This window comes from Phyllobates terribilis, unplaced genomic scaffold (genome assembly GCF_046119375.1).
Source record: "Phyllobates terribilis strain yellow unplaced genomic scaffold, ASM4611937v1 Scaffold_1__5_contigs__length_1240528914, whole genome shotgun sequence".
NCBI lineage: Eukaryota > Metazoa > Chordata > Amphibia > Anura > Dendrobatidae > Phyllobates > Phyllobates terribilis.
This window is the reverse complement of record NW_027362761.1, coordinates 1,226,013,186-1,226,301,543: the sequence shown is the minus strand read 5'-3', so window position 1 is coordinate 1,226,301,543 and position 288,358 is coordinate 1,226,013,186. Positions and strand designations below refer to the sequence as shown.

The window sequence follows — 288,358 nt, the reverse complement described above, 5'->3', positions numbered from 1 at the left end:
AATACTGCCTCCTATGTACAAGAATATAGCTACTATAATACTGCCTCCTATGTACAAGAATATAACTACTATAATACTGCTCCCTATGTACAAGAATATAACTACTATAATACTGCCTCCTATGTACAAGAATATAACTACTATAATACTGCCTCCTATGTACAAGAATATAACTACTATAATACTGCCTCCTATGTACAAGAATATAACTACTATAATACTGCCCCTATGTACAAGAATATAACTACTATAATACTGCCCCTATGTACAGGAATATAACTACTATAATACTGCCCCCTATGTATAATAATATAACTGCTATAATACTGCCCCCTATGTACAAGAATATAACTACTATAATACTGCCCCTATGTACAGGAATATAACTACTATAATACTGCCCCCTATGTATAAGAATATAACTACTATAATACTGCCCCCTATATACAACAATATAACTACTATAATACTGCCCCTATATACAAGAATATAACTACTATAATACTGCCCCCTATGTACAAGAATATAACTACTATAATACTGCCCCCTATGTATAAGAATATAACTACTATAATACTGCCCCCTATGTATAAGAATATAACTACTATAATACTGCCCCTATATACAAGAATATAACTACTATAATACTGCTCCCTATGTATAAGAATATAACTACTATAATACTGCCCCCTATGTACAAGAATATAACTACTATAATACTGCCCCTATGTATAAGAATATAACTACTATAATACTGCCCCCTATGTATAAGAATATAATTACTATAATACTGCCCCTATATACAAGAATATAACTACTATAATACTGCCCCCTATGTATAAGAATATAACTACTATAATACTGCCCCCTATGTATAAGAATATAACTACTATAATACTGCCCCTATATACAAGAATATAACTACTATAATACTGCTCCTATGTACGAGAATATAACTACTATAATACTGCTCCTATGTACGAGAATATAACTACTATAATACTGCTCCTATGTACAAGATTATAACTACTATAATACTGCCCCCTATGTACAAGAATATAACTACTATAATACTGCTCCTATGTACAAGAATATAACTACTATAATACTGCCCCCTATGTACAAGAATATAACTACTATAATACTGCTCTTATGTACAAGAATATAACTACTATAATACTGCCCCCTATATACAAGAATATAACTACTATAATACTGCCCCCTATATACAAGAATATAACTACTATAATACTGCCCCCTATATACAAGAATAGAACTACTATAATACTGCCCCCTATATACAAGAATATAACTACTATAATACTGCTCCTATGTACAAGAATATAACTACTATAATACTGCCCCCTATGTACAAGAATATAACTACTATAATACTGCTCCCTATGTACACGATTATAACTACTATAATACTGCCCCCTATATACAAGAATATAACTACTATAATATTGCCCCCTATATACAAGAATATAACTACTATAATACTGCCCCCTATGTACAAGAATAGAACTACTATAATACTGCCCCCTATATACAAGAATATAACTACTGTAATACTGCTCCCATGTTCAAGAATATAACTACTATAATACTGTCCCTATGTTTAAGAATATAACTACTATAATACTGCCCCCTATGTACAAGAATATAACTACTATAATACTGCTCCTTTGTACAAGAATATAACTACTATAATATTGTCCGTCCCTATGTACAAGAATATAACTACTATAATACTGCCCCCTTTGTACAAGAATATAACTACTATAATACTGCCCCTATGTACAAGAATATAACTACTATAATACTGCCCCCTATGTACAAGAATATAACTACTATAATACTGCTCCTATGCACAAGAATATAACAAGTATAATACTGCTCCCTATGTACAAGAATATAACTACTATAATACTGCCCCCTATGTACAAGAATATAACTACTATAATACTGCCCCCTATGTACAAGAATAGAACTACTATAATACTGCCCCCTATATACAAGAATATAACTACTATAATACTGCCCCCTATATACAAGAATATAACTACTATAATACTGCCCCCTATATACAAGAATATAACTACTATAATACTGCCCCCTATATACAAGAATATAACTACTATAATACTGCCCCCTATGTACAAGAATATAACTACTATAATACTGCTCCTATGTACAAGAATATAACTACTATAATACTGCCCCCTATGTACAAAAATATAACTACTATAATACTGCTCCCTACGTACAAGATTATAACTACTATCATACTGCTCCTATGTACAAGAATATAACTACTATAATACTGCCCCTACTTACAAGAATATAACTACTATAATACTGCTCCCATGTTCAAGAATATAACTACTATAATACTGTCCCTATGTTTAAGAATATAACTACTATAATACTGCCCCTATGTACAAGAATATAACTACTATAATACTGCTCCTATGTACAAGAATATAACTACTATAATACTGCTCCCTATGTACAAGATTATAACTACTATAATACTGCTCCTATGTACAAGAATATAACTACTATAATACTGCCCCTACTTACAAGAATATAACTACTATAATACTGCTCCCATGTTCAAGAATATAACTACTATAATACTGTCCCTATGTTTAAGAATATAACTACTATAATACTGCCCCCTATGTACAAGAATATAACTACTATAATACTGCTCCTATGTACAAGAATATAACTACTATAATATTGTCCGTCCCTATGTACAAGAATATAACTACTATAATACTGCCCCCTTTGTACAAGAATATAACTACTATAATACTGCCCCTATGTACAAGAATATAACTACTATAATACTGCCCCCTATGTACAAGAATATAACTACTATAATACTGCTCCTATGCACAAGAATATAACTACTATAATACTGCCCCTATATACAAGAATATAACTACTATAATACTGCCCCCTATGTACAAGAATATAACTACTATAATACTGCCCCTATATACAAGAATATCACTACTATAATACTGCTCCTATGTACAAGAATATAGCTACTATAATACTGCCCCCTATGTACAAGAATATAACTACTATAATACTGCTCCTATGCACAAGAATATAACTAGTATAATACTGCTCCCTATGTACAAGAATATAACTACTGTAATACTGCTCCTATGTACAAGAATATAACTACTATAATACTGCCCCCTATGTACAAGAATATAACTACTATAATACTGCTCCTATGCACAAGAATATAACTACTATAATACTGCTCCTATGCACAAGAATATAACTACTGTAATACTGCTCCTATGTACAAGAATATAACTACTATAATACTGCCCCCTATGTACAAGAATATAACTACTATAATACTGCTCCTATGCACAAGAATATAACTAGTATAATACTGCTCCCTATGTACAAGAATATAACTACTATAATACTGCCCCCTATGTACAAGAATATAACTACTATAATACTGCTCCTATGCACAAGAATATAACTAGTATAATACTGCTCCCTATGTACAAGAATATAACTACTGTAATACTGCTCCTATGTACAAGAATATAACTACTATAATACTGCCCCCTATGTACAAGAATATAACTACTATAATACTGCTCCTATGCACAAGAATATAACTAGTATAATACTGTCCCTATGTACAAGAATATAACTACTATAATACTGCCCCCTATGTACAAGAATATAACTACTATAATACTGCCTCCTATGTACAAGAATATAACTACTATAATACTGCCTCCTATGTACAAGAATATAACTACTATAATACTGCCCCCTATGTACAAGAATATAACTACTATAATACTGCCCCTATGTACAAGAATATAACTACTATAATACTGCTCCTATGTACAAGAATATAACTACTATAATACTGCTCCCGATGTACAAGAATATAACTACTATAATACTGCTCCTATGTACAAGAATATAACTACTGTAAAACTGCTCCTATGTACAAGAATATAACTACTATAATACTGCTCCTATGTACAAGAATATAGCTACTATAATACTGCTCCTATGTACAAGAATATAACTACTATAATACTGCCCCCTATGTACAAGAATATAACTACTATAATACTGCACCTATGTACAATAATATAACTACTATAATACTGCCCCTATGTACAAGAATATAACTACTATAATACTGCTCCTATGTACAAGAATATAGCTACTATAATACTGCTCCTATGTACAAGAATATAACTACTATAATACTGCTCCTATGTACAAGAATATAACTACTATAATACTGCCCCTATGTACAATAATATAACTACTATAATACTGCCCCTATGTACAAGAATATAACTACTATAATACTGCTCCCTATGTACAAGAATATAACTACTATAATACTGCCTCCTATGTACAAGAATATAGCTACTATAATACTGCCTCCTATGTACAAGAATATAACTACTATAATACTGCTCCCTATGTACAAGAATATAACTACTATAATACTGCCTCCTATGTACAAGAATATAACTACTATAATACTGCCTCCTATGTACAAGAATATAACTACTATAATACTGCCTCCTATGTACAAGAATATAACTACTATAATACTGCCCCTATGTACAAGAATATAACTACTATAATACTGCCCCTATGTACAGGAATATAACTACTATAATACTGCCCCCTATGTATAATAATATAACTACTATAATACTGCCCCCTATGTACAAGAATATAACTACTATAATACTGCCCCTATGTACAGGAATATAACTACTATAATACTGCCCCCTATGTATAAGAATATAACTACTATAATACTGCCCCCTATATACAACAATATAACTACTATAATACTGCCCCCTATATACAAGAATATAACTACTATAATACTGCCCCCTATGTACAAGAATATAACTACTATAATACTGCCCCCTATGTATAAGAATATAACTACTATAATACTGCCCCCTATGTATAAGAATATAACTACTATAATACTGCCCCTATATACAAGAATATAACTACTATAATACTGCTCCCTATGTATAAGAATATAACTACTATAATACTGCCCCCTATGTACAAGAATATAACTACTATAATACTGCCCCTATGTATAAGAATATAACTACTATAATACTGCCCCCTATGTATAAGAATATAATTACTATAATACTGCCCCTATATACAAGAATATAACTACTATAATACTGCCCCCTATGTATAAGAATATAACTACTATAATACTGCCCCCTATGTATAAGAATATAACTACTATAATACTGCCCCTATATACAAGAATATAACTACTATAATACTGCTCCTATGTACGAGAATATAACTACTATAATACTGCTCCTATGTACGAGAATATAACTACTATAATACTGCTCCTATGTACAAGATTATAACTACTATAATACTGCCCCCTATGTACAAGAATATAACTACTATAATACTGCTCCTATGTACAAGAATATAACTACTATAATACTGCCCCCTATGTACAAGAATATAACTACTATAATACTGCTCTTATGTACAAGAATATAACTACTATAATACTGCCCCCTATATACAAGAATATAACTACTATAATACTGCCCCCTATATACAAGAATATAACTACTATAATACTGCCCCCTATATACAAGAATAGAACTACTATAATACTGCCCCCTATATACAAGAATATAACTACTATAATACTGCTCCTATGTACAAGAATATAACTACTATAATACTGCCCCCTATGTACAAGAATATAACTACTATAATACTGCTCCCTATGTACACGATTATAACTACTATAATACTGCCCCCTATATACAAGAATATAACTACTATAATATTGCCCCCTATATACAAGAATATAACTACTATAATACTGCCCCCTATGTACAAGAATAGAACTACTATAATACTGCCGCCTATATACAAGAATATAACTACTATAATACTGCTCCCATGTTCAAGAATATAACTACTATAATACTGTCCCTATGTTTAAGAATATAACTACTATAATACTGCCCCCTATGTACAAGAATATAACTACTATAATACTGCTCCTTTGTACAAGAATATAACTACTATAATATTGTCCGTCCCTATGTACAAGAATATAACTACTATAATACTGCCCCCTTTGTACAAGAATATAACTACTATAATACTGCCCCTATGTACAAGAATATAACTACTATAATACTGCCCCCTATGTACAAGAATATAACTACTATAATACTGCTCCTATGCACAAGAATATAACAAGTATAATACTGCTCCCTATGTACAAGAATATAACTACTATAATACTGCCCCCTATGTACAAGAATATAACTACTATAATACTGCCCCCTATGTACAAGAATAGAACTACTATAATACTGCCCCCTATATACAAGAATATAACTACTATAATACTGCCCCCTATATACAAGAATATAACTACTATAATACTGCCCCCTATATACAAGAATATAACTACTATAATACTGCCCCCTATATACAAGAATATAACTACTATAATACTGCCCCCTATGTACAAGAATATAACTACTATAATACTGCTCCTATGTACAAGAATATAACTACTATAATACTGCCCCCTATGTACAAGAATATAACTACTATAATACTGCTCCCTATGTACAAGATTATAACTACTATAATACTGCTCCTATGTACAAGAATATAACTACTATAATACTGCCCCTACTTACAAGAATATAACTACTATAATACTGCTCCCATGTTCAAGAATATAACTACTATAATACTGTCCCTATGTTTAAGAATATAACTACTATAATACTGCCCCCTATGTACAAGAATATAACTACTATAATACTGCTCCTATGTACAAGAATATAACTACTATAATACTGCTCCCTATGTACAAGATTATAACTACTATAATACTGCTCCTATGTACAAGAATATAACTACTATAATACTGCCCCTACTTACAAGAATATAACTACTATAATACTGCTCCCATGTTCAAGAATATAACTACTATAATACTGTCCCTATGTTTAAGAATATAACTACTATAATACTGCCCCCTATGTACAAGAATATAACTACTATAATACTGCTCCTATGTACAAGAATATAACTACTATAATATTGTCCGTCCCTATGTACAAGAATATAACTACTATAATACTGCCCCCTTTGTACAAGAATATAACTACTATAATACTGCCCCTATGTACAAGAATATAACTACTATAATACTGCCCCCTATGTACAAGAATATAACTACTATAATACTGCTCCTATGCACAAGAATATAACTAGTATAATACTGCTCCCTATGTACAAGAATATAACTACTATAATACTGCCCCCTATGTACAAGAATATAACTACTATAATACTGCTCCTATGCACAAGAATATAACTAGTATAATACTGCTCCCTATGTACAAGAATATAACTACTGTAATACTGCTCCTATGTACAAGAATATAACTACTATAATACTGCCCCCTATGTACAAGAATATAACTACTATAATACTGCTCCTATGCACAAGAATATAACTAGTATAATACTGTCCCTATGTACAAGAATATAACTACTATAATACTGCCCCCTATGTACAAGAATATAACTACTATAATACTGCTCCTATGCACAAGAATATAACTAGTATAATACTGCTCCCTATGTACAAGAATATAACTACTGTAATACTGCTCCTATGTACAAGAATATAACTACTATAATACTGCCCCCTATGTACAAGAATATAACTACTATAATACTGCTCCTATGCACAAGAATATAACTAGTATAATACTGTCCCTATGTACAAGAATATAACTACTATAATGCTGCCCCCTTTGTACAAGAATATAACTACTATAATACTGCCCCTATGTACAAGAAAATAACTACTATAATACTGCCCCTATGTACAAGAATATAACTACTATAATACTGCCCCTATGTACAAGAATATAACTACTATAATACTGCCCCCTATGTACAAGAATATAACTACTATAATACTGCTCCTATGCACAAGAATATAACTAGTATAATACTGCTCCCTATGTACAAGAATATAACTACTATAATACTGCCCCCTATGTACAAGAATATAACTACTATAATACTGCCCCTATGTACAAGAATATAACTACTATAATACTGCTCCCTATGTACAAGAATATAACTACTATAATACTGCCCCCTATGTACAAGAATATAACTACTATAATACTGCCCCTATGTACAAGAATATAACTACTATAATACTGCCCCCTATGTACAAGAATATAACTACTATAATACTGCCCCTATGTACAAGAATATAATTACTATAATACTGCCCCCTATGTACAAGAATATAACTACTATAATACTGCTCCTATGTACAAGGATATAACTACTATAATACTGCTCCTATGTACCAGAATATAACTACTATAGTACTGCTCCTATGTACAAGAATATAACTACTATAATACTGCTCCCTATGTACAAGAATATAACTACTATAATACTGCTCCTATGTACAAGAATATAACTACTATAATACTACCCCTATGTACAAGAATATAACTACTATAATACTGCCCCCTATGTACAAGAATATAACTACTATAATACTGCCCCTATGTACAAGGATATAACTACTATAATACTGCTCCTATGTACAAGAATATAACTACTATAATACTGCTCCCTATTTACAAGAATAAAACTACTATAATACTGCCTCCTATGTACAAGAATATAACTACTATAATACTGCCTCCTATGTACAAGAATATAACTACTATAATACTGCCCCTATGTACAAGAATATAACTACTATAATACTGCCCCTATGTACAGGAATATAACTACTATAATACTGCCCCCTATGTATAAGAATATAACTACTATAATACTGCCCCCTATGTACAAGAATATAACTACTATAAGACTGCCCCTATGTACAGGAATATAACTACTATAATACTGCCCCCTATGTATAAGAATATAACTACTATAATACTGCCCCCTATATACAAGAATATAACTACTATAATACTGCCCCCTACATACAAGAATATAACTACTATAATACTGCCCCCTATGTACAAGAATATAACTACTATAATACTGCCCCCTATATACAAGAATATAACTACTATAATACTGCTCCTATGTACAAGAATATAACTACTATAATACTGCCCCCTATGTACAAGAATATAACTACTATAATACTGTCCCTATGTACAAGAATATAACTACTATAATACTGCCCTCTATGTACAAGAATATAACTACTATAATACTGCTCCTATGTACAAGAATATAACTACTATAATACTGTCCCTATGTACAAGAATATAACTACTATAATACTGCCCCCTTTGTACAAGAATATAACTACTATAATACTGCCCCTATGTACAAGAATATAACTACTATAATACTGCCCCCTATGTACAAGAATATAACTACTATAATACTGCTCCTATCCACAAGAATATAACTACTATAATACTGCTCCCTATGTACAAGAATATAACTACTATAATACTGCTCCTATGTACAAGAATATAACTACTATAATACTGCTCCTATGTACAAGAATATAACTACTATAATACTGCTCCTATGTACAAGAATTTAACTACTATAATACTGTCCCCTATGTACAAGAATATAACTACTATAATACTGCTCCTATGTACAAGAATATAACTACTATAATACTGCTCCTATGTACAAGAATATAACTACTATAATACTGCCCCCTATGTACAAGAATATAACTACTATAATACTGCTCCTATGTACAAGAATATAACTACTATAATACTGTCCCCTATGTACAAGAATATAACTACTATAATACTGCTCCTATGTACAAGAATATAACTACTATAATACTGTCCCCTATGTACAAGAATATAACTACTATAATACTGCTCCCTATGTACAAGAATATAACTACTATAATACTGCTCCTATGTACAAGAATATAACTACTATAATACTGCCCCCTATGTACAAGAATATAACTACTATAATACTGCTCCTATGTACAAGAATATAACTACTATAATACTGCTCCCTATGTACAAGAATATAACTACTATAATACTGCTCCTATGTACAAGAATATAACTACTATTATACTGCCTCCTATGTACAAGAATATAACTACTATAATACTGCCTCCTATGTACAAGAATATAACTACTATAAAACTGCCCCTATGTACAAGAATATAATTACTATAATACTGCTCCTATGTACAAGAATATAACTACTATAATACTGCTCCCTATGTACAAGAATATAACTACTATAATACTGCTCCTATGTACAAGAATATAACTACTATAATACTGCTCTTATGTACAAGAATATAACTACTATAATACTGCCTCCTATGTACAAGAATATAACTACTATAAAACTGCCCCTATGTACAAGAATATAATTACTATAATACTGCTCCTATGTACAAGAATATAACTACTATAATACTGCTCCCTATGTACAAGAATATAACTACTATAATACTGCTCCTATGTACAAGAATATAACTACTGTAATACTGCTCCTATGTACAAGAATATAACTACTATAATACTGCTCTTATGTACAAGAATATAGCTACTATAATACTGCTCCTATGTACAAGAATATAACTACTATAATACTGCCCCCTATGTACAAGAATATAACTACTATAATACTGCCCCTATGTACAAGAATATAACTACTATAATACTGCCCCTATGTACAAGAATATAACTACTATAATACTGCTCCTATGTACAAGAATATAGCTACTATAATACTGCTCCTATGTACAAGAATATAACTACTATAATACTGCTCCTATGTACAAGAATATAGCTACTATAATACTGCACCTATGTACAAGAATATAACTACTATAATACTGCCCCTATGTGCAAGTATATAACTACTATAATACTGCCCCCTATGTACAAGAATATAACTACTATAATACTGCTCCTATGTACAAGAATATAACTACTATAATACTGCTCTTATGTACAAGAATATAACTACTATAATACTGCCTCCTATGTACAAGAATATAACTACTATAAAACTGCCCCTATGTACAAGAATATAATTACTATAATACTGCTCCTATGTACAAGAATATAACTACTATAATACTGCTCCCTATGTACAAGAATATAACTACTATAATACTGCTCCTATGTACAAGAATATAACTACTGTAATACTGCTCCTATGTACAAGAATATAACTACTATAATACTGCTCTTATGTACAAGAATATAGCTACTATAATACTGCTCCTATGTACAAGAATATAACTACTATAATACTGCCCCCTATGTACAAGAATATAACTACTATAATACTGCCCCTATGTACAAGAATATAACTACTATAATACTGCCCCTATGTACAAGAATATAACTACTATAATACTGCTCCTATGTACAAGAATATAGCTACTATAATACTGCTCCTATGTACAAGAATATAACTACTATAATACTGCTCCTATGTACAAGAATATAGCTACTATAATACTGCACCTATGTACAAGAATATAACTACTATAATACTGCCCCTATGTGCAAGTATATAACTACTATAATACTGCCCCCTATGTACAAGAATATAACTACTATAATACTGCCCCCTATGTACAAGAATATAACTACTATAATACTGCCCCATATGTACAAGAATATAACTACTATAATGCTGCCCCCTATGTACAAGAATATAACTACTATAATACTGCCCCCTATGTACAAGAATATAACTACTATAATACTGCCCCCTATGTACAAGAATATAACTACTATAATACTGCCCCCTATGTACACGAATATAACTAATATAATACTGCTCCTATGTACAAGAATATAACTACTATAATACTGCCTCCTATGTACAGGAATATAACTACTATAATACTGCCCCCTATGTACAAGAATATAACTAATATAATACTGCTCCTATGTACAAGAATATAACTACTATAACACTGCCCCCTATGTACAGGAATATAACTACTATAATACTGCCCCCTATGTACAAGAATATAACTACTATAATACTGCTCCTATGTACAAGAATATAACTACTATAACACTGCCCCCTATGTACAGGAATATAACTCCTATAATATTGCTCCTATGTACAATAATATAACTAATATAATACTGCTCGTATGTACAAGAATATAACTACTATAATACTGCTCCTGTGCACAAGAATATAACTGCTATAACACTGCCCCCTATGTACAGGAATATAACTCCTATAATATTGCTCCTATGTACAAGAATATAACTACTATAATACTGCTCCTGTGTACAAGAATATAACTACTATAATACTGCCCCCTATGTACAAGAATATAACTACTATAACACTGCTCCTATATACAAGAATATAACTACTATAATACTGCTCCTATGTACAAGAATATAACTACTATAATACTGCCCCTATGTACAAGAATATAACTACTATAATACTGCTCCTATGTATAAGAATATAACTACTATAATACTGCCCCTATGTACAAGAATATAACTACTATAATACTGCTCCTATGTACAAGAATATAACTACTATAATACTGCTCCTATGTACAAGAATATAACTACTATAATACTGCCCCCTATGTACAAGAATATAACTACTATAATACTGCCCCCTATGTACAAGAATATAACTACTATAATACTTCCCCCTATGTACAAGAATATAACTACTATAATACTGCTCCTATGTACAAGAATATAGCTACTATAATATTGCTCCTATGTACAAGAATATAACTACTATAATACTGCTCCTATGTACAAGAATATAACTACTATAATACTGCCCCTATATACAAGAATACAACTGCTATAATACTGCTCCTATGTACAAGAATATAACTACTATAATACTGCCCCCTATGTACAGGAATATAACTACTATAATACTGCTGCTATGTACAAAAATATAACTACTATAATACTGCCCCCTATGTACAAGAATATAACTACTATAATACTGCTCCTATGTACAAGAATATAACTACTATAATACTGCCCCCTATGTACAAGAATATAACTACTATAATACTGCCCCCTATGTACAAGAATATAACTACTATAATACTGCCCCCTATGTACAAGAATATAACTACTATAATACTGCTCCTATGTACAAGAATATAACTACTATAATACTGTTCCTATGTACAAGAATATAACTACTATAATACTGCTCCTATGTACAAGAATATAACTACTATAATACTGCCCCCTATGTACAAGAATATAACTACTATAATACTGCCCCCTATGTACAAGAATATAACTACTATAATACTGCTCCTATGTACAAGAATATAACTACTATAATACTGCTCCTATGTACAAGAATATAACTACTATAATACTGCCCCCTATGTACAAGAATATAACTACTATAATACTGCCCCCTATGTACAGGAATATAACTACTATAATACTGCCCCCTATGTACAAGAATATAACTACTATAATACTGCCCCCTATGTACAATAATATAACTACTATAATACTGCTCCTATGTACAAGAATATAACTACTATAATACTGCTCCTATGTACAAGAATATAACTACTATAATACTGCCCCCTATGTACAAGAATATAACTACTATAATACTGCCCCCTATGTACAGGAATATAACTACTATAATACTGCTGCTATGTACAAGAATATAACTACTATAATACTGCCCCTATGTACATAATATATACATGTATAATATAATTATATCTGGATACTTCCGGCGTATTACATGCATTTGCTTTTCTATTATTTCTGCCCATATGACAGACATTATTTCGAGATCTATGTGACGTATTTACCCGATGTCCCGGTGATTCTGTCACCAGAGATCCGTCCTCCTGGTAATGAGACGCAGTAAAGTTCAGGGGCAGAAGATTTCTGGAACAAAATAAAGAAGAATATACATTTATAGTTTATGTTGAGAAGATGTAATTCATAGCCTGAGATTATAAGTTTGCAGCCCTGATGAAGGCGGCCAGGACAGGACTGGCCACCAGAGCAGCGGAGGATCTTCCGGCGGGCCCACACTATGGCACAATAATGGGGCTCGCCGACACTGGAGCAATTCCTGAGCCTATGATCTTTCTCTTGTCAACCACTTCAAGATGTTTCATTTTTTGAGACCCGCACCTTCTCTTTATCTTTCCATTAATGGAGGGGTGTGAAGACTTGTTTTTTTGCGCGCTGTTTTTGAAGAAGGAAAAAGGGGGTGATTTCAACTTTTTTTTTAAAACCTTTTTACTCCTCTTTTTTCTTTTTTTTACCTGCGATTGTACAATCGCTCATAAACTGTAATATGACAGTGCAGCTGACAGTGTTCTCCTATGAAGCTCAGCCCGAGGCTGCGTGTCACAGGAGGACTGAGGCAGCCATGGAGGTCTTCAGCAAGTCCCTGGTTGCCTTGGTTGTCTATTGGCTCCCTCCGATCGTATTGTGATTGACTGCGGCATTCAGATGGTTAAACAGCAGCAATCAGAGCTGGCTCATGTCGCTGCTGGTCCAGGCAGATGCCTTCTGTGTCACACAGCTGGTGGCTGTCCGGCTCATACACCCCGATAATGTACATCACATGATAAGTGGGAGTCCTGTTACAGAATGACGTGCGGACCCCGAAGCTTCAGGCTTCTAATCTTTTAGGAGGCAACACAACTTGGCGATTCCTGTGGCCGTCCACCAGTTTCTGACTTCATGTGCAATGTTTTGAATCCATTTCTCTTCTTCAGCCATTTTTTTTGGTGGAGTTGTTGGGATGATGAAGGTTATATTCTCCTTACAAGGTCCACTGTTTGCTGGACTTCTATCTTCTGATATTATGTTATGTGTGCCCCTCTATGTAATGGTCCCCTCCTTCGTGGTTGCCCCAGTTGGTTGAAGGCTTCCTGTATGTCATGTAGTTCTGGATTCTTAGAGACGTCTTCCAGCATCTTGTTGCTGATCTTCATGGACAGTGGTGGTCTTCACCTGGCACCTGTTACGTAGAGGTCATGTGCATATGTCCTCTCTAGTGGTCTCCTTCTGGGTACCCCCATGTAGATGTTAAATGTATGTCCTCTTTAGTGGTGTCCTCCTGCTCGATGGCCTCAGCATTGGTCAGAGCGTCCTGAAGGTCCTCATATTCTGAATCCTTAGAGATATTTTTAATCATTGGGTTTTCTTCGAATGATCTTCCTAGACCAGTGTTTCTCAACTCCAGTCCTCAGGACCCCTTAACAGATGAGGTTTTCAGGATCTCCTTAGTATTGATCAGGTGAGAGAACCTGTGGCATTTTTTGATGTCTTGATAATAATTCCATCACCTGTGCAATACTAAGGAGATCATGAAAACCTGATCTGTTGTGGAGTCCTGAGAACTGGAGTTGAGAAACACTGTCCTAGACGATGGTGGTCTCCTTTTGGCACCTGTTACGTAGATGTCATGTGCATGTACCCTCTAGTGATCGCATCCTGCCTGGTGGCCTCAATAGTTGTGAGACCATCCTGAAGGTCCTAATGTTCTGCATCCTTAGAGATGTTTTCCATCATTGAGTGTTGTCTGGAAGATCTTCCTGGACTGTGGTGGTCCCCTCTTGGGTACCCCAATGTAGATGTCATATGAACATCCTCTCTAGTGCTCGCTTCCTGAACAGTGGCCTCAGTAGTGGTCAGAGTGTCTTGAAGCTCCTGATGTTCTGCATTCTTAAAGATGTTTTCCAACATTGCATCATTGGGTGTTCTCCGGATGATCTTCCTAGACAATGGTGGTCTCCTATTAGGTACCCCCCATGTGGATGTCCTATGTACATCCTCTCTCTAGGGGTGCCTTCTGCATGGTGGCCTCAGTAGTAGACAGAGCATCCTGAAGGTCCTGATATTCTGCATCCTTAGAGATGTTTTCCATCATTGGGTGTTCTCCACATGATCTTCCTCGACAGTGGTGGTCTCCTTTTGGCCCTAAGTACGTAGATGTCATGTGCTATCTACTGGTGGCCTCTTGCATGGTGGCCTCAATAGTGGTGAGACCCCACTGTAGGTCCTGGGATGATGTTCTGACTCACAGACGACAGGTCTACAGAAGTTGTGAGAAGTTATTGTAATCCCGCAGTTTTCCCATGAAAATCGCACGGCCGCTGACGCAGGAGGAAAATGTGGAAATACCCGTATATATCGAGAATTGGTAAAACTATGGAAGCTTTACATGGGGTGCACTTACTTATTCACAAGACTGTTACTGCTTTAAGGAAACAGTACATTTCATAATTATCTCCTGTGTGAATAGTGGAGGCCATCAGAGATCTTCGATGTGTTATGGCCGGCCGACACCCCTGACAATACTTAGAAGGAACCTGCTTAAATAACAATCACTGAGGGCAGGTAAACCCTCGTTCTGCTGGGAGTCTCACAGGTGTACCCCCATTATATTATACACTGCTCAAAAACATAAAGGGACCCCTGAAATCCCCCATCCTAGATCTGAATGAATGAAATCTCCTCATTGAATACTTTGTTCTGTAGAAGCTGAATGTGCTGACAACAAAATCACCCAAAAATCATCAATGGAAATCACATTTATTAACCAATGGAGGCCTGGATGTGGAGTCACCCCCAAAATGACAGTGGAAAAACCCACTACAGGCCGATCCAACTGTGATGTAATGTCCTTAAAACAAGTCACAATGAGGCTGAGTATTGTGTGTGGCCTCCACGTGCCTGTATGACCTCCCTACAATGCCTGGGCATGCTCCTGATGAGGCTGAGTATTGTGTGTGGCCTCCACGTGCCTGTATGACCTCCCTACAACGCCTGGGCATGCTCCTGATGAGGCTGAGTATTGTGTGTGGCCTCCACGTGCCTGTATGACCTCCCTACAACGCCTGGGCATGCTCCTGATGAGGCTGAGTATTGTGTGTGGCCTCCACGTGCCTGTATGACCTCCCTACAACGCCTGGGCATGCTCCTGATGAGGCTGAGTATTGTGTGTGGCCTCCACGTGCCTGTATGACCTCCCTATAACACCTGGGCATGCTCCTGATGAGGTTGCGGATGGTCTCCTGTGGGATCTCCTCCCAGACCTGGACTAAAGCATCCGCCAACTCCTGGACAGTCTGCGGTGCAACGTGACGTTGGTGGATGGAGCGAGACATAATGTCCCAGATGTGCTCAATCGGATTCAGGTCTGGGGAACGGGCGGCCAGTCCATAGCTTCAATGCCTTCATCTTGCAGGAACTGCTGACACACTCCAGCCACATGAGGTCTGGCATTGTCCTGCATTAGGAGGAACCCAGGGCCAACCGCACCAGCATATGGTCTCACAAGGGGTCTGAGGATTTCATCTTGGTACCTAATGGCAGTCAGGCTACCTCTATCGAGCACATGGAGGGCTGCGCGGCCCTCCAAAGAAATGCCTCCCTACACCATTACTGACCCACTGCCAAACCGGTCATGCTGAAGGATGTTGCAGGCAGCAGATCGCTCTCCACGGCGTCTCCAGACTCTGTCACGTCTGTCACATGTGCTCAGTGTGAACCTGCTTTCATCTGTGAAGAGCACAGGGCGCCAGTGGCCACTTTGCCAATCCTGGTGTTCTGTGGCAAATGCCAAGCGTCCTGCACGGTGTTGGGCTGTGAGCACAACCCCCATCTGTGGACGTCGGGCCCTCATACCACCCTCATGGAGTCGGTTTCTAACCGTTTGTGCAGACACATGCACATTTGTGGCCTGCTGGAGGTCATTTTGCAGGGCTCTGGCAGTGCTCCTCCTGTTCCTCCTTGCACAAAGATGGAGGTAGCGGTCCTGCTGCTGGGTTGTTGCCCTCCTACGGCCCCCTCCACGTCTCCTGGTGTACTGGCCTGTCTCCTGGTCGCGCCTCCAGCCTCTGGACACTACGCTGACAGACACAGCAAACCTTCTTGCCACAGCTCGCATTGATGTGCCATCCTGAATGAGCTGCACTACCTGAACAACTTCTGTGGGTTGTAGAGTCCGTCTCATGCTACCACAAGTGTGAAAGCACAAACAACATTCAAAAGTGAACAAAACATCAGCCAGAAAGCATTGGTACTGAGATGTGGTGTGTGGTCCCCACCTGCAGAACCACTCCTTTATTGAGGGTGTCTTGATAATTGCCAATAATTTCCATCTATTGTCTATTCCATTTGCACAACAGCAGGTGACATTGATTGTCAATCAGTGTTGCTTCCTAAGTGGACAGTTTGATTTCACAGAAGTTTGATTTACTTGTAGTTATACTCTGTTGTTTAAGTGTTCCCTTTATTTTTTGAGCAGTGGATATTCAGTTAATGAGCAGAAAACCCCATAAGGAGAAAGAAAGGGATAAATCTTCAAGTCTCTGTCCGGCCATTTCTCTGACTCTGTGAAGACAGCGGAGGACGTTTACTACAAGAAGACAATGTTATAAAGCTTCATGTGGACAGCGACTTCCAGTCCCAGCAAGTATCAGGAGAGCAGAGAGATCAGCTGTCAAAGCTCCGGGGGATCTGCAGCGATAATCCACATCTGCCCCGTACTCTACCTGGAAAACATCAAGCCGAAAACTCGTCTCCGCACCTGCCGGACACATTCCTGGGGAAACACGTACCACACCTCACAATCCACATCCTATAAACTCTGCCCCCTACACACAGATATATATATATAACTAGCTATTGAGCCCGTTCTACGCCCGGGTGGCGAGCATTTTTATTTGTATATGGTCTCCCATGCTGGAATGTGCTGCCCCCATCCTGGTATTTGTGCTGCCCCCTTGCTGGTATTTGTGCTCCCCAATCCTGTTCCCCTATCCTGTTATGTACTGCCCTCACCCTCAATCCTGGTATGCATGGCACCCCTCATCCCCAATCCTGGTATGCATAGCACCCCTCACCCCCAATCCTGTATGCATGGCACCCCTCACCCCCAATCCTGTATGCACGGCACCCCTCACCCCCAATCCTGATATGCATGGCACCCCTCATCCCAATCTTGGCATGCATGGCACCCCTCATCCCTATCCTGGTATGCATGGCGCCCCATCCCTCATCCTTGTAAGCATGGTACCCCTCATCACCAATCCTGATATGCATGGCACCCCTCACCCCCAATCCTGGTATGCATGGTCCCCTCACCCCCCAAGCCTGGTATGCATGGTCCCCTCATCCCCCAATCCTGGTATGCATGGTCCCCTCATCCCCCAATCCTGGTATGTATGGTACCCCCATCCCCCAATCCTGGTATGTATGGTACCCCTCATGCCTATCCTGGTATGTGTCGTCCCCTCATCCCCAATCTTGGTATGCATGGCACCCCTTATCCCCAATCCTAGTATGTATGGTACCCCTCATCCCCCAATCCTGGTATGTATGGTACCCCTCATCCCCCAATCCTGGTATGTGTGGCCTCCTCATCCCTTTCACGCTGTAAATAAACACTTCTCACCTTTCTTCCCTGTGCTCGTGCGCTGCTGTGTCCTGTTCTGCCGGAGGCCGGGGAAGGAGTGTGGCGCCAGAGTACGCGCGTGCCCATACCGCGCTGTCCGGCGCCATTTTGCTGAAGACACACTGCAAATGTGTCTTCAGTAAAATGGCGCCGGATAGCGCTATGCGCATGCGCCGATTCTGATGCCTCACTCCTGCCCCGGTCTCCAGTGAAGAGAAGCGCTGCGGCAACGCTCCTCCCGGTCAGGTAAGTATGTAAGTATGACGCCGGATATCGCGGTATGGGTTCAGTGTCTACACATACCGTGATCTCCGGCGCCATACACTCCTCTTACCTGTAACGGCTCCATGCGTTCTTCTGTCTGGAGCCAGAGTGTGCAGGCGCGTCACGCATGCGCAGTCTATAAAGGCTTCAGACAGAGACGCATCTCCCGTTATATTATAGATGTACTGAGAATACAGGGGGTGTACTCATTTATGCTGAGCCCTGTATGTATATAATGTACTGATAATACAGGGGGTGTACTCATTTATGTTGAGCCCTGTATGTATATAATGTACTGATAATACAGGGGTGTACTCATTTATGCTGAGCACTGTATGTATATATAATGTACTGATAATACAGGGGTGTACTCATTTATGCTGAGCACTGTATATTGGGTAGCACTCACTGGGCCTTGGTTAGATGCAGCACTCGGTGTTCCCCTCTGATCTGTATTCTGTTTTGCAGTTGATCCTCGTACGACGTCTAGGAGAATAAATATAGAAGGAATTCAGTCCTGACGGATCAATGTGAGCAGAATATACAGCTCTGTATTATCAACAACCAGACAGGATCCTGTACCCCGAGTGTCATTACCCTGTACCCCGGGTGTCATTATCCTGTACCCCAAGTATCAGTGTCATTATCCTGTACCCCGAGTGTCATTATCCTGTACCCCGAGTGTCAGTGTCATTATCCTGTACCCCGACTGTCATTATCCTGTACCCTGAGTGTCATTATCCTGTACCCCGAGTGTCAGTGTCATTATCCTGTACCCTGAGTGTCATTATCCTGTACCCCGGGTGTCATTATCCTGTACCCCGAGTGTCAGTGTCATTATCCTGTACCCTGAGTGTCATTATCCTGTACCCTGAGTGTCATTATCCTGTACCCCAAGTATCAGTGTCATTATCCTGTACCCCGAGTGTCATTATCCTGTACCCCGAGTGTCAGTGTCATTATCCTGTACCCCGAGTGTCATTATCCTGTAACCTGAGTGTCATTATCCTGTACCCCAAGTATCAGTGTCATTATCCTGTACCCCGAGTGTCATTATCCTGTACCCCGAGTGTCAGTGTCATTATCCTGTACCCCGAGTGTCATTACCCTGTAACCCGAGTGTCATTATCCTGTACCCCAAGTATCAGTGTCATTATCCTGTACCCCGAGTGTCATTATCCTGTACCCCGAGTGTCAGTGTCATTATCCTGTACCCCGAGTGTCATTATCCTATACGCCGAGTGTCATTATCCTGTACCCCGAGTGTCAGTGTCATTATCCTGTACCCCGAGTGTCATTATCCTATACCCCAAGTGTCAGTGTCATTATCCTGTACCCCGAGTGTCATTATCCTATACCCCGAGTGTCATTATCCTGTACCCCGAGTGTCAGTGTCATTATCCTGTACCCGGAGTGTCAGCGTCATTGTCCCATACCCCGAGTGTTAGCGTCATTATCCCGTACCCCCAGAGTCAGTGTCATTATCCCGTACCCCCAGAGTCAGTGTCATTATCCTGTACTTCGAGTGTCATTATCCTGTACCCCCAGAGTCAGTGTCATTATCCTGTACCCCGAGTGTCAGCATCATTATCCTGTACTTCGAGTGTCATTATCCTGTACCCCGAGTGTCAGTGTCATTATCCTGTACCCCGAGTGTCATTGTCCTGTACCCTGAGTATCAGTGTGTCACTGTTCTGTCCCCCATATTAAGTTACCGTGTGGTATAGTCCGGAGGCTCGGTGGTCTGGCAGATCCATGGCTTTCTGGATTCTTGGACATGGCATGGCTAGAAGACAATGAATACATTGATTGAACCATGTTGATTTCTCAGAACGATCCCTAACAGCAGAACTCAGACTCTACAGGATAATAACCTGTTTGTAACTGTCTCTGAAAGTGAGCTGCAAACATTTAATCTGTTCCTTATCTTCAGCCTCATCATGGAGATGTAACCAGGAGTATTTCTAAACCACCATAGCTAGAGGCCTGAACTACAATCCAGATAACATGATAAAAACGTTATTGATCATGCATGTTAACAATTCTAGTCCTTGTTTAGTCTATTCCCTCCAACATTTTCCTGATGCAGACTGTCACGCAAACCCGCAAACCACTGAGGGTCTCTTTTTTAGTATAAAATGCAGTAATGAAAATGGAAACATTGACTCAGTTTTAATACTTTGATTTCAATATTTTATTTTGGAACGCGTGCTGTCAGACCCCATTGCGGTACCTTAATTCAGAAAATTCTTGCAGTTTTGATCAATACTGTCTGTTCCTGCATGATGTGGATATCAGGCAGGGATTAACCCTTAGAACAGATCATTCCTTTCTCATATACATTTAGAATGTTTGCTTCTTACCATTTGTCTTGGGATGGAGTTGCTGCATAAACATGAAAATCAAAGTCTGCAGAAGACTTTTCATTGTAGCTTTCTTCTGAGAAATAAGAGTTACAACGGGGTGCAGTGTCCAAGAGAGGAGCGTGCAGTGCAAAGGGAATAATATAGCGTGGTGCAGTGTGCAGCAGACGAGGTCACAATGTCAAATGAAGGGCAGAACAGAGTGCAGTGTCTTGGAAATTACAGTGTGGTGTACTGGGAGAGCAAAGTGCAGTGTTCTGGAGATGGGAGAGCAGGATGAAGTGCCCAGACAAGAAAGGGATACCTTGGGGAAAGAGGAGCAAGTTGATTGGTATAGTGTCCAGGAGAAGAGAATACAGTGTAATTCAGTGTAGCGTGCAGCGTCCAGGAGATGGGAAAGCTGGATGCAGTGTCCAGGAGAAGGCAGAGCTGTATATCGTGTCCAGGAGATGGGAGAGCTGGATGGACTGTCCAGGAGAAGGCAGAACTGGATGCAGTGTCCAGGAGATGGGAAAGCTGGATGGACTGTCCAGGAGATGGGAGAGCTGGATGGACTGTCCAGGAGATGGGAGAGCTGGATGGACTGTCCAGAAGATGAGAGAGCTGGATGGACTGTCCAGGAGAAGGCAGAGCTGTATATCGTGTCCAGGAGATGGGAGAGCTGGATGCAGTGTCCAGGAGATGGGAAAGCTGGATGCAGTGTCCAGGATATGGGAGAGCTGGATGGACTGTCCGGAAGATGGGAGAGCTGGATGCAGTGTCCAGGAGATGGGAGAGCTGGATGGACTGTCCAGAAGATGAGAGAGCTGGATGCAGTGTCCAGGAGATGGGAGAGCTGTATATCGTGTCCAGGAGATGGGAGAGCTGGATGGACTGTCCAGGAGAAGGCAGAGCTGTATATCGTGTCCAGGAGATGGGAGAGCTGGATGGACTGTCCAGGAGATGGGAAAGCTGGATGCAGTGTCCAGGAGATGGGAGAGCTGGATGGACTGTCCAGAAGATGAGAGAGCTGGATGGGCTGTCCACAAGATGGGAGAGCTGGATGCAGTGTCCAGGAGATGGGAGAGCTGGATTCAGTGTCCAGGAGATGGGAGAGCTGGATGGACTGTCCAGAAGATGGGAGAGCTGGATGCAGTGTCCAGGAGATGGGAGAGCTGGATGCAGTGTCCAGGAGATGGGAGAGCTGGATGGACTGTCCAGAAGATGAGAGAGCTGGATGCAGTGTCCAGGAGAAGGCAGAGCTGTATATCGTGTCCAGGAGATGGGAGAGCTGGATGGACTGTCCAGGAGAAGGCAGAGCTGTATATCGTGTCCAGGAGATGGGAGAGCTGGATGGACTGTCCAGGAGATGGGAAAGCTAGATGCAGTGTCCAGGAGATGGGAGAGCTGGATGGACTGTCCAGGAGATGGGAAAGCTGGATGCAGTGTCCAGGAGATGGGAGAGCTGGATGCAGTGTCCAGGAGATGGGAGAGCTGGATTCAGTGTCCAGGAGATGGGAGAGCTGGATGGACTGTCCAGGAGATGGGAGAGCTGGATGGACTGTCCAGGAGATGGGAGAGCTGGATGGACTGTCCAGGAGATGGGAGAGCTGGATGCAGTGTCCAGGAGATGGGAGAGCTGGATGCAGTGTCCAGGAGATGGGAAAGCTGGATGGACTGTCCAGAAGATGAGAGAGCTGGATGCAGTGTCCAGGAGAAGGCAGAGCTGTAGATCGTGTCCAGAAGATGAGAGAGCTGGATGCAGTGTCCAGGAGAAGGCAGAGCTGTAGATCGTGTCCAGGAGATGGGAGAGCTGGATGGACTGTCCAGAAGATGGTAGAGCTGGATGCAGTGTCCAGGAGATGGGAGAGCTGGATGGACTGTCCAGAAGATGAGAGAGCTGGATGCAGTGTCCAGTAGATGGGAGAGCTGGATGGACTGTCCAGAAGATGGGAGAGCTGGATGCAGTGTCCAGGATATGGGAGAGCTGGATGCAGTGTCCAGGATATGGGAGAGCTGGATGGACTGTCCAGGAGATGGGAGAGCTGGATGGACTGTCCAGGAGATAGGAGAGCTGAATGGACTGTCCAGAAGATGGGAGAGCTGGATGCAGTGTCCAGGAGATGGGAGAGCTGGATGGACTGTCCAGGAGATGGGAGAGCTGGATGGACTGTCCAGGAGATGGGAGATCTGGATGCAGTGTCCAGGAGATGGGAGAGCTGGATGGACTGTCCAGGAGATGGGAGAGCTGGATGCAGTGTCCAGAATATGGGAGAGCTGGATGCAGTGTCCAGAAGATGGGAGACCTGGATGGACTGTCCAGGAGATGGGCGAGCAGAGAGCAGTTTCCTTGAGATAAAAATGCAGGCTCTTAGTAGAGTGCAGAATATTCAGTTTTAGTGTCTTGAAGAGAAGAGTATGGCGTCTTCTGGGGATGGAAGAGAAGGGTTCAGTATCCTGGAGATGGGACGATGCAGTGCCCTAGAAGTGAGAGAGCAGAGTGCAGTATCCTGGAGATCCTGGGATATGTAGAGCCCTGCAGAGAGGAGGCCAGGGTGCATAGTCCTGGAGATCCTGGGGTATGCAGAGAGGAGGGTAGGGTGCAGAGTCCTGGAGATCCTGGGGTATTCAGAGAGGAGGGTAGCGTGCAGAGTCCTGGAGATCCTGGGGTATGCAGAGAGGTTGACAGGGTGCAGAGTCCTGGAGATCCTGGGGTATGCAGAGAGGAGGGCAGGGTGCAGAGTCCTGGAGATCCTGGGGTATGCAGAGAGGATGGCAGGGTGCAGAGTCCTGGAGATCCTGGGGTATGCAGAGAGGAGGGCAGGGTGCAGAGTCCTGGAGATCCTGGAGTATGCAGAGAGGAGGGCAGGGTGCAGAGTCCTGGAGATCCTGGGGTATGCAGAGAGGAGGGTAGGTTGTAGAGTCCTGGAGATCCTGGGGTATTCAGAGAGGAGGGTAGGGTGCAGAGTCCTGGAGATCCTGGAGTATGCAGAGAGGAGTGCAGGGTGCAGAGTCCGGGAGATCCTGGGGTATGCAGAGAGGATGGCAGGGTGCAGAGTCCTGGAGATCCTGGGGTATGCAGAGAGGAGGGCAGGGTGCAAAGTCCTGGAGATCCTGGGGTATGCAAGGAGGAGGGCAGGGTGCAAAGTCCTGGAGATCCTGGGGCATGCAGAGAGGAGGGCAGGGTGCAGAGTCCTGGAGATCCTGGGGTATGCAGAGAGGAGGGTAGGGTGCAGAGTCCTGGAGATCCTGGGGTATGCAGAGAGGAGGGCAGGGTGCAGAGTCCTGGAGATCCTGGGGTATGCAGAGCCCTGCAGAGAGAAGAGCAGAGTGCAGTGTCCTAGAAAGATTGCAGTGTCCCGGAGATTGGAGAGAGCAGTTTCTTGGAGATGAATGAAGTGTCTTGGATAGGGGCTTCATTAGTGGAGTTTACATCTGGAGAGAGGCAGAGACAGGTCCTGACAAGCCATTACTAAAAATCAGAGTAGTGAGAACTGTGTTCCTGGAGGGCAGTGGGTTGACTGAGCTCCGGCCCGGGGGTATCTGTTGTTTTCTTCATCTGCAGCAGTAAATGAAGCAGAGCATAATGGAGACATCAGGATGCTCCACACTGCCAGCCACATAACGGTCCCGAACACACTGGACACTCCGCGCTGCCAGTACCATAATAGTGCCGCACACACTGGACTCCGCTGCCGGCCCCATAATGGTCCCGCACACACTGGACGCCGCTGCCGGCCCCATAATGGTCCCGCACACACTGGACGCCGCTGCCGGCCACATAATGATCCCGCACACACTGAACGCCGCTGCCAGCCCCATAATGGTACCGCACACTCTGGACGCTCCACACTGCTGGCCCCATAATGGCCCCGCACACTCTGGACGCCGCTGCCAGCCCCATAATGGTCCCGCACACACTGGACGCCGCTGCCAGCCCCATAATGGTCCCGCACACTCTGGACGCTGCTGCCAGCCCCATAATGGTCCCGCACACACTGGACGCCACTGCGGCCCCATAATGGTCCCGCACACACTGGACGCCGCTGCCAGCCCCATAATGGTCCCGCACACACTGGACGCCACTGCGGCCCCATAATGGTCCCGCACACACTGGACGCCGCTGCCGGCCACATAATGATCCCGCACACACTAAACGCCGCTGCCGGTCCCATAATGGTACCGCACACTCTGGACGCTCCGCACTGCTGGCCCCATAATGGCCCCGCACACTCTGGACGCCGCTGCCAGCCCCATAATGGTCCCGCACACACTGGACGCCACTGCGGCCCCATAATGATCCCGCACACACTGGATGCCGCTGCCGGCCACATAATGGCCCCGCACACTCTGGACGCTGCTGCCAGCCCCATAATGGTCCCGCACACACTAGATGCCGCTGCCGGCCCCATAATGGTCCCGCACACACTGGACGCCACTGCGGCCCCATAATGATCCCGCACACACTGGACGCCGCTGCTGGCCCCATAATGGCCCCGCACACTCTGGACGCCGCTGCCAGCCCCATAATGGTCCCGCACACACTGGACGCCGCTGCCAGCCCCATAATGGTCCCACACACACTGGACGCCACTGCGGCCCCATAATGGTCCCGCACACACTGCACGCCACTGCGGCCCCATAATGATCCCGCACACACTGGACGCCACTGCGGCCCCATAATGATCCCGCACACACTGGACGCCACTGCGGCCCCATAATGATCCCGCACACACTGGACGCCGCTGCCAGCCCCATAATGGCCCCGCACACACTGGACGCCGCTGCCAGCCCCATAATGGCCCCGCACACACTGGACGCCGCTGCCGGTCCCTAATGATATGGGCATAATGGTAAAGATGGCGACCACAAGTCACAGGCCTGACATGTACATTCTAGGTTGAATCTGGTACCTTATAATCTAGAAAAGTTTTGGGCATTATCATATATCAGGTGGAATCTCATACAACCGGATGTGAGAACTGAGAAATTTCAAGTTCCATTTTTTTTCTCCCTAAAGGTCCTGAATCAAACTAGAAATGATACGGATTATTCAGTGGCCACCTGGTAATCCGGAATATCCGGCAATCCAACACCTATCAGGTCCCATTGATCACGTACTATAGGACAGCACATGCATCTGTGGCCTGCACAGGGGTGGACGCACGTACAGGCGAATGATGTAGGATCCTCAGAGGTTGTAGAGCGACCGGAGGTCGACCTCCGACCACCTCAAACAGAGGCTGGACAGATATCTGTCTGAGATGATCTAGTGAATCCTGCTTTGAGCCGGGGGTTGGACCAGATGACCCAGGAGGTCCCTTCCAACTCTACCATTCTATGATTCTATGACCTCCTCAATGACTGACCTCATGAAGCCATCACTTTATATGTGTAGACTACCCCTTTAAAGGGATGACTCGGGGTATTCCCTGGTCCTCTTATATGACACCTTCTGCCCCTTTAATGGCCGGCGCTGGCTCAGCCCAGGACAGGTGTGTCACAGTTTATGGCTGAGGGCTCCGTAACTTTACAACTTGACACGTCCTATAAAAATAATTATCGTCCTTCTGCAGAAGCCGCAGATATTAAGTGTTGAAAAGCGATAAATTCCAAGAATGTAGCGGGGAAGATTCTCATCCCGGAGGCGAAGCTTCCAGCTCCGAGGCCCCTGTGTGAGCGCCGTACCTCACCCCTCACCCCTCGTCCCCACATTGACCTGATCTCGGTATGGGGACTTGTACTTACTTTTCTGTTGATCAGTAACTAAAAATCTATGAAAATCTTAAGGTAGAGGGGGCACATACTTTATGGGCAGTGCATAAGGTACTCACTGCTGTGATCACATTAGGGCCTTTTTCCAGAGAACGATAAGTTAGTAAAAAGAGCGTCTCTACCTGATATAAACGACTCGTTAGTGCATTTTTGTTACAGCAGTCGCCTATATCCGTGCCGGTGATCGGTTGTGTCATCTCTTGTCCGACCACCATTCCTGTTTTCATTACAAATGGCTGTCAGATTCCTGACTACATGACGGCACACTGCTGAAAACCAGCATTCTTAGGTCAGCATGAAAGATTCAATCAACCACAAAGAAGTGAATCATCGCTGGATTATGGCACGTTTGCATTGTACAATGCTACTCATGATCCAATGATGTCCTACTCATGATCTAGTGATGCCCTACTCATGATCCAACGATGATGTCCCACTACTAATCCAATGATGTCCTACTCATGATCCAATGATGATGTCCCACACTAATCCAATGATGTCCTACTCATGATCCAATGATGATGTCCCACTACTAATCCAATAATGTCCTACTCATGATCCAGTGATGTCCTACTCATGATCCAATGATGATGTCCCACTACTAATCCAATGATGTCCTACTCATGATCCAATGATGATGTCCCACACTAATCCAATGATGTCCTACTCATGATCCAATGATGATGTCCCACTACTAATCCAATAATGTCCTACTCATGATCCAGTGATGTCCTACTCATGATCCAATGATGATGTCCCACTACTAATCCAATGATGTCCTACTCATGATCCAATGATGATGTCCCACTACTAATCCAATAATGTCCTACTCATGATCTAGTGATGTCCTACTCATGATCCAATGATGATGTCCCACTACTAATCCAATAATGTCCTACTCATGATCCAGTGATGTCCTACTCATGATCCAATGATGATGTCCCACTACTAATCCAATGATGTCCTACTCATGATTCAGTGATGTCCTACTCATGATCCAATGATGATGTCCTACTCATGATCCAATGATGATGTCCCACTACTAATCCAATGATGTCCTACACATGATCCAACGATGATGTCCCACTACTAATCCAATGATGTCCTACTCATGATCCAATACTGATGTCCTACACACGTGGTCAAAATTGTTGGTACCCCTCGTTTAATGAAAGAAAAACCCACAATAGTCACAGAAATAACTTGAATCTGACAAAAGTAATAAATTAAAAATCTATGAAAATGAACAAATAAACGCCAGACATTGCTTTTCAACTCGGTTTCCACAAAATTTTTGAAAACAATTAAACTCATGAAATAGGCCTGAACAGAAATGATGTTACCCCTGAAAATAATGTGACAAAAGGGACATGTTAAATAAAGTTGTGTCCACTAATTAGCATCACAGATGTCTACAATCTTGTAATCAGTCAGTGGCCTGTATATAGGGCTACAGATAGTCACTGTGCTGTTTGGTGACACTCAACATGGACCAGATGAAGCAAAGGAAAGAGTTGTCTCAGGAGATTAGAAAGAAAATTATAGACAAGCATGTTAAAGGTAAAGGTTATATGACCATCTCCAAGCAGCTTGATGTACCTGTGACTACAGTTGCACATATTATTCAGAAATTTAAGATCCATGGGACTGTAGTCAACCTCCCTGGACGTGGTTGCAGGAGGAAAACTGATGACAAATCAAAGAGATGGATAATACAAATGGTAACAAAACAGCCCATGATAACTTCTAAAGAGATTAAAAGTGAACTTCAAGCTCAAGGAACATCAGTGTCAGATCGCACCATCCGTCGTTGTTTGATGATCCAAAGTGGACTTCATCGGGGATGACTAAGGAGAGCACCATTGCTGAAAAAAAATCATAAAAAAGTCAGACTGGAATTTGCCAAACTACATGTTGACAAGCCACAAAGCTTCTAGGAGAATGTCCTATGGACAGATGAGACAAAAATGGAAGGTTTTGGCAAGGCACATCAGCTCTATGTTCACAGACGGAAAAATGAAGCATATCAAGAAAAGAAGTATGTCCCTACTGTGAAACATGGTGGAGGCTGTTATGTTCTGGGGCTGCTTTGCTGCATCTGGCACAGGGTGTCTTGAATCTGTGCAGGGTACAATGAAATATCAAGACTATCAAGTGATTCTAGTGAGAAATGTGCTGCCCAGTGTCAGAAAGCTTGGTCTCAGTCACAGGTCATGGGCCTTGCAACAGGATAATGACCCAAAACACACAGCTAAAAACTCCCAAGAATGGCTAAGAGGAAAACATTGGACTATTCTGAAGTGGCTTCTATGAGCCCTGACCTAAATCCTATTGAGCTTCTTTGGAAAGAGCTGAAACATGGCGTCTGGAGAAGGCAACCTTCAAACACGAGACAACTGGAGCAGTTTGCTCATGAGGAGTCTCCAAAATACCTGTCGAGAGGCTCAGAAGTCTCATTGACAGTTACGGGAATCGTTTGATTGCAATGATCGCCTCAAAAGGTTCAACACAATATTAAGCTAAGAAGTACCATCATTTCTGTCCAGGCCGATTTCATGAGGTTAATTTTTTTTTAAATTCTGTGGAAGCAGAGAAGCAATGTCTGACCTTCATTTGTTCATTTTCATAGACTTTTAATTTATTATTACTTTTGTCAGATTCAAGTTATTTCTGTGACCATTGTGGGTTTTTCCTTCATTAAACGAGGGGGACCAACAATTTTGACCGCGTGTGTACTTATGATCCAATTATGATGTCCTACTCGTGATTCAGCAATGTCCTATACATGATCCGGTGATGTCCTACACACGACCAATGATGATGTCCTACACCTTATCAATGATGATTACCAACTCATGTTCAAGTGATGCTGTCCAGTTCATGGTCCAATATTGATGTCCTGTATATGACTAATGATGATGTCCTACATGACCAATGATGAAAACCAACTCATGACCCAATAATGACGCCTTACTCGTGATTCAGTGATGATGTCCTACATATGACTATACATGCATATACCATGGGATCATGCTCTGATACGTGTATCTTCACAATGATTTCAAACCTTCTATCTGGTTGATTCTGGTAACTTAGTCAATTATTATGAGGCCTTCAGTTGCTAAATTGTGGAAACATTTAGATATTTCCCACCAATGCTGAATGGGTGGTAATGGTGGCAGAGAAATATAATGCCGGTAAACCGTATGCAACAGTGGAGACACATTTTTTTATTTAACAACTAATATTAATTATAAAACACGTATTATATGGTAACAATTTCTTTACAACGTTTGACAGTAAAATAATCAGCAAATCACATAACAGAATAAATTATCAGAATACACTAGAATTCAGGGGCTGGTGGTTTAAAATGATCTACTGGAGGGAAGGAGGACTAGATTGTCATTAACTATAATGAGTGAGGGCCATTTTTTTAAAGTTTTGGCAATACTCTGTTCCTATCACAAGTCGCTGCCCGTTTCCCCCGCAACTCTCTATCCACTTTTGCGATGTCGCTCTGGCGCCTGCTGGTCCCCCTCTGACTACTGTGTTACCCTCTATCCGTGCCTGGGACGATATGTCTCTCTAAGAGGTAACAGCCCGTCTCCCGCATCCTTCCTGGTCGCTGGCCTGACTGTGAATTCTCGATCTGACACCTTCACAATTTCTGCGACGGCATGTCACTGGTGCACACGTCTGAGAATCGTGCCGCCGCAACCTGTTCATGTTCTGTCGACCAACGTCACTCGGGTGGGGAAACTTGACTGACGTCGCTCAGGTCTTTGGAGCTTCACCGTCGACGTCTGGGTTGGGACCTTGACTGACATCGCTTGGGTCTTCAGGGCTTGACCATCAAGGTCTGGGCTGGGAACCTTGACTGGCGTCGCTCCGGTCTTTGGGACTTGACCGTCGACGTCTGGGCTGAGAACATTGACTGGCCTCGCTCGGGTCTTCGGGACTTGACTATCAACGTCTGGGCTGGGAACCTTGATTGGTGTCGCTCTGGTCTTTGGGACTTGACCGTCGACGTCTGGGCTGAGAACATTGACTGGCCTCGCTCCCGTCTTCGGGGCTTGACAGCTGATGTCTGTGCTGGGCGGATACGCGGCACCTTTCTTCCTGACAGGAGCTCTGGACACTGCTGTTGCTCCACCCGTCTCTCTCTTCGGCGTCAGAATCACCTCAGAAGTTATGCACCAAAGCTGTACCCAGAGTCCTGATCAAACTCCTCTCCTCTGCCACCCTTCCTTCCCTCGGCCACGATTCCATGCTGTTCTGGTTCCAAAGTGTCTCGTCCCCTCACTGAAGATCCGTCCATGGTTTCTCTTGATGGTAATACTCTATACTCCTTGGTTTCTACCACTCGGGGTCCAGAGTTTAGGTCGAATCCTCTGATGAGATGAATTGATGGATATTGATCCATCTGCTCATTAATCTTCTACCGCGTCCTGCGAGAAAGAGGTGCTGACAGTGACTTCCTTCGATGGGATCATGGCCAGGATCCTGCTCACACACGATAACAAAAGTATAGATGTAGTTATAAACTTCTGAACTTTCCATATACATGTGCGCTTCTTGCTGAGATCTCCTATTACCTGTTTACGTGGCTTTAAGCATTTCTCTGTTGATGTATCACTGCAGGTCTGATCCCCACCGATCATGGAAATTAATTAACTACAATTTCTGATTTACACAGCCCATTTATGTGCCCATGTATGTGGGCAGCTGAGTTCCGTTCGGCTACTTGTGAACCAGCACTGGGATTTAACTGGGATGGAGGAACCCTGGTTGCCGAAGAGAGGACTGGACAACCATTGGAGTCTCCTCTTACCGGATGGTGGCTCATAAGTGGTCCCCACTTTGGTTTGCCGAGAGAAGACTGGATAACCATTGAAGTCTTCTCTTACCAGAAGGTGGCTCATGAGTGTTCCACACTTTGGTTTGCCAAGAGAGGATTGGACAACCACTGGAGTCTCCTCTTTTCGGATGGTGGCTCATGAGTGGTCCCCACTTTGGTTTGCTGAGAGAAAACTGGACAACCATTCGAGTCTTCTCTTACCAGATAATGGCTCATGGGTGGTCCCCACTTTGTTTGCCTGAGAGAGGGCTGCACAACCACTAGATGGTGGCTCATTAATGGTCCTCCACTTTGGTTCACTATGGCCTCCTTTGCTCATTGTACACCTCCTCTGGGATCACATATGGCCCCATCTGCTCCGTGTTCTCTTACTCTTCTTGTCTTCATGACAGGAGATAATTACCTGCCACCATGTAGATGACTGTGGGGACAAGAATTGACTTGTGTCTGTCAGATGTGACATTCTTGAGGACATGCCAGCCTTTACCTGCTCTGACTGTCATGTGTGAAATGTCTGATCTCTTTCTGATCTTTTCTTTGAACCTTGGAAACATGGATTCAATGTGAGGGGGAAGATGTTAGGGAAAGGCCAAATGATTTATGGTGTAAAATAGCTAAATAAACAGTTAAACCATCCACAATCCCATGGTGAGGAATCACCATGTGGGGATGTGCCCATATTAACACACCCCACTGTACATAGCACCAACGCAAGTCATTGGTAAATGTCTGACCTTGTTCTATGGAGCTTACAATCCAAGCCTGTTTAGCAAAAAGCTGGTGGCATTTCCTACTTAAGGTTGTTGGCATTGATGTGCCCTCTGAGCATGGACCACCAGTTTGGAGGTACACAGGGCATTATCACACTGATAACTGAGTTACTTATGGTCAGTACATATGATTGATCCAGTGGCCCGCTGACCCCGCTCCTCATCCATCATCTACAGGATTGTACGAGTTATGACTCCAACATGTCAGGACAGCAGGACTGTGCAGATTTTATGTTTCCTGCTGAGGGCAGGACCCCAAACTGATGACCCTCCGGCAAGAAGTGGAGCATTTACTGATCCTATCTTTGACCTGAATACCTGGTTTTACACAAATAAGACATAAAATATAAAACCTGAATCACTACCAGGTAAATCATCCCCAAGCAGCAATCATAACCTAGTGATAACGGGAGGAAGCACACCAGACCCCAAGCCCTCACTGTGCAGGGCATCCCATGGAAAAGCTTCATGTACATTCAGAGGCCTTCAGCATACATGAGTGGTGACATCACACACAGTAGGTGAGACGTTATCCTGTAGTGTGACGTCACCATATACGTACAACTTGATTCATCTATGAATGTGACATCATTGTCCTATGTAGGGTGACACTTACATATGCGTGACCTCATCATATGTGTCACGTGTTTGCCGTGACAGAGAGGAGCCAGAAGACCACAGCGTCTGAATTTATGTACTCTTGCATTGAGTAGAAGCATTTCTCCTTCTTATTATATGATGCTAGTTTTTTTTCAGCAGTGCAGGAGTTAATCTGCTCAGCTTTCAGTCTGTGTAGCTTCTTTCTTGGAAGTTCTCGGCTGAGCAGCATCAGACACTACTCTCTGGTATATAGTCTCTACTCTGGCAATCTGCATTGCCAGTGTTAAGTCTTGTTCTGCCTGGTGAAGGAGTGGAGGATTCGGTGTTCGGTAGAGGCGTTTTAGGAGAGTTGTTCTGTGACTGTTGCTTGGAGTTTTGGTTGTGTGCATAGTCACATCCTCTTCTGTTTTTGGTTACCTTCCTCATCCTTTCGTTGTTTCCCTCTGATGTCTGTGAGTGCATGTTTTGTGTGTTTTGTATTTTATTTTATCCCTGTATGTCCTTCCTTGTTTGTCTGGTGGGTGTATTTACATACACTATTCCTCCCCACTCTTCTGGGTGGGGGAGGGGACAGATAAGGGCTGATTCAGGACTACAGCAATGTATGTGGCCCCAGCATCTTCACCATCAGAAGTAACCTGGGGAACAGGGATAGATAGGGCGCCCCTAGTGTTAGGGACAGGATAGGAGCCGCTGGTCCCAGGTTGTCAGACAACAGCATTTTGAGAGTAACACTGGCCTATACTATTTTTTGGTCCATCATGAATCCTATTACTGCTCTGGCTGGGCAACTACAGCAGCTCAGTCTAGAGGTGGCAGATATTCGCTCTGCTGTTTTGCAGTAATTGAACATGACCAGTGTGAAGACTGGGGTCTTCCGTGGGCGTAACACTACTCAGACAACACAGGGTGAGGGTAAAACAGTGAGAACAGAAAGAACAGTCCCAGCAATTACCCAAGATGGTGCAAATTACAGGGTCCTCACCCTTCCCCTGGCCCTCCAAAAATAGATTAGCTGCGATTTCAGGGCTTCCAGGGCCGAATACCCCTACCAGTGACACCCAGCTTTTGGTGGGCCCCCAAAGAGAGAAGGTAATGACAATCTTAGGAAACTAGCCAAGAGCAGTGAAGTTTGGGGCCAGGTGATCTGATTGCCCCAACCTGGATTCTTCAAGATGTCTCTGAGGGTTCCTCAATGGTCAATGGAGCTGATCTGTATTCCTCCAGCTCCGGCCAAAGTCCCCTAAGCTGACATGCTGTAGAATGACACTGAATAGAGGCAGAGACCCCCTTTTTATAGATCACAATTGTCCTTCCAGTCATCATTCACAGGTCAAGGGTCAGGGATGAAGGTGGGAGGAGCTCATGACTCATTGTTTGAGTATTTAATCAACTTGCATTGTTTGTTCTCCATTGCTCGGCAAATCAACAACTCCCTGGGCTGATATAATACACAATCAGCATATTATCAAACAGTATTGCTCCATGCCCCTATATTGCAAGATTTGCAGACAATAAGTTGCACTATATCTTAACTCAAGTGTCAACATTCAGGATTATTCAAATAATAGTCTGTTTTAATCAACCAAAGAAGAACACAGGTTAAGAAAGTCAACATAAAAATAAATGGTATATTGCTCTTGCCCATCAGAAAGTATGTCTGGCATAATTAAGAAGAAAAGCTGTGTCGTCACAACCGGTTTGGGGACCGTTACTCCAAAACAACCCCTAGTGGAGCCCAAGGTCGCTATGCCTGACAGGTTCTCTGGGGGTCGTGATAAGTTTGTTGTCTTCAGAGAAGCATGTAAACTATACTTCAAGTTGCGGCCTCACTCCTCTAATACTTAGGAGCAATGAGTGGGGATCGTAATTTCGCTCCTACTGGCTGACCCCCAAGTCTCCTCCGTACGACTCTCAATTGCTAAGGACGGTTGATTAATTTTTTCAGGCGCTAGGTCACATATACGATGACCCCGGCCATGTCTCCCTGGCCGAGTCAGACATTACGTCCGCTTCGGCAGGGAGACCGGCCAGCAGAGGAGTATTGCTCCAAGTTTCGGAGGTGGACCACAGACACTAAGTGGAATGACTCCACACTCCGTAGCCAGTTCACTCAAGGGTGATCGGTAAGGGTAAAGGATGCTTTTGCCCTGCAGGAGTCCCCGGTCTCCCTGGAGGCGGCCATGTCTCTGGCCTTCAGGGTTGACAGTCATCTTTGTCAAAGACATAAGGAGACACTTGGTGGGGCTCGGAGTCAAGGGAATCTCGGACTGAGTCTACCATGGAACCCATGCAATTGGGTGGTGCTACACGTTCTGTAGGTGAAATGGTAGTTCAGCGTAAAGGGGGAGTATGCTTTTTCCGTGGTGGAAGGGGTAATTTTGCGGGTACGTGTCCTTCCATACGCCCCTGTAAACAGCTGCTGGAAAACTAAGGAGCCCGGGATGCGGGGAGGTTGGCAACCTTATCTCCTCCGTGGGTAGATCTCAATTTTTTCTTCCGGCAGAGATCCATCTCGGCAAAGAGAAGGTGGTCATTTCTGCCTTTCTGCACAGTGGGGAGGGGTTTAATTTGATCAACGCCAGGTTCGTCCAGGCCAAGGGCTTCAAACCACAAGTATTATCTAAACCGATACCCATTATTGCTACTGACTCGGCATTGTTGAGCCAGGGGTATTTTACTCAGGTCATTCGTAAGTTACACCTACAGCTAGGGGCCATACACTCCGAACTTATAGATTGTTATGTACTAGAGGTCCTGCCCTCTCCTGTTGTTCTGGGACTACCTTGGCTTACACTACACAACCCTGTGGTAGACTGTCAGACTCCGGAGGTGGTTAAATGGAGTGAGTATTGTCAAGAACACTGCTTGGGCACCCGGCTAGCCAGGGTAGATACCCAATCTCTGCCTAAATACCTGTCTGACTTTGGGGATGTGTTCTCAGAACAGGGGTGTCAGGAACTTCCTCCACATCGTCCTTATGATTGCACCGTTAACCTTATTCATGGGGCTAAGTTGCCAAAAAGCAGGTTAACTCGTAATATGTCTGGTCTGAAGAGGTAGGTCTTGAAAGTCTGGCAAAGGGTCATATTAGAGTTACTTCATCTCCCGTTGCTGCAGGGTTTTTCTTTGCCAAGAAAAAAATGAGGTGTCATGCCCTTGCTTATACTTTCGCTAACTTAATTGGATCACGGTCCGGGATCAATATCCGCTCCCTCTCCTCCCGGACCTCTTTAATCAGATTGTGGGAGCCAAATGGTCTTCTAAATTAGACTTCTGGGAAGTTTATAATCTCTTTCACACAGTAGTATAGCTATAGGGAGGGCAGAGGGGGCGGTCGCCCTGGGCCCTGTAACATGAAGGGGCCCATCCGCTTCTGTCATGAGGCAGACGGCAGCAGCAGCACTCGGGGAGAGCACAGCACAATGCCGGCTCCCCTATCTGACAGACACTGGCTAGCACAGGACAGAGCCTCGGTCAGTGCAGTGTGCGGGCTCAAGCTGAGAAGTTTCTGAGCCAGCTCGACTGTGAGTGCTGCAGCCAGCTCTGATCCCTGTGCACTCTCCCTGGGTCCTAGTGCCCACCGTACATTCACCTCAGACACTGCCTGGCCCTGGCCTCACCTTATGCTCCTTGCTCACCTGCAGCACTTGGATCACAAGTTGCCAGTGCCATCCATTGACCACCTGTCTGCAAACTTCATCTGAGGGAGCGCTGAATTTATTTGACTATTTAAATTCAGGTATGTAATGGTCACTATGTGGTGAATGTGAGCGGATGGGGGTAGGGTGGGAACTGAAGGGGCGGTGGAGGGAGGACAGGGCTGGTGGCCTTATTATTATACTTATTAGGGTATGTGCACACGATGCAGATTTGAAGCAGAAATTTCCTGAGCATTTCTGCATCTCCTTGGCAGAAAAAATGCATGCTGATTTTACATGCGGATTTTACATGTGTTTTTTCAGAGTTTTTCAAGTGTTTTTACATGCCTTTATGCATGCATTTTTTTCAAGCAATTTTGAGCATCACTTGGAAGAGGGCTTGACAAGTTGGTCACACAATATAAATCCATGTAACTGGCAAGGATTTATATTGTGTGACCAACTTATGAGGAGCTTTCTGCTTCAAATCGTGCATCTAGTTTAAATAAAAAGAATTAAAAAGTAAAAAGAAAAAAAAAAACTTATACTCACCTCTCCGGCGACCCCCGGTCTCCTCCCAGCGGCGATCCTCTCTGTTCGGAGGCCTGCAGTGTACTGGCGGGACTTGCGGTGACGTCATTTAGTCAGCTGATGGTCACGCGACCGATGATGTCAGAGGTCAGCTTATGGTCGCGTGACCATCAGCTGACTAAATGACGTCACCTCAGGTCCTGCCAGTACACCGCGGGCCGCCGAGGAGAGAGGATCGACGCCGGGAGGAGAACGGGGGTCGCCGGAGAGGTGAGTATGAATCATTTTTTACTTTAAAATTCTCTTTTTACTTGCAGGTACGATGGCACCCGGGTCGGATGAGAGTCCGCGCATTGAACCACATAAGTATCTCAGCCAGGGATGTGTGACTCTGTAAAGCTGCGGCGGAGAAACACATCCTTTAATAGCTGCAGGGGACTGAGCTGCACTGTGAACTAGTCCCACAGGCTCGTCCCCGACAGCTTCACCCCACACTGTGAACTAGTCCCACAGGCTCGTTCCCGGCAGCTTCACCCCACACTGTGCACCAGTCCTACAGGCTCGTCCCCGGCAGCTTCTGCCTGCACTGTGCACCAGTCCTACAGGCTCGTCCCCGGCAGCTTCACCCCACACTGTGCACCAGTCCTACAGGCTCGTCCCCGGCAGCTTCACCCCACACTGTGCACCAGTCCTACAGGCTCGTCCCCGGCAGCTTCACCCCACACTGTGCACCAGCCCTACAGGCTCGTCCCCGGCAGCTTCTCCCCGCATTGTGCACCAGTCCTGCAGGCTCGTCCCCGGCAGCTTCTCCCTCCACTATGCACCAGTCCTACAGGCTCGTCCCCGGCAGCTTCACCCCACACTGTGCACCAGTCCTACAGGCTCGTCCCCGGCGGCTTCTCCCCGCACTGTGCACCAGTCCTACAGGCTCGTCCCCGGCAGCTTCTCCCCGCATTGTGCACCAGTCCTACAGGCTCGTCCCCGGCAGCTTCTCCCTGCACTATGCACAAGTCCTACAGGCTCGTCCCCGGCAGCTTCACCCCACACTGTGCACCAGTCCTACAGGCTCGTCCCCGGCGGCTTCACCCCACACTGTGCACCAGTCCTACAGGCTCGTCCGCTGCCGCTTCTCCCCGCACTGTGCACCAGTCCTACAGGATCGTCCCCGGCGGCTTCACCTCACACTGTGCACCAGTCCCATAGGCTCTTCCCTGGCGGCTTCACCCCACACTGTGCACCAGTCCCACAGGCTCGTCCCCGGCGGCTTCACCTCACACTGTGCACCAGTCCCACAGGCTCGTCCCTGGCGGCTTCTCCCTGCTCTGTGCACCAGTCCTACAAGCTCGTCCCCGGCGGCTTCACCCCACACTGTGCACCAGTCCCACAGGCTCATCCCCGGCAGCTTCACCCCACACTGTGCACCAGTCCTACAGGCTCGTCCCCGGCAGCTTCTGCCTGCACTGTGCACCAGTCCTACAGGCTCGTCCCCGGCAGCTTCACCCCACACTGTGCACCAGTCCTACAGGCTCGTCCCCGGCAGCTTCACCCCACACTGTGCACCAGTCCTACAGGCTCGTCCCCGGCAGCTTCACCCCACACTGTGCACCAGCCCTACAGGCTCGTCCCCGGCAGCTTCTCCCCGCATTGTGCACCAGTCCTGCAGGCTCGTCCCCGGCAGCTTCTCCCTCCACTATGCACCAGTCCTACAGGCTCGTCCCCGGCAGCTTCACCCCACACTGTGCACCAGTCCTACAGGCTCGTCCCCGGCGGCTTCTCCCCGCACTGTGCACCAGTCCTACAGGCTCGTCCCCGGCAGCTTCTCCCCGCATTGTGCACCAGTCCTACAGGCTCGTCCCCGGCAGCTTCTCCCTGCACTATGCACCAGTCCTACAGGCTCGTCCCCGGCAGCTTCACCCCACACTGTGCACCAGTCCTACAGGCTCGTCCCCGGCGGCTTCACCCCACACTGTGCACCAGTCCTACAGGCTCGTCCGCTGCCGCTTCTCCCCGCACTGTGCACCAGTCCTACAGGATCGTCCCCGGCGGCTTCACCTCACACTGTGCACCAGTCCCATAGGCTCTTCCCTGGCGGCTTCACCCCACACTGTGCACCAGTCCCACAGGCTCGTCCCCGGCGGCTTCACCTCACACTGTGCACCAGTCCCACAGGCTCGTCCCTGGCGGCTTCTCCCTGCTCTGTGCACCAGTCCTACAAGCTCGTCCCCGGCGGCTTCACCCCACACTGTGCACCAGTCCCACAGGCTCATCCCCGGCAGCTTCACCCCACACTGTGCACCAGTCCCACAGGCTCGTCCCCGGCGGCTTCACCCCACACTGTGCACCAGTCCCACAGGCTCATCCCCGGCAGCTTCACCCCACACAGTGCACCAGTCCCACAGGCTCGTCCCCGGCGGCTTCACCCCACACTGTGCACTAGTCCTACAGGCTCATCCCCGGTGGCTTCTCCCCGCACTGTGCATCAGTCCTACAGGATCGTCCCCGGCAGCTTCTCCCCACACTGTGCACCAGTCCTACAGGATCGTCCCCGGCGGCTTCTCCCCACACTGTGCACCAGTCCTACAGGATCGTCCCCGGCGGCTTCTCCCCGCACTGTGCACCAGTCCTACAGGCTCGTCCCCGGCGGCTTCTCCCCGCACTGTGCACCAGTCCTGCAGGCTCATCCCCGGTGGCTTCTTCCCGCACTGTGCATCAGTCCTACAGGATCGTCCCCGGCGGCTTCTCCCCACACTGTGTACCAGTCCTACAGGATCGTCCCCGGCGGCTTCTCCCCGCACTGTGCACCAGTCCTGCAGGCTCGTCCCCGGCGGCTTCACCCCACACTGTGCACAAGTCCTACAGGCTCGTCCCCGGCAGCTTCACCCCACACTGTGCACCAGTCCCACAGGCTCGTCCCCGGCAGCTTCTCTCCGCACTGTGCACCAGTCCTACAGGATCGTCCCTGGCAGCTTCTCCCCGCACTGTGCACCAGTCCTACAGGACCGTCCCCGGCGGCTTCTCCCCGCACTGTGCACCAGTCCTACAGGATCGTCCCCGGCGGCTTCTCCCCGCACTGTATACCAGTCCTACAGGCTCCTCCCCGATGGCTTCTCCCTGCTCTGTGCACCAGTCCTACAGGCTCCTCCCCGATGGCTTGTCCCCACACTGTACACCAGTCCTACAGGCTCCTCCCCGGAAGCTTCTCCCCACACTGTGCACTAGTCCTACAGGTTCATCCCCGATGGCTTCTCCCCACACTGTGCATCAGTCCTACAGGCTCGTCCCCGGCGGCTGCTCCCCGCACTGTGCATCAGTCCTACAGGCTCGTCCCCGGCGGCTGCTCCCCGCACTGTGCATCAGTCCTACAGGATCGTCCCCGGAAGCTTCTCCCCACACTGTGCACTAGTCCTACAGGTTCATCCCCGGTGGCTTCTCCCCACACTGTGCACCTGTCCTGCAGGCTCCTCCCCGGAAGCTTCTCCCCACACTGTGCACCAGTCCCACAGGCTCATCCCCGGCGGCTGCTCCCCGCACTGTGCACCAGTCCCACAGGCTCATCCCCGGCGGCTGCTCCCCGCACTGTGCACCAGTCCCACAGGCTCATCCCCGGCAGCTTCACCCCACACTGTGCACCAGTCCCACAGGCTCATCCCCGGCGGCTGCTCCCCGCACTGTGCATCAGTCCTACAGGCTCGTCCCCGGCGGCTGCAACCCGCACTGTGCATCAGTCCTACATGCTCGTCCCCGGCGGCTTCTGCCCACAGTGTGCACCAGTCCTACAGGCTCGTCCCCCGAAGCTTCACCCCACACTGTGCACCAGTCCTACAGGCTCCTCCCCGGCGGCTGCTCCCTGCACTGTGCACCAGTCCTGCAGGCTCATCCCCGGTGGCTTCACCCCACACTGTGCACCAGTCCTACAGGATTGTCCCCAGCGGTTTCTCCCCGCACAGTGCACGAGTCCTACAGGATCGTCCCCGGCGGCTTCTCCCCGCACTGTGCACCAGTCCAACAGGCTCCTCCCCGATGGCTTCTCCCTGCTCTGTGCACCAGTCCTGCAGGCTCCTCACCGGTGGCTTCTCCCCGCACTGTGCACTAGTCCTACAGGCTCGTCCCCGGCGGCTTCTCCCTGCACTGTGCACCAGTCCTGCAGGCTCCTCCCCGGCAGCTTCACCCCACACTGTGCACCAGTCCTACAGGCTCGTCCCCGGCGGCTTCTCCGCGCAGTGTGCACCAGTCCTACAGGCAGGTCCCCGACGGCTTCTCCCCGCACTGTGCACCAGTCCTACAGGCTCCTCCCTGGCGGCTTCACCCCACACTGTGCACCAGTCCTACAGGCAGGTCCCCGACAGCTTCATCCTGCACTGTGCACCAGTCCTGCAGTCTCCCCTCCGGCGGCTTCTCCCTGCACTGTGCACCAGTCCTACAGGCTCATCCCCGGCGGCTTCTCCCCGCACTGTGCACCAGTCCAACAGGCTCCTCCCCGGCGGCTGCTCCCTGCACTGTGCACCAGTCCTGCAGGCTCCTCCCCGATTGCTTCTCCCTGCTCTGTGCACCAGTCCTGCAAGCTACTCACCGGTGGCTTCTCCCCGCACTGTGCAGCAGTCCTACAGGCTCGTCCCCGGCGGCTTCCCCCCGCACTGTGCACCAGTCCTACAGGCAGATCCCCGACAGCTTCTCCCTGCACTGTGCACCAGTCCTGCAGGCTCCTCTCCGGCGACTTCTCCCTGCACTGTGCACCAGTCATACAGGCTCGTCCCCGGCGGCTTCTCCCCGCACTGTGCACCAGTCCTGCAGGCTCCTCCCCGGTGGCTTCTCCCTGCAATGTGCACTAGTCCTACAGGCTCGTCCCCGGCGGTTTCTCCCTGCACTGTGCACCAGTCCTGCAGGCTCCTCCCCGGCAGCTTCACCCCACACTGTGCACCAGTCCTACAGGCTGGTCCTCGGCGGCTTCTCCCCGCACTGTGCACCAGTCCTACAGGCAGGTCCCCGACAGCTTCTCCCTGCACTGTGCACCAGTCCTGCAGGCTCCTCTCCGGCGGCTTCTCCCTGCACTGTGCACCAGTCCTGCAGTCTCCTCTCCGGCGGCTTCTTCCCCGCAATGTGCACCAGTCCTGCAGGCCCTCCCCGGTGGCTTCTCCCCGCAGTGTGCACCAGTCCTACAGGCTCGTCACCGGTGGCTTCTCCCTGCACTGTGCATCAGTCCTGCAGGCTCCTCCATGGCGGCTTCTCCCCGCACTGAGCACGAGTCCTACAGGCTCGTCCCCGACAGCTTCACCACACACTGTGCACCAGTCCTACAGGCAGGTCCCCGGCAGCTTCTCCCTGCACTGTGCACCAGTCCTACAGGCTCATCCCCGGTGGCTTCTCCCCGCACTGTGCATCAGTCCTACAGGATCGTCCCCGGCAGCTTCTCCCCACACTGTGCACCAGTCCTACAGGATCGTCCCCGGCGGCTTCTCCCCACACTGTGCACCAGTCCTACAGGATCGTCCCCGGCGGCTTCTCCCCGCACTGTGCACCAGTCCTACAGGCTCGTCCCCGGCGGCTTCTCCCCGCACTGTGCACCAGTCCTGCAGGCTCATCCCCGGTGGCTTCTTCCCGCACTGTGCATCAGTCCTACAGGATCGTCCCCGGCGGCTTCTCCCCACACTGTGTACCAGTCCTACAGGATCGTCCCCGGCGGCTTCTCCCCGCACTGTGCACCAGTCCTGCAGGCTCGTCCCCGGCGGCTTCACCCCACACTGTGCACAAGTCCTACAGGCTCGTCCCCGGCAGCTTCACCCCACACTGTGCACCAGTCCCACAGGCTCGTCCCCGGCAGCTTCTCTCCGCACTGTGCACCAGTCCTACAGGATCGTCCCTGGCAGCTTCTCCCCGCACTGTGCACCAGTCCTACAGGACCGTCCCCGGCGGCTTCTCCCCGCACTGTGCACCAGTCCTACAGGATCGTCCCCGGCGGCTTCTCCCCGCACTGTATACCAGTCCTACAGGCTCCTCCCCGATGGCTTCTCTCTGCTCTGTGCACCAGTCCTACAGGCTCCTCCCCGATGGCTTGTCCCCACACTGTACACCAGTCCTACAGGCTCCTCCCCGGAAGCTTCTCCCCACACTGTGCACTAGTCCTACAGGTTCATCCCCGATGGCTTCTCCCCACACTGTGCATCAGTCCTACAGGCTCGTCCCCGGCGGCTGCTCCCCGCACTGTGCATCAGTCCTACAGGCTCGTCCCCGGCGGCTGCTCCCCGCACTGTGCATCAGTCCTACAGGATCGTCCCCGGAAGCTTCTCCCCACACTGTGCACTAGTCCTACAGGTTCATCCCCGGTGGCTTCTCCCCACACTGTGCACCTGTCCTGCAGGCTCCTCCCCGGAAGCTTCTCCCCACACTGTGCACCAGTCCCACAGGCTCATCCCCGGCGGCTGCTCCCCGCACTGTGCACCAGTCCCACAGGCTCATCCCCGGCGGCTGCTCCCCGCACTGTGCACCAGTCCCACAGGCTCATCCCCGGCAGCTTCACCCCACACTGTGCACCAGTCCCACAGGCTCATCCCCGGCGGCTGCTCCCCGCACTGTGCATCAGTCCTACAGGCTCTTCCCCGGCGGCTGCAACCCGCACTGTGCATCAGTCCTACATGCTCGTCCCCGGCGGCTTCTGCCCACAGTGTGCACCAGTCCTACAGGCTCGTCCCCCGAAGCTTCACCCCACACTGTGCACCAGTCCTACAGGCTCCTCCCCGGCGGCTGCTCCCTGCACTGTGCACCAGTCCTGCAGGCTCATCCCCGGTGGCTTCACCCCACACTGTGCACCAGTCCTACAGGATTGTCCCCAGCGGTTTCTCCCCGCACAGTGCACGAGTCCTACAGGATCGTCCCCGGCGGCTTCTCCCCGCACTGTGCACCAGTCCAACAGGCTCCTCCCCGATGGCTTCTCCCTGCTCTGTGCACCAGTCCTGCAGGCTCCTCACCGGTGGCTTCTCCCCGCACTGTGCACTAGTCCTACAGGCTCGTCCCCGGCGGCTTCTCCCTGCACTGTGCACCAGTCCTGCAGGCTCCTCCCCGGCAGCTTCACCCCACACTGTGCACCAGTCCTACAGGCTCGTCCCCGGCGGCTTCTCCGCGCAGTGTGCACCAGTCCTACAGGCAGGTCCCCGACGGCTTCTCCCCGCACTGTGCACCAGTCCTACAGGCTCCTCCCTGGCGGCTTCACCCCACACTGTGCACCAGTCCTACAGGCAGGTCCCCGACAGCTTCATCCTGCACTGTGCACCAGTCCTGCAGTCTCCCCTCCGGCGGCTTCTCCCTGCACTGTGCACCAGTCCTACAGGCTCATCCCCGGCGGCTTCTCCCCGCACTGTGCACCAGTCCAACAGGCTCCTCCCCGGCGGCTGCTCCCTGCACTGTGCACCAGTCCTGCAGGCTCCTCCGCGATTGCTTCTCCCTGCTCTGTGCACCAGTCCTGCAAGCTACTCACCGGTGGCTTCTCCCCGCACTGTGCAGCAGTCCTACAGGCTCGTCCCCGGCGGCTTCCCCCCGCACTGTGCACCAGTCCTACAGGCAGATCCCCGACAGCTTCTCCCTGCACTGTGCACCAGTCCTGCAGGCTCCTCTCCGGCGACTTCTCCCTGCACTGTGCACCAGTCATACAGGCTCGTCCCCGGCGGCTTCTCCCCGCACTGTGCACCAGTCCTGCAGGCTCCTCCCCGGTGGCTTCTCCCTGCAATGTGCACTAGTCCTACAGGCTCGTCCCCGGCGGTTTCTCCCTGCACTGTGCACCAGTCCTGCAGGCTCCTCCCCGGCAGCTTCACCCCACACTGTGCACCAGTCCTACAGGCTGGTCCTCGGCGGCTTCTCCCCGCACTGTGCACCAGTCCTACAGGCAGGTCCCCGACAGCTTCTCCCTGCACTGTGCACCAGTCCTGCAGGCTCCTCTCCGGCGGCTTCTCCCTGCACTGTGCACCAGTCCTGCAGTCTCCTCTCCGGCGGCTTCTTCCCCGCAATGTGCACCAGTCCTGCAGGCCCTCCCCGGTGGCTTCTCCCCGCAGTGTGCACCAGTCCTACAGGCTCGTCACCGGTGGCTTCTCCCTGCACTGTGCATCAGTCCTGCAGGCTCCTCCATGGCGGCTTCTCCCCGCACTGAGCACGAGTCCTACAGGCTCGTCCCCGACAGCTTCACCACACACTGTGCACCAGTCCTACAGGCAGGTCCCCGGCAGCTTCTCCCTGCACTGTGCACCAGTCCTACAGGCTCGTCCCCGGTGGCTTCTCCCCGCAGTGTGCACCAGTCCTACAGGCTCGTCCCCGGCGGTGGCTCCCTGTCTGTGCACGAGTCCTACAGGCTCGTCCCCGGCGGCTTCTCCCCACACTGTGGACCAGTCCTACAGGCTCGTCCCCCGAAGCTTCACCCCACACTGTGCACCAGTCCCACAGGCTCCTCCCCGGCGGCTGCTCCCCGCACTGTGCATCAGTCCTACAGGCTCCTCCCCGGAAGCTTCTCCCCACACTGTGCACCAGTCCCACAGGTTCCTCCCCGGCGGCTGCTCCCCGCACTGTGCATCAGTCCTACAGGTTCATCCCCGGTGGCTTCTCCCCACACTGTGCACCAGTCCCACAGGCTCATCCCCGGCGGCTGCTCCCCACACTGTGCACCAGTCCTGCAGGCTCCTCCCTGGAAGCTTCTCCCCACACTGTGCATCAGTCCTACAGGCTCCTCCCCGGAAGCTTCTCCCCACACTGTGCACTAGTCCTACAGGTTCATCCCCGGTGGCTTCTCCCCACACTGTGCATCAGTCCTACAGGCTCGTCCCCGGCGGCTGCTCCCCGCACTGTGCATCAGTCCTACAGGCTCGTCCCCGGCGGCTGCTCCCCGCACTGTGCATCAGTCCTACAGGATCGTCCCCGGAAGCTTCTCCCCACACTGTGCACTAGTCCTACAGGTTCATCCCCGGTGGCTTCTCCCCACACTGTGCACCTGTCCTGCAGGCTCCTCCCCGGAAGCTTCTCCCCACACTGTGCACCAGTCCCACAGGCTCATCCCTGGCGGCTGCTCCCCGCACTGTGCACCAGTCCCACAGGCTCATCCCCGGCGGCTGCTCCCCGCACTGTGCACCAGTCCCACAGGCTCATCCCCGGCAGCTTCACCCCACACTGTGCACCAGTCCCACAGGCTCATCCCCGGCGGCTGCTCCCCGCACTGTGCATCAGTCCTACAGGCTCGTCCCCGGCGGCTGCAACCCGCACTGTGCATCAGTCCTACAGGCTCGTCCCCGGCGGCTTCTGCCCACAGTGTGCACCAGTCCTACAGGCTCGTCCCCCGAAGCTTCACCCCACACTGTGCACCAGTCCTACAGACTCCTCCCCGGCGGCTGCTCCCTGCACTGTGCACCAGTCCTGCAGGCTCATCCCCGGTGGCTTCACCCCACACTGTGCACCAGTCCTACAGGATTGTCCCCAGCGGTTTCTCCCCGCACAGTGCACGAGTCCTACAGGATCGTCCCCGGCGGCTTCTCCCCGCACTGTGCACCAGTCCAACAGGCTCCTCCCCGATGGCTTCTCCCTGCTCTGTGCACCAGTCCTGCAGGCTCCTCACCGGTGGCTTCTCCCCGCACTGTGCACTAGTCCTACAGGCTCGTCCCCGGCGGCTTCTCCCTGCACTGTGCACCAGTCCTGCAGGCTCCTCCCCGGCAGCTTCACCCCACACTGTGTACCAGTCCTACAGGCTCGTCCCCGGCGGCTTTTCCGCGCAGTGTGCACCAGTCCTACAGGCAGGTCCCCGACGGCTTCTCCCCGCACTGTGCACCAGTCCTACAGGCTCCTCCCTGGCGGCTTCACCCCACACTGTGCACCAGTCCTACAGGCAGGTCCCCGACAGCTTCATCCTGCACTGTGCACCAGTCCTGCAGTCTCCCCTCCGGCGGCTTCTCCCTGCACTGTGCACCAGTCCTACAGGCTCATCCCCGGCGGCTTCTCCCCGCACTGTGCACCAGTCCAACAGGCTCCTCCCCGGCGGCTGCTCCCTGCACTGTGCACCAGTCCTGCAGGCTCCTCCGCGATTGCTTCTCCCTGCTCTGTGCACCAGTCCTGCAAGCTACTCACCGGTGGCTTCTCCCCGCACTGTGCAGCAGTCCTACAGGCTCGTCCCCGGCGGCTTCCCCCCGCACTGTGCACCAGTCCTACAGGCAGATCCCCGACAGCTTCTCCCTGCACTGTGCACCAGTCCTGCAGGCTCCTCTCCGGCGACTTCTCCCTGCACTGTGCACCAGTCATACAGGCTCGTCCCCGGCGGCTTCTCCCCGCACTGTGCACCAGTCCTGCAGGCTCCTCCCCGGTGGCTTCTCCCTGCAATGTGCACTAGTCCTACAGGCTCGTCCCCGGCGGTTTCTCCCTGCACTGTGCACCAGTCCTGCAGGCTCCTCCCCGGCAGCTTCACCCCACACTGTGCACCAGTCCTACAGGCTGGTCCTCGGCGGCTTCTCCCCGCACTGTGCACCAGTCCTACAGGCAGGTCCCCGACAGCTTCTCCCTGCACTGTGCACCAGTCCTGCAGGCTCCTCTCCGGCGGCTTCTCCCTGCACTGTGCACCAGTCCTGCAGTCTCCTCTCCGGCGGCTTCTTCCCCGCAATGTGCACCAGTCCTGCAGGCCCTCCCCGGTGGCTTCTCCCCGCAGTGTGCACCAGTCCTACAGGCTCGTCACCGGTGGCTTCTCCCTGCACTGTGCATCAGTCCTGCAGGCTCCTCCATGGCGGCTTCTCCCCGCACTGAGCACGAGTCCTACAGGCTCGTCCCCGACAGCTTCACCACACACTGTGCACCAGTCCTACAGGCAGGTCCCCGGCAGCTTCTCCCTGCACTGTGCACCAGTCCTACAGGCTCGTCCCCGGTGGCTTCTCCCCGCAGTGTGCACCAGTCCTACAGGCTCGTCCCCGGCGGTGGCTCCCTGTCTGTGCACGAGTCCTACAGGCTCGTCCCCGGCGGCTTCTCCCCACACTGTGGACCAGTCCTACAGGCTCGTCCCCCGAAGCTTCACCCCACACTGTGCACCAGTCCCACAGGCTCCTCCCCGGCGGCTGCTCCCCGCACTGTGCATCAGTCCTACAGGCTCCTCCCCGGAAGCTTCTCCCCACACTGTGCACCAGTCCCACAGGTTCCTCCCCGGCGGCTGCTCCCCGCACTGTGCATCAGTCCTACAGGTTCATCCCCGGTGGCTTCTCCCCACACTGTGCACCAGTCCCACAGGCTCATCCCCGGCGGCTGCTCCCCACACTGTGCACCAGTCCTGCAGGCTCCTCCCTGGAAGCTTCTCCCCACACTGTGCATCAGTCCTACAGGCTCCTCCCCGGAAGCTTCTCCCCACACTGTGCACTAGTCCTACAGGTTCATCCCCGGTGGCTTCTCCCCACACTGTGCATCAGTCCTACAGGCTCGTCCCCGGCGGCTGCTCCCCGCACTGTGCATCAGTCCTACAGGCTCGTCCCCGGCGGCTGCTCCCCGCACTGTGCATCAGTCCTACAGGATCGTCCCCGGAAGCTTCTCCCCACACTGTGCACTAGTCCTACAGGTTCATCCCCGGTGGCTTCTCCCCACACTGTGCACCTGTCCTGCAGGCTCCTCCCCGGAAGCTTCTCCCCACACTGTGCACCAGTCCCACAGGCTCATCCCCGGCGGCTGCTCCCCGCACTGTGCACCAGTCCCACAGGCTCATCCCCGGCGGCTGCTCCCCGCACTGTGCACCAGTCCCACAGGCTCATCCCCGGCAGCTTCACCCCACACTGTGCACCAGTCCCACAGGCTCATCCCCGGCGGCTGCTCCCCGCACTGTGCATCAGTCCTACAGGCTCGTCCCCGGCGGCTGCAACCCGCACTGTGCATCAGTCCTACAGGCTCGTCCCCGGCGGCTTCTGCCCACAGTGTGCACCAGTCCTACAGGCTCGTCCCCCGAAGCTTCACCCCACACTGTGCACCAGTCCTACAGGCTCCTCCCCGGCGGCTGCTCCCTGCACTGTGCACCAGTCCTGCAGGCTCATCCCCGGTGGCTTCACCCCACACTGTGCACCAGTCCTACAGGATTGTCCCCAGGGGTTTCTCCCCGCACAGTGCACGAGTCCTACAGGATCGTCCCCGGCGGCTTCTCCCCGCACTGTGCACCAGTCCAACAGGCTCCTCCCCGATGGCTTCTCCCTGCTCTGTGCACCAGTCCTGCAGGCTCCTCACCGGTGGCTTCTCCCCGCACTGTGCACTAGTCCTACAGGCTCGTCCCCGGCGGCTTCTCCCTGCACTGTGCACCAGTCCTGCAGGCTCCTCCCCGGCAGCTTCACCCCACACTGTGCACCAGTCCTACAGGCTCGTCCCCGGCGGCTTTTCCGCGCAGTGTGCACCAGTCCTACAGGCAGGTCCCCGACGGCTTCTCCCCGCACTGTGCACCAGTCCTACAGGCTCCTCCCTGGCGGCTTCACCCCACACTGTGCACCAGTCCTACAGGCAGGTCCCCGACAGCTTCATCCTGCACTGTGCACCAGTCCTGCAGTCTCCCCTCCGGCGGCTTCTCCCTGCACTGTGCACCAGTCCTACAGGCTCATCCCCGGCGGCTTCTCCCCGCACTGTGCACCAGTCCAACAGGCTCCTCCCCGGCGGCTGCTCCCTGCACTGTGCACCAGTCCTGCAGGCTCCTCCCCGATTGCTTCTCCCTGCTCTGTGCACCAGTCCTGCAAGCTACTCACCGGTGGCTTCTCCCCGCACTGTGCAGCAGTCCTACAGGCTCGTCCCCGGCGGCTTCCCCCCGCACTGTGCACCAGTCCTACAGGCAGATCCCCGACAGCTTCTCCCTGCACTGTGCACCAGTCCTGCAGGCTCCTCTCCGGCGACTTCTCCCTGCACTGTGCACCAGTCATACAGGCTCGTCCCCGGCGGCTTCTCCCCGCACTGTGCACCAGTCCTGCAGGCTCCTCCCCGGTGGCTTCTCCCTGCAATGTGCACTAGTCCTACAGGCTCGTCCCCGGCGGTTTCTCCCTGCACTGTGCACCAGTCCTGCAGGCTCCTCCCCGGCAGCTTCACCCCACACTGTGCACCAGTCCTACAGGCTGGTCCTCGGCGGCTTCTCCCCGCACTGTGCACCAGTCCTACAGGCAGGTCCCCGACAGCTTCTCCCTGCACTGTGCACCAGTCCTGCAGGCTCCTCTCCGGCGGCTTCTCCCTGCACTGTGCACCAGTCCTGCAGTCTCCTCTCCGGCGGCTTCTTCCCCGCAATGTGCACCAGTCCTGCAGGCCCTCCCCGGTGGCTTCTCCCCGCAGTGTGCACCAGTCCTACAGGCTCGTCCCCGGTGGCTTCTCCCTGCACTGTGCATCAGTCCTGCAGGCTCCTCCATGGCGGCTTCTCCCCGCACTGAGCACGAGTCCTACAGGCTCGTCCCCGACAGCTTCACCACACACTGTGCACCAGTCCTACAGGCAGGTCCCCGGCAGCTTCTCCCTGCACTGTGCACCAGTCCTACAGGCTCGTCCCCGGCGGCTTCTCCGCGCACTGTGCACCAGTCCTGCAGGCTCGTCCCCGGTGGCTTCTCCCCGCAGTGTGCACCAGTCCTACAGGCTCGTCCCCGGCGGTGGCTGCCTGTCTGTGCACGAGTCCTACAGGCTCGTCCCCGGCGGCTTCTCCCCACACTGTGGACCAGTCCTACAGGCTCGTCCCCCGAAGCTTCACCCCACACTGTGCACCAGTCCTACAGGATCGTCCCTAGCGGTTTCTCCCCGCACTGTGCACCCGTCCTACAGGCTCGTCCCTGGCAGCTTCACCCCACACTGTGCACCAGTTCTACAGGATCGTCCCTAGCGGTTTCTCCCCGCAATGTGCACCAGTCCTACAGGCTCGTCCCCGGAGGCTTATCCCCGCATTGTGCACCAGTCCTGCAGGCTCGTCCCCGGCGGCTTCACCCCACACTGTGCACCAGTCCTACAGGCTCGATCCCGGCAGCTTCACCCCACACTGTGCACCAGTCCCACAAGCTCGTCTCCGGCGACTTCTCCCCACACTGTGCACCAGTCCTACAGGATCGTCTCCGGCAGCTTCTCCCCACACTGTGCACCAGTCCTACAGGCTCGTCCCCGGCAGCTTCACCTCACACTGTGCACCAGTCCCACAGGCTCGTCTCCGGCGGCTTCTCCCCACACTGTGCACCAGTCCTACAGGCTCGTCCCCGGCAGCTTCACCTCACACTGTGCACCAGTCCTACAGGATTGTCTCCGGCAGCTTCTCCCCGCACTGTGCACCAGTCCTACAGAATCGTCCCTGGCGGCTTCTCCCCGCACTCTGCACCAGTCCTACAGGCTTGTCCCCGGTGGGTTCTCCCCGCACTGTACACCAGTCCCACAGGTTCGTCCCTGGCAGCTTCACCCCACACTGTGCACCAGTCCCACAGGATCGTCCCCGGAGGCTTCTCCCCGCACTGTGCATAAGTCCTACAGGCTCGTCCCTGGCAGCTTCACCCCACACTGTGCACCAGTCCTACAGGCTTGTCCCCGGCGGCTACTCCCCGCACTGTGCACCAGTCCTACAGGCTAGTCCCCGGCGGCTTCTCCCCGCACTGTGCAAAAGTCCTGCAGGTTCGTCCCCAGCAGCTTCACCCCACACTGTGCATCAGTCCTATAGGATCGGCCCCGGCAGCTTCTCCCCGCACTGTGCACCAGTCCTACAGGATCGTCCCCGGCGGCTTCTCCCCGCACTGTGCACCAGTCCTACAGGCTCCTCCCCAGCAGCTTCACCCCACACTGTGCATCAGTCCTATAGGATCGGCCCCGGCAGCTTCTCCCCGCACTGTGCACCCGTCCTACAGGCTCATCCCCGGCGGTTTCTCCCCGCACTGTGCACCAGTCCTACAGGATCGTCCCCGGCGGCTTCTCCTCGCACTGTGCACCAGTCCCACAGGCTCCTCCCCGGAAGCTTCTCCCCGCACTGTGCACCAGTCCCACAGGCTCGTCCCCGGCAGCTTCTCCCCACACTGTGCACCAGTCCTACAGGCTCATCCCTGGCAGCTTCACCCCACACTGTGCACAAGTCCTACAGGATTGTCCCCGGCGGCTTCTCCCCGCACTGTGCACCTGTCCTACAGGATCGTCCCCGGCGGGTTCTCCCCGCACTGTGCACCAGTCCTACAGGCTCGTCCCCGGCGGCTTCTCCCCGCACTGTATACCAGTCCTACAGGCTCGCCCCGGCGGCTGCTCCCCGCACTGTGCACCAGTCCTACAGGCTCGTCCCCGGTGGCTTCACCCCACACTGTGCACCAGTCCTACAGGATCGTCCCTGGTGGCTTCTCCCCACACTGTGCACCAGTCCTACAGGCTCCTCCCCGGCGGCTGCTCCCTGCATTGTGCACCAGTCCTGCAGGCTCGTCCCCGGTGGCTGCACCCCACACTGTGCACCAGTGCTACAGTATCGTCCCTGGTGGCTTCTCCCCACACTATGCACCAGTCCTACAGGCTCGTCCCCGGTGGCTGCACCCCACACTGTGCACCAGACCTACAGTATCGTCCCTGGTGGCTTCTCCCCGCACTGTGCACCAGTCCTACAGGCTCCTCCCCAACGGCTTCTCCCTGTTCTGTGCACCAGTCCTGCAGGCTAGTCCCCGGCAGCTTCACCCCACACTGTGCACCAGTCCCACAGGCTCCTCTCCGGCGGCTGCTCCCCGCACTGTGCATCAGTCCTACAGGCTCCTCCCCGGTGGCTTCTCCCCACACTGTGCACCTGTCCTGCAGGCTCCTCCCTGGAAGCTTCTCCCCACACTGTGCACCAGTCCCACAGGCTCATCCCCGGCGGCTGCTGCCCGCACTGTGCACCAGTCCCACAGGCTCATCCCCGGCGGCTGCTCCCCGCACTGTGCACCAGTCCCACAGGCTCATCCCCGGCGGCTGCTCCCCGCACTGTGCATCAGTCCTACAGGCTCGTCCCCGGCGGCTGCAACCCGCACTGTGCATCAGTCCTACAGGCTCGTCCCCGGCGGCTTCTGCCCACAGTGTGCACCAGTCCTACAGGCTCGTCCCCCGAAGCTTCACCCCACACTGTGCACCAGTCCTACAGGCTCCTCCCCGGCGGCTGCTCCCTGCACTGTGCACCAGTCCTGCAGGCTCATCCCCGGTGGCTTCACCCCACACTGTGCACCAGTCCTACAGGATTGTCCCCAGCGGTTTCTCCCCGCACAGTGCACGAGTCCTACAGGATCGTCCCCGGCGGCTTCTCCCCGCACTGTGCACCAGTCCAACAGGCTCCTCCCCGATGGCTTCTCCCTGCTCTGTGCACCAGTCCTGCAGGCTCCTCACCGGTGGCTTCTCCCCGCACTGTGCACTAGTCCTACAGGCTCGTCCCCGGCGGCTTCTCCGCGCAGTGTGCACCAGTCCTACAGGCAGGTCCCCGACGGCTTCTCCCCTCACTGTGCACCAGTCCTACAGGCTCCTCCCTGGCGGCTTCACCCCACACTGTGCACCAGTCCTACAGGCAGGTCCCCGACAGCTTCATCCTGCACTGTGCACCAGTCCTGCAGTCTCCCCTCCGGCGGCTTCTCCCTGCACTGTGCACCAGTCCTACAGGCTCATCCCCGGCGGCTTCTCCCCGCACTGTGCACCAGTCCAACAGGCTCCTCCCCGGCGGCTGCTCCCTGCACTGTGCACCAGTCCTGCAGGCTCCTCCCCGATTGCTTCTCCCTGCTCTGTGCACCAGTCCTGCAAGCTCCTCACCGGTGGCTTCTCCCCGCACTGTGCAGCAGTCCTACAGGCTCGTCCCCGGCGGCTTCCCCCCGCACTGTGCACCAGTCCTACAGGCAGATCCCCGACAGCTTCTCCCTGCACTGTGCACCAGTCCTGCAGGCTCCTCTCCGGCGACTTCTCCCTGCACTGTGCACCAGTCATACAGGCTCGTCCCCGGCGGCTTCTCCCCGCACTGTGCACCAGTCCTGCAGGCTCCTCCCCGGTGGCTTCTCCCTGCAATGTGCACTAATCCTACAGGCTCGTCCCCGGCGGTTTCTCCCTGCACTGTGCACCAGTCCTGCAGGCTCCTCCCCGGCAGCTTCACCCCACACTGTGCACCAGTCCTACAGGCTGGTCCTCGGCGGCTTCTCCCCGCACTGTGCACCAGTCCTACAGGCAGGTCCCCGACAGCTTCTCCCTGCACTGTGCACCAGTCCTGCAGGCTCCTCTCCGGCGGCTTCTCCCTGCACTGTGCACCAGTCCTGCAGGCTCCTCTCCGGCGGCTTCTTCCCCGCAATGTGCACCAGTCCTGCAGGCCCTCCCCGGTGGCTTCTCCCCGCAGTGTGCACCAGTCCTACAGGCTCGTCCCCGGTGGCTTCTCCCTGCACTGTGCATCAGTCCTGCAGGCTCCTCCATGGCGGCTTCTCCCCGCACTGAGCACGAGTCCTACAGGCTCGTCCCCGACAGCTTCACCACACACTGTGCACCAGTCCTACAGGCAGGTCCCCGGCAGCTTCTCCCTGCACTGTGCACCAGTCCTACAGGCTCGTCCCCGGTGGCTTCTCCCCGCAGTGTGCACCAGTCCTACAGGCTCGTCCCCGGAGGTGGCTCCCTGTCTGTGCACGAGTCCTACAGGCTCGTCCCCGGCGGCTTCTCCCCACACTGTGGACCAGTCCTACAGGCTCGTCCCCCGAAGCTTCACCCCACACTGTGCACCAGTCCTACAGGATCGTCCCTAGCGGTTTCTCCCCGCACTGTGCACCCGTCCTACAGGCTCGTCCCTGGCAGCTTCACCCCACACTGTGCACCAGTTCTACAGGGTCGTCCCTAGCGGTTTCTCCCCGCACTGTGCACCAGTCCTACAGACTCGTCCCCGGCGGCTTCACCCCACACTGTGCACCAGTTCTACAGGGTCGTCCCTAGCGGTTTCTCCCCGCATTGAGCACCAGTCCTGCAGGCTCGTCCCCGGCGGCTTCACCCCACACTGTGCACCAGTCCTACAGGCTCGATCCCGGCAGCTTCACCCCACACTGTGCACCAGTCCCACAGGCTCGTCTCCGGCGGCTTCTCCCCACACTGTGCACCAGTCCTACAGGCTCGTCCCCGGCAGCTTCACCTCACACTGTGCACCAGTCCTACAGGATCGTCCCCGGCAGCTTCTCCCCGCACTGTGCACCAGTCCTACAGAATCGTCCCTGGCGGCTTCTCCCCGCACTCTGCACCAGTCCTACAGGCTCGTCCCCGGCGGGTTCTCCCTGCACTGTACACCAGTCCCACAGGCTCGTCGCTGGCAGCTTCACCCCACACTGTGCACCAGTCCCACAGGATCGTCCCCGGAGGCTTCTCCCCACACTGTGCATAAGTCCTACAGGCTCGTCCCTGGCAGCTTCACCCCACACTGTGCACCAGTCCTACAGGCTCGTCCCCGGCGGCTACTCCCCGCACTTTGCACCAGTCCTACAGGCTAGTCCCCGGCGGCTTCTCCCCGCACTGTGCACCAGTCCTGCAGGTTCGTCCCCAGCAGCTTCACCCCACACTGTGCATCAGTCCTATAGGATCGGCCCCGGCAGCTTCTCCCCGCACTGTGCACCAGTCCTACAGGATCGTCCCCGGCGGCTTCTCCCCGCACTGTGCACCAGTCCTACAGGCTCCTCCCCAGCAGCTTCACCCCACACTGTGCATCAGTCCTATAGGATCGGCCCCGGTAGCTTCTCCCCGCACTGTGCACCAGTCCTACAGGATCGTCCCCGGCGGCTTCTCCCCGCACTGTGCACCAGTCCTACAGGCTCGTCCCTGGCAGCTTCACCCCACACTGTGCACCCGTCCTACAGGCTCATACCCGGCGGTTTCTCCCCGCACTGTGCACCAGTCCTACAGGCTCGTCCCCGGTGGCTGCTCCCTGCACTGTGCACCAGTCCTGCAGGCTCCTCCCCGATAGCTTCTCCCTGCACTGTGCACCAGTCCTACAGGCTCGTCCCCGGCGGCTTCTCCCCGCACTGTGCACCAGTCCTACAGGCAGGTCCTCGGCAGCTTCACCACACACTGTGCACCAGGCCTACAGGCTCGTCCCCGGCGGCTTCTCCCCGCACTGTGCACTAATCCTGCACGCTCGTCCCCGGCGGCTTCACCCCACACTGTGCACAAGTCCTACAGGCTCGTCCCCGGCGACTTATCCCCACACTGTGCACCAGTCCTACAGGATCGTCCCCGGCAGCTTCTCCCCGCACTGTGCACCAGTCCTACAGGCTCTTCCCAGGCAGCTTCTCCCCGCACTGTGCACCAGTCCTACAGGATCGTCCCTGGCAGCTTCTCCCCGCACTGTGCACCAGTCCTACAGGCTCGTCCCCGGCGGCTTCTCCCCGCACTGTGCCCCAGTCCTACAGGCTCCTCCCCGATGGCTTCTCCCTGCACTGTGCACCAGTCCTACAGGCTCATCCCTGGCAGCTTCTCCCCGCACTGTGCACCATTCCTACAGGCTCGTCCCCGGCGGCTTCTCCCCGCACTGTGCACCAGTCCTACAGGATCGTCCCCGGCAGCTTCTCCCCGCACTGTGCACCAGTCCTACAGGATCGTCCCCGGCGGCTTCTCCTCGCACTGTGCACCAGTCCTACAGGATCGTCCCCGGCGGCTTCTCCTCGCACTGTGCACCAGTCCCACAGGCTCGTTCCTGGCAGCTTCACCGCACACTGTGCACTAGTCCTACAGGCAGGTCCCCGGCAGCTTCACCCCACACTGTGAACCAGTCCTACAGGCTCGTCCCCGACGGCTTCTCCCCGCACTGTGCACCAGTCCTACAGGCTCATCCCTGGCAGCTTCACCCCACACTGTGCACCAGTCCTACAGGATTGTCCCCGGCGGCTTCTCCCCGCACTGTGCACCTGTCCTACAGGATCGTCCCCGGCGGCTTCTCCCCGCACTTTGCACCAGTCCTACAGGCTTGTCCCCGGCGGCTTCTCCCCGCACTGTATACCAGTCCTACAGGCTCGTCCCCGGCGGCTGCTCCCCGCACTGTATACCAGTCCTACAGGCTCGTCCCCGGTGGCTTCACCCCACACTGTGCACCAGTCCTACAGGATCGTCCCTGGTGGCTTCTCCCCACACTGTGCACCAGTCCTACAGGCTCCTCCCCGGCGGCTGCTCCCTGCATTGTGCACCAGTCCTACAGGCTCGTCCCCGGTGGCTGCACCCCACACTGTGCACCAGTCCTACAGTATCGTCCCTGGTGGCTTCTCCCCGCACTGTGCACCAGTCCTACAGGCTCCTCCCCAACGGCTTCTCCCTGTTCTGTGCACCAGTCCTGTAGGCTCGTCCCCGGCAGCTTCACCCCACACTGTGCACCAGTCCCACAGGCTCATCCCCGGCGGCTGCTCCCCGCTCTGTGCATCAGTCCTACAGGCTCATCCCCGGCGGCTGCTCCCCGCACTGTGCACCAGTCCCACAGGCTCATCCCCGGCGGCTGCTCCCCGCACTGTGCACCAGTCCCACAGGCTCATCCCCGGCAGCTTCACCCCACACTGTGCACCAGTCCCACAGGCTCATCCCCGGCGGCTGCTCCCCGCACTGTGCATCAGTCCTACAGGCTCGTCCCCGGCGGCTGCAACCCGCACTGTGCATCAGTCCTACAGGCTCGTCCCCGGCAGCTTCTGAACACAGTGTGGACCAGTCCTACAGGCTCGTCCCCCGAAGCTTCACCCCACACTGTGCACCAGTCCTACAGGCTCCTCCCCGGCGGCTGCTCCCTGCACTGTGCAACAGTCCTGCAGGCTCATCCCCGGAGGCTTCACCCCTCACTGTGCACCAGTCCTACAGGATTGTCCCCAGTGGTTTCTCCACGCACAGTGCACGAGTCCTATAGGATCATCCCCGGCGGCTTCTCCCCGCACTGTGCACCAGTCCAACAGGCTCCTCACCGGTGGCTTCTCCCCGCACTGTGCACTAGTCCTACAGGCTCTTCCCCGGCGGCTTCTCCCTGCACTGTGCACCAGTCCTGCAGGCTCCTCCCCGGCAGCTTCACCCCACACTGTGCACCACTCCTACAGGCAGGTCCCCGACGGCTTCTCCCCGCACTGTGCACCAGTCCTACAGGCTCCTCCCTGGCGGCTTCACCCCACACTGTGCACCAGTCCTACAGGCAGGTCCCCGACAGCTTCTTCCTGCACTGTGCACCAGCCCTGCAGTCTCCCCTCCGGCGGCTTCTCCCTGCACTGTGCACCAGTCCTACAGGCTCATCCCCGGCGGCTTCTCCCCGCACTGTGCACCAGTCCAACAGGCTCCTCCCCGGCGGCTGCTCCCTGCACTGTGCACCAGTCCTGCAGGCTCCTCCCCGATGGCTTCTCCCTGCATCTGTGCACCAGTCCTGCAAGCTCCTCACCGGTGGCTTCTCCCCGCACTGTGCAGCAGTCCTACAGGCTCGTCCCCGGCGGCTTCCCCCCGCACTGTGCACCAGTCCTACAGGCAGATCCCCGACAGCTTCTCCCTGCATGGTGCACCAGTCCTGCAGGCTCCTCTCCGGCGACTTCTCCCTGCACTGTGCACCAGTCATACAGGCTCGTCCCCGGCGGCTTATCCCCGCACTGTGCACCAGTCCTGCAGGCTCCTCCCCGGTGGCTTCTCCCTGCAATGTGCACTAGTCCTACAGGCTCGTCCCCGGCGGTTTCTCCCTGCACTGTGCACCAGTCCTGCAGGCTCCTCCCCGACGGCTTCTCCCTGTTCTGTGCACCAGTCCAGCAGGCTCGTCCCCGGTGGCTTCACCCCACACTGTGCACCAGTCCTACAGGATCGTCCCTGGTGGCTACTCCCCACACTGTGCACCAGTCCTACAGGCTCGTCCCCGGCAGCTTCACCCCACACTGTGCACCAGTCCTACAGGCTCGTCCTCGGCGGCTGCTCCTCGCACTGTGCACCAGTCCTACAGGCTCGTCCCCGGCAGCTTCTCCCCCACTGTGCACCAGTCCTACAGGATGGTCCCCGGCGGCTTCTCCCCGCAATGTGCACCAGTCCTACAGGCTCGTCCCCGGCTTCTTCTCCCCACACTGTGCACCAGTCCTACAGGCTCGTCCCTGGTCGCTTCTCCCCACACTGTGCACCACTCCTACAGGATCGTCCCTGGTGGCTTCACCCCACACTGTGCACCAGTCCTACAGGATCGTCCCTGCTGGCTTCTCCCCACACTGTGCACCAGTCCTACAGGATCGTCCCTGGTGGCTTCTCCCCACACTGTGCACCAGTCCTGCAGGCTCCTCTCCGGCGGCTTCTCCCCACACTGTGCACCAGTCCTGCAGGCTCCTCCCCGGAAGCTTCTCCCCGCACTGTGCACCAGTCCCACAGGCTCGTCCCTGGCAGCTTCACCCCACACTGTGCACCAGTCCTACAGGATTGTCCCCGGCGGCTTCTCCCCGCACTGTGCACCAGTCCTACAGGCTCATCCCCAGTGGCTTCACCCCACACTGTGCACCAGTCCTACAGGATCGTCCCCGGCGGCTTCTCCCCGCACTGTGCACCAGTCCTACAGGCTCGTCCCCGGTGGCTTCTCCCCGCACTGTGCACCAGTCCTACAGGCTCGTCCCCGGTGGCTTCTCCCCGCACTGTGCACCAGTCCTACAGGATCGTCCCCGGTGGCTTCACCCAACACTGTTCACCAGTCCTACAGGCTCGTCCCCGGCGGCTTCTCCCCACACTGTGCACTAGTCCTACAGGATCGTCCCCGACGGCTTCTCCCTGTTCTGTGCACCAGTCCTACAGGCTCCTCCCCGGTGGCTTCACCCCACACTGTGCACCAGTCCTACAGGATCGTCCCTGGTGGCTTCTCCCCACACTGTGCACCAGTCCTACAGGCTCGTCCCCGGTGGCTTCTCCCCACACCGTGCACCAGTCCTACAGGCTCGTCCCCGGCGGCTTCACCCCACACTGTGCACCAGTCCTACAGGATCATCCCCTGTGGCTTCTCCCCACACTGTGCACCAGTCCTACAGGATCGTTCCCGGTGGCTTCTCCCCACACCGTGCACCAGTCCTACAGGCTCGTCCCCGGCGGCTTCACCCCACACTGTGCACCAGTCCTACAGGATCGTCCCCTGTGGCTTCTCCCCACACTGTGCACCAGTCCTACAGGCTCATCCCCAGTGGCTTCACCCCACACTGTGCACCAGTCCTACAGGATCGTCCCCGGCGGCTTCTCCCCGCACTGTGCACCAGTCCTACAGGCTCGTCCCCGGTGGCTTCTCCCCGCACTGTGCACCAGTCCTACAGGCTCGTCCCCGGTGGCTTCTCCCCGCACTGTGCACCAGTCCTACAGGCTCGTCCCCGGTGGCTTCACCCCACACTGTGCACCAGTCCTACAGGATCGTCCCCGGTGGCTTCACCCAACACTGTTCACCAGTCCTACAGGCTCGTCCCCGGCGGCTTCTCCCCACACTGTGCACTAGTCCTACAGGATCGTCCCCGACGGCTTCTCCCTGTTCTGTGCACCAGTCCTACAGGCTCCTCCCCGGTGGCTTCACCCCACACTGTGCACCAGTCCTACAGGATCGTCCCTGGTGGCTTCTCCCCACACTGTGCACCAGTCCTACAGGCTCGTCCCCGGTGGCTTCTCCCCACACCGTGCACCAGTCCTACAGGCTCGTCCCCGGCGGCTTCACCCCACACTGTGCACCAGTCCTACAGGATCATCCCCTGTGGCTTCTCCCCACACTGTGCACCAGTCCTACAGGATCGTTCCCGGTGGCTTCTCCCCACACCGTGCACCAGTCCTACAGGCTCGTCCCCGGCGGCTTCACCCCACACTGTGCACCAGTCCTACAGGATCGTCCCCTGTGGCTTCTCCCCACACTGTGCACCAGTCCTACAGGATCGTTCCCGGTGGCTTCTCCCCACACTGTGCACCAGTCCTAAAGGCTCGTCCCCGGTGGCTTCTCCCCACACCGTGCACCAGTCCTACAGGCTCGTCCCCGGCGGCTTCACCCCACACTGTGCACCAGTCCTACAGGCTCGACCCCGGCGGCTTCACACCACACTGTGCACCAGTCCTACAGGCTCATCCCCGGCGGCTTCTCCCCGCACTGTGCACCAGTCCCACAGGCTCGTCCCTGGCAGCTTCACACCACACTGTGCACCAGTCCTACAGGATCGTCCCCGGCGGCTTCACCCCACACTGTGCACCAGTCCTACAGGATCGTCGCCGGTGGCTTCTCCCCGCACTGTGCACTAGTCCTACAGGCTCATCCCCGGCGGCTTCTCCTCGCACTGTGCACCAGTCCCACAGGCTCGTCCCTGGCAGCTTCACCCCACACTGTGCACCAGTCCTACAGGCTCGTCCCCGGCGGCTGCTCCTCGCACTGTGCACCTGTCCTACAGGCTCCTCCCTGGTGGCTTCTCCCCACACTGTGCACCAGTCCTACAGGCTTGTCCCCCGAAGCTTCACCCCACACTGTGCACCAGTCCTACAGGCTCATCCCCGGAAGCTTCTCCCCGCATTGGGCATAAGTCCTACAGGCTCATCCCCGGCGGCTGATCCCTGCTCTGTTTACAATTCCTACAGGCTCATCCCCCGCAGCTTCTCCCCGCACTGTGCACCAGTCCAACAGGCTCCTCCCTGGTGGCTTCTCCCTGCACTGTGCACCAGTCCTGCAGGCTCCTCCCTGGTGGCTTCTCCCTGCACTGTGCACCAGTCCTGCAGGCTCCTCCCCGATGGCTTCTCCCTGCTCTGTGCACCAGTCCTGCAGGCTCATCCCCGGTGGCTTCTCCCCGCACTGTGCACCAGTCCTGCAGGCTCCTTCCCGGCAGTTTCACCCCACACTGTGCACCAGTCCTACAGGCTCGTCCCCGGCTGCTTCTCCCCACACTGTGCACCAGTCCTACAGGCTCCTACCTGGCGGCTTCACCCTGCACTGTGCACCAGTCCTGCAGACTCCTCTCCGGCGGATTCTCCCCGCACTGTGCACCAGTCCTACAGGCTCGTCCCCGACGGCTTCTCCCCGCACTGTGCATCAGTCCTGCAGGCTCCTCCCCGGTGGCTTCTCCCCGCAGTGTGCACCAGTCCTACAGGCTCGTACCCGGTGGCTTCTCCCTGCACTGTGCATCAGTCGTGCAGGCTCGTCCCCGGCGGCTTCTCCCCGCACTGTGCACCAGTCCTACAGGCTCGTCCCCGGCGACTTCACCCCACACTGTGCACCCGTCCTACACGCTCCTCCCCGGCGGCTTCTCCCCGCACTGTGCACCAGTCCTACACGCTCCTCCCCGGCGGCTTCTCCCCGCACTGTGCACCAGTCCTACAGGCTCGTCCCCGGCAGCTTCACCACACACTGTGCACCAGTCCTACAGGCAGGTCCCCGGCAGCTTCACCACACACTGTGCACCAGTGCTGCAGGCTCCTCCCCGGTGGCTTCTCCTCGCAGTGTGCACCAGTCCTACAGGCTCGTCCCCAGCAGCTTCTCCCCACACTGTGCACCAGTCCTGCACGCTCCTCCCCGGCGGCTTCTCCCCATACTGTGCACCAGTCACAGAGGCTCGTCCCCGGCGGCTTCACCCCACACTGTGCACCAGTCCTACAGGATTGTCCCCGGCAGCTTCACCCCACACTGTGCACCAGTCCTACAGGCTCGTCCCCGGCAGCTTCTCCCCGCACTGTACACCAGTCCTGCAGGCTCCTCCCCGGCGGCTTCTCCCCACACTGTGCACCAGTCCCACAGGCTCCTCCCCGGCAGCTTCACCCCACATTGTGAACCAGTCCTACAGGCTCGTCCCCGGCACCTTCTCCCCACACTGTGCACCAGTCCTACAGGCTCCTCCCCAGCAGCTTCACCACACACTGTGCACCAGTCCTACAGGATCGTCCCCGGCGGCTTCTCCCCGCACTGTGCACCAGTCCTACAGGCTCATCCCCGGCGGCTGCTCCCCGCACTGTATACCAATCCTACAAGCTCGTCCCCAGCAGCTTCTCCCCACACTGTGCACCAGTCCTACAGGATCCTCCCCGACGGCTTCTCCCTGTTCTGTGCACCTGACGCGCCCCCTGGGCCAGTGCTGTTAGGGATACCCGGAGCCGGATCAGATGGGGGTTGTAGTCTCCGAGTGGCTGTGACCCGATCCGTGCCCAGGGTGTCAAACTCAGTGTGTGGCAGTCCTTATGATGTTACTAGATGTTCTTTTGTGTCGACTACGCCACCCGTTGAATTGCGGTCAATACGGCCGCCGCTGCAGCAGGGTCCGCTGAGGCTGGTGATGTATGTGCAGCTCAGGTAGTATAACCCCCAACGGGAGGGGTATAGCCTTAGGGGGTCAGTTGCAGAGGATGGGGGTTGTGGTGGTGCAGCGAGGATGGAAATGAGACTCAGAGTCGGGCTGTGCAGTTCAGGGTTTGTTTACTTACTGCAGTTGTTCTGGTCACTCCGGCCTTAAGTGACCACCCGAGCCGTGCTGCGTCCACCAGGTCCTGGACTCGGCCAACCCCCAGGTGATTCTGGAGCGTGGTCCTGAGCTCCCTTTCTGTCCTGTCCTCTTCTCTGGCCTTCCCCACCAGGGATCCACCTATGTCCGGCTCCCTCGGGCCTCTTGGTGGTAAACCCTTGTCTCTGGGTTCCCTGACCCTATTCCTGGTCTGCCTTCCGGGTGGATTTAGTGGGTGATCGTGGCAGATCGGTCCTGCCCACGACCTCCGGTTCCTGGCTAAGGTGTGCTGTAGCCTCTGCCAGCTTGGGATCCGGTACCCTGTTGCCAACTCTTCACCCTCTGGTCTAATTTGGGCTCTTGGAGTTCCTTCTTTCTCCCCCTCTGGGTCTTTCTTTCTCCTCTCTCTCTCTCTTGGCCTTGGAGCTGCTCTTCTCCTCTGCTCTGCTTCTCTGACTCAACTCTGACAGACTGACCTCACTCTGCAAAAGACCCTGTCCTAAGATGGTGCCCACCTTATATACTCCCTCTATGTGTGAGCTCAGGTGACCAGCACCCAATGAGCTCCTAGCACTACCCAGACTGCTCCCCCTATCTGCCCCTACACTACTGGGATGTTCCACCCCCCTCCCACTCCAGCCAGGAACAGACACTGTCGTACCTGCACATTTCTCTAGTGGGAGTACCGTCGGTCTGTTCCTCGGAAATGGGATGTGTGTAGTGCATGCAGCCTACTAGCTCAGTTCCACACTCCATCCTTACCCGGGAGTGGAATATCACACCTCTGGGTTGAGGTGCAATACCCCTGTAGCAGCCGAATCCTCAGGGTGCTACACACCAGTCCTGCAGGCTCGTCCCCGGTGGCTTCACCCCGCACTGTGCACCAGTCCTACAGGCTCGTCCCCGGCGGCTGCTCCTCGCACTGTGCACCAGTCCTACAGGCTCGTCCCCGGCAGCTTCACCCCACACTGTGCACCAGTCCTACAGGCTTGTCCCCGGCGGCTGCTCCTCGCACTGTGCACCAGTCCTACAGGCTCGTCCGCGGCGGCTGCTCCTCGCACTGTGCACCAGTCCTGCAGGCTCGTCCCCGGTGGCTTCACCCCATACTGTGCACCAGTCCTACAGGATTGTCCCTGGTGGCTTCTCCCCGGACTGTGCACTAGTCCTACAGGATCGTCCCCGGTGGCTTCTCCCCACACTGTGCACCAGTCCTACAGGATTGTCCCTGGTGGCTTCTCCCCACACTGTGCACCAGTCCTACAGGATCGTCCCCGGTGGCTTCTCCCCGCACTGTGCACTAGTCCTACAGGCTCGTCCCTGGCAGCTTCTCCCCACACTGTGCACCAGTCCCACAGGCTCTTCCCTGGCAGCTTCACCCCACACTGTGCACCAGTCCTACAGGCTCGTCCCCGGCGGCTGCTCCTCGCACTGTGCACCAGTCCTACAGGCTCGTCCCCGGCAGCTTCTCCCCACACTGTGCATCAGTCCTACAGGATTGTCCCCGGCAGCTTCTCCCCCCACTGTGCACCAGTCCTACAGGATGGTCCCCGGCGGCTTCTCCCCGCAATGTGCACCAGTCCTACAGGCTCGTCCCCGGCGGCTTCTCCCCACACTGTGCACCAGTCCTACAGGATTGTCCCTGGTGGCTTCTCCCCACACTGTGCACCAGTCCTACAGGATCGTCCCCGGTGGCTTCTCCCCGCACTGTGCACTAGTCCTACAGGCTCGTCCCTGGCAGCTTCTCCCCACACTGTGCACCAGTCCCACAGGCTCTTCCCTGGCAGCTTTACCCCACACTGTGCACCAGTCCTACAGGCTCGTCCCCGGCGGCTGCTCCTCGCACTGTGCACCAGTCCTACAGGCTCGTCCCCGGCAGCTTCTCCCCACACTGTGCATCAGTCCTACATGATTGTCCCCGGCAGCTTCTCCCCCCACTGTGCACCAGTCCTACAGGATGGTCCCCGGCGGCTTCTCCCCGCAATGTGCACCAGTCCTACAGGCTCGTCCCCGGCGGCTTCTCCCCACACTGTGCACCAGTCCTACAGGCTCATCCCTGGTCGCTTCTCCCCACACTGTGCACCAGTCCTACAGGATCGTCCCTGGTGGCTTCACCCCACACTGTGCACCAGTCCCACAGGCTCCTCCCCGGCGGCTGCTCCCTGCACTGTGCACCAGTCCTACAGGCTCGTCCCCGGTGGCTTCACCCCACACTGTGCACCAGTCCTACAGGATCGTCCCTGGTGGCTTCTCCCCACACTGTGCACCAGTCCTACAGGCTCCTCTCCGGCGTCTTCTCCCCACACTGTGCACCAGTCCTGCAGGCTCCTCTCCGGCGTCTTCTCCCCACACTGTGCAGCAGTCCTGCAGGCTTCTCCCCGGAAGCTTCTCCCCGCACTGTGCACCAGTCCCACAGGCTCGTCCCTGGCAGCTTCACCCCACACTGTGCACCAGTCCTGCAGGATCGTCCCCGGCGGCTTCTCCCTGCACTGTGCACCAGTCCTACAGGCTCGTCCCCGGCGGCTTCTCCCCGCACTGTGCACCTCTCCCACAGGCTCGTCCCCGGCAGCTTCACCCCACACTGTGCACCAGTCCTACAGGATTGTCCCCGGCGGCTTCTCGCCGAACTGTGCACCAGTCCTACAGGCTCATCCCCGGCGGCTGCTCTCCGCACTGTATACCAGTCCTACAGGCTCATCCCCAGTGGCTTCACCCCACACTGTGCACCAGTCCTACAGGATTGTCCCCGGCGGCTTCTCCCCGAACTGTGCACCAGTCCTACAGGCTCGTCCCCGGCGGCTTCTCCCCGCACTGTGCACCAGTCCTACAGGCTCGTCCCCGGCGGCTTCTCCCCGCACTGTGCACCAGTCCTACAGGCTCGTCCCCGGTGGCTTCACCCCACACTGTGCACCAGTCCTACAGGATCGTCCCCGGTGGCTTCACCCAACACTGTTCACCAGTCCTACAGGCTCGTCCCCGGCGGCTTCTCCCCACACTGTGCACCAGTCCTACAGGCTCCTCCCCGGTGGCTTCACCCCACACTGTGCACCAGTCCTACAGGATCTTCCCTGGTGGCTTCTCCCCACACTGTGCACCAGTCCTACAGGCTCATCCCCGGTGGCTTCTCCCCACACCGTGCACCAGTCCTACAGGCTCGTTCCCAGCGGCTTCATCCCACACTGTGCATCAGTCCTACAGGATCGTCCCCTGTGGCTTCTCCCCACACTGTGCACCAGTCCTACAGGATCGTTCCCGATGGCTTCTCCCCACACTGTGCACCAGTCCTACAGGCTCGTCCCCGGTGGCTTCTCCCCACACCGTGCACCAGTCCTACAGGCTCGTCCCCGGCGGCTTCACCCCACACTGTGCACCAGTCCTACAGGCTCGTCCCCGGCGGCTTCACTCCACACTGTGCACCAGTCCTACAGGATCGTCCCCGGTGGCTTCTCCCCACACTATGCACTAGTCCTACAGGCTCGTCCCTGGCAGCTTCACCCCAAACTGTGCACCAGTCCTACAGGATCGTCCCCGGCGGCTTCTCCAAGCACTGTGCACCAGTCCTACAGGCTCGTCCCCGGCGACTGCTCCTCGCACTGTGCACCTGTCCTACAGGCTCGTCCCCGGTGGCTTCTCCCCACACTGTGCACCAGTCCTACAGGCTTGTCCCCCGAAGCTTCACCCCACACTGTGCACCAGTCCTACAAGCTTGTCCCCAGCGGTTTTTCCCCGCACTGTGCACGAGTCCTACAGGATCGTCCCCGGCAGCTTCTCCCCGCATTGTGCACAAGTCTTACAGGCTCATCCCCGGCGGCTGATCCCTGCTCTGTTTACAATTCCTACAGGCTCATCCCCCGCAGCTTCTCCCCGCACTGTGCACCAGTCCAACAGGCTCCTCCCTGGTGGCTTCTCCCTGCACTGTGCACCAGTCCTGCAGGTTCCTCCCTGGTGGCTTCTCCCTGCACTGTGCACCAGTCCTGCAGGCTCCTCCCTGGTGGCTTCTCCCTGCACTGTGCACCAGTCCTGCAGGCTCCTCCCCGATGGCTTCTCCCCGCACTGTGCACCAGTCCTGCAGGCTCCTTCCCGGCAGTTTCACCCCACACTGTGCACCAGTCCTACAGTCTCGTCCCCGGCGGCTTCTCCCCGCACTGTGCACCAGGCCTACAGGCAGGTCCCCGAAGGCTTCTCCCCGCACTGTGCACCAGTCCTACAGGCTCCTCCCTGGCGGCTTCACCCTACACTGTGCACCAGTCCTACAGGCTCGTCCCCGACAGCTTCTCCCTGCACTGTGCACCAGTCCTGCAGGCTCCTCTCCGGCGGATTCTTCCCGCACTGTGCACCAGTCCTACAGGCTCGTCCCCGACGGCTTCTCCCCGCACTGTGCACCAGTCCTGCAGGCTCCTCCCCGGTGGCTTCTCCCCGCAGTGTGCACCAGTCCTACAGGCTCGTCCCCGGTGGCTTCTCCCTGCACTGTGCATCAGTCCTGCAGGCTCCTTCCCGGCGGCTTCTCCCCGCACTGTGCACCAGTCCTACAGGCTCGTCCCCGGCAGCTTCACCACACACTGTGCACCAGTCCTACAGGCAGGTCCGCGGCAGCTTCACCACACACTGTGCACCAGTCCTGCAGGCTCCTCCCCGGTGGCTTCTCCTCGCAGTGTGCACCAGTCCTACAGGCTCGTCCCCAGCAGCTTCTCCCCACACTGTGCACCAGTCCTGCACGCTCCTCCCCGGCGGCTTCTCCCCACACTGTGCACCAGTCCCAGAGGCTCGTCCCTGGCAGCTTCACCCCACACTGTGCACCAGTCCTACAGGCTCGTCCCTGGTGTTTTCTCCCCGCACTGTATACCAGTCCTACAGGCTCGTCCCTGGTGTTTTCTCCCCGCACTGTATACCAGTCCTTCTCCCCGCACTGTGCACCAGTCCTACAGGCTCGTCCCTGGTGGTTTCTCCCCGCACTGTATACCAGTCCTACAGGCTCGTCCCCGGCAGCTTCTCCCTGCTCTGTGCACTAGTCCTGCAGGCTCGTCCCCGGCAACTTCACCCCACACTGTGCACCAGTCCTACAGGCTCGTCCCCGGCAGCTTCTCCCCACACTGTGCACCAGTCCTACAGGCTCGTCCCCGGCAGCTTCACCACACACTGTGCACCAGTCCTACAGGCTCGTCCCTGGTGTTTTCTCCCCGCACTGTATACCAGTCCTACAGGCTCGTCCCTGGCAGCTTTACCCCACACTGTGCACCAGTCCTGCAGGCTCCTCCCCGGCGGCTTCTATCCACACTGTGCACCAGTCCTACAGGCTCGTCCCTGGTGTTTTCTCCCCGCACTGTATACCAGTCCTACAGGCTCGTCACCGACGGCTTCTCCCCGCACTGTGCACCAGTCCTGCAGGCTCCTCCCCGGCGGGTTCTCGCACACTGTGCACCAGTCTTACAGGCTCGTCCCCGGCAGCTTCACCCCACACTGTTCACCAGTCCTACATGCTCCTCCCCGGCGGCTTCTCCCCACACTGTGCACCAGTCCTACAGGCTCGTCCCCGGCGGCTTCTCCCCACACTGTGCACAAGTCCTACAGGCTCGTCCCCGGCAGCTTTACCCCACACTGTGCACCAGTCCTGCACGCTCCTCCCCGACGGCTTCTATCCACACTGTGCACCAGTCCTACAGGCTCGTCCTCGGCAGCCTTACCCCACACTGTGCACCAGTCCTGCAGGCTTCTCCCCGGCGGCTTCTCCCCGCACTGTGCACCAGTCCTACAGGCTCCTCCCTGGTCGCTTCTTCCCACACTGTGCACCAGTCCTACAGGCTCCTCCACGGCGGCTTCTCCCCGCACTATGCACCAGTCCTGCAGGCTCCTCCCTGGCCGCTTCTCCCCACACTGTGCACCAGTCCTACAGGATAGTCCCCGGCGGCTTCACCCCACACTGTGCACCAGTCCTACAGGCTCGTCCCTGGCAGCCTTACCCCACACTGTGCACCAGTCCTGCAGGCTCCTCCCCGGCAGATTCTCCCCGCACTGTGCACCAGTCCTACAGGCTCCTCTCCGGCGGCTTCTCCCCACACTGTGCACCAGTCCTACAGGCTCCTCCCCGGCAGCTTCTCCCCGCACTGTGCACCAGTCCTACAGGCTCGTCCCCGGCAGCTTCTCCCCACACTGTGCAACAGTCCTACAGGCTCCTCCCCGGCAGCTCTCCCCACACTGTGCACCAGTCCTGCAGGCTCCTCCCCGGCAGCTCTCCCCACACTGTGCACCAGTCCTACAGGCTCCTCCCCGGCAGCTCTGCCCACACTGTGCACCAGTCCTACAGGCTCCTCCCCGGCAGCTCTCCCCACACTGTGCACCAGTCCTGCAGGCTCCTCCCCGGCAGATTCTCCCCGCACTGTGCACCAGTCCTACAGGCTCCTCTCCGGCGGCTTCTCCCCACACTGTGCACCAGTCCTACAGGCTCGTCCCCGGCGGCTTCTCCCCACACTGTGCACAAGTCCTACAGGCTCGTCCCCGGCAGCTTTACCCCACACTGTGCACCAGTCCTGCACGCTCCTCCCCGACGGCTTCTATCCACACTGTGCACCAGTCCTACAGGCTCGTCCTCGGCAGCCTTACCCCACACTGTGCACCAGTCCTGCAGGCTTCTCCCCGGCGGCTTCTCCCCACACTGTGCACCAGTCCTACAGGCTCCTCCCTGGTCGCTTCTTCCCACACTGTGCACCAGTCCTACAGGCTCCTCCACGGCGGCTTCTCCCCACACTGTGCACCAGTCCTGCAGGCTCCTCCCTGGCCGCTTCTCCCCACACTGTGCACCAGTCCTACAGGATAGTCCCCGGCGGCTTCACCCCACACTGTGCACCAGTCCTACAGGCTCGTCCCTGGCAGCCTTATCCCACACTGTGCACCAGTCCTGCAGGCTCCTCCCCGGCAGATTCTCCCCGCACTGTGCACCAGTCCTACAGGCTCCTCCCCGGCGGCTTCATCCCACACTGTGCACCAGTCCTACAGGCTCCTCCCTGGCAGCTTCACCCCACACTGTGCACCAGTCCTACAGGCTCCTCCCTGGTCGCTTCTCCCCACACTGTGCACCAGTCCTACAGGCTCGTCCCTGGCAGCTTCTCCCCACACTGTGCACCAGTCCTACAGGCTCCTCCCTGGCAGCTTCACCCCACACTGTGCACCAGTCCTACAGGCTCCTCCCTGGTCGCTTCTCCCCACACTGTGCACCAGTCCCACAGGCTCGTCCCCGGCAGATTCTCCCCACACTGTGCACCAGTCCTACAGGCTCCTCCCCGGCAGATTCTCCCCACACTGTGCACCAGTCCTACAGGCTCCTCCCTGGCAGCTTCTCCCCACACTGTGCACCAGTCCTACATGCTCCTCCCCGGCAGATTCTCCCCGCACTGTGCACCAGTCCTACAGGATCGTCCCCGGCGGCTTCACCCCACACTGTGCACCAGTCCTACAGGCTCGTCCCTGGCAGCTTCTCCCCACACTGTGCACCAGTCCTACATGCTCCTCCCCGGCAGATTCTCCCCGCACTGTGCACCAGTCCTGCACGCTCCTCCCCGGCAGATTCTCCCCACACTGTGCACCAGTCCTACGGGCTCGTCCCTGGCAGCTTCTCCCCACACTGTGCACCAGTCCTACATGCTCCTCCCCGGCAGATTCTCCCCGCACTGTGCACCAGTCCTACATGCTCCTCCCCGGCAGCTTCTCCCCACACTGTGCACCAGTCCTACAGGCTCGTCCCCGGCAGCTTTACCCCACACTGTGCACCAGTCCTACAGGCTCGTCCCTGGCAGCTTTACCCCACACTGTGCACCAGTCCTACACGCTCCTCCCCGGCGGCTTCTCCCCGCACTGTGCACCAGTCCTACAGGCTCGTCCCTGGCAGCTTTACCCCACACTGTGCACCAGTCCTACAGGCTCGTCCCTGGCAGCTTTACCCCACACTGTGCACCAGTCCTGCATGTTCCTCTCCGGCGGCTTCTCCCCACACTGTGCACCAGTCCTACAGGCTCCTCCCCGGCAGCTTCTCCCCGCACTGTGCACCAGTCCTACAGGCTCGTCCCCGGCAGCTTCTCCCCACACTGTGCACCAGTCCTACAGGCTCCTCCCCGGCAGCTCTCCCCACACTGTGCACCAGTCCTGCAGGCTCCTCTCCGGCAGATTCTCCCCGCACTGTGCACCAGTCCTACATGCTCCTCCCCGGCAGATTCTCCCCGCACTGTGCACCAGTCCTACAGGCTCCTCTCCGGCGGCTTCTCCCCACACTGTGCACCAGTCCTACAGGCTCGTCCCTGGCAGCCTTACCCCACACTGTGCACCAGTTCTGCAGGCTCCTCCCCGGCAGATTGTCCCCGCACTGTGCACCAGTCCTACAGGCTCCTCCCCGGCGGCTTCACCCCACACTGTGCACCAGTCCTACAGGCTCCTCCCTGGCAGCTTCACCCCACACTGTGCACCAGTCCTACAGGCTCCTCCCCGGCGGCTTCACCCCACACTGTGCACCAGTCCTGCAGGCTCCTCCCTGGTCGCTTCTCCCCACACTGTGCACCAGTCCTACAGGCTCGTCCCTGGCAGCTTTACCCCGCACTGTGCACCAGGCCTACAGGCAGGTCCCCGAAGGCTTCTCCCCGCACTGTGCACCAGTCCTACAGGCTCCTCCCTGGCGGCTTCACCCTACACTGTGCACCAGTCCTACAGGCTCGTCCCCGACAGCTTCTCCCTGCACTGTGCACCAGTCCTGCAGGCTCCTCTCCGGCGGATTCTTCCCGCACTGTGCACCAGTCCTACAGGCTCGTCCCCGACGGCTTCTCCCCGCACTGTGCACCAGTCCTGCAGGCTCCTCCCCGGTGGCTTCTCCCCGCAGTGTGCACCAGTCCTACAGGCTCGTCCCCGGTGGCTTCTCCCTGCACTGTGCATCAGTCCTGCAGGCTCCTTCCCGGCGGCTTCTCCCCGCACTGTGCACCAGTCCTACAGGCTCGTCCCCGGCAGCTTCACCACACACTGTGCACCAGTCCTACAGGCAGGTCCGCGGCAGCTTCACCACACACTGTGCACCAGTCCTGCAGGCTCCTCCCCGGTGGCTTCTCCTCGCAGTGTGCACCAGTCCTACAGGCTCGTCCCCAGCAGCTTCTCCCCACACTGTGCACCAGTCCTGCACGCTCCTCCCCGGCGGCTTCTCCCCACACTGTGCACCAGTCCCAGAGGCTCGTCCCTGGCAGCTTCACCCCACACTGTGCACCAGTCCTACAGGCTCGTCCCTGGTGTTTTCTCCCCGCACTGTATACCAGTCCTACAGGCTCGTCCCTGGTGTTTTCTCCCCGCACTGTATACCAGTCCTTCTCCCCGCACTGTGCACCAGTCCTACAGGCTCGTCCCTGGTGGTTTCTCCCCGCACTGTATACCAGTCCTACAGGCTCGTCCCCGGCAGCTTCTCCCTGCTCTGTGCACCAGTCCTACAGGCTCCTCTCCGGCGGCTTCTCCCCACACTGTGCACCAGTCCTACAGGCTCGTCCCCGGCGGCTTCTCCCCACACTGTGCACAAGTCCTACAGGCTCGTCCCCGGCAGCTTTACCCCACACTGTGCACCAGTCCTGCACGCTCCTCCCCGACGGCTTCTATCCACACTGTGCACCAGTCCTACAGGCTCGTCCTCGGCAGCCTTACCCCACACTGTGCACCAGTCCTGCAGGCTTCTCCCCGGCGGCTTCTCCCCACACTGTGCACCAGTCCTACAGGCTCCTCCCTGGTCGCTTCTTCCCACACTGTGCACCAGTCCTACAGGCTCCTCCACGGCGGCTTCTCCCCGCACTGTGCACCAGTCCTGCAGGCTCCTCCCTGGCCGCTTCTCCCCACACTGTGCACCAGTCCTGCAGGCTCGTCCCTGGCAGCCTTACCCCACACTGTGCACCAGTCCTGCAGGCTCCTCCCCGGCAGATTCTCCCCGCACTGTGCACCAGTCCTACAGGCTCCTCCCCGGCGGCTTCATCCCACACTGTGCACCAGTCCTACAGGCTCCTCCCTGGCAGCTTCACCCCACACTATGCACCAGTCCTACAGGCTCCTCCCTGGTCGCTTCTCCCCACACTGTGCACCAGTGCTACAGGCTCGTCCCTGGCAGCTTCTCCCCACACTGTGCACCAGTCCTACAGGCTCCTCCCTGGCAGCTTCACCCCACACTGTGCACCAGTCCTACAGGCTCCTCCCTGGTCGCTTCTCCCCACACTGTGCACCAGTCCCACAGGCTCGTCCCCGGCAGATTCTCCCCACACTGTGCACCAGTCCTACAGGCTCCTCCCCGGCAGATTCTCCCCACACTGTGCACCAGTCCTACAGGCTCCTCCCTGGCAGCTTCTCCCCACACTGTGCACCAGTCCTACATGCTCCTCCCCGGCAGATTCTCCCCGCACTGTGCACCAGTCCTACAGGATCGTCCCTGGCGGCTTCACCCCACACTGTGCACCAGTCCTACAGGCTCGTCCCTGGCAGCTTCTCCCCACACTGTGCACCAGTCCTACATGCTCCTCCCCGGCAGATTCTCCCCGCACTGTGCACCAGTCCTGCACGCTCCTCCCCGGCAGATTCTCCCCACACTGTGCACCAGTCCTACGGGCTCGTCCCTGGCAGCTTCTCCCCACACTGTGCACCAGTCCTACATGCTCCTCCCCGGCAGATTCTCCCCGCACTGTGCACCAGTCCTACATGCTCCTCCCCGGCAGCTTCTCCCCACACTGTGCACCAGTCCTACAGGCTCGTCCCCGGCAGCTTTACCCCACACTGTGCACCAGTCCTACAGGCTCGTCCCTGGCAGCTTTACCCCACACTGTGCACCAGTCCTACACGCTCCTCCCCGGCGGCTTCTCCCCGCACTGTGCACCAGTCCTACAGGCTCGTCCCTGGCAGCTTTACCCCACACTGTGCACCAGTCCTACAGGCTCGTCCCTGGCAGCTTTACCCCACACTGTGCACCAGTCCTGCATGTTCCTCTCCGGCGGCTTCTCCCCACACTGTGCACCAGTCCTACAGGCTCCTCCCCGGCAGCTTCTCCCCGCACTGTGCACCAGTCCTACAGGCTCGTCCCCGGCAGCTTCTCCCCACACTGTGCACCAGTCCTACAGGCTCCTCCCCGGCAGCTCTCCCCACACTGTGCACCAGTCCTGCAGGCTCCTCTCCGGCAGATTCTCCCCGCACTGTGCACCAGTCCTACATGCTCCTCCCCGGCAGATTCTCCCCGCACTGTGCACCAGTCCTACAGGCTCCTCTCCGGCGGCTTCTCCCCACACTGTGCACCAGTCCTACAGGCTCGTCCCTGGCAGCCTTACCCCACACTGTGCACCAGTTCTGCAGGCTCCTCCCCGGCAGATTGTCCCCGCACTGTGCACCAGTCCTACAGGCTCCTCCCCGGCGGCTTCACCCCACACTGTGCACCAGTCCTACAGGCTCCTCCCTGGCAGCTTCACCCCACACTGTGCACCAGTCCTACAGGCTCCTCCCCGGCGGCTTCACCCCACACTGTGCACCAGTCCTGCAGGCTCCTCCCTGGTCGCTTCTCCCCACACTGTGCACCAGTCCTGCAGGCTCCTCCCTGGTCGCTTCTCCCCACACTGTGCACCAGTCCTACATGCTCCTCCCCGGCAGATTCTCCCCGCACTGTGCACCAGTCCTACAGGCTCCTCTCCGGCGGCTTCTCCCCACACTGTGCACCAGTCCTACAGGCTCGTCCCTGGCAGCTTCTCCCCACACTGTGCACCAGTCCTACAGGCTCCTCCCCGGCAGATTCTCCCCGCACTGTGCACCAGTCCTACAGGCTCGTCCCTGGCAGCTTCTCCCCGCACTGTGCACCAGTCCTACAGGCTCGTCCCTGGCAGCTTCTCCCCGCACTGTGCACCAGTCCTACAGGCTCGTCCCTGGTCGCTTCTCCCCACACTGTGCACCAGTCCTACAGGCTCCTCCCCGGCAGCTTTACCCCACACTGTGCACCAGTCCTACAGGCTCCTCCCCGGCAGCTTTACCCCACACTGTGCACCAGTCCTACAGGCTCGTCCCCGGCAGCTTTACCCCACATTGTGCACCAGTCCTACAGGCTCGTCCCCGGCAGCTTTACCCCACATTGTGCATCAGTCCTACAGGCTCCTCCCTGGCGGCTTCTCCCCGCACTGTGCACCAGTCCTACAGGCTCGTCCCTGGCAGCTTCTCCCCACACTGTTCACCAGTCCTACATGCTCCTCCCCGGCAGATTCTCCCCGCACTGTGCACCAGTCCTACAGGCTCCTCCCCGGCAGCTTCACCCGCCTGCTGACAGTGACTGACAGGTCTCTGTCTATACGCACACGTAGGAAGTCGCTTTTCAGTCACTGTCAGCGTGATGGGTGTACCCTCCGGGGACGAGCCTGTAGGACTGGTACACAGTGCGGCTCAGTCCCAAGCAGCTATTAAAGGATGTGTTTCTCTGAAATGCCGCAGCTTTACAGAGTCACACATCCCTGGCTGACATACCACAGCCGGTGTCTGATACAGGCTGTGCGTAGCTTGGGCTATGTGTATCAGCTGTCAGGCTCTCTGGGATTGTCTAGGCTTGGAATAAAAGTCTGCAGTCAGTATATGTGACCGCAGAATGGCAAATCATGACCGGGTGCAGAGCGCCTGCTGTCACCAGTCCGGTCAGGTGCGATCAGGCGGTCATGTGACCACACGTTTGCTATTTGTACACGCCGACTAGAGAAGTTTGGCGTCTTTCAATAGAAGAGAATTGAGAGAAGCCGTAAGAGTGTAGTGGTGACATGACCGCCTGCTCACATCAGCGATACTGGGGACATCATTACTGTACATGGGGGGAGGACTCGGGGGACATCATTACTGTACATGGGGAGGACTCGGGGGACATCATTACTGTACGTGGGGGGAGGACTCGGGGGACATCATTACTGTACATGGGGAGGACTCGGGGGACATCATTACTGTACATGGGGGGAGGACTCGGGGGACATCATTACTGTACATGGGGAGGACTCGGGGGACATTATTACTGTACATGGGGGGAGGACTCGGGGGATACTAGTACTGTACATGGGGCGAGGACTCCGGGGACATTAGTACTGTACATGGGGAGGACTCGGGGGACATTATTACTGTACATGGGGGGAGGACTCGGGGGACATTAGTACTGTACATGGGGAGGACTCGGGGGACATTATTACTGTACATGGGGGAGGACTCGGGGGACATTAGTACTGTACATGGGGAGGACTCGGGGGACATTATTACTGTACATGGGGGAGGACTCGGGGGACATTAGTACTGTACATGGGGAGGACTCGGGGGACATTATTACTGTACATGGGGGGAGGATTCGGGGGATACTAGTACTGTACATGGGGGGAGGACTCCGGGGACATTAGTACTGTACATGGGGAGGACTCGGGGGACATTATTACTGTACAAGGGGGAACTCGGGGGACATTAGTACTGTACAAGGGGGGGAGGGATCTGGGGACATTAGTACTGGACATGGGGGGACTCGGGGGACATTAGTACTGTACATGGGGGCGGATCGGGGGACATTATTACGGTACATGGGGGGGATCAGGGGGGACATTATTACTGTACATGGAGGGGAGGACTCAGGGGACATTATTACTGGACATGGGGGGACTCGGGAGACATTAGTACTGTACATGGGGGGATCGGGGGACATTATTACTGTGCATGGGGGTGATCGGGGGACATCATTACTGTACATGGGGGGAGGACTCGGGGGATACTAGTACTGTACATGGGGGGAGGACTCAGGGGACATTAGTACTGTACATGGGGAGGACTCGGGGGACATTATTACTGTACAAGGGGGAACTCGGGGGACATTAGTACTGTACATGGGGGGGAGGGATCTGGGGACATTAGTACTGGACATGGGGGGACTCGTGGGACATTAGTACTGTACATGAGGGCAGATCGGGGGACATTATTACGGTACATGGGGGGATCAGGGGGGACATTATTACTGTACATGGAGGGGAGGACTCGGGGGACATTATTACTGGACATGGGGGGACTCGGGAGACATTAGTACTGTACATGGGGGGATCGGGGGACATTATTACTGTACATGGGGGGAAGACTCAGGGGACATTATTACTGTGCATGGGGGTGATCGGGGGACATTATTACTGGACATGGGGGGGACTCGGGGGACATTAGAACTGTACATGGGGAGGACTCGGGGGACATTAGTACTGTACATGGGGAGGACTCGGGGGACATTAGTACTGTACATGGGAGGACTCTTGGGACATTAGTACTGCACATGGGGGGGATCGGGGGACATTAGTACTTTACATGGGGGGAGGACCCAGGGTACATTAGTACTGCACATGGTGGGAGGACTCGGGGGACATTATTACTGGACATGGGGGGGACTCGGGGGGCATTAGTACTGTACATGGGGGCTGATCGGGGGACATTATTACGGTACGTGGGGGGATCAGGGGGGACATTAGTACTGTACATGGGGGCTGATCGGGGGACATTATTACGGTACGTGGGGGGATCAGGGGGGACATTATTACTGTACATGGGGGGGAGGACTCGGGGAATATTATTACTGTACATGGGGGGACTCGGGGGACATTAGTACTGTACATGGGGTGGATCGGGGGACATTATTACTGTACATGGGGGGAGGACTCGGGGCACTTTATTACTGGACATGGGGGGACTCAGGGGACATTAGTACTGTACATGGGGAGGACTCGGGGACATTAGTACTGTACATGGGGAGGACTCGGGGGACATTAGTTCTGTACATGGGGAGGACTCGGGGACATTATTACTGGACATGGGGGGACTCAGGGGACATTATTACTGGACATGGGGGGACTCAGGGGACATTAGTACTGGACATGGGGGCACTCGGAGGACATTATTACTGGACATGGGGGGACTCAGGGGACATTAGTACTGTACATGGGGGGGCTCGGAGGACATTAGTACTGTACATGGGGGGGCTCGGAGGACATTATTACTGGACATGGGGGGGACTCAGGGGACATTAGTACTGTACATGGGGGGGCTCAGAGGACATTAGTACTGTACATGGGGGGGAGGACTCGGGGGGACATTATTAAATGTTAATATAAGTAGAACTCGGCATTCGAGAGGTATGCTACAAACATTACACTTCATTCATAATCCAATTAGTCCAATATGAATAAAGTGTGGTTCTTGTTGCACACCTCTTTGGTGCCGGGTTTTACTTATATTTTCATGGCTTGGATCCCAGCTCTGGAGCGCCGTATACTAATTATTAAATGGTAAGCAAACACTTTAGAAGCATTATTGTTTACAGGAGCACCAGTAGAGTAGCTACCAGGTGGCAATGGGTACGGTCACCTGGGGCCCCTCGCTCGGAGGCGGCCACCCAGAGCTACCGCCACTGCTAACTGTATCGCCATACGCAGCACACCGATATAGTTAAGCTCTGCGGTAATGCAGGACGACATGATCTTCCTGCACTACTGCTCTCCGTTTTGTAGATTGCATGTCACTTTAAGCCTGCAGTTTACAGAACACACCTCATAGTGTGTATAGGGAGCTGTGGGTGCAATATACTGTGTATAGGGGAGCTGTGGGTGCAAGTATTGGGGTATCAGCAGGATGAGGAGTTTGTGCAGGTTGGGAATAAATGAGGACGAGGCTGGAGATGTGAGAAGTCAGATGTGTCTGTGCTGTAATCTCTGCAGACGAGTCCTGGCTGGAGAAGTCGTCATGTCGGTCTGGGCCAGATGGAAAAGAGGGGAAAAGTCAACGATTTCATCAGAAAGAACATCAGCTGTAATCTTTTATATTCTGCAGCAATGGTATCTCCCACTATATGGGCACCATATGTCGGTCATATCAGTGTTGTTTTTAGATTTATTTTCAGTAATACCACGGTCATCTCCTGAGGTTCCCCTATGTCCACAATTAGGCTGCAGCAATATAGTTGTAATCAGGGTTACCTTGTCTGGGGCCCACTCAGATGTTTTGCCCCCCACCGAGCTAAACACCTAGTTACACCTCTGCTTTCACATCAAGGAGGGGGATGAGTGGAAGACCGCCTTCAATACCCCTGAGGGACATTATGAAAAACCTCGTATTGCCATTTGGATTGACAAATGCTCTCGCCGTCTTTCAACACTTTGTTATTGACATCTTTAGTCACCTGGCAGACAGGTTTGTTGTGATCTACCTGGATGACATTAATTTATTCACCTGACCTCGAATTACATAAGTCTCATGTCAGGCAGGTCCTTCAGATGCTCAAGGACAATAAATTATTTGTCAAACTGGAGAAATGCATGTTCTCGGTTCAGGAGATCCCTTTTCTATCATCCACCAGCTTTCACATTGATTCGGCAAAAGTCCGGGCGGTACTGGATTCGGATCATCCTGAGGACCTAAAAGCCTTACAAAGGTTCTTGGGTTTCGCCAACTGCTACCAAAAGTTCATCAAAGGTTTTTCAGTGGTGGCCAAACCTTTGACGGATATGACCAAAAAAGGGACGGACTTTTCCAACTGGTCCAGTCCATCCCAGGAGGCTTTTGATACCTTGAAAAAATGTTTTGCGCCTGCGGCGATCCTTTGACAGCCTGATGGCACTCAGCCATTTATTTATTGAAATTGATGCGTCTGAAGTGGAGGTGGGGGCTATGTTGTCGCAGGGTGCATCTCCTAGTAAATGGCGTCCGTGTGCATCGGCTGAGAAAAATTATGACAATGGTAACAGGGAACTCTTCTTTTGAAGAGTGGCGTCATTTTCTGGAAGGAACAGTACATCCAGTCATGGTAATCACGGATCATAAGAATCTATTGCATTTAGAATCTGGTAAGCGTCTGACATCTGGGCAGGCAAGGTGGTCTCTATTCTTCACCAGATTCAACTTTTTCATGACGTATAGGCCAGGGGATAAGAACATTAAGGCGGATGCCTTATCCTGTTGTTTTCCTGGTGGGGAGGAGATAATTGGGAACCGGTTCCTATACTACAGAAAGGGGTAATTCTTGCTTCTGTAAGTTCTGACCTTTAGAAAGAGGTTGTAGAGGCTCAGGGGGGACGCCTCGTCTGCCTGTCCATTAGGTAAACTGTTTGTACCTGTGAATCTCCATCTTAAGATTATAAGTGAACATCATGATTCGGTCTCAGCCAGACACCCTGGAAGTAAAGCCACCACAGATCTCCTTACCCAGCGTTTTTGGTGGTCTGGGGTGGATCAGGAGTTTCGGGAGTATGTAGCTGCCTGCAGTGTCTGTGCGTGTTCTAAGACCCCTCATAATCGTCCGTCTGGGTCTCTCCAACCATTGGCGATTCCCAGTAGACTCATTTCATTACTGATTTACCTGTATTTGCAGGTAATATAGTTATTTTGGTAGTGGTGGACAGGTTCAGCAAGATGTCTCATTTTATTGAGTCATACGCCTTACCCAACGCCAAGACATTGGCACAAATTTTCATCAAGGAAATTGTAGGAATCATAGAATCATAGAATGGTAGAGTTGGAGGTGACCTCCTGGGTCATCTGGTCCAACCCCCGGCTCAAAGCAGGATTCACTAAATCATCTCAGATGGATATCTGTCCAGATTAGATGGGATTCCTACTGATATTGTTTCTGACCGGGGGGGGCAAGTGTTATGAAGTTTTGGAAAGCGTTTTGCGCTTAGTTGGGGATCCACCTGTCGTTTTCCTCAGCCTTTCATCCACCGTCTAATGGGCAAACTAAACACGTTAACCAGAGTCTTGAGTATTATCTTAGGTGTTTTGTGTGTGAGAATCAGGCGGATGGCGTAACTTATTTACCTCAAGCATAATTTGCGGTAGACAACCATTGTCATGAGTCTACTGGTAAGTCCCCGTTCTTTGGAGCATACGGGTTTCATCCTCAGTTCAGCTCATTCAACAGGAATCGTTCTTCAGGAATACCTGAAGAGGACCGATTTTCATCATCTATTACGTCTGTCTGGCAAGGGGTTCTAATAATTTGAAGAAGACGGGGTCCAAATATAAGTGTGTGGCTGATTGGAGACGTGTGGTCGGTCCAGGCCTGTGTGTTGGTGATTTGGTGTGGTTGTCCTCAAGGAGTATTAAGTTGAAGGTTCCCTCTTGGAAACTGGGTCCCAGGTTCATCGGTCCTTATAAGATTGGGGCCGTAATTAATCCTGTAGCATTCAGCCTTGCTTTGCCACCCACTTTTAGGATTCGTAATGTTGTGACATGCAGAAGTAGTGCTGTTGCTTTAAAAGCATTCAGCAACTATTAGAAGCGACACAAGCACAGGAGACAGGAAGTGTTGTGCTCCAGAAGCATCCAGCAACTAGAGGGGTTAACACAGTCACAGGAGACAGGGAGTGTTTTAGCAGAGCCCCAGAGGGATTGTGGAGAAGTTGTTTACTGTCTGGCCAGAGCCGAAGAGAAAGGTGGTGTATGATCTGCATGTCACAGAAGGCAACTGAACAGGATTCAGGTCAGGAGGGAAGCTAAACACAGGTCAGATAGACTCCCTGAGCTAACAGTGTGGAGTATTATTGGGCAGAAAGATAAGGACTGGAAAGAATCATGTCATAGGGATCTTCTCCCTCATCAAACCCTCCCCCCCTCCATCTCAATGCAGGATAAAGAATGTTGTGTACTATTGAGTGTACTATTGAGTCCTTGTGAAGGAAAAGCCTGTGGTTGTGTATGCATTAAAACTGTGCTGTACTGTGCTACTGGATAGACTGTGTACTGCTGTGCTGCGAAGGAGATTGTACTGTTATTACTGGAGCCTGTTGCTCAAAGAGACATTTACATTGCACTGGCCGTGCCTCATTAAATGTTACTGTTCTACCGTTTCTGAGGACTCTTGTCAAATGTGTCAGCAATTGAATCTGTCCTGTGCCTGAGAGAAGCTGCAGCCTATGGTCGCCCCGAGTAATGGTTCCCCCAGGATTCCAACGAATTCATGTTACCAGTCTCACCCCATCTGAACTTAGGTGGCGTACGTGTAACAATGTGTTTCACCATTCGTTGCTCAAAAAGTACGTTGCATCCTCCGTACCATCACTGCTGCCTCCATCTCCAGTCATGGTTGATGGGAATTTGGAGTTTCAGATTGCTAAGATCGTTGATTCTTGCTTGGTTCGTTGGTCTTATCAGTATCTGGTACACTGGAAGGGTTACGGTCCTGAGGAGAGGATGTGGGTACCATCATCTGATGTCCATACGGCCAGGTTGGTAGGGTCCTTTCATATGGCACATCCTGATAAACCCGGTCCTGAGGTTCCGGAGGTCCCTCTTAAAAGGAAGGGTACTGTCATGGGTTTACCGCAACATAGTGGAGCCAGGAGACTGCAGCGTCTGAGTTCACGTACTCCTGCATTGAGTAGAAGCACTTCTCCCTCTTATTAAATGGTGCTAGTTTCTTTCAGCAGTGCAGGAGTTAATCTGTTCAGCTTTGAGTCTCTGTAGCTTCCTTCTTGGAAGTTCTCAGCTGATCAGCATCAGCCACTCCCCTCTCCTATATAGTCTCTGCTCTGGCTATCTGGATTGCCAGTGTTAAGTCTTGTACAGCCTGGTGAGGAGGTGGAGGTGGAGGTGGAGGTGGAGGTGGAGGTGGAGGTGGAGGTGGAGGTGGAGGTGGAGGTGGAGGTGTTTAAGGAGAGTTGTCCTGTGACTGTCACATAGACTTACAGCTCCATGTGGCCTACAGGATGGGGAGTGATGGCCGTGAGATGACGGCTCTACCGGAGGGCTGATATATGTTATCGGGTTCGCCGGAGATTCAGGGCGTTGGGCAGGACGTGTGGGGTACGTGCATTGCCCCAAACCTCCACCCTAGCGTGGATTTCTTAGAAATCCCCCCCAAAAAAGTGAAATTTTGTGCCTCAAAGAATTTTGTGCCCATAGCAACCGCTGCTGCGCCCCCTGTTGTGGGTCGGGGGTCTGATAGTAATACATGCCTGCCTGGGACACGCAGACCGCCGCCTGCCTTTATACGTAGCTACGCCCCGCACCCGGTCTAACACTTTTGGGGTCCGGGAGCCGGCCTGTCTTCTGAGTGTAATGACCCCGCCTGTAATAATCCTTATTGTACACGACTGGGAAAACCTGAAATTCTCCTTTCAGTAAAGAAACTCCGTCCCCAGAGTGTAACTGTGCAGGGACAATAAAGCTTAATGAATGGCGATGAACGCCTGCTGATCGCTGTGGCAGCCGTCGCCGTGGCTACGTGTAAACAATGTGCGGCTGGCAGGTGGAGGGCGGCAGGCGGACGATGGCGGCAGCCGGGGAGTTTGATGAGCAGAGTCTGCAGGATCTGTACTGCTGGGTGGACAAGATCCCGCTGTCCAGACCCAAGAGGAACATGTGCCGGGACTTCAGCGATGGAGGTGGGCGCTGTTATTATGGGAGCACTGTGGATATCACTGTTATTATGGGGGCACTGTGGATATCACTGTTATTATGGGAGCACTGTGGATGTCACTGTTATTATGGGGGCACTGTGGATGTCACTGTTATTATGGGGGCACTGTGGATGTCACTGTTATTATGGGAGCACTGTGGATGTCACTGTTATTATGGGGGCACTGTGGATGTCACTGTTATTATGGGAGCACTGTGGATATCACTGTTATTATGGGAGCACTGTGGATGTCACTGTTATTATGGGAGCACTGTGGATGTCACTGTTATTATGGGGGCACTGTGGATATCACTGTTATTATGGGAGCACTGTGGATATCGCTGTTATTATGGGAGCACTGTGGATATCACTGTTATTATGGGGGCACTGTGGATGTCACTGTTATTATGGGGGCACTGTGGATGTCACTGTTATTATGGGGGCACTGTGGATGTCACTGTTATTATGGGAGCACTGTGGATATCACTGTTATTATGGGAGCACTGTGGATGTCACTGTTATTATGGGAGCACTGTGGATGTCACTGTTATTATGGGGGCACTGTGGATGTCACTGTTATTATGGGGGCACTGTGGATGTCACTGTTATTATGGGAGCACTGTGGATATCACTGTTATTATGGGGGCACTGTGGATATCACTGTTATTATGGGAGCACTGTGGATATCACTGTTATTATGGGAGCACTGTGGATATCACTGTTATTATGGGAGCACTGTGGATATCACTGTTATTATGGGGGCGCTGTGGATGTCACTGTTATTATGGGAGCGCTGTGGATGTCACTGTTATTATGGGAGCACTGTGGATGTCACTGTTATTATGGGGGCACTGTGGATGTCACTGTTATTATGGGAGCACTGTGGATATCACTGTTATTATGGGAGCACTGTGGATATCACTGTTATTATGGGGGCGCTGTGGATGTCACTGTTATTATGGGAGCACTGTGGATGTCACTGTTATTATGGGGGCACTGTGGATGTCACTGTTATTATGGGGGCACTGTGGATGTCACTGTTATTATGGAGCACTGTGGATATCACTGTTATTATGGGAGCACTGTGGATATCACTGTTATTATGGGAGCACTGTGGATGTCACTGTTATTATGGGGGCACTGTGGATGTCACTGTTATTATGGGAGCACTGTGGATGTCACTGTTATTATGGGAGCACTGTGGATGTCACTGTTATTATGGGAGCACTGTGGATATCACTGTTATTATGGGGGCACTGTGGATGTCACTGTTATTATGGAGCACTGTGGATGTCACTGTTATTATGGGGCACTGTGGATGTCACTGTTATTATGGGAGCACTGTGGATGTCGCTGTTATTATGGGAGCACTGTGGATGTCACTGTTATTATGGGGGCACTGTGGATATCACTGTTATTATGGGAGCACTGTGGATGTCACTGTTATTATGGGAGCACTGTGGATGTCACTGTTATTATGGGAGCACTGTGGATGTCACTGTTATTATGGAGCACTGTGGATATCACTGTTATTATGGGAGCACTGTGGATATCACTGTTATTATGGGAGCACTGTGGATATCACTGTTATTATGGAGCACTGTGGATGTCACTGTTATTATGGGAGCACTGTGGATATCACTGTTATTATGGGAGCACTGTGGATATCACTGTTATTATGGAGCACTGTGGATATCGCTGTTATTATGGGAGCACTGTGGATATCGCTGTTATTATGGGGGCACTGTGGATATCACTGTTATTATGGGAGCACTGTGGATGTCACTGTTATTATGGGAGCACTGTGGATGTCACTGTTATTATGGGGGCACTGTGGATGTCACTGTTATTATGGGAGCACTGTGGATGTCACTGTTATTATGGAGCACTGTGGATATCACTGTTATTATGGGAGCACTGTGGATATCACTGTTATTATGGAGCACTGTGGATATCGCTGTTATTATGGGAGCACTGTGGATATCGCTGTTATTATGGGAGCACTGTGGATGTCACTGTTATTATGGGGGCACTGTGGATGTCACTGTTATTATGGGAGCACTGTGGATATCACTGTTATTATGGGAGCACTGTGGATATCACTGTTATTATGGGAGCACTGTGGATGTCACTGTTATTATGGGAGCACTGTGGATGTCACTGTTATTATGGGGGCACTGTGGATGTCACTGTTATTATGGGAGCACTGTGGATATCACTGTTATTATGGGAGCACTGTGGATATCACTGTTATTATGGGAGCACTGTGGATATCACTGTTATTATGGGAGCACTGTGGATGTCACTGTTATTATGGGGGCACTGTGGATATCACTGTTATTATGGGAGCACTGTGGATGTCACTGTTATTATGGGAGCACTGTGGATATCACTGTTATTATGGGAGCACTGTGGATATCACTGTTATTATGGGGGCACTGTGGATATCACTGTTATTATGGGAGCACTGTGGATATCACTGTTATTATGGGGGCACTGTGGATGTCGCTGTTATTATGGGAGCACTGTGGATATCGCTGTTATTATGGGAGCACTGTGGATGTCACTGTTATTATGGGAGCACTGTGGATATCACTGTTATTATGGGGGCACTGTGGATATCACTGTTATTATGGGAGCACTGTGGATGTCACTGTTATTATGGGAGCACTGTGGATGTCACTGTTATTATGGGAGCACTGTGGATGTCACTGTTATTATGGGAGCACTGTGGATATCACTGTTATTATGGGAGCACTGTGGATATCACTGTTATTATGGGAGCACTGTGGATGTCGCTGTTATTATGGGAGCACTGTGGATATCACTGTTATTATGGGGGCACTGTGGATATCACTGTTATTATGGGAGCACTGTGGATGTCGCTGTTATTATGGGAGCACTGTGGATATCACTGTTATTATGGGAGCACTGTGGATATCACTGTTATTATGGGAGCACTGTGGATATCACTGTTATTATGGGGGCACTGTGGATATCGCTGTTATTAGGGGGGCACTGTGGATGTTGCTGTTATTAGGGGGGCACTGTGGATGTCGCTGTTATTAGGGGAGCACTGTGGATGTCACTGTTATTATGGAGCACTGTGGAGATCACTGTTATTATGGGGGCACTGTGGATATCGCTGTTATTAGGGGGGCACTGTGGATATCGCTGTTATTAGGGGGGCACTGTGGATGTCGCTGTTATTAGGGGGGCACTGTGGATGTCACTGTTATTAGGGGGGCACTGTGGATGTCACTGTTATTAGGGGGGCACTGTGGATGTCGCTGTTATTAGGGGGGCACTGTGGATGTCGCTGTTATTAGGGGGGCACTGTGGATGTCGCTGTTATTAGGGGGGCACTGTGGATGTCGCTGTTATTAGGGGGGCACTGTGGACGCCCCCAATCCCTGTTCTCCAGGTTATATCAGTACAGTGATGTGTAATAACACTATAATGTCTCCGTCCTCACAGTATTAACTGCAGAAGTTGTCAAACATTATTTCCCCAAACTGGTGGAGATGCACAACTACGTCCCGGCCAACTCCTCCCAGCAGAAGCTCAGCAACTGGAGCACCCTGAACCGGTGAGACCCCTCCAGGTCAATGTTCCCAGCACCTCTACCCCCCCTGCTCTCTGTACCCCCTGCTGTCTACATGACCCCTGCTCTCTTTACCCCCTGCGCTCCAATCCTATCTTTTCTGTAGTGGGCGGGGTCTTCCCTGAGTGCTCTGAGCCAATCGTCTGCCTGCTCTGCGGCCCCTCTTCTCGCCCTGCCTGAGTCTCGCCCTGCCTGAGTCTCGCCCTGCCTGAGTCTCGCCCTGCCTGAGTCTCGCCCTGCCTGAGTCTCGCCCTGCCTGAGTCTCGCCCAGCCTGAGTCTCGCCCTGCCTGAGTCTCGCCCAGCCCCTGCAGCTCCATCCCCCTCTTCTTGCTCTTCTCCTCAGTCAGTAGTTTTAGCCCCCAGTGCAGATGATGTCCCCTTCGCTGACCGCAGGGAATATTCCTCCTTGCTCCTTAGGAAGGTTCTGAGTAAGATGAGCTTCTCGGTGCCGGAGGAGGTGGTGCGGCGGGTGGTGCAGTGCTCCCCGGGGGTGGTGGAGCTCGTCCTCTGCACCCTGAGACAGAAGATCGAGGAGAGGCAGCGACAGGTGCAGAGCGAGCAGGTGAGCGGGCAGAGATGATGGGAGTGATGACAGTAGATTGTGAGCTCCTGGGGTCAGGGATGATGGGAGTGATGACAGTAGATTGTGAGCTCCTGGGGTCAGGGATGATGGGAGTGATGACAGTAGATTGTGAGCTCCTGGGGTCAGGGATGGTGGGAGTGATGACAGTAGACTGTGAGCTCCTGGGGCAGGGATGATGGGAGTGATGACAGTAGATTGTGAGCTCCTGGGGCAGGGATGATGGGAGTGATGACAGTAGATTGTGAGCTCCTGGGGTCAGGGATGATGGGAGTGATGACAGTAGACTGTGAGCTCCTGGGGCAGGGATGATGGGAGTGATGACAGTAGATTGTGAGCTCCTGGGGCAGGGATGATGGGAGTGATGACAGTAGATTGTGAGCTCCTGGGGTCAGGGATGATGGGAGTGATGACAGTAGATTGTGAGCTCCTGGGGTCAGGGATGATGGGAGTGATGACAGTAGATTGTGAGCTCCTGGGGTCAGGGATGGTGGGAGTGATGACAGTAGATTGTGAGCTCCTGGGGTCAGGGATGGTGGGAGTGATGACAGTAGATTGTGAGCTCCTGGGGTCAGGGATGGTGGGAGTGATGACAGTAGATTGTGAGCTCCTGGGGTCAGGGATGATGGGAGTGATGACAGTAGATTGTGAGCTCCTGGGGTCAGGGATGATGGGAGTGATGACAGTAGATTGTGAGCTCCTGGGGTCAGGGATGGTGGGAGTGATGACAGTAGATTGTGAGCTCCTGGGGTCAGGGATGGTGGGAGTGATGACAGTAGATTGTGAGCTCCTGGGGCAGAGATGATGGGAGTGATGACAGTAGATTGTGAGCTCCTGGGGTCAGGGATGATGGGAGTGATGACAGTAGATTGTGAGCTCCTGGGGTCAGGGATGGTGGGAGTGATGACAGTAGATTGTGAGCTCCTGGGGTCAGGGATGATGGGAGTGACGACAGTAGATTGTGAGCTCCTGGGGCAGAGATGATGGGAGTGATGACAGTAGATTGTGAGCTCCTGGGGTCAGGGATGATGGGAGTGATGACAGTAGACTGTGAGCTCCTGGGGCAGGGATGATGGGAGTGATGACAGTAGACTGTAAGCTCCTGGGGTCAGGGATGATGGGAGTGATGACAGTAGATTGTGAGCTCCTGGAGCAGGGATGATGGGAGTGATGACAGTAGATTGTGAGCTCCTGGGGTCAGGGATGATGGGAGTGACGACAGTAGATTGTGAGCTCCTGGGGCAGAGATGATGGGAGTGATGACAGTAGATTGTGAGCTCCTGGGGTCAGGGATGATGGGAGTGATGACAGTAGATTGTGAGCTCCTGGGGTCAGGGATGATGGGAGTGATGACAGTAGACTGTAAGCTCCTGGGGTCAGGGATGATGGGAGTGATGACAGTAGACTGTAAGCTCCTGGGGTCAGGGATGATGGGAGTGATGACAGTAGATTGTGAGCTCCTGCGGTCAGGGATGATGGGAGTGATAACAGTAGACTGTGAGCTCCTGGGGTCAGGGATGATGAGAGTGATGACAGTAGATTGTGAGCTCCTGGGGCAGAGATGATGGGAGTGATGACAGTAAACTGTAAGCTCCTGGGGTCAGGGATGATGGGAGTGATGACAGTAGATTGTGAGCTCCTGGGGCAGGGATGATGAGAGTGATGACAGTAGATTGTGAGCTCCTGGGGCAGAGATGATGGGAGTGATGACAGTAAACTGTAAGCTCCTGGGGTCAGGGATGATGGGAGTGATGACAGTAGATTGTGAGCTCCTGGGGTCAGGGATGATGGGAGTGATGACAGTAGATTGTGAGCTCCTGGGGTCAGGGATGATGGGAGTAATAACAGTAGATTGTGAGCTCCTGGGGTCAGGGATGATGGGAGTGATGACCGTAGACTGTAAGCTCCTGGGGTCAGGGATGATGGGAGTGATGACAGACTGTAAGCTCCTGGGGTCAGGTATGATGGGAGTGATGACAGTAGATTGTGAGCTCCTGGGGTCAGGGATGATGGGAGTGATGACAGCAGATTGTGAGCTCCTGGGGCAGGGATGATGGGAGTGATGACAGTAGATTGTGAGCTCCTGGGGTCAGGGATGATGGGAGTGACGACAGTAGATTGTGAGCTCCTGGGGTAGAGATGATGGGAGTGATGACAGTAGACTGTAAGCTCCTGGGGTCAGGGATGATGGGAGTGATGACAGTAGACTGTAAGCTCCTGGGGTCAGGGATGATGGGAGTGATGACAGTAGATTATGAGCTCCTGCGGTCAGGGATGATGGGAGTGATGACAGTAGATTGTGAGCTCCTGCGGTCAGGGATGATGGGAGTGATGACAGTAGATTGTGAGCTCCTAGGGCAGAGATGATGGGAGTGATAACAGTAGACTGTGAGCTCCTGGGGTCAGGGATGATGGGAGTGATGACCGTAGATTGTGAGCTCCTGGGGCAGGGATGATGGGAGTGATGACAGTAGATTATGAGCTCCTGCGGTCAGGGATGATGGGAGTGATGACAGTAGATTGTGAGCTCCTGCGGTCAGGGATGATGGGAGTGTTAACAGTAGACTGTGAGCTCCTGGGGTCAGGGATGATGAGAGTGATGACAGTAGATTGTGAGCTCCTGGGGTCAGGGATGATGGGAGTGATAACAGCAGATTGTGAGCTCCTGGGGTCAGGGATGATGGGAGTGACGACAGTAGATTGTGAGCTCCTGGGGTCAGGGATGATGGGAGTGATAACAGTAGATTGTGAGCTCCTGGGGTCAGGGATGATGGGAGTGATGACAGTAGATTGTGAGCTCCTGGGGTCAGGGATGATGGGAGTGACGACAGTAGATTGTGAGCTCCTGGGGTCAGGGATGATGGGAGTGATAACAGTAGATTGTGAGCTCCTGGGGCAGGGATGATGGGAGTAATGACAGTAGATTGTAAGCTCCTGGGGCAGGGATGATGGGAGTGATGACAGTAGATTGTGAGCTCCTGGGGCAGGGATGATGGGAGTGATGACAGTAGATTGTGAGCTCCTGGGGCAGGGATGATGGGAGTAATGACAGTAGATTGTGAGCTCCTGGGGTCAGGGATGATGGGAGTGATAACAGCAGATTGTGAGCTCCTGGGGTCAGGGATGATGGGAGTGATGACAGTAGATTGTGAGCTCCTGGGGTCAGGGATGATGGGAGTGATGACAGTAGATTGTGAGCTCCTGGGGTCAGGGATGATGGGAGTGATAACAGCAGATTGTGAGCTCCTGGGGTCAGGGATGATGGGAGTGATGACAGTAGATTGTGAGCTCCTGGGGCAGGGATAATGGGAGTGATGACAGTAGACTGTAAGCTCCTGGGGTCAGGGATGATGGGAGTAATGACAGTAGATTGTGAGTTCCTGGGGTCAGGGATGATGGGAGTGATGACAGTAGATTGTGAGCTCCTGGGGTCAGGGATGATGGGAGTGATGACAGTAGATTGTGAGCTCCTGGGGTCAGGGATGATGGGAGTGATAACAGCAGATTGTGAGCTCCTGGGGTCAGGGATGATGGGAGTGATGACAGTAGATTGTGAGCTCCTGGGGCAGGGATAATGGGAGTGATGACAGTAGACTGTAAGCTCCTGGGGTCAGGGATGATGGGAGTAATGACAGTAGATTGTGAGCTCCTGGGGTCAGGGATGATGGGAGTGATGACAGTAGACTGTAAGCTCCTGGGGTCAGGGATGATGGGAGTAATGACAGTAGATTGTGAGTTCCTGGGGCAGGGATGATGGGAGTAATGACAGTAGATTGTGAGCTCCTGGGGTCAGGGATGATGGGAGTGATGACAGTAGATTGTGAGCTCCTGGGGTCAGGGATGATGGGAGTGATGACAGTAGACTGTAAGCTCCTGGGGTCAGGGATGATGGGAGTGATGACAGTAGATTGTGAGCTCCTGGGGTCAGGGATGATGGGAGTGATTGTAGTCTGTGTGGAGTACACAATGTGACCAATCATCTGACCTTTATTTCCTCGCAGGAGTCGAGTCCGTCCTCAGAGCCGAATAACCTCCAAGACTCAGGTAATGGCGGCCGCTGCGGCGATCAGTAATGTCACCAACGATCATAATCATCGATCACTTCGGTGACAGCGGAGTCATGTGACCGCGTATAAACAGTGACACTGTGTCTCTACACACAGCTGGAGCTGTGACACTTCATTCACATCTACAGCAGCATGCATAGTTCTGCAATTATATTATGTCTTATACTCTAATCACAACCAGAGCAGAATTCATAGTTCTGCCATTATATCACATGTTATACTGTAATCACATCCAGAGCAGAATTCATAGTTCTGCCATTATATTATATTTTATAATCTAATCACATTAGAGCAGCATTCATAGTTCTGCCATTGTATCACATGTTATTCTTTAATCACATCCAGAGCAGCATTCAAAGTTCTGCATAGTAGGTTACATGATCAGACTTATGGGGAAGATAAGCGAGGATACACATCTAAATTATTATTATTATCATTATTTATTATTAAATCCGTCCAATCACACGTCTCCTAATCTTCCTTATATCCCAGGTTATGCGACAAAGCAGAATAGCAACGGCGGAGACAAGGCGGACACTGGAAGGTGGGTGACAACAGCGAGACAATGGAGAGGAGGCGTCTGTATGATTACATTATACTATGATAGGGATGGCGAGGATTATTATCATCACGATTATAACGTTCTGTTACTATGGTGATGAGCATTGTTATCAACATTATTATATTAATGTTCTGTTTCTATGGAGGTAAGGATTGATGTCATCACTATTCTATTATAACGTTCTGTTACTATGGTGATTACTATCATCACTATTATATGTGAGAAGGCCACTGGTAAAATACTGGAGGGGGGATATGTGTCACTCAGGATTTTAGACTCGGTGATATTAACCTGGAAAAATACTGCAAACCAGCACACTGTGTGCTGAGAGGGGTTAATTGGCCATTTTAATGGCTTGGTTTTAGTGAACAGCTGTAGAGTGAGTGGGAGGCTGTTCACCATATCTCCACCCCAGGGTGAGATCCAGAAGGTAAATGTGGAGCTTTTCGGCTCATTCAGTATTCGGTGTCTGGAGATGAGATCTCCAGAGCTGTGCTCATGTTACAGAGAGCTGAACTTTTTTTTTACTTCCTGAGGGGGAGGATCCCGCAGCCGCACAGACTGTACAGTATGCTATTTTGTTTTTCTCGTTATGCCAGAATGGCCATTTTGGTTTTCCTAATTTTGCACTGGTTTATGCAGCTTGCTTTCAATAAACCAGTTGAAAACCTAAATTGCGAGTGTTCCTGTGACTGCCAATGTGAGCAGCGGAGTGAACCGATCCACCACAGTTAGTGCTACAAGTGCCGGCAACATCCCCAGGAAACAAGTGTGACGGCTGTGGACAGACTGCATGTCCTGGGTGAAGGCGGCTGCAGGATTAAAAGCAGACAACATGGAGGAGATGTTAAAGCAGCTACTGCAGGCTTACCTCCAGCAGCGGCAACAGCAGCAGCGGCAACAGGAACAGCAGCAGCGGCAACAGGAACAATTCCAGGAGCAGCAGTTGGCGCTGCCGATCGAGGAGATCCATAGCAAGGCGAGCGCCCCTCTCTGAAGTCCAGGTGATGAATCGGTAAGACGAGCCATGAAAAGATGACCCCGGGTGATGATGTTGGGGCATTTTTAACCATATATGAAATGGTTGCAGAGCGGGAGAAGTTGCCACTGGAGAAGTGGGAGGAAGTGCTGGCCTTCTATCTAACTGGCAACCCCCAAAAAGCTTATTATGACTTGGCTTACTGGATGCACCAGGTTTCCATACTTTCTGTAAATGAGGATTTGCTGTACCGGGTTACTAAACTGAGGGGGAAGGTAATAGAGCAACTGTTAGTACCGGGACCGTATAGGCTTGGATGTTAGACCTGGCCCATTCTCATGTCTTGGGTGGGCATCTGGGCATAGACAAAACCCAAGAGCGGGTCCTTCAAAGGTTCTACTGTCCTGGATGTCACCGAGAGATTGTTAACTATTGCCAGTCCTATTCCACCTGTCAGCTAACTGCTCCTGTCTCCCACTTCCGCAGTCCCCTTGTGCCGTTGCCCATTATAGAGGTCCCATTTGACTAAATTGCCATGAATCTTGTCAGACCCCTTGTTCAGTCCACCAGAGGGCACCAAAATATCCTGATGGACATGGACTACGCAACACAGTACCGGGAGGCAGTACCACTGAGAAACTCCTCCGCCAGGAGTATAGCCCAAGAGCTAGTCCATTTTTCCCAGGCGGGCTTGCCAAAGGAGATCTTGATGGACCAAGGAACTCCTTTCATGTCCAGAATGATGAGGGAGTTGTGTAAGGCTCTCCAGATTACACAACTCAAGACGTCCGTGTACCATCCGCAGATGGACGGCCTGGTGGAGAGGTTCACCAAAACTCTGAAGTCCATGCTCAAGAAGGTCATGGAGAAGAATGGCCAAGACTGGGATTGCCTACTTCCGTATCTGCTGTTTTCTATTAGGGAGGTTTCACAGGCCTCTACAGAGTTTTCACTGTTCGAGCTGGTGTACGGCTGGCACCCTCGGGGACTTCTGGATACTGCAAAGGAAAGTATTGCAGAGGCGATGCCTATTATGAGAGAAAGCCTCCTTCAGGCACAAGAGGCTTAAGCAAGAGTCTACAATCGGTCGGCAAAGCTTAGGCAGTTTAGCACTGGAGATCTGGTTTTAGTGCTGATTCCCACTGTCAAATGTAAATTTCTAGCTAAGTGGCAGGGGCCATACGAAATGGTCTAAAAGCTGGCCGACGTCAACTACAAGGTCCACCAGCCAGAGACAACCCTACCAGGTGCACCACGTCAACATGCTTAAGCCGTCGTGAGTCAGGGAACCTGAGAAAGCTATGTGCTTGGAGGCCAATCCCGAAGCCAAGGTCGAGGCTGTCACGCTGGCAGAGACACTATCACCGGCTCAGAAACAACAGTGCCGAGAACTGCTTCAGCAGAACCGAGACCTGTTTTCAGATATGCCTTGATGTATGCAGGTCATCAAGCACGAAATCCTGACGCAACCGCATGTACAGATAAACCTAAAGCCCTATCGGATTCCCGAAGCTTTCCACAAGGTGATTTCGAAAGAGGTGAAGAGAATGTTGAGCCTGGGTGTCATTGAGGAGTCAAAGAGAAACTGGGTCAGTCCCATTGTCCTTGTGCCGAACCCCGAAGGAGAATGACGCTTTTGTAATGATTATAGAAAGCTGAATGAGGTGTCTAATTTTGATGCGTATTCGATGCCCTGGGTTGATGAACTCATTGAGAGGCTAGGGTCAGCCTGATACAACACCACTCTCGACTTAACGAAAGGGTACTGGCAAATTCCAATGTCCGAATGTGCCAAGGAAAAGACAGCCTTCTCTACACCTGACGGTTGCTTCCAATACACCAAAATGCCTTTCGGGCTGCAAGGAGCCGCAGCCGATTTCCAGGGGACCATGGCCCGGTCCCTAGCCCTTCACAAAAAGTATGCCGCAGCTTACCTGGACAATATTGTGATCTTCAGTTCGGCTTTGGTAAGTCATCTTCAGAAGGTTCAGGCAGTACTGGATCCGCTGAGGTAGGCAGGGTTTACTATAAACCCAAAGAAGTGCACCAAGGGGAAGGAGGAGGCAAAATACTTTGGCTATATCGTTGAAAGGGGCGAAATAAAGCCCCAAGTGAACAAAGTAGAGGCTATCCAAAATTTCCCATAACCGATCTCCAAGAAACAGGTTAGGGCGTTTCTGGGAATTGTACGATAATATTGGCGATTTATCCCGAATTTCACAATGATAGCCGCTTCGCAGACCACCTCCTTAGGGCCCAAAGACATTGTTGGCCAAGTGGACTTCCGAAGCGGAGATGGCGTTCCAAGAGTTGAAGCTCGCCCTGTGTAAACAGCCAGTCTTGGTCGCACCTGACTTCAGTAAGGCGTTCGTTATCCGGACACATGCCTCACAGGTCAGGTTGGGAGCTGTGTTGTCCCAGGAAATAAATGGTGAAGAACATCCAATCCTTTACCTAAGTAGAAAACTCTCCTCCTGTGAAAAGAAATTATGCTATCGTAGAAAAAGAATGATTGGCCATCAAATGGGCAATTGACACCCTGAGGTACTACCTGCTAGGCCGAAAGTTCAGACTAGTGTCAGACTATGGGCCCCTGAGATGGATGAGGGAAAGGAAGGGGAAGAATGCCTGGGTGACTAGGTGGTTTCTAGCTCTACAGGACTTAAGCTTCCATGTGGAGCCCAGGCCCGGGAAACTGCACAGTGTGTGGTTTCTACTCACTTGGGTGCGTCGGGAGGCAAACAGGAAGCGTTTTCATTTAAATGTCCATGTCGGTTTCTTACTTTATAAATCCGGCAAAAGCAAAAGGAAAACAAACAGCCTTTTGTGCAGGCAAAAACAAAGTAAACAGTCCTTTAAGCAATGTCTTTGGTTAGCCAGTCCTGTGGGCATACAGGCTGGATAGAGTCCAGAACCCTGGCTCGGCCTGGAGACTACAATATACAGGAGGCCTTCTCCCTTCAAACACAGACCATGTGTCAAACAACGGCTGCCATTTTATACCTTAACCTCACCCAGAGGTGAGGTATGTGGGTAGCAAGACCCGCCCATCTCTCAAACTACCTGTAACCCAGTCCCTGGTGCACCAAACAGTCGTTTTAGTGCTTACGTCCACTAGAGCAACACTCTGGGTTACATCACAGAGGACGGCCATCTCTGTGAAACATACCTCCCATCAACTATGCATCCGTTAACCACCTTACAACAGTAATGCAGATGCCCTTTCTAGACTTCCCTGTTTAGTGACTGAAGGTGCAAAACCCCCCAGGCTTTGGGCAGAGGGGGAGGATATGTGAGGTCACTGGTAAAATACTGGAGGGAAGACATGTGTCGCTGAGGATGTTAGCCGCAGTGATATAATCACCTGGAAAAATATTCCAAACCAGCACACTATGTGCTGAGAGGGGTTAATCAGCCATTTTAAGGGCTTGGTTTTAGTGAAAAGTGGGTGGGAGGCTGTTCACCCTATCTCCACCCCAGGGTGTAGTCCATAAGGTAAATATGGAGCTTTTGGACTCATTCAGTGTTCGGTGTCTGGAGAGGAGATCTCCAGAGCTGAACCTTGTTTTTCCCTGAGCGGACGGATCCCCGCAGCCTCACAGAATGTACTGTATGCTCTTTTTGTCCCAGTCTGCCAGAAGAGCTTTGTTTGTTCCTAATTTTGCACTGGTTTATGCAGCTCGTTTTTCAATAAACCAGTTGAAAACGTAAACAGAAAGTGCTCCTGAGACTGCATCTGTGAGCAGCTGAGTGAGCCGATCCACCACAATATTATAGCGTTCTGTTAACGAAGATTATTATCATCACAACCATATTATAGCGTTCTATTGCTATGTCGATTATTATTATATGATGTAATAATCTCTCGGTCTCACTGTCCTCAGTAAAACCTCGCAGGGTTACGCTCAGGTCGCCCACCCTGATTCCAGCCTCCGGATCCAGTTGGCAGAGAAGGAGCGGGCGCTGATGGTCTCCCTGGAAACTGTTCAGGTGAGGACAACTCCCAACATCCCTCCCCTGTGCCCAGCATATTTCCAATGTCTCTTTATCTGGAGAGTAGTATCATTATATACAGAATCTACATCCAATAGTCCAGAAGTTCATCCTTTACTCCAGAGCTGCATTCATAATTCTGTGCCTGAAATATCCCTGTGTTCGCTGCTTGTTTATTCACCTGAAAAAAAAAAAAAAAACTTTTTCCGAGGTTATAAGAGCTCAGAGAAGCTGGTGGGGTTTCCCTGAAGATCTGTTAACTGACTGTTTCCAATGTGAAAATGAAAAATGCAATGTACAGTCGCGGCTTAAAGTTTTCAGACACAAATATCGGTTTTCACATATTTTGCGGCTTCAGTTTATCTAGTAGAAATTTCTATTCCCTCCATATTGTTTTGAAGAACAATCAGGTGAAAGTTACTCCAATCACAACACCAACATTCCCACGGATTTTCAGCCCCGCCACAAATGACCTGCCGCTGTGGACACCATGTCAGTGAGCTTCTGGTGAACTCAGGACCAAGAACTAACAAGGTCAAGGCAGCTGATGTCACACTGTATTCAGCTATGGTGTCACCTCCTCCAGCGCAGAGCTTGCTCTGGAATGGTAGCAGGCAGGTGTCAGCACATCTGCACACAGTGAGGTGGAGGCAGCTGGGTGTCAAGAAGAGCAGCAAAGAAGCCACTTCTCCCTGAGAAAAACATCACGTTCTGCAGGAAGTGCAGGGACCGGACTGCAGAGGACGGAGGTAATGTTGTGTTCTCTCATGAAGACACTTCACTGTAGGGACGTCTGGAAGATGATTGTCTGGAGAAGAGAAGGTGATGCTGCCACGAGACCTGTGTGTGCCAGCAGTAAAGCCTTCTGAGACCAGTCATGTGTGGGGGCTTCTCATCCTTGGAGGTGGTCGCTCACAGCGTGTGGGAGCCTCTCATCCATGGAAGGAAAAACTCACAATGTGTGGAGGCTTCTCATCCATGGAGGGATCACTCACAATGTGTGGGGGCTTCTCATCCATGGAGGGGGTCACTCACAATGTGTGGGGGCTTCTCATCCATGGAGGGATCACTCACAATGTGCGGGAGCTTCTCATCCATGGAGGGGGTCACTCACAATGTGTGGGGGCTTCTCATCCATGGAGGGATCACTCACAATGTGTGGGGGCTTCTCATCCATGGAGGGATCACTCACAATGTGCAGGGGCTTCTCATCCATGGAGGGGGTCACTCACAATGTGTGGGGGCTTCTCATCCATGGAGGGATCACTCACAATGTGTGGGGGCTTCTCATCCATGGAGGGATCACTCACAATGTGCGGGGGCTTCTCATCCATGGAGTGGATCAGTCACAATGTGCGGGGGCTTCTCATCCATGGAGGGGGTCACTCACAATGTGCGGGGGCTTCTCATCCATGGAGTGGATCAGTCACAATGTGCGGGGGCTTCTCATCCATGGAGGGGGTCACTCACAATGTGCGGGGGCTTCTCATCCATGGAGGGGGTCACTCACAATGTGTGGGGGCTTCTCATCCATGGAGGGGGTCACTCACAATGTGTGGGGGCTTCTCATCCATGGAGGGATCACTCACAATGTGCGGGAGCTTCTCATCCATGGAGGGGGTCACTCACAATGTGTGGGGGCTTCTCATCCATGGAGGGATCACTCACAATGTGTGGGGGCTTCTCATCCATGGAGGGGGTCACTCACAATGTGTGGGGGCTTCTCATCCATGGAGGGGGTCACTTACAATGTGTGGGGGCTTCTCATCCATGGAGGGATCACTCACAATGTGCGGGAGCTTCTCATCCATGGAGGGGGTCACTCACAATGTGTGGGGGCTTCTCATCCATGGAGGGATCACTCACAATGTGCAGGGGCTTCTCATCCATGGAGGGGGTCACTCACAATGTGTGGGGGCTTCTCATCCATGGAAGGAAAAACTCACAATGTGTGGAGGCTTCTCATCCATGGAGGGGATCACTGACAATGTGTGGGGGCTTCTCATACATGGAGGGGATCACTCACAATGTGTGGGGGCTTCTCATCCATGGAGGGATCACTCACAATGTGTGGGGGCTTCTCATCCATGGAGGGATCACTCACAATGTGTGGAGGCTTCTCATCCATGAAGGGATCACTCACAATGTGTGGAGGCTTCTCATCCATGAAGGGATCACTCACAATGTCTGGGGGCTTCTCATCCATGGAGGGGGTCACTCACAATGTGTGGGAGCCTCTCATCCATGGAAGGAAAAACTCACAATGTGTGGAGGCTTCTCATCCATGGAGGGATCACTCACAATGTGCGGGAGCTTCTCATCCATGGAGGGGGTCACTCACAATGTGTGGGGGCTTCTCATCCATGGAGGGATCACTCACAATGTGCAGGGGCTTCTCATCCATGGAGGGGGTCACTCACAATGTGTGGGGGCTTCTCATCCATGGAAGGAAAAACTCACAATGTGTGGAGGCTTCTCATCCATGGAGGGGATCACTGACAATGTGTGGGGGCTTCTCATACATGGAGGGGATCACTCACAATGTGTGGGGGCTTCTCATCCATGGAGGGATCACTCACAATGTGTGGGGGCTTCTCATCCATGGAGGGATCACTCACAATGTGTGGAGGCTTCTCATCCATGAAGGGATCACTCACAATGTGTGGAGGCTTCTCATCCATGAAGGGATCACTCACAATGTCTGGGGGCTTCTCATCCATGGAGGGGGTCACTCACAATGTGTGGGAGCCTCTCATCCATGGAAGGAAAAACTCACAATGTGTGGAGGCTTCTCATCCATGGAGGGATCACTCACAATGTGTGGGGGCTTCTCATCCATGGAGGGATCACTCACAATGTGCGGGAGCTTCTCATCCATGGAGGGGGTCACTCACAATGTGTGGGGGCTTCTCATCCATGGAGGGATCACTCACAATGTGTGGGGGCTTCTCATCCATGGAGGGGATCACTCACAATGTGCGGGAGCTTCTCATCCATGGAGTGGATCAGTCACAATGTGCGGGGGCTTCTCATCCATGGAGGGGGTCACTCACAATGTGTGGGGGCTTCTCATCCATGGAGGGGGTCACTCACAATGTGTGGGGGCTTCTCATCCATGGAGGGGATCACTCACAATGTGTGGGGGCTTCTCATCCATGGAGGGGATCACTCACAATGTGTGGGGGCTTCTCATCCATGGAGGGGATCACTCACAATGTGTGGGAGCTTCTCATCCATGGAGGGGGTCACTCAATGTGTGGGGGCTTCTCATCCATGGAGGGGGTCACTCACAATGTGTGGGGGCTTCTCATCCATGGAGGGGGTCACTCACAATGTGTGGGGGCTTCTCATCCATGGAGGGGATCACTCACAATGTGCGGGAGCTTCTCATCCATGGAGGGAATCACTCACAATGTGTGGGGGCTTCTCATCCATGGAGGGGGTCACTCACAATGTGTGGGAGCCTCTCATCCATGGAAGGAAAAACTCACAATGTGTGGAGGCTTCTCATCCATGGAGGGATCACTCACAATGTGTGGGGGCTTCTCATCCATGGAGGGATCACTCACAATGTGCGGGAGCTTCTCATCCATGGAGGGGGTCACTCACAATGTGTGGGGGCTTCTCATCCATGGAGGGATCACTCACAATGTGTGGGGGCTTCTCATACATGGAGGGATCACTCACAATGTGTGGGGGCTTCTCATCCATGGAGGGATCACTCACAATGTGTGGGGGCTTCTCATCCATGGAGGGATCACTCACAATGTGTGGAGGCTTCTCATCCATGGAGGGGATCACTCACAATGTGCGGGGGCTTCTCATCCATGGAGGGGGTCACTCACAATGTGCAGGGGCTTCTCATCCTTGGAGGGATCACTCACAATGTGCAGGGACTTCTCATCCATGGAGGGATCACTCACAATGTGCAGGGGCTTCTCATCCATGGAGGGGGTCACTCACAATGTGCAGGGGCTTCTCATCCATGGAGGGGATCACTCACAATGTGCGGGGGCTTCTCATCCATGGAGGGGGTCACTCACAATGTGCGGGGGCTTCTCATCCATGGAGGGGGTCACTCACAATGTGCAGGGGCTTCTCATCCATGGAGGGGATCACTCACAATGTGCGGGGGCTTCTCATCCATGGAGGGGGTCACTCACAATGTGCGGGGGCTTCTCATCCATGGAGGGGGTCACTCACAATGTGTGGGGGCTTCTCATCCATGGAGGGGGTCACTCACAATGTGTGGGGGCTTCTCATCCATGGAGGGGGTCACTCACAATGTGTGGGGGCTTCTCATCCATGGAGGGGGTCACTCACAATGTGTGGGGGCTTCTCATCCATGGAGGGATCACTCACAATGTGCAGGGGCTTCTCATCCATGGAGGGATCACTCACAATGTGTGGGGGCTTCTCATCCATGGAGGGATCACTCACAATGTGCAGGGGCTTCTCATCCATGGAGGGGGTCACTCACAATGTGCAGGGGCTTCTCATCCATGGAGGGGATCACTCACAATGTGCGGGGGCTTCTCATCCATGGAGGGATCACTCACAATGTGTGGGGGCTTCTCATCCATGGAGGGGGTCACTCACTGTTTTACCTAAGACTACGGCCATGAATAAAGAATGGGATCTCTTCCTCCTCCACGAACAACTTCTCCCATCATCCAGGACAATGTGGAAATGATGCTTTTCTTCCGTGACGAAGACCAGGTCACAAGGGAAAAGTGAGAACTAAGTTGTCGGGGAAGAAAACATTGATATTTTGGGTCCATGGACTGAAACCCCCTAGTTATCATCCCACTGAGAACCTGCAGTCAATCCTCAAAAATGGGACAAAACCCAGAACGTGTGATAACCTTCGAGCTCTGATGAGACAAGAACAGGCGGCCATCAGTCAGGATCTGACCAGAAGCCGATATCCAGCTGGGGGAAGGGAAAAAGTGTGGAGAATAAGGGGCGGGAGTGTGGAGAATGAGGGTCGGGAGCGCGGAGAATGAGGGGCGGGAGCGCGGAGAATGAGGGGCGGGAGCGCGGAGAATGAGGGGCGGGAGCGCGGAGAATAAGGGGCGGGAGCGCGGAGAATAAGGGGCAGGAGCGCGGAGAATAAGGGGCGGGAGTGTGGAGAATGAGGGGCGGGAGTGTGGAGAATGAGGGGCGGGAGCGCGGAGAATGAGGGGCGGGAGCGCGGAGAATGAGGGGCGGGAGCGCGGAGAATGAGGGGCGGGAGCGTGGAGAATGAGGGGCGGGAGCGTGGAGAATGAGGGGCGGGAGCGCGGAGAATGAGGGGCGGGAGCGCGGAGAATGAGGGGCGGGAGTGCGGAGAATGAGGGTCGGGGGCGCGGAGAATGAGGGTCGGGGGCGCGGAGAATGAGGGTCGGGGGCGCGGAGAATGAGGGTCGGGGGCGCGGAGAATGAGGGTCGGGGGCGCGGAGAATAAGGGTCGGGGGCGCGGAGAATAACGGTCGGGGGCGCGGAGAATAAGGGGCAGGGGCGCGGAGAATCGGGCGCGGAGAATAAGGGGCAGGGGCGCGGAGAATAAGGGGCAGGGGCGCGGAGAATAAGGGGCAGCGCTGGGAATATTGAGGTGTCACAGAAATTTCATGGATTTGTCACATTAACATGTAACAAGGTTCAGAATGTTTATAATTCTCCGTCAGTAACCATAGAAACAGCGACTAAAAAGAGCGAAAATACTGAAGAGGCAAAATGTGAAGAGCAGAATCTGCGTCAGTGTCAGATCTTTTGGCCACGACTGTAGATAATAATATATAATAACCCCGGGACAGAAGTATTTATGTAGATGAGATCCGTGTAGGAGCTGAGCATCCAGGACGTCTGATAATCCGCAGCAATCACTGCTATAGACAATGTATAGACAGCGCCTTGAAAAAGTCTTCATACCCTGTGAACTTTTCCACATTTTCACGTTACTCCCACAAACGTAAATGAGATTTTCTGTGATACAGAGTAACAAGTGCTTGTGACGTGTAAAGGAAATAATATGAGGTTTTATAATTATTTTACAAATATAAATCTGAGAATTGTTGTGTGCATTAGTATTCAGCCCCCCGAAATAAAATCCCAAGTGACCAATCACCTCCAGAAGTCACATAATTAGTACATTGTGTCCTCCTGGGTGTGATTTCTTCTCAGTATAACTACAGATGTTCTGTGAAGGCCTCAGAGGTTTGTGTGAGAACATTAGGGATCAAACAGCATCATGAAAACCAAGGAGCCCATCAGACAGGTCAGGGATAAATCTGATAAGCAAGGAGCCCACCAGACAGGTCAGGGGTAAAGCTGAAAACAAAGGAGCCCACCAGACAGGTCAGGAGTAAAGATGAAAAACAAGGAGCACACTAGACAGGTCAGGGATTAAGTTGTGGAGAAGAGGAAAGGAGGGTTAGGTTATAAAACATAGCCCAAGCTCTGAACATATCACAGAGCACTGTGCAATCCATCATCCACAAATGGGAATATGGCACAACTGCAAACCTACCAAGTCATGGCCGTCCACCTAACCTGACATCCCAAGCAAGGGGAGCACTAATGAGAGAAGCAGGCAAGAGGCCCATGGTCACTGAGGAGGAGCTGCGGAGATCTACAGCTCAGGGGTAGAATCTGTCCACAGGACGACTATTAGTCGTATTCTCCACATGTTATTATTTATTATTATAGCGCCATTCATTCCATGGTGCGTTACATGTGAAAAAGGGGTATACATAGCAAACAACAAGCACAATAATCTTGAACAAAAACGAGTCACCGACTGTTACAGGAGGAGAGACGACCCTGTCCGTGAAGGCTCACAATCTACAAGGGATGGGTGAGGATACAGTAGGTGAGGGTAGAGCTGGTCGTGCAGCGGTGTGGTGGAGCGAGGACCCTGCCTGCGAGGGCTCACAGTCTACAGGGGATGGGTGAGGATACAGTAGGTGAGGGTAGAGCTGGTCGTGCAGCGATATGGTGGAGCGAGGACCCTGCCCGCGAGGGCTCACAGTCTACAAGGGATGGGTGAGGATACAGTAGGTGAGGGTAGAGCTGGTCGTGCAGCGATATGGTGGAGCGGTGGTTACTGCAGGTTATAGGCTTGTCGGAAGAGGTGGGTCTTCAGGTTCCTTTTGAAGGTTTCCACGGTCGACGAGAGTCTGATGTGTTGGGGTAGAGAGTTCCAGAGTAGGGGGGAAGCACGGGAGAAATCTTGTATGCGATTGTGGGAAGAGGAGGTAAGAGGAAAGTAGAGAAGGAGATCTTGTGAGGATCGGAGGTTGCGTGCAGGTATGTACCGGGAGACTAGGTCACAGATGTATGGAGGAGACAGGTTGTGGATGACTTTGTATGCCATGGTTAGGGTTTTGAACTAGAGTCTCTGGGCAATGGGGAGCCAGTGAAGGGATTGACAGAGAGGAGAGGCCAGGGAATAGCGGGGGGACAGAGTTTAGGATAGATTGGAGGGGTACGAGAGTGTTAGAGGGGAAGCCAGAGAGAAGGAGGTTGCAGTAGTCGAGGCGGGAGATGATGAGGGCGTGCACTAGTGTTTTTGTAAATTCGTGGTTGAGGAATGTGCGGATCCGGGAGATATTTTTGAGTTGGAGTCGGCAGGAAGTGGAAAGGGCTTGGATATGTGATTTGAAGGAGAGATTAGAGTCCATGGTTACCCCGAGGCAGCGAGCTTGTGGGACTGGGGAGAGTGGGCAGCCATGAGCTGAGATGGGGGAAAGATAATGAATTTTGTTTTATCCATGTTAAGTTTTAGAAATCTGTCCGAGAAGAAGGATGAGATGGCGGACAGACATTCTGGGATTCTGGTTAGTAGCGTGGAGATATTGGGTCCAAAGAGGTAGATCTGTGTGTCGTCAGCATAGAGGCGATACTGAAAGCTGTGAGACTCTATGAGCTGTCCCAGGCCAAAGGTGTAGATGGAGAAGAGCAGGGGTCCTAGAACTGAACCTTAGGGGACACTGACAGATAGGGGGCAAGGTGAGGAGGTGGTGTGTGAGTGGGAGACACATAATGTCCTGTCTGTTAAGTATGAGAGATCCAAGATAGGGCCAAGTCTGTGATGCCGAGAGATGAGAGGGTCTGTAGTAAGAGGGAATGGTCCACTGTGTCGAAGGCAGAGGACAGGTCCAGGAGGAGGAGTTCAAAGTAGTGTTGCTTGGATTTGTTAGTAGGTCGTTGGTGACTTTAGGCAGGGCAGCTTCAGTGGAGTGATGCAGTCAGAAGCCAAATTGTAAGCGGTCAAAGAGGGAGCAGGAGGAGAGGAGGGAGGACAGTTCAAAGTGGACAGTTTGTTCCAGTAGTTTTGAGGCGTAAGGGAGAAGTGATATGGGGCGTTAGCGAGTCAGAGAGGATGGGTCAAAAGAGGACTTTTTGAGGATGGGTGTGATTGAGACATGTTTGAAGTATGAGTGGAAGACACCAGTTGTTAGTGACAGGTTGAAAAGGTGGGTTAGGGTTGGGATGAAGACTGTGGTAAGGTTAGGGATGAGGTGGGACGGAATTGGGTTAAGTTCACAGGTGGTGAGGTGTGATTTGTAGTTTAAAGAGGAAAGTTGATCTTCCGTAATGGTGGAAAAGCTGTTTTTGGAGGAGGAGGATTGAGTAGATATGAGGAGTGGCCGTGGGGACTTTAGGCCAACGTCTTTGTCTGATGGTGTCAATCTTCTGCTTGAAGAATGAGGCAAACTCTTCGGCTGAGATGATATGAGGAGAGGGAGAGGGAGCTGGGGGATGGCGGAGAGAATTGAAGGTGTTGAATAATTGTTTAGGGTTATGTGACCGGGAGGATATGAGAGATGTGAAGTATGTTTGTTTTGCTGCAGTGAGTGTGGACTTGAAAGTAGTGAGGGACTGTTTGAATGTGATGAAGTGCTCATTGGAGTGGGACCTTTTCCATCTACGCTCAGCAACTCCGGAAGCCTGCCTCAGTTCTTTAGTCATATAAGAAATATGGTATCTAGACTAATGTCACTTTGAAAAATGAAGGTTTTTTGCGCATAATTTGGCCAATTTATGTGTGCCCATCAACCACGACAAGGTCACCTTCGTATGATGGGAAGCGTAGTTTCCCATCATACGAAGGTGACCTTGTCGTGGTTGATGGGCACACATAAATTGGCCAAATTATGCGCAAAAAACCTTCATTTTTCAAAGTGACATTAGTCTAGATACCATATTTCTTATATTTTCATGTATGGAGTGCCGAAGTTCTTTTTGCAATTGAGATTACTCTTTTCTTCAGAGCACCCGAATAGACCAGTGAGCGACCCCTCTCTTTTTTCTTTCAGTTCTTTAGTCAGACTGGTGTGCCAGGGTTGCCTGTTGATTGTGCGAGCTTTGGTATGTGTGAGGGGGGCGAAAGAATTGAGAGCTGCAGCTGTTGTGGTGTTATATAGAGCGGCTGCAACATCCGCGTCATGTAAGGAACTAATGTCTGTAAGAGGGAGAAGGGATTCAGAGAGTGAGTGTAGGTCAAGGTGTTTGAGATTTCTGCGAGGGTGTGCAAGTTTGTGGAGTGGGGATTGTGGACCTGGAGAGGAGAGGGAAGAGAATGTAAGTAGGTTGTGGGCAGATAGTTGGAAAGGTGAATTAGAGAGGTTAGATAGGGAACAGAGGCGGGTGAAGATGAGGTCCAGTGTGTGGCTGTCTTTGTGGGTGGGTGTGGAAGACCACTGGGTAAGACTGAAGGAGGAAGTGAGAGATAGAAGCCTAGAGGCAGCTGAGAGAGAAGTGTCACTGGGGATGTTGAAGTCACCCATTATGATAGTGGGGATGTCAGCGGAAAGGAAGTGAGGTTGCCAGGTGGTGAAATGGTCCAAGAAAGTGGTGGCTGGCCCTGGGGGGCAGTAAATGATGGGCAGTTGGAGGGGGAGTAGATGCGCACACAATGCACCTCAAAAGAGGGGAGAGTAACGGAGGGTAGCAGTGGGATTTGGGTGAAGGAGCAGTTACCTGACAGGAGAAAACTTACTCCTCCACCATGCTTGCTGCTGGGGCAGGGTGTGTGGGAGAGGTGGAATCCACTGTACAAAAGTGCAGCTGAAGAGGCCGTGTCAGAGGGGGTGAGCCAGGTTTCAGTGATGGCGAGGAAGGAAAGTTTGTTAGTAATGAAAAGATCATGGATGTGGGAAAGTTTGTTGCAGACGGAGCGAGCGTTCCATAGAGCTCCTGTTAGAGGAACTGTGGAAGCGGGGGCTGGGCGGATGGGTGTGAGGTTAAAAGGGTTGCGAGAGTTTGTGATAGATTGTGGATGGGAAGTAAAAGTAACTGTGGGGATGTCGCGGGAGGAGGGGGGGGGGGCAGGATTTGGAGAGATATCGCCAGCAGTGAGGAGGAGCAGAGAAATTGTTAGTAGGTGGGAGCAGGAGAGAGCATGAGGTGGCTGTCTGTGTTTAGAGACATATTGAAGGAATAGTTCTGAGGAGGAGGTGAGATGGATGGGGAGGATGGAGGGAGAGATGACCATTTCCTTACTAGGTGTAGGGATTAGGGGGTTAGTAGAAAGTGGAGGACTATAGGGGAGAGAGTGAAAACAAACAGAAGCATTGTTTACTTTGACTGTGTATCCAGTTCCCTTCTGGTCCAATTCAGGACTAATTCATGCATCACACATGTCTGACACTCTTGCGTGACACACTGCACAGACTACGTCAGCAGACTCACTACTCACAATATATGTGCTGACAAATGCATTCAGGTGTGAAGCAGAGGGGAGAGGCCTTAGTACACATCTGGCCTTTAGGAAAGAGCAGCAAGAAGAAACCATTTTTGAAAGCTAATCGAAGTCCTGTTTGCAGTTGGTAAAAAGCCGTGTAGTGGACACAGCGAGCATGTGGAAGAAGGGGCTCGGGTCAGATGAGACCACAGGAGCAGTTTTTGGGCCAAATGCAAAACCCTATGTGTGGTGGAAAACTAACGCTGCACATCACCTTGAAAACACCATCCCCACCGTCACACATGGTGGTGGCAGCATCATGCTATGGGGAGGCTTTTCTTCAGCAGGGGCAAGGAAGCTGGTCAGAGGTGATGGGAAGATGGATCAAGCCTAATACAGGACAATCCTGGAAGAAAACCTGTTGGCGGCTGCAGAAGTCTTGAGACTGGTGCGTAGGTTCACCTTCCAGCAGGACAACGACCCTAAACATCCTGCCAGATCCACAATGGAGGGTTTAGATCAGAGCAAATTCCTGTGTGTGAACAGCGCAGTCACAGTCCAGACCCAAATCCCAGAGAATCTGTGACAAGACGGGAAAACAGCTGATCACAGACGTCTCCATCCAATCACTGAGCGAGAGCGAGGGGGCAAAGCTGGAGAGACAGACCCCAAAAGACTGCAGACAAAGGTGGAGAGACAGACCCCAAAAGACTGCAGCAGAGAAAGCTGAGAGACAGACCCCAAAACACTGCAGAGAAAGGTGGAGAGACAGACCCCAAAAGACTGCAGAGAAAGGTGGAGAGACAGACCCCAAAAGACTGCAGCAGAGAAAGGTGGAGAGACAGACCCCAAAAGACTGCAGAGAAAGGTGGAGAGACAGACCCCAAAAGACTGCAGCAGAGAAAGCTGGAGAGACAGCCCCCAAAAGACTGCAGAGAAAGGTGGAGAGACAGACCCCAAAAGACTGCAGACAAAGGTGGAGAGACAGACCCCAAAAGACTGCAGCAGAGAAAGCTGAGAGACAGACCCCAAAACACTGCAGAGAAAGGTGGAGAGACAGACCCCAAAAGACTGCAGCAGAGAAAGGTGGAGAGACAGACCCCAAAAGACTGCAGAGAAAGGTGGAGAGACAGACCCCAAAAGACTGCAGCAGAGAAAGCTGGAGAGACAGCCCCCAAAAGACTGCAGAGAAAGGTGGAGAGACAGACCCCAAAAGACTGCAGCAGAGAAAGCTGAGAGACAGACCCCAAAAGACTGCAGACAAAGGTGGAGAGACAGACCCCACAAGACTGTAGAGAAAGGTGGAGAGACAGACCCCAAAAGACTGCAGCGAAAGGTGGGAGAGACAGACCCCAAAAGACTCCAGCAGTGACTGCAGAGAAATGTGATCCTACAAAGTACTGACTCGGGGGCTGAATACTTATGCACGGAACAAGTCTCAGATTTATATTTTTAAAATAATTAGAGAACCGGAAACCTCGTATCATTTCCTTTACACGTCACAAATACTTTTTACTTTGTATCACAAAAAGTTACAATAAAATACATTTACGTTTGTGGTATAATGTGAAAACATGTGGAAAAGTTCACGGGGTATGGAGACTTTTTCTAGATTTTTTTCTGTACTTGTAGATTATTCCAACCACCACCAGAGGGCGCACAGTACACATCACCTGGCAGCTGCTGATCGCCTATGTTATTCTATGTCCAGCTCCCAGCGCTGCCCCGGACCCCTGTAACAAGTATGGCCGCCCTATATCTGACCTCCATGTCTCAGATTTTACAGGCGAAGCTGCGGAGAATGGAGCAGCTGCTTCATCTGAAGAACGTCCGGATAGACGACCTGAGCCGCCGCCTGCAGGAGACCGAGAAGAAGTGACCCCCAAATGAGCTGCCCACCCACCCGCTCCTCCGCCCTGTACAGCACGCTGCGCTATCTGTAGATTATAGTGATTATATCTATAAGTAAACGCCGGGATTATATATAAATACTGGGATTATATATAAATACTGGGATTATGCTGATGTTATATATATATACTGGGATTATATATGCTGATATAAATACTGGGATTATATACTGGGATTATATATAAATACTCGGATTATATATAAATACTGGGATTATTTATACTGAGATTATATATAAATACTGGAATTATATATACACTGGGATTATATATGCTGATATATATATATATAAATACTGGGATTATATATACTTGGATTATATATACACTGGGATTATATAGTATATAAATACTGGGATTATATACTGGGATTATCTATAAATACTGGGATTATCTATAAATACTGGGATTATATACTGGGATTATCTATAAATACTGGGATTATATATAAATACTGGGATTATATACTGGGATTATATATAAATACTGGGATTATATACTGGGATTATATATGAATACTGGGATTATCCATATACACTGTATTTAGGATGTTTTATATTCCCCTTTGCTTCATATGTGTTTTTAAGTCACAGCAATAAAAGTACTTATTCGGGTTTTATAAGGTGATTACCAGTTCACGACTTCAGTCCTTATAAATCTTAAATCCACTCCCTATCTCATGCAGATTGTTTTATATCCCTCATGCTTTACACTACAATTTTGCTCTATTAGGACTAAATTAGAATCACTGATTCTACGTCCTCTCATCAGAAAGTCAGGCTGTTGATTTATATCCTCCATGCTGTACACTACAGCTCTGCTCCATTAGGGTAATGCTATGAGCAGTGATTCTGCCGCTCTGTCCTTCCTTGCTTTACACTGCAGCACTGCTTCTCTTGTGGTCGGTTATAGGGGCTCCGTCTGATGCTGTATATTGGAGTGTGATCCAGTCCTAATCCTTTCCTTGTCTTATTTGATGCTCAGGATTTCGCTTCGTGCCTCCCCCCCATACTTTACACTGCATGTTTGTGAGTGCAGCCTTAGGCAGGCCATACATGTACAGGCTCCGCAGGTCTGCGCTCACCTGCCGAATACCCGGAGGCCCTGAGTCCGGACCAGCAGATGGAACAAAGGAAGTTGTGGAGGATGAAGCAAAACAGCAAAGCGGAACCGCGGGGTCTGATGAAGCAGAGCCGACTAGTGACTAGTCCACAAGGAAGAGGAGGCGCAGCGATGCAGAGCTGGGGGAGCAGAATAGCAAAGCGGAACCGCGGGGTGTGATGAAGCAGAGCAGACTAGTGACTAGTCCACAAGGAAGAGGAGGCGCAGCGATGCAGAGCTGGGGGAGCAGAATAGCAAAGCGGAACCGCGGGGTCTGATGAAGCAGAGCAGACTAGTGACTAGTCCACAAGGAAGAGGAGGCGCAGCGATGCAGAGCTGGGGGAGCAGAATAGCAAAGCGGAACCGCGGGGTCTGATGAAGCAGAGCCGACTCGTGACTAGTCCACAAGGAAGAGGAGGCGCAGCAATGCAGAGCTGGGGGAGCAGAATAGCAAAGCGGAACCGCGGGGTCTGATGAAGCAGAGCAGACTCGTGACTAGTCCACAAGGAAGAGGAGGCGCAGCGATGCAGAGCTGGGGGAGCAGAATAGCAAAGCGGAACCGCGGGGTCTGATGAAGCAGAGCCGACTCGTGACTAGTCCACAAGGAAGAGGAGGCGCAGCAATGCAGAGCTGGGGGAGCAGAATAGCAAAGCGGAACCGCGGGGTCTGATGAAGCAGAGCCGACTCGTGACTAGTCCACAAGGAAGAGGAGGCGCAGCAATGCAGAGCTGGGGGAGCAGAATAGCAAAGCGGAACCGCGGGGTCTGATGAAGCAGAGCAGACTCGTGACTAGTCCACAAGGAAGAGGAGGCGCAGCGATGCAGAGCTGGGGGAGCAGAATCGAGTTACACACTAGGTTCTGGACTGGACCCGCGGAGTAGAAGAGCTGAGTGTGCAAGAGTTCAATGCAGAGTTTCAGCAGGACAGCAGTGTAGACTCAGTTCAGTGCAGAGCTGTGTTTGTCACAGGGTTGAATGCAGAGCTGGACAGCAGAGTGTGCAGGGCTGTAGCAGAGCTGGGCTTGTCATGAGGTTGTAGGAATCCAGGAGCGATTCAGCAGTCCACCAGAGTGGTATGGACGCCAATACCTGTGTGCGTAGACAGTGTAGGGGCACAATGTCAGGTGCGCGTCGGTTGGTCCAAGGAACAGAAAAAAGCAGCAGAAGGAGGAGGAGGAAGAGGCAGCGCCCGGACCCCGGGGGAGAGAGTAGCAAATTGGCACGAATATACAGTGCATGTAAAAGTTTGCGCACCCCTGGCCAAAATTACTGTTATGGTGAATATGTCAGCAAGTTGAAGATGATGAAATGATCTAAAAGGTGTTATAGATGACACGACGTTTCCTTTGTATTTTAGGCAGAAAATAAATATATATATTTATCTTTTACATTTTAAAAATTACAAAAAGAAAAATGGGCCGATGCAAAAGTTTTCGGCACCCTGCATGGTTAGAGATTCCCCATGGAAAAAGGCACCGCTGCCAAAACGCGCGTTGGGGTGTGTGGCACTGCAATTCTGGATTAAGGTAACCTGTTACTATGTTATTTCCCGCAGGGCTGTTTTTTCTTTATTATACTCCTTTGTGAAGTGTGGCTGTATCTATGGATCCCCAGTCACCTATGTCTTTATTATTTCGCCCTGCTGCATTGAATCTATATACGAGGACCCTCTTGCCTTTTCCTTTGTTGCGGTGCCACATTTCTTCGGCCAGTCACTTATCACCACCCTAGCCCCTGTGTATTACTCTTTTATGTATTAATAAAGATTGTTTTGTATTTTCCTCCTTACCGATTCATTGGTGCATTTTTGTTGCCTATAAGTTCTTCATGGTTAGTACCTAGTAGAGCCTCCTTTTGCAGTTATCACAACTTGTAAACACTTTTTGTAGCCAGAGAAGAGTCTTTCAGTTCTTTATTGAGAGATTTTCATCCATTCTTCTTGGAGAATTCCTCCAGTTCTCTGAGATTCCTGGCCCGTCTTGTATCCTCTGCTATTTTGAGGTCTAGCCACAGATTTTCAATGATGTTCAGATCATGGGACTGTGAGGGCCATTGTAAAACCTTCAGCGTGACCTTCATTTCTTAAAGTAATGATGGCCACTCGTTTTTCTTTACTTAGCTGCTTTTTTCTTGCCATAATACAAATTCTAACAGTCTATTCAGTAGGACTATCAGCTGTGTATCCACCAGACTTCTGCACAACACAACTGATGGTCCCAACCCCATTTATAAGGCAAGAAATCCCACTTATTAAACCTGACAGGGCACACCTGTGAAGTGAAGACCATTTCCGGTGACTACCTCTTGAAGCTCATCAAGAGAATGCCAAGAGTGTGCAAAGCAGTCATCAAAGCAAAAGGGGGCTACTGTGAAGACCCTAGAATATAAGACAAATTTTCAGTTGTTTCACACTTTTTTGTTAAGTATATAATTCCACATGTGGTAATTCATAGTTTTGATGCCTTCAGTGTGAATGTACAATTATCATAGTCATGAAAATACAGAAAAATCTTTAAATGAGAAGGTGTGTCCAAACTTTTGGTCTGTACTGTATATATATTATTTTTTTTTGCCTAAAATACACAGGAAATGTGTCATCTTTAGCTTTAGACCTTTTAGAGATCATTTCATTTTCAACTTCCTTAACTGTTCACAATAACAGGAATTTTGACCAGGGGTGCCCAAACTTTTACATGCCACTGTATCGTGTACCGTCATAATTAATGGGTCCTGTGGTGACAGGTACTATGGGTGGGTACTGTTATATCTGGCACTGTTTAGTCTTGCGGTCTTCTGTCGGAGGTGCCCACCATGTTCAGGGGCACAGTTATATCTGGCACTGTTTAGTCTTGGGGTCTTCTGTTGGAGGTGCCGACCACATTCTGGGGCACGGTTATATCTGGCACTATCTAGTCTTGGGGTCTTCTCTTGGAGGTGCCCACCATGTTCAGGGGCACAGTTATATCTGGCACTGTTTAGTCTTGGGGTCTTCTGTTGGAGGTGCCCACCATGTTCAGAGGTACTGTTATATCTGGCACTGTCTAGTCTTGGGGTCTTCTGTTGGAGGTGCCCACCATGTTCAGGGGCACAGTTATATCTGGCACTGTTTAGTCTTGGGGTCTTCTGTTGGAGGTGCCCACCATGTTCAGGGGTACTGTTATATCTGGCACTGTCTAGTCTTGGGGTCTTCTGTTTGGAGGTGCCATGTTCAGGGGCACAGTTATATCTGGCACTGTCTAGTCTTGGGGTCTTCTGTTGGAGGTGCCCACCATGTTCAGGGGCACAGTTATATCTGGCACTGTCTAGTCTTGCGGTCCTCTGTCGGAGGTGCCCACCGTGTTCTGGGGCACGGTTAAATCTGGCACTGTTTAGTCTTGGGGTCTTCTGTTGGAGGTGCCGACCACATTCTAGGGCACGGTTATATCTGGCACTGTTTAGTCTTGGGGTCTTCTGTTGGAGGTGCCCACCATGTTCAGAGGTACTGTTATATCTGGCACTGTCTAGTCTTGGGGTCTTCTGTTGGAGGTGCCCACCATGTTCAGGGGCACAGTTATATCTGGCACTGTTTAGTCTTGGGGTCTTCTGTTGGAGGTGCCCACCACATTCTGGGGCACGGTTATATCTGGCACTATCTAGTCTTGGGGTCTTCTGTCGGAGGTGCCCACCATGTTCAGGGGCATGGTTATATCTGGCACTGTCTAGTCTTGGGGTCTTCTGTCGGAGGTGCCCACCATGTTCAGGGGCACAGTTATATCTGGCACTGTTTAGTCTTGGGGTCTTCTGTTGGAGGTGCCCACCACATTCTGGGGCACGATTATATCTGGCACTATCTAGTCTTGGGGTCTTCTGTTGGAGGTGCCCACCATGTTCAGGGGCACAGTTATATCTGGCACTGTTTAGTCTTGGGGTCTTCTGTTGGAGGTGCCCGCCCTGTTCAGAGGTACTGTTATATCTGGCACTGTCTAGTCTTGGGGTCTTCTGTTTGGAGGTGCCATGTTCAGGGGCACAGTTATATCTGGCACTGTCTAGTCTTGGGGTCTTCTGTTGGAGGTGCCTACCACGTTCTGGGGCACAGTTATATCTGGTACTGTCTAGTCTTGCGGTCCTCTGTCGGGGGTGCCCACCGTGTTCAGAGGTACTGTTATATCTGGCACTGTCTAGTCTTGGGGTCTTCTGTTTGGAGGTGCCATGTTCAGGGGCACAGTTATATCTGGCACTGTCTAGTCTTGCGGTCCTCTGTCGGGGGTGCCCACCGTGTTCAGAGGTACTGTTATATCTGGCACTGTCTAGTCTTGGGGTCTTCTGTTTGGAGGTGCCATGTTCAGGGGCACAGTTATATCTGGCACTGTCTAGTCTTGGGGTCTTCTGTTTGGAGGTGCCATGTTCAGGGGCACAGTTATATCTGGCACTGTCTAGTCTTGGGGTCTTCTGTTGGAGGTGCCTACCACGTTCTGGGGCACAGTTATATCTGGTACTGTCTAGTCTTGGGGGTTCTCCCTCGCAGGTTCCCCACCGTATTCAGGTGCACTGTTATGGCGCTGCTGATATTGAGATTTTTCCCATCTACACATTTGTTGTTCTGTAAGTTCTGGTGACGTCGGAGAAGCTGCGCCCCTCTGTGAGACATCCGGACCACTGGAATTTCGGGGTCCTGGCCCCTGCCCATCCACTATCTACTCATGACTTAGTCCACGGGGACATTGCGCTTCTGTTCTCTGACTTTTCTGCATTTATGTAAATTCTGTTTTTGTTCTTGGCTTTTCTGCAAGTGAGAAAACAAATTCTGCTGTTCTGCACAGGCGACAGGACGCGGCTATTAATACTATACTGAGAGTCGGGGGGATGGGGGGTCAGATCGTCCCCGGGTGAGGAACCAAAATAATGTACTTCACCAAATACTGCATAAATCCTGGGCGAGAAAATGAGGAAAAGGGGTCAAATGGGGAGCAGAAGCCAATGGGGCAACCACTCCCGGGGGTGAGACTGAGGTACAGACACTGCCGGGGGTGAGACTGAGGTACAGACACTCCCGGGGGTGAGACTGAGGTACAGACACTCCCGGGGGGTGAGACTGAGGTACAGACACTCCTGAGGGTGAGACTGAGGTACAGACACTGCCGGGGGTGAGACTGAGGTACAGACACTCCCGGGGGTGAGACTGAGGTACAGACACTCCTGAGGGTGAGACTGAGGTACAGACACTCCTGAGGGTGAGACTGAGGTACAGACACTGCCGGGGGTGAGACTGAGGTACAGACACTGCCGGGGGTGAGACTGAGGTACAGACACTCCCGGGGGTGAGACTGAGGTACAGACACTCCCGGGGGTGAGACTGAGGTACAGACACTCCCGGGGGTGAGACTGAGGTACAGACACTCCCAGGGGTGAGACTGAGGTACAGACACTCCCGAGGGTGAGACTGAGGTACAGACACTCCTGAGGGTGAGACTGAGGTACAGACACTCCTGAGGGTGAGACTGAGGTACAGACACTGCCGGGGGTGAGACTGAGGTACAGACACTGCCGGGGGTGAGACTGAGGTACAGACACTGCCGGGGGGTGAGACTGAGGTACAGACACTGCCGGGGGTGAGACTGAGGTACAGACACTGCCGGGGGTGAGACTGAGGTACAGACACTCCCGGGGGTGAGACTGAGGTACAGACACTCCCGGGGGTGAGACTGAGGTACAGACACTCCCGGGGGTGAGACTGAGGTACAGACACTCCCAGGGGTGAGACTGAGGTACAGACACTCCCGAGGGTGAGACTGAGGTACAGACACTCCTGAGGGTGAGACTGAGGTACAGACACTCCTGAGGGTGAGACTGAGGTACAGACACTGCCGGGGGTGAGACTGAGGTACAGACACTGCCAGGGGTGAGACTGAGGTACAGACACTGCCGGGGGGTGAGACTGAGGTACAGACACTGCCGGGGGTGAGACTGAGGTACAGACACTGCCGGGGGTGAGACTGAGGTACAGACACTCCCGGGGGTGAGACTGAGGTACAGACACTGCCGGGGGTGAGACTGAGGTACAGACACTGCCGGGGGTGAGACTGAGGTACAGACACTCCCGGGGGTGAGACTGAGGTACAGACACTGCCGGGGGTGAGACTGAGGTACAGACACTCCCGGGGGTGAGACTGAGGTACAGACACTCCCGAGGGTGAGACTGAGGTACAGACACTCCCGGGGGTGAGACTGAGGTACAGACACTGCCGGGGGTGAGACTGAGGTACAGACACTGCCGGGGGTGAGACTGAGGTACAGACACTGCCGGGGGTGAGACTGAGGTACAGACACTGCCGGGGGTGAGACTGAGGTACAGACACTGCCGGGGGTGAGACTGAGGTACAGACACTGCCGGGGGTGAGACTGAGGTACAGACACTGCCGGGGGTGAGACTGAGGTACAGACACTCCCGGGGGTGAGACTGAGGTACAGACACTGCCGGGGGTGAGACTGAGGTACAGACACTGCCGGGGGTGAGACTGAGGTACAGACACTGCCGGGGGTGAGACTGAGGTACAGACACTGCCGGGGGTGAGACTGAGGTACAGACACTGCCGGGGGTGAGACTGAGGTACAGACACTCCCGGGGGTGAGACTGAGGTACAGACACTCCCGGGGGTGAGACTGAGGTACAGACACTCCCGGGGGTGAGACTGAGGTACAGACACTCCCGGGGGTGAGACTGAGGTACAGACACTCCCGGGGGTGAGACTGAGGTACAGACACTCCCTGGGGTGGGACTGAGGTACAGACACTGCCGGGGGGTGAGACTGAGGTACAGACACTGCCGGGGGGTGAGACTGAGGTACAGACACTGCCGGGGGTGAGACTGAGGTACAGACACTGCCGGGGGTGAGACTGAGGTACAGACACTCCCGGGGGGTGAGACTGAGGTACAGACACTCCCGGGGGGTGAGACTGAGGTACAGACACTCCCGGGGAGTGAGACTGAGGTACAGACACTCCCGGGGGTGAGACTGAGAGGGGCAGCCACTCCCGGGGCATAGATCGGCCCCCGAGGGCAGTGGATCTACCCCATGTTCGGGCAGGCGGTCCTACTGGTCCGGTGTTGGCACAGCTGAGGTGGTGGGATCTCTGTCCTGTGACCTGCATGAAGCGGGGGGATACACGATGCGGCAGCGGCCCCTGTGTGCAGATGACAGTAACCAGCTGCAGCGCTCGCCACTTGGCTGCGGATTTCTCTCCATTTTTCATCCCGAATCCAAACACGAGAAATGGAAAATGCATCAAGATCCTGAAACACAAACAACAGGCGACGTCAGGGACGAATACTACGTAATGTCAGCCTGGCTGGTGCGATGTGCTGCAGGGGAGAGACGTAAGAGGTGCTACAAGTGCTGCAGAGGAAAGAAGCATGGAGTGCAATGAGCTGCAGAGGAAAAAAAAAAAATCAACAGGTGCAATGTGCTGCACAGAGAAGCAAGAAGTGCAATGTGCTGCAGAGAAAAGAAGCAACAGGTGTGTCATAGAAAAATCAAAATCCATAAGTTATCTCCAGGAGGAGAAAGAGCTGACACTCAAACCCTTTTGTAGAAGAATTACACATGGAACATGTGTGGAATGAGGAAGAGATAAGGCTTTAACCTCCTTTTAGGCAGAGACCTCCTACCGTGGACAGGTAATTACACAGGACATTCTTATGCAGAGGAACAGAAGTGGAGAAGTTTCCCTTGTTGCCAGGAAAGCCATACATCCCGAGTTGAAAGGATTCGTATGAATCTGCAGCTGGACGATTCGTAGACACACCGTCTCCGAAGGTCAGATATGAATATTGGGGTTTATATCGATCCGATATTCATGAGATATGGATTTTCGGCGTCGTAGCGAAGGGACGGACGTGACGCACTCCCTCACATCGTTATGGGGCCACTAGAACTCCTCCAACTTAATAACGTTCTGATGGATGGTGCGAACCAGGTCATATTTGATCTCTATGAAAAGGTAAAATTGTGATTAAAAAAATATGACATCAATATCGAACGCCTGGGACCTTCAGAGGCGAAGAAATCTTTTAAGTTGGGGATTTCATAAAATTCTAAGAGTCCCAGCTCATCCCACAATCCGCCCCACATGAGGTCATCAAGGGGAGGTATGTGGGCGTAATTTAGGAGCTAATAAAAAGCAGACTTTGGGCCCGGGTTACTGGTTAGTACTTAGGAAGACCTAGCTTGCTGTGAAGGTGTCCATTTCCCAATCGGAGTGCTTCTATCCGCTTAGCTGTGAGCCGTCTCTGTGACCAGTGTTTAGTATCTTTTCTCACTCCTTTTATTTTGTCTAATTGTATATATGGTATTGTTTGTTCCCATTTTGTAAAATGTTTAGTATATTTTTATAAACACTGCCTTCCTTTCTGGATTAAATATAAAATGTAATAGCTCCGTTCCTCTTTCTCTGTAAACCGAACCCCTGAAGTCATAAGCTACATGGAACGGGTGTCCAACCGGCCTGTATAAACGCTTGGTGGTGGCAGCGCGTAGTCTTTTTGTTATTGTGGAGCTGGCAGTGACCGTATGGGGGTATATTTGTGTTGAATTCAAAATGTATATACCATACGCTCACTGTTAGTTCTCCAAAAACCGGAGGAAAGCGGCACCGGGTGCAATGCGCTGCAGAAGAAAGCGTCACCGGGTGCAATGCGCTGCAGAGGAAAGCAGCACCAGGGGCAATGCGCTGCAGAAGAAAGTGGCACAGGGTGCAATGCGCTGCAGAGGAAAGCAGCACCAGGGGCAATGCGCTGCAGAGGAAAGCGTCACCGGGTGCAATGCGCTGCAGAGGAAAGCAGCACCAGGGGCAATGCGCTGCAGAAGAAAGTGGCACAGGGTGCAATGCGCTGCAGAGGAAAGCGTCACCGGGTGCAATGCGCTGCAGAGGAAAGCGTCACCGGGTGCAATGCGCTGCAGAGGAAAGCGTCACCGGGTGCAATGCGCTGCAGAGGAAAGCGGCACCGGGTGCAATGCGCTGCCGAGGAAAGCGGCACCGGGTGCAATGCGCTGCAGAGGAAAGCGGCACCGGGTGCAATGCGCTGCAGAGGAAAGCGGCACCGGGTGCAATGCGCTGCCGAGGAAAGCGGCACCGGGTGTAATGCGCTGCAGAGGAAAGCGGCACCGGGTGCAATGCGCTGCAGAGGAAAGCGGCACCGGGTGCAATGCGCTGCAGAGGAAAGCGGCACCGGGTGCAATGCGCTGCAGAGGAAAGCGGCACCAGGTGCAATTACACTGCGGCTGGACATGTTAGCTCGGCCGTTCTGAAGAGGCGGGCCACGCTCGCTGCACCAGCACAATGTCTGCTTTGCTTCTGTAGCGCCATTATATTCCTCAGCGCTTTACAGCCATCATGACCCCGCCCATACGGGCTAATACCCAACTGTCCTCAGGTCCTTCCTGTCAGTGAGCAGCGCAGGGACCTGGGACTAATCTGAGCTTAGATCCTTACAGGTCGCACAGCTGAGCCGTGACGGGACTGAGCCCTCAAATCAGGCCAGGCCCGCCAACTACAGGAGGGTTGAGAGCTATGGTGGGAGACATTACCAGGAGGGGGCGATAAATGCAGAATTGGTGACTTGTTTCTATTATACCTTTCCTCTGATTGTTCCTCACCTGGTTTTGGCCCCCACTCCTGAGAAAAAATACTGACCGAATACTGATAGTGGGGCCGTGGCCTTACAGGCAATCTCCCTAGGCCAGGACCATATTCCGTTATTCTCTGCCAACCATATGCCAATCAAAAGATGGCGACCAAAACGTGAGGAGAAAACACCAGACTGATGTAGGCGTGGTCTACAGTGACAGATGACATCACATGGAGGCGTGGTTAATATGCCGCTCCGTTACTACATCCAATGAGGAGGTGGTGGGCGGAGTCGTGTCGGCGGTTGCAGCCTGGTGAGGGAGCAGCTCAGTGTGAGCCCGGCAGTGACGGGCGCTGGGTGCGGGAGATCTGCGCTCCGGGTCATCATTTACCTCCTGTCACAGGTAAGAACATGGCGGCTGCTCCTTCTCTACAGTCCCGCGGAGACCGTGTGCGGAGATCGGCGGCTGCAGCCCGGGCTGTGTACTGCGGAGCTGCTGCAGCTTCTGTCTACTTATAGCTGATGTCCCGGGATATAGAGGAGTATAAGTGTGTGCGGGAGTAATACTGCCCCCCTGTGTACGGGAGCGATACTGCCCCCCTGTGTACGGGAGCGATACTGCCCCCCTGTGTACGGGAGCGATACTGCCCCCCTGTGTACGGGAGCGATACTGCCCCCCTGTGTACGGGAGCGATACTGCCCCCCTGTGTACGGGAGCGATACTGCCCCCCTGTGTACGGGAGCGATACTGCCCCCCCTGTGTGCGGGAGCGATACTGCCCCCCTGTGTGCGGGAGCGATACTGCCCCCCTGTGTACGGGAGCGATACTGCCCCCCCTGTGTGCGGGAGCGATACTGCCCCCCTGTGTGCGGGAGCGATACTGCCCCCCTGTGTGCGGGAGCGATACTGCCCCCCTGTGTGCGGGAGCGATACTGCCCCCCTGTGTGCGGGAGCGATACTGCCCCCCTGTGTGCGGGAGCGATACTGCCCCCCTGTGTGCGGGAGCGATACTGCCGCCCCCCTGTGTCCGGGAGCGATACTGCGCCCCCCTGTGTCCGGGAGCGATACTGCGCCCCCCTGTGTCCGGGAGCGATACTGCGCCCCCCTGTGTCCGGGAGCGATACTGCGCCCCCCTGTGTCCGGGAGCGATACTGCGCCCCCCTGTGTCCGGGAGCGATACTGCCCCCCTGTGTACGGGACCGATACTGCCCCCCCCCCCCATGTGTACGGGAGCGATACTGCCCCCCCCCCCCCCCATGGGGTTTTTCTATGCGGCGCAGCCACGCTGTTGGGGTTTTTCTGCGCGGCGCAGCCACGCTGTTGGGGTTTTTCTATGCGGCGCAGCCACGCTGTTGGGGTTTTTCTGCGCGGCGCAGCCACGCTGTTGGGGTTTTTCTGCGCTTTCTCGGTGGCAGCTCCACACGGTGTAATTACAGACGTGGAGTTTCTGCTGAGGGTTTTATATCCGTGATGAGTCCATTTATGCCGTGGATATCAGTGTCACATGGAAAGTAGTCCTCCGGTGATAATTTATTACTCTACGCCCCTTTGTTGTTGTTATGTGCACTGTAATTTGCTTACTGTCCGCTGCTGGCTTTTGTGCAGCACAGTGAGATGAGCCGCAGCCCCGCCGTCTGCTGTGTGCATCGGGCCGCACCTGTCTGTGACACTCACATTGAGAGAACAACTTGTGAAGGTGACTTAGTGCTGGGAACGGAGGGTGGCGAGCTCTAAGTATATTAGTACTAGATAATAAAGTATCCCAGGACTGCTCCTGTAAGTTCTGCTAATAGAAGAAGAGGAGCCCCCACCCAGATAACATTGTGCTGCGGAGCCTGCGCTGTCTCGTGCCCATCAGAAGTGTTTGGAGCAACCTGTCGTGTGTTGATGGCTATAGGGGATTGTTATTATTGGATTTGCCCTAAGCTTCATCTACAGTCCACCGTGGTCTCATTCTTCACCGTCCTCCGTGCTGCGAGGAAGCGTCGTCTCCGTCCAGAGCCGCGTGAATGTCCTCTAAAAGGATTGAAATCTAATTTTCAGGGTTTAATGCAACAATGGTAATAAAGCCGCGGAGCGTTCCCAGACGTCTGAGTGCGGAGCTGAGATAATGGGGGCATTGTTCACAGCTCGGGGGGATAAATGACGTGGCATCTCCATCCCGTGTCCTGGCGTCCTCCTCGGGGTACAAGTCTGTGGTCACCGGTGTTTGGGTGAGGAGTTAATCTTCGATCATTGGATCAGCAGCTTTTCTTTTCCTGCTTATTGGTGCATTTAGCGCTGGACGTCTCCCCAATGGCAATGCAGGAAGCGAGCCTGGTGCAGCGGGAGAAGTAATGGTGGGCATCGCCCCCCGGCTGGCACAGGTGCGCTGTGGGTGGCGGAGGTGATCGGATCGGTCAGGCTCCACGATGCGGTAGCGGCTCTTCTGGATCTGCTCCGGGGCTTGTGCAGTATCGCCCGCGCCCGGTACATGGTGCCATCAGGATGCCCCATGTCAGAGCTGGTGGTCACCTTGGCGTTCACTGTTGCTGGGTGACACCCGTCAGCGGCACGTCCTGGGTGTACGGCAGATCCGTATCCCTCTGCCCGGTGCTTACCCATAATTACCTGGCACCGTGTGGAGCAACAAATAAGGGCAGAAGCCTCCTGTCTGCGGCGTCATGCCCCGACACTGGAGCGCCCGGTGAGAGCAGACGCGGCCACGTGCCCCGTACAGGTGGCCACCTGTCTGCCGGGGATACCAGGGGTGGCTGACACCGGATATGTGCCGTCCCCCCGCTCACCTCTCCTGTCTTCTCAGGTACAGGCGCGTGGCCACTATGGGCACCGACTTCTGACGGACTGGAAGGTGTCACCGGTGTGAGCGATGGCTGCAGCTAAGAAAGGTGAGGTGGTCCCCCCCCCCCCCCCCCCCCCCCCCACATATACCATTACCAGCGCAGGCCTGAGCCCCTGCCGTATCTGAGCTCCGCATCCTCCACCGTCCTGATGTGGGGGTCACTGAGCAGCTGCTGTAATGAGTAGAGACCCCCAGTCCACGTCCGATCAGTGGCTGAGCCTTCCCCCGTTGTCACAGCTCAGTCTGCGGGGGGTCGGTGTCGCTGTATGTTGTGGCCCCTGATAACCTGAGTGCTTGTTTATTTCCAGGAGCGAAGCCCAAAGTGTCAGGGGTGTGCTTTGCCGCCGGCTTCTCGGGAGAGGGGTCCCACAGCCATGTGCACTTTGAGGAGAAGCTCCACGACTCGGTGGTGATGGTCTCTCAGGAAGACGACGGCCATTACTTGGTGAAGGTACAAGTGATGCCCAGAGCGGTGGTGGGCCGGGAGGACTGCTGAGACTTGTAGTGCCGAGGACCGTGCATGACCTCTCAGGGACCGGCGTGGAGGGCATCCAGGCCAGGTCCTGTGTGCAGTCCTTGTGTTGCGGGTACAGGTATCCACCTCGGTGCTGTATCCGACCCTCGGCTGATCTGTTGACGCCTGTGTCCGTTGTTCGGGGCTGATTATCTTATTAGAGGAGATTACAGCAGAGCCGAGCGCGCGGCATCCTGTAAATGCCCCTTAATTGCAGCCTGTGTTGGCGCGGGCATTGTGCCATGACGCCTAAGTACCGGGCAAGTACATTAACCCTTGGCTGCTCGGTCAGTGTAAGCTTTCACTATTCTATCTCTGCCCAGTACATCTGTAGGATGATGGCAGGAGACGATCGCTCCTCGCTGACGTCCCACACAACTTCCTGCTGACAAGATGCCATCTGGGAATGTGCGGACGCTGCGGCTCTGGCTATAGAGAAGATGAGAACACTCAGAATTGTTGTACGTGTCCTAATGTTCCTCAATTGGCAATGTGGGAGCGGTGCGGCCCTCACATTGCCCGTGGGGGGGGATGGGAGGCGGTCCCTCTCCTCCCGGGGACAGACATTGGGGTGGGGGGTTTGGTCCCTGTCCTCCCTGATAACATTGTGCTGCGGAGCCTGCGCCATCTCGTGTCCATTGGTCCAGTAACGTTTGGAGCAACCTGCTGTGTGTTGATGACTATAGGAGATCGTTTGCCCAAAAGTGCGGTGTTCACTGCTGTCCCCATCATGGAGCAGATGCCTCTCCCACCTGATGGTCCGGTGTGATCCCGGACATGTGAGGCCGGCGGGTATCTGACATTATTGCTCTGTGTAATAATCTGCTGTCCTCCTCACTGGAGCGGCGGCTTCTGCCCAACATTAATTCAGATGGTTTGGACTTCTAGTTTCACTGACTTGCCGTCTTCTTCCCTTCCCTCCTTTTCTCTCTTCTTTTCATTTCTCATTTCCCTCCTTACTCCTTTCCTCCGTAGGTCGGCTTTCTGAAGATCCTCCACAAATATGAGATCTCTTTCACGTTGCCGGCGTTGCAGCGTCTCGGCCAGAATATCTGTGCTGTTCCGCTTCCTAACCTGAACCTCAGAGTGACGGCCATCACGGCCCTGCCCGAAGGTAAGACCTCAGCCGTTCACCGCCCTGCCCGAAGGTAAGACCTCAGCCGTTCACCGCCCTGCCCGAAGGTAGGACCTCAGCCGTTCACCGCCCTGCCCGAAGGTAGGACCTCAGCCGTTCACCGCCCTGCCCGAAGGTAGGACCTCAGCCGTTCACCGCCCTGCCCGAAGGTAGGACCTCAGCCGTTCACCGCCCTGCCCGAAGGTAGGACCTCAGCCGTTCACCGCCCTGCCCGAAGGTAGGACCTCAGCCGTTCACCGCCCTGCCCGAAGGTAGGACCTCAGCCGTTCACCGCCCTGCCCGAAGGTAGGACCTCAGCCGTTCACCGCCCTGCCCGAAGGTAGGACCTCAGCCGTTCACCGCCCTGCCCGAAGGTAGGACCTCAGCCGTTCACCGCCCACACGTTCTGCTGTAGACCGTGCACCCTCCAGAGATGACGTGTGAGGCATCTGGGGGTCTGCGGCCAGGAGGGGGCAGAACTGAGGGGATATGATTAACCCTTGCTTACGGCTTCCTCTCTCGGCCTCTCACCGCTGCTCTGCTTGCAGTCAGTGAATGCATGCATTGCTTACATTTGACGACTGAAGGTACCGGCAGCAGATGCACTGATACATTGTACCGAGCCCTCAGCTGTGAGCAGGGAGGTGTCAGTGGTTTGGGGCGATGACGACCTCGGGTCACTGGCATGTTACAGGTTAAGCTTTGCCATCCCGGCATGGAGCCCTGGGTAAATCTTTAATGTGACGGTGTTGTTGCTGGTTTGGACTTGCGGTGCCCGACGTCTGCGGTGATCTGTGCCCGGAGGCCGCTCAGACCACGATGTAGTGACCGCTGATATAATAACCGCTTCGGCGCTGGCAATAATACTGTAATTGTGGGAATTGTGCAAAAAAACAAAAAGCCCCTCGCGTCTAATGAGTAACAAGTAATTGCTGAATATCCTGATTAATGTGCGCGGCTGCAGCCCCCAGGGGGGTGTACTCACTAATTAGGGCTCGGGGAGTGCAGTATTTCCTTTGAGAAGCATGCGCTCCTCCATCCCCGGGTGGGCGCTGTTCAGACCTGCAGGCTGTAGATGCCCGTACACCACGTGGGGGGCTGCTTTTACTGACGGATTACTGTTAATAGGCGTCTGTCCTCAGGCCTCCCGCACCCTGTAATCTCCTGTTTAGTGTCCGAAGCTCCTAGGCAGAGTTGTGTGTCCATAGTCACTGACTGCAATCAGTCCCTGTGTGAGGACACAAATATGCGGAGAGGGGCTGTGTCACATGGTGCCCACTTATATGTCAGAGAGAAGGACTGGATATAGACCGGAGCACTGAGAAGGGGGTAGATCTGCATTGAGGTGAGGCCCACTGAGCCCTGACCCCGCAGCTCCACCTCAGATATGTCAGAAAGTACTGAATATAGATCGGAGCACTGAGAAGGGGGTAGATCTGCATTGAGGTGATGCCCACTGAGCCCGACCCCCGCAGCTCCACCAGAGACAAGCAAATTCACTTCTGTGATGACGGCTGGCTGCAGCACAGGGTGCAGTGGGCCTCCCCTCCAGACAAGGCAACATGGAGCTAGTTGAATAGCAGCCAGTACATTGCAATAATAGTTCACACATCATAAAGGGCAATAATCGCCCGTATGTCAGCAGTCCTGCAGCCGAGCGATATATCATAGTCCATTCTTGCAGCTGGTACAGGAGCGCAGAGCCGCACGCCGACCTCCGGACTCTTCACCGGCTGCCGGGACGGACTCTGATGTATGGCCCCAGAGCTGGACCGACTACGGGTGAATGCTGCACTTTATTAGAAAACAAACTGTGTGGGTCTCTCCCTGGGGGCGCGACCTTGTGCCTGCCGGAGGATGAGGGTTGTGATTAAAGGGGAGGAGGGAGACGAGGACGCGGTGCAGCCCTGACCGGGGGAAGGCGCTGCTGTCTCCTGGGGGCACAGGCTGGCTTTTGGTCAGAGCCTCCAATTCAGGTTGTATGGCTCCTGACAGCCCCATAGTCTTGTATGTGGCCCTGCGGAGAGCATGATGGGGGGCTATAGTCGGCCAGCGCAGTGATCCGTAATGGACGCCTCGCCCTTCGGATCATCCGCAGTCATGATGGCGGCGCTCAGACATCTACACTCATTACAGAGTCTGTGCTCGGCGGCAAATGGGAACATAAGTGGATTAGTGTCTGTCTGGAGCCGGGCGGCTGCCGCTGCCACCTGCCCCCATCTGTGCAGCCCCCCGTATCTGCATTTAGTTTTATTTTTGTATTAAACTGACACAATTGTAAATTCGCTGTGCCTCCACGCTGGAGGGTCCCGGCAGGCGGAGGGCATGGTCGCATACCCTCGCCCTGCACCGTCACTCCACTGCCGTCCTACAGTGCCAGCGTGACCATGACATCTGCCAGGAAGTCTCAGGAGCCCCCACAGCTCCCGGACCGCCCCATAGCTGCTGGCAGATAGCACGTTTCCGGTGGAGTCACCGGATGGGGGGGCGCCGCGCCAGGAACTATATTAGGATATGGACTTTTCCGCAGACGTGTGAAATCTGTGGGTTTTCTTGCTCATTCCAGTTAGGAGACTAATGAGCCCGTACATCGTGTCATAGAAGCTTCTGCCCCCCGGTGACTGACTATGGGGGAGCAGAGACGTCATACACACATTACCTGCTGACCGAGATCACTGCGCTCCGGCACTCAGCGGGCTGATTGTAGACATCACTGGATGACCCCTCTCCTTATATACCAGCTGCCCCTCCACCCCTCGTCTCCCGTCTCTTTCCCCCTTGCCGGCTCCCGTACACCCCACCACCCCCCTCGCCTGGCTTCTCCCGTCTTTTTCCCCCTCCGCCTGCCGACTCCCGTCTCAGGAATCTCCTTGAGGTTTCTCGCCTGATCTCATCCTCTCTCCACAGGACACGGCATCACATGTGAGTACACGGCTCATAAGGAAGGCGTCTTGAAGGAGGAGATGGTGCTGGCCAGCGAGACGAGCGCCAAGACTCTGGTGAAGGTGGTGGTGCAGGCGCGGGTGCTGGGTGAGTGCCCCCTGATCAGTGGTATAATACCCACCAGCAGAGGCACTGACGAGCCGGTGATGGAGCATGTGATCACCCTCTGTCCATGTCCGCACATGGCTGCGCCCTCCGGCGTCGTGTGACTCCGATCGCTTTACAACAACCTTGACACGTCTCCGGCTATAGAGTGTGTATAAATAGAAAGGCATGTATAGTATGTGTGCCGGGGACGATGGGAGTGATCCATGGCGTGTGAGCCGGGGACGATGGGAGTGATCCATGGCGTGTGAGCCGGGGACGATGGGAGTGATCCATGGCGTGTGAGCCGGGGACGATGGGAGTGATCCATGGCGTGTGAGCCGGGGACGATGGGAGTGATCCATGGCGTGTGAGCCGGGGACGATGGGAGTGATCCATGGCGTGTGAGCCGGGGACGATGGGAGTGATCCATGGCGTGTGAGCCGGGGACGATGGGAGTGATCCATGGCGTGTGAGCCGGGGACGATGGGAGTGATCCATGGCGTGTGAGCCGGGGACGATGGGAGTGATCCATGGCGTGTGAGCCGGGGACGATGGGAGTGATCCATGGCGTGTGAGCCGGGGACGATGGGAGTGATCCATGGCGTGTGAGCCGGGGACGATGGGAGTGATCCATGGCGTGTGAGCCGGGGACGATGGGAGTGATCCATGGCGTGTGAGCCGGGGACGATGGGCGTGATCCATGGCGTGTGAGCCGGGGACGATGGGAGTGATCCATGGCGTGTGAGCCGGGGACGATGGGAGTGATCACACTTTCTTTTATGTGTATGTACATTGTAGTTGTGAGATCTGGGGTCTTAATTATGAGAGAAAAATCAGATCCAGTCTGGGTCGTGGTACACCAATGCTAATGGTCTGACTGGAACCGAAGAAAGTGTAAGGTGGTCCTCCTACCACAAAATGCATGCTGGTTCTTGTAGTGCTATATCAGCCATAGTGTACTGATGTGACGCTATTTCATTAGGTGCCCATAGATGATACATGGATGATTACATTTTTCATAACCTTCACAATACACACGGATGCTCTCAGCCGAACGTTCCTGTGTTTTCTAAAGGGAGAGAAGAAAGACACTCCCTTTTTTTTTCCCCCCTTCCGTTCGTCCGTCCTCCCTCCCTTCCCTTTTTTTCCCATCCGTCCTCCCTCCCTTCCCTTTTTTTCCCATCCGTCCTCCCTCCCTTCCCTATTTTCCCGTCCGTCCGTCCTCCTTCCCTCCCTTTTTTCCCGTCCGTCCGTCCTCCTTCCCTCCCTTTTTTCCCGTCCGTCCGTCCTCCTTCCCTCCCTTTTTTCCCGTCCGTCCGTCCTCCTTCCCTCCCTTTTTTCCCGTCCGTCCGTCCTCCTTCCCTCCCTTTTTTCCCGTCCGTCCGTCCTCCTTCCCTCCCTTTTTTCCCGTCCGTCCGTCCTCCTTCCCTCCCTTTTTTCCCGTCCGTCCGTCCTCCTTCCCTCCCTTTTTTCCCGTCCGTCCGTCCTCCTTCCCTCCCTTTTTTCCCGTCCGTCCGTCCTCCTTCCCTCCCTTTTTTCCCGTCCGTCCGTCCTCCTTCCCTCCCTTTTTTCCCGTCCGTCCGTCCTCCTTCCCTCCCTTTTTGTCCGTCAGTCCGTCCTCCTTCCCTCCCTTTTTTTTCCCGTCAGTCCGTCCTCCTTCCCTCCCTTTTTTTTCCCGTCAGTCCGTCCTCCTTCCCTCCCTTTTTTTTCCCGTCAGTCCGTCCTCCTTCCCTCCCTTTTTTCCCGTCCGTCCGTCCTCCTTCCCTCCCTTTTTTTTCCCGTCCGTCCGTCCTCCTTCCCTCCCTTTTTTTTCCCGTCCGTCCGTCCTCCTTCCCTCCCTTTTTTCCCGTCCGTCCGTCCTCCTTCCCTCCCTTTTTTCCCGTCCGTCCGTCCTCCTTCCCTCCCTTTTTTCCCGTCCGTCCGTCCCTCCCTTTTTTCCCGTCCGTCCGTCCTCCTTCCCTCCCTTTTTTCCCGTCCGTCCGTCCTCCTTCCCTCCCTTTTTTCCCGTCCGTCCGTCCTCCTTCCCTCCCTTTTTTCCCGTCCGTCCGTCCTCCTTCCCTCCCTTTTTTCCCGTCCGTCCATCCTCCGTCCCTCCCTTTTTTCCCGTCCGTCCGTCCTCCGTCCCTCCCTTTTTTTTCCCGTCCGTCCGTCCTCCGTCCCTCCCTCCCTTTTTTCCCGTCCGTCCGTCCTCCGTCCCTCCCCTTTCTTGTCCTCTGCTTACCCGTCTCTTCCTCCTCTCGTTGCAGACCGCCATCACGGCACTCCGATGCTCCTGGAGGGAGTGCGATGTGTCGGGGCCGAGCCGGAGTACGACTCTGAGCAGAGTGACTGGCACGGCTTTGACTGAGCTGCTGGTGGACGGACAGTCGCCCTCGCTGCGCCGCGCTGATTCTCACACCTGTAGCCATGAAGATGGTAGGGATTAGATGGATCCGATTAAACCGGATGGTGGCTGTAAGCCTCGGTGCGGAGGAGGTTCTGCGCTCCGGTTGAGAGATTGTCAGCGTTTGGGGGGGGTGCGACCAGGATGGACCCTGCGGCCTTGTGTCCTCACGTCTCTGCTGTGTGAGCCTGTCCCTTCCCTTACACCGTTCTTCCATCGCTCTCCCTCTGTCCGTGTGTCGCTTCCGGTGTTCCCGCAGGTACGGTGACGCGAGAGCCGTCGTCTGCTGATCCAGAATGTACAAGAAGTGAGAATCCAGAATAAAATGATTTATTTTTACGTGAATTCCCCTCCGTTTCATAGACGATGTGTCGGCTCCGCTACGTGCGAGGACGGTGGTCTCATGTTAAGTGTGATGGGGCAGGACGCCGCCTGACGACCGGACATGTTGTATCATTGCAGCCCGGCACAGCAGAGACCGTGTGTATTCCATCTGTATTCTGGCCCGGAGCCATTTGTAGGTCTTGGTAACGTCCAGGGGTGGTAGCGGGGGTCACGGACGGTGCAGTCCCCACTGGAACTTGGAGAGGTTCCCATACAGCGCAGGGTCTAGTTAGTTTTCATTTTAACCCAACGAGATCTGTTCCTGGACCCCATGGTATTCATGTCATTGGGGCCATCGCAGGAAGCTGCCCCCCATAAAGCTTCTGCTGAAAAGGGCAGTGTGTGTCAGGGTACATACTGGGGAAGGGGGCAGGAGACCGCAGCGGTAACAGACATTTTAGCTGTCAGTCCCAATAGGGGGGACGCCTCCGTGTACACATCAGGATCAGTGATACCATCCTCACCCGTCAGTGATCTGGAGACGTGTGGAGTATTCGGCCTCCCCCACCACGTGCCGGAGGCTGGACATATTACTGACATATAAAAAAAACAGGAAGAAATCCACCGGTGTGGGTGAAGGGTTAATCCTATGGGGTCTGAGCGCCCCAGGCCTCCAGGGGGGGGTGGTACGTATTCAGGTAGCATCCAGTACACCAGTGCTATGAGACGAAGCTTCAGTCTGGAGGCCCGGGACAATGAGGGCAGGACAGCGATGACCGGAAGGCAGACTCAGGCCGGTCTTGCTGCACCAGGAGGCCTGAAAACAAGCTAGTCTGAATTCTGCAGACCCTCCATGCCTCCGGTCTTCCTCCGGTGCGTGGGGGGCTGGCGTGGATCAGCGAGCACATCACTGTGTTGGAATCAAAATATATGTGGAGTAGCCGAGCGCCCGCCTGATGCCCTCCGCCGTGACCACCCGTCCCCTATCGCCTCTTCATAGCCTTAGACTCTGTAATGTCTCTGGGGCAGCAGGATGGGGGGGACCTTTCAGTCCGATGCAGCCAGATGACCAGAATGTGCTGGGAGGTTTGGGACTTTTTGCTGCATTCAATGTGAACCCCAGTAGCTGAGGTATACAGAGTTATACAAGGTCAGGAGAAACTGTCACGTGCCCTGGCATGTCATGTGCTGTGCGGATCTGCTCCGGGCGGTCGATGGCCTCAGACTCTCGCTGCTTTCCTTCCAGTCTTCACATTTGTTTCCTGCGCTGATGACTGTGATCAATACTGGTGAAATATTCATACCGGGGCGTGAGGTCTCGGAGCAGCGAGAGCCGGGGAGCAGGCATGGCAACATGTGGGGTCGCATCATCCAGATCAGGACATGGCTGGGAAAATGGCTGTGGCGCTGTTATCAGGGTGCACCCTGGAGGTGGTTGAGCTCTGTGTGGCACTGTTATAGGGATGCACCCTGGTGGTGGTCGGGCTCTGTGTGGCACTGTTATCGGGATGCACCCTGGTGGTGGTCGTGCTCTGTGTGGCACTGTTATCGGGATGCACCCTGGTGGTGGTCGGGCTCTGTGGTGCTGTTATTGGGATGCACCCTGGAGGTGGTCGTGTTCTGTGTGGTGTGGTTATTGGGATGCACCCTTGGGGGGTGGTCGGTCTCTGTGTGGTGCTGTTATTGGGATGCACCCTGGAGGTGGTCGGGCTCTGTGTGGTGCTGTTATTGGCATGCACCCTGGAGGTGGTCGGGTGCTGTTATTGGGATGCACCCTTGGGGGGTGGTCGGTCTCTGTGTGGTGCTGTTATTGGGATGCACCCTGGAGGTGGTCGGGCTCTGTGTGGTGCTGTTATTGGGATGCACCCTGGAGGTGGTCAGGTGTGGTTATTGGGATGCACCCTAAAGGTGGTCGTTCTCTGTTATTGGGATGCAGCCATGAGGTGGTCGTGCTCTGCTCTGTGGTGCTGTTATTGGGATGCACCCTGGAGGTGGTCGGGTGCTGTCATTGGGATGCACCCTGGGGGTGGTTGGTCTCTGTATGGTGCTGTTATCGGGATGCAGCCTGGAGGTGGTCGGTCTCTGTGTGGTGCTGTTATCGGGATGCAGCCTGGAGGTGGTCAGTCTCTGTGTGGTGCTGTTATCGGGATGCAGCCTGGAGGTGGTCGGTCTCTGTGTGGTGCTGTTATTGGGATGCACCCTGTAGGTGGTCGTTCTCTGTTATTGGGATGCAGCCTGGAGGTGGTCGGTCTCTGTGTGGTGCTGTTATTGGGATGCACCGTGGAGGTGGTCGGGCTCTGTTATCGGGATGCAGCCTGGAGGTGGTCGTGCTCTGTGTGGTGCTGTTATGGGGATGCAGCCTGGGGGTGGTCGGTCTCTGTGTGGTGCTGTTATTGGGATGCACCCTGGGGGTGGTCGGTCTCTGTGTGGTGCTGTTATTGGGATGCACCCTGCAGGTGGTCGTTCTCTGTTATTGGGATGCAGCCTGGAGGTGGTCGGTCTCTGTGTGGTGCTGTTATTGGGATGCACCGTGGAGGTGGTCGGGCTCTGTTATCGGGATGCAGCCTGGAGGTGGTCGTGCTCTGTGTGGTGCTGTTATGGGGATGCAGCCTGGGGGTGGTCGGTCTCTGTGTGGTGCTGTTATTGGGATGCACCCTGGGGGTGGTCGGTCTCTGTGTGGTGCTGTTATTGGGATGCACCCTGGGGGTGGTCGGTCTCTGTGTGGTGCTGTTATTGGGATGCACCCTGCAGGTGGTCGTTCTCTGTTATTGGGATGCAGCCTGGAGGTGGTCGGTCTCTGTGTGGTGCTGTTATTGGGATGCACCCTGCAGGTGGTCGTTCTCTGTTATTGGGAAGCACCCTGGGGGTGGTCGGTCTCTGTGTGGTGCTGTTATTGGGATGCACCCTGCAGGTGGTCGTTCTCTGTTATTGGGAAGCACCCTGGGGGTGGTCGGTCTCTGTGTGGTGCTGTTATTGGGAAGCACCCTGGGGGTGGTCGTGCTCTGTGTGGTGCTGTTATTGGGATGCACCCTGCAGGTGGTCGCTCTCTGTTATTGGGATGCAGCCTGGAGGTGGTCGGTCTGTGTGGCTCTGTTATTGGGATGCACCGTGGAGGTGGTCGGGCTCTGTGTGGTGCTGTTATGGGGATGCACCCTGGGGGTGGTCGGTCTCTGTGTGGTGCTGTTATTGGGATGCACCCTGGGGGTGGTCGGTCTCTGTGTGGTGCTGTTATTGGGATGCACCCTGGGGGTGGTCGGTCTCTGTGTGGTGCTGTTATTGGGATGCACCCTAAAGGTGGTCGTTCTCTGTTATTGGGATGCAGCCTGGAGGTGGTCGGGCTCTGTGTGGCGCTGTTATCGGGATGCATCCTGGTTGTTGGCCCTGCTGTGGTTTTGATCTTTCTATCAGGTGCGGTGTTGATGTGCGGGTTCACCTCGCCCATATTTGCTGCCCGTGGATCTGTCTTCTGCTCTGTATCGTGCATAGTGATTAGGAAAACCAAAGAAATGAGCCGGAGCATAATTTGTTGTATGTGTAATGTGTAAGAGCGTGTTCACACTGAGCACGCTCAACAGACAAAACCCAAGATCAAAACACAATGAGCATATATACCCTGCGTAAAAGCCATCCCACCGTGGCAAAGTGAACCCAATTGGGACGGTGCTATCCTGTCATATTAATACCTCCCCTTGTGTCAGCCGACCCCCATATGGATGGGGGCAGAGCAGGACCAGGGTCTGACTGTTCAGACACCTGCCCATGGGAAGCTATATAGATAAAATGCCTGGCTCAAAAACAGGCAGCCTTTGTTGTACCTGCTGGTTTTCGCCTTTGCTCAGTGAGTAAAATGGGCCGTTCCAGACATTGTACCGAAGGCGAAAGAACTTTCATCAATAAGTTGATTGGAGAAAGGGGAAACAGATAAAGAAGTGAAGAAAGTAATTGACTGCTCAGCTAAAAAGATTTCCAATACTTTAAAATGGCAAACACCCGAAACACATGGTAGGAAAAGAAATATTACCCTCTGCATAGAACATAGAATCACAAGAATGGCAAAGAAACGTCCAATGATCGGCTCCAGGGAGATCAGAGATCTTCAGTTACCTGTGAGTCCTGCAGCCACCGGAAGATGCCTACGTGAAGCCAAAGTATGTGCAAGAAACCCTCGTAACGGATCACTGCTGAGAAAATGACGTGGTGGAAAGGTTACGGTTTGCCAAAGAACACACTGACCGGCCTAAAGAGAGGTGGCGGGACGTTCTATGGACGGATGAGAGCAGGATTGTTGTTATTGGGTCTTAAGGCTGTAGAAAGTTTGAGAGACGACCCATAAACACTGGATTCAGGCCACAGTGACTGTGAAGACTGTAAAACATGGAGGTGCGAGAAGAAAAGTTTGGAGATGTTTTTCATGCTATGGAGTTGGACCCATTTATCACAGACCAGGCACCATGGACCAGTGTGAATATATTACAATACTGGAACAGGTCATGTTATCTTATGCTGAGTAAGTAATGTCCAGGAAATGGGGTCAATGACCCCAAATACCAGCAAGCGAGCCTTGACCGAGGTTTCAGACCTTAACTTTGACCGAGGTTGCAGACCTCAACTTTGACCGAGGTTGCAGACCTCAACTTTGACCGAGGTTGCAGACCTCAACTTTGGCCGAGGTTGCAGACCTCAACTTTGGCCGAGGTTGCAGACCTCAACTTTGGCCGAGGTTGCAGACCTCAACCTTGGCCGAGGTTGCAGACCTCAACCTTGGCCGAGGTTGCAGACCTCAACCTTGGCCGAGGTTGCAGACCTCAACCTTGGCCGAGGTTGCAGACCTCAACCTTGGCCGAGGTTGCAGACCTCAACCTTGGCCGAGGTTGCAGACCTCAACCTTGGCCGAGGTTGCAGACCTCAACCTTGGCCGAGGTTGCAGACCTCAACCTTGGCCGAGGTTGCAGACCTCAACCTTGGCCGAGGTTGCAGACCTCAACCTTGGCCGAGGTTGCAGACCTCAACCTTGGCCGAGGTTGCAGACCTCAACCTTGGCCGAGGTTGCAGACCTCAACCTTGGCCGAGGTTGCAGACCTCAACCTTGGCCGAGGTTGCAGACCTCAACCTTGGCCGAGGTTGCAGACCTCAACCTTGGCCGAGGTTGCAGACCTCAACCTTGGCCGAGGTTGCAGACCTCAACCTTGGCCGAGGTTGCAGACCTCTTATAATTAAGAAATGGCAGTTACCAGGAAGAGTGGAGGTCAAGATAAGCGCTGGAAGACCAAGCAAAATGTCATCGAGAGCTGCTTTTAGGATTTCTAGAAAGACAAATCAGAACCCCTGCTTGACAATAAAAGAACTTCAGAAAGATTTAGTAGAATCTGGAGTTGTGGTCCATTGTTCTACTGTTCAGAGACACCTGCACAAATATGGCCTTCATGGAAGAGTCATCAGAAGAAAACCTCTCCTGCGTCCTCGCCATAAAATTCAGCGTCAGAAGTATATAAAAGAACATCTAAACAAGCCTGATGTATTCTGGAAACTAGTCCCGTGGACTGATGAGGTAAAATAGAAGTCTCTGGCCACAATGATCAATGGTAAGTGTGCTGAAAAAAAGGCCCAGAATTTCAGGAAAAGAACATCTCACCATCCATTAAGCATGGTGGTGGATCAATCATGCATTGAGGTTGTGTTGCAGCCAGTGGCACGGGGAACATTTCACAGGTAGAGGGAAGAATGGATTCAATGAAATTTCAACAAATTCTTGATGTAAACAAAACAAAAAAAAACTGAAGATAAAGAGGATGGCTTCTACAAATGGATAATGATCCTAAACACAGATAAAAATCCACAATAGACAACCTCAAAAGGCGCAAGCTGAAGGTTTTACCCTGGCCCTCACAGTCCCCTGATCTGAACATCATTGAAAATCTGTAGCTAAACCTCAAAATAGCAGAGCATGGAAGACGGGCCAGGAATCTCACAGAACTGGAGGAATTCTCCAAGGAAGAATGGAGGAAAATCTCTCAAACAAGAATTGAAAGATTCTTGTCTGGCTACAAAAAGCGTTTACAAGCTGTGATACTAGCAAAAGGGGGCGCTACTAGGTACTAACCATGCAGGGTGCCCAAACTTTTGCATCGGCCCATTTTCGTCTTTGTAATTTTTAAAACTTTGATAGATGAAGATATGGATCTATCTAGGAGCAGGACACTAAGTTCACAGCGGCTGCGGGTGTGAATTATTACCAGCAGATCATTACAGGGGGCTGGTGCTGCAGATTACAGAGCGCGGACCCTCAGATCCATCTATCCTCACACTTACACAGGTCCCCACAGTGGAGACAGCAGGACGTCCTCGTCCATTACCCAGGACCGTACTGTACTTTTCTGCAGGGGCCACAGAGGCAGAACGTGCGGCTGTGATCACATTATATTGCATGTAATTAAAGCTGTCATGTATGTGGTGCGATGTCTGCAGCCACCACCAGGGGGAGCTCTGAATGCTGCAATAAACCTGTTTTGGAGGCAGCGTCCCCTAGTGGCAGCAGAGAGCTTAGCTGTGGAACCACTCGAGGTGGAAGTTTTCAATCCCTCATTACCCCTCCGCCCCCACTGTCTTCTGAGTTGCAGTATCTAAGGTTATCTGTGAAACTGCTGAGCCCTTATGTATCCCATCATGTAGTGCTGTCGGCTGAGCCCTTATGTATCTCATCATGTAGTGCTGTCAGCTGAGACCTTATGTATCTCATCATGTAGTGCTGTCGGCTGAGCCCTTATGTATCTCATCATGTAGTGCTGTCGGCTGAGCCCTTATGTATCCCATCATGTAGTGCTGTCGGCTGAGCCCTTATGTATCTCATCATGTAGTGCTGTCGGCTGAGCCCTTATGTATCCCATCATGTAGTGCTGTCGGCTGAGCCCTTATGTATCATCATGTAGTGCTGTCGGCTGAGCCCTTATGTATCTCATCATGTAGTGCTGTCGGCTGAGCCCTTATGTATCCCATCATGTAGTGCTGTCGGCTGAGCCCTTATGTATCTCATCATGTAGTGCTGTCGGCTGAGCCCTTATGTATCCCATCATGTAGTGCTGTCGGCTGAGCCCTTATGTATCCCATCATGTAGTGCTGTCGGCTGAGACCTTATGTATCCCATCATGTAGTGCTGTCGGCTGAGCCCTTATGTATCTCATCATGTAGTGCTGTCGGCTGAGCCCTTATGTATCTCATCATGTAGTGCTGTCGGCTGAGCCCTTATGTATCCCATCATGTAGTGCTGTCGGCTGAGCCCTTATGTATCTCATCATGTAGTGCTGTCTGCTGAGCCCTTATGTATCTCATCATGTAGTGCTGTCGGCTGAGCCCTTATGTATCTCATCATGTAGTGCTGTCGGCTGAGCCCTTATGTATCTCATCATGTAGTGCTGTCGGCTGAGCCCTTATGTATCTCATCATGTAGTGCTGTCGGCTGAGCCCTTATGTATCTCATCATGTAGTGCTGTCGGCTGAGCCCTTATGTATCTCATCATGTAGTGCTGTCGGCTGAGCCCTTATGTATCCCATCATGTAGTGCTGTCGGCTGAGCCCTTATGTATCTCATCATGTAGTGGTGTCAGCTGAGCCCTTATGTATCCCATCATGTAGTGCTGTCGGCTGAGCCCTTATGTATCCCATCATGTAGTGCTGTCGGCTGAGCCCTTATGTATCATCATGTAGTGCTGTCAGCTGAGCCCTTATGTATCCCATCATGTAGTGCTGTCGGCTGAGACCTTATGTATCTCATCATGTAGTGCTGTCGGCTGAGCCCTTATGTATCATCATGTAGTGCTGTCGGCTGAGCCCTTATGTATCATCATGTAGTGCTGTCGGCTGAGCCCTTATGTATCCCATCATGTAGTGCTGTCGGCTGAGCCCTTATGTATCCCATCATGTAGTGCTGTCGGCTGAGCCCTTATGTATCATCATGTAGTGCTGTCGGCTGAGCCCTTATGTATCTCATCATGTAGTGCTGTCGGCTGAGCCCTTATGTATCTCATCATGTAGTGCTGTCGGCTGAGCCCTTATGTATCTCATCATGTAGTGCTGTCGGCTGAGCCCTTATGTATCTCATCATGTAGTGCTGTCGGCTGAGCCCTTATGTATCCCATCATGTAGTGCTGTCGGCTGAGCCCTTATGTATCCCATCATGTAGTGCTGTCGGCTGAGCCCTTATGTATCTCATCATGTAGTGGTGTCAGCTGAGCCCTTATGTATCTCATCATGTAATGCTGTCGGCTGAGCCCTTATGTATCTCATCATGTAGTGCTGTCGGCTGAGCCCTTATGTATCATCATGTAGTGCTGTCGGCTGAGCCCTTATGTATCTCATCATGTAGTGCTGTCGGCTGAGCCCTTATGTATCTCATCATGTAGTGCTGTCGGCTGAGCCCTTATGTATCATCATGTAGTGCTGTCGGCTGAGCCCTTATGTATCATCATGTAGTGCTGTCGGCTGAGCCCTTATGTATCTCATCATGTAGTGCTGTCGGCTGAGCCCTTATGTATCTCATCATGTAGTGCTGTCGGCTGAGCCCTTATGTATCCCATCATGTAGTGCTGTCGGCTGAGCCGCTGTATCTAATACATGGTAATCCCATCATGCCTGATACAATCTGTATCTCCTCCTGATTATGATGGAAGAGGAGTAAAACTTCTTAAAACTTTCGAACCACCTGAACTTCATCCGCCATCAGATCATGCACTGAACTAGCAGAGGGCAGCAGCGTGGTCCTGCGACAGACGTGCAGCTTTGGCTGTGACTGGAGTGGTGTAGATGTTGGGGGTGTGTGTACGGTAGTGGTTTATTTAGTACATGGTATACATATCATACATGGTACACGGATACTACAGGGAAGTTACATGTAAAAAAATAAATTCTGACTAGGTTGTCTTCTCATAATAAAAGGACGGAGGTGAAGGATGGATCTGGTATTCACATTGGGGATGTTATCAGGGTCACATCAGATGAGGCCGTTGAGGTTCTGGAGATGATCGGATGGCAGCCACTGGGGCGTTACACCTAATATACAGTGGGGGTAAGAAGGAACCTAAACAATTCCAAAGCTCCCGTCTCATTCCCACGTCCGCAACGCTTCTAGTATTGGATGGAGAAGTCTCGGAAGCACAAAGATCTAAGACGAGCGCCAATCCTCAAGCCAAGGTAGTAACCTGCAAGAAAGGAGGTGTTTGGATCGACACAAGATTGTGGCCACCTCTGATCTGGAATTTGTGAAGTTCATGCTGCATCTTTCCCCCCTAGATGCCAGTGCATGCGGGCTCCACCTAATCTACAACCCCCCCAAAGTCAGATTTCTTTATAATGGTCTCATGGATTTAAAGAGTAAAGTTTGCTTTAGCAAGTTGTATCGATGGTGGACCTTCAAGAATGGTGTCTACCATCGGCACTGTGTGGATGGAGCAGGTACTTTTGGTTTTCATTGCAGTCAATGTCCCTTCTCATTACAACACCTGAATATTACAGAGGACCATTGGTTTCCCAAAACTGGAGCTCTGCAATGTGCCGACCTCTCCTGATCTGCTGGTGAAGCAGCCGTTCTGCACTGCGGAGTCCGGCCAGACATTGGTGACATGTTGGGTCAGAGCTATGGTTCCCGACCTCTCCTGATCTGATGGTGAAGCAGCCGTTCTGCACTGCGGAGTCCGGCCAGACATTGGTGACATGTTGGGTCAGAGCTATGGTTCCCGACTGCTCCTGATCTGCTGGTGAAGCAGCCGTTCTGCACTGCGGATCCGGCCAGACATTGGTGACATGTTGGGTCAGAGCTATGGTTCCCGACCTCTCCTGATCTGATGGTGAAGCAGCCGTTCTGCACTGCGGAGTCCGGCCAGATATTGGTGACATGTTTGGGTCAGAGCTATGGTTCCCGACCTCTCCTGATCTGCTGGTGAAGCAGCCGTTCTGCACTGCGGAGTCCGGCCAGACATTGGTGACATGTTGGGTCAGCGCTATGGCTCCCGACCTCTCCTGATCTGATGGTGAAGCAGCCGTTCTGCACTGCGGAGTCCGGCCAGATATTGGTGACATGTTGGGTCAGAGCTATGGTTCCCGACCTCTCCTGATCTGCTGGTGAAGCAGCCGTTCTGCACTGCGGAGTCCGGCCAGACATTGGTGACATGAATCCTAGTGAATCCTGCTTTGAGCAGGGGGTTGGACCAGATGACCCAGGAGGTCCCTTCCAACTCTACCATTCTATGATTCTATGATTCTATGTTGGGTCAGAGCTATGGCTCCCGACCTCTCCTGATCTGATGGTGAAGCAGCCGTTCTGCACTGCGGAGTCCGGCCAGATATTGGTGACCTGTTGGGTCAGAGCTATGGTTCCCGACCTCTCCTGATCTGCTGGTGAAGCAGCCGTTCTGCACTGCGGAGTCCGGACAGATATTGGTGACATGTTGGGTCAGAGCTATGGTTCCCGACCTCTCCTGATCTGCCGGTGAAGCAGCCGTTCTGCACTGCGGATCCGGCCAGACATTGGTGACATGTTGGGTCAGAGCTATGGCTCCCGTCTTTCTGCTCTGACTTGGCGAGATGATGACCAATAGTTAGGAAAATCTTACCTGTGTTTTATAAAAATGGCAAATGTTTGTCAAAATATATGCACCCCTATATAAATTCAAGAGGGGCATGAAGCTACACCAATTGCCCCCCGATTCCTTCTTCGATTTTGGATGAAGCCGTGTAGCTAATGGTCAAGTGCTGCGAGTTCATGATCACGTGAGGTTTCCCACCTAGTTGGAGAGGAAGTCGATGGCAGCTCGGACAGTCTTGGAAGTCTTGACGTCCATGGCGGTCACTTTGATCTCAGTGTCTCCAAATTGCATGCTGGCCTTAATCTCCCGGCGAAGGATCTTGCCGTTTTCCTCATTAATGTCTGGCAGGTCCAGATTGATGGTGCCGCACTTCCTGACGCCGGCATCGGTGATGTACACCACTTCATCGCTGGAGGAGCAGTAAATGTTGATGATGATTTTGCGTTGGCCGAGTCGGGCTGGGCAGTAGCTCCTCTGCACGATGTCTCCAAGGGCCACCGACTGGTCCACGGACACAAACTTGTCAAAGATGTCTGTGCACCAGTTCTTGCCTTCCTTCACAAGCAGCTTTTCTTTTGGGTGTTTTCCTTCTACAAACTTGTTGAGGACGCCGACTCCGTAAGTGAGAGGTGAACGCCTCACTCTCACGATGGTTGGGTCTAGGCCAAAAAGGACCGCACCTTTAAGTATAGTCAGACCAACGTCTTGAGGGATGATGACCCGGCACACTTCGCTGAAGGCCGACTGTACAGCATTCTGCAGCATGGGGGACTCTGCAAAGCCGCCCACCAGGAAGAGGTACTTGATGCCTGAGACTTCGGGCTTGTTGACGAGATCTCCTGTAAACAGAAGGGTAAAGCCGTGTTACCGAATTCCTTCTAGCAAAAGGAGAAAATAACTTCAATGGCAATTTTTTATTTTTGTGATGTTTCTATGTACAAGAGTCATAGAGCGTTCACCTGCCTGCATATTGCCGATGTGACGGGGGCAGGTTCAGTTGTCCTCGATGTGCTCGTCTATATCAGCATCTTGGAGAGGTCACCCGGGCACATGGAGGAGGTCAACCGGGCACATGAAGGAGGTCAACCGGGTGAAATTACTTTTCTGAGGCCAAGACTAAAAGCCCTTTAAAATGGGCGGATGTTGAGTCAGAACGAATCTACTTTGGAGCATCCGTTACTGATCATTGGACCATAAAGTTCTTTAACATGGACAGGCAAACTGCGCTTACAGGGTTGTTGAAACAACAAGGTGTCCACGGAATAACTCAACGATCTCTGGGACCTTTGCATCCCTGAGCACCTTCTTAAATGGAGCAGCAATACTCTCTATACCAGTGAAAGTCGAGCGTACTACTCCGTTATTTCCGGCAGGTCCATAGACTATGAATGGAGCAGAGGTCGAGATTGTGCGGCTCCGCTCTATTCAGTATGGAGCGCTGCAGCCCCCCGGAATCCTGAACCCCATTATCGGCACCGCTAATGGTTCCACTTGTCTGCAACAGTCAGGATAGGGGATACCTTTACGTTGGGACTATCCCTATAACGAGCATCACTTGAGAAATGCTGAACGATACGGCAATGATACTGGATGTGACAGGTCATCGTCGCGTTGATCAGTCACCATGGTATAGCGCCGCCTCCTAGGATGGAGCTGAGCGAGCAGCGATGGACTCTCCCTGACATCAGGCAGCTTCTTACTTATCGTTATTAGGACACTTAATTCTGCTGCAAATTCAACTTTTAGCAAGCAAGTCATCCATTACTTAATGGCATGAAATCTGGTGTTGTGCTTGCGGGTGACATTATTTTCTTCTGTTCATCAGGGCTGTGATGATGACAGAATCAATGGTTGACTAGAGCTCTAGTGTCTTCTAATGGGTGAGCTCTAGCGATCCTGTCCTCTTTTTGCAATTTGCATATTTCATTTCTCAGCGAAGCATTGCATGGCCTATAAGTCTCCTTACACCGGCTTGGCACTCTCCACAAGAGTGAGGTTACCCCTTAGACCGCAGAACCTATGGCTGTCATCCAGCTTTCCCAGAACCCGTAACTTCTAAACTTGTTGACATCTCGCCGGATCTGGACCTTATTCTAAGGAGCCAGCAGAGCGGTGTGTGGGGGCGACTGAGCGCTGCACACCATCCCGCAGGCACAGCGCCCTCGCTGCACGCCATCCCGCAGGCACAGCGCCCTCGCTGCACGCCATCCCGCAGGCACAGCGCCCTCGCTGCACGCCATCCCGCAGGCACAGCGCCCTCGCTGCACGCCATCCCGCAGGCACAGCGCCCTCGCTGCATGCCTCATTCCTCAGCCATTATTAAGGACAGCTTGTTTGCATTAGTGAAGGCATTAGGACTCCCTGCCGGGTTATGTCCGTACCGATGTGCTGGACGATCTGCTGGATGGTCGGCTGGAAGAGCTCGTTCATGGCCTCAGACGACATTCTGAGCATCCCCTGCGAGGACCACTTCACAAAGTTCACACTGAGGAAAGAAACCAGAGGTTACACCGCGGCGGAGGGGTTAGTGGAGGAGAGGAGGCTCTACACCTTCCAGGCCGCTGTGTGAGGTTTGGCATCTTCCTTCCCTCCTGGCTGTTACCCGCTGCTAATGTCACATACAGCAGTGTCACCTGCAGGACAGAGGGGGATATCGAGGCAGCCATGTCTCTGAGCCTCTCGATCATTGGAACTGCATTTGGGCCAATATGAGGCTGCAATACTGACCTGAGGAGGAGATGCTGGGGGGTGAGGGGCCCCCAACTTACTAACATGTATCCAGGAGGTGAGGGGCCCCCGGCCTACTAACATGTATCCAGGAGGTGAGGGGCCCCCGGCCTACTAACATGTATCCAGGAGGTGAAGGGCCCCCGGCCTACTAACGTATCCTGGAGGTGAGGGGCCCTCGACCTACTAACATGCATCCTGGAGGGGAGGAGGCCCCCGACCTACTAACATGCATCCTGGAGGTGAGGGGCCCCCGGCCTACTAACATGTATCTGGGAGGTGAGGGGCCCCCGGCCTACCAACATGCATCCAGGAGGTGAGGGGCCCCCGGCCTAGTAACATGCATCCTGGAGGTGAGGGGCCCCCGGCCTACTAACGTATCCTGGAGGTGAGGGGCCCTCGACCTACTAACATGCATCCTGGAGGGGAGGAGGCCCCCGACCTACTAACATGCATCCTGGAGGTGAGGGGCCCCCGGCCTACTAACATGCATCCGGGAGGTGAGTGGCCCCCGGCCTACTAACATGCATCCGGGAGGTGAGTGGCCCCCGGCCTACTAACATGCATCCGGGAGGTGAGGGGCCCCCGACCTACTAACATGCATCCTGGAGGTGAGGGGCCCCCGGCCTACTAACATGCATCCGGGAGGTGAGTGGCTCCCGGCCTACTAACATGCATCCAGGAGATGAGGGGCCCCCGACCTACTAACATGCATCCAGGAGGTGGAGGGCCCCCGGCCTACTAACGTATCCTGGAGGTGAGGGGCCCTCGACCTACTAACATGCATCCTGGAGGTGAGGGGCCCTCGACCTACTAACATGTATCTGGGAGGTGAGGGGCCCCTGACGTACTAACATGCATCCTTGAGGTGAAGGGCCCCCGACCTACTAACATATCCTACAGGTGAGGGGTATGGTACTCTCCGCAGCCTCCACTTCACCTGCTCTTCCGTAGGGCGGTCTCCACATTCTGCCTGGTGTGTCTCCTGTAGAAGTCTATGAAGGAGAACGGCAGGGAGATGTTCAGGTGGTTGGACCTCTGCGGAGCTGCAGTTCTCTTCCGAGCCTCAAATGCGATCATCAGGTCCACCCAGGCTGCCGGGCGCTTCACCTTGAAGGTCTGAATGAAGTCCTCACCGAATATCTTGCACAACATCTTCTCAAAGGCAAGGTCAACCCCAACCGCTCCATAGGGACCACCTACAGGACAAGTGCACCTCATCAGTATGGGGCAGTATTATAGTAGTTATATCCTTGTACATAGGAGGCAGTATTATAGTAGTTATATTCTTGTACATAGGAGCAGTATTATAGTAGTTATATTCTTGAACATAGGGGGCAGTATTACAGTAGTTATATTCTTATACATAGGAGCAGTATTATAGTAGTTATATTCTTGTACATAGGGAGCAGTATTATAGTAGTTATATTCTTGTACATAGGAGCAGTATTATAGTAGTTATATTCTTGAACATAGGGGGCAGTATTACAGTAGTTATATTCTTGTATATAGGGGGCAGTATTATAGTAGTTATATTCTTGAACATAGGGGGCAGTATTATAGTAGTTATATTCTTGTACATAGGGGACAGTATTATAGTAGTTATATTCTTGTACATAGAGCAGTATTATAGCAGTTATATTCTTGTACATAGAGCAGTATTATAGCAGTTATATTCTTGTACATAGAGCAGTATTATAGCAGTTATATTCTTGTACATAGAGCAGTATTATAGCAGTTATATTCTTGTACATAGGGGCAGTATTATAGTAGTTATATTCTTGTACATAGGGGGCAGTATTATAGTAGTTATATTCTTGTACATAGGGGGCAGTATTATAGTAGCTATATTCTTGTACATAGGGGGCAGTATTATAGTAGCTATATTCTTGTACATAGGGGGCAGTATTATAGTAGCTATATTCTTGTACATAGGGGGCAGTATTATAGTAGTTATTTTCTTGTACATAGGGGGCAGTATTATAGTAGTTATTTTCTTGTACATAGGGGGCAGTATTATAGTAGTTATTTTCTTGTACATAGGGGGCAGTATTATAGTAGTTATATTCTTGTACATAGGGGGCAGTATTATAGTAGTTATATTCTTGTACATAGGGGGCAGTATTATAGTAGTTATATTCTTGTACATAGGAGGCAGTATTATAGTAGTTATATTCTTGTACATAGGAGCAGTATTATAGTAGTTATATTCTTGTACATAGGGAGCAGTATTATAGTAGTTATATTCTTGTACATAGGGGGCAGTATTATAGTAGTTATATTCTTGTACATAGGGGGCAGTATTATAGTAGTTATATTCTTGTATAAAGGGGGCAGTATTATAGTAGTTATATTCTTGTACATAGAGGGCAGTATTATAGTAGTTATATTCTTGTACATAAGGGGCAGTATTATAGTAGTTATATTCTTGTACATAGGAGCAGTATTATAGTAGTTATATTCTTGTACATAGGAGCAGTATTATAGTAGTTATATTATTGTACATAGGAGCAGTATTATATTCTTGTACATAGGGAGCAGTATTATAGTAGTTATATTCTTGTACATAGGGGGCAGTATTATAGTAGTTATATTCTTGTACAGAGGGGGCAGTATTATAGTAGTTATATTCTTGTACAGAGGGGGCAGTATTATAGTAGTTATATTCTTGTACATAGGGGGCAGTATTATAGTAGTTATATTCTTGTACATAGAGGGCAGTATTATAGTAGTTATATTCTTATACATAAGGGGCAGTATTATAGTAGTTATATTCTTGTACATAGGAGCAGTATTATAGTAGTTATATTCTTGTACATAGGAGCAGTATTATAGTAGTTATATTATTGTACATAGGGGGCAGTATTATAGTAGTTATATTCTTGTACATAGGGGCAGTATTATAGTAGTTATATTCTTGTACATAGGGGGCAGTATTATAGTAGTTATATTCTTGTACATAGGGAGCAGTATTATAGTAGTTATATTCTTGTACATAGGAGCAGTATTATAGTAGTTAGGGGGCAGTATTATAGTAGTTATATTCTTGTACATAGGGGGCAGTATTATAGTAGTTATATTCTTGTACATAGAGGCAGTATTATAGTAGTTATATTCTTGTACATAGGGGCAGTATTATAGTAGTTATATTCTTGTACATAGGAGCAGTATTATAGTAGTTATATTCCTGTACATAGGGGGCAGTATTATAGTAGTTATATTCTTGTACATAGGGGCAGTATTATAGTAGTTATATTCTTGTACATAGGGGGCAGTATTATAGTAGTTATATTCTTGTACATAGGGGGCAGTATTATAGTAGCTATATTCTTGTACATAGGGGGCAGTATTATAGTAGCTATATTCTTGTACATAGGGGGCAGTATTATAGTAGTTATATTCTTGTACATAGGGAGCAGTATTATAGTAGTTATATTCTTGTACATAGGGAGCAGTATTATAGTAGTTATATTCTTGTACATAGGAGCAGTATTATAGTAGTTATATTATTGTACATAGGAGCAGTATTATATTCTTGTACATAGGGGGCAGTATTATAGTAGTTATATTCTTGTACATAGGGGCAGTATTATAGTAGTTATATTCTTGTACATAGGGGGCAGTATTATAGTAGTTATATTCTTGTACATAGGGGGCAGTATTATAGTAGTTATATTCTTGTACATAGGGGCAGTATTATAGTAGTTATATTCTTGTACATAGAGGCAGTATTATAGTAGTTATATTCTTGTACATAGGGGCAGTATTATAGTAGTTATATTCTTGTACATAGGAGCAGTATTATAGTAGTTATATTCCTGTACATAGGAGCAGTATTATAGTAGTTATATTCTTGTACATAGGAGCAGTATTATAGTAGTTATATTCCTGTACATAGGGGGCAGTATTATAGTAGTTATATTCTTGTACATAGGGGCAGTATTATAGTAGTTATATTCTTGTACATAGGGGGCAGTATTATAGTAGTTATATTCTTGTACATAGGGGGCAGTATTATAGTAGCTATATTCTTGTACATAGGGGGCAGTATTATAGTAGCTATATTCTTGTACATAGGGGGCAGTATTATAGTAGCTATATTCTTGTACATAGGGGGCAGTATTATAGTAGTTATATTCTTGTACATAGGGGGCAGTATTATAGTAGTTATTTTCTTGTACATTGGGGGCAGTATTATAGTAGTTATATTCTTGTACATAGGGGGCAGTATTATAGTAGTTATATTCTTGTACATAGGGGCAGTATTATAGTAGTTATAATCTTGTACATAGGGGGCAGTATTATAGTAGTTATATTCTTGTACATAGGGGGCAGTATTATAGTAGTTATATTCTTGTACATAGGGGCAGTATTATAGTAGTTATATTCTTGTACATAGGGAGCAGTATTATAGTAGTTATATTCTTGTACATAGGGGGCAGTATTATAGTAGTTATATTCTTGTATAAATGGGGCAGTATTATAGTAGTTATATTCTTGTACATAGAGGGCAGTATTATAGTAGTTATATTCTTGTACATAGAGGGCAGTATTATAGTAGTTATATTCTTGTACATAGAGGGCAGTATTATAGTAGTTATATTCTTGTACATAAGGGGCAGTATTATAGTAGTTATATTCTTGTACATAGGAGCAGTATTATAGTAGTTATATTATTTTACATAGGAGCAGTATTATATTCTTGTACATAGGGGGCAGTATTATAGTAGTTATATTCTTGTACATAGGGGCAGTATTATAGTAGTTATATTCTTGTACATAGGGGGCAGTATTATAGTAGTTATATTCTTGTACATAGGGAGCAGTATTATAGTAGTTATATTCTTGTACATAGGGAGCAGTATTATAGTAGTTATATTCTTGTACATAGGAGCAGTATTATAGTAGTTATATTCTTGTACATAGGGGGCAGTATTATAGTAGTTATATTCTTGTACATAGGGGGCAGTATTATAGTAGTTATATTCTTGTACATAGGGGCAGTATTATAGTAGTTATATTCTTGTACATAGAGGCAGTATTATAGTAGTTATATTCTTGTACATAGGGGCAGTATTATAGTAGTTATATTCTTGTACATAGAGGCAGTATTATAGTAGTTATATTCTTGTACATAGGGGCAGTATTATAGTAGTTATATTCTTGTACATAGGAGCAGTATTATAGTAGTTATATTCTTGTACATAGGGGCAGTATTATAGTAGTTATATTCTTGTACATAGGGGGCAGTATTATAGTACATATATTCATGTACATAGGGGCAGTATTATAGTAATTATATTCTTGTACATAGGAGCAGTATTATAGTAGTTATATTCTTGTACATAGGGGCAGTATTATAGTAGATATATTCTTGTACATAGGGGGCAGTATTATAGTAGATATATTCATGTACATAGGGGCAGTATTATAGTAATTATATTCTTGTACATAGGAGCAGTATTATAGTAGTTATATTCTTGTACATAGGGGGCAGTATTATAGTAGTTGTATTCTTGTACATAGGGGGCAGTATTATAGTAGTTGTATTCTTGTACATAGGAGCAGTTTTATAGTAGTTATATCCTTGTACATAGGAGCAGTATTATAGTAGTTATATTCTTGTACATAGGGGGCAGTATTATAGTAGTTATATTCTTGTACATAGGGGGCAGTATTATAGTAGTTATATTCTTGTACATAGGGGGCAGTATTATAGTAGTTATATTCTTGTACATAGAGGCAGTATTATAGTAGTTATATTCTTGTACATAGGAGCAGTATTATAGTAGTTATATTCTTGTACAGAGGGGGCAGTATTATAGTAGTTATATTCCTGTACATAGGGGGCAGTATTATAGTAGTTATATTCCTGTACATAGGGGGCAGTATTATAGTAGTTATATTCTTGTACAGAGGGGGCAGTATTATAGTAGTTATATTCTTGTACATAGGGGGCAGTATTATAGTAGTTATATTCTTGTACATAGGGGGCAGTATTATAGTAGTTATATTCTTGTACATAAGGGGCAGTATTATAGTAGTTATATTCTTGTACATAGGAGCAGTATTATAGTAGTTATATTCTTGTACATAGGAGCAGTATTATAGTAGTTATATTATTGTACATAGGAGCAGTATTATATTCTTGTACATAGGGGGCAGTATTATAGTAGTTATATTCTTGTACATAGGGGGCAGTATTATAGTAGTTATATTCTTGTACATAGGGGGCAGTATTATAGTAGTTATATTCTTGTACATAGAGGCAGTATTATAGTAGTTATATTCTTGTACATAGGGGCCAGTATTATATTCTTGTACATAGGGGGCAGTATTATAGTAGTTGTATTCTTGTACATAGGGGGCAGTATTATAGTAGTTGTATTCTTTTACATAGGGGGCAGTATTATAGTAGTTGTATTCTTGTACATAGGGGGCAGTATTATAGTAGTTATATTCTTGTACATAGGAGCAGTTTTATAGTAGTTATATCCTTGTACATAGGAGCAGTATTATAGTAGTTGTATTCTTGTACATAGGGGGCAGTATTATAGTAGTTATATTCTTGTACATAGGGGGCAGTATTATAGTAGTTATATTCTTGTACATAGGGGGCAGTATTTAGTAGTTATATTCTTGTACATAGGGGGCAGTATTATAGTAGTTATATTCTTGTACATAGAGGGCAGTATTATAGTAGTTATATTCTTGTACAGAGGGGGCAGTATTATAGTAGTTATATTCTTGTACATAGGGGGCAGTATTATAGTAGTTATATTCTTGTACATAGGGGGCAGTATTATAGTAGTTATATTCTTGTACATAGGAGCAGTATTATAGTAGTTATATTCTTGTACATAGGAGCAGTATTATAGTAGTTATATTATTGTACATAGGAGCAGTATTATATTCTTGTACATAGGGGGCAGTATTATAGTAGTTATATTCTTGTACATAGGAGCAGTATTATAGTAGTTATATTCTTGTACATAGGGGCAGTATTATAGTAGTTATATTCTTGTACATAGGGGGTAGTATTATAGTAGTTATATTCTTGTACATAGGGGGCAGTATTATAGGAGTTATATTCTTGTACATAGGAGCAGTATTATAGGAGTTATATTCTTGTACATAGGGGGCAGTATTATAGGAGTTATATTCTTGTACAGAGGGGGCAGTATTATAGGAGTTATATTCTTGTACAGAGGGGGCAGTATTATAGGAGTTATATTCTTGTACAGAGGGCGCAGTATTATAGTAGTTATATTCTTGTACATAGGGGGCAGTATTATAGTAATTATATTCTTGTACAAAGGAGCAGTATTAGTTATATTCTTTTACATAGGAGCAGTATTATAGTAGTTATATTATTGTACATAGGAGCAGTATTATATTCTTGTACATAGGGGGCAGTATTATAGTAGTTATATTCTTGTACATAGGAGCAGTATTATAGTAGTTATATTCTTGTACATAGGAGCAGAATTATAGTAGTTATTTTCTTGTACATAGGGGGCAGTATTATAGTAGTTATATTCTTGTACAGAGGGGGCAGTATTATAGTAGTTATATTCTTGTACATAGAGGGCAGTATTATAGCAGTTATATTCTTGTACATAGGAGCAGTATTTTAGTATATTCTTGTACATAGGAGCAGTATTATAATAGTTATATTCTTGTACATAGGAGCAGTATTATAGTAGTTATATTCTTGTACATAGGAGCAGTATTATAGTAGTTATATTATTGTACATAGGAGCAGTATTATATTCTTGTACATAGGGGGCAGTATTATAGTAGTTATATTCTTGTACATAGGGGCAGTATTATAGTAGTTATATTCTTGTACATAGGAGCAGTATTATAGTAGTTATATTATTGTACATAGGAGCAGTATTATATTCTTGTACATAGGGGGCAGTATTATAGTAGTTATATTCTTGTACAGAGGGGACAGTATTATAGTAATTATATTATTGTACATAGGAGCAGTATTATATTCTTGTACATAGGGGACAGTATTATAGTAGTTATATTCTTGTACAGAGGGGGCAGTATTATAGTAGTTATATTCTTGTACATAGGAGCAGTATTATAGTAGTTATATTCTTGTACATAGGGGACAGTATTATAGTAGTTATATTCTTGTACAGAGGGGGCAGTATTATAGTAGTTATATTCTTGTACATAGGGGGCAGTATTATAGTAGTTATATTCTTGTACATAGAGGGCAGTATTATAGTAGTTATATTCTTGTACATAGGAGCAGTATTATAGTAGTTATATTCTTGTACATAGGAGCAGTATTATAGTAGTTATATTCTTGTACATAGGAGCAGTATTATAGTAGTTATATTATTGTACATAGGAGCAGTATTATATTCTTGTACATAGGGGGCAGTATTATAGTAGTTATATTCTTGTACAGAGGGGGCAGTATTATAGTAGTTATATTCTTGTACCTAGGGGCAGTATTATAGTAGTTATATTCTTGTACATAAGGGGCAGTATTATAGGAGTTATATTCTTGTACAAAGGGGCAGTATTATAGGAGTTATATTCTTGTACATAGGGGGCAGTATTATAGGAGTTATATTCTGGTACATAGGGGGCAGTATTATAGTAGTTATATTCTGGTACATAGGGGGCAGTATTATAGTAGTTATATTCTTGTACAGAGGGGGCAGTATTATAGTAGTTATATTCTTGTACATAGGAGCAGTATTATAGTAGTTATATTATTGTACATAGGAGCAGTATTATATTCTTGTACAAAGGGGCAGTATTTAGTAGTTATATTCTTGTACATAAGGGGCAGTATTATAGGAGTTATATTCTTGTACAAAGGGGCAGTATTATAGGAGTTATATTCTGGTACATAGGGGGCAGTATTATAGTAGTTATATTCTTGTACATAGGGGGCAGTATTATAGTAGTTATATTCTTGTACATAGGAGCAGTATTATAGTAGTTATATTATTGTATATAGGAGCAGTATTATATTCTTCTACATAAGGGGCAGTATTATAGTAGTTATATTCTTGTACATAGGGGCAGTATTATAGGAGTTATATTCTTGTACATAGGGGCAGTATTATAGTAGTTATGTACATAGGAGCAGTATTATAGTAGTTATATTCTTGTACATAGGGGGCAGTATTATAGTAGTTATGTACATAGGAGCAGTATTATAGTAGTTATATTCTTGTACATAGGGGGCAGTATTATAGCAGTTATATTCTTGTACATAGGAGCAGTATTATATTAGTTATATTCTTGTACATAGGGAGCAGTATTATAGTAGTTATATTCTTGTACATAGAGGGCAGTATTATAGTAGTTATATTCTTGTACATAGGAGCAGTATTATAGTAGTTATATTCTTGTACATAGGAGCAGTATTATAGTAGTTATATTCTTGTACATAGGAGCAGTATTATAGTAGTTATATTCTTGTACATAGGGGGCAGTATTATAGGAGTTATATTCTTGTACATAGAGGGCAGTATTATAGGAGTTATATTCTTGTACATAGGGGGCAGTATTATAGGAGTTATATTCTTGTACATAGGAGCAGTATTATAGTAGTTATATTCTTGTACATAGGGGCAGTATTATAGTAGTTATATTCTTGTACATAGGAGCAGTATTATAGTAGTTATATTCTTGTACATAGGAGCAGTATTATAGTAGTTATATTCTTGTACATAGAGGGCAGTATTATAGTAGTTATATTCTTGTACATAGAGGGCAGTATTTAGTAGTTATATTCTTGTACATATGGGGCAGTATTATAGGAGTTATATTCTTGTACATAGGGGGCAGTATTATAGGAGTTATATTCTTGTACATAGGGGGCAGTATTATAGTAGTTATATTCTTGTACAGAGGGGGCAGTATTATAGTAGTTATATTCTTGTACAGAGGGGGGCAGTATTATAGTAGTTATATTCTTGTACATAGAGGGCAGTATTATAGGAGTTATAGTCTTGTACATAGGGGGTAGTATTATAGTAGTTATATTCTTGTACATAGGGGGCAGAATTATAGTAGTTATATTCTTGTACAAAGGAGGAGTATTATAGCAGTTATATTCTTGTACATAGGAGCAGTATTATAGTAGTTATATTCTTGTACATAGGGGGCAGTATTATAGGAGTTATATTCTTGTACATAGGGGGCAGTATTATAGGAGTTATATTCTTTTACATAGGGGGCAGTATTATAGGAGTTACATTCTTGTACAGAGGGGGCAGTATTATAGGAGTTATATACTTGTACAGAGGGGGCAGTATTATAGGAGTTATATTCTTGTACATAGGGGGCAGTATTATAGTAGTTATATTCCTGTACATAGGGGGCAGTATTATAGTAGTTATATTCTTGTACATAGGAGCAGTATTATAGTAGTTATATTCTTGTACAGAGGGGGCAGTATTATAGTAGTTATATTCTTGTACAGAGGGGGCAGTATTATAGGAGTTATATTCTTGTACAAAGGGGCAGTATTATAGGAGTTATATTCTGGTACATAGGGGGCAGTATTATAGTAGTTATATTCTTGTACAGAGGGGGCAGTATTATAGTAGTTATATTCTTGTACAGAGGGGGCAGTATTATAGTAGTTATATTCTTGTACAGAGGGGGGCAGTATTATAGTAGTTATATTCTTGTACATAGGGGGCAGTATTATAGTAATTATATTCTTGTACATAGGAGCAGTATTATAGTAGTTATATTCTTGTACATAGGGGGCAGTATTATAGTAGTTATATTCTTGTACAGAGGGGGCAGTATTATAGTAGTTATATTCTTGTACAGAGGGGGCAGTATTATAGTAGTTATATTCTTGTACATAGAGGGCAGTATTTTAGTAGTGTTATTCTTGTACATCGGAGCAGTATTATAGTAGTTATATTCTTGTACATAGGGGGCAGTATTATAGTAGTTATATTCTTGTACATAGGAGCAGTATTATATTCTTGTACATAGGGGGCAGTATTATAGTAGTTATATTCTTGTACAGAGGGGGCAGTATTATAGTAGTTATATTCTTGTACATAGGGGGCAGTATTATAGTAGTTATATTCTTGTACATAGGGGCAGTATTATAGTAGTTATATTCTTGTACATAAGGGGCAGTATTATAGGAGTTATATTCTTGTACAAAGGGGCAGTATTATAGGAGTTATATTCTTGTACATAGGGGGCAGTATTATAGGAGTTATATTCTGGTATATAGGGGGCAGTATTATAGTAGTTATATTCTTGTACATAGGAGCAGTATTATAGTAGTTATATTATTGTACATAGGAGCAGTATTATATTCTTGTACATAGGGGGCAGTATTATAGTAGTTATATTGTTATACATAGGGGGCAGTATTATAGGAGTTATATTGTTATACATAGGGGGCAGTATTATAGGAGTTATATTCTTGTACATAGGAGCAGTATTATAGGAGTTATATTCTTGTACATAGGAGCAGTATTATAGGAGTTATATTCTTGTACATAGGGGGCAGTATTATAGGAGTTATATTCTTGTACAGAGGGGGCAGTATTATAGGAGTTATATTCTTGTACAGAGGGGGCAGTATTATAGGAGTTATATTCTTGTACAGAGGGGGCAGTATTATAGGAGTTATATTCTTGTACATAGGAGCAGTATTATAGTAGTTATATTCTTGTACATAGGAGCAGTATTATAGTAGTTATATTCTTGTACATAGGAGCAGTATTATAGTAGTTATATTCTTTTACATAGGAGCAGTATTATAGTAGTTATATTATTGTACATAGGAGCAGTATTATAGTAGTTTTTTCTTGTACATAGGGGGCAGTATTATAGTAGTTATATTCTTATACATAGGGGGCAGTATTATAGTAGTTATATTCTTATACATAGGGGGCAGTATTATAGTAGTTATATTCTTGTACAGAGGGGGCAGTATTATAGTAGTTATATTCTTGTACATAGGAGCAGTATTATAGTAGTTATATTCTTGTGCATAGGAGCAGTATTATAGTAGTTATATTCTTGTACATAGAGGGCAGTATTATAGTAGTTATATTCTTGTACATAGAGGGCAGTATTTAGTAGTTATATTCTTGTACATATGGGGCAGTATTATAGGAGTTATATTCTTGTACATAGGGGGCAGTATTATAGGAGTTATATTCTTGTACATAGGGGGCAGTATTATAGTAGTTATATTCTTGTACAGAGGGGGCAGTATTATAGTAGTTATATTCTTGTACATAGGGGGGCAGTATTATAGTAGTTATATTCTTGTACATAGAGGGCAGTATTATAGGAGTTATAGTCTTGTACATAGGGGGTAGTATTATAGTAGTTATATTCTTGTACATAGGGGGCAGAATTATAGTAGTTATATTCTTGTACAAAGGAGGAGTATTATAGCAGTTATATTCTTGTACATAGGAGCAGTATTATAGTAGTTATATTCTTGTACATAGGGGGCAGTATTATAGGAGTTATATTCTTGTACATAGGGGGCAGTATTATAGGAGTTATATTCTTTTACATAGGGGGCAGTATTATAGGAGTTACATTCTTGTACAGAGGGGGCAGTATTATAGGAGTTATATACTTGTACAGAGGGGGCAGTATTATAGGAGTTATATTCTTGTACATAGGGGGCAGTATTATAGTAGTTATATTCCTGTACATAGGGGGCAGTATTATAGTAGTTATATTCTTGTACATAGGAGCAGTATTATAGTAGTTATATTCTTGTACAGAGGGGGCAGTATTATAGTAGTTATATTCTTGTACAGAGGGGGCAGTATTATAGGAGTTATATTCTTGTACAAAGGGGCAGTATTATAGGAGTTATATTCTGGTACATAGGGGGCAGTATTATAGTAGTTATATTCTTGTACAGAGGGGGCAGTATTATAGTAGTTATATTCTTGTACAGAGGGGGCAGTATTATAGTAGTTATATTCTTGTACAGAGGGGGGCAGTATTATAGTAGTTATATTCTTGTACATAGGGGGCAGTATTATAGTAATTATATTCTTGTACATAGGAGCAGTATTATAGTAGTTATATTCTTGTACATAGGGGGCAGTATTATAGTAGTTATATTCTTGTACAGAGGGGGCAGTATTATAGTAGTTATATTCTTGTACAGAGGGGGCAGTATTATAGTAGTTATATTCTTGTACATAGAGGGCAGTATTTTAGTAGTGTTATTCTTGTACATCGGAGCAGTATTATAGTAGTTATATTCTTGTACATAGGGGGCAGTATTATAGTAGTTATATTCTTGTACATAGGAGCAGCATTATAGTAGTTATATTATTGTACATAGGAGCAGTATTATATTCTTGTACATAGGGGGCAGTATTATAGTAGTTATATTCTTGTACAGAGGGGGCAGTATTATAGTAGTTATATTCTTGTACATAGGGGGCAGTATTATAGTAGTTATATTCTTGTACATAGGGGCAGTATTATAGTAGTTATATTCTTGTACATAAGGGGCAGTATTATAGGAGTTATATTCTTGTACATAGGGGGCAGTATTATAGGAGTTATATTCTGGTATATAGGGGGCAGTATTATAGTAGTTATATTCTTGTACATAGGAGCAGTATTATAGTAGTTATATTATTGTACATAGGAGCAGTATTATAGGAGTTATATTCTTGTACAAAGGGGCAGTATTATAGGAGTTATATTCTTGTACATAGGGGGCAGTATTATAGGAGTTATATTCTGGTATATAGGGGGCAGTATTATAGTAGTTATATTCTTGTACATAGGAGCAGTATTATAGTAGTTATATTATTGTACATAGGAGCAGTATTATATTCTTGTACATAGGGGGCAGTATTATAGTAGTTATATTGTTATACATAGGGGGCAGTATTATAGGAGTTATATTGTTATACATAGGGGGCAGTATTATAGGAGTTATATTCTTGTACATAGGAGCAGTATTATAGGAGTTATATTCTTGTACATAGGAGCAGTATTATAGGAGTTATATTCTTGTACATAGGGGGCAGTATTATAGGAGTTATATTCTTGTACAGAGGGGGCAGTATTATAGGAGTTATATTCTTGTACAGAGGGGGCAGTATTATAGGAGTTATATTCTTGTACAGAGGGGGCAGTATTATAGGAGTTATATTCCTGTACATAGGAGCAGTATTATAGTAGTTATATTCTTGTACATAGGAGCAGTATTATAGTAGTTATATTCTTGTACATAGGAGCAGTATTATAGTAGTTATATTCTTTTACATAGGAGCAGTATTATAGTAGTTATATTATTGTACATAGGAGCAGTATTATAGTAGTTTTTTCTTGTACATAGGGGGCAGTATTATAGTAGTTATATTCTTATACATAGGGGGCAGTATTATAGTAGTTATATTCTTATACATAGGGGGCAGTATTATAGTAGTTATATTCTTGTACAGAGGGGGCAGTATTATAGTAGTTATATTCTTATACATAGGGGGCAGTATTATAGTAGTTATATTCTTATACATAGGAGGCAGTATTATAGTAGTTATATTCTTGTACATAGGGGGCAGTATTATAGTAATTATATTCTTGTACATAGGAGCAGTATTATAGTAGTTATATTCTTGTACATAGGAGCAGTATTATAGTAGTTATATTCTTGTACATAGGAGCAGCATTATATTCTTGTACATAGGGGGCAGTATTATAGTAGTTATATTCTTGTACAGAGGGGGCAGTATTATAGTAGTTATATTCTTGTACATAGAGGGCAGTATTATAGTAGTTATATTCTTGTACATAGGAGCAGTATTTTAGTAGTTATATTCTTGTACATAGGAGCAGTATTATAGTAGTTATATTCTTGTACATAGGAGCAGCATTATATTCTTGTACATAGGGGGCAGTATTATAGTAGTTATATTCTTGTACAGAGGGGGCAGTATTATAGTAGTTATATTCTTGTACATAGGGGGCAGTATTATAGTAGTTATATTCTTGTACATAGGGGCAGTATTATAGTAGTTATATTCTTGTACATAAGGGGCAGTATTATAGGAGTTATATTCTTGTACAAAGGGGCAGTATTATAGGAGTTATATTCTGGTACATAGGGGGCAGTATTATAGGAGTTATATTCTTGTACATAGGAGCAGTATTATAGTAGTTATATTATTGTACATAGGAGCAGTATTATATTCTTGTACATAGGGGGCAGTATTATAGTAGTTATATTCTTGTACATAGGGGGCAGTATTATAGGAGTTATATTCTTGTACATAGGAGCAATATTATAGGAGTTATATTCTTGTACATAGGAGCAGTATTATAGGAGTTATATTCTTGTACAGAGGGGGCAGTATTATAGGAGTTATATTCTTGTACAGAGGGGGCAGTATTATAGGAGTTATATTCTTGTACAGAGGGGGCAGTATTATAGGAGTTATATTCTTGTACAGAGGGGGCAGTATTATAGGAGTTATATTCTTGTACAGAGGGCGCAGTATTATAGGAGTTATATTCTTGTACATAGGGGGCAGTATTATAGTAATTATATTCTTGTACATAGGAGCAGTATTATAGTAGTTATATTCTTTTACATAGGAGCAGTATTATAGTAGTTATATTATTGTACATAGGAGCAGTATTATAGTAGTTATATTCTTGTACATAGGAGCAGTATTATAGTAGTTTTTTCTTGTACATAGAGGGCAGTATTATAGTAGTTATATTCTTGTACATAGGAGCAGTATTATAGTAGTTATATTCTTGTACATAGGAGCAGTATTATAGTATTTATATTCTTGTACATAGGAGCAGTATTATAGTAGTTATATTATTGTACATAGGAGCAGTATTATATTGTACATAGGGGGCAGTATTATAGTAGTTATATTCTTGTACAGAGGGGGCAGTATTATAGTAGTTATATTCTTGTACATAGGGGGCAGTATTATAGTAGTTATATTCTTGTACATAGGGGCAGTATTATAGTAGTTATATTCTTGTACATAAGGGGCAGTATTATAGGAGTTATATTCTTGTACAAAGGGGCAGTATTATAGGAGTTATATTCTTGTACATAGGGGGCAGTATTATAGGAGTTATATTCTGGTACATAGGGGGCAGTGTTATAGTAGTTATATTCTTGTACAGAGGGGGCAGTATTATAGTAGTTATATTCTTGTACATAGGAGCAGTATTATAGTAGTTATATTATTGTACATAGGAGCAGTATTATATTCTTGTACAAAGGGGCAGTATTTAGTAGTTATATTCTTGTACATAGGGGGCAGTATTATAGGAGTTATATTTTTGTACATAGGGGCAGTATTATAGGAGTTATATTCTGGTACATAGGGGGCAGTATTATAGCAGTTATATTCTTGTACATAGGAGCAGTATTATATTAGTTATATTCTTGTACATAGGGGCAGTATTATAGTAGTTATATTCTTGTACATAGGAGCAGTATTATAGTAGTTATATTCTTGTACATAGGGGGCAGTATTATAGTAGTTATATTCTTGTACATAGGAGCAGTATTATAGTAGTTATATTCTTATACATAGGGGGCAGTATTATAGTAGTTATATTCTTGTACATAGGAGAAGTATTATAGGAGTTATATTCTTGTACATAGGGGGCAGTATTATAGGAGTTATATTCTTGTACATAGGGGGCATTATTATAGCAGTTATATTCTTGTACATAGGAGCAGTATTATAGTAGTTATATTCTTGTACATAGAGGGCAGTATTATAGTAGTTATATTCTTGTACATATGAGCAGTATTATAGTAGTTATATTCTTGTACATAGGAGCAGTATTATAGTAGTTATATTCTTGTACATAGGATCAGTATTATAGTAGTTATATTCTTGTACATAGGGGGCAGTATTATAGGAGTTATATTCTTGTACATAGGAGCAGTATTATAGGAGTTATATTCTTGTACATAGGGGCAGTATTATAGTAGTTATATTCTTGTACATAGGAGCAGTATTATAGTAGTTATATTCTTGTACATAGGAGCAGTATTATAGTAGTTATATTCTTGTACATAGAGGGCAGTATTATAGTAGTTATATTCTTGTACATAGAGGGCAGTATTTAGTAGTTATATTCTTGTACATATGGGGCAGTATTATAGGAGTTATATTCTTGTACATAGGGGGCAGTATTATAGGAGTTATATTCTTGTACATAGAGGGCAGTATTATAGAAGTTATATTCTTGTACATAGGGGGCAGTATTATAGGAGTTATATTCTGGTACATAGGGGGCAGTATTATAGTAGTTATATTCTTGTACATAGGAGCAGTATTATAGTAGTTATATTATTGTATATAGGAGCAGTATTATAGTAGTTATATTCTTGTACATAGGAGCAGTATTATAGTAGTTATATTATTGTACATAGGAGCAGTATTATATTCTTGTACAAAGGGGCAGTATTTAGTAGTTATATTCTTGTACATAGAGGGCAGTATTATAGGAGTTATAGTCTTGTACATAGGGGGTAGTATTATAGTAGTTATATTCTTGTACATAGTGGTCAGTATTATAGTAGTTATATTCTTGTACAAAGGAGGAGTATTATAGCAGTTATATTCTTGTACATAGGAGCAGTATTATAGTAGTTATATTCTTGTACATAGGGAGCAGTATTATAGTAGTTATATTCTTGTACATAGGGGGCAGTATTATAGGAGTTATATTCTTGTACATAGGGGGCAGTATTATAGGAGTTATATTCTTGTACATAGGGGGCAGTATTATAGGAGTTACATTCTTGTACAGAGGGGGCAGTATTATAGGAGTTACATTCTTGTACAGAGGGGGCAGTATTATAGGAGTTATATTCTTGTACAGAGGGGGCAGTATTATAGGAGTTATATTCTTGTACAGAGGGGGCAGTATTATAGGAGTTATATTCTTGTACATAGGGGGCAGTATTATAGTAGTTATATTCCTGTACATAGGGGGCAGTATTATAGTAGTTATATTCTTGTACATAGGAGCAGTATTATAGTAGTTATATTCTTGTACAGAGGGGTCAGTATTATAGTAGTTATATTCTTGTACATAGGAGCAGTATTATAGTAGTTATATTCTTGTACAGAGGGGGCAGTATTATAGTAGTTATATTCTTGTACATAGGGGGCAGTATTATAGGAGTTATATTCTTGTACATAGGGGGCAGTATTATAGGAGTTATATTCTTGTACATAGGAGCAGTATTATAGGAGTTATATTCTTGTACATAGGGGCAGTATTATAGGAGTTATATTCTGGTACATAGGGGGCAGTATTATAGTAGTTATATTCTGGTACATAGGGGGCAGTATTATAGTAGTTATGTTCTTGTACAGAGGGGGGCAGTATTATAGTAGTTATATTCTTGTACAGAGGGGGCAGTATTATAGTAGTTATATTCTTGTACATAGGAGCAGTATTATAGTAGTTATATTCTTGTACATAGGAGCAGTATTATAGTAGTTATATTATTGTACATAGGAGCAGTATTATATTCTTGTACATAGGGGGCAGTATTATAGTAGTTATATTCTTGTACAGAGGGGGCAGTATTATAGTAGTTATATTCTTATACATAGGGGGCAGTATTATAGTAGTTATATTCTTGTACAGAGGGGGCAGTATTATAGTAGTTATATTCTTATACATAGGGGGCAGTATTATAGTAGTTATATTCTTATACATAGGAGGCAGTATTATAGTAGTTATATTCTTGTACATAGGGGGCAGTATTATAGTAATTATATTCTTGTACATAGGAGCAGTATTATAGTAGTTATATTCTTTTACATAGGAGCAGTATTATAGTAGTTATATTATTGTACATAGGAGCAGTATTATATTCTTGTACATAGGGGGCAGTATTATAGTAGTTATATTCTTGTACATAGGAGCAGTATTATAGTAGTTATATTCTTGTACATAGGAGCAGTATTATAGTAGTTATTTTCTTGTACATAGGGGGCAGTATTATAGTAGTTATATTCTTGTACAGAGGGGGCAGTATTATAGTAGTTATATTCTTGTACATAGAGGGCAGTATTATAGTAGTTATATTCTTGTACATAGGAGCAGTATTATAGTAGTTATATTCTTGTACATAGGAGCAGTATTATAGTAGTTATATTCTTGTACATAGGAGCAGTATTATAGTAGTTATATTATTGTACATAGGAGCAGTATTATATTCTTGTACATAGGGGGCAGTATTATAGTAGTTATATTCTTGTACAGAGGGGGCAGTATTATAGTAGTTATATTCTTGTACATAGGGGGCAGTATTATAGTAGTTATATTCTTGTACATAGGGGGCAGTATTATAGTAGTTATATTCTTGTACATAGGGGCAGTATTATAGTAGTTATATTCTTGTACATAAGGGGCAGTATTATAGGAGTTATATTCTTGTACAAAGGGGCAGTATTATAGGAGTTATATTCTTGTACATAGGGGGCAGTATTATAGGAGTTATATTCTGGTACATAGGGGGCAGTATTATAGTAGTTATATTCTTGTACATAGGAGCAGTATTATAGTAGTTATATTCTTGTACATAGGAGCAGTATTATAGTAGTTATATTATTGTACATAGGAGCAGTATTATATTCTTGTACATAGGGGGCAGTATTATAGTAGTTATATTCTTGTACATAGGGGGCAGTATTATAGGAGTTATATTCTTGTACATAGGAGCAGTATTATAGGAGTTATATTCTTGTACATAGGAGCAGTATTATAGGAGTTATATTCTTGTACATAGGAGCAGTATTATAGGAGTTATATTCTTGTACATAGGGGGCAGTATTATAGGAGTTATATTCTTGTACAGAGGGGGCAGTATTATAGGAGTTATATTCTTGTACAGAGGGGGCAGTATTATAGGAGTTGTATTCTTGTACAGAGGGGGCAGTATTATAGGAGTTATATTCTTGTACAGAGGGCGCAGTATTATAGTAGTTATATTCTTGTACATAGGGGGCAGTATTATAGTAATTATATTCTTGTACATAGGAGCAGTATTATAGTAGTTATATTCTTGTACATAGGAGCAGTATTATAGTAGTTTTTTCTTGTACATAGGGGACAGTATTATAGGAGTTATATTCTTGTACAGAGGGGGCAGTATTAAAGTAGTTATATTCTTGTACATAGAGGGCAGTATTATAGTAGTTATATTCTTGTACATAGGAGCAGTATTATAGTAGTTATATTCTTGTACATAGGAGCAGTATTATAGTAGTTATATTCTTGTACATAGGAGCAGTATTATAGTAGTTATATTATTGTACATAGGAGCAGTATTATATTCTTGCACATAGGGGGCAGTATTATAGTAGTTATTTTCTTGTACAGAGGGGGCAGTATTATAGTAGTTATATTCTTGTACATAGGGGGCAGTATTATAGTAGTTATATTCTTGTACATAGGAGCAGTATTATAGTAGTTATATTATTGTACATAGGAGCAGTATTATATTCTTGTACATAGGGGGCAGTATTATAGGAGTTATATTTTTGTACAAAGGGGCAGTATTATAGGAGTTATATTCTTGTACATAGGGGGCAGTATTATAGTAGTTATATTCTTGTACATAGGGGGCAGTATTATAGTAGTTATATTCTTGTACATAGGGGGCAGTATTATAGTAGTTATATTCTTGTACAGAGGGGGCAGTATTATAGTAGTTATATTCTTGTACATAGGAGCAGTATTATAGTAGTTATATTATTGTATATAGGAGCAGTATTATAGTAGTTATATTCTTGTACATAGGAGCAGTATTATAGTAGTTATATTATTGTACATAGGAGCAGTATTATATTCTTGTACAAAGGGGCAGTATTTAGTAGTTATATTCTTGTACATAGGGGCAGTATTATAGGAGTTATATTCTGGTACATAGAGGGCAGTATTATAGTAGTTATATTCTTGTACATAGGAGCAGTATTATAGTAGTTATATTCTTGTACATAGGAGCAGTATTATAGTAGTTATATTATTGTACATAGGAGCAGTATTATATTCTACATAGGGGGCAGTATTATAGTAGTTATATTCTTGTACATAGAGGGCAGTATTATAGTAGTTATATTCTTGTACATAGGAGCAGTATTATAGTAGTTATATTCTTGTACATAGGAGCAGTATTATAGTAGTTATATTATTGTACATAGGAGCAGTATTATATTCTTGTACATAGGGGGCAGTATTATAGTAGTTATATTCTTGTACATAGGGGCAGTATTATAGGAGTTATATTCTTGTACATAGGGGCAGTATTATTGTAGTTATATTATTGTACATAGGAGCAGTATTATATTCTTGTACAAAGGGGCAGTATTTAGTAGTTATATTCTTGTACATAGGGGGCAGTATTATAGGAGTTATATTCTTGTACATAGGAGCAGTATTATAGTAGTTATATTCTTGTACATAGGGGGCAGTATTATAGCAGTTATATTCTTGTACATAGGAGCAGTATTATATTAGTTATATTCTTGTACATAGGGGCAGTATTATAGTAGTTATATTCTTGTACATAGGAGCAGTATTATAGTAGTTATATTCTTGTACATAGGGGGCAGTATTATAGTAGTTATATTCTTGTACATAGGAGCAGTATTATAGTAGTTATATTCTTATACATAGGGGGCAGTATTATAGTAGTTATATTCTTGTACATAGGGGGCAGTATTATAGGAGTTATATTCTTGTACATAGGGGGCAGTATTATAGGAGTTATATTCTTGTACATAGGGGGCAGTATTATAGGAGTTATATTCTTGTACATAGGAGCAGTATTATAGTAGTTATATTCTTGTACATAGGGGGCAGTATTATAGCAGTTATATTCTTGTACATAGGAGCAGTATTATAGTAGTTATATTCTTGTACATAGGGGCAGTATTATAGTAGTTATATTCTTGTACATAGGAGCAGTATTATAGTAGTTATATTCTTGTACATAGGAGCAGTATTATAAGAGTTATATTCTTGTACATAGGAGCAGTATTATAGTAGTTATATTCTTGTACATAGGGGGCAGTATTATAGGAGTTATATTCTTGTACATAGGGGGCAGTATTATAGGAGTTATATTCTTGTACATAGGAGCAGTATTATAGTAGTTATATTCTTGTACATAGGAGCAGTATTATAGTAGTTATATTCTTGTACATAGGAGCAGTATTATAGTAGTTATATTCTTGTACATAGAGGGCAATATTATAGTAGTTATATTCTTGTACATAGAGGGCAGTATTATAGGAGTTATATTCTTGTACATAGGGGGCAGTATTATAGCAGTTATATTCTTGTACATAGGAGCAGTATTATATTAGTTATATTCTTGTACAAAGGGGCAGTATTATAGTAGTTATATTCTTGTACATAGGAGCAGTATTATAGTAGTTATATTCTTGTACATAGGGGGCAGTATTATAGTAGTTATATTCTTGTACATAGGAGCAGTATTATAGTAGTTATATTCTTATACATAGGGGGCAGTATTATAGTAGTTATATTCTTGTACATAGGGGGCAGTATTATAGGAGTTATATTCTTGTACATAGGGGGCAGTATTATAGGAGTTATATTCTTGTACATAGGAGCAGTATTATAGTAGTTATATTCTTGTACATAGGGGGCAGTATTATAGCAGTTATATTCTTGTACATAGGAGCAGTATTATAGTAGTTATATTCTTGTACATAGGGGCAGTATTATAGTAGTTATATTCTTGTACATAGGGGCAGTATTATAGTAGTTATATTCTTGTACATAGGAGCAGTATTATAGTAGTTATATTCTTGTACATAGGGGCAGTATTATAGTAGTTATATTCTTGTACATAGGAGCAGTATTATAGTAGTTATATTCTTGTACATAGGAGCAGTATTATAGTAGTTATATTCTTGTACATAGGGGCAGTATTATAGTAGTTATATTCTTGTACATAGGAGCAGTATTATAGTAGTTATATTCTTGTACATAGGGGCAGTATTATAGTAGTTATATTCTTGTACATAGGAGCAGTATTATAGTAGTTATATTCTTGTACATAGGGGGCAGTATTATAGGAGTTATATTCTTGTACATAGGGGGCAGTATTATAGGAGTTATATTCTTGTACATAGGGGGCAGTATTATAGGAGTTATATTCTTGTACATAGGAGCAGTATTATAGTAGTTATATTCTTGTACATAGGGGCAGTATTATTGTAGTTATATTCTTGTACATAGGAGCAGTATTATAGTAGTTATATTTTTGTACATAGGAGCAGTATTATAGTAGTTATATTCTTGTACATAGAGGGCAGTATTATAGTAGTTATATTCTTGTACATAGAGGGCAGTATTATAGTAGTTATATTCTTGTACATAGAGGGCAGTGTTTAGTAGTTATATTCTTGTACATAGAGGGCAGTATTATAGGAGTTATATTCTTGTACATAGGGGGCAGTATTATAGGAGTTATATTCTTGTACATAGGGGGCAGTATTATAGGAGTTATATTCTTGTACATAGGGGGGCAGTATTATAGTAATATTCTTGTACATAGAGGGCAGTATTATAGGAGTTATAGTATTGTACATAGGGGGCAGCATTATAGTAGTTATAGTATTGTACATAGGGGGCAGTATTATAGTAGTTATATTCTTGTACATAGGGGGCAGTATTATAGTAGTTATATTCTTGTACAAAGGAGCAGTATTATAGCAGTTATATTCTTGTACAAAGGAGCAGTATTATAGCAGTTATATTCTTGTACAAAGGAGCAGTATTATAGCAGTTATATTCTTGTACATAGGAGCAGTATTATAGTAGTTATATTCTTGTACATAGGAGCAGTATTATAGTAGTTATATTCTTGTACATAGGGGCAGTATTATAGTAGTTATATTCTTGTACATAGGAGCAGTATTATAGTAGTTATATTCTTGTACATAGGGAGCAGTATTATAGTAGTTATATTCTTGTACATAGGGGGCAGTATTATAGGAGTTATATTCTTGTACAGAGGGGGCAGTATTATAGGAGTTATATTCTTGTACACAGGGGGCAGTATTATAGGAGTTATATTCTTGTACACAGGGGGCAGTATTATAGGAGTTATATTCTTGTACACAGGGGGCAGTATTATAGGAGTTATATTCTTGTACACAGGGGGCAGTATTATAGGAGTTATATTCTTGTACAGAGGGGGCAGTATTATAGGAGTTATATTCTTGTACAGAGGGGGCAGTATTATAGGAGTTATATTCTTGTACAAAGGGGCAGTATTATAGGAGTTATATTCTTGTACATAGGGGGCAGTATTATAGGAGTTATATTCTTGTACATAGGGGCAGTGTTATAGTAGTTATATTCTTGTACAGAGGGGGCAGTATTATAGTAGTTATATTCTTGTACAGAGGGGGGCAGTATTATAGTAGTTATATTCTTGTACAGAGGGGGGCAGTATTATAGTAGTTATATTCTTGTACAGAGGGGGGCAGTATTATAGTAGTTATATTCTTATACATAGGGGGCAGTATTATAGTAGTTATATTCTTGTACAGAGGGGGCAGTATTATAGTAGTTATATTCTTGTACAGAGGGGGCAGTATTATAGTAGTTATATTCTTGTACAGAGGGGGCAGTATTATAGTAGTTATATTCTTATACATAGGAGGCAGTATTATAGTAGTTATATTCTTATACATAGGGAGCAGTATTATAGTAGTTATATTCTTGTACATAGGAGCAGTATTATAGTAGTTATATTCTTGTACATAGGGAGCAGTATTATAGTAGTTATATTCTTGTACATAGGGGGCAGTATTATAGTAGTTATATTCTTGTACATAGGGGGCAGTATTATAGTAGTTATATTCTTGTACATAGGGGGCAGTATTATAGGAGTTATATTCTTGTACATAGGGGGCAGTATTATAGGAGTTATATTCTTGTACATAGGGGGCAGTATTATAGGAGTTATATTCTTGTACATAGGGGGCAGTATTATAGGAGTTATATTCTTGTACATAGGGGGCAGTATTATAGGAGTTATATTCTTGTACATAGGGGGCAGTATTATAGGAGTTATATTCTTGTACATAGGGGGGCAGTATTATAGTAGTTATATTCTTGTACATAGGAGCAGTATTATAGTAGTTATATTCTTGTACAGAGGGGGCAGTATTATAGTAGTTATATTCTTGTACAGAGGGGGCAGTATTATAGTAGTTATATTCTTGTACATAGAGGGCAGTATTATAGTAGTTATATTCTTGTACATAGAGGGCAGTATTATAGTAGTTATATTATTGTACATAGGAGCAGTATTATATTCTTGTACATAGGGGGCAGTATTATAGTAGTTATATTCTTGTACATAGGAGCAGTATTATAGTAGTTATATTCTTGTACATAGGGGGCAGTATTATAGGAGTTATATTCTTGTACATAGGGGGGCAGTATTATAGTAGTTATATTCTTGTACATAGGGGCAGTATTATAGTAGTTATATTCTTGTACATAGGGGGCAGTATTATAGTAGTTATATTCTTGTACATAGAGGGCAGTATTATAGTAGTTATATTCTTGTACATAGGGGGCAGTATTATAGTAGTTATATTCTTGTACATAGGAGCAGTATTATAGTAGTTATATTATTGTACATAGGAGCAGTATTATATTCTTGTACATAGGGGGCAGTATTATAGTAGTTATATTCTTGTACATAGGAGCAGTATTATAGTAGTTATATTCTTGTACATAGGGGCAGTATTATAGTAGTTATATTCTTGTACATAGGAGCAGTTTTATAGTAGTTATATCCTTGTACATAGGGGCAGTATTATAGTAGTTGTATTCTTGTACATAGGGGGCAGTATTATAGTAGTTGTATTCTTGTACATAGGGGGCAGTATTATAGTAGTTGTATTCTTGTACATAGGGGGCAGTATTATAGTAGTTATATTCTTGTACATAGGGGGCAGCATTATAGTAGTTATATTCTTGTACATAGGAGCAGTATTATAGTAGTTATATCCTTGTACATAGGAGCAGTATTATAGTAGTTATATTCTTGTACATAGGGGGCAGTATTATAGTAGTTATATTTTTGTACATAGGAGCAGTATTATAGTAGTTATATTTTTGTACATAGGAGCAGTATTATAGTAGTTATATTCTTGTACATAGGGGGCAGTATTATAGTAGTTATATTCTTGTACAGAGGGGGCAGTATTATAGTAGTTATATTCTTGTACAGAGGGGGCAGTATTATAGTAGTTATATTCTTGTACATAGGGGGCAGTATTATAGTAGTTATATTCTTGTACAGAGGGGGCAGTATTATAGTAGTTATATTCTTGTACAGAGGGGGCAGTATTATAGGAGTTATATTCTTGTACATAGGGGGCAGTATTATAGTAGTTATATTCTTGTACAGAGGGGGCAGTATTATAGGAGTTATATTCTTGTACAGAGGGGGCAGTATTATAGGAGTTATATTCTGGTACATAGGGGGCAGTATTATAGTAGTTATATTCTTGTACAGAGGGGGCAGTATTATAGTAGTTATATTCTTGTACAGAGGGGGCAGTATTATAGTAGTTATATTCTTGTACAGAGGGGGCAGTATTATAGTAGTTATATTCTTGTATATAGGGGGCAGTATTATAGTAGTTATATTCTTGTACAGAGGGGGCAGTATTATAGTAGTTATATTCTTGTACAGAGGGGGCAGTATTATAGTAGTTATATTCTTGTACAGAGGGGGCAGTATGATTTGGTACCTGATGCTTTGTATAGTTCCTTCAGGGTTCCCTGCGGTTGCTCGATCTGATGGACTGTGAGATCCACCGTTCCTCCTCCGCAGTCGGCCACAATATAGCGATCTCCTAGGTGTGATATAAGATTCTGCTGTCAGATATCCAAGTACTTGTTATGTTAATAATCACTTGTATCCCAACTATCCAGTATTAGGGACAGATGGTAGATGGCGGTCTGCTCTCATCCTTTATTGTACAGTTTCTGTACTCCATATTTCTTGTGAGGTGTCAGCCCCGTCCTCCTGTCCGGGTCTCTTTTATTTCTGATCTCACCATTCCCCATGCTACATAATCTCTCTCGGGGCCAAGAACACAATGTCGAATGCTGCAGAGATCGAGGAGGATCAGCAGGGAGCAGTGCCCTTTAATGATCTAGTAACAGCTAAATCCAAAAGTCTTTAGTGAGGGCGGTTTCAGTAGAGTGTAAAGAGTGGAAACCGGATTGTAAAGGGTCAAGAAGAGAGTTATCTGAGAGATGGCGGATCAGATAGGAGTGGACCAAGTGTTCCAGGATTCTAGAGATGAAGGGAAGAGAGACAGGTCTGTAGTTAGCAACGCATTTCTGGTCGAGGGATGTTTTTTTTTTTAGGAAAGGGGTTTTGAGTTTGTGTTTGAAGCAGGCAGGAAAGATACCATAAGAGAGAGGGAAAATATTTTAGTTATGTAGGTAGTGAAAGCTGAGGAAAGGGACTAGAGGAGACGTGAGGGAATAGGGTCATCGGTGCAGGCAGTAGGAAGCGAAGAAGCGAGGAGCTGGTAACTTCTTCTGTGACCGGTACAAAGGTGGAAGGTGAAGTGCGGGAGGGAAGAGCATGAACTTTTAATGGATGAAATCTTCGGCTGAAAGTGATTTTCTCCACTGACGCGACGCTCAGCACTTTGTGCACCACTGGCGACAACGTGTTTGCAGTGTGTGCCAGGGTTGCCGTCATTTGTGCCTGATAGTTGTGTGTAGCCGATGCGGCTTCATTCGGGGCGCTCTGCAATGCTGAGTCTGGACAGGAGAGCGAGGAGATAGGAGCTAAAGATGACTGTAGATTGTTCATCAGCTGCTGGGTAGTGATGGCACGTAGATTTCAGTTTGTGTGGTAAGTGGACGTTTCCTGAGTGGGGAGACAGTCCCTGCCAGAGAAGTAAAGATGGTTGTTGTCGGAGAGCGGAGTTGGTAAAGTTGTGCTCTGAGCGGCGTCGTGAGTAGACCGGGTGCGGAGTATTCCTGTCTTCATGTGTAGGAGAGTTAGTAGCTGTGAGAGGCTGAAGGAGGAGGTTAGAGATAAAAGGTGAGTGGCAGATTGGGAGAGGGGATCATCAAACGGGATGTGAAAGCCCCCCTTGATGAGAGTGGGGATGTCACAGGATAGAAAGTGAGGAAGCCAGGTGGCAAAGTGATCCAGAAACTGACTGGAGGGTGATACACAACTGCCACTCGCAGGGAGAATAGTCTGACAGTGTGAACCTCAAAAGAAGGAAAGATGAGGAAGGGTACTGGAGGGCAGGGATGACCTGGAAAGCACTTTGTGATGAAAGGAGCTGACGAACACCTCCCCCCTTGTCTGTTCTCAGGTCTGGGGTATGTGAGAATTGTAGCTCCCCTCCCCCCCCCCAGTGGCTAATAGTGGCAGACCATACAGCTGATATGGGGCCCATTCTGGGCTGCCATCATCTGGCATTGCACTTTCATTGAAAGCAATGATGGAAGAGGATGCCATCCACTCCGTCCTCCGTAACTCTCCTTGTGCATCTGAGCACTGACGTCTCGGCTCATCGGAAGCAATAAAGTCACAACATCGCGCCCGCTCTGAAGAGCAGTGAGGAGTTGTGGAACACACATTGCAAAGGCCGGAGCAGCGGGGGAACAGGTGAGTATTTATTTTTTTTAATCAATGGAGGCCCTTATACAGTTTACAGAGCTATGTGGGGCCATTATACTGTGTGAGGGCCACTATACAATGTGAAGGATTGTGTTGAGGCCACCATACTGTGTGGGGGGCCTCTATACTGTATAGAGGGCGGTGTTGAGGCCATTATACTGTGTTGGGGTCACTGTGGGGGGGCACTGTAGGGTCATACTGTGCGTGTGGATGAATTCACTGTGGGGGTATCATACTGTTTTTGGGGGGCACTTTTGTTGGCATCATACTTTATGGGGGCCATGAGAGGGTATCTCAGTGTGTGCGAACATTATGGGGCTTCAATAGGAGGAAAATTAAGTTGTAATTGCTTCAACGTTTTGAGATATGCTCTTCTATGACCCACCGAATATTAATTAATTTTTTTTGGGGGGGGGGGGGACAACTAGGGTTTCTGCTATGGAGCCCCTGCTACTGTGACTAGGAAAAGGAGAATACAGAGTAAGAGCATCACTTTTTTTGTAGATTGGGAGTGGTTGGATTTATGAGGTTTAACAATGTGGAAAGAGCATGTGAGCCATACATAGGAGAGGGGAGGAGAGAGGGACTGATGTGGCTGGAGCATGTGAGCTGTACATGAGAGAGGGACTGATGTGGATGGAGCATGCGAGCTGTACATGAGAGAGGGACTGATGTGGATGGAGCATGTGAGCTGTACACGAGAGAGGGACTGATGTGGCTGGAGCATGTGAGCTGTACATGAGAGAGGGACTGATGTGGATGGAGCATGTGAGCTGTGGATGGAGCATGTGAGCTGTAGATGAGAGAGCGACTGATGTGGGTGGAGCATGCGAGCTGTACATGAGAGAGGGACTGATGTGGGTGGAGCATGCGAGCTGTACATGAGAGAGGGACTGATGTGGGTGGAGCATGCGATCTGTAGATGAGAGAGGGACTGATGTGGGTGGAGCATGCGAGCTGTACATGAGAGAGGGACTGATGTGGGTGGAGCATGTGAGCTGTACATGAGAGAGGGACTGATGTGGGTGGAGCATGCGAGCTGTACATGAGAGAGGGACTGATGTGGGTGGAGCATGCGAGCTGTACATGAGAGAGGGACTGATGTGGATGGAGCATGCGAGCTGTACATGAGAGAGGGACTGATGTGGATGGAGCATGTGAGCTGTACACGAGAGAGGGACTGATGTGGATGGAGCATGTGAGCTGTACACGAGAGAGGGACTGATGTGGCTGGAGCATGTGAGCTGTACATGAGAGAGGGACTGATGTGGATGGAGCATGCGAGCTGTACATGAGAAAGGGACTGATGTGGATGGAGCATGCGAGCTGTACATGAGAGAGGGACTGATGTGGATGGCGCATCCGAGCTGTACATGAGTGAGGGACTGATGTGGATGGAGCATGCGAGCTGTACATGAGAGAGGGACTGATGTGGATGGAGCATGCGAGCTGTACATGAGAAAGGGACTGATGTGGATGGAGCATGCGAGCTGTACATGAGAGAGGGACTGATGTGGATGGCGCATCCGAGCTGTACATGAGTGAGGGACTGATGTGGATGGAGCATGCGAGCTGTACATGAGAGAGGGACTGATGTGGATGGCGCATGCGAGCTGTACATGAGAGAGGGACTGATGTGGATGGCGCATCTGAGCTGTACATGAGAGAGGGACTGATGTGGGTGGAGCATGCGAGCTGTACATGAGAGAGGGACTGATGTGGGTGGAGCATGCGAGCTGTACATGAGAGAGGGACTGATGTGGGTGGAGCATGCGAGCTGTACATGAGAGAGGGACTGATGTGGGTGGAGCATGCGAGCTGTACATGAGAGAGGGACTGATGTGGATGGAGCATGCGAGCTGTACATGAGAGAGGGACTGATGTGGATGGAGCATGTGAGCTGTACACGAGAGAGGGACTGATGTGGCTGGAGCATGCGAGCTGTACATGAGAGAGGGACTGATGTGGATGGAGCATGCGAGCTGTACATGAGAAAGGGACTGATGTGGATGGAGCATGCGAGCTGTACATGAGAGAGGGACTGATGTGGATGGCGCATCCGAGCTGTACATGAGTGAGGGACTGATGTGGATGGAGCATGCGAGCTGTACATGAGAGAGGGACTGATGTGGATGGAGCATGCGAGCTGTACATGAGAGAGGGACTGATGTGGATGGCGCATCCGAGCTGTACATGAGTGAGGGACTGATGTGGATGGAGCATGCGAGCTGTACATGAGAGAGGGACTGATGTGGATGGCGCATGCGAGCTGTACATGAGAGAGGGACTGATGTGGATGGCGCATCTGAGCTGTACATGAGAGAGGGACTGATGTGGGTGGAGCATGCGAGCTGTACATGAGAGAGGGACTGATGTGGGTGGAGCATGCGAGCTGTACATGAGAGAGGGACTGATGTGGGTGGAGCATGCGAGCTGTACATGAGAGAGGGACTGATGTGGATAGAGCATGCGAGCTGTACATGAGAGAGGGACTGATGTGGCTGGAGCATGCGAGCTGTAGATGAGAGAGGGACTGATGTGGATGGAGTGCACAGAGTATGTGAAAGGGCAGTAGATATGAGTGACTACAGCTTCTAGAATGTAGGTGAAGCAAATGGATGTGATAGAACTATATTGTAGTACAAGTGAGCTATAAACACGTTTGTTTGGCTATTTTGCATGGATCCAGTCTCCTGCCTGTCTACTGCCATGTACAACTGTCCTGGCACTTCCATAAACTCTTCACAAGTGCCTTCCTGTTAGCTAGGTCTAAAGTCATAGGGGAGATTCTGCTTAGAATTATGGGAGATTTAGCTTGTTAAGCAATTAATCAATTAGCTTAATACAGTAGGAGGCAATCAGATGCAAAGACAAACAAGCAGCAGCCAACATGGGCCATAAAGCTTTTTAGGTAAGTGAGATCCTCACAACATCTGGGAACAGACTCAATAAAAAGTTATTGGAACATGTTAATTTCAAACACTTGCAAAGATGGAAGTGAAGTGAAGTGAGACTTCATAAGGGTTAACACAGCAGATGAAAGGTCTGGGGTTGTGGGTCCTGCATGCTGTCAGTCGGTCACTAGGTGCCACTAGATGATCTTTACCTTCCTAGATAAAAATCAGAAAATCTGGAGAAATAATGGGAAATCCTCCCTGATTGTGATCTATGGGGTTAGCTGGAGCCTGGGAGGTGGCATCAGGCCAGCAAACCCTGCTACGGGAGGGGTCCCTGTGCTGTGTAACAGGACAGCAGTACTATAAATGTTTTGTAATGTTTCGGGACCCATTTTGGTCTTTGACTGGTTCTATGGTCCATGGGTTCTGAGGACCATCTTCCATCTCGGATCACCATCACTCACCTGCCTGCATCTCTGACCACAGCTCTCCCATCCCAGTCTCCACCAGAAATGTGCGGCTGTGCCGGGATCTTCTGAGCTGCTCCCGTGCTGGGAACGAAGGGGGAGACTCTGGTTATATGGGGTCCATGGTAGATAACATCTGACATTTCATCATAAAGTAGTTGATGAACATACAAATGATTGATATCAAGATTAATAATGCTCGACACTACAAAACGACATGAAGACCCCAACCCAAACTTCACGAGCCTCAGAAGGGTCTCCACCCACTGTGGACCCTTATAGGACATGGATTGTGCTAACCAAACATCTCCTATAAGACTACAATATACTGCATTCACCAGTGCTACAGTCAGCATTTCCCCAACCCTAAATGGCTGATAAAAGGGAACAATAAACTTATCAATAAATTAAAGTATAAGTCTCTGGGGTTTAAATGAATCATTCAGCTCCCTTAAACTTAAGCTATACGGTTGAGCAACAAGTTCGTGATTTATTTTTGTGGCCTCATGACATCAAGATTTCAGCCTCCATGTGCAAGGCTGCTTCAGCAGTCGCCATCTGAGCACATCATCAAGAACCCTGAAAACCCAGTAGATTGTCTATGGAGACAAGTTAATGTATTGGGCAAGTGTAATGAGAAGAAGTGATACCATCACATCCTCAACCACACTTGGAAACCGCCACATCCTCATCCAGACCTGAAGATGAGCTCATCCTCCACCCCTCGAGACCATCACATCCACACCTGGAAACCGCCACATCCTCATCCACACCTGAAGATGAGCACATCCTCCACCCCTCGAGACCATCACATCCACACCTGGAAACCACCACATCCTCATTCAGACCTGGAGACCAGCACATTCTTTTCCAGAGCTGGAGGCCATAACATCCACAGCTGGAGACCATCACATCGTCATCCATGGATTGAGGCTATCGGCTCCCCATCCACACCTGGACACTAGTTCATTCTTATCCAGACCTGGAGGCCATATCATCCTCATCCACACCTTGAGACCAGCACTTTTTTATCCATACCTGGAGATCTCCACATTCTCATACAGACCTGGAGGCAATAATATCCTCATCCAGATCTGGAGACCAGCACATCCTTCTCCAGACCTGGAGGCCATCACATTCTCATCCAGACGTAGAGGCCACCATATCCTCATTTTCACCTGGAGATCATCACATAATCCATCACACCTGGAGACCATCACACTCTCATCCAGACCTGGAGACTAGCACATCCTTATCCATACCTGGAAGCCAGCAAATTTTTATCCAGACGTGGAGGTCATAACATCCTCATCCACTCCTTGAAACTTGCACATTCTCACACAGACCTAGAGGCAATAACATCCTCATCCAGACCTGGAGGCCATCGCATCCTCAGCCACACCTGGAGACCTTCAAATCCTCATTTCCACCTGTAGACTATCACAACCTTGACCACACCTGGAGACCTTCGGATCTTCATCCATATTTGGAGACCATCACATCCTCATCCACACCTGGAGAATATTACATCCTCATCCACACCAGGAGACCATCACATCTTCATCCACACCAGGAGACCATCACATCCTCATTCAAACCTGGAGACAACCATATCCTCATCCACACCTGAAGACCATCATATCTTCATCGACACCTGGAGACCACCACATTTTCATCTATATCTGGAGATCATCACATCCTCATCCAGAAGTGGAGACCACCGCATCCTCATCCACACTTGGAGATCAGCACATCTTCATCCATACCTGGAGATCTGCATATGCTTATCCAGAACTGGTGGCCATAACATCCTCATCTACATTTGGAGACCATCAAATCCTCATCGATACCTGGAGATCTGCATATGCTTATCCAGAACTGGTGGCCATAACATCCTCATCTACATTTGGAGACCATCAAATCCTCATCCATACCTGGAGGCGATCGCATCCTCATGCACACCTGGATAGCAGCACATTCTTATCCAGATCTGGAGATCATAACATCCTCATCCAGACCTGGAGTTTGGCACATCCTTATCTAGAACTGGAGGCCAACGCGTCCTCATCCACCCTTGGAGACCATCACATCCTCATCCACACCTGGAGACCATCACATCCTCATCCACACCTGGAGACCTGCACTTTCCTATACAGACTAGGAGGCAATAACCTCTTCATCCCGACATGGAGACCAGCACATCCTTACCCAGACCAGGAAGCCATCACATCCTCATCCATACCTGGAGACCATCACATCCTCATTTACACCTGGAGACCATCACATCCTCATTTACACCTGGAGACCATCACCACCTCATTTACACCTGGAGACCATCACATCATCATCCACACCTGAAGACCATCACATCATCATACACACCTGGAGACCATCACAATCTCGTCAAAACCTGGAGACCTTCAGATCTCCATCCACATTTGGAGACCTTCACATCCTTTCTTCAGAGCTTTTGGGAAATCTTTGACTTGGGGAGGATGGTAGGGACTTTATAGATGGGTACTGTCACTGTCAGGGCGGGAGGTATATCGGTATGACTAGGGTTTAGTGAGGACAGCAAGTACAAGGTACTTTTTGGCCACATTCCCTTACCCAGGTCCTGTATACTTCCATGATAGTTCCCTTAATAAATGGAGGAATTTGGTGAGATTGAATTATTTTACCTATCCGAGAATGAGTTTCATACTGTACTCCTTTCTCATGATTGAGATTGAAGGTTAAGTGTTAATTTCATGCTGTATTTATACATTCTCACCTTGCCGGAAGCTGGAGTCAACTGACCGATCAGGTGGAAAACCATTGAAAAAAGCCTTACAGCTGAGGTCAATCAGCTGGTGGAGCCTGAGCTTTCTACAGTAGATGGAGGCGGCTTCTGGCTCCAAAGCAATGAGGAGCTGCTCAGGATATTCCGGGGACACCAAACCGGCCTAGAAAGTCCCACAAGGAAAACGAGAAACAACATTGATTGTAATTCAGCCATAAAGATTTCCCCATCTAGTAAATGTAATGTTCTTGTACATAGGGGGCAGTATTATAGTAGTTATATTCTTGTACATAGGAGCAGTATTATAGTAGTTATATTCTTGTACATAGGAGCAGTATTATAGTAGTTATATTCTTGTACATAGGAGCAGTATTATAGGAGTTATATTCTTATACATAGGAGCAATATTATAGTAGCTATATTCTTGTATATAGGGGGCAGTATTATAGTAGTTATATTCTTGTACATAGGAGCAGTATTATAGTAGTTATATTCTTGTACATAGGAGCAGTATTATAGTAGTTATATTCTTGTACATAGGAGCAATATTATAGGAGTTATATTCTTGTACATAGGAGCAATATTATAGTAGTTATATTCTTGTACATAGGGGGCAGTATTATAGTAGTTATATTCTTGTACATAGGGAGCAGTATTATAGTAGTTATATTCTTGTACATAGGGGGCAGTATTATAGTAGTTATATTCTTGTACATAGGAGCAGTATTATAGTAGTTATATTCTTGTACATAGGGGGCAGTATTATAGTAGTTATATTCTTGTACATAGGGGCAGTATTATAGTAGTTATATTCTTGTACATAGGGGGCAGTGTTATAGTAGTTATATTCTTGTACATAGGAGCAGTGTTATAGTAGTTATATTCTTGTACATAGGAGCAGTGTTATAGTAGTTATATTCTTGTACATAGGGGGCAGTATTATAGTAGTTATATTCTTGTACATAGGGGGCAGTATTATAGTAGTTATATTCTTGTACATAGGGGGCAGTATTATAGTAGTTATATTCTTGTACATAGGGGGCAGTATTATAGTAGTTATATTCTTGTACATAGGGGCAGTATTATAGTAGTTATATTCTTGTACATAGGAGCAGTATTATAGTAGCTATATTCTTGTACATAGGAGCAGTATTATAGTAGTTATATTCTTGTACATAGGGGGCAGTATTATAGTAGTTATATTCTTGTACATAGGAGCAGTATTATAGTAGTTATATTCTTGTACATAGGAGCAGTATTATAGTAGTTATATTCTTGTACATAGGAGCAGTATTATAGTAGTTATATTGTACATAGGGGGCAGTATTATAGTAGTTATATTCTTGTACATAGGAGCAGTGTTATAGTAGTTATATTCTTGTACATAGGGGCAGTGTTATAGTAGTTATATTCTTGTACATAGGGGGCAGTATTAGAGTAGTTATATTCTTGTACATAGGGGGCAGTATTAGAGTAGTTATATTCTTGTACATAGGAGCAGTGTTATAGTAGTTATTTTCTTGTACATAGGAGCAGTGTTATAGTAGTTATATTCTTGTATATAGGGGGCAGTATTATAGTAGTTATATTCTTGTATATAGGGGGCAGTATTATAGTAGTTATATTCTTGTACATAGGAAGCAGTATTATAGTAGTTATATTCTTGTACATAGGGGGCAGTATTATAGTAGTTATATTCTTGTACATAGGGGGCAGTATTATAGTAGTTATATTCTTGTACATAGGGGGCAGTATTATAGTAGTTATATTCTTGTACATAGGGGCAGTATTATAGTAGTTATATTCTTGTACATAGGAGCAGTATTATAGTAGTTATATTCTTGTACATAGGGGCAGTATTATAGTAGTTATATTCTTGTACATAGGGCAGTATTATAGTAGTTATATTCTTGTACATAGGGTGCAGTATTATAGTAGTTATATTCTTGTACATAGGAGCAGTATTATAGTAGTTATATTCTTGTACATAGGAGCAGTATTATAGTAGTTATATTCTTGTACATAGGGTGCAGTATTATAGTAGTTATATTCTTGTACATAGGGCAGTATTATAGTAGCTATATTCTTGTACATAGGAGCAGTATTATAGTAGTTATATTCTTGTACATAGGGGGCAGTATTATAGTAGTTATATTCTTGTACATAGGAGCAGTGTTATAGTAGTTATATTCTTGTACATAGGAGCAGTATTATAGTAGTTATATTCTTGTACATAGGAGCAGTATTATAGTAGTTATATTCTTGTACATAGGGGGCAGTATTATAGTAGTTATATTCTTGTACATAGGGGGCAGTATTATAGTAGTTATATTCTTGTACATAGGGGGCAGTATTATAGTAGTTATATTGTCATATATAGGGGGCAGTATTATAGTAGTTATATTCTTGTACATAGGGGGCAGTATTATAGTAGTGTAGAGAGTTAAGTAGAGGGGATTCACATCTCCGACGTCTCGTGATGTTATTTTTTGGTATCCGGAGACCCGCTATCTCTAGTTTCTGCAGGAGGTGAGGTCTCTTACCAGGTATGCCGCTTCTCTCATGAATTGCTTTGCTGGCTGCTTCCAAATGGCGGGGACAGTTATCACCCATCGGATGCTTTCATTCTCATCTAGAGATGGACATTGTTCTTTCAGTTCCTTTTAAGAAGAATAACAAACATATATTGCTGCCATCTGCTGTCATCAGTTGTGATCTGAACTCGTTGAAGGCTTTTTATTCTACCACCCTTCCCTGCTTCTACTGTAAGTCTTGGACTCACGTGCACGGCATGTTCCTTGAAGAACCTTAACGCGTGGGCAAACACCTCCAGGGCTTGAACCTTCTTCCCATTCAAGGCTTCTAGTTCTGTCTTCATTGTAAGATCCTAAAGGACAAAATATCATAACTAGAGAGTAGACGGAAGTGAAAATGTCCCATTTCGCCTGTTACCACCGTGGCCATCGCTCTTACACTGGTGCTGTGAATCTTCATCTTGAATTTCTCAAAGTAGAGCCAGTCTCGAGCCTCCTCAGGGTCCAAGTCATGGTAGAAGTCTCTGGCTGTGTAGCCAAAACTATGGAACGCCTTGTCAGGAGTCAGCAGTAGACTGGTGGGAGTTTTCTGGTGGGCAACGCCTGGATCCCCTCCTTCCCATTTCCTAAAATTGAGCAGCAGAAGATTATGGACTATTGGTGGAGCCTTTGTGGAGATATCTGTTCAGCTATAACTTGTACTCCGAAGAACCGAGTAGACTTCTTGCCTTTAATTTCTGGAGATAAAGAAATAATTTGAGCCGCCATCTAGACACGTGAATCTCATTGACATTACTCTACTCTCCTTCATCCTGCAACCAGTCAGATCTTATGTTGTGTTCCCGGGACACCTGACGGGATGGGTCACTTAAGACCTGCTCACAATATCTTTCCCTGAGCTTCGAGAATCTTCAAGGATTCCTAAACGTGAGGCCACCATGTCCTTCCCTTCTCTTAGTGAATAACTCCCACTCACTAGACTATAGCTCTAAGGTGTCTACGGTACCACCTGCTAGTGATTTGGAGCACTCCTTTGGTCACCAAACTGTAGCATCTAGAATCTAACAGAAGATTATAGAACAGTATCGATAGAATGTTAACGTAGTGGGTTCCATCCAGTGTGCCATCCGAGAGGACAAGCAGCAGACGTCTGGAGCAGTCATGGTATAAACCAGCAGACAGTATATACCGTGAGCACAATATTCCACAGTAACTCCGTGAAGATGAGATGGTGAGCAGATGCCTCCATGATTTATTACATGGCGCTCGTTTGCACATTCCACTGTGAGAAAAAAGTGATTTTTCATATTTCCATAATGGAGTCCATCTGGAGAGCGGCGAGATGTGTGGTCTGAGGAGCGAGGCCAAGAGTGTGCTGTGCCCCTATAGATAGCTCCCGTGCGGCTACTGATTGTATACAGCGCAGGAGAGCTACCTGTACAGGGCCTTACAACCGCTGGGATGACGCCTTCAGCCCTTAAAGGGATCTTCCAGATACAAGTCAGTAATGTCTGGCAAGAGTAGAATGCTGTGCATAGGCTCCTCCCACTCCCGCTGTAGAGTGCTGTGAATAGGCTCCTCCCACTCCCGCTGTAGAATGCTGTGAATAGGCTCCTCCCACTCCCGCTGTAGAATGCTGTGCATAGGCTCCTCCCGCTCCCGCTGTAGAATGCTGTGCATAGGCTCCTCCCACTCCCGCTGTAGAGTGCTGTGCATAGCCTCCTCCCACTCCCGCTGTAGAATGCTGTGAATAGGCTTCTCCCACTCCCGCTGTAGAATGCTGTGAACAGGCTCCTCCCACTCCTGCTGTACACAGGCTCCTCCCACTCCCGCTGTAGAATGCTGTGAATAGGCTCCTCCCACTCCCGCTGTAGAGTGCTGTGCAGGAGCAGAGGATAGAAGGACTGCATGCAGCACTTTTCCAGCACCGTCATGTCCGAAATCCACAATTCTAGTAATGTGAGCCTGAAGGGAAGCCATGATGAGTTCTACAGTCCTGAGTGGACATTCCCTTTAAGTGTCAGCTACCAATGAGAAGAGTGCGGCTGTCTATAGACAGGCGTCTGTAATGAGACCTCCATACTGGTGGCAGGCGGCGTGTAATGGGGACCCCGGGCTCGCCCCTGCTTCTGCACTTCATTAGTGCAGCTCCCTGACACAGACGGCACATCCTGTGCTATGACACGGGCGGACGGAGGTGAAGCCAAAGCACATTCCTGCATTCTTCTGTTGCTAGGAGACCGCTATAACCTGAATTTCAATAATTTGTGCTCAGATTAGCACAGGGCGGTGCCGAGATAGCGGATTCCACCCTGCGCTCGCTGAATACTTGGAAGAGACTCATCTTCAGGATGGAATCGTTATCAGTAACGCACCCCTCAATGTTGTGACCTGACGTTACCCGAGCACTGTTCCATCAGGTTGTCACATCCCCCCCCTCCACCGCCATGTACCTCATCATGTGGATCGCCTCGGGGTCCTTCACAAAGCTGAAGGCGTAACCGCTGGACGTGGTGCCGAAGTCGATGGCCACCACTACAACGAACCGAGACGGCGCCATGGACCGGTGCTCGCTCCTCTGCAACACAAAGAGGGTCCCCGGGGGTAGAAACATGAAACCGACCCCCAGATACGGGGACATGCAAAACACATAGCAAGTGACCCTGCCGGTATAACCCGGGCATCTTCTGTATATAATTATATATGAACAGCCGGTATAACCCGGGCATCTCCTGTATATAATTATATATGTACAGCCGCTATAACCCGGGCATCTCCTGTATATAATTATATATGTGCAGCCGGTATAACCCGGGCATCTCCTGTATATAATTATATATGTACAGCCGGTATAACCCGGGCATCTCCTGTATATAATTATATACGTGCAGCCGCTATAACCCGGGCATCTCCTGTATATAATTATATATGTACAGCTGGTATAACCTGGACATCTCCTGTATATAATTATATATGTACAGCCGCTATAACCTGGGTATCTCCTGTATATAATTATATATGTACAGCTGGTATAACCTGGACATCTCCTGTATATAATTATATATGTACAGCTGGCATAACCTGGGCATCTTCTGTATATAATTATATATGTACAGCTGGTATAACCTGGACATCTCCTGTATATAATTATATATGTACAGCCGCTATAACCTGGGTATCTCCTGTATATAATTATATATGTACAGCCGGTATAACCCGGGCATCTCCTGTATATAATTATATATGTACAGCTGGTATAACCCGGGCATCTCCTATATATAATTATATACGTGCAGCCGCTATAACCCGGGCATCTCCTGTATATAATTATATATGTACAGCCGGTGTAACCCGGGCATCTCCTGTATATTATATATTTACAGCCGGTATAACCCGGGCCTCTCCTGTATATAATTATATATGTACAGCCGGTATAACCCGGGCATCTCCTATACATAATTATATACGTGCAGCTGCTATAACACGGGCATCTCCTATATATAATTATATACGTGCAGCCGGTATAACCCGGGCATCTCCTATATATAATTATATATTTACAGCCGGTATAACCCGGGCATCTCCTATATATAATTATATATTTACAGCCGGTATAACCCGGGCATCTCCTATATATAATTATATATTTACAGCCGGTATAACCCAGGCATCTCCTATATATGATTATATACATGCAGCCGCTATAACCCAGGCATCTCCTATATATAATTATATATGTACAACCGGTATAACCCGGGCATCTCCTATATATAATTATATATTTACAGCCGGTATAACCCAGGCATCTCCTATATATAATTATATACGTACAGCCGATATAACCCGGACATCTCCTATATATAATTATATATGTGCAGCCGATATAACCCGGACATCTCCTATATAATTATATATTTACAGCCGGTATAACCCCGGCACCTCCTATATAATTATATATGTACAGTTGGTATAACCCGGACATCTCCTATATATAATTATATATGTACAGCTGGTATAACCTGGGCATCTCCTGTATATAATTATATATGTTCAGCTGGTATAACCTGGGCATCTCCCATATATAATTATATATGTACAGCTGGTATAATCCGGGCATCTCCTATATATAATTATATATTTACAGCCGGTATAACCCGGGCATCTCCTATATATGATTATATATGAACAGCCGGTATAACCCGGGCATCTCCTATATATAATTATATATGTACAGCCGAAATAACTCGGGCATCTCCTATATAATTATATATTTACAGCCGGTATAACCTGGGCATCTCCTGTATATAATTATATATGTACAGCTGGTATAACCCGGGCATCTCCTGTATATCAACCTGCACTATGTGACTCTGCCGATATAACCCGGGCATCTCCTATATATAATTATATATCTGCAGCCGGTATAACCCGGACATCTCCTATATATAATTATATATGTACAGCCGGTATAACCCGGGCATCTCCTGTATATAGTTATATATGTACAGCCGGTATAACCCGGGCATCTCCTGTATATAATTATATATGTACAGCCGGTATAACCTGGGCATCTCCTGTATATAATTGTATATGTACAACTGGTATAACCCGGACATCTCCTGTATATAATATATGCACAGCTGGTATAACCCAGGCATCTCATATATAATTATATATGTGCAGCCGGTATAACCCGGGCATCTCCTATATATAATTATATATTTACAGCCGGTATAACCCGGGCATCTCCTGTATATAATTATATATTTACAACCGGTATAACCTGGGCATCTCCTATATATAATTATATATGTACAGCCGGTATAACCCGGACATCTCCTATATATAATTATATATGTACAGCCGGTATAACCCGGACATCTCCTATATATAATTATATATGTACAGCCGGTACAACCCGGGCATCTCCTGTATATAATTATATATGTACAGCCGGTATAACCCGGGCATCTCCTGTATATAGTTATATATGTACAGCCGGTATAACCCGGGCATCTCCTGTATATAATTATATATTTACAGCCGGTATAACCCGGGCATCTCCTATATATAATTATATATGTACAGCCGGTATAACCCGGGCATCTCCTATATATAATTATATATTTACAGCCGGTATAACCTGGGCATCTCCTGTATATAATTATATATTTACAACCGGTATAACCCGGGCATCTCCTGTATATAATTATATATGTACAACCGGTATAACCCGGGTATCTCCTGTATATAATTATATATGTACAGCCGGTATAACCTGGGCATCTCCTATATATAATTATATATGTACAGCCGGTATAACCTGGGCATCTGCTGTATATAATTATATATGTTCAGCTGGTATAACCTGGGCATCTCCCATATATAATTATATATGTACAGCTGGTATAATCCGGGCATCTCCTATATATAATTATATATTTACAGCCGGTATAACCCGGGCATCTCCTATATATGATTATATATGAACAGCCGGTATAACCCGGGCATCTCCTATATATAATCATATATGTACAGCCGATATAACTCGGGCATCTCCTATATAATTATATATTTACAGCCGGTATAACCTGGGCATCTCCTGTATATAATTATATATGTACAGCCGGTATAACCCGGGCATCTCCTGTATATCAACCTGCACTGTGTGACTCTGCCGATATAACCCGGGCATCTCCTATATATAATTATATATGTGCAGCCGGTATAACCCGGACATCTCCTATATATAATTATATATGTACAGCTGGTATAACCTGGGCATCTCCTGTATATAATTATATATGTACAGCCGGTATAACCCGGGCATCTCCTGTATATAGTTATATATGTACAGCCGGTATAACCCGGGCATCTCCTGTATATAATTATATATTTACAGCCGGTATAACCGGGGCATCTCCTATATATAATTATATATGTACAGCTGGTATAACCTGGGCATCTCCTGTATATAATTATATATGTACAGCCGGTATAACCCGGGCATCTCCTGTATATAATTATATATGTACAGCTGGTATAACCTGGGCATCTCCTGTATATAATTATATATGTACAGCTGGTATAACCTGGACATCTCCTGTATATAATTATATATGTACAGCTGCTATAACCTGGGCATCTCCTGTATATAATCATATGTACAGCTGGTATAACCCGGGCATCTCCTGTGTATAATTATATATGTACAGCCGGTATAACCTGGGCATATTCTGTATATAATTATATATGTACAGCTGGTATAACCTGGGCATCTCCTGTATATAATATATGCACAGCTGGTATAACCCGGGCATCTCCTGTATATAATATATGCACAGCTGGTATAACCCAGGCATCTCATATATAATTATATATGTGCAGCCGGTATAACCCGGGCATCTCCTGTATATAATTATATATGTACAGCTGGTATAACCTGGGCATCTCCTGTATATAATTATATATGTACAGTTGGTATAACCTGGACATCTCCTGTATATAATTATATATGTACAGCTGGTATAACCTGGGCAACTCCTATATATAATTATATATGTGCAACCGGTATAACCCGGGCATCTCCTGTATATAATTATATATGTACAGCCGGTATAACCCGGGCATCTCCTGTAAATAATTATATATGTACAGCTGGTATAACCTGGGCATCTCCTGTATATAATTATATATGTACAGCTGGTATAACCTGGACATCTCCTGTATATAATTATATATGTACAGCTGCTATAACCTGGGCATCTCCTGTATATAATCATATGTACAGCTGGTATAACCCGGGCATCTCCTGTGTATAATTATATATGTACAGCCGGTATAACCTGGGCATATTCTGTATATAATTATATATGTACAGCTGGTATAACCTGGGCATCTCCTGTATATAATTATGTATGTACAGCCGGTATAACCCAGGTATCTCCTGTATATAATTATATATGTACAACTGGTATAACCCGGACATCTCCTGTATATAATTATATATGTACAACTGGTATAACCTGGACATCTCCTGTATATAATTATATATGTACAGCTGGTATTACCTGGGCATCTCCTGTATATAATTATATATTTACAGCTGGTATAACCTGGGCATCTCCTATATATAATTATATATGTACAGCTGGTATAACCCGGGCATCGCCTGTATATAATTATATATGTACAGCTGGTATAACCTGGGCATCTCCTGTATATAATATATGCACAGCTGGTATAACCTGGGCATCTCCTGTATATTATATATGCACAGCTGGTATAACCCAGGCATCTCATATATAATTATATATGTGCAGCCGGTATAACCCGGGCATCTCCTGTATATAATTATATATGTGCAGCTGGTATAACCTGGGCATCTCCTGTATATAATTATATATGTACAGCTGGTATAACCCGGGCATCTTCTGTATATAATTATATATGTGCAGCCGGTATAACCCGGATATCTCCTGTATATAATTATATATGTGCAGCCGGTATAACCCGGGCATCTTCTGTATATAATTATATATGAACAGCCGGTATAACCTGGGCATCTTCTGTATATAATTATATATGAACAGCCGGTATAACCTGGGCATCTTCTGTATATAATTATATATGTACAGCTGGTATAACCTGGGCATCTTCTGTATATAATTATATATGTACAGCTGGTATAACCTGGGCATCTTCTGTATATAATTATATACAGTGCCTACAAGTAGTATTCAACCCCCTGCAGATTTAGCTGGTTTGATAAGATGCAAATAAGTTCGAGCCTTCAAACTGCAAACGAGAGTAGGTTTTATGAACAGAAGCATAAATCTTACAAACCAAAAAGTTATGTTGCTCAGTTGAATTTTATTAAATTTTAAACATAAAAGTGTGGGTCAATTATTATACAACCCCTATGTTTAATATTTTGTGGAATAACCCTTGTTTGCAATTACAGCTAATAATCGTCTTTTATAAGACCTGATCAGGCCGGCACAGGTCTGTGGAGTTATCTTGGCCCACTCCTCCATGCAGATCTTCTCCAAGTTATCTAGGTTCTTTGGGTGTCTCATGTGGACTTTATTCTTGAGCTCCTTCCACAAGTTTTCAATTGGGTTAAGGTCAGGAGACTGACTAGGCCACTCCAACACCTTGACTTTTTCCCTCTTGAACCAGGCCTTGGTTTTCTTGGCTGTGTGCTTTGGGTCGTTGTCTTGTTGGAAGATGAAATTACGACCCATCTTAAGATCCTTGATGGAGGAGCGGAGGTTCTTGGCCAAAATCTCCAGGTAGGCCGTGCTATCCATCTTCCCATGGATACGGACCAGATGGCCAGGCCCCTTGGCAGAGAAACAGCCCCACAGCATGATGCTGCCACCACCATGCTTGACTGTAGGGATGGTATTCTTGGGGTCGTATGCAGTGCCATCCAGTCTCCAAACGTCACGTGTGTGGTTGGCACCAAAGATCTCGATCTTGGTCTCATCAGACCATAGAACCTTGAACCAGTCTGTCTCAGAGTCCTCCAAGTGATCATGAGCAAACTGTAGACAAGCCTTGACATGACGCTTTGAAAGCAAAGGTACCTTACGGGCTCGTCTGGAACGGAGACCATTACGGTGGAGTATGTTACTTATGGTATTGACTGAAACCAATGTCCCCACTGCCATGAGATCTTCCCGGAGCTCCTTCCTTGTTGTCATTGGGTTAGCCTTGACTCTTCGGACAAGCCTGGCCTCGGCACGGGAGGACACTTTCAAAGGCTGTCCTGGCCGTGGAAGGCTAACAGTAGTTCCATAAGCCTTCCACTTACGGATGATGCTCCCAACAGTGGAGACAGGTAGGCCCAACTCCTTGGAAAGGGTTTTGTACCCCTTGCCAGCCTTGTGACCCTCCACGATCTTGTCTCTGATGGCCTTGGAATGCTCCTTTGTCTTTCCCATGTTGACCATGTCTGAGTGCTGTTCACAAGTTTGGGGAGGGTCTTAAATAGTCAGAAAAGGCTGGCAAAAGAGATCTTTAATCCACACATGTGAAGCTCATTATTCTTGGTGCCTGAACTACTTCTTAATACTTTAGGGGGACCAAACAGAATTCTTGTGGTTTGAGGGGTTGAATAATAAATGACTCTGAATTAACTTTTAACGTTTTAAAAAAATAAATAAATAAATAATAATAAAAAAAATTTGCTGCAGAGCATTTCCCACTTCCAGGCTGATCTACAGTACAAATGTCACAATGCCAAGTTAACTCCGCATGTGTCAACCAGCTAAATCTGCAGGGGGTTGAATACTACTTGTAGGCACTCTATATACAGCTGGTATAACCCGGGCATCTCCTATATATAATTATATATGTACAGCCGGTATAACCCGGGCATCTCCTATATATAATTATATATGTACAGCCGGTATAACCCGGGCATCTTCTGTATATAATTATATATGTACAGCTGGTATAACCTGGGCATCTCCTGTATATAATTATATATGTACAGCTGGTATAACCTGGGCATCTCCTGTATATAATTATATATGTACAGCTGGTATAACCTGGGCATCTCCTGTATATAATTATATATGTACAGCCGGTATAACCTGGGCATCTCCTGTATATAATTATATATGTACAGCTGGTATAACCTGGGCATCTCCTGTATATAATTATATATGTACAGCTGGTATAACCTGGGCATCTCCTGTATATAATTATATATGTACAGCTGGTATAACCTGGGCATCTCCTGTATATAATTATATATGTACAGCCGGTATAACCCGGGCATCTTCTGTATATAATTATATATGTACAGCTGGTATAACCTGGGCATCTCCTGTATATAATTATATATGTACAGCTGGTATAACCCGGGCATCTCCTATATATAATTATATATGTACAGCCGGTATAACCCGGGCATCTTCTGTATATAATTATATATGTACAGCTGGTATAACCTGGGCATCTCCTGTATATAATTATATATGTACAGCTGGTATAACCCGGGCATCTCCTGTATATAATTATATATGTACAGCCGGTATAACCCGGGCATCTCCTGTATATAATTATATATGTACAGCTGGTATAACCCGGGCATCTCCTATATATAATTATATATGTACAGCCGGTATAACCCGGGCATCTTCTGTATATAATTATATATGTACAGCTGGTATAACCTGGGCATCTCCTGTATATAATTATATATGTACAGCTGGTATAACCTGGGCATCTCCTGTATATAATTATATATGTACAGCTGGTATAACCTGGGCATCTCCTGTATATAATTATATATGTACAGCCGGTATAACCTGGGCATCTCCTGTATATAATTATATATGTACAGCTGGTATAACCTGGGCATCTCCTGTATATAATTATATATGTACAGCTGGTATAACCTGGGCATCTCCTGTATATAATTATATATGTACAGCTGGTATAACCTGGGCATCTCCTGTATATAATTATATATGTACAGCCGGTATAACCCGGGCATCTTCTGTATATAATTATATATGTACAGCTGGTATAACCTGGGCATCTCCTGTATATAATTATATATGTACAGCTGGTATAACCTGGGTATCTCCTGTATATAATTATATATGTACAGCTGGTATAACCTGGGCATCTCCTGTATATAATTATATATGTACAGCTGGTATAACCCGGGCATCTCCTGTATATAATTATAGATGTACAGCTGGTACAACCTGGGCATCTCCTGTATATAATTATAGATGTACAGCTGGTATAACCTGGGCATCTCCTGTATATAATTATATATGTACAGCTGGTATAGCCTGGGCATCTCCTGTATATAATTATATATGTACAGCTGGTATAACCCGGGCATCTCCTGTATATAATTATAGATGTACAGCTGGTATAACCTGGGCATCTCCTGTATATAATTATATATGTACAGCTGGTATAACCTGGGCATCTCCTGTATATAATTATATATGTACAGCTGGTATAACCTGGGCATCTCCTGTATATAATTATATATGTACAGCTGGTATAACCTGGGCATCTCCTGTATATAATTATATATGTACAGCTGGTATAACCCGGGCATCTCCTGTATATAATTATATATTTACAGCTGGTATAACCTGGGCATCTCCTGTATATAATTATATATGTACAGCTGGTATAACCTGGGCATCTCCTGTATATAATTATATATGTACAGCTGGTATAACCTGGGCATCTCCTGTATATAATTATATATGTACAGCTGGCATAACCTGGGCATCTCCTGTATATAATTATATATGTACAGCCGGTATAACCTGGACATCTCCTGTATATAATTATATATGTACAGCTGGTATAACCTGGACATCTCCTGTATATAATTATATATGAACAGCCGGTATAACCCGGGCATCTCCTATATATAATTATATATGAACAGCCGGTATAACCTGGACATCTCCTGTATATAATTTTATATGTACAGCCGGTATAACCCGGGCATCTCCTGTATATAGTTATATATTTACAGCCGGTATAACCTGGGCATCTCCTGTATATAATTATATATTTACAGCTTGTATAACCTTGGTATCTCCTGTATATAATTATATATGAACAGCCGGTATAACCCGGGCATCTCCTATATATAATTATATATGAACAGCCGGTATAACCTGGACATCTCCTGTATATAATTTTATATGTACAGCCGGTATAACCCGGGCATCTCCTGTATATAATTATAGATGTACAGCTGGTATAACCTGGGCATCTCCTGTATATAATTATATATGTACAGCTGGTATAACCTGGGCATCTCCTGTATATAATTATATATTTACAGCTGGTATAACCTGGGCATCTCCTGTATATAATTATATATGAACAGCCGGTATAACCCGGGCATCTCCTATATATAATTATATATGAACAGCCGGTATAACCTGGACATCTCCTGTATATAATTTTATATGTACAGCCGGTATAACCCGGGCATCTCCTGTATATAATTATATATTTACAGCCGGTATAACCCGGGCATCTCCTGTATATAATTATATATTTACAGCTGGTATAACCTGGGCATCTCCTGTATATAATTATATATGAACAGCCGGTATAACCCGGGCATCTCCTATATATAATTATATATGTACAGCTGGTATAACCTGGACATCTCCTGTATATAATTTTATATGTACAGCCGGTATAACCCGGGCATCTCCTGTATATAATTATATATTTACAGCTGGTATAACCTGGGCATCTCCTGTATATAATTATATATGAACAGCCGGTATAACCCGGGCATCTCCTATATATAATTATATATGAACAGCCGGTATAACCTGGACATCTCCTGTATATAATTTTATATGTACAGCCGGTATAACCCGGGCATCTCCTGTATATAATTATATATGTACAGCTGGTATAACCCGGGCATCTCCTGTATGTAATTACATATGTACAGCCGGTATAACCCGGGCTTCTCCTATATATAATTATATATTTACAGCCGGTATAACCCGGGTTTCTCCTATATATAATTATATATTTACAGCCGGTATAACCCGGGCTTCTCCTATATATAATTATATATTTACAGCCGGTATAACCCGGGCTTCTCCTATATATAATTATATATTTACAGCCGGTATAACCCGGGCTTCTCCTATATATAATTATATATTTACAGCCGGTATAACCCGGGCTTCTCCTATATATACATATGTACAGCTGAATAATATAATTGGCGTTCGCTTTCCTCCACGTACCGGGGACTGTGATGGGGTCAGCGGAGCGATACTACAACTCTCATTCAGGAAGTTCGGGGAGAGCGTTGGGGATGGTGTGCAGGAACGGTCCATGTTTTCTGCTACAAGAGAAGGAGACACAAAGGGCTATACTGTTACATCACTGCCACATGGGGGCGCTGTAACTTATAAATTGATACTTTTTTTGTGTTTACATTGAAACATTTTTTAAAAAGCAATAAACAATGTAAGGAAGACGTGGGGGAGGGGAGACCCTCATCTCAGCCCAAGACCAGCTCCGCTCCATCACATCGCATGCATCGGGTGCACTTACTTCTTCCACACAAAGGAAGTTGAGATTTGGATAAAAAAAGACCTTCTCCGGTTATTTCGCCCCTCTCTCCGGTTATTTCACCTCTCTCTGTTATTTCGCCCCTCTCCGGTTATTTCGCCCCTCTCCGGTTATTTCGCCCCTCTCCGGTTATTTCGCCCCTCTCCGGTTATTTCGCCCCTCTCCGGTTATTTCGCCCCTCTCTGGTTATTTCGACCCTCTCTGTTATTTCGCCCCTCTCCGGTCATTTCACCTCTCTCTGTTATTTCGCCCCTCTCTGGTTATTTCGACCCTCTCTGTTATTTCGACCCTCTCCGTTATTTCACCCTTCTTGGTTATTTTGCCCCTCTCTCTGGTTATTTTGCCCCTCTCTCTGGTTATTTCACCCCTCTCTCTGGTTATTTCACCCCTCTCTCTGGTTATTTCACCCCTCTCTCTGGTTATTTCGCCCCTCTCCGGTTATTTCGCCCCTCTCCGGTTATTTCGCCCCTCTCCGGTTATTTCGCCCCTCTCCGGTTATTTCGCCCCTCTCCGGTTATTTCGCCCCTCTCCGGTTATTTCGCCCCTCTCCGGTTATTTCGCCCCTCTCCGGTTATTTCGCCCCTCTCCGGTTATTTCGCCCCTCTCCGGTTATTTCGCCCCTCTCCGGTTATTTCACCTCTCTCTGTTATTTCGCCCCTCTCCGGTTATTTCGCCCCTCTCCGGTTATTTCACCCCTCTCTCTGGTTATTTCACCTCTCTCTGTTATTTCGCCCCTCTCCGGTTATTTCACCTCTCTCTGTTATTTCGCCCCTCTCCAGTCATTTCGACCCTCTCTGTTATTTCACCCCTCTCCGGTTATTTCACCTCTCTCTGTTATTTCGCCCCTCTCCGGTCATTTCGACCCTCTCTGTTATTTCGCCCCTCTCCGGTTATTTCACCTCTCTCTGTTATTTCGCCCCTCTCTCTGGTTATTTCGCCCCTCTCTTTGGTTATTTCGCCCCTCTCTTTGGTTATTTCGCCCCTCTCTTTGGTTATTTCGCCCCTCTCTTTGGTTATTTCGCCCCTCTCTTTGGTTATTTCGCCCCTCTCTAGTTATTTCGCCCCTCTCTAGTTATTTCGCCCCTCTCTAGTTATTTCGCCCCTCTCTTTGGTTATTTCGCCCCTCTCTTTGGTTATTTCGCCCCTCTCTCGGTTATTTCGCCCCTCTCTTTGGTTATTTCGCCCCTCTCTCTGGTTATTTCGCCCCTCTCTCTGGTTATTTCGCCCCTCTCTCTGGTTATTTCGCCCCTCTCTCTGGTTATTTCGCCCCTCTCTTTGGTTATTTCACCTCTCTCTGGTTATTTCACCCCTCTCTGGTTATTTCACCCCTCTCCGGTTATTTCACCCCTCTCCGGTTATTTCACCCCTCTCCGGTTATTTCGCCCCTCTCCGGTTATTTCGCCTCTCTCTGTTATTTCACCTATCTCTGGTTATTTCGCCCCTATCTCTGGTTATTTCGCCCCTATCTCTGGTTATTTCGCCCCTATCTCTGGTTATTTCGCCCCTATCTCTGGTTATTTCGCCCCTCTTTCTGGTTATTTCGCCCCTCTTTCTGGTTATTTCGCCCCTCTCTTTGGTTATTTCGCCCCTCTCTTTGGTTATTTCGCCCCTCTCTTTGGTTATTTCGCCCCTCTCTAGTTATTTCGCCCCTCTCTAGTTATTTCGCCCCTCTCTAGTTATTTCGCCCCTCTCTCGGTTATTTCGCCCCTCTCTCTGGTTATTTCGCCCCTCTCTCTGGTTATTTCGCCCCTCTCTCTGGTTATTTCGCCCCTCTCTCTGGTTATTTCACCTCTCTCTGGTTATTTCACCCCTCTCCGGTTATTTCACCCCTCTCCGGTTATTTCACCCCTCTCCGGTTATTTCGCCCCTCTCCGGTTATTTCGCCTCTCTCTGTTATTTCACCTATCTCTGGTTATTTCGCCCCTATCTCTGGTTATTTCGCCCCTATCTCTGGTTATTTCGCCCCTATCTCTGGTTATTTCGCCCCTATCTCTGGTTATTTCGCCCCTCTTTCTGGTTATTTCGCCCCTCTTTCTGGTTATTTCGCCCCTCTCTTTGGTTATTTCGCCCCTCTCTTTGGTTATTTCGCCCCTCTCTTTGGTTATTTCGCCCCTCTCTAGTTATTTCGCCCCTCTCTAGTTATTTCGCCCCTCTCTAGTTATTTCGCCCCTCTCTCGGTTATTTCGCCCCTCTCTTTGGTTATTTCGCCCCTCTCTCGGTTATTTCGCCCCTCTCTTTGGTTATTTCGCCCCTCTCTAGTTATTTCGCCCCTCTCTCGGTTATTTCGCCCCTCTCTCGGTTATTTCGCCCCTCTCTCTGGTTATTTCGCCCCTCTCTCTGGTTATTTCGCCCCTCTCTCTGGTTATTTCGCCCCTCACTCTGGTTATTTCGCCCCTCACTCTGGTTATTTCGCCCCTCACTCTGGTTATTTCGCCCCTCACTCTGGTTATTTCGCCCCTCTCTTTGGTTATTTCGCCCCTCTCTTTGGTTATTTCGCCCCTCTCTCGGTTATTTCGCCTCTCTCTTCCCCTGGCACAGCTCTAAGGTGGGATTTTAGAAACTTCATGTTGATTAATAACAGATGTGCCTTGAATTGTGTGATGAAAGGGGAGGGGTTGATGGAGGGGGCTGGGGGGCTCCAGAACATTCCCTCCGTCTGAGCGCGGTCAGCACCAGGGGCTCAAGTAACAACGACAAAAATGGGAAAAATCTCAATATTGAAGCAGCGCAGGCGGCCGACATCCTGGGGCTGATTAATGTGGATAATGGGAGTGATGGAAACAATGGGAAAAGAATATCATTGATTTGTATTGATACAAATATAATCAGCAATAATGGATGAATAAGTCATTGCACAGCGGCTGTAGGGAAACTTACTGACCCTGAGCTTTATGGCCGGTACCAGGGAACAGAGGGGAAAAAATCACTGATTGAGGACCTTAAAGAAGTTGTCCACTACTTTTACATTGATGCCCTATCCATAGGATAGGGCATCAATGTATAATCGGCCGGGGTCCCGCACGCTGCACCCCCGCCTATCAGCTGTTATCGGTGCCGGCGGCGGCTGCTGGCTGGAAGTCCTTACCTGCGGGGCTCCGCCGTCATCAATGTAAAAGTAGTGGACAACCCCTTTAAGAACTCCAAAAGAAGCCCACCAATTCAAAACTTACTGACTGAGGTGGACTTAGCATAAAAATACAACTTGTATTCAATTATTTATAAAGATACATAGAATTCCAGCGTAGTTATCTGCAGTCTCATCAGGTCAGACCACAATACTAGTTGTAAGATAAGCTATGACTAGTGTTGAGCGATACCTTCCGATATCGGATCGGATTGGATCGCACCGATACCCAAAAAATATCGGATATCGCCGATTCCGATACCGGAAACCAATGCAAGTCAATGGGACAGAAATATCGGAATGAAAATAAACCCTTTCTTTCCTTGTAGGTTAATTCTACATGAAGGAAAACAACTAAGAATAATGTAGAATGTATTGGGGGAGGTGGTTGCCCAAATCGATGGGAACAGTGAAACATGAAAAGCCGGCAATTCATCAGTTCATACACCGGTACCGACAATTCATCAGCGGCATACACCGGTACCCGGCAATTCATCAGTTCATACACCGGTACCCGACAATTCATCAGCGGCATACACCGGTACCGACAATTCATCAGCGGCATACACCGGTACCCGACAGTTCATCAGTTCATACACCGGTACCCGACAATTCATCAGCGGCATACACCGGTACCCGACAATTCATCATCAGCGGCATACACCGGTACCCGACAGTTCATCAGTTCATACACCGGTACCCGACAATTCATCAGCAGCATACACCGGTACCCGACAATTCATCATCAGCGGCATACACCTGTACCTGACAATTCATCATCAGCGGCATACACCGGTACCCGACAATTCATCAGCGGCATACACCTGTACCTGACAATTCATCAGCGGCATACACCTGTACCTGACAATTCATCAGCGGCATACACCGGTACCCGACAATTCATCAGTTCATACACCGGTACCCGACAATTCATCAGCGCATACACCGGTACCCGACAATTCATCAGCGGCATACACCGGTACCCGACAATTCATCAGTTCATACACCGGTACCCGACAATTCATCAGCGGCATACACCGGTACCCGACAATTCATCAGCGGCATACACCGGTACCCGACAATTCATCAGCGGCATACATCGGTACCCGACAATTCATCAGCGGCATACACCGGTACCCGACAATTCATCAGCGCATACACCGGTACCCGACAATTCATCAGCGGCATACACCGGTACCCGACAATTCATCAGCGCATACACCGGTAACCGACAATTCATCAGTTCATACACCGGTACCCGACAATTCATCAGCGGCATACACCGGTACCCGACAATTCATCAGCGGCATACACCGGTACCCGACAATTCATCAGTTCATACACCGGTACCCGACAATTCATCAGCGGCATACACCGGTACCCCACAATTCATCAGCGGCATACACCGGTACCGACAATTCATCAGTTCATACACCGGTACCCGACAATTCATCAGTTCATACACCGGTACCCGACAATTCATCAGCGGCATACACCGGTACCCGACAATTCATCAGTTCATACACCGGTACCCGACAATTCATCAGTTCATACACCGGTACCCGACAATTCATCAGCGCATACACCGGTACCCGACAATTCATCAGCGGCATACACCGGTACCCGACAATTCATCAGCGGCATACACCGGTACCCGACAATTTATAACAGAAAGAATAGAGCATCACACATAGATTAGATAGATAGAAACATGTCAGTCACATATATATGAAGTACAGTGATAGTGCTGGTTACTGTACTTGTCATTTAGTGTAAAGGATTTATTGAAAAAAAAATTGGCGTGGGGTTCCCCTTAATTTTAGTCTCTAGCGGAGGTTAAGCAGACGGCTGGGGCAGATGTTTGAAGCCTGGGAAGGGGGTAATACCCACGGAGCTTTCCAGGCTACTAATATCAGCCCCCAGCTGAATACCTAGCCTTTACTAGCTATTAAAATGGGGGACCCCCCCAAAAAAATGACGTGGGGTCCCCCCTAATTTAATAGCTAGCAAAGGCTAGGCAGACAGCTGGGGGCTGATATTAATAGCCCAGGAAGGGTGCCATGAATATTGGCCCCCTCCCAGGCTAGAAACACCAGCCGTCAGCCGCCCCAGAAATGGCGCATTCATAGGACGCGCCAATTCTGGCACTTAGCCTCGCTCTTCCCACTGCCCTGGTGCGGTGGCAGTGGGGTAATAGGGCTGGGGTTGATGTCAGCTTATAATACCAGCTGACAACAAGCCCAGGTTAGTAATGGAGAGGCGTCTATAAGACACCCCCATTACTAACCCCATAGTGAAAGTTAAAAGAAAACACAAACACCCAGAATAAAGTCCTTTAATTGAAATAAAGACACAATTCTTTATTGTTCTAAATTAAACCATACTTACCATCACGCCCATTCCAGCTGAAGCCAACGATCTCCTGCAATAAAAGAAAAATAATAAACCAACCTCATCCTTACCTTTCCATGGTTCCCAGGACGGCTCCAGCTCTGCTACATTCACATGACAGGCTGGACCGCAGAAGAACGCTGCCATCCATCCTGTCATCCCGCAGACACTGAGAAGCGCAGGCATGCTTGCGCTCCTCAGTGTCTCACTATGACGGCATAAAGATGAGCCGAGGTCATGTCCAATGTACTCAGCTCACCTCATGCACGTCACTGACAGCGTGAGAGAATTCTCCTGCTGAAGTGCTGAGTGCAGGAGAATTTTCCCACGCTGTCAGTGACGTGCATGAGGTGAGCTGAGTTCATTGGACATGACCTCGGCTCATCTGGATGCCGTCACAGCCAGACACTGCAGAGCGCAAGCATGCCTGCGCTTCTCAGTGTCTGCGGGATGACAGGCTGGATGGCAGCGTTCTACTGTGATCCAGCCTGTCATGTGAATGTAGCAGAGCTGGAGCCGTCCTGGGAACCATGGAAAGGTAAGGATGAGGTTGGTTTATTATTTTTCTTTTATTGCAGGAGATCGTTGGCTTCAGCTGGAATGGGCGTGATGGTAAGTATGGTTTAATTTAGAACAATAAAGAATTGTGTGTTTATTTCAATTAAAGGACTTTATTCTGGGTGTTGTGTTTTTTTAAATACTTTACTAGAAATTCATGGTGGTCATGTCTAATATTGGCGTGACCCCATGAATTTCGGGCTTAGGGCCAGATGATAATGCCGAGGTGGCCCTAACCCCTTTATTACCCAGTGAGCCACCGCACCAGGGCCCTGGATGAGTTGGGTACAGCACCAGAAGGTGGCGCTTCTATGAACGCGCCATTTTCCGGGGTGGCTGCGGACTGCAATTTGCAGCAGGGGGGGGGGGGGGGCAGAAAGCTTGGGCCTCCCTGCGCTGCGCATTCCAGCCCCCAGCTGCCTAGTTGTACCTGGCTGGACTCAAAAATAGGGCGAAGCCCCACATATTTTTTTTTTATTATTATTTCATGAAATTCATGAAATAATTAAAAAAAGGGCTTCCCTGTATTTTTGTTTCCAGACAGGCAAAAATAGGCAGCTGGTGGTAGGGGGCTGCCCGTTCCTGCCTGCTGTACCTGGCTGGACACAAAAATATTAAAAAATGCATTAAAAAATGCAGCAGGACCATTGTTCGGGGGTTTCCGCCGCAAATTCGTGCCCATTGACTTGAATTGAAACACAGCAAAACCGCAGGTAACCTGGGGATTTGCTGCGTTTCAATGAAAGCCAGTGAGCTCGAATTCGCGCCGGAAATGCGCTGCGGGTCGTTAAAGGAGGCTACATCTCTTCTCATCCAACATCCATTGATAACAGCGAGAGCGGTGTGCCTGGGAGGAGTAAAAAAAAGAAAGAGTAAAAATTAAAAAATAAATCCTCATACTCACCTGTCTGGCGGACCCCGGTGTCATTCTGGTCCTCGGCGGCAATGCGCTGCTCCCGGAGGTCGGCGGTATACTGCTCAGTATACTGAGCTGCCAGGACCTGCGGTGCCGTCAGGGATCAGCTGAGCGGTCACGCGACTGATCAGCTGGTGCTTATGTGACCTCACCATGGGAACCTTCAGAAGAAGGTTCCCATGGTGGTGAGCTCGCCGGGGCTGATCAGCTGATGAACCCCGGTGACCTCCTGCAGCATGGGAGTGATTTTACACCCCTGTCAGTATACAGTGCTGTATTCTACAGCTGTGACATCAGTGATTGTCGTGGGACACTCGTTGGCAGTACGTGGACTGCGTCGTTGACAGCGGACAGGTGAGAATTTTTTTTTTAGAAACTGTGTGTTTTTTATTTCATTAAAATACTTTATTCAGGCCGTGTTTTTATTGAACAGGCGACGACCATTTCACGTCAGCCGCCAATACAAGGCTAACATGAACCCCAAATCCATTACCCCACTCGCCACCGCTACAGAGCAGTGGGAAGAGCGAGGCTAAGCACCAGATTTGGCGTATCTTATGGATGCGCCATTTCTGGGACTGCTGAAAGAGGATATTAATAGCCGCGGAGGGGACTAGTATCCATGGCCCCTTCCCTGGCTATTAATATCAGCCCGCAGCTTTCTAGCTTAGCCTTTGCTGGTTAGATTTTGTAGGGGGACCCCACGTCAATTTTTTTCTGGGGTCCCCCTGTAGCCTGGCCAGTAAAGGCTAAACAAACAGCTGCGGGCTGATATTAATAGCCAGGGAACATTGTTGGCTAATGGCCCCTTCCTCGGCTACTAATATCAGCCCCCAGCGGTCAGCTTTCCCTCTGCTGGTTATAAAAGTGACACAGGAGCCCACACCGTTTTTTTTTATTTTAGGCTCTGTGTCCATAATTCAGATGTAGCAGCGCTTTGGACACAATTTTTTTCTGCGTCCAAAATGTTGCATTCTATTGAATGCAGGTAAATCCACATGTGTTCACTGAACCATGCGTATTTACCACATTCAATACTTTCTTGTGGTCAAATTTCTGTTGCGGAGACTAGCGACTCCGCAAGAGATTTTGACATGCTGCGGTCCTGAAAGACGTGCCGCATGTCAGTGTCCGCGGGTGATCTGCAGCCTCTGATGCACAAAAAGTGGACATGGGATTTCTAGAGATCCCATCCACTATGCTGTAACATCTGGACGCTGTGGGTTTGACGCCGTATAAACGCGCAGCGTCAAACCTGCAGCGGCTCCTGATCGCGGCCACGAACCCAAACTCGCATGTCAATTCTGTAGCGGACACGCTGGTCTCCACTGCAGATTTTGACCGACTGAAGTGTCATTATATGCGGTGGATTCACATGTACCAACAACAAATGTGTGGCATTAGAACACTGCGTTTTGGACCAAACAAAAATACGTTGTGTCTAAAGCGCTGCTAAGTGCTGTTTATGAGGACATAGCGGCTAAGGAACCAGCTGTGAGATGTTAATTATGGCCAGGGACCATGTTTGTCTAATGGCACCTTCCCAGGCTTAAAATAGCAGCTCACAGCAGCCGCATAAATTACATGAATAGAAATGCTAATGAAGACTGGGTGAATGGGACTAGCTGACACCCAGCTCTTTTGTTTGGCTATGTCAAGGTGGCAATCAGACCTTTTCATGAACAATCTTCATTAAAGTAAAGCGTTAAATAAACACACAGAAACAGAGTAACCACTTTAGTTGAAATACAACAGACACATTCTTTAATCATTTAAATGAACTAATATACTCACCCCAGTTCTTATGGTAATCCAAGGGTTTAAGCAATGTCCCACCAAATAACTTTATTTATCTCCAAAAAGCATTCATTGATGTACAAAACGCTTCAAAAAACACATGTACAATCCGCATGCGCTTTTTCTGCCAAGGAGATGCAGAAACGCTCAAGAAATTTCTGCTTCAGATACGCATCATGTTCACATAGCCTAACAGTTTGAGGTTTCCCCGACATCTATCAGTGGATTAAAGCTAGGACACCCTGCACACATTACAGGGGTCGTCCTCCATGTATGCTGTTGTATTAGGCATCTGTGCCCTCGGCCTCCTCTCTGATGATTTTGTGGAGCCCTCGGCCTCTTCTCTGATGATTTTGTGGAGCCCTCGGCCTCCTCTCTGATGATTTTGTGGAGCCCTCGGCCTCCTCTCTGATGGTTCTGTGGAGCCCTCGGCCTCCTCTCTGATGATTCTGTGGAGCCCTCGGCCTCCTCTCTGATGATTCTGTGGAGCCCTCGGCCTCCTCTCTGATGGTTCTGTGGAGCCCTCGGCCTCCTCTCTGATGGTTCTGTGGAGCACTCGGCCTCCTCTCTGATGGTTCTGTGGAGCCCTCGGCCTCCTCTCTGATGGTTCTGTGGAGCCCTCGGCCTCCTCTCTGATGGTTCTGTGGAGCCCTCGGCCTCTTCTCTGATGGTTCTGTGGAGCCCTCGGCCTCCTCTCTGATGGTTCTGTGGAGCCCTCGGCCTCCTCTCTGATGGTTCTGTGGAGCCCTCGGCCTCCTCTCTGATGGTTCTGTGGAGCCCTCGACCTCCTCTCTGATGGTTCTGTGGAGCCCTCGGCCTCCTCTCTGATGATTCTGTGGAGCCCTCGGCCTCCTCTCTGATGATTCTGTGGAGCCCTCGGCCTCCTCTCTGATGGTTCTGTGGAGCCCTCGGCCTCCTCTCTGATGATTCTGTGGAGCCCTCGGCCTCCTCTCTGATGATTCTGTGGAGCCCTCGGCCTCCTCTCTGATGGTTCTGTGGAGCCCTCGGCCTCCTCTCTGATGATTCTGTGGAGCCCTCGGCCTCCTCTCTGATGATTCTGTGGAGCCCTCGGCCTCCTCTCTGATGGTTCTGTGGAGCCCTCGGCCTCCTCTCTGATGGTTCTGTGGAGCCCTCGGCCTCCTCTCTGATGGTTCTGTGGAGCCCTCGGCCTCCTCTCTGATGGTTCTGTGGAGCCCTCGGCCTCCTCTCTGATGGTTCTGTGGAGCCCTCGGCCTCCTCTCTGATGGTTCTGTGGAGCCCTCGGCCTCCTCTCTGATGATTCTGTGGAGCCCTCGGCCTCCTCTCTGATGATTCTGTGGAGCCCTCGGCCTCCTCTCTGATGATTCTGTGGAGCCCTCGGCCTCCTCTCTGATGGTTCTGTGGAGCCCTCGGCCTCCTCTCTGATGGTTCTGTGGAGCCCTCGGCCTCTTCTCTGATGGTTCTGTGGAGCCCTCGGCCTCTTCTCTGATGGTTCTGTGGAGCCCTCGGCCTCCTCTCTGATGGTTCTGTGGAGCCCTCGGCCTCCTCTCTGATGGTTCTGTGGAGCCCTCGGCCTCCTCTCTGATGGTTCTGTGGAGCCCTCGGCCTCCTCTCTGATGGTTCTGTGGAGCCCTCGGCCTCCTCTCTGATGGTTCTGTGGAGCCCTCGGCCTCCTCTCTGATGGTTCTGTGGAGCCCTCGGCCTCTTCTCTGATGGTTCTGTGGAGCCCTCGGCCTCTTCTCTGATGGTTCTGTGGAGCCCTCGGCCTCCTCTCTGATGGTTCTGTGGAGCCCTCGGCCTCCTCTCTGATGGTTCTGTGGAGCCCTCGGCCTCCTCTCTGATGGTTCTGTGGAGCCCTCGGCCTCGTCTCTCATGATTCTCTGTTTCGGTGACATCATCCTGCCTGTTGTGACCCTGCGGCCCGTGGACGCCCGGACTTCAGCCCTCAGTACATGGAAGTTGGGCGTTGTCATTCTGTTCCTTTTCTCTCCAAACATCCTCTGAGAAAGGAGGAGAAGGAAATACCTTTCTGTAGGTTTCCTCTTATCAGCGGCTGCTATCTGCTCCCAGCCGCCTTCTTCTTATGTGGCCTCCAGAATAAACATTTCTCCTGTTGCTTGTCTCCATTTCTGGCCGCTGCTCGGCTGCTGGGTGAGATCTCCCATCTGGCTGCATAAAATTCATGATGGGCTCTGGGCATTTATAGGACGAGGCGCAGATGTGAGCTCCATCATACGTTGCCTCTTCCATCAGATGCTCCTTGAGCGAGGAGCCGGCCCAGACCTGTATGTAAGAAGATGGGGGTCACAGGAATGGATCGATCATCATGGAGACAAAGCGTCCCTCAAATATTCTGGAAAAACTCAAACAATCGGAACAACCACAAACAATCGGAACAACCACAAACAATCGAAACAACCTCGGACATTCCGAATAACCGCAAACAATCGGAACAACCTCGGACATTCCGAATAACCGCAAACAATCGGAACAACCTCGGACATTCCGAGCAATGCTCTGTGCTGCTGGAAAACATTTTTTTCTTCCACTAGAAACATTTCTAACAGATAATTGAATGTCCTTAAGTCACCTGTGCTGCTGCGAACCATTATACTTCCAATACAGTAGACATAGAAAAGTGCCTATCCCAGTAGTGCTGAAAATCCTGATGCCAAAATATCCGAACCCCAATCAATTATTTCAGAATTAATCAGTCTGTTTATGGGGTTCTAACACGTCCTACAACCCCTTGCAAAAATTCTGGAATCACCGGGCTCGGAGGATGTTCATTCAGTTGTTTAATGTTGTTGAAAAAAAGCAGATCACAGACATGGCACAAAACTAAAGTCATTTCAAATGGCAACTTTATGGCTTTAAGAAACGCTAAAAGAAATCAAGATAAAAAATGTGGTACTCGGTAAGGGTAATTTTTTTCCAGACCAAGCAGAGGGAAAAAATTATGGAATCACTTAATTCTGAGGAAAAAATTATGGAATCACCCTGTAAATTTTCATTTCCAAAACTAACACCTGCATCAAATTAGATCTGCTCGTTAGTCTGCATCTAAAAAAGAGTGATCATACCTTCTAGAGCTGTTGCACCAAGTGGACTGACATGAATCATGGCTCCAACACGAGAGATGTCAATTGAAACAAAGGAGTGGATTATCAAATTCTTAAAAGAAGGTAAATCATCACGCAATGTTGCAAAAGATGTTGGTTGTTCACAGTCAGCTATGTCTAAAATCTGGATCAAATACAAACAACATGGGAAGGTTGTTAAAGGCAAACATACTGGTAGACCAAGGAAGACATCAAAGCGTCAAGACCGGAAGCTTAAAGCAATATGTCTCCAAAACAGAAAATGCACAACAAAATCAAATGAGGAACGAATGGGGGGAAACTGGAGTCAATGTCTGTGACCGAACTGTAAGAAACCGCCTAAAGGAAATGGGATTTACATGCAGAAAAGCTAAACATAAGCCATCATTAACACCTAAACAGAAAAAAACAAGGTTACAATGGGCTAAAGAAAAGCAATCGTGGACTGTGGATGACTGGATGGAAGTCATATTCAGTGATGAATCGCGAATCTGCATTGGGCAAGGTGATGATGCTGGAACTTTTGTTTGTTGCCGTTCCAATGAGATTTATAAAGATGACTGCATGAAGAGAACATGCAAATTTCCACAGTCATTGATGATATGGGGCTGCATGTCAGGTAAAGGTACTGAGGAGATTGCTGTCATTACATCTGCAATAAATGCCCAAGTTTACATTGATATTTCGGACAGTTTTCTTATCCCATCTATTGAAAGGATGTTTGGGGATGATGACATCATTTTTCAAGATGATAATGCATCCTGCCATAGAGCAAAAACTGTGAAAACATTCCTTGAAAGAAGACACATAAGGTCAATGTCATGGCCTGCAAATAGTCCGGATCTCAATCCAATTGAAAATCTTTGGTGGAAGTTGAAGAAAATGGTCCATGACAAGGCTCCAACCTGCAAAGCTGATCTGGCAACAGCAATCAGAGAAAGTTGGAGCCAGATTGATGAAGAGTACTGTTTGTCACTCATTAAGCCCATGCCTCAGAGACTGCAAGCTGTTATTAAAGCCAGAGGTGGTGCAACAAAATACTAGTGATGTATTAGAGTGTTCTTTTGTGTGTTTGTTTTTCATGATTCCATAATTTTTTCCTCAGAATTGAGTGATTCCATAATTTTTTCCCTCTGCTTGGTCTGAAAAAAATTACCCTTACTGAGTACCATATTTTTTTATTGATTTCTTTTAGTGTTTCTTAAAGCCCTAAAGTTGCCATTTGAAATGACTTTAGTTTTGTGCCATGTCTGTGATCTGCTTTATTTCAACAGCATTAAACAACTGAATGAACATCCTCCGAGCCCGGTGATTCCATAATTTTTGCCAGGGTTTATAGAATCCCACAGTAACAGACACAACATTGCGCATATTGGACATTGAGCCAAGAGAAGTAGACATCTATTCTACTTATAATTTGATGTATCGTGTGGTTTAGTAAAGCCGGAGTGCTGTTTAGTTGAGTTGAAGTATAGATCAGGTGAGCCGGGGTGTGGTTTTGTTGAGTCAGGATGTGGTATTGTTCAGCATGGGTGTGGCTTTGATGAGCTGATGTGTGTTTCAATTGAGCTGGGGTCTGGATCAGGTGAAAAGGGGTGTGGTTTTGTTCAGCGGGGTGTGGTTTTTTTCAGCGGGGGTGTGGTTTTGTTCAGCGGGGGTGTGGTTTTGTTGAATAATGGTAAAGTTTAGTAGAGCAGGAGTGTGGTTTAATTGAGCTGGGTTTGGTTGAGTTGAGCCCGACTATGGTTTAATTGGGACCAGGGTGTTATTTTGTTGAGCAAACGTGTGATTTAGTAGGGCCAGGGTGTGGCTTAGTTGAGCAGGGTGTGTGGCTTAGTTGAGCAGGGGCATGGCTTAGTGGAGAAGGTGTGTGGCTTAGTGGATAATGGGTGTGGCTTACGGGAGAAGGGGTGTAGTTTAGTGTAGCAGGTGCATGGCTTAGTGGAGTAGAGGCGTGGCTTAGTTGATAAGGGGCGTGGCTTATGGGAGAAAGGGTGTGGCTTAGTGGAGCAGGGGCGTGGCTTAGTGGAGCAGGGGCATGGCTTAGTGGAGCAGGGGTGGATCTAAGCTTCTATTTCAGTTTAGTCCCATATACAGCTCTTGTTAATAATGGCGGGCGATTCTCTTACCTATCTGCAGAGTTCCCATCCTGCTGTCCAGCAACGTCGTCATCACCTAAAAATATAGAAACAGATTATTTTACCTTTACAGCAGAAAAGTCACATCCGAGCGGCCGGAGATTAAGGGGGTGCTGCGAAAACTACATAAAGAAGCCCCAGACATGGTGAAGTACAGAAGGCAAAGGAACATGTTTAAATGATGCTATGAGGGCGAAGTGTACACATAATGGAGTGGATGTCACCTGCAGTCCTATGTAACACCATAAATAAAGAAGTGATAACTCTCTGAATACAAATAATGTAGTAGATGTCACCTGCAGTCCTATGTAACACCATAAATAACGAAGTGATAACTCTCTGAATACAAATAATGTAGTAGATGTCAACTGCAGTCCTATGTAACACCACAGATAACACAGTGATCACTCTCTGAGTACAGATAATGTAGTAGATGTCACCTGCAGTCCTATGTAACATCACAGATAACACAGTGATAACTGTCTGAGTACAGATAATGTAGTAGATGTCACCTGCAGTCCTATGTAACACCACAGATAACACAGTGATAACTCTCTGAGTACAGATAATGGAGTGGATGTCACCTGCAGTCCTATATAACACCATAAATAAAGAAGTGATAACTCTCTGAATACAAATAATGTAGTAGATGTCAACTGCAGTCCTATGTAACACCACAGATAACACAGTGATCACTCTCTGAGTACAGATAATGTAGTAGATGTCACCTGCAGTCCTATGTAACATCACAGATAACACAGTGATAACTGTCTGAGTACAGATAATGTAGTAGATGTCACCTGCAGTCCTATGTAACACCACAGATAACACAGTGATCACTCTCTGAGTACAGATAATGTAGTAGATGTCACCTGCAGTCCTATGTAACACCACATATAACACAGTGATAACTCTCTGAGTACAGATAATGGAGTAGATGTCACCTGCAGTCCTATGTAACACCACAGATAACACAGTGATAACTCTCTGAGTACAGATAATGTAGTAGATGTCACCTGCAGTCCCATGTAACACCACAGATAACACAGTGATAACTCTCTGAGTACAGATAATGTAGTAGACGTCACCTGCAGTCCTATGTAATACCACAGATAACACAGTGATAACTCTCTGAGTACAGATAATGTAGTAGATGTCACCTGCAGTCCTATGTAACACCACAGATAACACAGTGATAACTCTCTGAGTACAGATAATGCAGTAGATGTCACCTGCAGTCCTATGTAACACCACATATAACACAGTGATAACTCTCTGAGTACAGATAATGGAGTAGATGTCACCTGCAGTCCTATGTAACACCACAGATAACACAGTGATAACTCTCTGAGTACAGATAATGTAGTAGATGTCACCTGCAGTCCCATGTAACACCACAGATAACACAGTGATAACTCTCTGAGTACAGATAATGCAGTAGATGTCACCTGCAGTCCTATGTAACACCACAGATAACACAGTGATAACTCTCTGAGTACAGATAATGTAGTAGATGTCACCTGCAGTCCTATGTAACACCACAGACAACACAGTGATATCTCTCTGAGTATAGATAATGTAGTAGATGTCACCTGCAGTCCTATGTAACACCACAGATAACAGTGATAACTCTCTGAGTACAGATAATGTAGTAGATGTCACCTGCAGTCCCATGTAACACCACAGATAACACAGTGATAACTCTCTGAGTACAGATAATGTAGTAGATGTCACCTGCAGTCCTATGTAACACCACAGATAACACAGTGATAACTCTCTGAGTACAGATAATGTAGTAGATGTCACCTGCAGTCCTATGTAACACCACAGATAACACAGTGATAACTCTCTGAGTACAGATAATGTAGTAGATGTCACCTGCAGTCCTATGTAACACCACAGATAACACAGTGATAATTCTCTGACTACAGATAATGTAGTAGATGTCACCTGCAGTCCTATGTAACACCACAGATAACACAGTGATAACTCTCTGAGTACAGATAATGTAGTAGATGTCACCTGCAGTCCTATGTAACACCACAGATAACACAGTGATAACTCTCTGAGTACAGATAATGTAGTAGATGTCACCTGCAGTCCTATGTAACACTACAGATAACACAGTGATAACTCTGAGTACAGATAATGTAGTAGATGTCACCTGCAGTCCTATGTAACACCACAGATAACACAGTGATAACTCTCTGAGTACAGATAATGTAGTAGATATCACCTGCAGTCCTATGTAACACCACAGATAACACAGTGATATCTCTCTGAGTACAGATAATGTAGTAGATGTCACCTGCAGTCCTATGTAACACCACAGATAACACAGTGATCACTCTCTGAGTACAGATAATGTAGTAGATGTCACCTGCAGTCCTATGTAACACCACAGATAACACAGTGATCACTCTCTGAGTACAGATAATGTAGTAGATGTCACCTGCAGTCCTATGTAACACCACAGATAACACAGTGATAACTCTCTGAGTACAGATAATGTAGTAGATGTCACCTGCAGTCCTATGTAACACCACAGATAACACAGTGATAACTCTCTGAGTACAGATAATGTAGTAGATGTCACCCGCAGTCCTATGTAACACCACAGATAACACAGTGATAACTCTCTGACTATAGATAATGTAGTAGATGTCACCTGCAGTCCTATGTAACACCACAGATAACACAGTGATAACTCTGAGTACAGATAATGTAGTAGATGTCACCTGCAGTCCTATGTAACACCACAGATAACACAGTGATAACTCTCTGAGTACAGATAATGTAGTAGATGTCACCTGCAGTCCTATGTAACACCACAGATAACACAGTGATAACTCTCTAAGTACAGATAATGTAGTAGATGTCACCGCAGTCCTATGTAACACCACAGATAACACAGTGATAACTCTCTGAGTACAGATAATGTAGTAGATGTCACCTGCAGTCCTATGTAACACCACAGATAACACAGTGATAACTCTCTAAGTACAGATAATGTAGTAGATGTCACCGCAGTCCTATGTAACACCACAGATAACACAGTGATAACTTTCTGAGTACAGGTAATGTAGTAGATGTCACCCGCAGTCCTATGTAACACCACAGATAACACAGTGATAACTCTCTGAGTACAGATAATGTAGTAGATGTCACCTGCAGTCCTATGTAACACCACAGATAACACAGTGATAACTCTCTAAGTACAGATAATGTAGTAGATGTCACCGCAGTCCTATGTAACACCACAGATAACACAGTGATAACTCTCTGAGTACAGATAATGTAGTAGATGTCACCTGCAGTCCTATGTAACACCACAGATAACACAGTGATAACTCTCTAAGTACAGATAATGTAGTAGATGTCACCTGCAGTCCTATGTAACACCACAGATAACACAGTGATAACTCTCTGAGTACAGATAATGTAGTAGATGTCACCTGCAGTCCTATGTAACACCACAGAGAACACTGTGATAACTGATAAGTCAACCCCCTTAATCATAAGTCCAGGACCCGGAATCAAAAGTCAACCCCCCCGTATGATCCACACCACTCGTCACCAGGATATTAGCATCCATTCACACTCTTTTGTCCCTCTTTTGGTAGCAGGGGCAGCTGGAACCTCTTTTATGGCTGCACAATGGGGATTTGGGGGTCGGTATCTTGAACGATGGAGATTTGGGGGTCTTCTCTTGCCCGGTGGGGATTTGGGGGTCGGTTTCTTACCTGGTGGATATTAGGGGGTCTATCTCTTGCATGGTGAGGATTTGGGGATCGATTTCTTACACGGTAGGGATTTGGGGATCGGTGTCTTGCCCGGTGGGGATTTGGGGGTCGGTCTCTTGCACAGTGAAGATTTGGGGGTTGGTTTCTTGCACGGTGAGGATTTGGGTGTCGGTATCTTGACTGGTGGGGATTTAGGAGTCAGTTTGTTGCCTTATGGAGATTTGGGGGTTGGTTTACTGCACAGTAGGGATTTGGGGGTCGATTTCTTGTTCGATGGGGACGTGGGGGTCGGTTTCTTGCACGGTGGGGATTTGAGAGTTGGTCTCCTACCCGGTGGGGATTTGAGGGTGGGTTTCCTGCCCGGTGGGGATTTGAGAGTTGATTTCCTGCATGGTGGAGATGTGGGGTTGGTCTCTTGCATGGTGAGGATTTGGGGGTCGGTTTCTTACTCGGTGGGGATTTGGGGGTCAGTCTCTTGCCCGGTGGGGATTTGGGGTCGGTCTCTTGCCCGGTGGGGATTTGGGGGTCAGTATCTTGCACGGTGGGGATTTGGGGGTCGGTCTCTTGCCCAGTGGGGATTTGGCAGTCGATTTCTTGCACGGTGAGGATTTGGGGATCGGTATCTTGCCCAGTGGGTATTTGGGGGTCGATATCTTGCATGGTGAGCATTTGGGGGTCGCTTCCTTACCCGGTGGGTATTTTGGTGTTGGTTTCTTGCACGGTGGGGATTTGAGGGTCAGTCTCTTGCCCAGTTGGGATTTAGGAGTCAGTTTCTTGCTTGGTGGGTATTTGGGGGTCAGTTTTTTGCCCGGTGGGGATTTAGGGGTCGGTTTCTTGCCCAGTGTGGATTTGGGTGTTCATTTCTTGCACGATGAGGATTTGGAGGTAGATTTCTTGCACGGTGGGGATGTGGATGTTGGTCTCTTGCTCGGTGGGGATTTTGGGGTTGGTCTCTTGCCCAATGGGGATTTAGGGATAATTTTTTTGCCCGGTGGGGATTTGGGGGTCAGTTACTTGCATGATGGGGATTTGGGGGCCGGTTTCCTGGACAAGAGGGTATTTGGGGGTTGATTTCTTTCACGGTTGAGATTTGGGGGTTGATTTATTGAACCGTGGAGATTTTGGGGTCGGTTTCTTGCCAGATGGAGATTTGAGGGTTGATTTCTTGCACGGTGAGGATTTTTGGGTCGGTATCTTGCCTGGTTGGCATTTGGGTATCGTTCTCTTGCACGGTGAGGATTTGTGGGTCGGCTTCTTACCCGGTGGGGATTTGGGGGTCGGTCTCTTGCCCAGTGGGGATTTGGGGGTCAGTATCTTGCACGGTGAGGATTTGGAGATCGGTTTCTTACATGGTAGGGATTTGGGGGTCGGTCTCTTGTCCGGTAAGGATTTGGTGGTCGGTATCTTGCACGGTGAGGATTTGGTGGTCGGTATCTTGCATGGTGAGGATTTGGGGGTCGATTCTTGCCCGGTAGGGTTTAGAGGTCGGTTTCTTGCTCAGTGTGGATTTGGGTGTCGATTTCTTGCACGGTGGGATTTGGGTGTCGATTTCTTTCATGGTGGAGATTTGGGGGTTGATTTATTGCACAATGGGGATTTGGGGATCCGTTTCTTGCCAGGTGGAGATTTGGGGGTTGATTTATTGCATGGTGAGAATTTGGGGATCGGTTTCTTGCACGTGGAGATTTGGGGGTTGATTTATTGCATGGTGGGGATTTGGGGATCGGTTTCTTGCACATGGGGATTTGGGAGTCGGTTTCTTGCACGATGGGGATTTGGGAGTCGGTTTATTGCACGATGGGGATTTGGGGGTCGGTTTCTTGCACGGTGGGTATTTGGGAGTCAGTTTCTTGCCCGGTGGGTATTTGGGGGTTACTTTCTTGCCAGGTGGAGATTTGGGGGTTGATTTATTGCATGGTGAGGATTTGGGGATCGGTTTCTTGCATGTGGGGATTTTGGGGTTGATTTATTGCCTGGTGGGTATTTGGTGGTCGGTTTCTTGCCCGGTGGGTATTTGGGGATCGGTTTCTTGTCCGGTGGGTATTTGGGAGTCAGTTTCTTGACCGGTGGGTATTTGGGAGTCAGTTTCTTGACCGGTGGGTATTTGGTGGTCGGTTTCTTGCCCGGTGGGTATTTGGGGGTCGGTTTCTTGCCTGGTAGGTATTTGGGGATCGGTTTCTTGCCCGGTGGGTATTTGGGGGTCGGTTCCTTGACCGGTGGGTATTTGGTGGTCGGTTTCTTGCCCGGTGGGTATTTAGGGGTCGGTTTCTTGCCTGGTAGGTATTTGGGGATCGGTTTCTTGCCCGGTGGGTATTTGGGGGTCGGTTCCTTGACCGGTGGGTATTTGGTGGTCGGTTTCTTGCCTGGTGGGTATTTGGGGATCGGTTTCTTGCCCGGTGGGTATTTGGGGGTCGGTTGCTTGACCGGTGGGTATTTGGTGGTCGGTTTCTTGCCCGGTGGGTATTTGGGGGTCGGTTTCTTGCCTGGTAGGTATTTGGCGATCGGTTTCTTGCCCGGTGGGTATTTGGGAGTCAGTTTCTTGACCGGTGGGTATTTGGTGGTCGGTTTCTTGCCTGGTGGGTATTTGGGGATCGGTTTCTTGCCCGGTGGGTATTTGGGGGTCGGTTGCTTGACCGGTGGGTATTTGGTGGTCGGTTTCTTGCCCGGTGGGTATTTGGGGGTCGGTTTCTTGCCTGGTAGGTATTTGGGGATCGGTTTCTTGCCCGGTGGGTATTTGGGAGTCAGTTTCTTGACCGGTGGGTATTTGGTGGTCGGTTTCTTGCCCGGTGGGTATTTGGTGGTCGGTTTCTTGCCCGGTGGATATTTGGTTTTTTGCCCGATGGGGATTTAGGGGTAATCTTCCCATCCGGCCCGATTCGCACACAGTGGTTGAAATTACGCACGATTATTCCCATCCAATGATTTCGGCAGCGGTATTCTTGGAGCGGTCGCTAAACATCAGTCTGTGCTTTCTTTCTGGTCATATGATGGCTCGATAATGACGCTGGGACGCAGCGGTGGTGATTATCAGCATGGCGGGTGCGGTGTAAGGAGACGTTTTGTACCTGGTCGGATCATGTAATGTCGCAGTCGGCCCCCCACAATCGCTGCAGTATCCGATGCCGCAGTGAATGTGACTGCCCCCACAAACAGTTGTAAATCCGCCCCAGAGCTGATGTCCCCCTATTAGCAGTCTGCACTCCGTACCTCAGTGTTCAGGGGTCCGCTGCGCGGTTCTGGCTGGTTTTGCGCTGTTCTTGCGGTTCCTGAAGATCCGGTTTATTGGCTGTGGGGGAGAAAGTATTCGTTTTCCTCTGAAGTGAAGTTCATTCTTGGTTTTCCTCCGGCTGCCGTCTGATCCTCGCTTCCTCTGGGCAGTAACTCCCCGCTCAGCGCTGCCTCACACTGCAGCCGCCCCAGATGTGGAGGGCGGAGGCTGAGGCCGACATCCCCGGGGAGGAAACTCCGCACACTCAGCTCTGCTACATCGCAGGCTGCCGACACATCACTGACTGAGTGTTACCAATTATTACTATGTAGTAGATGTCACCTGCAGTCCTATGTAACACCACAGATAACACAGGGATAACTCTCTGAATACAGATAATGTAGTAGATGTCACCTGCAGTCCTATGTAACACCACAGATAACACAGTGATAACTCTCTGAGTGCAGATAATGTAGTAGATGTCACCTGCAGTCCTATGTAACACCACAGATAACACAGTGATAACTCTCTGAGTACAGATAATGTAGTAGATGTCACCCGCACTCCTATGTAACACCACAGATAACACAGTGATAACTCTCTGAGTACAGATAATGTAGTAGATGTCACCTGCAGTCCTATGTAACACCACAGATAACACAGTGATAACTCTCTGAGTACAGATAATGTAGTAGATGTCACCTGCAGTCCTATGTAACACCACAGATAACACAGTGATAACTCTCTGAGTACAGATAATGTAGTAGATGTCACCTGCAGTCCTATGTAACACCACAGATAACACAGTGATAACTCTCTGAGTACAGATAATGTAGTAGATGTCACCTGCAGTCCTATGTAACACCACAGATAACACAGTGATCACTCTCTGAGTACAGATAATGTAGTAGATGTCACCTGCAGTCCTATGTAACACCACAGATAACACAGTGATAACTCTCTGAGTGCAGATAATGTAGTAGGTGTCACCTGCAGTCCTATGTAACACCACAGATAACACAGTGATAACTCTCTGAGTACAGATAATGTAGTAGATGTCACCTGCAGTCCTATGTAACACCACAGATAACACAGTGATAACTCTCTGAGTACAGATAATGTAGTAGATGTCACCTGCAGTCCTATGTAACACCACAGATAACACAGTGATAACTCTCTGAGTACAGATAATGTAGTAGATGTCACCTGCAGTCCTATGTAACACCACAGATAACACAGTGATAACTCTCTGAGTACAGATAATGTAGTAGATGTCACCTGCAGTCCTATGTAACATCACAGATAACACAGTGATAACTCTCTGAGTGCAGATAATGTAGTAGATGTCACCTGCAGTCCTATGTAACACCACAGATAGCACAGTGATAACTCTCTGAGTACAGATAATGTAGTAGATGTCACCCGCACTCCTATGTAACACCACAGATAACACAGTGATAACTCTCTGAGTACAGATAATGTAGTAGATGTCACCTGCAGTCCTATGTAACACCACAGATAACACAGTGATAACTCTCTGAGTACAGATAATGTAGTAGATGTCACCTGCAGTCCTATGTAACACCACAGATAACACAGTGATAACTCTCTGAGTACAGATAATGTAGTAGATGTCACCTGCAGTCCTATGTAACACCACAGATAACACAGTGATAACTCTCTGAGTACAGATAATGTAGTAGATGTCACCTGCAGTCCTATGTAACACCACAGATAACACAGTGATAACTTTCTGAGTACAGATAATGTAGTAGATGTCACCTGCAGTCCTATGTAACACCACAGATAACACAGTGATAACTCTCTGAGTGCAGATAATGTAGTAGGTGTCACCTGCAGTCCTATGTAACACCACAGATAACACAGTGATAACTCTCTGAGTACAGATAATGTAGTAGATGTCACCTGCAGTCCTATGTAACACCACAGATAGCACAGTGATAACTCTCTGAGTACAGATAATGTAGTAGATGTCACCTGCAGTCCTATGTAACACCACAGATAACACAGTGATAACTCTCTGAGTACAGATAATGTAGTAGATGTCACCGCAGTCCTATGTAACACCACAGATAACACAGTGATAACTCTCTGAGTACAGATAATGTAGTATATGTCACCTGCAGTCCTATGTAACACCACAGATAACACAGTGATAACTCTCTGAGTACAGATAATGTAGTAGATGTCACCTGCAGTCCTATGTAACACCACAGATAACACAGTGATAACTCTCTGAGTACAGATAATGTAGTAGATGTCACCTGCAGTCCTATGTAACATCACAGATAACACAGTGATAACTCCCTGAGTACAGATAATGTAGTAGATGTCACCTGCAGTCCTATGTAACACCACAGATAACACAGTGATATCTCTCTGAGTACAGAAAATGTAATAGATGTCACCTGCAGTCCTATGTAACACCACAGATAACACAGTGATAACTCTCTGAGTACAGATAATGTAGTAGATGTCACCTGCAGTCCTATGTAACACCACAGATAACGCAGTGATAACTCTCTGAGTACAGATAATGTAGTAGATGTCACCTGCAGTCCTATGTAACACCACAGATAACACAGTGATAACTCTCTGAGTACAGATAATGTAGTAGATGTCACCTGCAGTCCTATGTAACACCACAGATAACGCAGTGATAACTCTCTGAGTACAGATAATGTAGTAGATGTCACCTGCAGTCCTATGTAACACTACAGATAACACAGTGATAACTCTCTGAGTACAGATAATGTAGTAGATGTCACCTGCAGTCCTATGTAACATCACAGATAACACAGTGATAACTCTCTGAGTACAGATAATGTAGTAGATGTCACCTGCAGTCCTATGTAACACCACAGATAACACAGTGATAACTATCTGAGTACAGATAATGTAGTAGATGTCACCTGCAGTCCTATGTAACACCACAGATAACACAGTGATAACTCTCTGAGTACAGATAATGGAGGAGATGTCACCTGCAGTCCTATGTAACACCACAGATAACACAGTGATAACTCTCTGAGTACAGATAATGTAGTAGATGTCACCTGCAGTCCTATGTAACACCACAGATAACACAGTGATCACTCTCTGAGTACAGATAATGTAGTAGATGTCACCTGCAGTCCTATGTAACATCACAGATAACACAGTGATAACTCTCTGAGTACAGATAATGTAGTAGATGTCACCTGCAGTCCTATGTAACATCACAGATAACACAGTGATAACTCTCTGAGTACAGATAATGTAGTAGATGTCATCTGCAGTCCTATGTAACACCACAGATAACACCGTGATAACTCTCTGAGTACAGATAATGTAGTAGATGTCACCTGCAGTCCTATGTAACACCACAGATAACACAGTGATAACTCTCTGAGTACAGATAATGTAGTAGATGTCACCCGCAGTCCTATGTAACACCACAGATAACACAGTGATAACTCTCTGAGTACAGATAATGTAGTAGATGTCACCTGCAGTCCTATGTAACACCACAGATAACACAGTGATAACTCTCTGAGTGCAGATAATGTAGTAGATGTCACCTGCAGTCCTATGTAACACCACAGATAACACAGTGATAACTCTCTGAGTACAGATAATGTAGTAGATGTCACCTGCAGTCCTATGTAACACCACAGATAACACAGTGATAACTCTCTGAGTGCAGATAATGTAGTAGATGTCACCTGCAGTCCTATGTAACATCACAGATAACACAGTGATAACTCTCTGAGTGCAGATAATGTAGTAGATGTCACCTGCAGTCCTATGTAACACCACAGATAACACAGTGATAACTCTCTAGTGCAGATAATGTAGCAGATGTCACCTGCAGTCCTATGTAACACCACAGATAACACAGTGATAACTCTCTGAGTACAGATAATGTAGTAGATGTCACCTGCAGTCCTATGTAACACCACAGATAACACAGTGATAACTCTCTGAGTACAGATAATGTAGTAGATGTCACCTGCAGTCCTATGTAACACCACAGATAGCACAGTGATATCTCTCTGAGTGCAGATAATGTAGGAGATGTCACCTGCAGTCCTATGTAACACCACAGATAACACAGTGATAACTCTCTGAGTACAGATAATGTAGGAGATGTCACCTGCAGTCCTATGTAACACCACAGATAACACAGTGATCACTCTCTGAGTACAGATAATGTAGTAGATGTCACCTGCAGTCCTATGTAACACCACAGATAACACAGTGATAACTCTCTGAGTACAGATAATGTAGTAGATGTCACCTGCAGTCCTATATAACACCACAGATAACACAGTGATCACTCTCTGAGTACAGATAATGTAGTAGATGTCACCTGCAGTCCTATGTAACACCACAGATAACACAGTGATCACTCTCTGAGTACAGATAATGTAGTAGATGTCACCTGCAGTCCTATGTAACACCACAGATAACACAGTGATAACTCTCTGAGTACAGATAATGTAGTAGATGTCACCTGCAGTCCTATGTAACACCACAGATAACGCAGTGATAACTCTCTGAGTGCAGATAATGTAGTAGATGTCACCTGCAGTCCTATGTAACACCACAGACAACGCAGTGATAACTCTCTGAGTACAGATAATGTAGTAGATGTCACCTGCAGTCCTATGTAACACCACAGATAACACAGTGATAACTCTCTGAGTACAGATAATGTAGTAGATGTCACCTGCAGTCCTATGTAACACCACAGATAACACAGTGATAACTCTCTGAGTACAGATAATGTAGTAGATGTCACCTGCAGTCCTATGTAACACCACAGATAACACAGTGATAACTCTCTGAGTACAGATAATGTAGTAGATTTCACCTGCAGTCCTATGTAACACCACAGATAACACAGTGATAACTCTCTGAGTACAGATAATGTAGTAGATGTCACCTGCAGTCCTATGTAACACCACAGATAACACAGTGATAACTCTCTGAGTACAGATAATGTAGTAGATGTCACCGCAGTCCTATGTAACACCACAGATAACACAGTGATAACTCTCTGAGTACAGATAATGTAGTAGATGTCACCTGCAGTCCTATGTAACACCACAGATAACACAGTGATAACTCTCTGAGTACAGATAATGTAGTAGATGTCACCTGCAGTCCTATGTAACACCACAGATAACACAGTGATAACTCTCTGAGTACAGATAATGTAGTAGATGTCACCTGCAGTCCTATGTAACACCACAGATAACACAGTGATAACTCTCTGAGTACAGATAATGTAGTAGATGTCACCTGCAGTCCTATGTAACACTACAGATAACGCAGTGATAACTCTCTGAGTACAGATAATGTAGTAGATGTCACCTGCAGTCCTATGTAACACCACAGATAACGCAGTGATAACTCTCTGAGTACAGATAATGTAGTAGATGTCACCTGCAGTCCTATGTAACACCACAGATAACACAGTGATAACTCTCTGAGTACAGATAATGGAGTAGATGTCACCTGCAGTCCTATGTAACACCACAGATAACACAGTGATAACTCTCTGAGTACAGATAATGTAGTAGATGTCACCTGCAGTCCTATGTAACACCACAGATAACACAGTGATAACTGTCTGAGTACAGATAATGGAGGAGATGTCACCTGCAGTCCTATGTAACACCACAGATAACACCGTGATAACTCTCTGAGTGCAGATAATGTAGTAGGTGTCACCTGCAGTCCTATGTAACACCACAGATAACACAGTGATAACTCTCTGAGTACAGATAATGTAGTAGATGTCACCTGCAGTCCTATGTAACACCACAGATAACACAGTGATAACTCTCTGAGTACAGATAATGTAGTAGATGTCACCTGCAGTCCTATGTAACACCACAGATAACACAGTGATAACTCTCTGAGTACAGATAATGTAGTAGATGTCACCGCAGTCCTATGTAACACCACAGATAACACAGTGATAACTCTCTGAGTACAGATAATGTAGTAGATGTCACCTGCAGTCCTATGTAACACCACAGATAACACAGTGATAACTCTCTGAGTACAGATAATGTAGTAGATGTCACCTGCAGTCCTATGTAACACTACAGATAACACAGTGATAACTCTCTGAGTACAGATAATGTAGTAGATGTCACCTGCAGTCCTATGTAACACCACAGATAACGCAGTGATAACTCTCTGAGTACAGATAATGTAGTAGATGTCACCTGCAGTCCTATGTAACACTACAGATAACACAGTGATAACTCTCTGAGTACAGATAATGTAGTAGATGTCACCTGCAGTCCTATGTAACACCACAGATAACACAGTGATAACTGTCTGAGTACAGATAATGGAGGAGATGTCACCTGCAGTCCTATGTAACACCACAGATAACACCGTGATAACTCTCTGAGTACAGATAATGTAGTAGATGTCACCTGCAGTCCTATGTAACATCACAGATAACACAGTGATAACTCTCTGAGTGCAGATAATGTAGTAGATGTCACCTGCAGTCCTATGTAACACCACAGACAACGCAGTGATAACTCTCTGAGTACAGATAATGTAGTAGATGTCACCTGCAGTCCTATGTAACACCACAGATAACACAGTGATAACTCTCTGAGTACAGATAATGTAGTAGATGTCACCTGCAGTCCTATGTAACACCACAGATAACACAGTGATAACTCTCTGAGTACAGATAATGTAGTAGATGTCACCTGCAGTCCTATGTAACACCACAGATAACACAGTGATAACTCTCTGAGTACAGATAATGTATTAGATGTCACCGCAGTCCTATGTAACACCACAGATAACACAGTGATAACTCTCTGAGTACAGATAATGTAGTAGATGTCACCTGCAGTCCTATGTAACACCACAGATAACACAGTGATAACTCTCTGAGTACAGATAATGTAGTAGATGTCACCTGCAGTCCTATGTAACACCACAGATAACACAGTGATAACTCTCTGAGTACAGATAATGTAGTAGATGTCACCTGCAGTCCTATGTAACACCACAGATAACACAGTGATAACTCTCTGAGTACAGATAATGTAGTAGATGTCACCTGCAGTCCTATGTAACACTACAGATAACACAGTGATAACTCTCTGAGTACAGATAATGTAGTAGATGTCACCTGCAGTCCTATGTAACACCACAGATAACGCAGTGATAACTCTCTGAGTACAGATAATGTAGTAGATGTCACCTGCAGTCCTATGTAACACTACAGATAACACAGTGATAACTCTCTGAGTACAGATAATGTAGTAGATGTCACCTGCAGTCCTATGTAACACCACAGATAACACAGTGATAACTCTCTGAGTACAGATAATGTAGTAGATGTCACCTGCAGTCCTATGTAACACCACAGATAACACAGTGATAACTATCTGAGTACAGATAATGTAGTAGATGTCACCTGCAGTCCTATGTAACACCACAGATAACACAGTGATAACTGTCTGAGTACAGATAATGGAGGAGATGTCACCTGCAGTCCTATGTAACACCACAGATAACACCGTGATAACTCTCTGAGTGCAGATAATGTAGTAGGTGTCACCTGCAGTCCTATGTAACACCACAGATAACACAGTGATAACTCTCTGAGTACAGATAATGTAGTAGATGTCACCTGCAGTCCTATGTAACACCACAGATAACACAGTGATAACTCTCTGAGTACAGATAATGTAGTAGATGTCACCTGCAGTCCTATGTAACACCACAGATAACACAGTGATAACTCTCTGAGTACAGATAATGTAGTAGATGTCACCTGCAGTCCTATGTAACACCACAGATAACACAGTGATAACTCTCTGAGTACAGATAATGTAGTAGATGTCACCTGCAGTCCTATGTAACACCACAGATAACACAGTGATAACTCTCTGAGTACAGATAATGTAGTAGATGTCACCTGCAGTCCTATGTAACACCACAGATAACACAGTGATAACTCTCTGAGTACAGATAATGTAGTAGATGTCACCTGCAGTCCTATGTAACACCACAGATAACACAGTGATAACTCTCTGAGTACAGATAATGTAGTAGATGTCACCTGCAGTCCTATGTAACACCACAGATAACACAGTGATAACTCTCTGAGTACAGATAATGTAGTAGATGTCACCTGCAGTCCTATGTAACACCACAGATAACACAGTGATAACTCTCTGGATACAGATAATGTAGTAGATGTCACCGCAGTCCTATGTAACACCACAGATAACACAGTGATAACTCTCTGAGTACAGATAATGTAGTAGATGTCACCTGCAGTCCTATGTAACACCACAGATAACACAGTGATAACTCTCTGAGTACAGATAATGTAGTAGATGTCACCTGCAGTCCTATGTAACACTACAGATAACACAGTGATAACTCTCTGAGTACAGATAATGTAGTAGATGTCACCTGCAGTCCTATGTAACACCACAGATAACACAGTGATAACTCTCTGAGTACAGATAATGTAGTAGATGTCACCTGCAGTCCTATGTAACACTACAGATAACACAGTGATAACTCTCTGAGTACAGATAATGTAGTAGATGTAACCTGCAGTCCTATGTAACACCACAGATAACACAGTGATAACTCTCTGAGTACAGATAATGTAGTAGATGTCACCTGCAGTCCTATGTAACACCACAGATAACGCAGTGATAACTCTCTGAGTACAGATAATGTAGTAGATGTCACCTGCAGTCCTATGTAACACTACAGATAACACAGTGATAACTCTCTGAGTACAGATAATGTAGTAGATGTCACCTGCAGTCCTATGTAACACCACAGATAACACAGTGATAACTGTCTGAGTACAGATAATGGAGGAGATGTCACCTGCAGTCCTATGTAACACCACAGATAACACCGTGATAACTCTCTGAGTACAGATAATGTAGTAGATGTCACCTGCAGTCCTATGTAACATCACAGATAACACAGTGATAACTCTCTGAGTACAGATAATGTAGTAGATGTCACCTGCAGTCCTATGTAACACCACAGATAACACAGTGATAACTCTCTGAGTACAGATAATGTAGTAGATGTCACCTGCAGTCCTATGTAACACCACAGATAACACAGTGATAACTCTCTGAGTACAGATAATGTAGTAGATGTCACCTGCAGTCCTATGTAACATCACAGATAACACAGTGATAACTCTCTGAGTACAGATAATGTAGTAGATGTCACCTGCAGTCCTATGTAACACCACAGATAACACAGTGATAACTCTCTGAGTACAGATAATGTAGTAGATGTCACCTGCAGTCCTATGTAACATCACAGATAACACAGTGATAACTCTCTGAGTACAGATAATGTAGTAGATGTCACCTGCAGTCCTATGTAACATCACAGATAACACAGTGATAACTCTCTGAGTACAGATAATGTAGTAGATGTCACCTGCAGTCCTCTGTAACACCACAGATAACACAGTGATAACTCTCTGAGTACAGATAATGTAGTAGATGTCATCTGCAGTCCTATGTAACACCACAGATAACACAGTGATATCTCTCTGAGTACAGATAATGTAGTAGATGTCACCTGCAGTCCTATGTAACACCACAGATAACACAGTGATAACTCTCTGAGTACAGATAATGTAGTAGATGTCACCTGCAGTCCTATGTAACACTACAGATAACACAGTGATAACTCTCTGAGTACAGATAATGTAGTAGATGTCACCTGCAGTCCTATGTAACACCACAGATAACACAATGATAACTCTCTGAGTACAGATAATGTAGTAGATGTCACCTGCAGTCCTATGTAACACTACAGATAACACAGTGATAACTCTCTGAGTACAGATAATGTAGTAGATGTCACCTGCAGTCCTATGTAACACCACAGATAACACAGTGATAACTGTCTGAGTACAGATAATGGAGGAGATGTCACCTGCAGTCCTATGTAACACCACAGATAACACCGTGATAACTCTCTGAGTACAGATAATGTAGTAGATGTCACCTGCAGTCCTATGTAACATCACAGATAACACAGTGATAACTCTCTGAGTACAGATAATGTAGTAGATGTCACCTGCAGTCCTATGTAACACCACAGATAACACAGTGATCACTCTCTGAGTACAGATAATGTAGTAGATGTCACCTGCAGTCCTATGTAACATCACAGATAACACAGTGATAACTCTCTGAGTACAGATAATGTAGTAGATGTCACCTGCAGTCCTATGTAACACCACAGATAACACAGTGATAACTCTCTGAGTACAGATAATGTAGTAGATGTCACCTGCAGTCCTATGTAACACCACAGATAACACAGTGATAACTCTCTGAGTACAGATAATGTAGTAGATGTCACCGCAGTCCTATGTAACACCACAGATAACACAGTGATAACTCTCTGAGTACAGATAATGTAGTAGATGTCACCTGCAGTCCTATGTAACACTACAGATAACACAGTGATAACTCTCTGAGTACAGATAATGTAGTAGATGTCACCGCAGTCCTATGTAACACCACAGATAACACAGTGATAACTCTCTGAGTACAGATAATGTAGTAGATGTCACCTGCAGTCCTATGTAACACCACAGATAACACAGTGATAACTGTCTGAGTACAGATAATGGAGGAGATGTCACCTGCAGTCCTATGTAACACCACAGATAACACAGTGATAACTGTCTGAGTACAGATAATGGAGGAGATGTCACCTGCAGTCCTATGTAACACCACAGATAACACCGTGATAACTCTCTGAGTACAGATAATGTAGTAGATGTCACCTGCAGTCCTATGTAACATCACAGATAACACAGTGATAACTCTCTGAGTACAGATAATGTAGTAGATGTCACCTGCAGTCCTATGTAACACCACAGATAACACAGTGATAACTGTCTGAGTACAGATAATGGAGGAGATGTCACCTGCAGTCCTATGTAACACCACAGATAACACCGTGATAACTCTCTGAGTACAGATAATGTAGTAGATGTCACCTGCAGTCCTATGTAACATCACAGATAACACAGTGATAACTCTCTGAGTACAGATAATGTAGTAGATGTCACCTGCAGTCCTATGTAACACCACAGATAACACAGTGATCACTCTCTAAGTACAGATAATGTAGTAGATGTCACCTGCAGTCCTATGTAACATCACAGATAACACAGTGATAACTCTCTGAGTACAGATAATGTAGTAGATGTCATCTGCAGTCCTATGTAACACCACAGATAACACAGTGATATCTCTCTGAGTACAGATAATGTAGTAGATGTCACCTGCAGTCCTATGTAACATCACAGATAACACAGTGATAACTCTCTGAGTACAGATAATGTAGTAGATGTCACCTGCAGTCCTATGTAACACCACAGATAACACAGTGATGACTCTCGGAGTACAGATAATGTAGTAGATGTCACCTGCAGTCCTATGTAACACCACAGATAACACAGTGATAACTCTCTGAGTACAGATAATGTAGTAGATGTCACCTGCAGTCCTATGTAACACTACAGATAACACAGTGATAACTCTCTGAGTACAGATAATGTAGTAGATGTCACCTGCAGTCCTATGTAACACCACAGATAACACAATGATAACTCTCTGAGTACAGATAATGTAGTAGATGTCACCTGCAGTCCTATGTAACACTACAGATAACACAGTGATAACTCTCTGAGTACAGATAATGTAGTAGATGTCACCTGCAGTCCTATGTAACACCACAGATAACACAGTGATAACTGTCTGAGTACAGATAATGGAGGAGATGTCACCTGCAGTCCTATGTAACACCACAGATAACACCGTGATAACTCTCTGAGTACAGATAATGTAGTAGATGTCACCTGCAGTCCTATGTAACATCACAGATAACACAGTGATAACTCTCTGAGTACAGATAATGTAGTAGATGTCACCTGCAGTCCTATGTAACACCACAGATAACACAGTGATCACTCTCTGAGTACAGATAATGTAGTAGATGTCACCTGCAGTCCTATGTAACATCACAGATAACACAGTGATAACTCTCTGAGTACAGATAATGTAGTAGATGTCACCTGCAGTCCTATGTAACACCACAGATAACACAGTGATAACTCTCTGAGTACAGATAATGTAGTAGATGTCACCTGCAGTCCTATGTAACACCACAGATAACACAGTGATAACTCTCTGAGTACAGATAATGTAGTAGATGTCACCGCAGTCCTATGTAACACCACAGATAACACAGTGATAACTCTCTGAGTACAGATAATGTAGTAGATGTCACCTGCAGTCCTATGTAACACTACAGATAACACAGTGATAACTCTCTGAGTACAGATAATGTAGTAGATGTCACCTGCAGTCCTATGTAACACTACAGATAACACAGTGATAACTCTCTGAGTACAGATAATGTAGTAGATGTCACCTGCAGTCCTATGTAACACCACAGATAACACAGTGATAACTGTCTGAGTACAGATAATGGAGGAGATGTCACCTGCAGTCCTATGTAACACCACAGATAACACCGTGATAACTCTCTGAGTACAGATAATGTAGTAGATGTCACCTGCAGTCCTATGTAACATCACAGATAACACAGTGATAACTCTCTGAGTACAGATAATGTAGTAGATGTCACCTGCAGTCCTATGTAACACCACAGATAACACAGTGATCACTCTCTGAGTACAGATAATGTAGTAGATGTCACCTGCAGTCCTATGTAACATCACAGATAACACAGTGATAACTCTCTGAGTACAGATAATGTAGTAGATGTCACCTGCAGTCCTATGTAACACCACAGATAACACAGTGATAACTCTCTGAGTACAGATAATGTAGTAGATGTCACCTGCAGTCCTATGTAACACCACAGATAACACAGTGATAACTCTCTGAGTACAGATAATGTAGTAGATGTCACCGCAGTCCTATGTAACACCACAGATAACACAGTGATAACTCTCTGAGTACAGATAATGTAGTAGATGTCACCTGCAGTCCTATGTAACACTACAGATAACACAGTGATAACTCTCTGAGTACAGATAATGTAGTAGATGTCACCTGCAGTCCTATGTAACACCACAGATAACGCAGTGATAACTCTCTGAGTACAGATAATGTAGTAGATGTCACCTGCAGTCCTATGTAACACTACAGATAACACAGTGATAACTCTCTGAGTACAGATAATGTAGTAGATGTCACCTGCAGTCCTATGTAACACCACAGATAACACAGTGATAACTGTCTGAGTACAGATAATGGAGGAGATGTCACCTGCAGTCCTATGTAACACCACAGATAACACCGTGATAACTCTCTGAGTACAGATAATGTAGTAGATGTCACCTGCAGTCCTATGTAACATCACAGATAACACAGTGATAACTCTCTGAGTACAGATAATGTAGTAGATGTCACCTGCAGTCCTATGTAACATCACAGATAACACAGTGATAACTCTCTGAGTACAGATAATGTAGTAGATGTCATCTGCAGTCCTATGTAACACCACAGATAACACAGTGATATCTCTCTGAGTACAGATAATGTAGTAGATGTCACCTGCAGTCCTATGTAACATCACAGATAACACAGTGATAACTCTCTGAGTACAGATAATGTAGTAGATGTCACCTGCAGTCCTATGTAACATCACAGATAACACAGTGATAACTCTCTGAGTACAGATAATGTAGTAGATGTCACCTGCAGTCCTATGTAACACCACAGATAACACAGTGATGACTCTCGGAGTACAGATAATGTAGTAGATGTCACCTGCAGTCCTATGTAACACCACAGATAACACAGTGATAACTCTCTGAGTACAGATAATGTAGATGTCACCTGCAGTCCTATGTAACACCACAGATAACACAGTGATAACTCTCTGAGTACAGATAATGTAGTAGATGTCACCTGCAGTCCTATGTAACACCACAGATAACACAGTGATGACTCTCGGAGTACAGATAATGTAGTAGATGTCACCTGCAGTCCTATGTAACACCACAGACAACGCAGTGATAACTCTCTGAGTACAGATAATGTAGTAGATGTCACCTGCAGTCCTATGTAACACCACAGATAACACAGTGATGACTCTCGGAGTACAGATAATGTAGTAGATGTCACCTGCAGTCCTATGTAACACCACAGATAACACAGTGATAACTCTCTGAGTACAGATAATGTAGTAGATGTCATCTGCAGTCCTATGTAACACCACAGATAACACAGTGATAACTCTCTGAGTACAGATAATGTAGTAGATGTCACTTGCAGTCCTATGTAACACCACAGATAACGCAGTGATAACTCTCTGAGTACAGATAATGTAGTAGATGTCACCTGCAGTCCTATGTAACACCACAGATAACACAGTGATAACTCTCTGAGTACAGATAATGTAGTAGATGTCACCTGCAGTCCTATGTAACACCACAGATAACACAGTGATAACTGTCTGAGTACAGATAATGGAGGAGATGTCACCTGCAGTCCTATGTAACACCACAGATAACACCGTGATAACTCTCTGAGTACAGATAATGTAGTAGATGTCACCTGCAGTCCTATGTAACATCACAGATAACACAGTGATAACTCTCTGAGTACAGATAATGTAGTAGATGTCACCTGCAGTCCTATGTAACACCACAGATAACACAGTGATCACTCTCTGAGTACAGATAATGTAGTAGATGTCACCTGCAGTCCTATGTAACATCACAGATAACACAGTGATAACTCTCTGAGTACAGATAATGTAGTAGATGTCACCTGCAGTCCTATGTAACACTACAGATAACACAGTGATAACTCTCTGAGTACAGATAATGTAGTAGATGTCACCTGCAGTCCTATGTAACACCACAGATAACACAGTGATAACTGTCTGAGTACAGATAATGGAGGAGATGTCACCTGCAGTCCTATGTAACACCACAGATAACACCGTGATAACTCTCTGAGTACAGATAATGTAGTAGATGTCACCTGCAGTCCTATGTAACATCACAGATAACACAGTGATAACTCTCTGAGTACAGATAATGTAGTAGATGTCACCTGCAGTCCTATGTAACACCACAGATAACACAGTGATCACTCTCTGAGTACAGATAATGTAGTAGATGTCACCTGCAGTCCTATGTAACATCACAGATAACACAGTGATAACTCTCTGAGTACAGATAATGTAGTAGATGTCACCTGCAGTCCTATGTAACACCACAGATAACACAGTGATAACTCTCTGAGTACAGATAATGTAGTAGATGTCACCTGCAGTCCTATGTAACACCACAGATAACACAGTGATAACTCTCTGAGTACAGATAATGTAGTAGATGTCACCGCAGTCCTATGTAACACCACAGATAACACAGTGATAACTCTCTGAGTACAGATAATGTAGTAGATGTCACCTGCAGTCCTATGTAACACTACAGATAACACAGTGATAACTCTCTGAGTACAGATAATGTAGTAGATGTCACCTGCAGTCCTATGTAACACCACAGATAACGCAGTGATAACTCTCTGAGTACAGATAATGTAGTAGATGTCACCTGCAGTCCTATGTAACACTACAGATAACACAGTGATAACTCTCTGAGTACAGATAATGTAGTAGATGTCACCTGCAGTCCTATGTAACACCACAGATAACACAGTGATAACTGTCTGAGTACAGATAATGGAGGAGATGTCACCTGCAGTCCTATGTAACACCACAGATAACACCGTGATAACTCTCTGAGTACAGATAATGTAGTAGATGTCACCTGCAGTCCTATGTAACATCACAGATAACACAGTGATAACTCTCTGAGTACAGATAATGTAGTAGATGTCACCTGCAGTCCTATGTAACATCACAGATAACACAGTGATAACTCTCTGAGTACAGATAATGTAGTAGATGTCATCTGCAGTCCTATGTAACACCACAGATAACACAGTGATATCTCTCTGAGTACAGATAATGTAGTAGATGTCACCTGCAGTCCTATGTAACATCACAGATAACACAGTGATAACTCTCTGAGTACAGATAATGTAGTAGATGTCACCTGCAGTCCTATGTAACATCACAGATAACACAGTGATAACTCTCTGAGTACAGATAATGTAGTAGATGTCACCTGCAGTCCTATGTAACACCACAGATAACACAGTGATGACTCTCGGAGTACAGATAATGTAGTAGATGTCACCTGCAGTCCTATGTAACACCACAGATAACACAGTGATAACTCTCTGAGTACAGATAATGTAGATGTCACCTGCAGTCCTATGTAACACCACAGATAACACAGTGATAACTCTCTGAGTACAGATAATGTAGTAGATGTCACCTGCAGTCCTATGTAACACCACAGATAACACAGTGATGACTCTCGGAGTACAGATAATGTAGTAGATGTCACCTGCAGTCCTATGTAACACCACAGACAACGCAGTGATAACTCTCTGAGTACAGATAATGTAGTAGATGTCACCTGCAGTCCTATGTAACACCACAGATAACACAGTGATGACTCTCGGAGTACAGATAATGTAGTAGATGTCACCTGCAGTCCTATGTAACACCACAGATAACACAGTGATAACTCTCTGAGTACAGATAATGTAGTAGATGTCATCTGCAGTCCTATGTAACACCACAGATAACACAGTGATAACTCTCTGAGTACAGATAATGTAGTAGATGTCACTTGCAGTCCTATGTAACACCACAGATAACGCAGTGATAACTCTCTGAGTACAGATAATGTAGTAGATGTCACCTGCAGTCCTATGTAACACCACAGATAACACAGTGATAACTCTCTGAGTACAGATAATGTAGTAGATGTCACCTGCAGTCCTATGTAACACCACAGATAACGCAGTGATAACTCTCTGAGTACAGATAATGTAGTAGATGTCACCCGCAGTCCTATGTAACACCACAGATAACACAGTGATAACTCTCTGAGTACAGATAATATAGTAGATGTCACCTGCAGTCCTATGTAACACCACAGATAACACAGTGATATCTCTCTGAGTACAGATAATGTAGTAGATGTCACCTGCAGTCCTATGTAACACAACAGATAACACAGTGATAACTCTCTGTGTACAGATAATGTAGTAGATGTCACCTGCAGTCCTATGTAACACCACAGATAACACAGTGATAACTCTCTGAGTACAGATAATGTAGTAGATGTCATCTGCAGTCCTATGTAACACAACAGATAACACAGTGATAACTCTCTGTGTACAGATAATGTAGTAGATGTCACATGCAGTCCTATGTAACACAACAGATAACACAGTGATAACTCTCTGTGTACAGATAATGTAGTAGATGTCACCCGCAGTCCTATGTAACACCACAGATAACACAGTGATAACTCTCTGAGTACAGATAATGTAGTAGATGTCACCTGCAGTCCTATGTAACACCACAGACAACGCAGTGATAACTCTCTGAGTACAGATAATGTAGTAGATGTCACCTGCAGTCCTATGTAACACCACAGACAACGCAGTGATAACTCTCTGAGTACAGATAATGTAGTAGCTGTCACCTGCAGTCCTATGTAACACCACAGATAACACAGTGATAACTCTCTGAGTACAGATAATGTAGTAGATGTCACCTGCAGTCCTATGTAACACCACAGATAACACAGTGATAACTCTCTGAGTACAGATAATGTAGTAGATGTCACCTGCAGTCCTATGTAACACCACAGATAACACAGTGATAACTCTCTGAGTACAGATAATGTAGTAGATGTCACCTGCAGTCCTATGTAACACCACAGATAACGCAGTGATAACTCTCTGAGTACAGATAATGTAGTAGATGTCACCTGCAGTCCTATGTAACACCACAGATAGCACAGTGATAACTCTCTGAGTACAGATAATGTAGTAGATGTCACCTGCAGTCCTATGTAGCACCACAGATAACACAGTGATAACTCTCTGAGTAGAGATAATGTAGTAGATGTCACCTGCAGTCCTATGTAGCACCACAGATAACACAGTGATAACTCTCTGAGTACAGATAATGTAGTAGATGTCACCTGCAGTCCTATGTAACACCACAGATAACACAGTGATAACTCTCTGAGTACAGATAATGTAGTAGATATCACCTGCAGTCCTATGTAACACCACAGATAGCACAGTGATAACTTTCTGAGTACAGATAATGTAGTAGATGTCACCTGCAGTCCTATGTAACACCACAGATAACACAGTGATAACTCTCTGAGTACAGATAATGTAGTAGATGTCACCTGCAGTCCTATGTAACACCACAGATAACACAGTGATAACTCTCTGAGTAGAGATAATGTAGTAGATGTCACCTGCAGTCCTATGTAACACCACAGATAACACAGTGATAACTCTCTGAGTACAGATAATGTAGTAGATGTCACCTGCAGTCCTATGTAACACCACAGATAACACAGTGATATCTCTCTGAGTACAGATAATGTAGTAGATGTCACCTGCAGTCCTATGTAACACCACAGATAACACAGTGATAACTCTCTGAGTACAGATAATGTAGTAGATGTCACCTGCAGTCCTATGTAACACCACAGATAACACAGTGATAACTCTCTGAGTAGAGATAATGTAGTAGATGTCACCTGCAGTCCTATGTAACACCACTGATAGCACAGTGATAACTTTCTGAGTACAGATAATGTAGTAGATGTCACCTGCAGTCCTATGTAACACCACAGATAACACAGTGATAATTCTCTGAGTACAGATAATGTAGTAGATGTCACTTGCAGTCCTATGTAACACCACAGATAACACAGTGATATCTCTCTGAGTACAGATAATGTAGTAGATGTCACCTGCAGTCCTATGTAACACCACATATAACACAGTGATAACTCTCTGAGTACAGATAATGTAGTAGATGTCACCTGCAGTCCTATGTAACACAACAGATAACACAGTGATAACTCTCTGTGTACAGACAATGTAGTAGATGTCACCTGCAGTCCTATGTAACACAACAGATAACACAGTGATAACTCTCTGTGTACAGATAATGTAGTAGATGTCACCTGCAGTCCTATGTAACACCACATATAACACAGTGATAACTCTCTGAGTACAGATAATGTAGTAGATGTCACTTGCAGTCCTATGTAACACCACAGATAACACAGTGATAACTCTCTGAGTACAGATAATGTAGTAGATGTCACCTGCAGTCCTATGTAACACAACAGATAACACAGTGATAACTCTCTGAGTACAGATAATGTAGTAGATGTCACCTGCAGTCCTATGTAACACCACAGATAACACAGTGATAACTCTCTGAGTACAGATAATGTAGTAGATGTCACTTGCAGTCCTATGTAACACCACAGATAACACAGTGATAACTCTCTGAGTACAGATAATGTAGTAGATGTCACCTGCAGTCCTATGTAACACCACAGACAACGCAGTGATAACTCTCTGAGTACAGATAATGTAGTAGATGTCACCTGCAGTCCTATGTAACACCGCAGATAACACAGTGATATCTCTCTGAGTACAGATAATGTAGTAGATGTCACCTGCAGTCCTATGTAACACCACAGATAGCACAGTGATAACTTTCTGAGTACAGATAATGTAGTAGATGTCACCTGCAGTCCTATGTAACACCACAGATAACACAGTGATAACTCTCTGAGTACAGATAATGTAGTAGATGTCACTTGCAGTCCTATGTAACACCACAGATAACACAGTGATATCTCTCTGAGTACAGATAATGTAGTAGATGTCACCTGCAGTCCTATGTAACACCACAGATAACACAGTGATAACTCTCTGAGTACAGATAATGTAGTAGATGTCACCTGCAGTCCTATGTAACACCACAGATAACACAGTGATAACTCTCTGAGTACAGATAATGTAGTAGATGTCACCTGCAGTCCTATGTAACACCACAGATAACACAGTGATAACTCTCTGAGTACAGATAATGTAGTAGATGTCACCTGCAGTCCTATGTAACACCACAGATAACACAGTGATAACTCTCTGAGTACAGATAATGTAGTAGATGTCACCTGCAGTCCTATGTAACACTACAGATAACACAGTGATAACTCTCTGAGTACAGATAATGTAGTAGATGTCACCTGCAGTCCTATGTAACACTACAGATAACACAGTGATAACTCTGAGTACAGATAATGTAGTAGATGTCACCTGCAGTCCTATGTAACACTACAGATAACACAGTGATAACTCTCTGAGTACAGATAATGTAGTAGATGTCACCTGCAGTCCTATGTAACATCACAGATAACACAGTGATAACTCTCTGAGTACAGATAATGTAGTAGATGTCACCTGCAGTCCTATGTAACATCACAGATAACACAGTGATAACTCTCTGAGTACAGATAATGTAGTAGATGTCACCTGCAGTCCTATGTAACATCACAGATAACACAGTGATAACTCTCTGAGTACAGATAATGTAGTAGATGTCACCCGCAGTCCTATGTAACACCACAGATAACACAGTGATAACTATCTGAGTACAGATAATGTAGTAGATGTCACCTGCAGTCCTATGTAACACCACAGATAACACAGTGATAACTGTCTGAGTACAGATAATGGAGGAGATGTCACCTGCAGTCCTATGTAACACCACAGATAACACCGTGATAACTCTCTGAGTACAGATAATGTAGTAGATGTCACCTGCAGTCCTATGTAACATCACAGATAACACAGTGATAACTCTCTGAGTACAGATAATGTAGTAGATGTCACCTGCAGTCCTATGTAACACCACAGATAACACAGTGATCACTCTCTGAGTACAGATAATGTAGTAGATGTCACCTGCAGTCCTATGTAACACCACAGATAACACAGTGATAACTCTCTGAGTACAGATAATGTAGTAGATGTCACCTGCAGTCCTATGTAACATCACAGATAACACAGTGATAACTCTCTGAGTACAGATAATGTAGTAGATGTCACCTGCAGTCCTATGTAACACCACAGATAACACAGTGATAACTCTCTGAGTACAGATAATGTAGTAGATGTCACCTGCAGTCCTATGTAACACCACAGATAACACAGTGATAACTCTCTGAGTACAGATAATGTAGTAGATGTCACCTGCAGTCCTATGTAACACCACAGATAACACAGTGATAACTCTCTGAGTGCAGATAATGTAGTAGATGTCATCTGCAGTCCTATGTAACACCACAGATAACACCGTGATAACTCTCTGAGTACAGATAATGTAGTAGATGTCACCTGCAGTCCTATGTAACATCACAGATAACACAGTGATAACTCTCTGAGTACAGATAATGTAGTAGATGTCATCTGCAGTCCTATGTAACACCACAGATAACACCGTGATAACTCTCTGAGTACAGATAATGTAGTAGATGTCACCTGCAGTCCTATGTAACACCACAGATAACACAGTGATAACTCTCTGAGTACAGATAATGTAGTAGATGTCACCCGCAGTCCTATGTAACACCACAGATAACACAGTGATAACTCTCTGAGTACAGATAATGTAGTAGATGTCACCTGCAGTCCTATGTAACACCACAGATAACACAGTGATAACTCTCTGAGTACAGATAATGTAGTAGATGTCACCTGCAGTCCTATGTAACACCACAGATAACACAGTGATAACTCTCTGAGTGCAGATAATGTAGTAGATGTCACCTGCAGTCCTATGTAACACCACAGATAACACAGTGATAACTTTCTGAGTACAGATAATGCAGTAGATGTCACCTGCAGTCCTATGTAACACCACAGATAACACAGTGATAACTCTCTGAGTGCAGATAATGTAGTAGGTGTCACCTGCAGTCCTATGTAACATCACAGATAACACAGTGATAACTCTCTGAGTACAGATAATGTAGTAGATGTCACCTGCAGTCCTATGTAACACCACAGATAACACAGTGATATCTCTCTAGTGCAGATAATGTAGTAGATGTCACCTGCAGTCCTATGTAACACCACAGATAACACAGTGATAACTCTCTAGTGCAGATAATGTAGTAGATGTCACCTGCAGTCCTATGTAACACCACAGATAACACAGTGATAACTCTCTGAGTACAGATAATGTAGTAGATGTCACCTGCAGTCCTATGTAACACCACAGATAACACAGTGATAACTCTCTGAGTACAGATAATGTAGTAGATGTCACCTGCAGTCCTATGTAACACCACAGATAACACAGTGATAACTCTCTGAGTACAGATAATGTAGTAGATGTCACCTGCAGTCCTATGTAACACCACAGATAACACAGTGATAACTCTCTGAGTACAGATAATGTAGTAGATGTCACCTGCAGTCCTATGTAACACAACAGATAACACAGTGATAACTCTCTGAGTACAGATAATGTAGTAGATGTCACCTGCAGTCCTATGTAACACCACAGATAACACAGTGATAACTCTCTGAGTACAGATAATGTAGTAGATGTCACCTGCAGTCCTATGTAACACCACAGATAACACAGTGATAACTCTCTGAGTACAGATAATGTAGTAGATGTCACCGCAGTCCTATGTAACATCACAGATAACACAGTGATAACTCTGAGTACAGATAATGTAGTAGATGTCACCTGCAGTCCTATGTAACACCACAGATAACACAGTGATAACTCTCTGAGTACAGATAATGTAGTAGATGTCACCTGCAGTCCTATGTAACACCACAGATAACACAGTGATCACTCTCTGAGTACAGATAATGTAGTAGATGCCACCTGCAGTCCTATGTAACACCACAGATAACACAGTGATCACTCTCTGAGTACAGATAATGTAGTAGATGCCACCTGCAGTCCTATGTAACACCACAGATAACACAGTGATCACTCTCTGAGTACAGATAATGTAGTAGATGTCACCGCAGTCCTATGTAACACCACAGATAACACAGTGATCACTCTCTGAGTACAGATAATGTAGTAGATGTCACCTGCAGTCCTATGTAACACCACAGATAACACAGTGATCACTCTCTGAGTACAGATAATGTAGTAGATGTCACCTGCAGTCCTATGTAACACCACAGATAACACAGTGATAACTCTCTGAGTACAGATAATGTAGTAGATGTCACCTGCAGTCCTATGTAACACCACAGATAACACAGTGACATCTCTCTGAGTACAGATAATGTAGTAGATGTCACCTGCAGTCCTATGTAACACCACAGAAAACGCAGTGATAACTCTCTGAGTACAGATAATGTAGTAGATGTCACCTGCAGTCCTATGTAACACCACAGATAACACAGTGATAACTCTCTGAGTACAGATAATGTAGTAGATGTCACCTGCAGTCCTATGTAACACCACAGATAACACAGTGATCACTCTCTGAGTACAGATAATGTAGTAGATGTCACCTGCAGTCCTATGTAACACCACAGATAACACAGTGATAACTCTCTGAGTACAGATAATGTAGTAGATGTCACCTGCAGTCCTATGTAACACCACAGATAACACAGTGATCACTCTCTGAGTACAGATAATGTAGTAGATGCCACCTGCAGTCCTATGTAACACCACAGATAACACAGTGATCACTCTCTGAGTACAGATAATGTAGTAGATGTCACCGCAGTCCTATGTAACACCACAGATAACACAGTGATAACTCTCTGAGTACAGATAATGTAGTAGATGTCACCTGCAGTCCTATGTAACATCACAGATAACACAGTGATAACTCTCTGAGTACAGATAATGTAGTAGATGTCACCTGCAGTCCTATGTAACACTACAGATAACACAGTGATAACTCTCTGAGTACAGATAATGTAGTAGATGTCACCTGCAGTCCTATGTAACACCACAGATAACGCAGTGATAACTCTCTGAGTACAGATAATGTAGTAGATGTCACCTGCAGTCCTATGTAACACCACAGATAACGCAGTGATAACTATCTGAGTACAGATAATGTAGTAGATGTCACCTGCAGTCCTATGTAACACCACAGATAACACAGTGATAACTATCTGAGTACAGATAATGTAGTAGATGTCACCTGCAGTCCTATGTAACACTACAGATAACACAGTGATAACTCTCTGAGTACAGATAATGTAGTAGATGTCACCTGCAGTCCTATGTAACACCACAGATAACGCAGTGATAACTCTCTGAGTACTGATAATGTAGTAGATGTCACCTGCAGTCCTATGTAACACCACAGATAACACAGTGATAACTATCTGAGTATAGATAATGTAGTAGATGTCACCTGCAGTCCTATGTAACACTACAGATAACACAGTGATAACTCTCTGAGTACAGATAATGTAGTAGATGTCACCTGCAGTCCTATGTAACACCACAGATAACGCAGTGATAACTCTCTGAGTACAGATAATGTAGTAGATGTCACCTGCAGTCCTATGTAACACCACAGATAACACAGTGATAACTCTCTGAGTACAGATAATGGAGGAGATGTCACCTGCAGTCCTATGTAACACCACAGATAACACAGTGATAACTCTCTGAGTACAGATAATGTAGTAGATGTCACCTGCAGTCCTATGTAACATCACAGATAACACAGTGATAACTCTCTGAGTACAGATAATGTAGTAGATGTCACCTGCAGTCCTATGTAACACCACAGATAACACAGTGATCACTCTCTGAGTACAGATAATGTAGTAAATGTCACCTGCAGTCCTATGTAACATCACAGATAACACAGTGATAACTCTCTGAGTACAGATAATGTAGTAGATGTCACCTGCAGTCCTATGTAACATCACAGATAACACAGTGATAACTCTCTGAGTACAGATAATGTAGTAGATGTCACCTGCAGTCCTATGTAACACCACATATAACACAGAGATAACTCTCTGAGTACAGATAATGTAGTAGATGTCACCTGCAGTCCTATGTAACACCACAGATAACACAGAGATAACTCTCTGAGTACAGATAATGTAGATGTCACCTGCAGTCCTATGTAACACCACAGATAACACAGTGATAACTCTCTGAGTACAGATAATGTAGTAGATGTCACCTGCAGTCCTATGTAACACCACAGATAACACAGTGATGACTCTCGGAGTACAGATAATGTAGTAGATGTCACCTGCAGTCCTATGTAACACCACAGATAACACAGTGATATCTCTCTGAGTACAGATAATGTAGTAGATGTCACCTGCAGTCCTATGTAACATCACAGATAACACAGTGATAACTCTCTGAGTACAGATAATGTAGTAGATGTCACTTGCAGTCCTATGTAACACCACAGATAACACAGTGATATCTCTCTGAGTACAGATAATGTAGTAGATGTCACCTGCAGTCCTATGTAACACCACAGATAACACAGTGATAACTCTCTGAGTACAGATAATGTAGATGTCACCTGCAGTCCTATGTAACACCACAGATAACACAGTGATAACTCTCTGAGTACAGATAATGTAGTAGATGTCACCTGCAGTCCTATGTAACACCACAGATAACACAGTGATGACTCTCGGAGTACAGATAATGTAGTAGATGTCACCTGCAGTCCTATGTAACACCACAGATAACACAGTGATAACTATCTGAGTACAGATAATGTAGTAGATGTCACCTGCAGTCCTATGTAACATCACAGATAACACAGTGATAACTCTCTGAGTACAGATAATGTAGTAGATGTCACCTGCAGTCCTATGTAACTCCACAGATAACACAGTGATAACTATCTGAGTACAGATAATGTAGTAGATGTCACCTGCAGTCCTATGTAACATCACAGATAACACAGTGATAACTCTCTGAGTACAGATAATGTAGTAGATGTCACCTGCAGTCCTATGTAACTCCACAGATAACACAGTGATAACTCTCTGAGTACAGATAATGTAGTAGATGTCACCTGCAGTCCTATGTAACACCACAGATAACACAGTGATAACTCTCTGTGTACAGATAATGTAGTAGATGTCACCTGCAGTCCTATGTAACACAACAGATAACACAGTGATAACTCTCTGTGTACAGATAATGTAGTAGATGTCACCTGCAGTCCTATGTAACACAACAGATAACACAGTGATAACTCTCTGTGTACAGATCATGTAGTAGATGTCACCCGCAGTCCTATGTAACACCACAGATAACACAGTGATAACTCTCTGAGTACAGATAATGTAGTAGATGTCACCTGCAGTCCTATGTAACACCACAGACAACGCAGTGATAACTCTCTGAGTACAGATAATGTAGTAGATGTCACCTGCAGTCCTATGTAACACCACAGACAACGCAGTGATAACTCTCTGAGTACAGATAATGTAGTAGCTGTCACCTGCAGTCCTATGTAACACCACAGATAACACAGTGATAACTCTCTGAGTACAGATAATGCAGTAGATGTCACCTGCAGTCCTATGTAACACCACAGATAACACAGTGATAACTCTCTGAGTACAGATAATGTAGTAGCTGTCACCTGCAGTCCTATGTAACACCACAGATAACACAGTGATAACTCTCTGAGTACAGATAATGCAGTAGATGTCACCTGCAGTCCTATGTAACACCACAGACAACGCAGTGATAACTCTCTGAGTACAGATAATGTAGTAGCTGTCACCTGCAGTCCTATGTAACACCACAGATAACACAGTGATAACTCTCTGAGTACAGATAATGCAGTAGATGTCACCTGCAGTCCTATGTAACACCACAGATAACACAGTGATAACTCTCTGAGTACAGATAATGTAGTAGATGTCACCTGCAGTCCTATGTAACACCACAGATAACACAGTGATAACTCTCTGAGTACAGATAATGTAGTAGATGTCACCTGCAGTCCTATGTAACACCACAGATAACGCAGTGATAACTCTCTGAGTACAGATAATGTAGTAGATGTCACCTGCAGTCCTATGTAACACCACAGATAACACAGTGATAACTCTCTGAGTAGAGATAATGTAGTAGATGTCACCTGCAGTCCTATGTAACACCACAGATAGCACAGTGATAACTTTCTGAGTACAGATAATGTAGTAGATGTCACCTGCAGTCCTATGTAACACCACAGATAACACAGTGATAACTCTCTGAGTACAGATAATGTAGTAGATGTCACTTGCAGTCCTATGTAACACCACAGATAACACAGTGATATCTCTCTGAGTACAGATAATGTAGTAGATGTCACCTGCAGTCCTATGTAACACCACATATAACACAGTGATAACTCTCTGAGTACAGATAATGTAGTAGATGTCACCTGCAGTCCTATGTAACACAACAGATAACACAGTGATAACTCTCTGTGTACAGACAATGTAGTAGATGTCACCTGCAGTCCTATGTAACACAACAGATAACACAGTGATAACTCTCTGTGTACAGATAATGTAGTAGATGTCACCTGCAGTCCTATGTAACACCACATATAACACAGTGATAACTCTCTGAGTACAGATAATGTAGTAGATGTCACTTGCAGTCCTATGTAATACCACAGATAACACAGTGATAACTCTCTGAGTACAGATAATGTAGTAGATGTCACCTGCAGTCCTATGTAACACAACAGATAACACAGTGATAACTCTCTGAGTACAGATAATGTAGTAGATGTCACCTGCAGTCCTATGTAACACCACAGATAACACAGTGATAACTCTCTGAGTACAGATAATGTAGTAGATGTCACTTGCAGTCCTATGTAACACCACAGATAACACAGTGATAACTCTCTGAGTACAGATAATGTAGTAGATGTCACCTGCAGTCCTATGTAACACCACAGACAACGCAGTGATAACTCTCTGAGTACAGATAATGTAGTAGATGTCACCTGCAGTCCTATGTAACACCGCAGATACCACAATGATAACTCTCTGAGTACAGATAATGTAGTAGCTGTCACCTGCAGTCCTATGTAACACCACAGATAACACAGTGATAACTCTCTGAGTACAGATAATGTAGTAGATGTCACCTGCAGTCCTATGTAACACCGCAGATACCACAATGATAACTCTCTGAGTACAGATAATGTAGTAGCTGTCACCTGCAGTCCTATGTAACACCACAGATAACACAGTGATAACTCTCTGAGTACAGATAATGTAGTAGATGTCATCTGCAGTCCTATGTAACTCCACAGATAACACAGTGATCACTCTCTGAGTACAGATAATGTAGTAGATGTCACCTGCAGTCCTATGTAACACCACAGATAACACAGTGATAACTCTCTGAGTACAGATAATGTAGTAGATGTCACCTGCAGTCCTATGTAACACCACAGATAACACAGTGATAACTCTCTGAGTACAGATAATGTAGTAGATGTCACCTGCAGTCCTATGTAACACCACAGATAGCACAGTGATAACTTTCTGAGTACAGATAATGTAGTAGATGTCACCTGCAGTCCTATGTAACACCACAGATAACACAGTGATAACTCTCTGAGTACAGATAATGTAGTAGATGTCACTTGCAGTCCTATGTAACACCACAGATAACACAGTGATATCTCTCTGAGTACAGATAATGTAGTAGATGTCACCTGCAGTCCTATGTAACACCACATATAACACAGTGATAACTCTCTGAGTACAGATAATGTAGTAGATGTCACCTGCAGTCCTATGTAACACAACAGATAACACAGTGATAACTCTCTGTGTACAGACAATGTAGTAGATGTCACCTGCAGTCCTATGTAACACAACAGATAACACAGTGATAACTCTCTGTGTACAGATAATGTAGTAGATGTCACCTGCAGTCCTATGTAACACCACATATAACACAGTGATAACTCTCTGAGTACAGATAATGTAGTAGATGTCACTTGCAGTCCTATGTAACACCACAGATAACACAGTGATAACTCTCTGAGTACAGATAATGTAGTAGATGTCACCTGCAGTCCTATGTAACACAACAGATAACACAGTGATAACTCTCTGAGTACAGATAATGTAGTAGATGTCACCTGCAGTCCTATGTAACACCACAGATAACACAGTGATAACTCTCTGAGTACAGATAATGTAGTAGATGTCACTTGCAGTCCTATGTAACACCACAGATAACACAGTGATAACTCTCTGAGTACAGATAATGTAGTAGATGTCACCTGCAGTCCTATGTAACACCACAGACAACGCAGTGATAACTCTCTGAGTACAGATAATGTAGTAGATGTCACCTGCAGTCCTATGTAACACCACAGATAACACAGTGATAACTCTCTGAGTACAGATAATGTAGTAGATGTCACCTGCAGTCCTATGTAACACCGCAGATACCACAATGATAACTCTCTGAGTACAGATAATGTAGTAGCTGTCACCTGCAGTCCTATGTAACACCACAGATAACACAGTGATAACTCTCTGAGTACAGATAATGTAGTAGATGTCACCTGCAGTCCTATGTAACTCCACAGATAACACAGTGATCACTCTCTGAGTACAGATAATGTAGTAGATGTCACCTGCAGTCCTATGTAACACCACAGATAGCACAGTGATAACTCTCTGAGTAGAGATAATGTAGTAGATGTCACCTGCAGTCCTATGTAACACCACAGATAGCACAGTGATAACTTTCTGAGTACAGATAATGTAGTAGATGTCACCTGCAGTCCTATGTAACACCACAGATAACACAGTGATAACTCTCTGAGTACAGATAATGTAGTAGATGTCACTTGCAGTCCTATGTAACACCACAGATAACACAGTGATATCTCTCTGAGTACAGATAATGTAGTAGATGTCACTTGCAGTCCTATGTAACACCACAGATAACACAGTGATATCTCTCTGAGTACAGATAATGTAGTAGATGTCACCTGCAGTCCTATGTAACACCACAGATAACACAGTGATAACTCTCTGAGTACAGATAATGTAGTAGATGTCACTTGCAGTCCTATGTAACACCACAGATAACACAGTGATATCTCTCTGAGTACAGATAATGTAGTAGATGTCACCTGCAGTCCTATGTAACACCACAGATAACACAGTGATAACTCTCTGAGTACAGATAATGTAGTAGATGTCACCTGCAGTCCTATGTAACACAACAGATAACACAGTGATAACTCTCTGTGTACAGATAATGCAGTAGATGTCACCTGCAGTCCTATGTAACACCACAGATAACACAATGATAACTCTCTGAGTACAGATAATGTAGTAGATGTCACCTGCAGTCCTATGTAACACCACAGATAACACAGTGTTAACTCTGAGTACAGATAATGTAGTAGATGTCACCTGCAGTCCTATGTAACACCACAGATAACACAGTGATAACTCTCTGAGTAGAGATAATGTAGTAGATGTCACCTGCAGTCCTATGTAACACCACAGATAGCACAGTGATAACTTTCTGAGTACAGATAATGTAGTAGATGTCACCTGCAGTCCTATGTAACACCACAGATAACACAGTGATAACTCTCTGAGTACAGATAATGTAGTAGATGTCACTTGCAGTCCTATGTAACACCACAGATAACACAGTGATATCTCTCTGAGTACAGATAATGTAGTAGATGTCACCTGCAGTCCTATGTAACACCACAGATAACACAGTGATAACTCTCTGAGTACAGATAATGTAGTAGATGTCACTTGCAGTCCTATGTAACACCACAGATAACACAGTGATATCTCTCTGAGTACAGATAATGTAGTATATGTCACCTGCAGTCCTATGTAACACCACAGATAACACAGTGATAACTCTCTGAGTACAGATAATGTAGTAGATGTCACCTGCAGTCCTATGTAACACAACAGATAACACAGTGATAACTCTCTGTGTACAGATAATGCAGTAGATGTCACCTGCAGTCCTATGTAACACCACAGATAACACAATGATAACTCTCTGAGTACAGATAATGTAGTAGATGTCACCTGCAGTCCTATGTAACACCACAGATAACACAGTGTTAACTCTGAGTACAGATAATGTAGTAGATGTCACCTGCAGTCCTATGTAACACCACAGATAACACAGTGATAACTCTCTGAGTACAGATAATGTAGTAGATGTCACCTGCAGTCCTATGTAACACCACAGATAACACAGTGATAACTCTGAGTACAGATAATGTAGTAGATGTCACCTGCAGTCCTATGTAACACCACAGATAACACAGTGATCACTCTCTGAGTACAGATAATGTAGTAGATGTCACCTGCAGTCCTATGTAACACCACAGATAACACAGTGATAACTCTCTGAGTACAGATAATGTAGTAGATGTCACCTGCAGTCCTATGTAACACCACAGATAACACAGTGATAACTCTCTGAGTACAGATAATGTAGTAGATGTCACTTGCAGTCCTATGTAACACCACAGATAACACAGTGATAACTCTCTGAGTACAGATAATGTAGTAGATGTCACCTGCAGTCCTATGTAACACCACAGATAACACAGTGATAACTCTGAGTACAGATAATGTAGTAGATGTCACCTGCAGTCCTATGTAACACCACAGATAACACAGTGATATCTCTCTGAGTACAGATAATGTAGTAGATGGCACCTGCAGTCCTATGTAACACCACAGATAACACAGTGATAACTCTCTGAGTACAGATAATGTAGTAGATGTCACTTGCAGTCCTATGTAACACCACAGATAACACAGTGATAACTCTCTGAGTACAGATAATGTAGTAGATGTCACTTGCAGTCCTATGTAACACCACAGATAACACAGTGATAACTCTCTGAGTACAGATAATGTAGTAGATGTCACCTGCAGTCCTATGTAACACCACAGATAACACAGTGATAACTCTCTGAGTACAGATAATGTAGTAGATGTCACCTGCAGTCCTATGTAACACCACAGATAACACAGTGATAACTCTGAGTACAGATAATGTAGTAGATGTCACCTGCAGTCCTATGTAACACCACAGATAACACAGTGATATCTCTCTGAGTACAGATAATGTAGTAGATGGCACCTGCAGTCCTATGTAACACCACAGATAACACAGTGATAACTCTCTGAGTACAGATAATGGAGGAGATGTCACCTGCAGTCCTATGTAACACCACAGATAATACAGTGATAACTCTCTGAGTACAGATAATGTAGTAGATGTCACCTGCAGTCCTATGTAACACCACAGATAACACAGTGATATCTCTCTGAGTACAGATAATGTAGTAGATGTCACCTGCAGTCCTATGTAACACCACAGATAACACATTGATAACTCTCTGAGTACAGATAATGTAGTAGATGTCACCTGCAGTCCTATGTAACACCACAGATAACACAGTGATAACTCTCTGAGTACAGATAATGTAGTAGATGTCACCTGCAGTCCTATGTAACACCACAGATAACACAGTGATAACTCTCTGAGTACAGATAATGTAGTAGATGTCACCTGCAGTCCTATGTAACACCACAGATAACTCAGTGATAACTCTCTGAGTATAGATAATGTAGTAGATGTCACCTGCAGTCCTATGTAACACCACAGATAACACAGTGATATCTCTCTGAGTACAGATAATGTAGTAGATGTCACCTGCAGTCCTATGTAACACCACAGATAACACATTGATAACTCTCTGAGTACAGATAATGTAGTAGATGTCACCTGCAGTCCTATGTAACACCACAGATAACACAGTGATAACTCTCTGAGTACAGATAATGTAGTAGATGTCACCTGCAGTCCTATGTAACACCACAGATAACACAGTGATAACTCTCTGAGTACAGATAATGTAGTAGATGTCACCTGCAGTCCTATGTAACACCACAGATAACGCAGTGATAACTCTCTGAGTACAGATAATGTAGTAGATGTCACCTGCAGTCCTATGTAACACCACCGATAATACAGTGATCACTCTCTGAGTACAGATAATGTAGTAGATGTCACCTGCAGTCCTATGTAACACCACAGATAACACAGTGATAACTCTGAGTACAGATAATGTAGTAGATGTCACCTGCAGTCCTATGTAACACCACAGATAACACAGTGATAACTCTGAGTACAGATAATGGAGGAGATGTCACCTGCAGTCCTATGTAACACCACAGATAACACAGTGATAACTCTGAGTACAGATAATGTAGTAGATGTCACCTGCAGTCCTATGTAACACCACAGATAACACAGTGATAACTCTGAGTACAGATAATGGAGGAGATGTCACCTGCAGTCCTATGTAACACCACAGATAACACAGTGATAACTCCCTGAGTACAGATAATGTAGTAGATGTCACCTGCAGTCCTATGTAACACCACAGATAACACAGTGATATCTCTCTGAGTACAGATAATGTAGTAGATGTCACCTGCAGTCCTATGTAACACCACAGATAACACAGTGATAACTCTCTGAGTACAGATAATGTAGTAGATGTCACCTGCAGTCCTATGTAACACCACCGATAATACAGTGATAACTCTCTGAGTACAGATAATGTAGTAGATGTCACTTGCAGTCCTATGTAACACAACAGATAACACAGTGATCACTCTCTGAGTACAGATAATGTAGTAGATGTCACCTGCAGTCCTATGTAACACCACAGATAACACAGTGATAACTCTCTGAGTACAGATAATGTAGTAGATGTCACCCGCAGTCCTATGTAACACCACAGATAACACAGTGATAACTCTCTGAGTACAGATAATGTAGTAGATGTCACCTGCAGTCCTATGTAACACCACAGATAGCACAGTGATAACTCTCTGAGTACAGATAATGTAGTAGATGTCACCTGCAGTCCTATGTAACACCACAGATAGCACAGTGATAACTCTCTGAGTACAGATAATGTAGTAGATGTCACCTGCAGTCCTATGTAACACCACAGATAACACAGTGATAACTCTCTGAGTACAGATAATGTAGTAGATGTCACCTGCAGTCCTATGTAACACCACAGATAACACAGTGATCACTCTCTGAGTACAGATAATGTAGTAGATGTCACCCGCAGTCCTATGTAACACCACAGATAACACAGTGATAACTCTCTGAGTACAGATAATGTAGTAGATGTCACCTGCAGTCCTATGTAACACCACAGATAGCACAGTGATACCTCTCTGAGTACAGATAATGTAGTAGATGTCACCTGCAGTCCTATGTAACACCACAGATAACACAGTGATAACTCTGAGTACAGATAATGTAGTAGATGTCACCTGCAGTCCTATGTAACACCACAGATAGCACAGTGATAACTCTCTGAGTACAGATAATGTAGGAGATGTCATCTGCAGTCCTATGTAACACCACAGATAACACAGTGATAACTCTCTGAGTACAGATAATGTAGTAGATGTCACCTGCAGTCCTATGTAACACCACAGATAACACAGTGATAACTCTCTGAGTACAGATAATGTAGTAGATGTCATGTGCAGTCCTATGTAACACCACAGATAATACAGTGATAACTCTCTGAGTACAGATAATGTAAGAGATGTCACCTGCAGTCCTATGTAACACCACAGATAACACAGTGATAACTCTCTGAGTACAGATAATGCAGTAGATGTCACCTGCAGTCCTATGTAACACCACAGATAACACAGTGATAACTCTCTGAGTACAGATAATGTAGTAGATGTCACCTGCAGTCCTATGTAACACCACAGATAACACAGTGATAACTCTGAGTACAGATAATGTAGTAGATATCACCTGCAGTCCTATGTAACACCACAGATAACACAGTGATAACTCTCTGAGTACAGATAATGTAGTAGATGTCACCTGCAGTCCTATGTAACACCACAGATAACACAGTGATAACTCTCTGAGTACAGATAATGTAGTAGATATCACCTGCAGTCCTATGTAACACCACAGATAACACAGTGATAACTCTCTGAGTACAGATAATGTAGTAGATGTCACCTGCAGTCCTATGTAACACCACAGATAACACAGTGATAACTCTCTGAGTACAGATAATGTAGTAGATGTCACCTGCAGTCCTATGTAACACCACAGATAACACAGTGATAACTCTCTGAGTACAGATAATGTAGTAGATGTCACCTGCAGTCCTATGTAACACCACAGATAGCACAGTGATATCTCTCTGAGTGCAGATAATGTAGGAGATGTCACCTGCAGTCCTATGTAACACCACAGATAACACAGTGATAACTCTCTGAGTACAGATAATGTAGTAGATATCACCTGCAGTCCTATGTAACACCACAGAAAGCACAGTGATATCTCTCTGAGTGCAGATAATGTAGGAGATGTCACCTGCAGTCCTATGTAACACCACATATAACACAGTGATAACTCTCTGAGTACAGATAATGTAGTAGATATCACCTGCAGTCCTATGTAACACCACAGATAACACAGTGATATCTCTCTGAGTACAGATAATGCAGTAGATGTCACCTGCAGTCCTATGTAACACCACAGATAACACAGTGATAACTCTCTGAGTACAGAAAATGTAATAGATGTCACCTGCAGTCCTATGTAACACCACCGATAATACAGTGATAACTCTCTGAGTACAGATAATGTAGTAGATGTCACCTGCAGTCCTATGTAACACCACAGATAACACAGTGATAACTCTCTGAGTACAGAAAATGTAATAGATGTCACCTGCAGTCCTATGTAACACCACCGATAATACAGTGATAACTCTCTGAGTACAGATAATGTAATAGATGTCACCTGCAGTCCTATGTAACACCACAGATAACACAGTGATAACTCTCTGAGTACAGATAATGTAGTAGATGTCACCTGCAGTCCTATGTAACACCACATATAACACAGTGATAACTCTGAGTACAGATAATGTAGTAGATGTCACCTGCAGTCCTATGTAACACCAGAGATAACACAGTGATAACTCTCTGAGTACAGATAATGTAGTAGATGTCACCTGCAGTCCTATGTAACACCACAGATAACACAGTGATAACTCTCTGAGTACAGATAATGTAGTAGATGTCACCTGCAGTCCTATGTAACATCACAGATAACACAGTGATAACTCCCTGAGTACAGATAATGTAGTAGATGTCACCTGCAGTCCCATGTAACACCACAGATAACACAGTGATAACTCTCTGAGTACAGATAATGTAGTAGATGTCACCTGCAGTCCTATGTAACACCACAGATAACACAGTGATAACTCTCTGAGTACAGATAATGTAGTAGATGTCACCCGCAGTCCTATGTAACACCACAGATAACACAGTGATAACTCTCTGAGTACAGATAATGTAGTAGATGTCACCTGCAGTCCTATGTAACACCACAGATAGCACAGTGATAACTCTCTGAGTACAGATAATGTAGTAGATGTCACCTGCAGTCCTATGTAACACCACAGATAACACAGTGATAACTCTCTGAGTACAGATAATGTAGTAGATGTCACCTGCAGTCCTATGTAACACCACAGATAACACAGTGATATCTCTCTGAGTACAGATAATGCAGTAGATGTCACCTGCAGTCCTATGTAACACCACAGATAACACAGTGATAACTCTCTGAGTACAGATAATGTAGTAGATGTCACCTGCAGTCCTATGTAACACCACAGATAACACAGTGATAACTCTCTGAGTACAGATAATGTAGTAGATGTCACCTGCAGTCCTATGTAACACCACAGATAACACAGTGATAACTCTCTGAGTACAGAAAATGTAATAGATGTCACCTGCAGTCCTATGTAACACCACCGATAATACAGTGATAACTCTCTGAGTACAGATAATGTAATAGATGTCACCTGCAGTCCTATGTAACACCACATATAACACAGTGATAACTCTCTGAGTACAGATAATGTAGTAGATGTCACCTGCAGTCCTATGTAACACCACATATAACACAGTGATAACTCTCTGAGTACAGATAATGTAGTAGATGTCACCTGCAGTCCTATGTAACACCACAGATAACACAGTGATAACTCTCTGAGTACAGATAATGTAGTAGATGTCACCTGCAGTCCTATGTAACACCACATATAACACAGTGATAACTCTGAGTACAGATAATGTAGTAGATGTCACCTGCAGTCCTATGTAACACCACAGATAACACAGTGATAACTCTCTGAGTACAGATAATGTAGTAGATGTCACCTGCAGTCCTATGTAACACCACAGATAACACAGTGATAACTCTCTGAGTACAGATAATGTAGTAGATGTCACCTGCAGTCCTATGTAACATCACAGATAACACAGTGATAACTCCCTGAGTACAGATAATGTAGTAGATGTCACCTGCAGTCCCATGTAACACCACAGATAACACAGTGATAACTCTCTGAGTACAGATAATGTAGTAGATGTCACCTGCAGTCCTATGTAACACCACATATAACACAGTGATAACTCTCTGAGTACAGATAATGTAGTAGATGTCACCTGCAGTCCTATGTAACACCACAGATAACACAGTGATAACTCTCTGAGTACAGATAATGTAGTAGATGTCACCCGCAGTCCTATGTAACACCACAGATAACACAGTGATAACTCTCTGAGTACAGATAATGTAGTAGATGTCACCTGCAGTCCTATGTAACACCACAGATAGCACAGTGATAACTCTCTGAGTACAGATAATGTAGTAGATGTCACCTGCAGTCCTATGTAACACCACAGATAACACAGTGATAACTCTCTGAGTACAGATAATGTAGTAGATGTCACCTGCAGTCCTATGTAACACCACAGATAACACAGTGATAACTCTCTGAGTACAGATAATGTAGTAGATGTCATCTGCAGTCCTATGTAACACCACAGATAACACAGTGATAACTCTGAGTACAGATAATGTAGTAGATGTCACCTGCAGTCCTATGTAACACCACAGATAGCACAGTGATAACTCTCTGAGTACAGATAATGTAGTAGATGTCACCTGCAGTCCTATGTAACACCACAGATAACACAGTGATAACTCTCTGAGTACAGATAATGTAGTAGATGTCACCTGCAGTCCTATGTAACACCACAGATAACACAGTGATAACTCTCTGAGTACAGATAATGTAGTAGATGTCACCTGCAGTCCTATGTAACACCACAGATAATACAGTGATAACTCTCTGAGTACAGATAATGTAATAGATGTCACCTGCAGTCCTATGTAACACCACAGATAACACAGTGATAACTCTCTGAGTACAGATAATGTAGTAGATGTCACCTGCAGTCCTATGTAACACCACAGATAGCACAGTGATATCTCTCTGAGTGCAGATAATGTAGGAGATGTCACCTGCAGTCCTATGTAACACCACAGATAACACAGTGATAACTCTCTGAGTACAGATAATGTAGTAGATATCACCTGCAGTCCTATGTAACACCACAGATAGCACAGTGATATCTCTCTGAGTACAGATAATGTAGTAGATGTCACCTGCAGTCCTATGTAACACCACAGATAACACAGTGATATCTCTCTGAGTACAGATAATGTAGTAGATGTCACCTGCAGTCCTATGTAACACCACAGATAACACAGTGATAACTCTGAGTACAGATAATGTAGTAGATATCACCTGCAGTCCTATGTAACACCACAGATAACACAGTGATAACTCTCTGAGTACAGATAATGTAGTAGATGTCACCTGCAGTCCTATGTAACACCACAGATAACACAGTGATAACTCTCTGAGTACAGACAATGTAGTAGATGTCACCTGCAGTCCTATGTAACACCACAGATAGCACAGTGATATCTCTCTGAGTGCAGATAATGTAGGAGATGTCACCTGCAGTCCTATGTAACACCACAGATAACACAGTGATAACTCTCTGAGTACAGATAATGTAGTAGATATCACCTGCAGTCCTATGTAACACCACAGAAAGCACAGTGATATCTCTCTGAGTGCAGATAATGTAGGAGATGTCACCTGCAGTCCTATGTAACACCACATATAACACAGTGATAACTCTCTGAGTACAGATAATGTAGTAGATATCACCTGCAGTCCTATGTAACACCACAGATAACACAGTGATAAATCTCTGAGTACAGATAATGTAGGAGATGTCACCTGCAGTCCTATGTAACACCACAGATAACACAGTGATATCTCTCTGAGTACAGATAATGTAGGAGATGTCACCTGCAGTCCTATGTAACACCACAGATAACACAGTGATAACTCTCTGAGTACAGAAAATGTAATAGATGTCACCTGCAGTCCTATGTAACACCACCGATAATACAGTGATAACTCTCTGAGTACAGATAATGTAGTAGATGTCACCTGCAGTCCTATGTAACACCACAGATAACACAGTGATAACTCTCTGAGTACAGATAATGTAGTAGATGTCACCTGCAGTCCTATGTAACATCACAGATAACACAGTGATAACTCCCTGAGTACAGATAATGTAGTAGATGTCACCTGCAGTCCCATGTAACACCACAGATAACACAGTGATAACTCTCTGAGTACAGATAATGTAGTAGATGTCACCTGCAGTCCTATGTAACACCACATATAACACAGTGATAACTCTCTGAGTACAGATAATGTAGTAGATGTCACCTGCAGTCCTATGTAACACCACAGATAACACAGTGATAACTCTCTGAGTACAGATAATGTAGTAGATGTCACCCGCAGTCCTATGTAACACCACAGATAACACAGTTATAACTCTCTGAGTACAGATAATGTAGTAGATGTCACCTGCAGTCCCATGTAACACCACAGATAACACAGTGATAACTCTCTGAGTACAGATAATGTAGTAGATGTCACCTGCAGTCCTATGTAACACCACATATAACACAGTGATAACTCTCTGAGTACAGATAATGTAGTAGATGTCACCTGCAGTCCTATGTAACACCACAGATAACACAGTGATAACTCTCTGAGTACAGATAATGTAGTAGATGTCACCCGCAGTCCTATGTAACACCACAGATAACACAGTGATAACTCTCTGAGTACAGATAATGTAGTATATGTCACCTGCAGTCCTATGTAACACCACAGATAGCACAGTGATAACTCTCTGAGTACAGATAATGTAGTAGATGTCACCTGCAGTCCTATGTAACACCACAGATAACACAGTGATAACTCTCTGAGTACAGATAATGTAGTAGATGTCACCTGCAGTCCTATGTAACACCACAGATAACACAGTGATAACTCTGAGTACAGATAATGTAGTAGATGTCACCTGCAGTCGTATGTAACACCACAGATAGCACAGTGATAACTCTCTGAGTACAGATAATGTAGTAGATGTCACCTGCAGTCCTATGTAACACCACAGATAACACAGTGATAACTCTCTGAGTACAGATAATGTAGGAGATGTCATCTGCAGTCCTATGTAACACCACAGATAACACAGTGATAACTCTCTGAGTACAGATAATGTAGTAGATGTCACCTGCAGTCCTATGTAACACCACAGATAGCACAGTGATACCTCTCTGAGTACAGATAATGTAGTAGATGTCACCTGCAGTCCTATGTAACACCACAGATAATACAGTGATAACTCTCTGAGTACAGATAATGTAATAGATGTCACCTGCAGTCCTATGTAACACCACAGATAACACAGTGATAACTCTCTGAGTACAGATAATGTAGTAGATGTCACCTGCAGTCCTATGTAACACCACAGATAGCACAGTGATATCTCTCTGAGTGCAGATAATGTAGGAGATGTCACCTGCAGTCCTATGTAACACCACAGATAACACAGTGATAACTCTCTGAGTACAGATAATGTAGTAGATATCACCTGCAGTCCTATGTAACACCACAGATAGCACAGTGATATCTCTCTGAGTACAGATAATGTAGTAGATGTCACCTGCAGTCCTATGTAACACCACAGATAACACAGTGATATCTCTCTGAGTACAGATAATGTAGTAGATGTCACCTGCAGTCCTATGTAACACCACAGATAACACAGTGATAACTCTGAGTACAGATAATGTAGTAGATATCACCTGCAGTCCTATGTAACACCACAGATAACACAGTGATAACTCTCTGAGTACAGATAATGTAGTAGATGTCACCTGCAGTCCTATGTAACACCACAGATAGCACAGTGATATCTCTCTGAGTGCAGATAATGTAGGAGATGTCACCTGCAGTCCTATGTAACACCACAGATAACACAGTGATAACTCTCTGAGTACAGATAATGTAGTAGATATCACCTGCAGTCCTATGTAACACCACAGAAAGCACAGTGATATCTCTCTGAGTGCAGATAATGTAGGAGATGTCACCTGCAGTCCTATGTAACACCACATATAACACAGTGATAACTCTCTGAGTACAGATAATGTAGTAGATATCACCTGCAGTCCTATGTAACACCACAGATAACACAGTGATAACTCTCTGAGTACAGATAATGTAGGAGATGTCACCTGCAGTCCTATGTAACACCACAGATAACACAGTGATATCTCTCTGAGTACAGATAATGCAGTAGATGTCACCTGCAGTCCTATGTAACACCACAGATAACACAGTGATAACTCTCTGAGTACAGAAAATGTAATAGATGTCACCTGCAGTCCTATGTAACACCACCGATAACACAGTGATAACTATCTGAGTACAGATAATGTAGTAGATGTCACCTGCAGTCCTATGTAACACCACAGATAACACAGTGATAACTCTCTGAGTACAGATAATGTAGTAGATGTCACCTGCAGTCCTATGTAACATCACAGATAACACAGTGATAACTCCCTGAGTACAGATAATGTAGTAGATGTCACCTGCAGTCCTATGTAACACCACAGATAACACAGTGATAACTCTCTGAGTACAGATAATGTAGTAGATGTCACCTGCAGTCCTATGTAACATCACAGATAACACAGTGATAACTCCCTGAGTACAGATAATGTAGTAGATGTCACCTGCAGTCCCATGTAACACCACAGATAACACAGTGATAACTCTCTGAGTACAGATAATGTAGTAGATGTCACCTGCAGTCCTATGTAACACCACATATAACACAGTGATAACTCTGAGTACAGATAATGTAGTAGATGTCACCTGCAGTCCTATGTAACACCACAGATAACACAGTGATAACTCTCTGAGTACAGATAATGTAGTAGATGTCACCTGCAGTCCTATGTAACACCACAGATAACACAGTGATAACTCTCTGAGTACAGATAATGTAGTAGATGTCACCTGCAGTCCTATGTAACACCACAGATAACACAGTGATAACTCTCTGAGTACAGATAATGTAGTAGATGTCACCTGCAGTCCTATGTAACACCACAGATAACACAGTGATAACTCCCTGAGTACAGATAATGTAGTAGATGTCACCTGCAGTCCCATGTAACACCACATATAACACAGTGATAACTCTCTGAGTACAGATAATGTAGTAGATGTCACCTGCAGTCCTATGTAACACCACATATAACACAGTGATAACTCTGAGTACAGATAATGTAGTAGATGTCACCTGCAGTCCTATGTAACACCACAGATAACACAGTGATAACTCTCTGAGTACAGATAATGTAGTAGATGTCACCTGCAGTCCTATGTAACACCACAGATAACACAGTGATAACTCTCTGAGTACAGATAATGTAGTAGATGTCACCTGCAGTCCTATGTAACACCACAGATAACACAGTGATAACTCTCTGAGTACAGATAATGTAGTAGATGTCACCTGCAGTCCTATGTAACACCACAGATAACACAGTGATAACTCCCTGAGTACAGATAATGTAGTAGATGTCACCTGCAGTCCCATGTAACACCACAGATAACACAGTGATAACTCTCTGAGTACAGATAATGTAGTAGATGTCACCTGCAGTCCTATGTAACACCACATATAACACAGTGATAACTCTCTGAGTACAGATAATGTAGTAGATGTCACCTGCAGTCCTATGTAACACCACAGATAACACAGTGATAACTCTCTGAGTACAGATAATGTAGTAGATGTCACCTGCAGTCCCATGTAACACCACAGATAACACAGTGATAACTCTCTGAGTACAGATAATGTAGTAGATGTCACCTGCAGTCCTATGTAACACCACAGATAACACAGTGATAACTCTCTGAGTACAGATAATGTAGTAGATGTCACCTGCAGTCCTATGTAACACCACAGATAACACAGTGATAACTCCCTGAGTACAGATAATGTAGTAGATGTCACCTGCAGTCCCATGTAACACCACAGATAACACAGTGATAACTCTCTGAGTACAGATAATGTAGTAGATGTCACCTGCAGTCCTATGTAACACCACATATAACACAGTGATAACTCTCTGAGTACAGATAATGTAGTAGATGTCACCTGCAGTCCTATGTAACACCACAGATAACACAGTGATAACTCTCTGAGTACAGATAATGTAGTAGATGTCACCTGCAGTCCCATGTAACACCACAGATAACACAGTGATAACTCTCTGAGTACAGATAATGTAGTAGATGTCACCTGCAGTCCTATGTAACACCACAGATAACACAGTGATAACTCTCTGAGTACAGATAATGTAGTAGATGTCACCTGCAGTCCTATGTAACACCACAGATAACACAGTGATAACTCTCTGAGTACAGATAATGTAGTAGATGTCACCTGCAGTCCTATGTAACATCACAGATAACACAGTGATAACTCTCTGAGTACAGATAATGTAGTAGATGTCACCTGCAGTCCTATGTAACACCACAGATAACACAGTGATAACTCCCTGAGTACAGATAATGTAGTAGATGTCACCTGCAGTCCCATGTAACACCACAGATAACACAGTGATAACTCTCTGAGTACAGATAATGTAGTAGATGTCACCTGCAGTCCTATGTAACACCACATATAACACAGTGATAACTCTCTGAGTACAGATAATGTAGTAGATGTCACCTGCAGTCCTATGTAACACCACAGATAACACAGTGATAACTCTCTGAGTACAGATAATGTAGTAGATGTCACCTGCAGTCCCATGTAACACCACAGATAACACAGTGATAACTCTCTGAGTACAGATAATGTAGTAGATGTCACCTGCAGTCCTATGTAACACCACAGATAACACAGTGATAACTCTCTGAGTACAGATAATGTAGTAGATGTCACCTGCAGTCCTATGTAACACCACAGATAACACAGTGATAAGTCTCTGAGTACAGATAATGTAGTAGATGTCACCTGCAGTCCCATGTAACACCACAGATAACACAGTGATAACTCTCTGAGTACAGATAATGTAGTAGATGTCACCTGCAGTCCTATGTAACACCACATATAACACAGTGATAACTCTCTGAGTACAGATAATGTAGTAGATGTCACCTGCAGTCCTATGTAACACCACAGATAACACAGTGATAACTCTCTGAGTACAGATAATGTAGTAGATGTCACCTGCAGTCCCATGTAACACCACAGATAACACAGTGATAACTCTCTGAGTACAGATAATGTAGTAGATGTCACCTGCAGTCCTATGTAACACCACAGATAACACAGTGATAACTCTCTGAGTACAGATAATGTAGTAGATGTCACCTGCAGTCCTATGTAACACCACAGATAACACAGTGATAACTCCCTGAGTACAGATAATGTAGTAGATGTCACCTGCAGTCCCATGTAACACCACAGATAACACAGTGATAACTCTCTGAGTACAGATAATGTAGTAGATGTCACCTGCAGTCCTATGTAACACCACATATAACACAGTGATAACTCTCTGAGTACAGATAATGTAGTAGATGTCACCTGCAGTCCTATGTAACACCACAGATAACACAGTGATAACTCTCTGAGTACAGATAATGTAGTAGATGTCACCTGCAGTCCCATGTAACACCACAGATAACACAGTGATAACTCTCTGAGTACAGATAATGTAGTAGATGTCACCTGCAGTCCTATGTAACACCACAGATGACCTCACAGTCTTATATCTATATATAGTCTGTTACCGTTTCCTCTTCTCTCATCTCTGACTCCCTCACTTCTTTCTCGGCTCTGAATAGTTTGGAGAGTTTTCAGGGTTCCTCCTCTTTTCTCTCCTGTCTGTGACTTCATAGACCCCACCAGCCTGCTGGTCAGATGTACAGTACCGACCAAAAGTTTGGACACACCTTCTCATTTAAAGATTTTTCTGTATTTTCATGACTATGAAAATTGTACATTCACACTGAAGGCATCAAAACTATGAATTACCACATGTGGAATTATATACTTAACAAAAAAGTGTGAAACAACTGAAAATATGTCTTATACTCTAGGTTCTTCACAGTAGCCACCTTTTGCTTTGATGACTGCTTTGCATACTCTTGGCATTCTCTTGATGAGCTTCAAGAGGTAGTCACCGGAAATGGTCTTCATTTCACAGGTGTGCCCTGTCAGGTTTAATAAGTGGGATTTCTTGCCTTATAAATGGGGTTGGGACCATCAGTTGTGTTGTGCAGAAGTCAGGTGGATACACAGCTGATAGTCCTACTGAATAGACTGTTAGAATTTGTATTATGGCAAGAAAAAAGCAGCTAAGTAAAGAAAAACGAGTGGCCATCATTACTTTAAGAAATGAAGGTCAGTCAGTCCGAAAAATTGGGAAAACTTTGAAAGTGTCACCAAGTGCAGTTGCAAAAACCATCAAGCGCTACAAAGAAACTGGCTCACATGAGGATCGCCCCAGGAAAGGAAGACCAAGAGTCACCTCTGCTTCTGAGGATAAGTTTATCCGAGTCACCAGCCTCAGAAATCGCAGGTTAACAGCAGCTCAGATTAGAGACCAGGTCAATGCCACACAGAGTTCTAGCAGCAGACACATCTCTACAACAACTGTTAAGAGGAGACTTTGTGCAGCAGGCCTTCATGGTAAAATAGCTGCTAGGAAGCCACTGCTAAGGACAGGCAACAAGCAGAAGAGACTTGTTTGGGCTAAAGAACACAAGGAATGGACCTTAAACCAGTGGAAATCTGTGCTTTGGTCTGATGAGCCCAAATTTGAGATCTTTGGCTCCAACCACCGTGTCTTTGTGCGACGCAGAAAAGGTGAACGGATGGACTCTACATGCCTGGTTCCCACCGTGAAGCATGGAGGAGGAGGTGTGATGGTGTGGGGGGGCTTTGCTGGTGACACTGTTGGGGATTTATTCATAATTGAAGGCATACTGAACCAGCATGGCTACCACAGCATCTTGCAGCGGCATGCTATTCCATCCGGTTTGCGTTTAGTTGGACCATCATTTATTTTTCAACAGGACAATGACCCCAAACATCTCCAGGCTGTGTAAGGGCTATTTGACCAAGAAGGAGAGTGATGGGGGGCTACGCCAGATGACCTGGCCTCCACAGTCACCAGACCTGAACCCAATCGAGATGGTTTGGGGTGAGCTGGACCGCAGAGTGAAGGCAAAAGGGCCAACAAGTGCTAAGCATCTCTGGGAACTCCTTCAAGATTGCTGGAAGACCATTTCCAGTGACTACCTCTTGAAGCTCATCAAGAGAATGCCAAGAGTGTGCAAAGCAGTCATCAAAGCAAAAGGTGGCTACTCTGAAGACCCTAGAATATAAGACATATTTTCAGTAGTTTCACACTTTTTTGTTAAGTATATAATTCCACATGTGGTAATTCATAGTTTTGATGCCTTCAGTGTGAATGTACAATTTTCAAAGTCATGAAAATACAGAAAAATCTTTAAACGAGAAGGTGTGTCCAAACTTTTGGTCTGTACTGTATATAATCTCTGCAGCATTCTAGATAAAGACAGAAGTGTCCCCATAAAGACTAAAGATAAAATATATAAATGTCATTGAAAACACAACAATAAATATTAGTCAGAATTACAGAATAACAAACATGCTCATATTGTTACTGAACAACCCGCGACACCAATCTAATGTTACGATAATATAAATACACTAGCTATTGAAGCCATTCTACGCCCGGGCGGCGAGCATTTTTATTGGTATATGGTCTCCCATCCTGGTATTTGTGCTGCCCCCATCATGGTATTTGTGCTGCCCCCATCCTATCCTGGTATGCATGCCCCCCCTCATCCCAATCCTGGTATGCATGGTACCCCTCATCCTGGTATACATGGCACCCCTCATCCCAATTCTGGTATGTATGGCCTCCTCATCCCTCAATCCTGGTATGCATGGCACCCTCATCCCTATCCTGGTATGCATGGCACTCCTCATCTCCCAATCCTGGTATGCACGGCACCCCATCCCTTATCCTTGTATGCATGGTACCCCTCATCCCTATTCTGGTATGCATAGTACCCCTCATCCCTATTCTGGTATGCATGGCACCCCTCACCCCCAAATCCTGTTATGCATGGTCCCCTCACCCCCCAATCCTGGTATGCATGGTCCCCTCATCCCCCAATCCTGATTCGCATGGTCCCCTCACCCCCCAATCCTGGTATGCATGGTCCCCTCACCCCCAATCCTGGTATGCATGGTCCCCTCACCCACCAATCCCGGTATGCATGGTCCCCTCCCCCACTCATCCTGGTATGTATGGTACTCCTCATCCTGGTATGCATGGCACCCTATTCCTCATCCTGGTTTGCATGGTCCCCTCACCCCACAATCCTGATATGCATTGTCCCCTCCTCACCACCAATCCTGGTATGCATGGCACCCCTCAATCCTGGTATGCATGGCACCCGTCATCCTCCAATCCTGGTATGCATGGCACCCGTCATCCTCCAATCCTGGTATGCATGGTCCCCCCCTTACCCACCAATCCTGGTATGCATGGCACCCCTCAATCCTGGTATGTATGGCCCCCTCATCCCTATCCTGGTATGCATGACACTCCTCATCCCCCAATCCTGGTTTGTACGGCACCCCATCCTTTATCCTGGTATGCATGGTACCCCTCATCCCTATTCTGGTCTGCATAATACCCCTCATCCCTATTCTGATATGCATGGTACCCCTCATCCCAATTCTGGTATGCATGATACCCCTCATCCCTATTCTTGTATGTATGGTACTCCTCAGCCTGGTATGCATGGCACCCCATCCATCATCCTGGTATGCATGATACCCCTCATCCCTATTCTTGTATGTATGGTACCCTCAGCCTGGTATGCATGGCACCCCATCCATCATCCTGGTATGCATGGTACCCCTCATCCCTATTCTAGTATGCATGGCACCCCTCATCCCTAGTGCTGGTATGCATGGCACCCCTCACCCCCCAATCCTGGTATGCATGGTCCCCTCACCCCCAATCCTGGTATGCATGGCACCCCTCATCCCCAGTACTGGTATACATGGCACCCCTCACCCCCCAATCCTGGTATGCGTGGTCCCCTCACCCCCCAATCCTGGTATGCATGGTCCCCTCACCCCCCAATCCTGGTATGCATGATCCCCTCACCCCCCAATCCTGATATGCATGGTCCCCCCCTCACCCACCAATCCTGGTATGCAGGGTACCCCTCATCCCCCAATCCTGGTATGCATGACACCCCTCAATCCTGGTATGTATGGTACCCCTCACCCCTCAATCCTGGTATGTATGGTACCCCTCATCCCCCAATCCTGGTATGCATGGCACCCGTCATCCCCCAATCCTGGTATGCATGGCAGCCGTCATCCCCCAATCCTGGTATGCATAGTACCCCTAAGCCCCCAATCCTGATATGCATGGTCCCCCCCTCACCTACCAATCCTGGTATGCAGGGTACCCCTCATCCCCCAATCCTGGTATGCATGGCACCCCTCAATCTTGGTATGTATGGTACCCCTCATCCCCCAATCCTGGTATGAATGGCACCTGTCATCCCCCAATCCTGGTATGCATGGCACCCCTCATCCCCCAATCCTGATATGTGCATGGCCCCCTCATCCCTTTCACGCTGCACACATACAAAAAAATAAACACTTCTCACCTTTCTTCCCTGTGCTTGAGCGCTGCTGAGTCCTGTTCTGCCGGAGGCCGGGGGAGGAGTGCGGCGCCGGAATACGTACGTGCCCATACCGCGCTGTCCGGCGCCATTTTGTTAATGACACACTGCAAATGTGTCTTCAGTAAAATGGCGCCTGATAGCGCTATGCGCATGCGCTGATTCCGACACCTCATTCCTGCCCCGGTCTCCAGCGAGAAGAGAGGCGCCCCAGCAACGGTCAGGTAAGTATGTAAGTATGGCGCCGAAGATTGCGGTATATGTTCAGTGTCTACACATACCACGATCCGGTGCCATACACTCCTGTAACGGCTCCATGCGTTCTTCTGTCTGGAGCCAGAGTCTGTGCAGTCTATAAAGGCTTCAGACAGAGACACGCATCCCCCGCTATATTATAGATATAAAGGGGACAAATACCACCACACCATGACCAGATCCCATATTACCACCACAAAGTGACCAAATAATACCACATACAAGGAACACATACCACATCCTGTATATATAGACTGCACAGTACCACTCCTCCTGTCCTGTATATATACACTGCACAGTACCACTCCCCCTGTCCTGTATATATACACTGCACAGTACCACTCCTCCTGTCCTGTATATATACACTGCACAGTACCACTCCCCCTGTCCTGTATATATACACTGCACAGTACAGCTCCTCCTGTCCTGTATATATACACTGCACAGTACCACTCCCCCTGTCCTGTATATATACACTGCACAGTACCACTCCTCCTGTCCTGTATATATAGACTGCACAGTACCACTCCTCCTGTCCTGTATATATACACTGCACAGTACCACTCCCCCTGTCCTGTATATATACACTGCACAGTACCACTCCTCCTGTCCTGTATATATAGACTGCACAGTACCACTCCTCCTGTCCTGTATATATACACTGCACAGTACCACTCCCCCTGTCCTGTATATATACACTGCACAGTACCACTCCTCCTGTCCTGTATATATACACTGCACAGTACCACTCCTCCTGTCCTGTATATATACACTGCACAGTACCACTCCTCCTGTCCTGTATATATACACTGCACAGTACCACTCCTCCTGTCCTGTATATATACACTGCACAGTACCACTCCTCCTGTCCTGTATATATACACTGCACAGTACCACTCCTCCTGTCCTGTTTATATACACTGCACAGTACCACTCCTCCTGTCCTGTATATATACACTGCACAGTACCACTCCTCCTGTCCTGTTTATATACACTGCACAGTACCACTCCTCCTGTCCTGTATATATACACTGCACAGTAGTACTTCTCCTGTCCTGTGTATATACACTGCACAGTACCACTTCTCCTGTCCTGTATATATACACTGCACAGTACAGCTCCTCCTGTCCTGTATATATACACTGCACAGTACCACTCCTCCTGTCCTGTATATATACACTGCACAGTACCACTCCTCCTGTCCTGTATATATACACTGCACAGTACCACTCCTCCTGTCCTGTATATATACACTGCACAGTAGTACTTCTCCTGTCCTGTGTATATACACTGCACAGTACCACTTCTCCTGTCCTGTATATATACACTGCACAGTACAGCTCCTCCTGTCCTGTATATATACACTGCACAGTACCACTCCTCCTGTCCTGTATATATACACTGCACAGTACCACTCCTCCTGTCCTGTATATATACACTGCACAGTACCACTCCTCCTGTCCTGTATATATACACTGCACAGTACCACTTCTCCTGTCCTGTATATATACACTGCACAGTACCACTCCTCCTGTCCTGTATATATACACTGCACAGTGCCACTCCTCCTGTCCTGTATATATACACTGCACAGTACCACTCCTCCTGTCCTGTATATATACACTGCACAGTACAGCTCCTCCTGTCCTGTTTATATACACTGCACAGTACCACTCCTCCTGTCCTGTATATATACACTGCACAGTAGTACTTCTCCTGTCCTGTGTATATACACTGCACAGTACCACTTCTCCTGTCCTGTATATATACACTGCACAGTACAGCTCCTCCTGTCCTGTATATATACACTGCACAGTACCACTCCTCCTGTCCTGTATATATACACTGCACAGTACCACTCCTCCTGTCCTGTATATATACACTGCACAGTACCACTCCTCCTGTCCTGTATATATACACTGCACAGTAGTACTTCTCCTGTCCTGTGTATATACACTGCACAGTACCACTTCTCCTGTCCTGTATATATACACTGCACAGTACCACTCCTCCTGTCCTGTATATATACACTGCACAGTGCCACTCCTCCTGTCCTGTATATATACACTGCACAGTACCACTCCTCCTGTCCTGTATATATACACTGCACAGTACCACTTCTCCTGTCCTGTATATATACACTGCACAGTACCACTCCTCCTGTCCTGTATATATACACTGCACAGTGCCACTCCTCCTGTCCTGTATATATACACTGCACAGTACCACTCCTCCTGTCCTGTATATATACACTGCACAGTACCACTCCTCCTGTCCTGTATATATACACTGCACAGTACCACTCCTCCTGTCCTGTATATATACACTGCACAGTACCACTCCTCCTGTCCTGTATATATACACTGCACAGTACCACTTCTCCTGTCCTGTATATATACACTGCACAGTACCACTCCTCCTGTCCTGTATATATACACTGCACAGTGCCACTCCTCCTGTCCTGTATATATACACTGCACAGTGCCACTCCTCCTGTCCTGTATATATACACTGCACAGTACAGCTCCTCCTGTCCTGTATATATACACTGCACAGTACCACTTCTCCTGTCCTGTATATATACACTGCACAGTGCCACTCCTCCTGTCCTGTATATATACACTGCACAGTGCCACTCCTCCTGTCCTGTATATATACACTGCACAGTACCACTTCTCCTGTCCTGTATATATACACTGCACAGTACCACTTCTCCTGTCCTGTATATATACACTGCACAGTACCACTCCTCCTGTCCTGTATATATACACTGCACGGTACCACTCCTCCTGTCCTGTATATATACACTGCACAGTACCACTCCTCCTGTCCTGTATATATACACTGCACAGTACCACTCCTCCTGTCCTGTATATATACACTGCACAGTACCACTCCTCCTGTCCTGTATATATACACTGCACAGTACCACCCCTCCTGTCCTGTATATATACACTGCACAGTACAGCTCCTCCTGTCCTGTATATATACACTGCACAGTGCCACTCCTCCTGTCCTGTATATATACACTGCACAGCACCACTCCTCCTGTCCTGTATATATACACTGCACAGTACCACTCCTCCTGTCCTGTATATATACACTGCACAGTGCCACTCCTCCTGTCCTGTATATATACACTGCACAGTGCCACTCCTCCTGTCCTGTATATATACACTGCACAGTACCACTCCTCCTGTCCTGTATATATACACTGCACAGTGCCACTCCTCCTGTCCTGTATATATACACTGCACAGCACCACTCCTCCTGTCCTGTATATATACACTGCACAGTACCACTCCACCTGTCCTGTATATATACACTGCACAGTACCACTTCTCCTGTCCTGTATATATACACTGCACAGTACCACTCCTCCTGTCCTGTATATATACACTGCACAGTGCCACTCCTCCTGTCCTGTATATATACACTGCACAGTGCCACTCCTCCTGTCCTGTATATATACACTGCACAGTACCACTCCTCCTGTCCTGTATATATACACTGCACAGTGCCACTCCTCCTGTCCTGTATATATACACTGCACAGCACCACTCCTCCTGTCCTGTATATATACACTGCACAGTACCACTCCTCCTGTCCTGTATATATACACTGCACAGTACCACTTCTCCTGTCCTGTATATATACACTGCACAGTACCACTCCTCCTGTCCTGTATATATACACTGCACAGTACCACTCCTCCTGTCCTGTATATATACACTGCACAGTGCCACTCCTCCTGTCCTGTATATATACACTGCACAGTGCCACTCCTCCTGTCCTGTATATATACACTGCACAGTGCCACTCCTCCTGTCCTGTATATATACACTGCACAGCACCACTCCTCCTGTCCTGTATATATACACTGCACAGTACCACTCCTCCTGTCCTGTATATATACACTGCACAGTGCCACTCCTCCTGTCCTGTATATATACACTGCACAGTGCCACTCCTCCTGTCCTGTATATATACACTGCACAGTACAGCTCCTCCTGTCCTGTATATATACACTGCACAGTACCACTTCTCCTGTCCTGTATATATACACTGCACAGTACCATTCCTCCTGTCCTGTATATATACACTGCACAGTGCCACTTCTCCTGTCCTGTATATATACACTGCACAGTACCACTTCTCCTGTCCTGTATATATGCACTGCACAGTACCACTCCTCCTGTCCTGTATATATACACTGCACAGTACCACTCCTCCTGTCCTGTATATATACACTGCACAGTGCCACTTCTCCTGTCCTGTATATATACACTGCACAGTACCACTTCTCCTGTCCTGTATATATACACTGCACAGTACCACTTCTCCTGTCCTGTATATATGCACTGCACAGTACCACTCCTCCTGTCCTGTATATATACACTGCACAGTACCGCTCCTCCTGTCCTGTATATATACACTGCACAGTACCACTCCTCCTGTCCTGTATATATACACTGCACAGTACCACTCCTCCTGTCCTGTATATATACACTGCACAGTGCCACTTCTCCTGTCCTGTATATATACACTGCACAGTACCACTTCTCCTGTCCTGTATATATACACTGCACAGTACCACTTCTCCTGTCCTGTATATATACACTGCACAGTACCACTCCTCCTGTCCTGTATATATACACTGCACAGTACCACTCCTCCTGTCCTGTATATATACACTGTACAGCACCACTCCTCCTGTCCTGTATATATACACTGCACAGTACCACTCCTCCTGTCCTGTATATATACACTGCACAGTACCGCTCCTCCTGTCCTGTATATATACACTGCACAGCACCACTCCTCCTGTCCTGTATATATACACTGCACAGTACCACTTCTCCTGTCCTGTATATATACACTGCACAGTACGACTCCTCCTGTCCTGTATATATACACTGCACAGTACCACTCCTCCTGTCCTGTATATATACACTGTACAGCACCACTCCTCCTGTCCTGTATATATACACTGCACAGTACCACTCCTCCTGTCCTGTATATATACACTGCACAGTACCGCTCCTCCTGTCCTGTATATATACACTGCACAGCACCACTCCTCCTGTCCTGTATATATACACTGCACAGTACCATTCCTCCTGTATATATACACTGCACAGTACCACTCCTCCTGTATATATACAGTACATGACAGAACAATAATACATTACAGGACACCGAACGTAAGAACAAAACAAGACGACAAATCACAGAAAATAGAAACAAAATAAATCACCGCAGGAATATATATATATATACAGGAAATAAATATTATAAAACCTATAAGACCCCCGGCCCAGCTTCATTCATCCTACTATATACAATCCCACACAACACTCACACCGTCCTATATACACATAAAACACCGTCCTATATACAAGATTATATACAATAAAACACTAAACCTAATATACCGTATATACAACCGGGAACTAACACTAACCTACTGGTCCCACTGCCTGACCTTAGTCACACCCTTACCGCACCTCATTCACACCACAGAAAAACAAAAATAACAATATATACAATAGTGACATGAACTATTTTTTTTTTTTTTTTATATTTTATATTTTTTTTGTAATTTTTAATATATATACATAAAACACAGCCCTACACTAACTATCCCGCCACCCCTGATCCAGCTCTGGCCACAAAGTTCAGGATTACTCCGAGCTAGGATCAGGCCCCAAAGTTTTTCCCCAGGGGGGCCTGGACCAGGCCAGATCAGTCCTCTTATCACCGCCGATGAAAACCCCCCCAAATCCCCCACCCAACCTAACTAAAACCCCCTATTATACATTATATACAATATATACAGAACACAACCTACACACTCACCATCCAAGGCTCAAGTTCGATGCCGGCAAACCTTCTATTCAGGAGACAGAAATACAAAACAAAAATCTAGGGTGAAAAGACATCGGCCCACCACCAGGATATAGGAGTACTACCGGACTAAGGCACCCTGAAGGAAAAGCCCCTCCAGAGACGGGCCGCCCTCCGGGCACCCAGTCTTTCATACTCCAGAGAACGTACCTTCACCAGGTCACCTAGGATGTTCCTACAGACTTCATCTACATGGAGGATTTTACTCTGCGTCGAGACTAAAACTCGTGCGTTCCACGTGAAATACCTCACCACTGCGCTGACTATGAATAAAGTATCTCGGTCCCTTCTCCCAAGGTCTCCAAACGCTCCATAGGCCCACCCGGCGTAGGACAGAGTAGCCAGCCGCGGCCAACCAATGGAAGCCCCCACCCTGTTGTACACCTCTGTATTAAAGGGACAATGAAGCAGGAAGTGCTCCATGCTTTCCAGCACGTTAGCACAAGCCTCACGGGGGCAATTCCTGTCCTCGGAGCTCCTGTACTTCAAATTGTCCCTCACATACAGCTTACCATGGAAGCAGCGCCAAGTCAAGTCCCAGTACTTCTCGGGGATCCTGGTAGAATTTAACAAACTCAACCCAACCTCCAGATCCCGACTTGGGCAGTCTTTGAGGGCCAATGGACTCTGAAAATGAGAAAGCAAGACCCTCATATCGAGGAGTTTCCTCGGGAGGGACCTCACCTCCCACATTCCCAGACCCCACCGGCGGATCATTTTCAGAACCGGGGTAACATAAGCCGGGAGATGCCCGTGTGGTGTGCGAAGATCCTTCAATCTTCCCCCTGTCTCCCATTCCTGGAAGAAAGGCTGAAACCATCCCTTGCAGGAGAATACCCACGGAGGAGCCCTCTCTTTCCAGAGGTTTGCCACGTTCACCTTCAAGAAAGTGTTCACTAGGAACACCACGGGGTTCACCATATTCAAACCCCCTAGTCTCCTCGTGCGGTAAGTGACCTCCCGCTTGACTAGGTTCAGTCTGTTCCCCCATAACATCTGGAAGAACAGACTGTAGACCCGTGTCCAGAGAGGCTCTGGCAAGACACAGACGCTGCCCAGGTAGATTAGCAAGGGGAGCAGGAAAGCTTTGCACAGGCCAACCCTTTCCCTCAGGGTCAAAGACCAACCCCTCCATTGGTCCACTCTTTGGGCGACACCTTTGATTCTGCCTTCCCAGTTTTTCGTGGGGTAATCACCCTGGCCGAATTCGATGCCCAGGACTTTGGCATGTTCTTGGGGTTCGGGGAGGGTGTCCGGAAGATCAAACCCGGGATCTCCGCCTCCCAGCCAGAGACTCTCACACTTATCCTGGCTGACCTTGGACCCGGATGCCTCCGAGTAGCGCTCCACTTCTGACATCACCGCTGCTGCCTCCTCTTGCGAAGAAACAAAGACGGTGACATCGTCCGCGTAGGCCACCACCCTCAGGATAGTCTCCGGCGCCGCCCCGCCCATCCGCACCCCCGCCAACGGTCTACAATCGATCCTTCTGAGGAAGGGATCGATCGCAAACGCGTAAAGCAAAGGGCTAAGAGGACAGCCCTGACGGACACCGGATCCTACCCCAAAAGGTCGTCCAATCCACCCATTCACCAGAGGGAAAGTCTCAGCCCCTGTATACAAGGTCTTAAGCCAGTCCACAAACCCTCCAGGCAGACCATACCTCAAAAGAGTGGACCATAGGTACTCGTGGTTAACCCGATCAAAGGCTTTTGCCTGATCCAGGGTCAGCAAGAACCCCTTCCAGAGGCCCGCCCTGCCTTGCTCCACGGCCTCTCGGACACCTAGAACAGCACTAAAAGTGCTACGGCCAGGAACGCAACAGTGCTGAACCTCCGAAAGGAGCCGGGGTGCAAACTTCACCAGCCTGTTGAAAAGTATCTTAGCCAAAATCTTCCTGTCCACATTGAGAAGTGCTATGGGACGCCAGTTCTCAATGCGTGACGGATCCTTACCCTTTGACAAAATGATCAAAGCTGACCTCCTTAATGATCTCGGCAGAGTGCCCGAGGAGAGACACTCGTTAAACACCTGAGTCAAGAGGGGGACCAAAGAGTCCCTAAAGGTCCTAAAGAACTCGGATGTTAAGCCATCCGGACCTGGCGACTTTTTGGGCCTAAGCCCATCGATCGCCAGTCACACTTCCTCTTCTTTGATCGCTTCTGCCAAATCGCCCAGCGAGAGGTCAGCCCCTGGCTCAGGAACAGATTCAGCCAGGAAAGCCGACATCCCGTCACGATCAAGCTCCCTCCTTCCCAAGAGGTGCGAGTAGTAGGAACTGACAACCTCCAAGATCCCTGATCTGGACCTTCTCAGGGACCCCGTACTGTCCACCAGCCCCGTCACTATCTTACTATTCACTGACATCTTACAGTTTCTGTAAGGGTCGGGCGAGCAGTACTTCCCGTAGTCCCTCTCGAAAACCAAAGATGCGTGCCTATCGTACTGACACCTCTTCAGCAAGGACTTCACTCTGGAGATCTCCTCGCGGCTACCTCCAGTCGAGACAAGATGCTCGAGTTTCCTCCTCAGGCTCTGATACAGGCGATCCCTGTTCAGGCTTCTGAGGTTCGAGAGCTGCCGGAAGAATCTCGCCACCCGATGTTTGAACATCTCCCACCACTCCGACTTAGTGTTACTTAGGCCCAGCAATGGTACCTGGCTCTGAAAGAATTCCTCAAAAGACCGTCTTACAGCTTCTTCCTCAAGGAGTGATGAATTCAGCTTCCAATAGCCTCTTCCCATCCGAGGAGTCTCTGTAACGTTGAGAGAAAACATAATCAAACAGTGATCGGAGAACTCCACCTCCACAACCGACAACGGCGAAGAGACGGCCTCCTCCTTCAAATAAAACCTATCTAGCCTAGACCTGCACTGACTACCTCTAAAAAAGGTGAATCCCGTGTCGCCCGGGTTGTGCCGGATGTGGACATCCACCAGGCGAGCCTCACTCACTATCCTGTTTAACGCGACGCAGTCATAAGCCAGCCGGTCTCCGGAACCTCCTCTATCACAGGATCTCGTGACATTGTTGAAATCCCCTCCGAAGACCACCTGCCGACTCGAAAATAAAAAAGGTTTGATCTTCAGGAAGAGACATTTGCGGTCCCACTTGGACTGGGAACCATAGATGTTAATGAGCCGAAGCTCTTGTCCCCCCATGGAGACATCTAGGATCAAGCATCTCCCCATTTCTAATTCGATCACTCATCTGCATTCAACCGCTGCGGTCTTAAAAAGGACCGCCACCCCGCTATACGGCTCGGCCGCAAGAGACCAGTAGGAGGGCCCATGCCTCCACTCCCGCCTTGCTTTATGCAAGGTTGATATATCGGTCAACCTGGTCTCCTGCAAAAACAAAATGTCGGCGTCAAGTTGGCCGAGAAAATGAAAGGCCGTGTACCTTGCCGCATCTGACTTTATGCTGCAAACATTAATAGTTGCCAGCGTCAACGGGGTGGGTGCCGCCATCATGATTGATTGAATTAGATAGCCTTTTTCTTCCCACCACTGACAGTCCCAACCTCTTCCTCTGATAATGACGGGTTTTTAGTGCGCTTAAGACAAACAGATTCATCCATTCTCTCCTTACATAGATTCTTGCCTCGTCTGGTGGTCCTGGGTTAGTCGTCCCCCCAGAGGGCTTTGTATTTGCCCCCCGAGAGGAAGACCCAGCCATCTCCTGAGCCCCAACCACCTTGTCCGCAACCTCCGGCCCCGGGTCCCCACTTCCCCCCTCCAGAGGGAGGTCCTGGAGAGCCCCGAACCGGTTGGAGAGATCCACCAGAGGGGGGGCGGCTGAACCCTCCAATGGCGCTTGGATCATGGCCAGAGAGTCAGAGGGGTCGCACTCCAAAGAGGCAGCTCGAGACCTGGTCCCCCTCCTACCTCTGGCCGTTTTCCTGTTACCCTTTTTCTTTTTCTGTGACCACTCCCCCTCTCCCTCATCTAGACTGTCACCAGAAGAGGGTTCCTGGGAAGACGTGGCGTCCTCTCGCTCTTCCCTTTCAAGTCTCTTGACTTCCTCGCTCAATTCACTGTCTTTAGGATCCTCAGCTGCAAGTGAAGTACCTGGGTCAGAGTTTAGGGACATTACTCCCTGCCCCCTGTCCCCACGGCGCTTCTCCTGCCGCCTGATGGTGGATGGCGGCAGCTTGCTCCTCACCGGATCCCTGCCTCCCCCGCCCCTACTGGTCCCTTCACCGGCAAGATTAGTCCCGGCTTGCGCCTGTCCCACACTCGCCGCTTTCAGGACCGCATTGGCGAAGGAACGCGGACAGCGACTGAACGGGTGACCGAGGTCACCACACAAGTTACACCTAATCCTGCGACAGGCAGCAGCAAGATGACCGAGGTCCCCACACAGTGCGCATTTCTGGGTGGTACACTGCGCACTGAAGTGTGTGGGGCTACCGCACCTGTGACAGACCTTAGGCTGCCCCCGGTAGAAAATCAAGATCCTATCCCTCCCCAAAAAGGTTGAGGAGGGGATATGGGTAACAGTGTTTCCCGAAACCTTCAATCTCACCATGAAGGTCCAGGCCCCTGACCAGATACCATGGTCATCCAGATTCTTTTCGGGAATATTGGTGACCTCTCCGTATCTACTCACCCAGGTGGTAATGTCCATACAGGAAAGCGACTCGTTACTAGTCAGAACGGTCACATTCCTGACTGAATCTTGGCGAGTTATTGCCAGGGGAAAGAGACCATGCCATTCGGGGCGACTCCGAGCCAGCTCATGGCGAGACCAGAAAAGCTCAAGGCCCTCCGGTCTCACGAAGCTGACATCGAAGTAGGAGGTCCCGTAGGGATGGATCAAGGCAAAGATGTCATATGCCGCAAAGCCCATCCCCAGCAGGAGCTCAACCACCTTCGACCTATCAGGACAGGCATCCTTGCTTACCCACTGGAGACGGACCACGTTCCTACGGTTACTCCTCTGCCCCGTTGTCGGCAGAGACCAGACAGTCTCTGCCCCTCTATCTCGGAAGGCTGAAAGACCATGTCTCTCTATCCAGAAAGACAGATCAACCTCCCTCCCCTCTACAGTGATGGAGCTCTCCCCTCTCCTCAGGGCGTCCAGGAGCTGCTGTTGCAAGTCACCATCCCCAGGGCCACCAGACGAGGGCGCACTACTACCCCCAGCACTGACAGCTTCTGAATAGCTTTGGGCTGAAGCCCCCGCCAATGCTGGGGGGGCAGCGGGACCAGCACCTACTTCCCCCCCACCAACACCAGTGCTGCTCCCACCATTCACTCCAGTACTATTCACACCATTCGCAGGACCATTACTCCCATCGTTCACTCCACTACTACTCACACCATTCGCAGGACCATTACTCCCATCATTCATTACACCACTACCCCCAACATTTGCTACACCACAACTCCCATCATTCCCACAACTCCCAGCATTCATTCCACCACTACCCCCACCATTTGCTACATCATCATTCACTGCACCACTACCCCCACCATTTGCTGCATCATCATTCACTGTACCACTAATTCCACCATTCCTACTACTCTCATCATCTGCTCCACCATTACTCTCACCATCTGCTCCACCATTACTCCCATCATTCACTGCACCACTATTTCCATTCCCTTTACTTGTCACCCCATTACCTCTGCTGTTCTCTGCACCTTCCACAGTCACCTCCATTCCTTCCTCCCTTGTGTCTGGTGTCTCTGCACTCACACCTGCTGGGCCGGGGGAGGGGAGTGTGGCACCCCAGGGGTCTGGTTTTCCACAGTAATGTAATGTTATGTCTGAGAGCAGGTGGGAGGTCCTTTGGTCAGGGATCCTGTGCATGCCACACCTCCTGCCCAGTCTTGGGAGGGGAAGAACTTCCCCTGTATAAACCCGGGGCTGAGGCAGGGTGAGTCAGACAAGGAGAGTGGAGACAAGAAGCAGCATAGGAAACAGCAGAGTTACAAGGAGTCAGGGGCTGGCAGCTGCAAAGCTCGCCCTGACTAAGAAGATTCTTTACCGGACCCGGAGTCCGAGGCTGTGGGGACTAACTCCTACCCAGCAGCAGAATCCGTCAGGCAGGGGATTTCAGGTCCTCTGGCCCAGAAGCCCGAAGGCACGGTCACACGCGTGGGACCAGCACCGCCATCGTGGAGCGGAAGCCATTAGAAGGCCCCGAGTCACCGGCCATACGGGTGAGCACCACACGGTACACTCAGGGACGTGGGCTACTTACATCAGCTTCTAGCAAGGTAGCCAGAAGAGTACAGTCAGTTTGGGAGGCCTACAACTACGCCTGGCCAGGGGAGATCCCATCTGCTCAAAGACTGACCAGGCCCCGTTTGCTAGCAAGTACTCCGGGAGGGTCTGTCGTTGTTACCAGTAAAGACCCTGAACTACACCGTACCGTCTCTGAGTGGTTCCTGCTACCCCCATCATCCACGTCAGCTGCCCTGAGGCCATACCCCTCCCGTTGGGGGTTATACTATCACGCTGCACAATCCTACCACCGGCCTCAGCGGTCTGCCCTGCAGCAGCAGCTTCCTGGCTGCACTCAACGGGTGGCGTAGTCATCAACTATTTACTACTAATAGACTGCCGTCTAGTTTGACTCCCTGGGCACGGACCGGGTCACCGCCACGAGACTACAACCCTCCACTGATCCGGCTCCGGGTAGGCTCCCGCGTGCACAACGCAGCGCGACACAGGCCCAGGGGCGCGTCAGGAGCACCTCCAGAGACTCCTTTCCATGCAGCACCACACCCGTTTCCCTTTGGTTGCTGCTGGCTTTCTGCAGGTCGTCTCCTGGAGCGCCCCGCCCCCCTACTGCAGCATTTTGGTCCTTGTTCTGGCCAGACTGTTTTCTCGGCACCTCTGCCCGCCCTGCACCCACAGACTTTGGGGTCTTAGTGTCCTTTTTGGGCGCTGGGGCACACTGCCCCCCTGTCGCAGCAGTGTGCCCAGTGTTCTTTGCAGATGTGTTTTTCACATCCTTTCCTGCCCCCCCAGCCCCGGTGATAACCGGCTTAGCCGCAGAGGGCAGGGTGGGAAACTCCACAGAACTTCCTATGTCCGGCGCTGTGAGTACCTCCACAGCCTCGCCCCCTGCATTGTTCCCCGCACAGATGGCAGCATCGCCGGACGTCCTCCTCCTCCTCTCCCCACCTTGCCTCTGCCTCGAGCCCACTGCAGAGCCCGTGCCTTTAGGTTTGGTGGGGTTTAAACAGAAGGTGGCAGGTGCAACATCAGACATTGGTACATACTTATAACTCACCACCTCCTGTGCAGCTCCTCCGGTCTTCTTCTTCCTCCTCTTCCCTGTCTCCTCCACTGGTTTGTCCTCACCGAAGGAAAACTGCGTCAGGTCCACTGGAGACTCCAGCAGTCGGATCTCCCTCAGCAGTCCTCCTTCCTCCTCCTCCCCCGACACTCCAGCCTCTGCTGTGGGAGTCCTCTGCCCTGCAGGGAGACCACTTGAGCTCCAGCTCTGCCCCTCACTGGCTCCAGCACCTGAGACTCCAGTCACCTCTTCATCCTCCTCCTCCTCTTCACTAAGGACGCCGGCTGGCGGTTCTCCTGAGGTGTTTAACCCCTTCATTTCTGAGAACCGCCGCTGGTTCTTAAACCTCTCCAGGAAGGGACCTGCGCTTTTCTCAATCCCCTCCCGGAGGAGCACTAACCTGACCACCTCGTCTCTGAGGGCTTTAACCCTCTGGGAGGTCGCGGGTCTCTCCTTGTTGGACGCCCGGGTGTTCAGGACCCGGGCCTCCCTCAGCTCCTCTTTCAGCTGGGTTAGTGCTTTGCCGGCGTCCTCGTACTCTCGCAACGTGGCGACCACTCGGGAGGAGAAGGAACTTGTGGACTCGCTGGAGCTCATCTCCCCCCAGGATCTTGCTGGGCTCTTGTTCCTGGGGCCTGGGGTGCCCCGGTCTCCCTCTCTGGGCGGGCGGTGAACAGTCTCGGGGTTGGAGCAGGTGGATGTATTCTTCCTCACCCTTCCCGATCTCCTCACTCCCTCCTGGGCCGGTTGTTGAGGCTCCTTCTCCCCCGCCGGCATAGACCGGGGGATAGGAGGCTGGGAAGCCATGCCGGCCTCCCAGTAAGCCTGCCTCTCCCTGGGGAGAAGAGAGGCAGACGAAAACCCTCCTCCTGGAAGTGCTTGAGCTCCACAGACAGCTGCTACTCTCAGCACCACTCCTCCTGTCCTGTATATATACACTGCACAGTACCACTCCTCCTGTCCTGTATATATACACTGCACAGTTCCACTCCTCCTGTCCTGTATATATACACTGCACAGTACCACTCCTCCTGTCCTGTATATATACACTGCACAGTACCACTCCTCCTGTCCTGTATATATACACTGCACAGTACCACTCCTCCTGTCCTGTATATATACACTGCACAGTACCACTCCTCCTGTCCTGTATATATACACTGCACAGTACCACTCCTCCTGTCCTGTATATATACACTGCACAGTACCACTCCTCCTGTCCTGTATATATACACTGCACAGTACCACTTCTCCTGTCCTGTATATATACACTGCACAGTACGACTCCTCCTGTCCTGTATATATACACTGCACAGTACCACTCCTCCTGTCCTGTATATATACACTGCACAGTACCACTCCTCCTGTCCTGTATATATACACTGCACAGTACCACTCCTCCTGTCCTGTATATATACACTGCACAGTACCACTCCTCCTGTCCTGTATATATACACTGCACAGTACCACTCCTCCTGTCCTGTATATATACACTGCACAGTACCACTCCTCCTGTCCTGTATATATACACTGCACAGTACCACTCCTCCTGTCCTGTATATATACACTGCACAGTACCACTCCTCCTGTCCTGTATATATACACTGCACAGTACCACTCCTCCTGTCCTGTATATATACACTGCACAGTACCACTCCTCCTGTCCTGTATATATACACTGCACAGTACCACTTCTCCTGTCCTGTATATATACACTGCACAGTACCACTCCTCCTGTCCTGTATATATACACTGCACAGTACCACTCCTCCTGTCCTGTATATATACACTGCACAGTACCACTTCTCCGGTATACTGGGTGTAATCCTCAGTATCTGTATTATTCTGCATATATACACTGCACAGTACCACTTCTCCTATCCTGTATATATGCACTGCACAGTACCACTTCTCCTGTATACTGGGTGTAATTCTCGGTATCTGTATTATTCTGTATATATACACTGCACAGTACCACTCCTCCTGTATATATGCACTGCACAGTACCACTCCTCCTGTATATATACACTGCACAGTACCACTCCTCCTGTATATATGCACTGCACAGTACCACTTCTCTTTGTCTGTGGCTGGCTTTGAGTGTGTGTATTCCCCAGCTTAGATTCTCACTGTGGTTTCTGGGCAACTCCAGCTCCTAAATTATATACAAGTGCTGGTGAGGGGGAGGCAGGGGAGTCAGGTACTGCTGCAAACTGGACACCTTAGCTGCTATTGGTAATGACTCCACTCTATAAATAATATGTATTTTGACTGTAAGGATCCCCCACCACATCTCCTCTTTTTTGGGTCTCAGGCAAAGCATGTGTGAAGTCTTTAGTTCATTTCCTGATCAGGTGATCTTAACGATTTCCAGATCCCATCCTCAGAGATCTGACAACATGGATCAGAGAACCAAAATCCTGAGTTGCAAGTCATCCTGTATTTGGTCCTTCTCCCCCTCCAGCTAGTCTCATACTGTATTTGGTTCTTCTCACCCTCCGGTTCTTCTCATACTGTATTTGGTTCTTCGCACCCTTCGGCTCTTCTCATGCTGTATTTGGTCCTTCTCACCCTCCAGTTCTTCTCATGTTGTATTTGGTTCTTCTCACCCTCCAGTTCTTCTCATGCTGTATTTGGTCCTTCTCACCCTCCGGTTCTTCTCATGCTGTATTTGGTTCTTCTCACCCTCCGGTTCTTCTCATGCTGTATTTGGTCCTTCTTACCCTCCGGTTCTTCTCATGCTGTATTTGGTTCTTCTCACCCTCTGGTTCTTCTCATTCTGTATTTGGTTCTTCTCACCCTTCGGTTCTTCTCATGTTGTATTTGGTTCTTCTCACCCTTCGGTTCTTCTCATGCTGTATTTGGTTCTTCTCACCCTCCGGTTCTTCTCATGCTGTATTTGGTTCTTCTCACCCTCCGGTTCTTCTCATGCTGTATTTGGTTCTTCTCACCCTCGGGTTCTTCTCATGCTGTATTTGGTTCTTCTCACCCTCTATTTGGTTCTTCGCACCCTTTGGTTTTTCTCATGCTGTATTTGATTCTTCTCACCCTTCGGTTCTTCTCATGCTGTATTTGGTTTTTCTCACCCTCCAGTTCTTCTCATGTTGTATTTGGTTCTTCTCATCCTCCGGTTCTTCTCATGATGTATTTGGTTCTTCGCACCCTTCGGTTCTTCTCATGCTGTATTTGGTTCTTCACACCCTCCGGTTCTTCTCATGCTGTATTTGGTTCTTCTCACCCTCCGGTTTTTCTCATGCTGTATTTCATTCTTCTCACCCTTTGGTTCTTCTCATGCTGTATTTAGTTCTTCTCACCCTCCGTTTCTTCTCATGCTGTATTTGGTTCTTTGCACCCTTTGGTTTTTCTCATGCTGTATTTGGTTCTTCGCACCCTTCGGTTCTTCTCATGATGTATTTGGTTCTTCGCACCCTTCGGCTCTTCTCATGCTGTATTTAGTTCTTCTCACCCTCCAGTTCTTCTCATGTTGTATTTGGTTCTTCTCACCCTCCGGTTCTTCTCATGATGTATTTGGTTCTTCTCACCCTCCGGTTCTTCTCATGATGTATTAGGTTCTTCTCACCCTCCGGTTCTTCTCATGCTGTATTTGGTTCTTCTCATGATGTATTTGGTTCTTCTCATGCTGTATTTGGTTCTTCTCATGATGTATTTGGTTCTTCTCACCCTCCGGTTCTTCTCATGCTGTATTTGGTTCTTCTCACCCTGCGGTTCTTCTCATGTTGTATTTGGTTCTTCTCACCCTCCGGTTCTTCTCATGCTGTATTTGGTTCTTCTCACCCTCCAGTTCTTCTCATGCTGTATTTGGTTCTTCACACCCTCCGGTTCTTCGCATGCTGTATTTGATTCTTCTCACCCTTCGGTTCTTCTCATGCTGTATTTGGTTTTTCTCACCCTCCAGTTCTTCTCATGTTGTATTTGGTTCTTCTCACCCTCCGGTTCTTCTCATGATGTATTTGGTTCTTCGCACCCTTCGGTTTTTCTCATGCTGTATTTGATTCTTCTCAACCTTCGGTTATTCTCATGCTGTATTTGATTCTTCTCACCCTTCGGTTATTTTCATGCTGTATTTTCAGTACCAGTCCTCTCCAATCCATTCTGAATGCAGCATCCAGGGTCATATTTCTGTCCAGCCGATTCACCGACGCCTCTACCCTGTGCCAGTCATTACACTGGTTACCCATTCACCACAGAATACTATACAAACTCATCTCTCTCACCCACCAAGCTCTCCACAGTTCTTCACTGCCCTATATCTCATCCCTCATTTCTGTCTATCGCCCCTCCCGTGCCATCCTTTCTACAACTGATCCTCCTTAAACCGAACCTCGCACCTCCGTCTCCAAGACGTCTCTTGTGCCGCGCCAGAATGCAGCCCCAAATGATGCAACTTATATCCAGCCCCCATATTTATAAATGTACTTTAAAAACACATCTGTTAAGACAAGCCGATCCCCTCAACTCACCAACCCAACTCTCCCCTGTCCCCTCCTAAATGTTAATCTTAATCTGCTCCTGAGTATTCATCTGTCTCCATGTCCTCCATGCTCCAATACCACACGGTAACTGCCCTTAGACGGACACTGGCGGATGACCAGGTTCTACCTATTGTGTCCCCCCTTCATTTATATATAGATTGTGAGCCGGACCCCCCAATCCCCCTGTAACTGGTGAAATGTGATACATTGTATATTGTCTGTATATGTCCTTACTTAATTGTAAAGTGCCGCAGAATATGTTGGCGCTATATAAATAAAAATTATTATAATATTATTCTTATAATCTGAGGAAGAATGATCTGTTTAATAAATGACCATAAAAAGATATAAGGGTGGTGTTCACCATTTGTCATGACAGTATTTTTATAATGGGTTTTGTATGTTTCTCCATCATGTTCATCCATACTGGGAGCAATAAATGCTTGACTCTCCGTCACAGGCTGCGCTGGCCGGTGTAAGATTAGTTGAGTCACCTCTGGACTTTCTCAAAGTTTTGCCATTCCAAAGCAAATTAAAATCGATAATTGAAAATGCAAACTTTATTAAAGGTATCAAGGAACAACTTTCATAGAGAAAGTCACAATAAATATGTCGGTGCTTACTTGTTTCACAGCCGTGTGTTCTTGATTCTGTTGTTAGAACTAACGGAATCACGAGAATAACCGGAGGGACGACCACCCTCGATTCACCTGTAGTCAACACCTCTGGGAAACGTATCCGTTGTAGAACTGGAGCGCACCATTAACTAGGACACCTCTGAATTTACTGCAGATCCTCCTGTGATGTTATTTTTAGAGATGAGCGGTGTTCGACTAGAACTGTTTGCCAATCTCAAATTCGAGCTGTTTTGGGCGGTGTTCGAGTTGTTCGACGAACCCGAACGATTTGCAAAAAATTCGGCTGTTCGAGGTTATGTTCGATAACTGTTCGTGCACCAAAAGCGTGTCCTGCATGTCTGCCGCTATTTAGAGCACCAATCATGCAGGGATTGTCTGCCACTCACTGTAATGCCACAGCCATGGTGGTTGTGGCATTACAGTGATTGCCCAAATCGATGGGAACAGTGCCAACAGTGAAACATGAAAAGCCGGCAATTCATCAGCGGCATACACCGGTACCCGACAATTTAGAATAGAAGGAATAGAGAATCACACATAGATTAGATAGAAACATGTCAGTCACATATATATGAAGTACAGTGATAGTGTTGATTACTGTACTTGTCATTTAGTATTAAAATAAAGGATTTATTATTAAAAAAATTGGCGTGGGGTTCCCCGTAATTTTAGTCTCTAGCGGAGGTTAAGCAGACGGCTGGGGCAGATGTTTGAAGCCTGGGAAGGGGGTAATACCCACGGAGCTTCCCAGGCTACTAATATCAGCCCCCAGCTGAATACGTAGCCTTTACTAGCTATTAAAATGGGGGACCCCCCAAAAAAAATGACGTTGGGTCCCCCCTAATTTAATAGCTAGCAAAGGCTAGGCAGACAGCTGGGGACTGATATTAATAGCCCAGGAAGGGAGCCATGAATATTGGCCCCCTCCCAGGCTAGAAACACCAGCCGTCAGCCGCCCCAGAAATGGTGCATTCATAGGATGCGCCAATTCTGGCACTTAGCCTCGCTCTTCCATGCTGCCCTGGTGCGGTGGCAGGGGGTAATAGGGTTGGGGTTGATGTCAGCTTATAATGCCAGCTGACATCAAGCCCAGGTTAGTAATGGAGAGGCGTCTATAAGACACCCCCATTACTAACCCCATAGTCAAAGTTAAAAAAAACACAAACACCCAGAATAAAGTCCTTTAATTGAAATAAAGACACAATTCTTTATTGTTCTAAATTAAACCATACTTACCATCACGCCCATTCCAGCTGAAGCCAACGATCTCCTGTAATAAAAGAAAAATAATAAAGCAACCTCATCCTTACCTTTCCATGGTTCCCAGGACGGCTTCAGCTCTGCTACATCGAGATGACAGGCTGGACCGCAGCAGAACGCTTCCATCCAGCCTGTCATCCCGCAGACACTGAGAAGCGCAGGCATGCTTGCGCTGCTCAGCGTCTCTCTGTGACGACATCCAGATGAGCCGAGTTCATGTCCAATGAACTCGGCTCACCTCATGCACGTCACTGACAGCGTGGGAAAATTCTCACGCTGAAGCGCTGATTGCAGGAGAATTCTCCCACGCTGTCAGTGACGTGCATGAGGTGAGCCGAGTTCATTGGACATGAACTCGGCTCATCTGGATGTCGTCACAGAGAGACGCTGAGCAGCGCAAGCATGCCTGCGCTTCTCAGTGTCTGCGGGATGACAGGCTGGATGGCAGCGTTCTGCTGCGGTCCAGCCTGTCATCTCGATGTAGCAGAGCTGAAGCCGTCCTGGGAACCATGGAAAGGTAAGGATGAGGTTGCTTTATTATTTTTCTTTTATTACAGGAGATCGTTGGCTTCAGCTGGAATGGGCGTGATGGTAAGTATGGTTTAATTTAGAACAATAAAGGATTGTGTCTTTATTTCAATTAAAGGACTTTATTCTGGGTGTTTGTGTTTTTTTTAACTTTGACTATGGGGTTAGTAATGGGGGTGTCTTATAGACGCCTCTCCATTACTAACCTGGGCTTGATGTCAGCTGGCATTATAAGCTGACATCAACCCCAACCCTATTACCCCACTGCCACCGCTACAGGGCAGCGTGGAAGAGCGAGGCTAAGTGCCAGAATTGGCGCATCCTATGAATGCGCCATTTCTGGGGCGGCTGACGGCTGGTGTTTCTAGCCTGGCAGGGGGCCAATATTCATGGCTCCCTTCCTGGGCTATTAATATCAGCCCCCAGCTGTCTGCCTAGCCTTTGCTAGCTATTAAATTAGGGGGGACCCCACGTCATTTTTTTTGGGGGGTCCCCCATTTTAATAGCTAGTAAAGGCTATGTATTCAGCTGGGGGCTGATATTAGTAGCCTGGGAAGCTCCGTGGGTATTACCCCCTTCCCAGAGACTAAAATTACGGGGAACCCCACGCCAATTTTTTTTTTTTAATAAATCCTTTATTTTAATACTAAATGACAAGTACAGTAACCAACACTATCACTGTACTTCATATATATGTGACTGACATGTTTCTATCTATCTAATCTATGTGTGATGCTCTATTCCTTCTTGTCTAAATTGTCGGGTACCGGTGTATGCCGCTGCTGAATTGTCGGGTACCGGTGTATGCTGCTGATGAATTGTCGGGTACCGGTGTATGCCGCTGCTGAATTTGCCGGCCGGCTTTTTTAAAGAGAGTGTCTTCTGAGCAGTTTGTCAGCTTTTTGACACCTTTGCAGGTGTTTTCTATGTGTTTCTATGTGTTTTTGTTTGCCTGCCATTGGTTTTAATGGTGTTCGACGGTGTTCTAAGGTGTTCGACGAACCGAACCGAACCCGAACACTACGGGGGTGGCTCAACACTAGTTATTTTATCCTAAAATAATTTTGAAATTTTGTACAAACAGTTAAAGCCTTTAAATAATAAGTGCCCCGCAGGAGGTAAAGTGATGGATACTGACATAAAGCCCTGTGGCTTCCCCTGACTGACTGGTCTGAGATGGACAACTCTTCTTTCTAGACCCACTGGTTCATTGCCAAATATCTAGTGAGTTCTAAACTATCAGAGTCCAGTCATTTCCGATCCCTGACCCCGCTGTACACTGAATAATTGTTCCTGGTGTCCAGGAGGTAACTTACCGGTCGTTAATGTCCATGACTGTATTTCCTTGATCTCGGCCTTTAGTGGTCACTGGCCTGTACCACAACTGTCTGTCAACATCATTATCCTATACCCCAAGTGTCAGTTTCCTGTACCCCAAGTATCAGTGTCAATATTCTGTACCCAGTTCGCTCCATCCACGATTGTTAACTTTTACATGCGCCAACTTACACGCAAGTCATTACCTCCACCCATCAACGCACCCGTGACGTGATTGCGGGTCCCCGATGGGTTGACATGACAGCCAGGAGTCAGCTGATGACCCCTGTGCTTGTCATTACGGACCTCCTTTAAAACCCTGCCTGTGGCCGGGCTTCAAAGAAGATCGTGGCTTCTGCTATATGCAGCGATGCTGTGATATCGCTGTGTAT

General features: G+C 47.5%; 4 protein-coding genes across 7 annotated transcripts; 3 read left to right on the top strand and 1 right to left on the bottom strand.

Annotated features, from left to right (window-relative positions):
- Positions 1-80,924: 80,924 nt before the first annotated feature.
- Positions 80,925-81,254, top strand: LOC141232151 (uncharacterized). The gene has a single exon (XM_073667782.1). The coding sequence runs from the start codon at positions 80,925-80,927 to the stop codon at positions 81,252-81,254; it is 330 nt and encodes a 109-aa protein (XP_073523883.1).
- A 3,549-nt stretch (positions 81,255-84,803) lies between these two features.
- On the top strand, positions 84,804-112,034 carry SPEF1 (sperm flagellar 1). The gene is given in 8 exon segments (XM_073649845.1): positions 84,804-84,912; positions 84,915-85,031; positions 88,523-88,634; positions 89,068-89,212; positions 93,232-93,274; positions 93,790-93,841; positions 98,723-98,828; positions 111,275-112,034. Coding segments are annotated over 8 exon segments (771 nt in total). The 5' UTR covers positions 84,804-84,818; the 3' UTR covers positions 111,377-112,034.
- Positions 112,035-122,361: 10,327 nt separating this feature from the next.
- Positions 122,362-132,339, top strand: ADISSP (adipose secreted signaling protein). Of its 2 annotated transcripts, XM_073649831.1 has the most exons (7): positions 122,385-122,514; positions 124,155-124,324; positions 124,915-124,999; positions 125,262-125,404; positions 126,443-126,581; positions 129,489-129,611; positions 131,858-132,339. In XM_073649831.1, exons 3-7 carry the CDS (start codon positions 124,981-124,983, stop codon positions 131,956-131,958), a joined length of 525 nt encoding a protein of 174 aa, XP_073505932.1. In that variant the 5' UTR covers positions 122,385-122,514; positions 124,155-124,324; positions 124,915-124,980; the 3' UTR covers positions 131,959-132,339. The 2 variants fall into 2 exon arrangements, with proteins under 2 accessions (XP_073505924.1, XP_073505932.1); XM_073649823.1 differs by lacking the exon at positions 124,155-124,324 and having other exon boundaries at positions 122,362-122,514.
- Positions 132,340-141,123: 8,784 nt separating this feature from the next.
- Positions 141,124-280,550, bottom strand: HSPA12B (heat shock protein family A (Hsp70) member 12B). 3 transcript variants are annotated; one of them, XM_073649793.1, is made up of 13 exons: positions 279,725-280,550; positions 210,137-210,182; positions 195,811-195,911; positions 185,488-185,612; positions 183,474-183,660; positions 183,283-183,387; positions 183,044-183,160; positions 180,492-180,663; positions 177,716-177,802; positions 172,448-172,552; positions 146,560-146,818; positions 145,274-145,377; positions 141,124-143,731 (listed from the first exon to the last, which is right to left on the bottom strand). In XM_073649793.1, exons 1-13 carry the CDS (start codon positions 280,535-280,537, stop codon positions 143,091-143,093), a joined length of 2,862 nt encoding a protein of 953 aa, XP_073505894.1. In that variant the 5' UTR covers positions 280,538-280,550; the 3' UTR covers positions 141,124-143,090. The 3 variants fall into 3 exon arrangements, with proteins under 3 accessions (XP_073505894.1, XP_073505904.1, XP_073505912.1); XM_073649803.1 differs by lacking the exon at positions 279,725-280,550 and adding an exon at positions 217,096-217,332; XM_073649811.1 differs by lacking the exons at positions 210,137-210,182; positions 279,725-280,550 and adding an exon at positions 207,990-208,144.
- Positions 280,551-288,358: the final 7,808 nt, after the last annotated feature.

Coding starts and splice junctions, on each gene's coding strand:
- ADISSP (XM_073649823.1), top strand. Junction 126,582..129,488: donor CATCACGGCCCTGCCCGAAG/GTAAGACCTCAG, acceptor CTCTCTCCACAG/GACACGGCATCACATGTGAG. Junction 129,612..131,857: donor GGTGCAGGCGCGGGTGCTGG/GTGAGTGCCCCC, acceptor CTCTCGTTGCAG/ACCGCCATCACGGCACTCCG.
- LOC141232151 (XM_073667782.1), top strand. CDS start 80,925: ATGCTCAAGGACAATAAATTATTTGTCAAACTGGAGAAATGCATGTTC.
- HSPA12B (XM_073649793.1), bottom strand. CDS start 280,537: ATGGCTTCCCAGCCTCCTATCCCCCGGTCTATGCCGGCGGGGGAGAAG. Junction 183,388..183,473: donor TGAAGATTCACAGCACCAGT/GTAAGAGCGATG, acceptor TTTGTCCTTTAG/GATCTTACAATGAAGACAGA. Junction 177,803..180,491: donor TGACTCCAGCTTCCGGCAAG/GTGAGAATGTAT, acceptor CTTCGTTCCCAG/CACGGGAGCAGCTCAGAAGA.